The 281,623-nt window shown below is 36.1% G+C and overlaps 5 protein-coding genes across 15 annotated transcripts; 2 read left to right on the top strand and 3 right to left on the bottom strand.

Moving 5' to 3' along the window:
* Positions 1–10,828: 10,828 nt before the first annotated feature.
* sec24c (SEC24 homolog C, COPII coat complex component) lies at positions 10,829–46,094 on the bottom strand. 4 transcript variants are annotated; one of them, XM_056468965.1, is made up of 25 exons: positions 45,939–46,094; positions 36,387–36,648; positions 36,092–36,178; positions 34,139–34,256; positions 33,264–33,436; positions 32,415–33,185; positions 30,227–30,372; positions 29,639–29,707; positions 25,437–25,548; positions 25,230–25,357; positions 24,993–25,131; positions 24,786–24,901; positions 24,564–24,688; positions 24,282–24,473; positions 22,847–22,940; positions 22,522–22,638; positions 22,142–22,312; positions 21,934–22,030; positions 18,551–18,696; positions 18,290–18,428; positions 17,140–17,258; positions 15,446–15,625; positions 15,169–15,360; positions 14,862–14,951; positions 10,829–12,803 (listed from the first exon to the last, which is right to left on the bottom strand). In XM_056468965.1, exons 2-25 carry the CDS (start codon positions 36,628–36,630, stop codon positions 12,663–12,665), a joined length of 3,906 nt encoding a protein of 1,301 aa, XP_056324940.1. In that variant the 5' UTR covers positions 36,631–36,648; positions 45,939–46,094; the 3' UTR covers positions 10,829–12,662. The 4 variants fall into 4 exon arrangements, with proteins under 4 accessions (XP_056324940.1, XP_056324942.1, XP_056324941.1 ...); XM_056468967.1 differs by lacking the exon at positions 36,092–36,178; XM_056468966.1 differs by lacking the exon at positions 29,639–29,707.
* Positions 46,095–48,424: 2,330 nt separating this feature from the next.
* chmp6b (charged multivesicular body protein 6b) lies at positions 48,425–54,757 on the top strand. The gene is made up of 8 exons (XM_056469928.1): positions 48,425–48,653; positions 48,856–48,965; positions 49,058–49,145; positions 49,237–49,323; positions 49,422–49,487; positions 50,902–50,982; positions 51,078–51,147; positions 53,135–54,757. Exons 1-8 carry the CDS (start codon positions 48,591–48,593, stop codon positions 53,188–53,190), a joined length of 621 nt encoding a protein of 206 aa, XP_056325903.1. The 5' UTR covers positions 48,425–48,590; the 3' UTR covers positions 53,191–54,757.
* Positions 54,758–64,297: 9,540 nt separating this feature from the next.
* Positions 64,298–145,305, top strand: baiap2b (BAR/IMD domain containing adaptor protein 2b). Of its 6 annotated transcripts, XM_056469684.1 has the most exons (15): positions 64,299–64,559; positions 83,321–83,396; positions 86,568–86,654; positions 103,549–103,610; positions 105,118–105,189; positions 106,572–106,709; positions 117,414–117,566; positions 122,777–123,016; positions 125,149–125,344; positions 126,865–127,066; positions 127,158–127,226; positions 128,271–128,430; positions 131,752–131,789; positions 143,449–143,476; positions 144,927–145,305. In XM_056469684.1, the coding sequence occupies exons 1-14, from the start codon at positions 64,488–64,490 to the stop codon at positions 143,474–143,476; spliced, it is 1,593 nt and encodes a 530-aa protein (XP_056325659.1). In that variant the 5' UTR covers positions 64,299–64,487; the 3' UTR covers positions 144,927–145,305. The 6 variants fall into 6 exon arrangements, with proteins under 6 accessions (XP_056325662.1, XP_056325659.1, XP_056325657.1 ...); XM_056469682.1 differs by lacking the exons at positions 143,449–143,476; positions 144,927–145,305 and adding an exon at positions 134,960–139,785; XM_056469685.1 differs by lacking the exons at positions 143,449–143,476; positions 144,927–145,305 and adding an exon at positions 131,989–132,040.
* A 2,402-nt stretch (positions 145,306–147,707) lies between these two features.
* On the bottom strand, positions 147,708–239,244 carry aatkb (apoptosis-associated tyrosine kinase b). Of its 3 annotated transcripts, XM_056468908.1 has the most exons (14): positions 238,758–239,244; positions 189,361–189,494; positions 174,802–174,943; positions 165,285–165,364; positions 164,433–164,551; positions 160,751–160,838; positions 158,013–158,146; positions 155,854–155,938; positions 155,550–155,671; positions 155,297–155,446; positions 151,489–154,954; positions 151,255–151,399; positions 150,959–151,168; positions 147,708–149,502 (listed from the first exon to the last, which is right to left on the bottom strand). In XM_056468908.1, exons 1-14 carry the CDS (start codon positions 238,837–238,839, stop codon positions 149,474–149,476), a joined length of 4,986 nt encoding a protein of 1,661 aa, XP_056324883.1. In that variant the 5' UTR covers positions 238,840–239,244; the 3' UTR covers positions 147,708–149,473. The 3 variants fall into 3 exon arrangements, with proteins under 3 accessions (XP_056324883.1, XP_056324885.1, XP_056324884.1); XM_056468910.1 differs by lacking the exons at positions 189,361–189,494; positions 238,758–239,244 and adding an exon at positions 181,609–181,921; XM_056468909.1 differs by lacking the exons at positions 174,802–174,943; positions 189,361–189,494; positions 238,758–239,244 and having other exon boundaries at positions 164,433–164,813; positions 165,285–165,342.
* Positions 239,245–257,634: 18,390 nt separating this feature from the next.
* Positions 257,635–279,482, bottom strand: st6galnac (ST6 (alpha-N-acetyl-neuraminyl-2,3-beta-galactosyl-1,3)-N-acetylgalactosaminide alpha-2,6-sialyltransferase). Its single transcript, XM_056469495.1, has 10 exons — positions 279,373–279,482; positions 275,562–275,928; positions 268,024–268,288; positions 266,786–266,951; positions 266,127–266,301; positions 265,830–265,968; positions 263,762–263,865; positions 263,448–263,531; positions 261,636–261,735; positions 257,635–258,686 (listed from the first exon to the last, which is right to left on the bottom strand). Exons 2-10 carry the CDS (start codon positions 275,711–275,713, stop codon positions 258,516–258,518), a joined length of 1,356 nt encoding a protein of 451 aa, XP_056325470.1. The 5' UTR covers positions 275,714–275,928; positions 279,373–279,482; the 3' UTR covers positions 257,635–258,515.
* Between the last annotated feature and the right edge of the window lie 2,141 nt (positions 279,483–281,623).

The following is a 281,623-nucleotide window of genomic DNA, read 5'->3' on the forward strand; positions in this document are numbered from 1 at the left end:
GATTGAGGGAGATTACTGTGTAACTTCTATTTTTACATATGCTAATTATTCATTCATTCATTTTCCTTCGGCTTAGTTCCTTTATTCATCAGGGATTTCCATAGTGGAATGAACCGCCAACTTATCCAGCATGTTTTACACAGTGGATGTCCTTCCAGCTGCAACCCAGTATTGGGAAACACCCACACTTATAGGCTAATTTGATTTTTTTTCCCAAATGATGTTTAACAGAGCAAAGAAATGTTCACAGTATGTCTGATAATATTTTTCTTCTGGAGAAAGTCTTATTTTTAGTTTTATTTTGGCTAGAATAAAAGCAGTTTTAAATTTGTAAAAAATCCATTTTAAGGTCAAGATTATTAGCCCCTTTAAGCTATTTTTTTTTCCCGATTGTCTACAGAACAAACCACTGTTATACAATAACTTGCCTAATTACCCTAACCTGCCTAGTTAACCTAATTAACCTAGTTAAGCCTTTATATGTCCCTTTAAGATGTATAGAAGTGTCCTGAAAAAATATCTAGTAAAATATTATTTACTGTCATCAAGGCAAGATAAAATAAATCAGTTATTAGAAATGAGTTATTAAAAATGTTATGCTCAGAAATGTGTTGGAAAAACCCATTAAAACAGAAATTGGCGGAAAAAAACTGGGGGGCTAATAATAAGGTCACAATTATTATTATTCAGGGGGGGCTAATAATTCTGACTTCAAGTATGTATGTATATATATATATATATATATATATATATATATATATATATATATATATATATAAATTTCATTATACTTACAGTATTACCATCTACCAACATCCAGTCCATTTGAAAAGACACAGAGCTGTCTGCTTCTTATGTCTTCTTATGGAAACATCTCACTAGATTTAATGGTTAATAAAAGTTCAGAAATATAAACTTAACACTGAAACACTAAAGCAACAGATTTAAATCCATTTTCTAAGCTGGTGAAAACACTAGTGTTGTAAAAAAACTGGCACCATATCCAATATAAAAGAACCATACTAACAATTACATAAATAGGCTATAGTAATTGTAAAAACTTACAATTCATTGGATTTACTACATTTTTAAAGGTAAGTGGTTGCAAACAATTTATATGGACTGAATTTAAACAAAGTTGAACTCTACTCAATTGCAGAAACTGCTGATTTACTGGAATTTTCATGCACAACAATCCCTAGGGTTTACAGAGAATGGTCTGAAAAAGAGAAAATATCCAGTGAGCGGCAGTTCAGTGAGCGCAAATGCCTTGTTGATGCCAGAGGTCAGAGAAGAATGGCCAGACTGGTTCCAGCTGATGAAAATTCAACAGTAACTCAAATAACCACTCGTTACAAGCAGGGTCTACTGAAGAGCATCTCTGAACACACATCACGTCTAACCTTGAGACAGATGGGCTACAGCAGCAGAAGACCACACCGGGTGCCACTCCTGTCAGCTAAGAACAGAAAAACTGAGGCTACAATTCCCTCAGGCTCACCAAAATTAGACAATAGAAGATTGGAAAAAAACGTTGCCTTTTCTGATGAGTCTCGATTTCTGCTGCGACATTCGGATGGTAGGGTCAGAATTTGGCATCAACAACATGAAAGCATGGATCCATCCTGCCTTGCATCAACGGTTCAGGCTGCTGGTGGTGGTGTAATGGTGTGGGAAATACTTTCTTGGCACATTTTGGGTCCATTAGTACCAATTGAGCATTGTTGTCAATGCCACAGCCTACCTGAGTATTGTTGCTGACCATGTCCATCCCTTTATGACCACAGTGTACTCATCTTCTGATGGCTACTTCCAGCAAGATAACGCGCCATGTCATAAAGCATGAATCATCTCAGACTGGTTTCTTGAACATGACAATGAGTTCATTGTACTCAAATGGCCTCCACAGTCACCAGAACTCAATCCAATAGAGTACCTTTGGGATGTGGTGGAATGGGAGATTTGCATCATGGATGTGCAGCCCACAAATCTGCAAAACTGTGTAATGCTATCATAGCATACTAGGAATATTTCCAGTACCTTGTTGAATCTATGCCACAAATAATTAAGGCAGTTTTGAAGGCAAAAGGGGGTCTAACCCGGTACTAGTAAGGTGTACCTAATAAAGTGGCCGGTGAGTGTATATATCAGAGGAGGGACATAGAGTCTTGTATTGTGGATCAGTGTGCAGCTAGCGGTGATAATACAGCAGTGTTTCAACATGGAGAGCTAAAGATCAGTCCCGCAGGACAGAGGCTTAATCACTCTCCCTCTCAGACTTCCAGAGGCTCAGAGCGAGTGAGAGAGTGAGAGAGAGGGAAGAGGGAGATGAGGGCGGCAGGGGCCTTGTTAATGCTAAATGTCTGATGTGGCTGAGATTGATCTCACAGCAGGTGTCAAAGGCCTGAAGAGCTGCACACAAACAGGCAAATCTCCATGAGCCACACTCTCCATGACATCACGGAAACAGAAGAGCTCTTATTGGACACCACCAATGCAATAATACATGCATCAATTCTAAATATATCTGAATAATTGTTTATTTATTAAATATACAGTTGAAATCAGAATTATTAGCCCCCCTTTGATTTTTTTTTTCTTTTTTAAATATTTCCCAAATGATGTTTAACAGAGTAAGGAATTTTTCACAGTATTTCCTATTATGTTTTTTTCTTCTAGAGAAAGTTGTATTTGTTTTATTTTGGTTAGAATAAAAGCAGTTTTTAATTTTTTAAAAACCATTTTAAGGACAAAATTATTAGCCCCTTTAAGCTAGATTTTTTTCGATATACAGATCAAACCATCGATATACAATAACTTGCCTAATTACCCTAACCTGCCTAGTAAACCTAATTAACCTAGTTAAGCCTTTAAATGTCACTTTAAGCTGTATAGAAGAAGTGTCTTGAAAAATATCTAGTAAAATATTATGTACTGGCATCATGTCAAAGATAAAATAAATCTGTTATTATGAATGAGTTATTAAAACTATTATGTTTAGAAATGTGTTGAAAAAATCTGCTCTCCGTTAAACAGAAATTAGAAAAAAAAATAAACAGGGGGCTAATAATTCTGACTTCAACTGTATATTATATTATATATATATTATATTATATTTATATTTATATTTATATATATATATATATATATATATATATATATATATATATATATATATATATATATATATATATATATATATATATATATATATATATATATATATATATATATATATATATATATATGTATGTATGTATGTATGTATGTATATATAGATATCCTAAATGAGTACACCTTATTTTACAGATCTCTCTTTTAAGTGAATACTTTCTATATAGTCAAAATAATTTGCCCTCCTGTGATTTTTTTTTTTCTTTTTCATATATTTCCTCAATGACATTTAACAGAGCAAATCATTTTTCACAGTATTTCCTATAATATTTTTTCTTCTGGAGAAACTATTATTTGTTTTATTTTTAAGCTAGAATAAACGTAGTTTTAAATATTTTTAACCCCCTTAGGCAATATTTTTTTTTGATAGTCTACAGAACAAACCATCATTATACAATGACTTGCCTAATTACATAAACTTGCCTAATTAACCTAGCTAAACACTTTAAGCTGAATACTAGAGTCTTGAAAAATATCTAGTAAAATATTATATACTGTCATCATGTCAAAGATAAAATAAATCAGTTATTAGCAATGAGTTATTAAAATTATTATGCTTGGAAATGGGTTAAAAAAATCTTTCTGCTAAACAGAAATGGGAAAATATGAAGCGGGGCTATTCAGGAGGGCTAATAATTCTGACTTCAACTGTAATGTAATATAATAATATATTTATGTATATACACATAAGGTACCAATGTCAATTCATATTCAACAAAAACCTGAATCTAACAGAATAACGTAGATAACTGCCCAACCTAATACGTTATGGGAGAATATTAAATCAAATTTCAATAAAGAGAAAAAAAAAAAAAAACTGAGAGAACTCTAAAATATTAAATTCAGTTGAAAATTTGTAGCTTGTAATTTTACTTACAACACCTCATTTGAATTGAAATGTATTATCTTTCTATTCCTAAAGTTGTTAGATGACCACACTCTTAATTTAATGAATAGAATGGTCTAATAAGTGCGCTTTGTTTTAAATTTGCACCAAATATATTGTCTATATTCACTGAAAAATGTATAAAAATATGCATTTTCTAAAAGGGTGCACTCATTTATGCTCTGCATTTTATATTTACTCACCGGCCATTTTATTAGGTACACCTTACTAGTACTGGGTTGGACCTCCTTTTTCCTTCAGAATTGCCTTAATCCTTCAAGCCATATTTTCAACAAGGTACTGTAAATATTCCTCAGAGAATTTGGTCCATATTGACATGATAGCATCACACAGTTGCTGCAGATTTGTGGGCTGCACATCCATGATGCGAATCTCCTGTTTTACCACAGCCTTAAGGTGCTCTATTGGATTGAGTTCTGGTGACTGTGGGGGCCATTTGAGTACAGTGAACTCATTGTCATGTTCAAGTAACCAGTCTGAGACGATTCACGCTTTATGACATGGTGCGTTACTCCTGCTGGAAGTAGTCATCAGAAGATGGGTACACTGTGGTCATAAAGGAATGGACATGGTGAGCAACAATGCTCAGGTAGGCTGTGGCATTGACACGATGCTCAATTGGTACTAATAGGCTCAAAGTGTGCCAAGAAAAGATCCCCCACACCATTACACCACCTCCAGCAGCCTGAACCACTGATACAAGACAGGATGGATCCATGCTTTCATGTTGTTGTGTTGTTGATGCTAAATTCTGACCATACCATCTGAATGTGGCAGCAGAAATCGAGACTCATCAGACCAGGCAACGTTTTTTCCAATCGTCTATAGTGCAATTTTGGTGAGCCTGTGTGAATTGTAGCCTCAGTTTCCTGTTCCTAGCTGACAGGAGTGACACCCAGTGTGGTGTTTGCTCCTGTAGCTCATCTGTCCTAAGCTCTGACATGTTGTGTGTTCAGAGATGCTCTTCTGCACACCTCAGTTGTAACCAGTGGTTAATTGAGTTACTGTAGCCTTTCTATCAGCTGGAACCAGTTTGGCCATTCTCCTCTGACATCAACAAGGCATTTGCACCAACAGACCTGCCGCTCACTGGATATTTTCTCTTTATCAGACCATTCTCTGTACACCTTAGAGATGGTTGTGCGTGAAAATCTCAGTAGATCAGCAGTTTCTGAAATACTCAGACCAGCCCGTCTGGCACCAACAACCATGCCACGTTCTAAGTCACTTAAATCACCTTTCTTCCTTATTCTGATGCTCGGTTTGAACTTTAGCAGATCATCTTGATCATGTCTACATGCTCAAATGCATTGAGTTGCTGCCATGTGATTGGCTGATTAGAAACTTGCGTTAGAGCAGTTGGACAGGTGTACCTAAAAAAGTGGCCAGTGAGTGCATATAGACAGACACACAAACATCACATTTCGCAGATTATTAAATAGTTCGTTATTAATATATAGATAATGAAAAACAATCGGAGCTTCTAATTTGCTCTAACGTAAAAGCAATATAGTACAGTGTAATATACAGTGTTATTGTCACACTCAGCATGAGGTTATGAAGGCCTTTCCTGCTCTCTCTAATAATACTGCTGTCTCACTGGAAAAGGCAGATATTGATTTATTACACGGGAAGTTCAAGAAAGCCTTTTAATGAACAAAACTACAGCAGAGAGGCTGGAAAATACAAGGAAAGCAGGCAGATCCCTTCATAGCAAATAAATTATAAAAACCCATGTACTCTCCTGAATGAAAATTTCTGTCATAGGTTGAAGCATTCGAATTGATTTGACATATCAAAGGCCTTATGCCTCCTTTAATTAACTACACTGTATAACAATACTGGTTGCCTTAAAAAAAAATTCAGCTGAATCAAATTAACCTAATGAGCCTTCCTTTGAACCTTACACTCACCGGCCACTTTATTAGGTACACTTTACTAGTACCAGGTTGGACCCCCTTTTTCCTTCAGAACTATCTTAATCCTTCATGGCATGGATTCAACAAAGTACTGGAAATATTCCTTAGAGATTTTGGTCCATATTGACAAGATAGAATCACGCAGTTGCTGCAGATTTTTCAGCTGCACATCCATGATGCAAATCTCCCCTTCTACCACATCCCTAAGGTGCTCTATTGGATTGAGTTCTGGTGACTGTGGAGGCCATTTGAGTACAGTGAACTCATTGTCATGTTCAAGTAACCAGTCGGAGATGATTCATGCTTTATGACATGGTGCTTTATCCTGCTGGAAGTAGTCATCAGAAGATGGGTACATTGTGGCCATAAAGGGATGGACATGGTCAGCAACAATACACAGGTAGGTTGCTGCGTTTGTAACGATGCTCAGTTGGTACTAATGGGCCCAAAGTGTGCCAAGAAAATACAATCCAACACCATTACACCATCACCACCAGCCTGAATCGTTGATAGAAGGCAGGATGGATCCATGCTTTCATATTGTTGATACCAAATTCTGATCCTACCCTTCGAATGTGGCAGTAGAATTGGAGACTCATCAGACCAGGCAACATTTTTCCAATCTACTATTGTATAATTTTGGTGAGCCTGTGTGAATTGTAGCCTCAGTTTCCTGTTCATAGCTGACAGGAGTGGCACCTGGTGTAGTCTTCTGCTGCTGTAGCTCATCTGCCTCAAGGTTCGACGTGTTGTGTGTTCAGAGATGCTCTTCTGCATACCTGCCATGTGATTGGCTGATTAGAAATTTGCGTTAACGAGCAGTATATTATTTTAAACAGACTTAAAACAGCTTGTGTAACTTATAAAATAATTTAGAACATGATTAACTTAGTTTAATAAGTTACAATGAACTAAAAACATATGTTGTCATGACTGATCATATAATTGTTTTACAGTGCAACAGTGAATTGCAACTTGATAATTAAAGGTAGTATTGGGGGAGGGAAGCTTGCTTATATTCTAGAGAGAATCTGATTGAACGAACATCTGGAGTGCAAGATGAGTCATCAACATTTTTTACTTTTTCTCTGAAGGTAAAAAACAAAAAACAAAACACTAGATTTGTGTGTTTGTGCACAAATAGTTCGTTCTGACAACTCTTAATAATCCACAAGCATACTAGCGACCTTTATATCTCCTTAACACTATGAAACACTGGAACACACATCGCATCAGTGTGTGTCAGAAATTAAGCAATACAGACATGACAACAAACACTTCTGAAGCTTATGCACCGGAGCAGATATCGCTTTTAATCAGGTCTATGATGGAGAGAGAGAGAACGAATGAGGAAACAGGACTATGAGATTGTTGAGAGACTGCAACTGCTGGCCTATAATCTTCTGCCACTTAAAATGTTACATGTGCATTGGTAGGTTATTGTTAATTAAAAAAAATATGTAATGGAATACTTGATTTTGATTGTTCTGTTGTGACATTCATGGGTGTATAAACGTCCATCGTCGATAGTAACACTGAATAACATACATCATCCAGGTATTGGAGACTTTTCTCATACAAACACAGCTGCAGCCATCTTGTGTCTTTTGTTATCAATGTTTGAAAATAAAATCAAAAGCTTCAGTGTTAAAAATACTATAACGCATTCAAGGTGTTTTGTGCACTGTAGTGGATTAAAAAAAATGTAATCTGAAAACTGAAAATAAGATCAATAACTTGTATTTTTGTATACAAAACATTAAAAATTAAGATGTTTTTTGCTGTTTGTTCAAATTACTTACTAAAAATAAGCTGAAATGACAATTCTTGAGATTATTTTGAGGACCACTTAATTGTTTTATGTTCAATCCACTTAAATTTGTTAAATGATCTTTGTTTGGACAACATGTTTGAATTGAGTGGAAGCCTGTATTTCTTATTACAGTGTAATAAGTGGTATCACTGTACCATGCCGCTAAAATGTTTGTATAAATCATTTTAATGTGGTCATGTCACTGGCCCATGAACATTTCCTGCTTGTTATCAAACTTTCATGACTGTAACAAAAGGCAATTCAATTATAACTTCATGTTAAAACAGCCATCATAAGATCATTTATCAATATGTGGCTCTTTTTGGATTCTCAGAAGCTATAGAAATTAAAAATGTAAAACGAAGTACGTTGGGACCAGTGTTTTTGTTTACATCCCTCAAAATAGTCTATAACTTTACAATTTTAAGGATAAAAGCCCCTTGTGTCTCTTTAAATGCAAATTAGCTGCTTTTCTCCACCCCTTTCCAGAAGAGGGTGGTGGGTTTACAGCTAACAGACTCCAACAACATTGTTTGAACAAGTTTAACCGCTGATATATGGGTTTAATTTCAGTAGCAGATAACAAATAAGCAACAAATCAGTACAGAGAAAAACTAGACTTTGTACTGTCAATTTCCAGACGATTTTTCTGTTCAAATAGCTTAAACACATTTAAAAAAAGAATATAAACCATTAATGGATTAGTTTAAAACTTCATTTATTCCATTGATGGCTGATTTTCAGTAATACATTATTAATTCTAATAATGTTTATTATTCATTAAATATAATCGAAAATAGTTTTCTTAAAAAATAATTCCACAAAAGTTAAAATTAACATTTATTTGAAATATAATCTTAAAACATTTTTAACAAAAGGTCTATATAGACATTGGCAAAAAATTTAATGCAGTACTGCTTTATCATTTTACTTCAAAATAAACTTACAGAGCCCAGACTATTGCACAGTAGAGCAGGTGGTGTTTAACAGTGTAATATTCATTATGCAAAAAAAAAAAAAAAAAAACCGCACTTGCTCTATTGACCTTATTATTCAATCAATGCTGAAGTGCGCTCGTTTATGCGCTCGTTTTAGAATTTCCAATTCAGCTGCCTATAGGAGAAATGACTAAGAATGATAAACGGTAGAAACTCTACAAACAAGTGTGTTCATGACTATACAGACAAAGCAGAATAATATAATAAGAAAATATTAGTTTGCAACATTAAGCAGCATAAGGAGCTGTTTTTAAATATCTGAAAATGAATTTAAGTGAATAAGACCTTAAGTCTCCAGCCAAAACGACTGAAATGACTGCGCCCGCTCATAATGAAAAATAAGGTCAATAGACTCTCTTAAAGTGAACAACCACACCTTTAATGCAAGCGTCACATCACATCACTTCCCCTGAAGTCCGGCTCATTCGCTTACATAACGCAGCTTAAGGTTAATTTTAGAAAAGTCTGACGCTCTAGACATGGCCTGTGCTTTGAGCTGAGATTAAGATCAGAGATCAGTGCACAAAAGTCATTTCTTACAAAAACAAATATATCAAAATTAGGCCAGGGGTCCGTTCTTCATGCCCTGCTTAAATGATCCAAGATGATTTGGCAGATCCTGAATCTTTTAATCTTGATAACTGATCTCTGGCTTATTTGGTTCTTCAAACAAGTTCGTGAATTAGATTAAAATGTCTGCATGAACTGCTCTAACATTGCTGCGTGTTGTGAAGGACTGATCTTATCAGCAATGCAACGATTGGCTGACGGCACAGCAGCGTAATGACATCATGTAATTAATATTCAATTATCCATGTCAGCAAAATCATATACCATCCTGTTTGTTAAATAAGATACGCAATAACTTTCCACATTTGTTGTGGGCTGCAGGCTTTACACTTTCATGTGTCAAGAGTATTTAGCCATTCATTTAGTTTTACTTTTAGACGGGATTTTAGTAGGCCTACTCAAGTTACTAAATAAAGAGCTGTTTATATTAATTTTGTATAAAAAAAAAACATTTAAATATTGGTAAAGGTGTCTGCAAGTTGTTGTGTAATCAGGATATTTAAATAAACGAAAAAAAAAACAACTCCCCTTTCAAAGACCACCAATCACTTCACTGAGCAACAGTCATGGCATAACATCCATATCTCGGCAGGGTCCGTCATGTTTTGTGTCCCCTAGAAACATTTCCGTTGTGTTACGTGGATATTTGCAAGTGTTGTGACCAATTTACTGCACGCTTCTTCACTTGTTTGTGTTGACCAATTTGCAAAACATGTGCTGTCAAATCGATGAAGATCGTTTCTTTTTTTGCTGGTGTCTTTTATAATTGCTTGTGCTTTCTTAAATTGCAGCGTGTTAAGCTTTCTCTGCTACAGTAAAAAAAATCCAAATGTTCTCTTTAAACCTCTTGGAAAGAGAAAACCCCTGTGACAGAGTTTATCTACTTTTCTTTTGGAGTGTAGATTGCATAAGTTTTATTTATTATTTTTTTAAAACTTCTATTTTATATAAATTTAAAATTATCATATAATTCATTTATATATTATATCATTTTTTTACTATTTTACTATTTTCCCCAGTGTATACAGTTTAAAGGTTATTATTGTAGAAAAAATATCAACATTCGTACATACTTTCAGTATATTCAGTTTTGCTTGAAATGGCCCGATCTAAAATCCCATTTATATGAAATAAGCCTGCTCCTGAGCAAGTTTGAGCTACCAGACCAACATCTCTCGGATGAGTTTTGAAGAACGAAATGATCTTAGATCATGCCAATTCATCAATAACCAAATCCAGCTAATCGAGTAATCCACATTCGAACAACTGACCTCAGGACGGTAAATTAAGTACTAAAAACTATTTTTGAATGTTGTTTGAGTGCAAAGAGCACAAGCCAGTTTATATAAGACTTGATGCTGCTCTGAACTTATTTTTATCAATGTGAATTGGTCCAGCAACTTCTAACATTACGCTATTTCTTGAAAGGGACTTTGGAGTCGAACAATGAATAGATATAGGCATTTATTTGCAGTCAGTAGGCATAGATGAAACAAGAAGACAACTCTGAAAGACATTAAGGAGTCTATGGCCCTTAAAAACACATATGGGTTAGAGACAAACACTAAAAAAAGAAAACCTCAAAGGCCGATCCCTCAGTTCTAAAGAGAACCTCACCAGAACGCACCTCTAAACACACACACCCACAATCTCTCTATATAAAAGAGCTCCGCAATCTCGGATAGAGATATAATTCAGAAAAGACCAAGTAAAAGATTTAATTCTTCAACTCTCCCAAACATCATGTGCAGTTCACTTAAAGATTCAACAAAGCACGCTAGCTTGACATCCTTTTTAAAATGTGATTTTTAATTCTGTACATGTAATAAATGTGATGACAAGGTAATTAGTGTTGATTGCTTTTAAGGTCACAATCCCGCATGTGCTTGACGTCACTCGTTTGAAAAAAAAAAAATGGTTAGAAAGGGTCAGTTTCTAAATGAGTCCCGCACTTCACTTATTCAGCACAGGCTTCCATTGCACAAAGATGAATAATACTCCAGAGCAGAATAAAAAAATGCACCTGCTCCAGAACCACAAACCTTCAGATTCAGATCATAATATGAAATCATAACTGATACATAACCAAGCACATACAGGTTACTAACAGACCGTACAGTAAAGAACCAAACAAAAACTTAAAAAGGGAAACTCAATGAATGCCAGCGCGATTCTGTAATATATGCCCAATTACTAAAGGATCTTGACAGAACTCCCTGTAGAAATCCATATTCCTCATCAGGGCCCAAAAATGACACCAACGTACCAGTTTTAAGCATATTAGTTTCTTATGCAGAATGAGGGAGACGGAGGAGAAATAAGAGAGATAATATTCCTCCCAGGCTCTTGGACAGCTTTCCCTCTGTTTGTTTAAAGATAAGTCGATGCATAGAATTTTTATATTGAATGTGTTCTCAGAGTAAAAGACATTTCCAATGATTAACAGCACACTTCAAGCTCCCACAGAGTCCGCTAGGTTTTTCGCACACATTAAAAAGGTGAAGATGACAACAGCTGGACTTGATCAACAGAATAACAGACGCAAAAGGAGAGAGCATCAATAAGGCCAAGGTTGAGAGAGAGAGAGAGAGAGAGAGAGAGAGAGAGAGAGAGAGAGAGAGAGAGAGAGAGAGAGAGAAATCAAACAGGAAACTAAAGTTAAGCAGAAAGAAATACAAATAACTGGACATGAATATATTTTGTTCTAAAACATCTTTCCATTCACACGGGAATAAAGATAAGGGACTTCATTTCACTGTATTCAGAGCAGTTCTAGATGTATCTTCAATGCTAGATTAGATAATGGTCATCTAAAGACCATTAATCAGTGCTAGTGTTTCTCACAGAACACCCAGTACAATCAACATCGACGTTCACAGTCAAACACACTCTAAAACCCGCTAGCTGTTCATTTCATAAAGCGGTTTAAGCCCTAATTGTGGTTTCACATCCTGATCCCAGATCAGCTGTAGACCAGTAATAACAGCACATCTCAATCTCTTTCACACACACACAGTCTCACCAGCCTGCCATCAAACGAGAGGAGGAGAAGGTCTGGTCAAAACTCCCACCACTAAAAACCAAAAGAACAGCGTGATCTGACGGAGCAACATTATTTCCGTTACGAGGTGGCGTCATCCTCAAGAGTCACGGCGGATGAGATTATATTTGAGGAAGAGAAGATGATGGGCAAAGGGGGTTTTGTTTATTATGTTAAATAAAAAGTTAAAGCGCTTCTGAGTACAGAGCCGAGGAGGAGGAGGAGAGAGGGGACCTGACACTCAGCTCAGGAGCTGACGAATCTCCTTGTGCATGTGACACAGGAAGTCCACATAAGAGGCTCCGCCATTGTTGCTCTTATCCTCCACCAGGAAGTGCTTGAAGATCAGCTCCAGCTTGTCTTCCTGCTTCACCACCATGAGCTGAAAGACAACAAGAAGGTCAATTTAATCATTCTTGGGTTTGTAAATTAGTGGAATGGAGGTGAATGAGTTGAGTTGTGAGCTAAATGTCAAAAAGTTACATTCTGAATTTAAATAAGAAATAATTAACAGCAGACATGTAATAAAATCAAAGTTATTCATTTACTTTTTTCAGAATTCAGGCATCATTGACAGTAGTGCATTTTCACTAAAATACGCATAATGTTTTTGTACAAATGTGCCTGGCATCCACACTATTTCAGCATCTTTCAATCCACCAAAATAGAGCATTTGAAAATGCTAATGACTACGGGTGTGACGAGACGCTTACTCCACGAGATAAACGAGATTGGGTTCACGAGAACGAGACAAGATTTTTACAGTATTTATAAGTTTTCAATGATGAAATACATGAATGGAAATTATTTTATTCAACTGAAAATTAAATCAAATTGCAAAACTATTAAATTATAATTAATGTTATTTTACTTCTATTTTAATTAATGTAGTAATTGACATGCAATGGACTTCTATTTTAATTAATGCAGTATAAGACATGCAATCACTGCAAAATATTTGCTGATATACGAGTGGAAAATAGATTTAAATCACAAAATTTTTAATTTAGGTGCTTTTTTAATTCAGCTAGTAATGAAAGTCATTTTATATTTATTTTTAATGAATTGTGTCATAAAGGACATTCAAACACTGCTAAATATTTAGCTATAAACTCTACTGACTGGCTTCTTCCCTGTACAATTTCACATGAGAATTGAACTCCTTTCCACAAACTGAACTTTTTTTAAAAACTGTGTGTAATCATGTCATTTTGGGTTTTTTAATTTTTCCAACAGTTTTATTTTCATTCAGCAACAGTGTACTTTATAACCTCATTTATATCACCCTGGCTACATTGCTTCACTTTCTTACCAATAAAATCAAAACATGATATAAGGAACTGTCTATTTTCATTTTGATATTAGCTACTTAACAGACACCAAAAATGTTGAGGCGTCATGTAGCTGCATATTTAAATGACCGTCATCTTCACTGTATGCATATTTATAACAAAACAGAGCCTATGACATTATTGCCTCCTTTAATTTTCTTTGAAAATATGAAACATACCCTGTCTTTTACGGAATATCAGTTTTAATAAATCAATAATGGCCATTATAAAAGCATAACATACAATAAGTTTATACATTATAGGAAATAAATGCAAGCAATCAGTCAAATGTGCAGAATCAGTGTATGCGGTTACATTAATTAATATATTAACCTATCTATGCACTATATTAACCTATCTAAGCCAAAACATGTTACCTGAGAACAAGTAATAAATTCAAAAGACCAAAGTAGTGGAATATGTCGTCAGATATAGACAACAAGATTAATTAAACATCACTTAACAAATGTAGTGAGATTAGATCCAGCGGTAGATTCATAATAAACTGTCCGGCGTGAGCTGCTCTCATATGGGTAGACGTGCTCAAAGCACCTGCTGATTGCCTGGAGCTCAGAGGTGCACATACGCTGCGGTGGATGCCAGAGTGTGTCTGTGTGTGTCTGTGTGTGCGCGCGTGCGTGCATGAGTGCGTGCGTGTGGTCACATGATGTGCGTTTTCAGCGTTATAGTGTGGATGGGGAGCTTTTCAAAAACGCTAGATGAAACACCAGTGTGGACATGAATTGTTTTCATTCTAAAACGCCTTCTTAAAACTTATATGTATTAGTGTAAATGGGGCCTAAATTTCTTCTCGATTGCTATTTTTCATCTAAATGACAACTGAAAACTTTTATTTTGATCATTTATTTACGTGATCCTTCCACTTAAATCACAGATTGAACATTAATCTGGACTGAGAACAACTTCCTGTTTTCTATATCCTGATGATGTACATAAATACTGGGTTATCGTTCTTGACTTTACATTGCTAAAGTTTGCATCATTTTGCTACCAATAAAATCATTGCACTAAAGAGTAAAAAAGGAACCCAAGCAAACAACATTTTCATTTCTGCAAAAGCGTAATATCAAGCCCTGTGACGTATTTACCTTCATGTATCGTGAGCGCTGTGCCCTGATGGACTCGATAATCTCCTTCAGTCTCTTTGAAAAAGGATTATCCAAAGCCGGCAGAGAGGTCTAAACCAGCAAAACACACACACACACAAAAATTGCCAATGTGCGCATAATATTTAAAAAATATACAGCATGCAAAACTAGTTCAAGAGTCCTGGGTTAAATGAATCAAGTCTAATCTGGGCTCACAAGCGATACTCTGTTTGGTTTTACATTAATACACAATTCATGCTTAATAATATGTGATTTACATAAACATATCATTCATAAGGGGTCGTACCATACTGGGGTCTATCTGACTGAAGGCAGGTGTGCCAAATATGTTCTGAAGCAGTTCCTGTTGGGCATTGACCCCGACCCAAACGAAAATGTTCAGTCCGTTCTCTAACAGATAGACTCCTCCTCTGGACAGTCTCTCCTCTGAGTCTCTGACAGCCACAGGCAGACACGTGCTCTCCGCATCCAACTTTTGCTGCAGGGAAACAGTGGAAATACCGTAACCACAACAGCTCCATTACAATATCAACTGTGGTGATTTTATTGTGTTTGTCTCTCACCAGCGGAAGCAGCCGAGGGTAGAAGAACACATGGCTCTCTGCCACATCCATAGCACTGACCAGCTGTCTCAAGTAGGCACGGTCATCCAGGGAGACGTCCGCCCCGGGCTGCAGAACGTCACTCTTCAACACGCAGTTCAGATACACTGGCAGCAGCTTCATACATTCTGGCAAAATCAACTGCACACAGACAAGAAAATGATACAAGATTGCATTTTTAGAGATTATGTCCTAAGAGAAATATATATATATATATATATATATATATATATATATATATATATATATATATATATATATATATATATATATATATATATATATATATAAAATTCAAGTGCTATTCTAATGATTCATAACAACTAGTTTTATCATGCTTCTATAATTCACATCTAACCGGTAGCCATTTACATCCATAGTATTTTTTTTCTACTAAGCCTGTCTCTAAGCCTCCCATTTCCAACATTCTTTAAACTATGGAAATACAGTATTGAACATGTCACCATTTTTCTCAGAAAATTGAATTTTTCACCATATGTTGGAAACAACCAAAGAAACCCATATATGCAATGAAAACAATGTTAATTATTTTACTAATTAAGTTATGTGTAATAAAAACAAATGACACAGGGAAAAAGTATTGAGCACATGAAGAAAGGGAGGTGTAGAAAGGCAGTGAAAGCCCAGACAGCATAAATCTCTCAGTAGTTCTTCAGCAACCCTCTGCACTTCATCTTTGTAAATTAATAATAGCTGCTTGAGTCCAACATCTACATTATCAGGATGATGAAGATGAAATCAGGGTGGACATTTCAGCAAGACAATGATCCAAAACACAGCCAAGCAAACTATCAAATGTTTCGAGAGAAAGCAAATCAAATGTAGAATGGCCCAGCCAATCACCTGACTCGAATTCAATAGAAAAAACAAAATAAAGATCAGATTTGATAGACGAGACCTACAGAACCATCAAGATTTTTACACTTTGCTCAGGTGTGAGTTTTTCCACAGACTTCAACAATGCATGTGACTTCATTCTCCATATGAGAGGCGTCTTTAAGCTGCCGTCCCCAAAAAAGCCTTTTATATAAAGTATTAAATATGTTTCAGTAGTTCAGTGCTTTCTCCTTGTGTGATTCCATTGTTATAACACATAACTCATTTTTCTGATTTTTTAGTTTTGTTTTATTTTTGTTTGTATTGTTTGGGTTTACCAAAATCTGGTTCAATTCCACGTCAACAGCTCCTTTAGAATATCCTCCCCCCCACCCCCAAAAAACATGACGTGTTGAATACTTTCCCCTCACACTGTGTACTTAGTTCATCCGAAAATGTATTTATTTTTTCAATTTTTTTTACCCTCAAGTAGTTCCAAACCTGTTTTTTTCCCCTACTTTTGAACACAAAGAAAAACTATTCTATGAAAAAAATGGCAAATACTTTTTTGGGGGTGAACCAAGTATAGTTTTAAAATGAGTGCATTCAATTATATTTTAATGCTACATGGCTCATTTCTCATTTACTCCAGCAATTATAAAAAATAAAAATAAAAAATGAATAGACTCATCAGATTCAATGTAAAATGATGTAACAATTTGAAAATAGCTCTTGTAAAAATGTATCCCTCAAAAGTTGTTTCAAAACAAATGATGGTTTTTGTGTGTGGGTTATGACAGTAGGATTCCAATATTTACCTGCCCTGCTGAAGATGGACTGGCACAGTTCTTTCGGTAACAGGCCAAGATCTGTGCACACTGATTCACCAGGCTATCACGTACATTCTTTGTAGGACTGCTGAGTACACTTCGATATGCTGGAAACACATCAACTTAGTCAAATCACATTGATCAAAAAAACATTTCAAATGTCCTATACTGTGACAAACAAGTCAAATTTGTAATAATGCCATAAAGAATCTCAAACGGTATGTGTTGATTATTATGACATCAATTAAATATTAGGGCTGGACGATTTGGCCCAAAATCAAAATCTCAATTAACTGAACAGTTTAACTATTTCGATTAATGAATGATTACTTTACTTATTTATTATTTCTATGCCCTCACAGTTCAATGACAGGTTTTGTACAGTAAATATGCTCACATATTACAAGTGAGAGATTTTTGAATGAAGCGTGCATGGCTTGATTTTAAAACAATTGAAGGAAACACAATATCTACTATCTCTGATTATTTATTGAACATCAACGTTTGAACAGCTGAAATTTAAACACACGTTGCCTAAAATAAAAAAAGTGAAAATAAATAATGTTTTTCATATTAAAAGTAGAAAATAAGCAGTATCTTTTCTAAATAAAATAACTCTTGTATATTTTGTAAATAATATTTTAAACAGTGCATTCTAGCATCTTCTGGAAACAAATATTTTAATGTAAATAATAATTTTAATGTAATGGAAAATATGCCGTCTCAAGGCATCTCTGACGCAGCTTCCAGTCATGGTCGCTCCAGTCAAATCAGCGTTCATTAGACTGCGCAAACGCTGTACTGGACCATCTACGTGCGCTTGACGCAGAAGTATAAACAGAGCGGGGTCATGTGACTCCACATGCAATAAGTAATCTAAAAATAAATAAATAAATCGACCTGCGAAAAACTAGAGTGATTATAGATTCTTAATGTCGATTTCGGTTACTTTTCGATTAATCACCCAGGCTCATCAAATATATATATATTTTTAATTACAACCTTTTTAAAAATCGCGCAACTAGAAAGAGATGGGAGAAAAAAAAAAGACAACTAAATTAAAAAATGTTATTGGAGTAACCGATCATGCCCATAGAGAAAAGGTGTTGATCCAATTGGTGTGTGTGGTTTCACTCACCATATTTGACAAAGAAGTTGATGATGGTGTCAGTCTCACAGTTCCTGTACAGGTCTGCCAGCTGAGAGCAGCAGTTGACTGCCATGTTATGGACCCGTAGCCGTCGCTGGCCACTGCAGCTGGTGTACAGAACAGCACACTGAAACGAGAGATACACAGTACAGGGAAAAAAGGTGAGCACAGCTTAGATCATTAAATGTTGAGGGGACTGAATTCAGTGTAGCTGACGCTTCACATGTGTGTGTAAGAGTAGACACAGACCTGCATGAGAGCTCCAGTCTCCTCGCTGAGCTTGTCGTCATGTCTGAACTCTACAGTGACGGTTTTGTCACAGTCTAGTCCTGCCAGCTCTACATCTGTGGTGTTGCTCATGTAAAAGGAGCCGAAGAAGTCTGTTGCCCGGATCCCTGCCATAGCACCACAGAGAAGTTAAACTCACACTAAACCATTATAAAACAATGACTGTACCTCTTTGAAAGTGGTCTACAACTAAGAAATTATTACTAATTTATAAAAAATATATATAAATCACACATGCACATATATTATACACGTGTGTGTGTGTGTGTGTGTGTGTGTGTGTGTGTGTGTGTGTGTGTGTGTGTGTGTGTGTGTGAAATACATTGAATGTACGTCATTCGTTGTGTATATATATATATATATATATATATATATATATATATATATATATATATATATATATATATATATATATATATACATACATACATACATACATACATACATACATACATACACACACACACAACGAATGACGTACATTCAATGTATTTTCGTTAACTAACATGAACAAATACTGTGATCAATGTATTGTTCATTGAGGGTTCATGTTTGTAATTCCATTAACTACAATTATATAACATAACCTTATTGTAAAGTGTTACCAGAATTACTTCTTAAAAGGTCATTCAAGACAAAGAAAGACCATGAAGCAATAGCTGTTGAAAATTCTGCTTCATCACCAAGAAAGGACATTTTGAATGGTGTAAATGGGATCAAAAAAGTAAAGCATTTGCAACTCGAAAGCTGCATCTTTCGAAGGACACATTCAAAGGCCGACTGAGTCACACTGACATGATGAAGGCTGCCCCAATTTGAAGTCTCCTTCAAACATAGCCTCCAGATGCATCCTTTGATTCCCAGGCAATGAAAGACACAACAGATGGATCCTTCTCAGCCCAGACTATTACAAGATTCATTGCATGCTGGTGACAATGGAACATGAGCCATTATGGTTTAATTGTGTTCTGTTTTAGCTTGATTGAAAATCAAAAGGTAACAAATAAAATATATTTCATGAACTGACAAATTGTGCTAAGATTTGACAGATATTTTATATTTTATATGTACATAAATGGCACCGGTGAACATATTTAAACAGGATGTGAACTTTTGTATTATTGTTTTGTTTTGAGGTCGGCTATTTTACCCCTTTTTCAAGATTTAAGATAAGCCTTTTGTGTCTCCAGAATGTGTCAAAGTTTCAGCTCAAAATACCAATAAGATCATTTATTATACCTTTGTGTTTATTGGAAATTTGAGCTGTTTTGACTTTGCAGCTGTTCTTGTTGCCTGTGCCATTAATGCAAATGAGCGGTTTCTCCCCGCCCACTTTTCCCATGTGCCTGTCAGAGCCAAAGAGATCGCTCACTATTGCTCTGATTGGTGTAGCTTGTCCTGCTGTGTCTCCCACATAAGCAGCACAGTGACAGACAAGAATAAAGCTGATCTCCCTTACTACATTAAGAACTTTCCCAACAGTTATTTGATGTATTTGTTGTGGAGTTAATTAAAGCCCTTTTTACAACAACGATTAATTGATAATACACGTTACTATTCACTGCTGTATGGATATCTGTTTTGTTAAATGTACAAAATAACCCTGATTTAAGTCCATGAACCAGGATTGAGAATTCTTATAGTTGTAGGCTACTGACATGCAGCTGTGGTTAAGCATTACTTAGTGATTTTATTGTCTTTATTACTAACATGCACTGTTTTAGAAATGTTAAAACTTGTAAAACTCATTCTTGAGGTGCTGTGGATCATAGAGAGCTGAACAGATCGTTTAATCCCGGTTACTTTGTGCTCGTCTTGTGAATATGATTATACACGTTACTATGGAGACATGTTACTATGCTGCTGTCAAATTTAGTGGGCAGGGAACTGCACTCCTACGCAACGCTGTCGTGGGCCTCAAAATGGGAGAGATTTGGATCCTATTTTTACCAAAAAGAAAAAAAAAAAAGACTTGTGTTTATATTATATTCATCTTCAGAAGAAATAAGAAAATTAAGAAAATTAAGAGTATTTCCTTAAAACAAGCAAAATGATCTGCCATTAGGGGAAGAAAAAAATAATGTTTTGACTTTTGAAATGTAGATATATGGACTAGAAACCAGGCAAAAACTAAAGTAAGAAAAACTTTTTTCATATAGACCTTTTTCTTAGAACGCAAAATTACGCATTATATTTTGCGTGTACATGCAGGGAGAATGCTAAGAACTTCCAGTCAGCAGTTGATGTGTGTAAACAGTCACATTCTGACAGCTTTGAAATTATAGTTTTACTCCATTTTACTTGCTTTTAATGTCTTTGAACTAATACTGTTGTTGATCAGCACCACCTCCTGGACTGATTATTTAAAAAAGAATTGCGATCGAATAGGATGGATCACAACTGCTGCGAGTCATTTTCCCTTACCTCCAGACTGCATCTTTGTGCGGTTGTAATGAAGCCTCACCATCGCTTAAGTCAACAGTTTCTGTCTTTTTTCAAATATATAACCAACCTAAACAAATGTAATTCACCAAAATGTTTGACACACACGTCTTGTCCCACTGACAGATTGATTGAAAGACTGGCACAAAGTAAAAATAAAGAGGCGTTTTGAAATGACAGAAAAAACACATACCGTGGTAAATACTACACACAAACAAAATGAAACCTAAACTGCTCTCTATTAGAATCAACATGCAGAACAGCCAGCAGAGTATCAGTAACCCACGTTTATTGGTCACTTTTGTAAATTGCATGACTTACATACCGAAGTTTCATGAAAGTAATCTGGTTTGCTCTATAATGCAGTGGTGTGTGTGTGTGTGTGCGTGTGTGTGTGAAATTGAAGAGCCACTGAGCTAACAGCTGACAGGTCGGGAACACACACACGCACACTGTATTTCTGATGGCAGACACGTGAACTAGGAGAGCGTTTTTCTTTCGCGCTTGAACCACATCTGACAGATCAACGGCTTTAATACACCTTTCAAAGTTGTGCGTCACAAAAATATTCTCTTGAAATACTCATACTGTCACAGGACTTAAAAACACACGCAAATGATAACCTTCACTCTACTATGGTTAAACTTAGCAGTGATTCTACAAACCACATGTGTTCTGAAGCTCCTGGTCAATAATTCAGTCTCAACACTGCATATATTGCGATGTGACTATTGTTTATACGCACATTGCGATACCTATAATGAAATGATTTATTGTATAGCTCTAATATGCACAAATATAACATTGTAAAGCATCCTGTAAATATACTAATTAAAAAAAAAAATTTGTGAGGAGTGTACTCATATACGCTGAGCCCTTTCCATGTAGCCCTATGTATTCACCTGTGCTGGTGCGGACCCTCATCACCGCATCAAAACCCATCTGCTTTTGCACATCTCGCCTCAAATCATTAAGGAAACGCTCCTGGTCAGACGAAGCCTAAAAAAGAAGAGAAAAAAAGTGTTTATTAAAAGTGTCAATTTATTAGATTTTTTGTTGTTTATCTGCTCTTGTATGGTTATGGTGACTGAGACGCAGTTCTTCTTTTACCTGGAAGTAGGTGTACTTATAGATGGAGCCGCCTGTTGAAGTGGGCACTACCCCTAACGTTGCTACATCAACATATTGGTTGGGAAAAAGGAAAAGGTCCACACAGCAACCCTGTGCCACACAATCCTTGGCTAAGGTGTTGTAAAAACTAACTTGCGGCTGGAACAATGACTGCAAAAGAAACAGAGGTCAACTTCAGGAGGTGTGGTTCTTTAAACCTACCCAATAACCAGCACATTAAAAAGCTTCCTGTGGTGATGTTTCTGTAATTCTCCATGTCTGATAATGTATTTTCAGTGCATCACTATTGGTTCCAGATTGAGTCTTTCAGATACAAACACAATAAGCGTGAATGCTTTTTAGAGAAAAGGTCTGAGTACCTTTTCTTTATCAGTGCCCACTAGTTTCTTGTCCTCCCTATTCTTCAGCTTGCCTGGAGCCTCAGCAATGGGAAGAGATGAGTGGAAAATAAAGAGTTTACCAGCACAGTCTGCGGCCTAGATGACAAAGCAGAAACCTAATTATTACTGAATGATTCTACTCACAGTGGACATGAAAAACATTTGAGCCATAATAAATAAAACGCTTCTGCATTAAAAGTATAACTGCATCATTTTGACTAACAATAAGCCAATTAACATTCACATGACAATGTACTTTCGCTGTGAACAGTGAATCTTGTAGTGATGCAATAAGATCAAATACCTTAAGTGCTTCCAGCCCAGCCTGAATGACAGGTCCAAACACAGTCTCAGTTTCCCGTGTGTCTGCAAACATTTCAGGAATCTGATCCAACAAGCTAGGAAGAAAAAAATGTTTTCATAAATAATGCTGATGGTCCAAAAAAACCTATTTGTGCATTTATATACACCCACCGGCCACTTTATTAGGTACACCTGTCCAACTGCTCGTTAACGGAAATTTCTAATTAACCAATCACATGGCAGCAATTCAATGCAGACAAGGTCAAGACAAACTTCTGCAGTTCAAACAGAGCATCAGAAAAAGGAAGAAAGGTGATTTAAGTCACTTTGAACGTGGCATGGTTGTTGTTGCTAGTCTGACTGGTCTGGAGTATTTTAGAAACTGCTGATCAACTGGGATTTTCACGCTCAATCATCTCTAGGGTTTACAGAGAATGGTCTGAAAAAGAGAAATACCCAGTGAGTGGCAGTTCTGTGGGCACAAATGCCTTGATGATGCCAGAGGAAAATGGCCAGACTGGTTCAAGCTGATAGAAAGACAACAGTAACTTAAATGACCACTCGTTACAACCGAGTTTTGAAGAAGAGCATCTCTGAAGACAAAACACGTCAAACCTTGAGGAGGATGGGCTATAGCCACGGGTGCCACTCTTGTCAGCTAAGAACAGGAAATTATGGCTACAATTCGCACAGACTCACCAAAATTGGACAATAAAAGATTGGAAAAACGTTGCCTGGTCTTATGAGTCTTGATTTCTGCTGCGACATTCGGATGGTAGGGTCAGAATTTGGCATCAAAATCATGAAAGCATTGGTCCATCCTGCCTTGTCTCAACGGTTCAGGCTGCTGCTGCTGCTGTAATGGTGTGGAAATATTTTCTTTGCACACTTTGGGTCCATTAGTACCAATTGAGCATCGTGTCAACGCCACAGCCTACCTGAGTATTGTTGCTGACCATGTCCATCCCTTTATGTCCACACTGTACCCATCTTCTGATAGCTAGTTACAGCAGAATAACGCACCATGTCATAAAGCGCGAATCATCTCAGACAGGTTTCTTGAACATGACAATGAGTTCACTGTACTCAAATGGCCTCCACAGTCACCAGATCTCAATCCAATAGAGCACCTTTGAGATGTGGTGGAACGGGAGAGATCATGAACATGCAGCCGACAAATCTGCAGCAACTGCGTGATGCTTTCATGCCAATATGGACCAAAATCTCTGAGAAATATTTCCAGAACCTTGTTGAATCTATGCCACGAAGGATTAAGACAGTTCTGAAGACAAAACGGGGTCCAACCTAATAAAGTGACCGTGAGTGCATATATAAAATAGTCATCTTAAATAGCAATCATGTCACAATACCAATGTTTTATTGCATTTTTTTAATCAAATAAAAATTTTGAAAAAATAAACTATTCCATACCCTACCTCTCAATAACCACTCTGGACTCTGAGACATTGACCAGAAATCCATCCAGTAAGGGCACAAACATGTCAGCCACATCAGACACAACAAGCATCTGCGGCTGAGCGAGGGAGGCCTTCACGTTATAGAAATGAAGTACTTTATTGTAAGTGACAAAGCCAACTCGAACATTTGATTCCACATCAGGATTCTCTCTGCAGGAATAATAAATACAACATTGCTGTACATGCCAAAAACATAGGTTTTCTGTGTTTTTCCTAACAGTTTCTCATTTACACTCTCACCTGGGCAAGTAATCCATTAACGTCTTCAGCTCCTGGCAAACAATTCCCACCATGCCATTTTTTACAGCATTGTAGGACACGTCGATCAGGAAAATAAAGGCTGGTGGCTGAGGAAACTTGTTGTTCTGCCAATAAATAATATTCAAATAAGCAATCCCATACATATCAGCACCTTATCATTTCCTCTGGATTGTAGTGGCCTGACAGAAATGCACACTGTACCTTACAGTAGTCCACAGTAGCCATAAACTCATAACTTCCCATCGAGAGCTCCGGTCGTTCATAGCAGTCCACTCTCTTCCCTGTGTGATCCAGATGCTGGAAGTAATGGGAAGGCACTGAGAGAGAGAAAGCAGACCAGAAACCATAACATTAGATGAATTTTGGATGAATTCAACATGATAATCCTGTTATGGCAGCAAAACCAACCCTCGGTGACACAGCTGCAGAAGCCACACTGGAAACGACGGCCACCTTCGATAAACTGCATGAATGGGCACATGTAGGCCTTACAGCGATTACAGCGGATGGGACCACTTTCTCCATGATCCACAAGATATGGCGGTGACTGCCGGTCAAAAATAATGAAATGGGCTTTTCATTAATACTTCTGAAATGATTTTAAAGGCAAATGACAATATTGAGCCTTCAAATACATCCTTTTACCTCATCTGGAGGCAGAGTGGCCAGTGGTTTAATGACAGCAGCCAGAGGAACCTGGGACTGTTTGGCCATGTCAGAATTGCAGGGCATGTTGTAGGCTGTACAACGAATGTAGCGTGGACTTGCATTTCCTTTAAAGAGATTCAGGTCAATAAAAAAATAGCATAATATAATGGAATAAATAAAGCTTAAAATTAACTCTATTTTTACCTTGATCTTTCACTTGAAATCTGGTGGTGACAAGAGGTGGTGCTTGACCTCTGACCCCTGTAGTGAAAGCTTGACTTCCCTTGTTTGTTTTATCATCCTCTATAACCTGAATCTGAGAGAACAAACAGCAGCCTATGAAAGAACGGCACACCTTCATTGACAAACAAACACAACACACCCTGACCTTTCACCCAATAAACCTCTTTACGCGTATATAGAAATAATCCAGACAGGATCTGTTAGTTCATCGCCACATCTGATCACCTAAACCAGATTAAAGGAATATTCAGGATTGACGGCACCTGACATATGGCATCTCCATCAATTTGGCCATAATACCAAACATTTTCTAATAAAATAAATGTCATTTTCACATTTATTCCACATCATAATATACAGTTGAAGTCATAATTATTACAGGGTTTCTGCAAATTCACCAAGTTAAATTTAAGACTGAAGACATTTTAAGACCATTTTGAATGAAATTTTAGACTCCTAAAGGGCTACAAGCTAAGGATTTTTTCAAATGGTCCAGATGGAATGGCCTATAAATTTTTTTTTATATAAATACATTTAATAATACAATAATAATTTAATAATAAAAATGTTAAACTTAAATATTGTGTAAAAACAAGCTAGCTCTACTTGTATCTACTTGTTTTTTTCCAACATAATCTTTCTTTAAACTTAAAAAATGTTATAAAACTATAATAAACAATCTATGCACAACAATCGGTCCAGGTCGATGTCCTCAGCAGTAAATATGATAAATAGAGTTAACATAATTTTTATGTTTTATCGAGATGGATTGTTGGTGATTGAATGGGTTTTGACCAGATTGGGTAGCAATACATGAACAAAGGAAAATTAAGACCTATTTAAAAAAAGACCTACAACCCAACATTTCAGTAAATTTAAGGCCTAAAATTTTGATTTTGAGATTTAAGACTAAGACTTTAAGACTCCATGGGCACCCTGTATTAGTCCTCCTGAATTATTAGCTCCACTATATTTTCCTCCAATTTCTGCATAACAAATTGTTTTCAACACATTTCTAAACATAAGTTATAATATCTCATTTCTAATAACTGATTTCTTTTATCTTTGCAATGATGACAGTACGTAATAGTTTGAGTTATTTTTCAAGATATTAGTTTTCAGTTTAAAGTGACATTTAAAGGCTTAACTAGGTTAATTAGGTTAACCAGGCAAGTTATGGTAATTAGGCAAATAATTGGGTAACGATGGTTTGTTCTGTAGAAAATCTAAATTTGTATAATAATATAATATTTTGAAAATTAATAATAATACTCACTTCAAAATGGTTTAAACATTTTTTTAAATGCTTTCATTCTAGCCTGAATAAAACAAATAAGACTTTCTCTAGATAAATAATATTATGGTAAATACCGTGAAAAAATTTCTGGCTCTTTTAAACATCATTTGGGAAATCTATAAAAAAAAATAAATAAATAAAAGAAAAAAAAGAAGAAAAAAAAAATCTTGGAAGGGCTAATAGTTTGACTTAAACTGTATATCAGTAATACCCCAATAATATCTCAATACACATAGTCGATTTAAATTTTGTTGGTTCAATTTAGTGATACCGAATGACTAAATTCTAACTTAGAATATTCCTTTAAATTCATGTTCACATTAGACACTGTTCAACCCGGTATACCAGTGGTGTTGAACTTAATTCCTAGAGGACCGCAGCCTTACACAGTTTAGCACCAACCCTGCTTCAACACACTTACCTGTAGGTTTCAAACAAGCCTGAAAAACTCAATTTTTATTTTTTATTAACTCAATTTTTTTTTTATTAGTTTAATTATTTAATTATGACAGTAAGGTCTGACTTTGCTTAGAAAGAAGTCTTGTCACTTAACAGAAATAATGTACAGTACAGAATATAAAGTCATGCTGCAGTGGAAAAAGAATTAATGACTCCCATGAGCTTGAAGCACCAACCCTGCTTCAACACACACATGCTGAAGAACTCCATTACTTTGATCAGATGTGTTTAATCAGGGTTAAAGCTAAACTGTGCAGATGTGGCCCTCCAGGAACTGAGTTTGACACCTATGCATTATATCATAAATGGGACACTGCCAATCATGCACACACTGTCACTTTATAGCATGCAGGAGAGTAGAGATGTACAGTTTTGGGTGGGTACCAATGACCAGTCTAAATGGTGTAAAATGCTAGAGTCAATTATTTAAAATTGTTCAAAGAAAATGTGATTTAAAGGGACAGTTTACCTATAATTTTAAAGGGAACGGGGTAGTTGTGCAATTTCTGCATTCAGGGTTATTTACAGTGTTAGAGAGTCTGAATCTCATGCAAATAATAGACCAAGTGTTAAATGATTTGCAAGTTTTCCTTTATCAAAAAAATATTTAGAAAGATTTTGGCTCTAGTTGATGTCAATAAGAACTCCTTATATGGCCACTTCTCACGGAATAGCGCACACACTATGGAGTTGCTGGAGAATGGATTTGAAGAAGTGTGTTTTTGGTTGTACATGATGGGTTGCATATACAACCGTTAAGCGGAAGCTAGCCGCATTTACACACAGCTGACTGATTAGAACCACCCATGGCACACCTCCAGGCATTTTCTGGAAAGAATTGTAGTTTTCTCTTATAAATACTAAATCAAAAAACTAAAACACCTTTCAGACAAAAAAAAAAAAAAAAAGATATGAGCATGAAAACCCACTTGAACTTCTAATCATTCAATTCAACTTAAATCCAAGTTATTCTTTAAGTTTGGCTTAGCTTCCTCTAAAAAAATAAACAAATTTTGAAGAAAGTTGGGAGATCTTAAAATGTCTTATCTCTATATGTTAGGGCTGCACAATATATAGTTTCAGCATCGATATCGCAATGTGATAATTAGCAATAGTCACATCGCAGGATATGCAATGTTGATCCAAGATTTTAGAACAACAAATAATAACTTGACTTCTAGTTGATCATTTGGTATCAGAAGTGGCTTATATGAAAGGTAAAGGCCTGTAGATTACGCTTATTTTACCAAAATAAAATATGATCATGCCTTGATTTTTTATTATTTAATTAGGCCAGTAAGGTCTGACTTTGCTTAGACAAAAGTCTTGTCACTTAACAGAAATAATATAAAGTAATTGAATATAAAGCCATGGTGTAGTGGAAAAAGAATTAATATTGTGTATGACTCCATCATGAGCTTGGAGGACTGCATCCATACATCTCTGCAATGACTCAAATAACTTATTAATAAAGTCATCTGGAATGGCAAAGAAAGCGTTCTTGTAGGACTCCCAGAGTTCATTAGGATTCATCTTCAATGACTTCTCCATCTTGCCCCAGACATGCTCAATAATGTTCATATCTGGTGACTAGGCTGGCCAATCCTGGAGCACCTTGATCTTCTTTGCTTTCAGGAACTTTGATGTGGAAGCTGAAATATAAGAGCGCTATCCTGCTGAAGAATTTGCCCTCTCCTGTGGTTTGTAATGTAATGGGCTGCACAAATGTAAGGATACCTGTCACCATCCACTCTGCACAGCTTTCGTACACCTCCTATACTGAATGTAACAATAAACCATGTTTTATTCCATCACCAAACTTGACTGATTTCTGTGAGAATCTTGGGTCCATGTGGGTTCCAATAGGTCATCTGCAGTATTTGTGATGATTGGGATGAGTTCAATAGACGATTCATAGAGAAAAGAAAAAAAAAAAAACCTTCTTCCACTTTTCCAAATGATCAACTAGAAGTCAAGTTATTATTTGTTGCTCTTACAACTAGGATCAACAACAAGACTTTTGTCAGGCAGTGTAAAATGACAATTTTTTTCCAAATTGAGATATTCAAGTCATCTGGTGAAATTGTATTTATATTGCAATATACATCACAGCAAAATATCACAATGCTGGATTTATCCGATTTTGTGCAGCCTTGAAAAAAAAAACTTATTATTTATTACTCTATTTGAAATGAGCGCAAGTAAAAGAAATTTACATTTTCAAGTGAAATCTCTTTTAAAACATGTTAAACGGATGATATGGAGATGTGGCCATCTCGGTAAGGAGGTTATCTGGTCCACATTCTCTTTATTTAGACTGAACCATTGGCATCCCCTTGAGCAAGAAACTGAGAAATAGGGATACAGTACAACAACACAGAACAGCAGAGAGACACGAGGCACTTACTGGACTGGGGATTGCGTCTGGGTCTATTCTATGTCTTGTTTTCTGCACAGGCGGCATGTCAGAGGTTTGCTTTACATTTTAACAATTTAGTCAGCAAATTATAAGAGAGGAGAGGGATAGAGAGAGAGAAGCAAAATCAAAAGAAAAAGAAAGAGAAAGCAGAGAAGATAAACAGAAGTGTAACCACAGTTACAGTTCCTCTGTTTTTATTTCAAGCCTAGAATTACTGTTGATTAATCACACTGTTTAACAGGCAGTACAGGAGACATGTGTGCAGTTATTGCGTGGCGGCACGTGCACAATTTCCAAGCCTTGAAAAATCCATGAATATGGATGTTATGTTTGCTAAAAGCCGCCATAGTGCATGCACATCAGACACAGGAGACTCCAGAGCGAAGCCTCTTAACACAAGCACATCACAGATCTACATACATAAATATCCTTTAGTACTGACTGACACTATGCGGTTATGTGTATGGTAGTGCATTAGTACTGAAAATGGTGGATAAATACATTTAACTCCAAAACAGTGGGAGGGAATGGTGGAGAATGACCTTGTTGTGTATGTAAGATGTGGGAAGTTCATACCGGGCTTGGGATAGAATCAGGATCGAGTCTCTTTGGAGCGGCTGGTGTAGGGGCAGGTGCAGCGGGTGGTGCTCCATAGTTTGTCTGGCCAGAATATGGTGGTGCTGCATAGCCAGGCTGAGGCCCTCTGACTTGCCCGAAGGCACCTGTTAGGGAAATAATTTTAATGCGCTTACTGGAATATGTTCGGTAAAAGTGTTTCCCTCATAGTTTATGTGGCTCTTTTCTTATCGAATAAAAAGTTTATCCTACTCAGTTATGTGCATACTTTTTTAATACGCATTTTCAAAACTTATTCACATCATGGAGTTACCATCAACCGTTTTTCATGTGCATTTCCAAAATGTGCATAAAAATAGGTGAATGAAATTATAGCTATAGAAAAGTAGGGGTGTGAACCTACACTGGTCTCACGGTTGGGTTATGATTATCATGCCATTGATTCGGTTCAATTCGATTTCTCGGTGCATCACAGTCTGTCTACTAACTGAGCCTGTCTAAGCTACCTGAGTGTATTAAAGATGTTAAAGACTGGATGACCTACAATTTTCTTCTCTTAAATTCAGACAAAACAGAATTATTACTTATTGAGCCTAAATCCTGTACACAGCAGATCTCACAACTCGACCTGCAATTAGAGGGATAGAAAAGTTAGCATTAGCTCTACTGTAAAAGATCTGGGTGTTATATTACACAGCAACTTAACTTTTAAAAATCATATCTCCCATGTCACAAAAACCGCCTTCTTTCATCTGAAAAATATTACCAAGTTATGAAGTATGCTATGCATCTCAAATCTGAAATGCTAGTTCATGCTTTTATGACTTCTAGGCTAGATTACTGTAATGCTCTGTTCGCTGGTTGCCCAGCATCCTCTATTAATATACTTCAGCTAGTACAAAATGCAGCTGCCAGAGGTCTTAACAGGTCTAGAAAATATGATCATATCACCCCAATTTTATCCTCCTTACACTGACTGCCTCTTAGGTTACGTATTGATTAGCTCCTGTTTAACTAATCAATCTTCTGTCTCGCTACAATACAACGAACACTGCAGTGACGATGCTTCCCATAAACACAATTTTCTATTAAAATTTATAATTATAATTATATATTATTTGTAATACAATTTTGGCCTTTAATACAAGCAGTCAGATTTATGGACTGTACCTTTAATTTTACCTGCTCAAAGAAAACACTCTTTGAATGCATCAAACAAAACTCAAGTACATGCACAGAACAACATGAGTATTTATAGCAAATAAACGAACGTAAATATTTTCCCGCTTGTTTTTTAAGCAGTGTTGAACAACTTCTTAAATTTATCACTCGAGTGAAAAGGCTGCGAGTCAGTGCGGCTCTGGTGCTCTTCAGCGAAAAGCGACAGGGACACTGATGTTAAACAGCCGCGGTGATCAGCTTATCCATTATAGACGGCAACGCAGTGGAGAAGACTCGCTCTGCAGACACGCTCATGTCTGGATCCAAAAGTAACATTAATGTTGTAACAGCCGATAGAGGAGATAAAATTGTACCTCACGAACAAGCCAGCAGGTGAAAGGGGCAACAGAGAGTGAGTGAGAGAGAGTTTACAGCTTTCTTTTTTCCTAGCTGGGTTCTGATGTACTTCCCTGTCAGTGAAAACTGTCCAGCAAACTCCCAAGCAGTGAATTGCTATCTGCTTTTTAAGTAGTTGGAGCATTTTAATCACTTGCGCTCGCATCTGTCGCCATAGTAAGCTACCGTCATATAACGCATATGTGATAAATGACATAAGTACATAATAACTGCTTATGATTATTTCTGAACCGAGGCCAAATTGTTTGCACCTGCATCGAAAAATAATTAACTGATACTCCTAATAGACAGATCTAAAAAAGCAATACTGATTTTAGAATTAGTGGAGTCATAAATAAAAATGTAAGAATGTTTTAGAGCAGTACAGTTTTCTTAAACACATTTATTTGCATATTAAATTATAGTATTTAATATTTATTACATTTAGAATTTTATTGGATTTAACTTTTAAAATTATATTTTCAGTATTTTTTAAATTTCTGATCATTTTAAGTGTCTTTTAATACATCTAATTGTATTACTTCTAATAATATTGATTTCAGTTTTTGAAATTCCTTGCAAAGATTAATTTTTTTCAAACATATTTTTTAGTTTTCATACGGATGCTCACCATTTTGCTGAGGAGGATATCCCTGCATTCCTGGCTGTGGTGGTGGCCCTGACAGGGAAGCATTAATGGGACCAGGTGGCATACCAGGTTGTGAAGGGGGTACATGATTAACTTGTGCCATTGTAGGGCCTTGCGATGACAGTGGAGGCCCTTGCGATGCCCCTGGTGGCCCATGCGATGTCATTGGAGGCCCTTGTGATGCCATAGGAGGGCCCTGCATTCCAGTAAGGGGAGGCCTTGGTGGAGCACCAACTTGTGGTGGAAACCCAGTAGCGGTTGGTGGGGGACCTGAGTGGTATGGTGAGGGCTGGGAAACTGGTGGTTGAGGTGGCATGTGTCCCGGGAGCTGAGAATGAGCAGAGGTGGGTGGTGGACCTCCAGGGAACGTGCCGAGCTGGGAAGTGGGAAGTGTAGCTCTTTGAAATGAGGGCTGTGTTGGAGGAAGTGGGCCTCCATATGACTGTGTAGGACCTGGAGGAGGAGCTGTGGAAAAAGGAGGCTGAGAGACGGCTGGAGCTTGAGAAAAAGACTGTTGAGAAACAGATAGTGGATCTTGGGGCTGAGTAGGGCCAGCGGAGGAGAACGTCGGGTTAGCATTTGGGAAAGGCTGCTGAGCAGGAGGTGGAGCTCCATAGTAGGGCTGAGGGGGAGCCTGAGCCACAGCTTCAGTAGGTGGAGGCTGTGAAGGAGCTGAGGAGGTGGGTGGGAAAGTTGGAGGAGCTGAAGGTGTGTAGGCAGCAGAGATTGGAGCCTGAGCCATGGAGGGAGGGGCTAGAAAAATAATAAATAGTTTATTACAGCACTGCTACAAATTATAATCGTTATTATAGTTTCAAAATAGTCTTTTACCATAGCCTGGGCCTGCAGGAGAGGGTGCAGTGGAGCCAACCTGCATGCTGGCCATCTGATTGGTCATCTGCTGCATGCCAATAGGTGGAGATCCAAACTGCTGGCCGTATGGGGGCTGAGGAGGACCAGACAGACTAGCTGCACTTGGAGTGTATGGTTGAGACACTGGAGGTCTATACATTCAATAAAAAAATAAAAAATAAAGAAAGGAAGAACCATGAGAGAGAAACAATTATTATATACTTCATTTTGGATTTATATAAAAAAGGCATACATTTTTGACATTTATGCAGCATCAGCCACAAAAGTGTAGTAGTAAGACATAGACTAAATATAATAAAAATATACACTACCAGTCAAAAGTTTGGGTACAGTTTTTTTTTTAAAGAAAATAATTCTGTTCATCAAGATGGCATTTATTATATATATTATATAATTTTAAATAACTGCTTTCTTATTTCATGTAGTTTCAAATAAAATTATTACTCCAGTCATTATTGAATTTATTACTATTACCATTCATAATAAAAATATTAATAATAATTATAAAAATAACAACAACAATTAATATCAGAGTGATTTTAGAAAGATCATGCGACTGAAGACTGAAGTAATGAAGCTGAAAAATCATCTTTAAAATCACTGGAATAAATGTAATTATAATTATATTAAATTATACACTACTTTTGAACAGTTATTTTATAGTGTAATAACATTTTGTACTTTATTTTTGATTAAATAAATGCAGCCTTGGTGAGCAGGATGAGTTTATTTTTAAACATTTTAAACAAAAATCCTACTAACCCCAAACTTTTGACAGATATTGTATATTAACATATAAGATAAGAGAGCGAAAGCAAAATGACTTCACTGACCTCTGTGGTGGAGCTACCATTGGAGGTGGTCCATTTTGAGTCTCTCCTTGCCCAAACTGCGAATAGCTCTGGGCACCTGAGACAGGTGGTGCCTCTGAGGTGGGGGATCCTCTCATGCCTTCATGGAAACAGGCAATAGGCAAATAAATACATCATCCAGCAACACTTTTTAACTCCAACTTTTATGATTATCTTTGAGAAACAAAGGCCCAATCCCAATTCTACCCCTTAGCCCTTCTCCTTACCCTTACCCCTCGTTTTGCGTGTTCCCATGAAGGGGTAGGGGTGTCCCAATTCTCTTTAGCTTGAAGGTGTAAGGCTAAGAGGGAAAGGGTGAATAGCCCTTCGAACGAAGATTTCTCAGGACCACACTTGAAACCAAGGGGCAAGAAAATTTCCCAGTATACACCAGCATTAACAGCAGGATAGTTACACCCGGAAGTCAGGATAAGCACATGTTTTTATACATTCATAACCGCGCTCGTGTTTTACCATCATGCTTGAAAAAAATAAAATAATCTAAACTTCGCAATCTACAATCCATAATAATAACTCCTGTATAGTAGTCCCACAACATTTTGACACTCGATGACACTCGAATACCCCGTCAGGAAAGTCTAGTGGCTGGGAACCAGCTTTGAACAGTGTTTTTTATAATGTTAATGATGTTTTTTTGTGTTTACATAGATGAATATGGCCACTGTTTTAAATGGACAATACAGTTACGATCTTACTGCCACAGACAGTCATAATAGCATAATATATGCCTTCAGTAATTTCCTGAAGATAAATACCAAAAAATAAAACAACTGGAATAACTACAGCAGTCGTGATCGTCTGATCTCATATGAAGCAAAAGATCGTGATGACATATGATGACGTGTACAGGTGCTGTAGTGCTGTCCCATTTCTAAGGATTTTGAAGCCCTTCCCCTTCATACTCTGTTTTAAGGGCCAAGGGGAAGGGTACAAAAATAGAACTGGGATTGGGCCTCATTTTAGGTAAATAAATAACCTAGCTGTAAAAAAAAAAATGTGGGACCTACATTGAACGGCAGGGGATTTTTAAAGCTTGTTTAGGCATGTTTGCCTTTTTTATGATGGACGAACACACACATGATAAGAAGCAAAGTTTAAAAGACAGTGGTCAGAATAAGATATCTCCCCCAAACCAGAACACCTAAAGCTCAACCACGCAACATGTTGGACGACTTCCCACAAGAATAAGTTTCGAATATGTATCTTATACAAAAACCTTCTTGTCTAAATGATGAGGAGATTTAACCAATTTTCCTATAAATATTTTGTGTGTAATAAATTACTTCAGACATTACATAAGGAACACTCAAATTATATATCACAACTCGCATCTAATGCAATAAAACACTTAGGCAACATATTATGGACTTCCTATAGTAAACTGTTTGTACAGCTACAGCTTATTTTAATTGTCCACATGTCTCATGCCAATGGAAGCCAGATTATCATACAGATGAACCTAACTCATATATTATGTTGAACAGGTACTGGCTTATAACATTGCATAAATGTTTTAAAATTGTTTTAAAAAAATGCATCTAAAGGACAACAGAGAGGAACCATCAAAACACCCTTCAGATCATCTGTGATTTAATTTAACATTTTTTAAAGACAACAAATTGTTTAAATTTGCTACTGAAACATTTGTCACAACAACAACTATTTTTAAATAATTTAATAATTCAAGTCCCTCTGGATTTTAGAGAGGTTTAGGCCCTCTGTGCCATTAAGAAACCATCTTCATTCATGTGTACAGGACAGTACTCAATGATAAGAATATTACACTGTTTTCCAAATATAATATACCGAGACCATAGTGAAGAGGGAACATGGTGAGAAAAAGTACAAAATTTAATAATGAATCACAGGTAATAGAGAAGAGGAAAGGCTGTTAAGCAGAGTTAAACCAGTTACCTAAGTCAAGAGGAGAGGAGGAGGACAGGTCAGAGACTAAGTTTGTTGTGAGAGTCTTAGAGGGAAAGCTTGCATAAGGAGAATATCCTGCAATACAAGAAACAGAGCAGTGAAAAATGGGACTGAAATGTGAAACAGGAGATGATTGATAAACAGAGGAAATTGGGATGAAACTGACTGTTGTTTTCTATTTTTTTTCCCAGTACACCTTAAATTCCTATTAAATGATAATACCCCGTCATCAACATGTATCCTGAACAAGTTGCAATCATTGTGTACTTTCAGCACCCCTTACCTTGCGGTGGACCTTGTTGGTAGCCAGAGCCCGGGCCGTTATATGGTGCATACTGAGCCGGATCTCCCGATGGCACATGACCATCCCCATATCCAGGCTGGGGGTAGCGCTGATACCCTGGCTGAGGGTAGCGCTGATACCCTGGCTGAGGGTTGCGCTGATACCCTGGCTGAGGGTAACGCTGATACCCTGGCTGAGGCTGCCCATAAGGAGAGGCCATGTGAGGTTGCTGGTTGACATTCATTCTCAGTTCATCCCTAATCTGGAGAAAAGAGGGGGGAAAGGATAAGGAGAAAGTGAGTGAGTAAATCTATATTTATGAGGTATGCCTATAAGAAGTGCTTAAGATGTCTTGTTAGTCTCTCTGGTGCTTTCAGGGGTCTAAAGCCATGTGCCGCTGGACTGCTGGCACAGCAAAACTCACAACTAATCATTTAAGCTCAGACCAGTGCAGCAAGTGTTGACATAAATGAGAAATTTTGCCAGAAAAGCTATTTTGCACTTAAAGGCGGAAAAGCTTTGGGGTTTCTAAAAGCGAACAACATAGAGAAGTTGATGAGTAAACAAATAACAAGAGCATTTCACAAGAATTTTAAGCATAAGAATAGATATGATTTGTTTTGGTGCCATATTTGTGAAGAGAATGTGAGTGTTTAACGTCACTGTGCCGGTACGTGTTTCTTTATTCGTTTATAATGGTTGGTTAAATATGTATATATTTTTTGTATTGTTCCAAGGCCATAGTAAAGTTAGCATACGCAGCGGTTGCAGATTATCTGAAATGTTATGTGTACTGGCATTCATCACGCTTACTCATTAATTAAATGTTTTGTGGAACAGAATAAATATCACCTCAGTTATCTTGACTGCCCCTGAATAAACTTGCTGTTAAATTAATATCGCGTGGGGCGGCTGATTTAAAGTAACGTTAATCCCGTCATAATGTTTACTTAAAGCGTCTGTGAAGTGCTTTGCGTTGTCTGAATATTTGCCAACGTTTTTAGTCTGCCCATAGAGATTTTGGAAGAACAAAATCCAGTACAGCTCATCTCTAATTCTTAAAGGAGAGACCTGAACATCTTTACTTTCAGCAGAGGTTGGTTTAAACTCCTTAACATTAGTGACTTTATCAAGCACTCAACTGACAGTTGTTATTAACATCTTTTGTGTGTGTGTGTGTGTGTGTGTGTGTGTGTGTGTGTGTGTTCATAAAGTTTGTGGAAGAAAAAAAATCCAGTACAGCTCACCTCTGGTATTGCCAGATTCTTAAGAGAGACCTGAACATCTTTACTTCCAGCAGAGGTTGGTTTAAATTCTTAAACACTAGTGACTTCATCTAACCTATACATGTGTTAATGTGTTTTTATATTATTGATTTAAAACCACAGATAACGAAATCATGCATTGAAGGCAATAACTGCTGATTTATAATATTCTACAAAATATATGGTTAATATTTTGTGTTTAACAGAGGAAAGAAAATAAAAAAATGCTTTGTGTGTGTGTGTGTGTGTGTGTGTGTGTGTGTGTGTGTGTGTGTGTGTGTGTGTGTGTGTGTGTGTGTGTGTGTGTGTGTGTGTGTGTGTGTGTGTGTGTGTCCATAAAGGTCATGGATGGGAAATAAAATGCAGTACAGCTCATCTCTTCTCAAAGGAGAGCCCTGAACATCTTTACTGCCAATATAAGGTTGGTTTAGATTCTTTTTTTGTCTATTATAATACATTACTTTGTACATTGTAAACACGTTAGTGTGTTTTTATATTATTGTTGTTTTTAAAATCACCGATTAATGACATTATGATGGTGTTTGATTTCAAGATTCTTTGTAACCTGATTTGTGAACTCCTTTATTTTGTAACATGATCTATGAACCCCTTTATATTGTTGACTGGTCTGTCAAAATAAGGTTTGTGTTGACTCGTCTTTTTGTAATTGTAAATTTTGTAAATTACTCTGTTAGTGTGTTTTTATATTATAAACCTAAAATAGCATTAACCTTTATGCTGTTGGGGATGTTTTCATCTACTCTGTGGTGATTGAGGCTTAATTTGGACTCAACTTTCTCTTTCTTTCAGCAAATTGAATGATTTTTGGTGACCAATCTTACTTTGACACATTGTGAAAATGCTTTTGAACATTTTCAAAAACTCAACAATAAACTCTGGGCAAATTTACAACCCTGCCGTTATGTCGGTGACTGTTTTTGCCCCATTGACCTCCATTATATTCACTTTTTTTTTTCGTACAATGCAATGACAGCATATAATCGTGCATTCTTGATTGTTACCGCTTTCCCCTGTTGTGAAGAGGTACAATTTGTAAGATTTATTATTGATCATCAATTGCAGTGCAAAAACAGCTTAGTGCACATACCTTGATATGTCTGAGAAAATCTAAATAAACACCTCAGCTTTCAGAAAACACTTAACACAGTAAGTGTATTTCTGGACGCACACTATAATTTGCTTTTTACTCCATAGTACTCCATATAAAAGCCAGAAATGTTTTTGCACAGGCCTATCTAAATTGTTAATGGTCCTAACCGATCATCAAAAGGAAAAACAAAAACAAATTGTACCTCTTCCCAACAGGGAAAACCAGCAACAATCAAGAATGCGTGATTATTTGCTGTCATGGTTTTGCAATCAAAAAAAAGTTGTTATAATGGAAGTCAATGGGGCAAAAACAGCCACCAACTGGGTAGTAAATTTGAACAATAGGTTTAAGGAAAATTCTTACACTTCAAAGTCCATACCACTTGCAGCTTTAGTGTAGCGTGCCTAAGTACAACATTCTGTCAATTGAGTATGAGATGTTGGTGTCATTAATCTATCACTAATGAAAAGTGTTTCTTACCTCAGTCCAAACTGAACCATCTGTTTTGATGTTACATTGTTCAAAGTGTCTGCTCTTTGATTGCACGCATCTACTTGTAGTCAAGTTTTTTTTTTAATTAAATGAATAATTTTCAAATTTCTTACATTTGATTATTGCATTAAGTTATACCAAGGTACTGTAGGACTTACAATTCAAATGACATTATTTACACTGCAAAATTAGAACTAAACTAAATGTTAAATGTTTACATGGAATGTAATATCAAAATATTTTTTGATGCTTCTGAAAAATCTGAAAAGGCGTTTTAAGCCTAGTTCACACTACAGGATTTTAAGCCTGATTTGAGCCCGATTTGGAAGTTAACAAGCTCGCCGACAGATCGGGAAGAAATCTGCGGGTGCTCGGTGCTACTGAACAACGCATCAAAGAGGCCAGCTGACCCCCCTCTTGTGGATCATTTACGTAGTGTCGAGTAGTGTGAACACCACAGAGATTAAAAGACACAAAATCAAGTCATGTAGTGTGAACAGAACAGCGATCTGCCGATGTTTAAGATCCTGTAGTGTGAACTAGGCATTACTTTGTCAATTTTATTTAGTGCATTACTTCTGAAGCTAAAAGTATTCTTTTCTTTCACAGTTTTCTTGAAAATAAATCCTGGACGATGGTCATAGGCTGAGATGAATGTGAGTCTGAGGATGTTCTAAATGTCTTAAATCCATGGAAAATGTGAGCTTTGTCTAAAGACACTGAACATTTGAATGCTGAAATTGGCATACAGAGAAGTATTGAACATACCCACGGAGTCCTGCTTTTTGCTTCTCTCAACATCACCATGGAATTCTTGATTTATGCTCCTCTCTTTCATAAAAAAATGACAATAGTCTTGTTCCCTGAGTATAGCTGGACCGTTTTTACATTCTGAAATGTTTTACTTGAGGTAATTTTTATGAAGTACTGATATTGTATGTTTACACGCTCACGAGAAATTTGTATGTTCCATGTAACTTTGTTTTTGAATATGCATGTGCATTTTTACAAAAGCTGCAGGCCGGTTTGTTTCAGATTCCGTATTTATTTGTTTAAGGAGTAATATAGTAAATGCAGAAAATAACAAAGGGAAGCGATTATACAAATATAAATTCATCTAATACTAACGTTTCCTTCTGTGACATTTATGTTACCTGTTTCAATTTCAGTGCTTATAGTTTTCTTCTTTTGTAATAAATTACTGAATGCAATGTTAAAAAAATTGATTGTTTTGTGTACATTGTGCTTCATTTGTTGTTCTATGTTTGCAAAGCTAAATTAGCCTTCTAATGATATTTTAATGTACTTAGCAAAATTTTATGGGTAAAGTGTTTACAAATTTATGTTTCTATTCAAAGTTTACTGACGTTTCTGTATAATCATTTAACAGAAAGTCAATTGTACTGAGGATTTACTGTAAATTTATTGGATTTTCCTTTTTTTTTTTTTTCATTACCAGTATATTCTTAGCATTTTACGGAAGTTTTATAGAATTTTTCGTTCACTAAAAGGAAAATTCCATAAAAAAAAAACAGATAATGTGCTGGTAATTTTCTGCCAGTACATTCTTCGTATTTTTACGGAATTGTTTTTTTACAGTGTGTGCGTTAAGACGATATTTGATCGTGGATGATCAAAATTACTGCACCATCCACTTTTTCAGAAAAATATTTGTATGGCCATAGGGCTTAAAAATGAAAATAAATAAATAAATTTCATTCAGTTCACTGCGAGCAGAATTGATTTTTTTTTTCGTTTCTGTTTTTTACCTTATTAAACAAAACATTCCGAAAATGGTTTTCTAGAAAAAAAATACCAGTTAATAAAGTTGTTTTATTACGAAGTATTGCAGGGCTCTAAAGTGCCCTGATTTCTTAATGGTGCAACTAAAAAAAATTATATTTGAAGGGTAAAATTAAATGAATTTTGGATAAGTATTGGTAATGAAATATTTATAATCTGAACTTGCTTTTGGTTATATCTATACCGGCTTTGCGCTCTTACGCACGCTCTGGCTCACCAGCAGCAGTTGATTGACACGCTACACACACAGCCCCATCTACTTAATACAGCAATTTCAAAATAGATTGAAAGCCAAAATATTGCCAGACAGAAGCTAATTTTCAGAAACATTATTTTAAATGAATGGGAGGGCAAAATAAATTGACTTCAATTGTAGGCCTATCTGTTAAAGTTTACAGGTGCAACAATGTGCCTTGATGTACTTGAATGTTAGAAATGTGTTATCCTACACCAGTACAAAGTTACTTGTCAAATAAATTAACAAGAAAAATTATTTTAGGTTTAAGTTATTTAATTATCTTGTTTATGAAGACTGCAGAGTGATACATAAAAAAAAATACTTTGATTAATTTTAAGTATTTTGTGATATATATGTAAAAATGTGCTCCCAAAAGTACGTGGCCCCTGCAAGCCCCCCCACAGGTTAGTAGTACGCTAATGTAATTTCGTAATGCAAATCTTAAATTCATGCTAACCAACAAATAATCAAAGGAAACAAATTAATGTAATTCAAATATATAAAATATGAATTGATGTTTACTTTAAAATGTAATTATATTGTTCTAATGAAATTATTTTTTAAAAGATTTTGTCAAATATAAGATTTTTCTAGAGTCATCCACCATAATTTTGTGGCTAAAAAGTATCAGTTCAGGCACCGTTTTGACACCTATCGTTTTAAAAGTATCGATTCAGCACCGGTATTGAAAAAAACCTAAGCGATACCCAACCCTACATAAAACCCTGTTACGCACAGATCTTGTTTATGTCCACTGGTGCTGCCGTTAATCAGTCAAGTAATCAAAAAGTAGGCTACATGACATTTAATTATAGCAGGTTAATAAGACCAAACATTAGTTGTGCAAACTTCACATACTTCAATAAAATATTAAAGTGTTTCAAGCTATATTATCTTTTTATAGACTGGCATAAATGCGCATCACGGCCAGACATTTATAGCTCATATAAAAACCGAGCGCTTACCTCATTTCACTGTGATCATTTTGCGCATCTTATTGCATATTCGGTTAATTCATCAGTAGCCTTGTATATAATGTATTAATATAATATATAATGTATAATCTGTTAATATAATTAACCTGATACACTGAAAAAATTATTCAAAGATGATTCCTTGGATTTACTCAATTTTTTTAAGTTAAGTGGTTGTAAACAATTTAAGCTGAATTTAAACAAACAAATTAAGTTGAACATTGCTCAATTTAATTTGATTGTTTAAATTCAACACAAAAATAAATTGTTTGCAACAGTTTTGCATGCAACACTTTTTTCAGTGTAAATGAAGAGAACTCAAATCAATTGAGTACTAATAAAACCCTATAAGTTAAGGCAACTCAAACAGGTTGAGGAAATCGATTTCTACAAATCATTTGAGTTAAAAACTAATCTATACGAGTACTGTGAACTTGCTTCTTTAAGTTTGAGGTATTTAATTAACTCATAACTCATCAAAACTCTTTTCAAATGAGTAGAATTAACTTTCAGTCAATTTTGAGTTAACTGCACTCATTTTATTTGATAAAGTTGGCTGTTGGGATTTACAGTGTACTAAACAAACAGGTTCTTTCTGATTCCATGTCAATTTTAATCTATTCTTGAAAAACATAATACATTCAGCCCTTTATACGAGCTTAAATCTCTAGGAGGATTGCTGATGACGCTCAAACTTTACCTATATTCAAAGCACACCCTAATAACACAACAGACTTGTGAGGTCAATGCATTGCGTTCCACACCCACCTCAAACACCTGAGGCTCTTCAACTCACTCGTTCACATCCACAGTTTACTGTAGTAACTCCTGAAGCTGCTTAGATAATGCTGTTTTAATAGTGTCTCCCCATATCAATTTCACAAACATCAATGAAACACCATCCAGAGTGGACTCAAACGTCACAAATACTGCCAGCACATTTGCTTTCTCTCAGCAGATGATATCACAACAACAAAATAGGTGAGGAATTCTTTAAGAATACCTTGACCTATATTTAGACTTTAAAACACGAAGCGTAAAAAATAATAGCCCTCTGGTTTGTAGCAAGCCATAGCCAAGAAGCTGGAGCACAACATAGCCTTGAATAATGTTGAATAATTCAAGGCAATGGATACCGTAATAGTATACAGTGTGTGTATCCCATGTGTGAGGACTTTCAGAGATAAACACGCTCATTTTTCATTTTCCATCTATCTGTTAGAAATGAATTGACAGTCCAACTTCATGACCTGAATCTACTCTAGAGGAATTTAAGCCACATATAACATGGGTAATAAATTGACAATAAAGCAAAAGCAACAGACGTGGAGCTGCAGGTATGAGATTCAAACTCGAGTAGCAAGCCTCTAGATCCAAGCAACTGGTTTCATGGCCTAAATCGAAGACGTCATAGTAGTAACTTTATTTTAAAGAGTTTGGGAGTCTTAAAACTTTTTCAAATATACTTTTAAATAATATTTAAAAAACAATAACAATAAAAAAGGGTATAACATGTTGGCAAAATACATATTTATAAAAGAAGAACACAATGAATTGTATTTCTAACATGTCAAACTATTAAAATACAACTTCATAAAATTATGGATTGAATTATTATTAAATTAAAAAAATAATAATAATAATAACAATTTTTTAAAAATTGAATGTTTCAGATATGATAATACCTCGTACTACCTTCCTGTATATTAGGACACTCTAATCATAATTATCATGTTTACAAGCTTTTTGCACTATACTGTTTTGCATCTGCACAACTCTGGTTTGCACTCCTTGCCATATGCCCTGAAGTGTAATTGTATTGTTTGCAAATTTAAATTTTTTACTTGTATCTTCAGATTATAATGTATGTGTAATTGTATTTATTGTTATTTCTTTTTAAAGTTCTACTTTTTGTATTAATATTAGCTGACTTTAAAATAACTCAAACACTAGAATATGAAAATAACTACACTCAAAACAATATACTTTATGATCACAATGTAAAACAACTACTTGAACTACAAAAAAAAAAAAAAAAAAAAACTGTCTTGTTGTTCAAAAATCCTTTATTGGATGCAAAATGTGACATCTTGTTTTCTGTAATATGACCAAAACAAAAAGTGTACCCAATTCAAAGAAAGATATTTTTATACTTCAATAACAGACATTTGTTCTTGTTTTTAAGCACTCTCATCTAATTTTATTGGATTTCTTATTAAACAAGACTGTCATGTCATTACTTTGCATCTCAGTTGAAGGTTTTGTGTTTGAGATATTTGTTAGGGTTGCACGATATTGGAAAAATCTGACATTGTGATATTTTGCTTTGCTGCAAAATATTTTGCGATGTGAATTTAATTTCACCAGATTCTAAATGATGTATTAGTTTCTGCATCTGCATAAAATGTAATAAATTACAAGTAAAAATAAATAAATAAACAGTGCTTTATTGTTTTTTGGGAAGTCAAACAGTATTAAAGTAGAGAAATGTAACAATTTAATGTAAAATAACATGGTTATCATTGTATAACTAATTAAATAATAATGATATTAAATAATATCTTCATCTGCTTAATCTTTAATAAATAATCAAATCCTGCAATGTGATTATTGCAGATACATTGCGATATCAATGATCAATTGATATATTTTTCAGCCCTAATATTTGTACAGGAAAAACTAAAATACTGAGATATGAAGATGTACATTTTTATTGCAAAGCAAAAAACATTAACTCCCATGACTGTTTTTTAACGGCAAATTAATATATTTTTTATTACTAGAAGAAACCATGTAAAACTGCAATATAAACACGTTACATAGTAGGTGTGGTCTAAGAAAAAGAAAACAACCCAGATACCAGAAGTTATCCAATAATTTACTATAGGGCACATAAGGTCAAATCTGTTTTTGAGAGATATTCACAGATATCCTACTTACTAGTTAATTTATCTGTGTTCTTTTAAGTAAAGAAAACAAATTAATATCTAAGAATAGTATTTCCCTGTGAAAAATCGAACGTATTTGAAAACCAGCTGCTTTCATGCTTTTACTTTTAATGTATGCAAATAGAGGAAAAAATAAACAGTAAACATCAATATTCGCTTATTACACCAAGGAAATGTATTTTTAAAAGAATAATCCAAGTAGAAACTCACTAAACTAAAGTTGAAATGTCAAACAAGAAGTTTGTTTCAAACAAGAAACAAAACCATAACATACAACTCAAACCGATGCATTCAGCACCAACACGCCCCATTACGAAGTTAATAACATATTATTATCTCTGCAATTAGGTTACATAACACTAGCTAAGGTTGAACATATGACTTCATTCTTAAATTTACTAAACAGCATATGAGGACATCAAATCCACTCACTCTTTCACCTCTTGCTAAAGCTAACATGGGATGTTTACAAATCCCGGTTAATAAAAGTGAACCAAAAAATGACCCATTAGGTCTGTCAACATGTATCTCACTCTAATCAGCACTTACATTGTATAAATAGCAGTGAAATATGTCAGTGTAGTGTATTAAATACGAACTGAACTCAACAAATGACTCGACGCTGCGGCTCGCGCTGGATGTGCTAAAGCTAAGCTAGCAGTGACAGGAAAATAAACCACCAAATTAAAGAAGAAATACCCAGCGGCATCTGACAGCTCACCTCACAAACTGCTCGATTGGTTAACGAACGAGTCGTCAATACTCCGTTCCGGTTCGAAACGCCGGTAAACGCGGTTGGGCTGCCGTTCTTTCACGGAAAGAGAGCAGCGAGACGGACGTTTAATCCCTTCCTCACGCGCACCGGAAGAACTGAGAGTGTGTGCCACGTCCACATCCGGTCATGATGAAGTAGTTCTTGATGATGCAGGAGATTTAACTTTCACTTTTTGACAAATGAAATGAAACGTGACCTGATATGAACTGCTCAGTGAATTAGTCTGTAAAGAATAGCAATCTTTAGAAGCTGTGCTGCACACTGTTATCTTGTCCTAGACAGTAAAAAAACATGTCAGCCAGTGAGTAGGTTTTAGAAGTCTGGATACCTTTTTTGTTTACAACAATAACAATATGACAACAACAATAACAATATTAATAATAAATACTGTACTAATACTGGCTATACTACTACTACTACTACTACTACTAATGTATGGAGGATGAAACCTGCAAAAACAATAAATAAATATGCAAATAAATAAATGAATAAATATATAAACAAACTCCTGCATAAATAAAACAATAAACAAATAAATACGCAAATAAAAATTGCATTTATAAATCTACAAACTCCTGCATAAAGCAATAAATAAATAAATACACAAATAAATTAATAAATATATACTGTACACCAATTCCTGCATAAATAAAACAATAAATAAATAAATATGCAAATAAATGAAAAAATATATACACAAACTCCTGCATAAATAAAATAATAAATAAATACATACGCAAATAAATAAAAAAATGAATAAATATATACTCTAATTCCTGCATAAATAAAACTATAAATAAATAAATAAGCAAATAAATAAATAAGTGAATAAATCTAATTCTTGCCTAAATAAAACAATAAATTAATACGCAAATAAATGAATAAATGTATATATAAATCTACAAATTCCTGCATAAATAAAACAATAAATAAATAAATACACAAATATATAAATGTGTATATAAATCTACAAATTCTTGGATAAATAAATATTTAAATAATTAATAGTGCGGTGTAAAAGGGGGGAAAAAAATCTACTTTCAGTTTAGCATTTTCTTATTCCCCAACATCCGTGTAATTTATTTAATTATTAATCCGCCCACACTATTTATATATTTTTTATGCAGTAATTTGTGGTTTTTTATATATATATTTATTTGTATATTTAATTATTGTTTTATTTAAGTAGGAATTTGTGGATTTATTAATTATTTTATTTATTTGTTTGCATATTTATTTATTTATTGTTATTGTCTTCGTACTAATGACAATAATAACAACAACAAAAACAGCAGCAATAATAATAATAAACAGGCATAAAGGAATCACTTACATTCTCCACATACCTATTACTGACTATTATGTTAAAGATAAATGTAGTAATAGATATATTAGAAATATATCTATATAAAATATATTTAAAAGAATCATATACCATGTTCAGCAGTCTTCTGGTCATCTAAATTTGGAAACACGGAGTGGAAGAAGGTATCGTTACTTACAAATACATTTTTTTTAGCTTTTCTTTTATAATTGTACACAGAATTTATTAAGTGGACAGAGAAAACTTGCAATTTTTGTGGTATTGTTAAAGAATCTGTTAATCATTTGTCATTTCAATGTGTACTCAAGATTATTTGGGATTGATGTTTCTAACTTTATTTCGAGGACATTTGCTACACTAATACAAAATTGGATTATATGATTTGCTTTAGTACAGGATGGATTTGATTCAAAAAGTAAGATTTATTTTCTTATACAGCTAATAATATTACTTGGAAAATGCCATGTTCATGTCAAGAAATGGGCCAAAGCTGAGCCATATTGTGAACATTTTATAATGGAGATTAAACAATATGGTACTACACTGTGTAACATTGGAAACAGAAAAGGTTAAAAAAAAAACACATGAAGCATTATGTAAATTTCATTTAAATAAATAAATGTTTTTATTATTATTATTATCATTTATTATTTTATTTACTTTTATTTATTATCTATTATTACCTATTTATTTGTTTATTTTACCCCTGGCATCGGTTTCTACTTTGATTGTATAGCTAATACAATTTCTCTCTTTTTTTTTTTCATAATTGTTGTGAGATGTACATTCTTGTACTAAGTTTGTACATATTTACAATAAAAAAATATATTACTGACTATTATTAACATTAATAACCATAAAAACAACGATGATGATGAATTATTAAAATAATTAGACAATTAATAAAATAAATTATTAATAAAATAGTTTAAAAAACGACTAATAAACAATTAATGAAATAGATAATTTAATAAATAGCCAAATCGGAATCATCTTACATACTAGTATATAGAACATATTATGTTATTATTAGTATGCTCTATATACTATTACTAATATTGACCGTATTGACTAGTACACATACTTACCTCAGTGGCTTTTATTTTGAAGTACGTATCTTCCGGTAGGCTGGGTAGCTGTTTTCTTCTCCACACCTCAGACTTTAGTGTTTCTGTTATGGACTGACAGTATTGAGGCCTGTGGATTTAACATTTTCTGAATTTCAGAAACACCACCCCTGTCTGGACAGATAGTGGCGGGGATGCGGCATCGACATGGGAAATCTTTTCGGGAAAAAGAAAGCAACTCGGGTGACCGAGCAAGACAGAGCTGTGCTGGTGTGTTTAACAACTGCTAACTGGCTAATCTTTATGATTAGAGAACTTGTATATGTAAAATAAAGGTGTTACGCATATCATCTTAATATATTTATATGTATATATTTATATATCTTCGGGAAATGCACTAAAAGGATCGTTAGTCTACATCTACGTCTCATTTAATATTTAATGTTTCTCTTTTATTTATGTGTGTGAGCAGCAACTGAAACAGCAGAGAGATAAACTGAAGCAGTATCAGAAGAGGATCACGCTTCAGATGGAGAAGGAGCGACAACTGGCCAAACAGTTAATGAAAGATGGCAAGAAAGAGTGAGTACAGTCATGTCTGACTTCTTGTTACTTGTAGAACTAGAAGGTCAAGCTTTCCATTAAAACTATCTTCTAATGTTTTGTGTGTATAGTAAAGCACTCCTACTCCTGAAGAAGAAACGCTACCAGGATCAGTTACTGGAAAAGACAGAAAATCAAATTAGTAACCTGGAGCGAATGGTAAATAAAACATTTTACGCAGAGGACATGATGTATGACATGTTTACAAGACTGCAACATTTATTGTAATTCTTTATTTTGTTTTTTACAGGTACAAGATATTGAATTTGCACAAATAGAGATGAAAGTTATTGAAGGATTGAAAGTTGGCAATGATTGCCTGAAGAAAATGCACGAGGTATGTAATGAGAAATGAGTGTTATTTATCATCACATTTAGTACAATGTACTGGTGAATTTAACTTCACTTTACTCTTTTTTTTTTTTTTGTAACCAGATGCTGTCCATAGAGGAAGTGGAGAAAATCATGGATGAAACACATGATGCCATTGAGTATCAGAAGGTAAATTTTACTGCTCACACTCTGAAAATGTCAAAGGACTCCATATATACACTGACTGAGCTATACACTGAATAGGGTTCAATGGGGTCCTCGTTTGCATTTTATTTCTTTACAAATTATGTTGTCAAGTTAACAATAATTGGAGTAAATAGCTGAATTAAAAAAAATATATAAAAATTTATAAAGAAAATAAATCCATAAAGAAAACCTGACTGTCTATTAAAAGAGCTTGCAAAAACTTTGTCACAAACTATTTCTTCAATTGAAAATCATGTAGTAATGTTTTACATTTCTCATTTTTATTTGTTAAATGGAAAATTCAATGCAAATGTTATTGAAATAATTAAAGGCTTAAAATCCATTGCAAATAATAATAATTTAAATATAACATTGTTCTAGTTGTATCAAGCTCTAAAAATGTTGAGTAGAAATTATTATATGTAATTGAACATAATTAAAAAATATTTAATTCAAAAACGAATCAAAAACTGCCAGAAAAAAATAGAAATGTATAATGTTTTAGAAATATAACTGAAAATTATAAACTTATTTTTATATTTTATAAACTTTTGTAAAAAGAAAACTTAAATATAGGTGAAATTCAGTTTAACACATACATTTATGTAAATAAAACATAAAAGATTATGTGATTAAGCTAAATAAGTACAAGGTTCTGTATTTTTTGATGTTCTTAAAAATCATTTCTTTTGACTACGGGAGCCCTTAGAGTCTTACATGTGGAGAATCTGATCCTGAAGTACTGACAGGCAGCTACATCCATCTCTAATGCTGAGTTCAGACTGCATGATTTTAGTCCTGATTTTTCACTCGCCAACAAGTTTTGAGAAATCGCTGAGAAATGCCTGAAATCACAGGCAAATCGGTGCTCATTCAAGTGAGTGACAATCACACAGTTTGAACTATCAAGGAGTCACCAATACCCATGAGATATTTGGCATGCTAAATATATGGACCTGTTGGCGATTCAAATCATGCCGTGTGAAATGTGTTCTAATTGAAAATAGCATCAGCGATTACCTACAGCCAATGAGAGCAGCATGCACTAGTATGGGTACCTGCAGGCCAGCGGGAGGTTGGGGGAAAAGTTAAAAGTGCTCATTTTCAGTTTATTTAGACCCATTTATTTGGATCGGCGATTCACCTATTGTAAAGTCACGCAGTGTGAAATTTGATCCATCTTACAGTGTAAACACAGCACAGACAGAATGCTACCCTAGATAGTCATGCAGTGTAAACCGTCCGTGACACGACTACTTTGAAAATCATGCCGTCTGAACTGAATCATGCAGCCATAAGACACACTGGATCTCTTCGCATTGCACTTTGTATCTCTGTGAGCGATCTAGAACTGTTTGCTTTAAAACTCTCATTCCCATTATCTGTGTCTGTGCAGCAAATTGATGAGATGCTGGCAGGATCTCTGACCCAGGAGGATGAGGAGGCTGTGCTAGCAGAGCTGGAGGCCATTACTCAGGTCTGGCGGCAACACACTCCCAACAGCCCTTTATTCTGATGGTGTGTTTCCATTTGTGTTTTATACATCCTATGTGTGTGTGTGTGTCTGTTCAGGGAGATGCTGACCTTGAACTTCCTGAGGTGCCTGGAGAAGAGCTACCAGAGGTTCCAGAGCAAGAGCCAGGTCTGTGTTTTCTTCTCTATTTCTGTATAAAAATACTATGCATACATTAGCGTTGCCAGAATCATTGATGTTTGTTAATATTCCGGAGTTTTTAAATGGCTTAGTTCATAGTTGCAACTCCATGTGCTTTTCAGTTTAGAACACAATACTCATGCATTGTTTGTGTGTCTTTCTCTGTTACAAATACAAAAGTTGAGCTCTGTTACATGCTCCTGCACTTCACTGGATAGTCTAAATATGTCTGATCACATCCATACCAGTTATAACCCCCTAACTTTAATCCCAATTTTTGAGATTACACTTAAAAAATGGAACATGTCCTTGGACCACATTAGCATAGTGTTTTTTTTTTTTTTTTAGAAAAAATTTAGATTTATACAAGACAAAAGCTGATTAAGCCTTCTGTTGATGCTTATTTCAGTAGGATAGGACAATATTTGGCAGATGCAGAATAACTGAGATGCAACAATTGGAAAATCTGGAATCTGAGGGTTCAAATTAGAAAAAATATAAAAATACAGAAATGCACATTGCTATAAAAAATGGGTTTTGATCTATTTACAGTTGGAAATTTACAAAATATCTTTACTTAATATTATAATAGTTATTTGAATAAAAAAGAAATGGTACAAAGTCGATAATCATATGCATATTATATATAGTTCGCCACAATAAGTTCAGTTTTAAATAATTATTATATACATATTTTTAATGCACTGAGAAATTTCCTGGGCTGCATGGTGGCGCAGTGGGTAGCATGTTCACCTCGCAGCAAGAAGGTTTGATTGTAATGTATTGGTTGCTGTGTGGAGTTTGCATGTTCTCCCTGTGTTTGTGTGGGTTTCCTCCGGATGCTCCGGTTTCCCCCACAAGTCCAAAAACATGTGGTATAGGTGAATTGGGTTGGCTAAATCATCCGTAGTGTCTAAGGATGTTTCCCAGTGATGGGTTGCAGCTGGAAGGGCATCCGCTGCGTAAAACATGCTGGATAAGTTGGTCGTTCATAATGAATGAGAAATGTCCTACCTGTGGGACATCGTGACCGATAAGGACTGTAAACACAATACCACTCTTTAAAGTCTAAAGAGAAAGTAAACAGTTGAGGAAAAAATATATTAATGATAGTCATTAACAATAAATCAATAACAAAAAAACTACTAAATTAGACTTCCTGAAACATGCTAAGGACTGTTTTAATGAGCACATTTGTTACTGATTATACTTTGCTTATTTGTTTGCATGTCTTCAATAATGTTTTACCTTTATTGGCTTTATTGGTGTTTTTTTCTCTATCACTAAAATTGTAATGTGAAAAATTGTGAAATGCATTATGCTACATCCATGGCAAAATTAATGAAAATGATACATGGTTTTTGGCACGTTAGTGAATCTTTAGTAGTAAAAAATCGTATCAGTAGCTGGTTTATTGTGCATTTTGCAGCGTCACATGAGAAACTCAAAACAACGTAATGGAAACGCCTTATATTTAAATAAAAATCCAATTCAATAGCAAAAAAAGGTTTTAAGGATATGGATATGAACTTGTACAAAAAAAAAGAGAATAATCAGAGCATTTACTGAATAAACACTGACATAGAGAACATTACACCCACATGATCACGCTTGACTTGTTTACTGTTGCTTACTAGGTTACCAATACTACAGTCAGCTGCTCCAACAAGCTGATACAAAACAAACCTAATTTGCTGTTTTAATTCATTTATTTTTTGTAAAATTAAAAAATATTTGCTTCACCTTTGGATTGAAACCCGGCTACTGAGCCATGCTTGAGTTTTTCAATCTGGCATATAAATATGAAGACGTGCATAAATACTGTCATTTGAATCTAGCTGTTGCCATTTTTCCCTGTGGCTTTGAAAATAGTATCGAGCATCAGTATATTTAAGACACTGTATATAGACACTGGATGACTACACTACTATTCATACACCATGCAGATGCTTAAAGAACATGTTGTATGTTTCAGTGCGGGAGAAGGAGAAGGTGAAAAAGAAGCCAGAGCGTGAGATGGTGGCAGTGTAAATACAGATCTGTCCGCCTGCCATCTGTCGTACCTCCACGTCAGCTCTCGAGCCGTTCCACTGGACCCCAAGGGCTCATCCCAAACAAAACCCCTCATACATGTTGAAGACCCTACATCCATGCCATTTTTTTAAAACTTGTACATACACAGCATACTGTACGCCATTTAGTTTAGTAATACAATCATTTTGAAGAAGATGCTCTTAACAGTGCCTGGTCTTTCTAATCACCCTACAGTTTTCATCTGATCTTGTAACTATACATCAAAGGCGTATCATTCTAATGCATGCATCACTTTTATTATAACAGTCTGTTTAAATGATGAAACGTTACACCATGGTTTGTGACACAAAACTGAAGCGTTTCCATTATGGGCGTAAATTTGTACAAACTTTACAGTGTCCTGTAAAATGATATTAAAAGCTACAACTATAACAAGCCTGGTTTAAAGGTGATTTAAGCAGGTTTAAGACGGCAGCCTTGTCGATTTGAAGTTTACAAAACCCTACTGTATATACATATACACTCACTGGCCACTTTATTAGGTACACCTGTCCAACTGCAAGTTATCTCAAATTTCTAATCAGTGAATCACATGGCAACAACTACATGCATTTAGGCATGTAGACATGGTCAAGACGATCTGCTGCAGTTCAAACTGAGCATCAGAATGAGGAAGAAAGGTGATTTAAGTGACTTTGAACATGGCATGGTTGTTGGTGCCAAACGGGTTTGTCTGAGTATTTCAGAAACTGCTGATCTACTGGGATTTTCACGCACAGCCATCCCTAAGGTTTACAGACAATGGTCTAAAAAAAGAGAAAATATCCAGTGATCGGCAGTTCTGTGGGCGCAAATGACTTGTTGATGTCAGAGGAGAATGGCCAGACTGGTTCGAGCTGATAGAAAGGCAACAGTAACTCAAATAACCACTCCAAAGTTGGACATTAGAAGATTGGAAAAACGTTGCCTGGTCTGATGAGACTGGATTTCTGCTGCAACATTCAGATGTAGGGTCAGAATTTGGAATCAACAACATGGTTCAGGATGGCGGTGTAATGGTTTGGCATTTTCTTGGCACACTTTGGGCCCGTTAGTACCAATTGAACATTGTGCCGGTGCCACAGCCTTCCTGAGTATTGTTGCTGACCATGTCCATCTCTTTATGACCACAATCTTCTGATAGTTATTTCCAGCAAGATAACACGCCATGTCATAAAGCGCGAATCAAGTATACCAGAAAGGTGTACCTAATAAAGTGGCCAGTAAGTGTACTCTTATTAAATACAGTTCTGTTTGTAATCATCATATGCTGCACACACAGTTTTTATGAAGTCTGCATACATAAGATACAAGTATAGAATCGATCCTAAACTAATGGCACTGGAACCCTACGCATTGTTTTATGCTTATTTTGGTTTTGTAACTAGCTCACGGATTCATTTCAATTCATATTTCCCCATGTCAGCTCTCCCAGTTGTGTACTTTAAAGTCAGTGTTCAGTATATTACTCCATGCTCTGTCTTTCTAGTTTTGTAAATCTACAACAATAAATTTTATGTAATCATTTTTTATCATTATTTGGACTGCAGGAAGAATATTACTAGCAGCCACTAGGGAGCAGTGTAATGCAGGCTGTGTTGTGTACAAGAGTCTTCTGCATTCTTTGCTTTTATTGCAGGTCATTTTTCTCTCTAAATGGACTCATGTCTTAAAGAAACAAAAACACACGTGTGATATATGCTACTGTTTAAATCTATAGGGTCAGTAAAATTAGTGTTTTTATTTAGCACGGAGGGTGTCACGGTGGCGTGGTGGGTAGCACGATCGCCTCACAGCAAGAAGATCACTGGTTCGAGCCCCAGCTAGGTAAATTGGCATTTCTGTGTGGAGTTTGCATGTTCTCCCCGTGTTCTCGTGGGTTTCCTCCGGGTGCTCCGGTTTCCTCCACAGTCCAAAGACATGTGGTACAGGTAAATTGGATAAGCTAAATTGGCCGTAGTGTATGGATGTTTCCCAGTGATGGGTTGCAGCTGGAAGGGCATCCACTGCATAAAACATATGCTGGATAAGTTGGCGGTTCATTCCGCTGTGGCGACCCCTGATTAATAAAGGGACTGAGCCAAAAAGAAATTGAATGAATTTAGCATAGACACTGAACTAGTAAAGTTCTCCTACTGTAGAGATGTCAGTGGGCTTTTGTTTTAACAGATTTCACTTGAGATACAAGCACTGCAATTATCTTCATATATCAGCAAAGGACTGACATCTTATTTATCTATTAGTTAAAAAACAAAAAGTGTCAAATGATGTGCAGTCATAAAAGCTATAATTAACCACTCTACTGTAAACCCTGTGTGCTACATCAAGCAATAGTTTTCAATCAAGGAGGCTTCAGCATACTGTCAAAACTTAATCAATCCAAAAATCCTCTTAATTTGAAGAATTTAGATGCAAAAACCTCTAAGTGCCATCTGAAAATCATTATTTGAGAGTAAAATTATTTTTAAGTAATAATTAATAATTATTCTAAATATAAATATGTATATATATATTTTTTCCCATCCATTCATATTCTTTTCGCCTTAGTCCCTTTATTAATCAGGGGTCATCACAGTGGAATGAACCGCCAACTTACGCAGCAGACGCCCTTCCAGCCACAACCCATCACTGGGAAACCCATACACTCTCATTCCCACTCGTACACTACGGACAATTTAGCTAACCCAATTCACCTATAGCATATGTTTTTGGACTTGTGGGGGAAACCGGAGCACCTGAAGGAAACCCACACCAACACAGGGAGAACATGCAAACTCCACAGATATGCTAACTGACCCAGACGAGGCTCGAACCAACGATCTATCTATCTATCTATCTATCTATCTATCTATCTATCTATCTATCTATCTATCTATCTATCTATCTATCTATATCTATAAATAAATAAATAAATATATATATATATATATATATATATATATATATATATATATATATATATATATATATATATATATATATATATATATAATTTTTTTTTTTATTGCACATTTGTAAGTTATATGAATATATTTTTATATTTATTGTGGTTTTTTTTTCAATTACAAATTTTAACAATATTGAAAAAATTTAGAATTGAAAAACACCACACAATAAATATTTTAAAAATACATTTAGAAATATCATGTTTTATATACACACTACCGGTCAAAAGTTTGGGGTCAGAAGCATTTTTAAATGTTTTAAAATAAGCTTATCCTGTTCACTAAAGCTGCATTTATTTCATCACAAATATAGTACAAATTGTAAAATTGTGAAATGTTATTGCACTATAAAATAACTGTTCAAAAGTAGTTTAAAATTTAATTTAATTTAATAACTTATTCCAGTGATTTTAAATATGAATTTTCAGCTTCATTACTCCAGTCTTCAGAGTAACATGATCCTTCAGAAATCACTCTAATGTTGTTTATTATTATTAATATAATATTAATCACTGGAGTGATAATTTCATTTGGAACTACATACAATAAGAAAGCAGTTATTTAAAATGTTAATAAATATTTAACAATTTTACAATCTTTTTATATTTAAATAACAGGGTTTCGGCAGGTTTCTTCAAATCAAATTTGACTTTTTTAAGAGCATTATGAACTAAATTTTAGACTTATAAAGGGGCTAAAATGATTTTTTTTAACGGCCTGGAGACTTCTGTAAATATTTTTTGTATTAATGGAAGATCACATAAAGGCATGTGTTGCTTTAGTTTTCTTTCCCTGATTAGGGAATTTAATTTGGAGAATTTGCTGTAAAAATGTCTAACAGCTGTTGTGAATGGACCCTTTTAACATTTCCAGGTTTCTCAGTAGTGGAAGTTGTCATAGTTGAAATTAATAGCGGAAATGACTTAATATTTTTGTAATATGATGCAAATTTGTTTTAAAACGTATATAAATATACATACGATTAAAAAAATCCAAATATTAAATACATATATATTAACAAATACATATATATTAAAAACTTTCAAAGATTTAGGATTATGATGATCGTTAAACAGGTCATAACAGTCTTGTGGAAAGGGTCCACTGTATCTCTTTGCAATACAAGACTTAAATATAAAATAAGTTTTAAAATGGATTAGGTTATTGGGTGTTGGCCAGATTGGGTAGCTTTACTTGGACATTAAGACCTGTTTAAAATGATTTAAGACCTACAACACATTATTTCAGTGAATTTATGAATTTTAGGGCCTAAAATTATGTTTTTAAAATTGACTTGTTAAGACTGCACGGACACCCTGAATAAATGCTGCCCAAACGTTTGACTGGTAGGGTACATATTTTTTCAATTCCAAATTTTTACAATATAATACTAATATATAAAGACAAAAATATGAGGTCAGTAAGATAAAAAGTAATTAAGAAAAAATTCATATTCATAGCAAGAATGCTTAAAATTATGATAAATGACAAAAAACTATTTTTACATTGTTAATATTAACGTGAACTTTCTATTAATTGAAGAAACTTTAAAAAATGATGAAAATATTAAGCAACACAACTCCTGTGTTGATGGATTTCTGACATGGCATACCTGAATTTTTCATTTTTCAAGGAATAATAGTTATTTTAATTTACTCTGGCTTTAAACTCTGAATGAAGTCTTTACATGCATTTAAAAATCTTACCAAACCTCATCCATTTAAACAATATTTTCCTCTACGATCCATTTAACTGAATATTTTGACATCTAAATGTATGTACCACCACAGGTAACTGGCTACAGCTTATGTTGTAAAGTTAAGTGTGCAGTTTTTTTGTCCAGAGTACTGGTCATAAACATTTTGAAAAGCATTGTTTGAAAGGCACTGGTCTAAAAAACCCAAATACCTGCATAGCTTAGTTGGACGTCCATTGTCTGGCACAGGCAGCTGGAGGTGTGTGGGGCTGCTCTTATCTCGCCTGACACAAAGCACTATGGGAGTGGGCGACTGCCCTATGAGTCTGAATGGCTCCACCAGAGCTCAATATGAAGCAGTTTCATACTGTTACATTGTCAGACTTTGATCAATGAATGTGCACTAAAGACAGAAATTGAGCTTCAGAAACAATAAGATAACCTGAGTTTTTCTTTAAATATGTTAAATAAAGAACATCTAGCTTGATTACATTTTGCTGTATCTCATCCAGCTGATAAATATCTTCTCTTAAAGGTATATTTCACTAAAAAGATTAAATTTACTCACTATTTACTCGCACTCAAGTGCTTCCAATCCTTTCTTTTCTGCACTGAACGCAAACGTTTTTTTTTAAAGCTGAAAACCACAAAAGAAGATATTTTGAAGAATGTTAGAAACCTGTAACCACTGACCTCCATTGTAGGAAAAACAAATACTTTAAAAGTCAATGGTCACAGGTTTCTAACATTCTTCAAAATATCTTCTTTTGTGTTAAACATAAGAAATGTTCTCTTTTGGGTGAACTATCCCCTTAATCAGATCTGTTGAAAAATGATGCTGTTGGTGTATGTATCGATCGCTGTTTTGCTTTGTTGCTTTTTATTTACCCTTCACGCTGGGTCTCGGCAGATCCAGCAGATAAGACTTCCACCGTGACGTGAAATCAATCGATGTGGCCTCCAGGCGGAAGCATCTCCAATGTTATATGCATTTCCCAGGAACCTCCATGAGTGCTGTATGTGCAGCTGGCTGAAAAAGAAAGAAAGGAAAGGAAACTGTCCATTGTGTTAGGCTGGATTTCTTGACCTTTGCAATCAAGGAGCGCACACACACACAATTAAATGTAGTTTACTCTGTTGCTTGACCTTTAAGGCAGGGAAACATAGAGCAGGGGAGCTCAATCCTGCTCTTCAGGATCTACCATCCTGCAGAGATGAGCTACGATTGCAATCAAGGAGTCTTGGAGTTCATTTGAAAATGACATGCAGCTGTGCTAAAACTAAATTTGACTGCTTTTCTCATCAGAACATGCAGCTGTAAAAGATGTTGCCACCAGATTAGCAGCTTATTTTGAGGATAAACATAATACTGGAATATTACTGCCTACACTGTAAATATATCTGTTAATTAACCGTTTCCGTATCTGTGATTCACAATTGTTCTCCATTTATTTACGGTTGTGAATTGCATTATGGGATGTTGATCTCTGCTCTGTTGACTGTTGATGTTGAAAATGCAATTCTTCAGTTTAACAAAGTGACTTTTATTTACATTTTAGTAGTAGTCTGAAGTAATATAATGTATAAGAAATAATATATAGAGACATCAGTCTGTAAATTAACAGAAAATGTATTGGCAGTTTATTATATGGTTTTCATGCTGTAATATACAACACCAACCCAGACAATACAGGATGGGCCATTTATATGGATACACCATAACAAAATGGGGATGGTTGGTGATATTAACATCCTGTTTGTGGCACATTAGTATATGAGAGGGGGCTCATGAAAGAATAAAGTTACGTTAAAACCAAGCACACCATTGTTTTTCTTTTGAAATTTCCAAGAAGTTTGATGTCACATGACCCTCTTATTTAAAAAACAAAAGTAGGATCTGAGATGGCTGACTTTAAAATGGCCATCATGGTCACCAACCAAACTTTAAAAGTTTGGCCCCTCTCATATACTAATGTGCCATAAACAGGACGTTAATATTACCAACCATTCAAATTTTATTAAGGTGTATCTATTTAATCGGCCCACCCTGTATATCACTTTAAACTATTAAAAATACTTTGAAAAGTATTTTTTAACTTTCAAGGATAAAAGTTGTTAAAAGATCAAGCTCCCATAATGCAATTTAAAAACATAAATAAAACTACAGCATAGTTTTGAGAGGATCACGTGCTTATGATTGACCATGGCTGGTCCCACATTAGCTAACACATGATGCACCAATCAGATGATTCCCAAGTCAACATAAATAATCATGAGTGCTCTTCCAGCTGCAACCCATCACTAGGAAACATTCATACACCCTCATCCACACACATACACTACGGACAATTTACCCAATTCACCTATAGCGCATGTCTTTGTGATGGAAACCAGAGCACACAGAGAAAACCCCACTCAAACACGGGGATAACATGCAAACTCCACACAGAAATTTCAATTGACCCAGCCTGGGCTCGAACCAATGACCTTGCTGTGAGGTGATTGAGCTACTCACTGTGCCACGGTGATGCCCTAGCAATTTATCTCTCCATAGCAATTCTCAACTTATTAGCCATAAACAAAAAGGGGAGTTCTTGAGATCTACTTGAGCTCAAACTCCCCACTCGGCCCTTAATCGGGAGCCCCGGGCTCGAGGATCTTCTGAGAATGTCAAACACGCTTTATTATCAATCATCAGCTAAGTGTGAACTCTTGAAAACACAATTAGACTAATTAAAATTAAAAATAAAAAAAACATAAAAAACATTGAATTATGATTTTTAAATTATTTTATTAGTAACAATGGATATTTAAAGATTTTACATGGCTTAAACCTTAAAAAAATATGGTTCTTTTAAATCTTATTCATGTAAGGAAACCTAAAATGGCTCTTATGGCATCACTGTAAAAACACCAACTTGGAAGCTTTGTTTTGAACAGTACAAGATAGCACACATAATATTTGCTACATATTTTAGAATCCAAAATAATGGTGTAATCAAATCATATTTACGTTCACTGTTTAAAACAATTAATATAATAACATTCATTCATTTTCTTTTTGGCTTAGTCCCTTTATTAATCTGGGTTCACCACATCAGAATGAACCGCTAACTTATCCAGCATATGTTTTACGCAGCTGATGCCCTTCCAGCTGCCAATCACTGGGAAACATCCATACACTCCCATTCACACCCATACACTACGGACAATTTAGCCTACCCAATTCACCTGTACTGCATGTCTTTGGACTTGTGGGGGAAACAACTGGAAGGGCATCCACTGCGTAGAACATATGCTGGATAAGTTGGCGGTTCATTCCATTGTGGTGACCCCTGATTAATAAAGGGACTAAGCCAAAAAGAAATTAATGAATGAATAAGATGAAGACTAACTTAGATACAACAGAGACTATAATTCAATATAACTGTATATTGAAATATTTTTATTCTCAGGGACACATTCAGTTTTATTGGTCAATCACGTTTCTTTAATAATACATTGAGTGCCAGTAATCCTGAATGTGTGGTTGTATTTGTTTGTGTAGTCATAGTTTTCTATTATATATACAGAAACAGACAGAGAGAGAGAGAGAGAGAGAGAGCGCAGGAAGAAAGTGTGTTGGTGGTGTGGGCTGGAGCTCCGGAGAGATAAAGGAATTCCTGCCTACATCACACGCACAGACCCACGCGTCAAGTGCCCACTGCTGATCCTCCTCCACTCCTCGGAGAACACTCCACTATGAGTGATGCAGTCATGATGATGCTCCATTTTGAAAATACAATCTTAAAGAGCATAAAAATCCATGACTAAATGTTTCAAACATCATATTTAAGAAACGTTACAGAATGTATAGTCTTGTTTGAATCTACATGTATTTGTATGCCATTTTCTGAGTGTTCCAAAGATTCAAACATTTGAGTCATAATGAATTTGAAAGAGTGATCAAATTGTTCATTTCCATGTACTGCTCACTAAAGTCATGCTCTTTTATAACATGAACAAAACACTTTTGAGAGGGATTGTGAATAAACATTTAATGCTGGCGAATCTATTCAGTTTAACAGTCACTTACTGTGTCCTAAATTGAATACTTTTGTACTTCAAGTGTTTATTATGTGAAAAACTGTAGGCTAGGGTAAATTATGAATGTCTGAATTGATATTTGAAACAGTAGGTGAAAAGCAGCCCAGGTCCAGTGAAATTCTGAAGTGAAAATTACACTTTACTAGGATTTATGAATGGCAATGAAGCAATCAACTGATGCTGGTACACTTTAAAAATTCTGAGCTGTTATAACCCAACGTTTGGTCCAAACATTGGGTCAAAAACAGTCATTTAAATTTAAATAATGCAACATTGGGTTTGTCTATATTTGATCCAACATTGGGTTAAAAAGAGTCATTTAAATTTAAATAATGCAACATTGGGTTATGACAACCCAGCATTTGTTAAAGTGCACCATGCCAGAAACAATACAGCACATGTTTTAGTCCAAATTTTCCATTTTCAGAACATACTTTAAGAGCGAAACTTTATACAGGGATATAATTATTTTTAATCTATTATAGAATGGTTTATAAGGTTTTACAGAGCTGACATTTTAATTTTTAAAATAAGTTCAGTAGTCAAACGATAAAATTTCAAATGATTATTGCTGTTGCACTTGTGCCTTTGGTGTTCTAATTCACTTGTTTTCATTCAGTCTTTCAAGTGGACTACATTAGTGGACTAAGGTACATTCTAAAAGGGATACAGCTGTGGATACGGACATCAGTATGGCATACTTTTTGTGACACTGTACAACAATAATGACTATTTTTACGTTACTGTGAGGGGTGCAGGTTTAGAGTAGAAGTTAATAAAACAATTTAATGGAAAATTGTATAATTAATATAAATAATTCTCGTTAACTTGTATGCTTTCTAGCAACAACCATCTCTACAAATAGGGAATAGTGAACGAATGTGTACAAGAGATGATTAATTGGACCACTTGTCGCCACCTACTGGCGAACGATGTAATGTAGAGAAAGGATTTTTTAGTAAACATATAATTAACAACAATAATTACTATTTTTAAGTTACAGTGAGGGGTATAGGTTTAGGGTAGACGTTAATAATACAATTTCATTGGAAATTTAATCATTAATATAAATTATTATCGTTAAAATCTGAATTCTTACTAGCAACAAGCCTACAAATAGAAAATAGTGAACAAATGAGTGTACCAGAGAAGGTTAAATCGAACACATCTTCACTTATCGCCATCTACTGGTGAACAATATAATGAAATAATTTTTTAGTAAACATATAATTTAGTTCATTGACAACAATAATTACTATTTTTATGTTACTGTGAGGGGTATATATTTAGGGTTGTGGTAGACGTTAATTGGAAATGTAATCATTAATATAAATTATTGTCGTTAACTTCTGAATCCTTTCTTGCAACAACCCTATAGAATAGTAAACTAATGAGTGTACCAGAGACAATTAAATTGACCACATCTTCACTTGTCACCACCTACTGGCGAACATTGTAATGCAGAGAAAGTATTTTTTTAGTAAACATTTAATTCAGTTCACCGACAACAATTACTATTTTTACGTTACTGTGAGGGGTACAGGTTTAGAGTAGGCGTTAATAAAACAATTTAATGGGAAATTTAATAATTAGTAGTAATAAGTAGTATAAGTAGTAGTAATAATTAGTGTAAATAATTCTCAGTAACTTCTGTATCCTTTTTAGCAACAATCCTTCAAATAGAGAATAGTGAATCAATGAGTGTATGAGAGACGATTAATTCAACCACATCTTCACTTGTCACCCCCTACTGCGAACGATGAAATGCAGAGAAAGGATTCTTTAGTAAACAGATAATTCAGTTCATTGAAATTAATCAATATTAATTAAAAGAGTGCTCCGGTTTCCCCCACAAGTCCAAAGACAAGCGCTATAGGTGAATTGGGTCAGCTAAATTGTTCGTAGTGTATGAGTGTGAATGAGAGTGTATGCTGCAGCTGGATGGGCATCCACTGCGTAGAACGTATGCTGGATAAGTTGGCGGTTCATTCTGCTGTGGCGACCCCTGATTGATAAAGCGACTAAGGTGAAAAAATGAATGAAAGAATAAATTAAAAGAGTGGGTTTCAGTGTACAAAGGCGATTCAAGAATGCACTGTGCTTGATCTACTCACAGCTTAACGTCTTGCCATTTATGACAACAGCGTGTAACCTATAATGCTGTAGTAAATGGTCTTAGTCTGAAGCTTATTCACTAGCCCCGCGAAAGCTCCTGTTAATCGGAGGATGCTCTTCTCTTCTCTTCCGTCGCTCGTTCACAGCAGCGCGGAAGGCGAACGCGCAGAGGCGGAGTCCGCGGGAACATCAAGTGCAGCTCCAGTGACGAGGATGAGCGCGTACGGTGGATTCCCGCCACTCCGGCGGCTGCGCGTGGGCATCAGTGAGAGAGTTCCGTATAAAAGCTCCCGCATCCTCCTCTGCCTCTGACACTCTCTGTGTTTGAATGATACGGTGTCTTCTTCCTCTCCTCCTCCTCTTTTGTTTTCTCGGGAAACATTTTCCTGCAGTAGAAATTGAAATTCTCGTCTATGGTTCTGACTCAAGCTTCCAAAATGTCCCGGACTGACGAGGTGCACCGTATAACGGAGAATGTTTATAAGGTAAGTTATTATTGAGTAGACATATCTTTGTCTTTTTAAATGCTCTGCATGAATCATTATGCAGATATTATATGCCGGGTTAAAGTATTAGTGTTTTAAAATAATACCGAAAAGGTTTTAAAGTTGCTTACTGTGAATAACTTGTTTAATGGGACACTTCATATGTGTGCGCATATAGAGAATATGAGGGGCTCGTAAACTCCATTTCTACTGAGACTGTCACTTTGAAGTAAATTTTGACAGAATTTGTAGTGAACTGTCCCTTTAAACGATGCAGACTAGAAACACATGTAATGTAGAAATAGCTGGTTTCAGTGTGGAACCAGTTTAACCAAATAGTTCAATCGGTCATCTCACCTGTACTCTCTGAAACTCATGTGAGTTTCAAGTGCCTGTCACTTATGTAATGAGGATAAAGACAGTCTGAGAGTTCACTTCTGTACAACTTTTGTGAAATCTTAAACAGAAAATGTACTAACCCTCGCCTTGCTCCAAACCTGCTTCAGTTTCTTTATTTCTGTTGAACACAAAATATGTTGATACATTTTGAAAAGTGATAGTCATTACCATCTATAGTAGGTAAAAATACTATGCGAGGTGATGGCTATATGAGTTTACAACATTCTTCCAAGTATCTCATTTTGTGTTAGACAGAAAAGAGAAATTTATAAAGACTAGGACCACTTGAGGCTGAGTAAATGATGTGTTTGTTCTGGTCCTTGAATGTGTTAGTTTGTGTATGCTTGTATTTGTTTTGCTCTAAGTGAGTTCTCGGTTAGTAATGTGGTATGAAACTGATTGTGTAAAACAGATGGAGAATAACTGCGTCCCATCAGGAAAGAGTGACTAATGCACTTGCATGGATCCCTATGGCAGTCGTGTACGAATGTCCTTTTACTTCTTTTCTCTGCCAGCTTTTCCCGCATGGAGCTCACGTCTGTTGTAGTGTACAGTACCTCTTTGAAACCACCTGACTCACCAAACTAAACCTTGGTGGCTGACCCAGTGAAGCATGTTAGTCAATCCTGCAGACATCTGTTAAGGGACTTTAATGTTTAGGCTGTTAATTCCAACCCATGGAGGTAATATCCTTGGCTAGAGAGTGAAGGGACGCTATTATTACTTGGGGATTTGGGGGGGGTACTGTTCTGTGAGGATCTTTTGACTGAAATGATGTAGCAAATGTTTTTAAATAATTAAACATTAGAGGAGATGCAGTACATTTAGTTTTATACATATGGGGTGTAAAAGTCATGTAGATTAACATTAAGTTATATATTTTAGAGTAACAACAAAGTATTTTTAATAAAATGTATATATTTATTATATAATATAGCTCTGTGATGTGACTAATTTAATTAAAATAATATTGGAAAGAATGCTACGCATAGAAATATATACTAAAATAAGGAAAAACTATTATAAAATAAGATAATAAAAAAAGTTCTAGATCAGAGATGCCCAAAGTAGGGCCTGCAGGCCAAAGTTGGCCCAATGAAACCTTTAATTTGGCCCACCATCCCATCTGAGAGGAGAGAATGATGGAAAGGGTTGGGGCCAATGACTTGAACACAGAGATAGTCATTTTCTGATCTGACTTAACCTTTTTGTTTGTTTGTTTTATTGCTGAGCTGCAAAAAAAGCAAACTGGAATTAAATGTTTCAATTAAATGTAAATGAATCAGATTTTTTAAAGTGTAATTACTGTGACTTGATGGATAGAGGATTATGTACAAGACATCGGCAAGAAAATCAAGGCAAAAAATAGTATAATTCTATTAGAAATTAGATTGTTTTTACTGTAATAAATAAATTTTACAATGTAAAAGACTAAAAACATTATTAAATAAATTAGGAACCTACCCATGCTAAATCGCCCCGCCTATATTTTCCTTCGGCCCACTAGCCTCAATTTTAAATATTAAATTATATATAATCTGAGTAGTTCTTGTATACAAATTTCGACACTGGCCTAAGAAAGCAGTCCAAAAATAATTTTAAATATTAAATGAGTTAATGAGTGTGTATTGATGTTTCCCAGTACTGGGTTGCCGCTGGAAGGGCATCCACTGTGTAAAACATATTCTGGATAAGTTGGCGGTTCATTCGGCTGTAGCGATCCCTGAAGAATAAAGGAACTAAGCCGAAGGAAAATCAATGAATTAATTAAATGGGTTTAGATTATGCATGTCACATATATCATAATATATTATATGTATAGAATTCTATTATTACATAGAATTCAAATGTATTTTTAGTGCTTTTTTGGCCAATATAAACTTTAGATTTGCAGACTTTGCAAAAATAAAATACATGTGTGTTTATAAGGAAACACAAATCCGCATATGTGAACAAACAGGAATCTTGTGCTTCCTTGGAAAGACTCGTGTGAGGCTGAAGTCAAAAGAAGGCAATGATAATATCTCAGTTCCTAATAGAGGAAGTTATTTGTCTTCCACTGTAAATCTTTCTTAAATGTGGAGATACATTTTTCATGAGCTTAAAAAGTTGTGTAACCGACCAAAAGAAAAGCTGTAGTTTAATAACTGGGCGTTTCTTGACCACATAATCCTCCTTCAGGATTATTTTGCATGCGTTAGTACAGTGTTATGTTCTTGTCAATGGCAGAAGTTTCAGAATATTTACATAGAAACCATCTCCAGTGTTTGCATGGCCTTTGATGAAAGTTCTTCTGTTTAGATTCTTTCAGGATTAACTTAAAACATTAAGCTTACACATTTCAATGTCCTTTCATAGATAGGATGAATTTAAATAGTCATAATTTGTAGAATTGACATATTGAGACACTTTAGGAAGTAATCAGTGGAAGCCGGCTCCAAAATTAAATGATTTTAAACCTCTGTTGGGGATCATTACTATGATATCCTGTGGTGCTTTATATTGAATGAGAAATGGAAACTCAAGTCACGACCAGTGTTACCTCTAGCTTTGAGCATTAGGGTCATTTTGTCCTTTCAGACTTTCAAGTGGGAGGATATTCATTCCTCACTGGGTCTCTTGGCTTCTTTAGGCTCTGTGATTTGTATAATTATGGGTATTGTGAGGCCACAGTGGGGTTCTCTATTATAAGAAATAAAGAGACAGCGGATGCAATGGAGCGATAAACTACTCAGTACTCACTGATAGAAGAACAATGTAGTGGGCCATTTGACAGCATCAGGCATCATCTTTCACATCAGTAATTCACAACTGGTGTGAAATGAACCAGGTATGGGGTGCAGGATTGTTCTGCAGAGCAAAACAATTATTGATCCATTACATTTAAAATCTCTTGTCAAATACGAAATTTCTGAATGCGTCTTCTTTTCTTGGTATAATTTTCAGACTTTTTAATTATTTAAAATATTGTCGTTGCTTTCTGAACTGCGTCATGCCTTATTAGAAAGCATTGCAAAAATATAAATTGAATATATCCTAATTATATGTCATTCTTGATCCTTCAAAACCATTTCGATCCATTGATTCATTCATTTTCTTTTCAGTTTAGTCCCTTTATTAATCTGAGGTTGCCACAGTGGAATGAACCACCAACTTATCCAGCATTTGTTTTATGCAGTGGATGCCCTTCCAGCTGCAACCCATCACTGGGAAACACATACACACTTATTCACACACACATACACTACGGACAATTTAGCCTACCCAATTCACCTGTACCACATGTCTTTGGACTATGGGGGAAACCGGAGCACCCGAAGGAAACCCACGCGAATGCAGGGAGAACATGCAAACTCCACACAGAAATAAAAAAAAACTGCTAGTTTAATATTGGTGCATATGTAAACAATGGTAAATACAACTTGTAAAATATGCAATTTAACATTTAAACATATGTTGATGAAACAGCATAAGTAAGGTTATTAGCTTGGTTGTATCCTTTTGTTCTTGAGAGACCAGTTAAACTTTACTGTACTTTGTAGCTAGATTTCTTAAAGTAATTCACTTGGTATTGATGGTGAATCTCCTCCAGAAATGACAGCGACAGTTTGTTTACAAGTTTGTGGGCGTTTAAGTAGTTGCTGTCATGTGATGTGCGTTTGACAGAACAAACTGTACCGTGTTTTCGTTACATACAGATTGCAAAACCAAAAAACTTTTGTTTTCAAGTGTAGTTGGTTCATTCAAAAGCACAGGTTTCAAGCTTTATCTAAATACATTTTTTATAATTATTTTTTAGGGGTTTTTACCTTTATTTTGACAGGACAGTAGAGAGAATTGACAGGAAAGTGTGGGGAGCAGAGAGAGGGGAAGGATCTGCATAGTACCTTGAGGCAGGAATCAAACCCGGGTTGCCGCGAACACCGGAGTGCATGTGTCAGTGCACTTTCCACTACGCGATAGGCATAGACATACCTGGACATATTTCTTATGTTTGTGAAGCAAGTATTCGCTGAGATTCCAGTGCATTTGTTCACCACAAAAACTGTTGTAAAAGCATACATCTGGTCCGAGCTTCTCCCCCGAAGAAACGTCAGCAATCAAACGGATAGCAATCAATGATTGGCTCCTGTACTAGAAGGCAGGGCTTCATTCGCCACATTGACCGTTACACTTGTCCTCATTCAAAACTATAGGGGTGACATGTCTTGTGTATTCTATAGTCTTTGTTTTGATGTGTTGAATGTTTAATGATGACACTTCATAATCTATTCAGTTCATCTTGGTACATCAAGTACATTTTGTCACCTGCATTTACTGGTTCACCGGAACATTTCTTGAAATACATGCTTGTGTTAACCACAATGTGTTTTATGTGAACTCAAATATTGGGTGTTTCCCCATTCAGCTTATCTATTGTTTACATTTGCTCATCACATTCATAGTGTTGGCCATATGCAATTTATTTATTTTTGCAGCTACCTATGTACATTCACAGGTTTACTACTGTTCTGAGTTGCTACATGATGTCCAGTGTAAAAATCTCTCAAAAATTATGGAAAAACAGTTTTAGATACATAAATCCATGTAACTGGCTGCTTGCTTTGTCTTTTATAATGCTCATATTTATGTCCATGTGAAACTGTGGAGTGTGTTGCACTGATTTTTGAGGGAGAATATATTTCAAATTTCAGAAAAAGCCATATTACCCTGCAGCCCAAGGCCGGTTACTCAAGGACACTAAGCAGGGCTGAGCCTGGTCAGTACCTGGATGGGAGACCACATGGGAAAACTAGGTTGTTGTTGCAAGTGGTGTTAGTGAGGCCAGCAGGGGCAGCTCAACTTGTGGTCTGTATAAGTCCTAATGCCCCATGTAAAAGTAAAGCTGTCTTTTGGATGAGACGTTAAACCAAGGTCCTGACTCTCTGTGGTCATTAAAAAATCTCATGGCACTACTCATAAAGAGTAGGGGTGTAACCCCGGTGTCCTGGCCAAATTTGAATCTGTTCTTACCCATCATGGCCTCCCAATAATCTCCATTCACAGAATTGGCTCTATAACTGTCTCATCACTCCATCTATAGCTGTTGTGTGGTGAGCGCCGTTGTCCTGTGGCTGCCACTGCATCATCCAAGTGGATGCTGCACACTGGTGGTGGTGTGTAGAGACCCCCCTCATGATTGTAAAGCACTTTGGGTGTATGGCCATACACAATAACTGTGCTATATAAACACACACATTACATTACATTACAATTTAGTCAAATGTTTTGAATGAAAATGTACTACACTATTATGGGTAAAACATCAGACTGTTTGATAAACAAACACATCAGCTGTGTAGAAATCGGCGAATGGCAGATCTGCTGAATTTTTTGTAACAGCTTTCGTGAAAAACTGGATCTGCTGACAGTTCTTTGTCCAACTTCGTATGTGATTTCGGGAGTGTGTCGATGTGTATGTTTGTGTGTATGCCTGGCAGCTGCTTAGTAATCTCCCAGGACCCTGGGAGCTCAAATCCACCCGTCTGCACTTACGAGTGACTCAGCCTGCATCTGCCAGTGTGTGGGCAGTGTCTCACGGGCCATTGGAGTATGTGTTTCAGTTTGTGCATGTGCCTCTGTCTGTGTGTGTGTGTGTGTGCGGGTGTGGGTAGTGTCTCGCAGACTGAACGGTCTGGTTGTGAGAATGTGCCTCTGCCATGGCGTAGGGGTTTTGTGTGAGTTCAGCTTTGTGTGTGCCCACGGTGAGTAGGACAGTGAGACCTCCGATATTGTCATCTGTTGAAGGCTGTTTTCTTCATACCACGCTGCACTGCCCACATCCAGTCCACATGTCCACACTTGTGGGCCACACGTTTAGTTTTTTTAATGTAGGTATCAGGATCAATTATGCATACGCTTATTTTGGTAAAGCTTTATATGGTGGTCCCCTTCAGGCATTCAGTTGTGCTCTTAAAATGTCAACTAACTCTCATTAGACTAGTAGTAGAGTTTTATTAGACAGATCTAGTGGAATATGTTTTTGAGGCAGTTACTAAGCCTTATTTTATTGGTATCAGCTGATAAATGTTGATTTTATGTCATTTTTATTGGCCTGATTTGTTAAAGCCGATAAATTCTATATTATTTCTGCTAACTCACTTCAGGTTAGGTTGATTTCGACATTTGCTTTCCTTTTGATTTCTGATTTTAGGGAAAAACAAAAATCTCTCTCTGCTTTTTAACAGAATTCTCATTTTTGGATGGACCAACCCTTTAATGAAAGTGCTGAATAGGTGAGGGATTAGTACTGAACTGGTAAAGCTGTCAGCCTTTGGTTTCACATTCAAAATGTGATTGTAAAAACAGTGAAACAGTGTTTATATCCACCCAAAACATTTCCTTTGTTTGCTGGATATCTGCCAGCTAGTTCCAAAATCAGCATTGTGTATTTGTTTTGTGCTCAGGTGTGTGTGTTCCCAACGAAATAAAGTGTATTTTCAGGGTGGAGTGGGGATTTTCTTTATAGGCTTGGGTGAGGTCAATTGGCTTTCCTCTCTCAAAGTGTTATTTGATTTTCTGGTTCATATTCATAGCAATTAGAAAAGCGCAGTACGTGTCCTCTTGCGGAGGGGTTTTGGCATTATATAACAAGTCCTAGTTTCAACTTTGCCTCTTATCTCAGTCCAAGGCATCTGGAGAGACTTAAAATAAGATAGATGTCATTAAAAATGGGTCCTAAATAATTTTTTGCTTGTTTTTGTGCTGTAAGCTGTCGAAGAGAAGACAGATGGTAGCTCAACAGCATGTTGGACAAAAGCTGTTGGACTGTTTGTTTGCGTCTGTGTTTTTTGACTGCCTGTAGTACCTCTAAAGGGAATGGGATTCTTAGTTGAGACAAGCAGATTATAAAAGCTCCGTAAAGGGCAAAGCTTATGACTTTATGCAAAAACCTGGTACTTACAGATGGCCGCATTATGACTGTGCCGCCTTCCTTCATTATGGCATGTTTGTTTATTAATTGACTGCTTTATAGCTCTTGGCTGAACAGTGACCTCTGTTGTTGTTTTTCTACTTTCTGAATTAATTTTCATTAAAACCTCACTGTGAATCCAAATGGTTGGACATATTGGTATTGGCCGATTTTGAATGTTACCGTTATCGACCTGATAAAAAAAATAAGTTATTGGTAGATTGAATTATAGATAATTTTTTGGCAGTTTATATGTATGCAGCATGTGTGTATCTTTAGAAGAGACTTCTTCAAAACATAACTATGATAGACACATTTTGGGCTCTATTTTAACTATCTAGGCGCAAAGTCTGAAGTGCACCGTGCAAAAGCTATTTTAAGGATGGAAAAATACGCTCTGTGCCCTGGTGCATGGTCTAACAGGGTTGTGCTTATTCTCTTAATGAGGTATGGGTGTGGTGTTTCAAGCATAACGTGCATTAAACTAGTGTCTCAGCTCCCATTCCTTTTAAGAGTCAGTTGCATGGCGCATTTGCTATTTACATGGCGGACTTTGTAAGTGGAAAAACGGAATGCTTTACTGGCAGAAAATAGTAAAACACACCATCTGCAGCACGAAGATAAAGAACGAGCCTCCTCCATTCATTTTACTTTACTTTCTCTTTACTTTACGCTTTACTTTACTTCTTTACCTTCGTGGATAGGGAAATGGTGGTTTACGCACACCACTGAAGACATCCATTAGTCTACATAATTAATTTTGTTTATTAAGCACAAAGATTTGTTTCAAAGCTATTTCTAAATTCAGTTCTAATTTCCAGCAAACAAATAAATGAGCAATAATAACGTTGTGTGGTCAAAAAACGGAGTTCTATCCAAACACACGTCCTATTCTTACGCCCCATATAGTGACGCATACGTCCTTAAAACTCGACAGGAGGACAAATCTATATTTGTTTTTATTAAAACAAATATAAATATACATATAATAAATCATACTGCTAATAATAATAACATACAAATGCAAATTATCATAAATGAACTGAAAAACTAAAAAAAACGCATGAAGAAGCCATGGAGGCGGTGGTTTTTATATTTATGTGGAAAATAATAATTTTCATAACGTTTGAATCCTTTCATTTTTTTCATATGTAAAAATATTTGTGTATTGCTGTACATCCTGTGTGTATTAAGCAATGTGTAAGCGTTTGAACCCACATAGGCACATAACTAACACACTCTACGCTGCACTTTATACCAGCATTTAATTAGTCAATGTGGTCTATTTCAGTTCCTCAAAATAACAACGCGCCAACTATGTGCCTTAACACTCCTTCTTTTTAGACCAGCACACCCATTAGTCAACAGGCGCAAATGGATTTGATTTCATTGGATTTCATTTACATTAAAATATTTTACTCTTTTCAGATGAATGTACTGTATAATGTATAAAATAAATAAGTGACTATGAGTCATGCAGTGCTCTTGGTTTGATTGACTTACTGCTTGTGAGGCTCTTCAGGATATCAAATCAAATGCATTTCCAGCAGTTTTACATGCAGACCTGTCATTTAGCAATTACTGGTGTTTAATTTGTAATTAATGAAGCATTTAAGTCTAGTAATTCCAGGCACAGGCTTAGTCAGGCTCAAACGTGGCATGAGATTGTATTTTTGTTGGTGTGGTGTTGTGGTTAAAGCTAAGGGTTAGTAGTAACCAGATTAAATGGTTTATGTGTGCACGCAGATGGCGAGAGAGACCGCACTGCTGTGATTTGTAGGTGAGAGCCTTGCCAGCTGTTTGGATGTCAGTGATGATGAAAGAGTGAATGAGAAAAACGAGGAGGAAAAGATTTTACGTTGCCAGCAGCATACCATCAGATTATCGCGTCCTTGCAGGCACAGAATGTCTTTGTACTTTCATATAAAATCAGAGATACACTCTTGGAGCACTAAACAGAGACATCTGTGCACTGTAATCAATTCTTTTATAGTCATTTAGACTTGAATGGCCCTACATTTCGGGAATTCATTTCAACAATGATTTAAATAACAGTTTGGACCCCTCACATGAGCTTTATGTTGAAATTCACTCCAGGGTTATTGATAGAAAATGATCGAATGGTATAAAATGCTTTGAGAGATAACTATATTTACCTTTTTCTGAAGATATTTGGTGATTATCTCTACTAATCAGTACTTACCTAAAAGAGCGCATGCTAAATGATATTATCCTTATGTATGTATTGAAATTGTCTTAGTTTTTAGTTAATTACAGGCTGTAATCTACACTCACAGGCCACTTTATTAGGTACACCTGTCCAACTGCTTATTAATGCAAATTATTAATCAGCCAATCACATGGCAGCATCTCAATGCATTAAGGCATGTAGACATGGTCAAGATGATCTGCTGCAGTTCAAACCTAGCATCAGAATGGGGAAGAAAGGTGATTTAAGTGACTTTGAACGTGGCATGGTTGTTGGTGCTAAAGCATGAATCATCTCAGTCTAGTTTCTTAATCATGACAGTGAGTTCACTGTACTCAAATGGCCTCCACAGTCACCAGCTCTCAATCCAATAGAGCACCTTTGGGGTGTGGTGGAACAGGAGATTCGCATCATGGATGTGCATCTGACAAATTTGCTGCAACTGTGTGATGCTATCATGTCAATATGGACCAAAATCTCTGAGGAATATTTCCAGTACCTTGTTGAATCTATGCCATGAAGAATTAAGCCAGTTCTGAAGGCAAAACTGGGTCCAACTCGGTCCTAGTGGTGTACCTAATAAAGTGGCCGGTTAGTGTATTTATCTCAAACCTACAAGGTGATCTGCTTACATGACAATATTTTGGCTTCATCCCCCTCATTTCATTCCATAGGCTAATGTGGTCTTTTGGCAGCCATTATGGATATAATGTGATTGAAGAGGAATCTGTTTTTATCATGCCTGTTTTGAATAAACAGAAGCAGGGCAAACATACTACTGTCATGTCTGCCAGCCAGAGTGGTTTGAGTGGGTACCAGAATAAGGACGGAGGATGGAATTTGGCAAAGAATGAAAGAAACCTATTACTATTTCCCTGCTGCACAAATGTGTAAGGTTACAGTGATGAGATTCTATATTTGTTTTGATTATCCTGCAAATGATAGCAGTCTATCAGAGTCTCACTGTAACTGTGACAAACGGTCTGGTTATAATTATCTCATTTTAACCTGGAATAAAAAAAAACATTTGGGAGAAAAATAGTTTCATTAATTCTGAATATAAATTATTATACTAAAAACAATATTATAAAAAAAATGTAAGTATTTAAAATTTTATTAAGGGTGGCGCGGTGGTGCAGTGGGTAACACTGTCACCTAATAGCAAGAAGGTCGCTGGTTTGAGCCTCGGCTGGGTCAGTTGGCATTTCTGTGTGCATGTTCTCCCTATGTTTGCATGGGTTTCCTCTGGGTGCTCTGGTTTCCCCCACAAGCCCAATGACATGCGCTATAGGGGAATTGGGAAAGCTAAATTGTCTGTAGTATGTGTGTGAATGAGCAGCCTGATCTCACGAGAAAATGTAAGTATTTTTTGTTCAGTTTAGTGGCTAATTCAGTTTAGTGGAGTTCAGTCGTATGAAAATGTAAGATTTTAAAAAGGAGGGGTAGCACCCAACCCTGTCCCTAAACCCAACCATCATTGGGTGATAAGCAAATCGTACTAAATTATACAAATTAGATAGTACGAGTTCAAACGAATTAGCATGTAAATCGAAAAGTTATGAATTTCCGTGAGATTGTGTTGGAAAGAAAGTATATGGGTGTTTCCCAGTGATGGGTGGCAGCTAGAAGGGCATTCGCTGCGTAAAACATGTTCTGGATAAGTTGCCGGTTCATTCCGCTCATTCTCACTTGGTCTTTGGGGGGGTTGCACTGTAATTCTTGAATGGACTGTTTTAAAAGATCATCAAATACATGTCTGACAAGATTATATGAAGTTTATAAGGAACTATTGTAACTGCATAACACTTTAGTTTGTATTTTCTGTTAATAGTTTTAAAGATGTACAATGAACATTTTTTTGCAAAGACAAAATGTGACGGGCGACGCAGTGGCGCAGTAGGTAGTGCTGTCGCCTCACAGCAAGAAGGTCGCTGGTTCGAGCCTCGGCTGGGTCAGTTGGCGCTTCTGTGTGTAGTTTGCATGTTCTCCCTGCGTTTGCGTGGGTTTTCTCCGGGTCCTTCGGTTTCTATTACAGCAAGTAGAAGGAGATTTTGGTATTATGGTAATTAAAATTAGAATATGGTATTCGTTTTTATTAGTTTTACATTTTCCAATAATTACCAAAGAACGCAACAATAAAAATACAAGGAATAAGCATTATAATCCAAAGAAAATAATGGTTATAATAATTAAAATAAAGAAGTTATTAAAAAAAAGTTATTATTATTATTATGAAAAACAATTAGGGCATATAAATAGTTTCAGTGAAAAAACAAAGGAAATTGTATTTAATTGTTATTAAGCAATCAGATCTTTTTATTTTGATTTCTTTAAAAGTTAGAGGCAGATTACAAAAAAAAATAGACACTGAAGGTGCAAGGAAAGGAAATGTAATGAACGGATGTATGTGTGTTTGGAAAAGGATGAGAATCTTTGCTGTGACATTTCTCTCGAGATCTCATGGGAAAGTGCACCAGCAGAAAGACGAATCCCTGATTGTGTGCAGAAACAGCCCCATTATATATATATTCATTATACATAGGCACATGCACCAGCACACGCATTCATCATTGTCTCCATGCATTCAAATTGAAATCGTCCTTCACTCATTTCTCATCCGCATTTCTGTGAATGGATTAAGGCTTTGGGCTGGAGGGGGACACAGTGTTCCATCAGTCAAAGGTAACGAGCTCTATAGCTGCACAAACTCCCCCCTCCTGCTGCGATCAGATGGTACGATCCAAACGTGCAGGGAATTGGAATGCGCTGAGAGTAATGCGGGGGAATTCCGACACAACCATACATGGGCAGGGAAGCTGTTCTCTCTCCATCTCACCTCTCCAAGCTCCCTCTGAAGTGGGATGCACACGCAGTGCTGATGTTCACAGCGAACTCGCACAGGCACACATACACCCACGCACGTACACGCACAGGGGCTCATCTCAAATGTAAATTGGTAAGATGAGCGCCAGGGCGGCTTGTAGGAGTGAGACAGCTGTAACTAAATGACTTGCAGCATCCACAGTGGACACGGAAAAGATATTGGTGCATGTGGGAAGCTGGAGGCAGACGCAGCAGAAAACTCAGATCAAGGACATAATGTTAGTTTTGGAGTGTAATAAAAGTGAAGTTTGGCAAGTGTGTTTTTGCAAGTTTTGCAAATTGATGCACTCCCTCTGGAAGTGAATGAACATTTCTGGAAAAATGGCTTTAAATTTTGACTTGAAGCAGACAAAATGGTGTGCAGCATGCATTTAAATGATACATTCAGAATGTGAAAGTGACTGAAAATATAGTTAACAAAACAAGCATGTCAAAGTCATAATATCGATGCTTTGGTCAGATCTCCTGTCAGTCAAACTTCCAGATAAGAGTCAATTAAGCACCATTACATAGTAACATTAATGCCAATCATTTAAACTCGCAATGAAAGTGGCAGCTGTTTCTTTCTTGAGTAGTGATTGGATAAATTTGATCAAATGTATGAATGATTATGAGTGGCTGAAAGCAAGCTTCCAGTTTATTATATGAAAAGGATGGAGTAGGTTTGGTTTATTTGTGTGTGCTTTTTTAACTATACACTACCTGACAAAAGTCTTGTCGTCAATCCAAGTTGTAAGAGCAACAAATAATAACTTGACTTCTCGTCGATCATTTGGAAGAAGGTAGATGTTTCTGATGAATCATCTGTTGAACTGCATCCCAATCATCACAAATACTCCAGAACCCACATGGACCTAAGATTCTCCTTGAAATCAGTCAAGTTTGGTGAAGGAAAAATCATGGTTTGGGGTTTCATTTAGTACGTGGGTGTGTGAGAGATCTGCAGAGTGCATGGCAACATCAACAACATGAGGTATCAAGACATTTGTGCTGCCCATTACATTGAAAAACAACAGGAGAGGGCAAATTCTTCATCAGGATAGCGCCCCTTCTTATACTTCAGCCTCCACATCAAAGTTCCTGAAAGCAAAGAAGGTCAAGGTGCTTCAGGATTGGCCAGCCCAGTCACCAGACATGAACATTATTGAGCATGTCTGGGGTAAGATGAAAGAGGAGGCATTGAAGATGAATCCAAAGAATCTTGATGAACTCTGGGAGTCTTGCATGAACGCATCAAAGTCAGACTTTACTGTCCTTATTAAATAATTAAAAATCAAGGCTTGATCATATTTTATTTTGGTAAAATAAGTGTAATCTAGAGGCCTTTGCCTTTCATATTAGCCACTTTTGATACCAAATGATCAACTAGAAGTCAAGTTATTATTTGTTGTTTGTAAAACTTGGATAGGCGACAAGACTTTTGTCAGATAGTGTACTTGGGGAACTTAACTTGCAGTATATACATTCATTTTAATTAATTGATTATGTAAATCCCAAGACTGACTATTTAGTTTGATGCATGAATAAAACAATTCCAGTAATTACAAGAAGCACTGTATTACTTGTTTTGAAAAGAAAAGTGTTCATTTTTGACCATTTTACCAGAAAAATCAAACAATAATTGTCATTTTGATGACTAGTAGGCTCAGAAGGTTGTTATCATCCATCCACATGGTTAATCAGCTATGGATCACATACGGCTGCTGCCATAAGTTGACAAGAATTATATATATTATTTATTAAATTTCCCATTAATTCTATTTTATTAATGTTTACCTATACCCCAACCCTAAACCCAGCCATCACAGTAATGTAAAAACAGATCTGGAGTCTTCTCTATTAGTATAGCTGATTAACCATGTAGATTGATGATAACTGCCTTCTGAGCCTACTAGTAGGTGCAGAAGGCCCCCACTGGCCCATATCTTTCAGCTGATAACCACTGATTACGCCCATTCAATCGAGTGATAACATTTGAAGCGGGTGTGTAGTAAAAAGTATTATCTTTATGGGCTGTCCCCATAAAGATAGCCATACAAGTGTGTGTGTTGCATTTGACTTGTTTCTCTTAGAAAAAAATGAGTGTGTGATAAAGCTGAAATGTCTTGCTTGCTAGGAAATCTTATAAAATGTAAATTACAGTGCTTCAAGGCATAAGAGGTCTTTCTGAACAAGCAAGTGTCAGGTTCACCTTAAGCTTGAACAAGCAAAAAGTCAGGGTCACTTTAAACTTGCAGTTATGTAGAAAACTTCTCTGCCCACATATAGTTTGTTTTTCTCTATACTTGTATAATAATGGCATAAATTGAAGTGTCTTTGGAATTATACAGATTTAAGCCACATCTACAGTATTAACATCATAGATACAATATTATTCCCAATGTATATCAAACAAGTGTGTTATTTTCAGAACTGATTCATTTATTCCAGCATTTAATAATATGATTAACAGAGAGTAATTAACAATGCTTTGAGCAGAAGGTGAGCTGTTCAAAATCAACCCTGCATGGTTTTAAAAACCTATTTTGACCCACTGATTAATACACATCATCATCATTTCCCCACTCAACTGTCCTGAAGCTGTAGGACTCAAGAGAATTACATAACGCTGAAGCCTTTACCAGGCTGAAACCCACAATGTTTTAAAGTGTATGTGAAGGGGGAGATGAAAACGGCCACTTTTGTGCACCCACCTGACACTGAAGCATAGATTACACTCATCAATCTGTTCCAAGCTGTCTGACACAGCAGCTCTATCAGTTTCACATCACAGGTTTACGTTATTGCAGGTTTACAGTGTATACCACGAGTTTGTTGGTGTTAATGTACTGTAAAAGGGTGTAGTTGGGGTAAATGAGGCATGTTTACAAACCTGCTAGTTCAACAAATTCTAACCATTCAGAAAATAATACCATGATAAAGGCAGTTTTTGCGTGAAGTGGAGAGTTGTTCATATTCTCAGAGGCTCCTTATTCCTTTAGTATACCCAATTTATTAAGACTTTTACAGATTTAAAGGTAAACAACCAATGCAACAGTTTTTTTTGGCACAAATGCTGTACATTTCTGCTAATGTGGATGGATATTCATTAAGAGACTGTGAAAATGGTGCTAAATTTGGCTGAAATGTTCTACATAAAATGAAAATCCTACTCTTTCCATCTAATAAAGCTATTCTGTGCTTTTTTATAATGTAATATGTTAGTGTACCTTAATTTCAGGGGGAAGCGTGCAATTTCTCTGTGCAAGCCCTGCTGATAGAATATTCATCAATATAAAATCTTACTCATTAATTAAGACTATTAATTACGTCCTAATGATCATATCTGTAATGAAGTGCTGAAAAATTACATGGTAATCTGTGTTTAGTGTCTGGCAGAGGCATACAGAGAAGAAAATGACACCTAATCGGGAGTTTGGTTGCTCTCGTTCATGCTTGTTAGACATGAATTGATTACTGTGGAGTGTTTTTAATGCTTTTAATGATTAGATGTTGGGTGGACATCAGCTTGGCACTGCTTCATGTATAAGGATTATGTTGGGGAGAGGAAAGATACGATTTTAAGGGTTGAAATGGATTGCATTTTGGTTATTCAATGATTCATGACTGCTTTATGTTTGACCACTTATATATTTGTATACTAATATCAAACTTTGACTTTAAAAATGTGCAGAAACGCACTTAGCTGTTATGTTGTTGTTTTTTCAGACATGCTAAAGCTTCACTTTAGTCTTTGCATGAATGGCATTTCACCTCATGCAAGTGATCATGTGCTCTCATCTCACAAGAATGTGGTGCAGTGAGATCCATCAAACTACGGTTGTGTAATTCCTTTCTTGATGAAAACACGCCAGCTGTGCTTGCCTAGCACCCGACCATGAATATCTTTGTTTCCTTCTCATCTCTTCAGTTGGTATTTATTACTTGGTCTGTGATTCCTTCTTCCTTTATAAGGCTTTTACAATGAAGATTAGTATGGCTGGACAGACTGATGTATGATTACTTACAGAAGATGACGAATTACATAAGAAATAATTGTGAGTTGAGATGATGTTAGATAAGATGTGACAGTGAGAGAAAGACAAGGATGTTTATGAATGATTTACTTGGGGTTGATTAAGTTGCCCTGCTTATTTCTAGGAGACTAGCATGCAGTATGTTAAGGGTATCAGTATGGTTTGTAGCTGGGATTTGTATGTTCAAAATTATAGATAATAATATTAAATGACCAAATCATCAAAATTTAAAATAATTATTTTTAATTGTAATATTTCACAGTATTGCATCAAATGCCGATGAATGAATTTACAGAATTTTCACTCATAATGTACAAAAATGTGGCTGCTTTTTATCGTTTTTTTCTGGAAAAAATATAGTGCAAAGCTGAGTGTGTTTCACACAAGCGAGTGGGCTTGATAAACCACCTGTTGGATACATCTTAAACACTCAGTTACAAGGACTGAATAATAAAATAATAAAACATAAAATGAAACCTATTTATACTTGACATGGAATCTATATTGCTGTTTTCTGGTGATTTGAAGTGCTTCTTTTATCCTGAAAGTTCTTTAATCCTATGAAAGTTGATGTTAAGTCTGCTATACAAATAAATGCAAATGTAATTCATTGACAAATAATCTAAATCAAATGCAAATTTCTTAATTAGACAAATTTGCCTTTACTAGTTTGCTTATGTCAAAAATTATATTAAATTTATATTTGTCAAGATCAACAGCGACCGAGTGTTTGCAGATCACTGGAGAACTACATATATTACTTTAACGAACTACAAGTCCCATCATGCATCTCACACACACCAGTTCCTGATTCCCCCTGATTACACACACACAGCTGGAAGTTCATGATGGACTGATTACCGCGACTATATACACAGCACACACACACACACACAAACATCGTTGCTAAGTCTTGTGATCTGAGTGAGCACTACTGAAGCATTTTCCTTGTCTTGTCTTGACATATTTTGTTTTATTATTTGCGTTGTTTTGCTGCCTGTCACGAACATTTGCCTGTTTTCTGGTCACACTTTTGAATTATCTGGATCCTTCTGTGTGTCCCTGTTTTGACCTTTGCCTGCTTGACAGCTTTCTTAATAAACTGCACTTGGATCCTCAACTCCGTTATACCCTGACTCTACAAAGTTATTGTAAAGAGTCAGGGTATATTATATAAAACATTTTTAGATAAAGCTTATTTCTGAAGACATTTGAGTCACAGTTTGCTCTACAGCAACAAATATGAAGATCAAAACAGTCTGTCTTTGTCCTCATTTTCACTGGGAATCTGCTGTCACTGCTGTCAACTGTAGCACAGGGTGGGATTTGGGATATTGCCAAGAAATTTAGAATATTGCCAACTTTAATTAAGAACATAAACAACTTTACTCCAATTCTGTAAAACCTAGCATATTTCTCCATCGCTGTCACAATGTTTGTATTGCACAACACTTTATTGCTGGTGGATAGCTTGTACTTTTACTTTCCTACATTCTGTGTCATGGTGTACTCTACTCCTTACTTTGTCCCTTTATATGCTGCCCTATTATCGTCAAAGTCTGAAGAATGAACAGAAAAAAACTACTTTTGTGGCCAAATGTTCTCGAAGCAAATTCGTCAAGTAGAGATGGAGGGAGATTTTACTGTGAATAGACCAGCAAAGCTCTTTTGCGAATAGGAAGAGGTCTCTTCAATGAGGAGTTTCAGCAGAAATGAATGGATTTTAAAGGGCAACTCTTAATGTTGGATTAGGTGAGTCAGGCTGTGGGTAGATCTCCACATTCTCCCGCAATCCTGTGCTCACCAGCAACAAAAGAATGGCAAATCCCAACTGGCACAATGCCCTCCAAGTCCCGCTAATAAGTGTTCTGAAGGGAGGGGGCATGAGAGCTCTGGCTCACTTTTTCTCTCTCTATTCATCTCTCTTGTTATCTCTACATGCACTGCATCTTCCTGTCCATAATCATTAACAATAGACAGATCCTTTATTGAAATATGGAGTTGACACTTACAAGCAGTTATCTGCTTCCTTAAACATGACTTCTCATTAAACTTCTCGTGTCCCACGGATATTCCTGGTAGTGGTCAACATTTGGTAAAAAAGTAATATATTCCAATTTAAAGAGTATCTTACTTTCACATTAATTTTCTTAAAAGTCACACATTTAGTTACATTGTTTTTTTAAAAGTGACTTAAGATTGTATTATATTAAGATTATATTACTTCTTCTTCAACACTGGTAGTGTATATAGTATATCTGCTGTTGTTGTGTTGACTAAATCTGTGTTGTTTCTGTTGCAGTCCATCATGGAACAGTTCAATCCTTGCTTGAGGAACTTTGTTGCCATGGGGAAGACTTATGAGAAGGCCCTTTCCAGTGAGTACATCAGCGGCTTGTTCGTTATCACTCTTGCAGGCAATAAGCCAGCTATTCAAGCTTTTTTTTCATTGGTCTGCTTTTATTTTTGAGAATAAGTTGCTTGAAATTCATGCTTCAATGGGGCTCTGCTCCTTGACACTCCTTGGTTGCATACACCTTCACGACCAGCATCTGGGATTTTTTTTATTTCCAATATACAAACTCAAGTTCTTGCTTAGAAATAGCAGACTGTTGTTTAAATGTTTGTTGAATGTTTGTTAAAAATGTATGTTTTTGTTTGTGGGGCGGGATACTTCCTGCTTCTTTGTAGTCATAGAATGTTAGATGTCTAAATCCATCTGCACCCTGAAACCCCTAAGCATCCATCCGGTTCATGCATGTTGCATCTCCAGAGCTGTCACATACATGTAACCAATGAAACTCAATTATGTATTGTTCCCGTTATGTGTGCGGACCTCCATGTGTGTTTTTCGAGATTTTGACTGGGCAAGGACAAAGATGTAGGCGTTTTTTTGGAGCAAAAATATGCACTGGGAGTAAGGGAGAGTAAAATGGAACAGAGGACATGCATAAATAGGCCAGAGAGAGCTCTGGGAGCAGACACAGTCCCATAGAGGGAGCGAAAAGGGAACAGGGAAGATGTATATTCAGGACAAGAATGGTGCGTCACTGAAAGGAGGAAGGAATATGGTGAACATACCAAGGTAGCACAGGTGCAACAATTAAATACCATTTTCCTTTCATGGTGCTTTATCTGAGAGTAAAAATGTACTAACATGATCTTATTTGAACTTCTAACACTCGTAAAACGTTGGTGTGAGTGATACTAACCTGGCACAATGACATAGAAATTATATTAAAAACACAACATCTAGTGTCAGTTGTTGTCGTGGCTAGTTAGACATTAACATGAATAACATGAAAGAGGTAACTTTTAAGTAATCTCTTACATAATTTCTTCTAGTTACTAAACCTTTGAGATTTTCATTATACACTGATAAAGTTTTGCCCTAACTTCTCAGGGTATAATGTGTACCATTTTTGTGCTCAATTAAGCCCTACAGACAGGGCAGAAGATTTAGATGAAATCCCTGAAGAACAGGAGTCTCCAACCCTGCTCCTGGAAAGTTACCATCCTGCAGAGTTCAGCTCCAACCTCAATCATTCTATTCAACATGTTCTGGATAACTTGATAATTGCAGACTCGTATGTTAGAGAAGGGTTGGAAATGAAGTCTGCAGGAAAGGAGCAGGGTTGAAGACCTCCTTTTTAGCACTGTGCCAAGTACTGCAGTGGACCATCATTTCACTCACCATTCCAGAGTTCATCTAATATTTTATGAGGCAGATAATACAAGGAAAAGACCAATGCTCTAGAGGGTAGACCACGAGAGTGTGTGTATGTGTGCGAGAGTGTGAAGTCTGATAGATAAGATTAAAAATAGACCAAACTAGAGTGAGATTTGCACTCCCATCCTTGCAGATCAGTCTTGGCTGTTGCTTTGGAGGTTTGCAGAATCCATCGTGGGGATTTGCTGCAGTTGTAAATATGCCAGGTCTTACAGGCAGCATGGTGGAAACCCTGAAAAGTACCCACTAATGATTAGTGCAGATGGTGGCCACTGGGCTTTTGCATGTTTTTGATTGCTTGGCAAAAGAAACCAACAGTGAAACTAATAGATCATTTGGAGACAATAAAATGTCATAGTGCCAAAAAATTGACAAATTGGCAATAGTGGCTTGTGGTCAAGGTGATTTTGGAGGCCCATCTACATGCCTTACCATAGTTGATAACGATGATGTCTTTGTGCATAAGCAGCTGTTAAGCCTAAAGTTTCTCTCTCATTTACCTAGGACTCTCAGAAATTAAGGACTGAAAGGGTTAGGATGTTAAAAAAATAATTGGAAAAACCAAAGACTTTACCATTTGTATTCAACTGAGATTTCTATCTGCACTAAGCTAGAGAATATCACATACAGCCTTGCAATGGGATAACTGGATATAGATTGGGCTTTACAATTTGGAATTGTCTCTTGTGGCTGATCAATGTTTCCTCAGAGATGGCTGGAGAGACTTTGTCCTATTTTTCAGACCTCTGTAATCCTCTTTCCTTCTGCTGCCTCTCTCTTTTCTTTACCCCTCACCACTCAGCCTAACCGCTGGAGCACCAAAGCCCCCAGATTTCCCCCTCTAATCCCTCACAACCAGGACACACCTTATCCTCAGCCTGGGATTTGTGCGTACACTAGTAAATAAGTCTATACATTCATATGTGACTATGCTGCCATTACTGTCCACCCAAACACTCCCCCTGCTTGGAATTGAGATGGCCATACATCATAATGAATTTGATGTAAATGTCAACAAGGTGGTAAGGGACAGAAGTACAGTCCTTTTAATTCACATTCCAGAAGCAGATCCTCAAACACAAGGATGTGATTTGCAGTGGTTACTACTAAACTGAACAGGCAGGCACCAGTGTTCAAATTCTGGTCTCTACAGACAAGCCAGACATTACTGTTGTTATTTTCATGACCTGTGATCCTACAACACACTGGGTGTACTTCTAGCCCTCATAAGCCTTTAGATTTGATTTTAAAAATATGAAATCTATCAGCTAAAGTGAAGGTTGATTCTACTACACATGCTAACCTTTGCTAACCACTTCCTCTGTACCTTCTGGTTGTAAATTTCACTGTGCTCCAAAACACTTTGTGCTTCTTGGCTCTCTCCAGCCTCGCTAAACTACCATGATCCGCTGGCTTCGAGGAGAGCCTGATTTTAGAGCCAGTCCTCCTTAGTCATGGTGACACAGAAGAGGCACAGCTGTCCCTGTGGCAGGACCTCACACAGAATAAGTGATTGCTCTCTGTAATGCGCTATCTGATGTGAATGATTTTGGAGGGTATCAAGCTCAAGCTTTCTTTATTTCTGCTTTATTATTTCAAAGTAATGGTACTTTTGCTATTCATTGCTTACCAATCACAAGCTCCACCCCTCCCCACCCCAGTTCTCTGGCCGAGCCATCATAGAACATATAGAGCTTAAAGCTTTCCCATCCACCACTCCTGTTTTCATAGACGCAGCACCTGTGGGTTGAGGGAAGCTTCGGGTTAGCACCTAAGCACAACCCCAATTCTTATGTCCCCCATGCTTCCATGTTTCCAGGTGTGACATTTGCAGCAAAAGGCTACTTCGACGCACTGGTGCGGATGGGAGAGCTGGCCAGCGAGAGTCACGGCTCTAAGGATCTTGGTGAGTTTGTATAGATTGTAGCTGCAGTGCCCCCTGTGGTTGGGAGGGGGATTGCAAAAGAGAATAAACTAAAGGTTTCAGTGTGAATGGCTTTGGATGTGTGAGTACATAGTGCAGCATATCTAAACTGTATCTTTGGGCATATCACAAACACACACACTGCAGATTCATTCATTTGCTCGTTGGTGAATGGTTGCATTGTGTTCATTCTATCCTGTCATCTTATTTCCGTGTCTCTCTATGAATAACTATTAGAACTGTTAGATTTAGGGAGTTTAGTCACTATTATTTACACAAGTGTACAGTTCTTTTGCAGTAAATGTACTAATCTTGTCATTTTCCTTGCCGTTTGGTTGGACATGAACACGCAATAAGTTTTTAATTGTTATTTGAGTAACTGCATTAATAATGCCTTTACAGCAATTCGTAAGGTCTGAGTAGTTTTTTTTTCTTAGCATACACACCCTTTTAGATTTCAGTTCTGGTTTTTGCACATAGCATGATACTTTTTATATAGGTATCATTTTGTAAATGAATATTTTTTTCATTAAGAGAGCATCATTTATTCTCTCCTGCTCTTGAATGAATTGTATCATACAAATGATCACACATGTCCATGGAAAATGTAATGTTTTTTTAGATGACATAAAGAGAACATATCTGAAGTCAGAGTACAATAATGCATTCCTTCCTCACTAGTCTTGCTGCCCATTCATTATTTATACAAGTGACTGTGCTTTGTAGCTAGAAACCATAGCAACCAATGGACAAATGGGTGCACCAGATACTTCAGAACATTTGTCTTTTACTTTTCCAGGAACAGTTGTTCTACTCTATTCTGAAACAAGCTTTTTGAACCAATACGTGTGGATATCATTTCATTTAAATCAGGATGTGTTGACTGAGACTGAGATTCATTACTCTACTCTAACAAGTCTTGTTGAATGTGTGTTTAGTTAAGTTTGATTAAATGGACTTCACAAGAATGTAAGACCCTTGACAAAACTGACTAAATTTACTGTATAATCTGTGTTTCAATCTGATGTTGCTAAAATGACATCAGAGTCACAGCAGAAAATATGAGTGATGTACAGGGCTGGCTATGGCCCAATCCCAATTCTATTTTTGTACCTCTACCCCTTCCCCTTGCCCCTTGAAATGAAGTGTGAAGGGGAAGGGCTTCAAAACTGACCCCTAAGAAATGGGACAGCACTACAACATCCGGACAGGTCATCATGTCATCGTGATCTCTTGCTTCATATGAGATCAGACGATGGCGACTGCTGTAGTTATTCCAGTTGTGTTATTTTTTTGTATTTATAATCAGGAAATCACTGAAGGCCGTTATCATACCGTTATCATACCGATATAATGTGGCAATAAGATCGTAACTGTACTGTGTATTTACACTGTGGTCGTATTCATGTAAACCCACAAAAAACAACATTAACATTATAGCAGACACTGTAAAAAGCTCATTTCAAGCCACTAGACTTTTCTGACAGGGTACTTGAGTGTCAGAATGTTGTGGGACTGCTATACAGGAGTTATTATTAGGGATTACAGATAGCGAAATTTAGCGGTTTTTATTTTAGCATTTTCTTAAAAAGCAAGCCAGTAAAACACGAAAGCGGTTATGAATGTATTAAAACATGTGCTTGTTTGTTGTAAAAATTCATAATAATGACAAAAAGGGAAAGGAAGGGAAAGGTAAGGGGAAGGGCTAAGGGGTAGAATTGGGATTGGGCCTAAATTTCCATCATTCATCTCAGAATCATTTTTATCCTTTTTTTCTGAGCTTTCATCGTCACTGGTTGGCATCTCATTGAATACAAATTAAATGGAATTTACAATCCTAGTTCTAATTTGCTCTGTAAACGGCTATTATTTGCAGGAATTCAGCTTCATCTCATCCTGAGATTAGTTACCTGATTTGCATCCTTCTTCATATATCTAAACCATATACAGCCAGTCAGAGCTGGAGTCCTTATGAGATTATATTGTAGGCTGCTGGAGAGTTATTTCTTGAGTGCTGCTGTCTCAGCATTGTTAAAAAAGGAGCAATATCTGTATATGAAAGCATCTGATGAAAAAAAAAGGTTTAATATCCGCCTTTTCACCACTAGACAAATTACAGCACAGTCATTTCTCATGTAATGTACTCCTCCCTCTTACAGTAGTGCATTTAATGTGTAATGTAATGCTCATGTCATCTGTCTGTGCCTGTAATTTACAATATATGACAACCATGACTGAGCATATTAGTAATCTCTTCTTCTGGCATGTTACTATGGATAGATTATGACATACCCAGAGATCCTTTAATTTTTTTTTTAAGTTTACATTTAAAATATCAGCTAAAAATTTCAACGGATCACTACATTATGTTTTACCTTTGCTCCTAATGAGGAGTGCCACAGAGTCTTTCCCTTCACGTGGCCTAAGAGCATTCCAGATGCATGTCATAACAACAAAACATACCTGTTCTTTGTCTGCACTGTGTGCTATGATTGATTTGCATGAGCAAGATGAGTGACAGGTTTTGTTATGATCAGGTCAGTTCAGTAAGCACATGTTGAATGTCAGTATTATAGGGCCAGAGGCTTTGAAAGAGCTTGCAGGAGAACAGCAGCATGAAGTGCAAACTTTTCTCCAATTTGGCCACCGGCAGAATGAATTTGTGTTATGAATTTATACTCATGCAGCATTTGCGTGGGTTTAAGCACGTGGGAACTGTAGCATCAGCCATGTGGACCCAATCGACTGCTGCACACTTAAATAATTCCCTTCAGTGAGGTCTTAGCCCAGTTTTAATAATTGATTCGGACTTCTGTCTGACTTTAGCATAATTGTATGCCATAAGGCAGTCCTGAAGATTTAAGTCTGACCTTGCTGACCTCAGACTATCATGATAATAGCCATGAAATCAGTGCTACAATCTCAGACTACCACTTTTGCCTGTCAGATTCAACCGTGTGAAGATGTTCCAGTGTTCATGAACTGGTTAGTGTGTTTCTGAGATGGACTGGAGGATTTTTAAAGGATGTTACACAACAGCAGCTAGATTTGTATTAATATTGTAAGGCCTGATGCATAATGGGTAGGACAGTTCACATGTCTGGGATGTACTTTAAGTGCACTTGTTGTCCCCTGTGTTTTATTATTGCTTATGGATGTTGACAAGTGGTACAGTAGCAACCTGGTTAATTAATGACATTGACTAGTATGCAGCATTTAAATTTAAGTGTTTCTTTTTGGTAGGGCTACATGATACTGGAAAAAACAGACATTGCAATATTCTTTTTTTTTGCAATATATATTGCGATATGAAAATAATTTTACAAGATGACTTTTTTTTCTAAAGAATTCCTCATTTTGTTTAGATTGCAATGATATGCATAAAACATACAAAATTATGGAAAATACAGCAAAGAAAGATAAAAATGAAATAAACAATGCTTTATAGTTTTCGGTTGGACTTTTAACAGTATTAAATATTAGATATTCAGTAATCAAATGTAAAATAACACTGAATAATCTTTATTCTATTGCATGAAATAATTAAACAATTAATCTTCATTAAAGCAACAAATTTATTGTGCCCAAATTTACTTAGAATCTAAAGTCACAGGCCTTAAAAAAACACATAAAATAAAAGTCTTTTTTATATTATTAGATTAAAGTTAAAATTTGCAACGACTTCTTTGCAGTTGGAAGGGCATCCGCTGTGTAAAACATATGCTGGATAAGTTGGTGGTTCATTCCGCTGTGGTGACCCCAGATTAATAAAGGGACTAAGCCGAAAATGAATGAATGAATGATTCTAAAAATCGCATGTTCTGAACTGTGTTTACAGGTTAATTATTATCCCAGTTTGACATTGCAGATCCTACGATGGACTATTGCATGTGCACACATTGCTACATCCATGCTGAAACGATATATTGTGCAGCCCTATTTTTTTGGTTACTTTAGCAATATATTTGCATAATATTACATTATTAAGTTGTAAATCGGTTATGTGAACCAGAAAAGAATTGTCTGAAAGAACCAGTTTGCAGAAAATAAGCAGTAAGGGTGAAAAAATTTATTGTTTCTTCGGTGCACCACGATGCAGATGAAGACAATTAGGTATCAGAAATAGATCCTAACCGGTTATTACCTACTGACGCCATTTATCTCATATGCGCTATATTACGGTAGCTTACTATGGTGAGGGAGGCAAGCGCGAGTAATTAAAACGCCCCAACTACTTAAAAAAATACAGAAACTCTGCACACGATTCCTCTCCTCTCTGATGTTACAGCAATACTTGTAGATCCAGACTCAAGCGTGTTTGCAGAGCAAGTTTTCTCCACCGCGTCTATCATGGATCAGCTGTGATCGCCGCGTCAGTTTATCAGTGTCACTCGGTGAACAGTGCTAGAGCATTAGAGCCAATCGCAGCCTTTTCTGTTGAGCGCGTGACTAATCATAGGGGTGTAAGAACTCGCTCGACAGCGCTCAAAAAGCAAGCTAATAAGCAAGGATAATATTTACATTTGTTTATTTGCTATAAATGCTCATGTTGTCTTCTGTGATTCTATTTGAGTTTTATTTGATACATTCAAAAAGAGTGTTTTCTTTGAGCAGGTAAAATAAAGGTACAGTTCATATATCCGACTGCTTGTATTAAAGGACAAAATTCTATTACAAATTCACAGAAAATGTGTTTATAAATCATGCATTTAATACAAGAATTCTTGTGCTGTGAAGTAAAATATAAAATTGTGTATGGAAAGCATCGTCAATGCACCGTGATGCATCGAGATATCAAATTGAACCCAATCCATGGCACGATAATCATAACCGAACTGAATCGTGAGGCCAGTGTAGGTTCACACCCCTAATAAGCAGACTACCCAGTTTGCCCACCGGGCCGTAGATTAAAAGTCATAATTTTGGAAATAATGTTCAGTTTTTTGCGTAAAATTATTATTTTGCTTTGTAAGATCTCAATGCTTCATTAGAAGCCATGGGTGTTTATTTTGCATAGTAAATTTTCACTTTTGTGCAAACTATCCCATCAATACCAAGTGTAACTGAACTGGAGATTAGCATAAATAATGATGTCAGCCTGAAATTTCAGGAAGCGATCAGTCCCAGTTACACAACTGACTGAGCAGAAGTAATTGAAATGCATGAAATTCTTTTATATGGTTGCAAGAGCTTTGCTGTCAGGGTAGCGGATAATGGTGAGATTTCATTAAGTGGCGTTATCTTCCTCTTCATTGCATCCTCAACTCTGAATAACTCGTGATCTCTCGCTGCGTGGTGATTCTTCAATGCAGCACTTGTGCGTATCGCAGTCAGCCCACGCACCGATGCAGGAGGAGAGAGAGCGAGCCGTGAGCTATAAATAGATGAAACACTTGCCTTAACAGGAGAAGTTCCGCTAGAGAGAGAGAGAATGAGAGAGCAAGAGTAATGTGAATGCGGCCCGTGCTGTGGATTTAGAGTCCCAGAAAGCCTCCTCGGTGATGTCAGTGTTTCCAAAAACAGCTTCCCCTGTCTGCCTCTTCAGTGCTGCAGGAGTGCGTGGAATACTAAACAGCTTCCTGTTCCCCCTGCCCAAATATGGCTATCAGTCGTCATGCCTGTGAGATACCAGCAGGTCGTCGCCTTCTCACGTTTGTAGTTTCAGCTTTGGGAGTTTTCCATCAAATTAAAGACCCTTATGCTGATAATTAGCCTAAATCTAGGATTTTCTTGCTTGAGCATAAATATTTGCAGAAAAGCAACTGCGTTCGCTCACTAAACACAATTAATTGCATCTGCAAGCATCTCGCTGTCGCTTTAGTCACAAAATAACTCTGGGGTGTTTGAATAATTAATACTGGAAAGTCTTGGTGCAAACTGAAATGCTTCGGCGACACATCCGGTCTAATTTTTGATAAGCTGTTCAAATAAATCCTTCAAAATATGTCTTAGATTAGATTTGCAGTCCAGATATTGAATTTTTGCTACTATAACAATGGATTTAATGTTTGGAAAATGGCCTGAATGCTAAATCTGCCCTTTAATAAACTTGTGACATAAAAAAATGTGACATATCTGTGGAAATATTAACCTTTTCTAACCATGCTGAATAATGACCAATTAAAGTCTAAGAAGAACTTATATAATTTAAAATAAGTAGTGTGAAGTTAGTGAGGGAAGGATGGAATGTGAGATTAACAGGTGGATTGGTGCAGCGGCAGCAGTAATGCCAGACCGTTGTGGTAAAGAAGGAGCTGAGCCGAAAGGCAAAGCTCTCGATTTACCGGTCAATCTACGTTCCTGCTCTTACCTATGGTCATGAGCTTTGGGTCATGACCGAAAGGAGAAGATCTTGGATACAAGCGGCCGAAATGAATTTCCTTTGCAGGATGGCAGGGCGCACCCTTACGGCCCATTCACACGGGCCTCAGCGTCAATGCTTCCCATTCACTTTGAATGGGTGACGTCAAGCATTGCCGTACTGAATTGTGGATCCATCAGCGCTGGTTCAGTGGCGTTGCTCACTGCAGAAGTTGGGACTTTCTCAACTTTTCAAGTGCCAATCAGATCGCTGTATGCAAATACACCAGCTCAGACAGTAGCCGATTGAGGACTAATTTCATTGGCTGATGCTGCTATGATGCTCGCATCAGCCCCAACTTCAGACACGCCCTCTGTCAAGTGTTGACGCTGAAGCCCCGCGTGAATCAGGCATTATAGAGGAGCTCTAAGGAGCTCAGTCACCCGGGAGGAGCTCGGAGTAGAGCCACTGCTCTTCCGCATCGAGAGGAGTCAGCTGAGGTGGCTTGGGTATCTGTTTCGGATGCCTCCTGGAAGCCTACCTAGGGAGGTGTTCCAGGCATGTCCCACCGGGAGGAGGCCTCGAGGAAGACCCAGGACAAGCTGGAGGGACTATGTCTCTTGGCTGGCCTGGGAACGCCTCGGGATCCACCCCGAGGAGCTGGAGGAAGTGTCTGGGGAGAGGGAAGTCTGGGGTTCTCTCCTAAGACTGCTGCCCCCGTGACCTGACCCCCGGAAAAGCGGATGAAAATTAATGAATGAATGAAAATAAGTAGTGTTTTTAGATGATGTACATGCAATAAAGCAAACTGAATACACTAGTATAAAATACAAGAAAACCCTTCAACAAGAACAGTGCAAATATTCTCCACAGGAAGTGTAGAAATAGCACTTCACTATGTGATTGACTCCGTCCTGATGTTGGGAGCGCAGCAGCAGGTTGGCACAGACAAAGTTTCATTTTCACTCCAAGTAGGTGGAATTGGTAGTGTCATAACAGGGTTTGAGTGTTTCCTCACCACACTAAAAGTCATTGTCTCACCCTCTGAGTGTCTTTCCCTTCACACAAACAAGCACACGTTTATAAAAAATGGCAAATGGCTCCAACACCTCTGAGGAATGCATCACAAAGCTGATAATTGCTGCTACAGATGCCATCACAAACAGTAGAATCGCCTGGAAATGAATCCACCACTGTTTTACCAGAGCAGCCCTGGGGGAACATTTCTTAAAGAGCATTTTATTCTCTCACAGGTAGACAAATTAATGAGTCAGGCAGTAGAGAAGATTTTGCTCATGAATATTGCATTTACATTTTTGTAGCTTTTTCATAATCCACCAGTAATGTAAGTCTTTGTGAGCTACCTACTTAGATAGCAATTTAAGGGATTATAAGTAAGGAGCATATTTGCCTGCTAAAATATCTCTCTTTTTTGGAAGACATAAGGGGAATTATTTCCCGCTCATATTTTTAGCAGTGCTGGTTTACGAAGTATTCATTTTTTCCATACAGAGATTTTAAAAAGTCTTTGTTAAAGCATTATAAGAACAAAACTAACCAGCTATAAGCAGAGTCCAACATTGCAAACTTTGATTGGAATTATATGTAAAGCAGGCAACAGTTGTTTGAATTATATAATCAAAAACTTTTCAAGCTGTTGGTTGTATATCAATAGAAACAATGTGAGTTCAATATGCCAATTGTATATGCACATTTAGGCATTTTGAGACCATAGGAAAAGTGACTTACATCATTTTAATTCTTTCATGGCAGTGGGTGGAGTTAAATATTTATTTTGCAATAGTGTAATTAATGCAAACAAATGAGTTTAGCAAACACATACAATCACTATAAGCATTATAAGCAGAGCTCATAACAATTCTTTCTTTAAAGGTTTATCGGCTATTGGTAAAACATTAAAAATTCTATATGGAGAAAATGAATGGGGTTTTAAAGAGCCCCTATTATGCATTAAAAAGGTCATATATTGGTTTTGGGGTCTCCAACAACAGGCTGATATGCATGCAAGATCAAAAAACACTTTCATTGTGTTATAATATGCATTTATTTTTAACTAATTATCCCAACGACTCCCATATGATTTGTTCAGTTTTGATGTGGTTTTAAACGCGATATGAGAATATAAAGAGTTAACCAGATACAGTACAAGCCACATGGAGTTGTTACAAGTAACAAAACACAATTAAATACACATTTTGCAAACTAGAGAAAACATGGAGGCAACCATTTTAATCGCACTTACTTACACTTGGAGGAAGAAACTGGTCCATGAACTGTGTACTGTAAAGTTCCTGTCAAGCTCTAACAAAGTCCTATACATCAACAGCCGACGAATCCCCCGTGTAAGCGCATGGACTGGTGAAGCACTCGTCAGAAAAATGTAGAGAACACAGCACAAGGCTGGGGCTATAATGCTGAGGTATTTTTGCAAAAATAAACGTAAACCACTGACTCTTAACAGCCTCATCTTTGGGTAGGGAAAACACCACTAGCTTTCGACATTGCTCACGACAAATGGGCGGGGCTTGAGTTCCATATCGACACTGCTAAAGATTTGTTACCCTGACAATTCATTTGAACCACTTTTAGTCGAACATGGCGCACTCTCAGATTTAAGCCTTAGCTGGATATTTCACTTCACTTATACATGTGTTACACACTGCTTGGAAGGTCATTTTCAAAAGCCCATAATAAGGGCTCTTTAATTCCTGCACCTGACTGTTGTAGCATTGCAGCTATTACTCAGTATCTGTCTTTCCCATGTTTTTACTTTCATGTTGTTAGCTTAGCAAAATTGTAATGCTTAGCTCCATTGGAATTCCATGTCCTATTTGTGTAGTATACATTCATGTAGTATGTAAACTGAGTAGTATGTCTGATAGGGCTGCGTGATATTGCATAAAAATATTACACTGCGATCTTTTATATTTCTGCAATATATATTGCATTATTGAATAAGTGAATATCTCCACAAATCATGTGTGTTTTCAACTGTGGCTCTTGGTCAACTATAATCTCATCTCTACATTACAGATTCTGTGATGTGACTACTGCAGATGTGCACATTGCGTTATCAATACTGAATCAATCTATTGTACAGCCCTAATGTCGGAGTAGTTTTCATTAATAAAACAGCAGACAATAAGTACCCAGTTCATGTCTAGACAGTTGAGTGCATAATGTGTCATGTGGGACACATCTAATTACTTTGGTTATATTTTACTTAAACTGCCTATAGGTAATATATACTAGGCAGCACAATTTGGGAACAGTAATATTTCTTGATTTTCAAGAGCTGAAGATCCTGCTGGTCCAATGAAAATCAATTGTTATGGACAGTGATAACTGTGTAACTTATATTTCATCATCAACAAATGAATTTGGCTGCCCAGGACATCCAACCTGCACCCCCCCCCCTCCTCCTCCCTCTCTTAATTCTGTTCTGCTGCAGTAATCAATCTCCATTATGACCTCATCAGCTGCTTTCTAATAGTTATGTATACGGTCCTGAGCCACAAAGTAATGACTGCAAAAAAAATTATTAAGGCCTTGGGGTTTCGATCTCAATGAGGCATTTACAAATTTCATTTTGGGTCACTGAGTTTTACAGTCAAATACGACTGGACAATTATATTGAAGTGTGTGGATCAATTGAACTGTTTTGTTTGGTTGTCTGTAGATATAAACCTAAATGTGAGAGCAGGGAAAAGAAAGAGTTATGCACTGCAGGGTTAAAAAAAAATCTGTCTTTCAGCATATCAGAGAATTCAGAAGAGCAGAGTGCTGTATAATTTTCCCGGTATTGATGTTTATTACTTCTATCAGAAATCATTTGAGAACAACAATAGATGGTGAAGAGAGTTAGATTAATAAGAGTCAAGACAACAGAATGGAAAATGAAAGAAGAAAGTGAGAGGTTTTCTAGCTCTCTCTCTCTCTCTCTGGCTCGATGTCTGATGAAAGTGCATTATCAGGCTCATCTTTCTCTGGAAGGTTAGGTCGACCCACTGAGACTTCACAGTGTCATACAGTCTTGCTTTTTAGGGCCTTTGGCTTGTTTTTTTACTAAATAAAAAAAATTGTATTCTTTTAAATCATTTTTTTGCTTTCTAATGGCGCGTTTCCACTGAGTGGTACGGCTCGGTATGGGTCACCTTTATCAGGCTTGCATTTCCACTGCCAAAAGGGTATCAATGGGTGTGGTGTATGACAGAAAGTTTCAGACTACGTCATTCTTGCTTCAGGAAATGTCTACAGTAAAGCTGTACGGGTCTTTCACATATCATATCTCATCTGTATATCAAATATCAAACCTCTCATCTGTATGTTTAATCTTTGCCAGCTCATGTAACCTCAGTTAGAAAGTAATTCCATCATTCTGAGTTCATGATAGTCCAAAAGGAGATGATAATAGTTAACCATGGCAGTTTGTTCATCTTGTAGGTTTGCTGAAAAAATCATTTGCTTCATGGTTTTGTCGGGCTTCTCCTTTGTTTTTTCACACTTCACTCTCATGTTTGTCCATTTCTGAAAGCATAGGATGTCAGAAGTACTACAATAATCACACGTAAGTTATTATCATCACCTCAAGAAGTTCGTTATTTACTCTCTCGAGTAAGTTAAACCACTTAGGCTTTAGACAGCCTTGTAAACAACAATGGGCCACATGGTAGATTATGCTCTTCTTCATGGCTTTTTGACTGTTCATCAAGAAGATCACATGGTTTGTTTAAGCTCGAGTTGACCATGGCTTGTTATTATATGTATATATTATTACCGTGTAATGTCTCGGCTGTGCATATTTAAAATGTTTCACTGTTTACATTCTCCTGCTTGTCTACAAGCTAGTGACGTATCTCTGTAAACCAATATCGTTCAGCTGAGGTCTGGTCCCGCCTTTTGTTGTGCTACAGTAGGTACCCTTTCGAAAGGGTACCCAAAAAGTGGTATGGTACGGTTCGCTTTTTGGTACCTTTTGACAGTGGAAACGGCCATAAAAGCATACCAAACCATACCGTACCGCTCAATGGAAATGGGCCATGAGGTACAGCTCACTTTGCAAAGTATCAATTTTTTTTTTTTTGTTGTTGTGTAAATGTACCTTTAGTAAAATCTTGAACACTGATTTATAATTTTAGTTGATGCGTGGCCATGTTTTACTTCGTTGTACTTATGCTTGGCCTTGTTTTAATTTGTTTCCTCATTTTAGTTATAACGTGACAACATTGCACTAATTAGTTCTTTCATTTTTAGTTAAATCCTGGCCACATTCTACTAATTTGTTGCCTTGTTTAAGTTAAATCACGACTGTATTGTAGTCTAATTAGTTTCTTCATTTTAATTAAGCTAATCTTTGGCCATTGAGAGAATGGAGTTAAGAGATGGGCATAAATTCTTCTCTTATGGCTATGGTTTCTTTTTCCATTATGCATTAAACTCCACAGAAAACCATGATTTTGGAAAAAAGAGATTGTGCGAAACCGTTTTTATGTTGACTTGTGTGCTGCAAATCAAAAGTCATTCTCATTTTAAGCTCTTTATCTTTTTTGTATTTACTCCATACTAAGTCCTCAGTGCTTTATTAAAATCATTTACTAATATGTATTTTTTTTCCTCAACAAGCCAAGATGTCTTTACTAATAATTTTTCAAGGCTGGGTGCTAGATGGCACAGCATTTTTTTCAGACTGTACCCTAATTGATTTGGCCCTTTAAGAGCAGACAACAATATGTTTAAGTCTTTGAAAGCTGCAGATGTTGTGATCCGTGCTGATTACTGGTAAGCGGCTTAGAGCCCTGCCGAGCGCGCCTGAATTGCAGCAGAGAGACGGAGGGGGTGGGAAGGATGAGGATGGGGAGTGTGTCACACTATTGTGCTGACTTACACAGGAAATGAGAGTGTGTGTCAACCCGCAGACCAGATATCTGGATGGGGGACAACGGGGTAGGGGGAGGTCAGGGAACGGTCTGCATTGGAGGGGTCTCTATGTTACATAAAAGATGATGATTGGCTGTAGAAAAGAAACATTACATATTATGTCTAAATATCTCAGGTTTTTTAAAAACTTTCACACAGTGTACACATAAATGACTACAATTTTTAATTATGGATGTCGGGCAAGCAAACAGCAAAATGTCACTTTGTAAATAAACACTACATGCATGAGTACATACTGTACTGTGTAGTCTGCTGTTATTGTTTTTGCTGTCTAGTACTGTACTTATGGATGCTTATAGACTGGATATGTAATACTTATGTGCATAATGGCACACTTAAAAGCGAAATTACAAACATTTGTAACCTGTATTTAAAAGTAGCATTTTTGCATCCCCCAAAATGCCACTATCTTGTAAATGAACAGCTAAAATGCATACAAAGTGTTGGTATCACTTTAAAATAATGGTCCATTAGTTAATGTTAGTGAATGCATTTACTATCATAACCAAACTATTAGTAATACATTTATTGTAATGTCTGCAATTTTATAAAATAAATAAATAAAAGGCAACATATATCAACACATACAGCCCCTTACAGTCTACGATATGTTACCAATTACAGACAAACTACACACAGCATACATTTGTGGCCCGTTTCCACTGAGTGGTATGGTACGATTCGGTACACTTTTATGGCCGTTTCCACTGTCAAAAAATACTAAAAAGCGAACCACACTGTACCACTTTTTGGGTACTTTTTCAAAAGGGTACCTAGTACAACAAAAGGGTACCACAAGGTGGAACCAGACACATAGCTGAAGGCTATTGGTTTACAGAGATACAAGCATTTGCACAAGCCAGGAGAATGAAAACAAAGGAAGTGCCATTTTTAAATACACAGCCGAGACATTACACCGTAATAATATATACATATAATAATAAGCCATGGTCGACCTGAGCTAAACCAAACCTTATCGTCGTCCTAATGAACAACTTCACGAGCTCATGATCATAGCGTGCACGTGATCATTGAAGTGCTTCTGACATTCGATCCTTTCAGAAACAGACAAGTGAGAGTGAAGCGTGAAAAAACAAAGGAGAAGCCAGAAAAAACAAAGGAGCAAATGATTCTTTCAGCAACCTAAAACATGAACAAACTGGCATGTTTAACTATTATCATCGCCCTTTGGACTATAATGAACTCGGAATGATGGAATTACTCTCTAACAGAGGCTACATGTGCTGCTGAAGATTAAAGATACAGATGAGAGGTTTGCACTGACTGTGGCCTATATGTTGTGTGTTGTTTTTGAACCCAAATAAGGACAAGATACCAAGTCAGCTCTGAGTAAAATCTGCTCAGATGTACATAGACTTTCAGAAGAGATGTCAATGTCTTAAACTGTGCTCACCTGACAGCAGACTTAGCAAATGACTTGAACAAAGTACCAATTTACTAAATATTAACCTTGCTTATTTCTCCTAAGGATTAAAAAAAATTCTAAAACATATAAAAACACATTGCATCCATTCAAAACTGCATTATTGAGAGAAAAACATATCTTGTACTTAATATTTAGTCCAAATGTTGTGTAAATTAAGCAACAGGGAGCCCCAAATAAAATGAAATTAAACATTACAAAATGATGATGACACATTATCAGTAATAACTTCCATAACTTTATCTCCTATTTTTATTTTTGCAAATGACATATAATCATCCTAAATATTTAGCCAGCTATCTACTAGATAGCAACCACAATTTCTTATTTTCTACCGTACAAAGTAATAAATTCATATCTGCTCTATCGTTCCCGCAATTCACTGTGCCAGAAACATTGCCTGAATTCAGGTATCAGCACATGTGTAATGTGTGTGTGCATATCCACCCTTAATAATCTCTCTGTTTAGATAGATGTTACTGGTTGCATGGCCTCTGCTGACCTTGAACTGAAACAACACTATCAACTGGACTGTCCCTGTATTTCTCAGAAGGCAGGGCTTAAGAGGAAGTCTTGATTAGATATGTACTGATGCACTTGTCCTAGGTCAGGCATGGCGGATTCAAAGACAGCAGGTCACGCTTTATGAAACGCTCCAGCTCAGATTTAGAAGGCATCTGTATTGATTTCATTGAAGGCATTTAATATTTAGTGATATAGCTCCACAATAAGAGGTATGATTCATAAACAGGAATGATTTGCATCCATTGGCAGTCCAGGAGGTAGAGAGACGTCATGCCCATTGGATGTACGTGAATGTCTGTCATTGTTCTTTTACCGCAGAAGTGTTTTGTATGTCTTTCCAAAGTGTATATGAGTGATGTGCCCTCTGTGTTACATACTGTGTGTGTTTTATATTTTATTATTGTATTGAGCTAGTTCTAACCTGGTTAATGCAAAGTTAGAGAGGAGTTTAATGGATGGATGGATGGAAGAAAGATGTCTCAGCACTCTACCATCATGTCTGTCCCTGTGGACGTTTGCATTGACTGACAAATGCAATGAATGGAAGTCTTATTTTTTTGGCTGGTTTGATAACTTAATATGACTTGAAACCACTACTATTGCATTCTTAAAGATGCCAGCAGACAGTTTGAGCTTTCAAAGCATCAAAAAGCACTTGTGTACTTTGATAACACATGCCCTTGATTTGCGCATCAGAAAAACACAGAGATAAGCAAAATTTCAGCAGCCAAGAGTTTGTGCTTGTACCTGCTGCAGAAATTCTAACTATACACTAAACAAAACAACCCAGGCTCATTCTGAAAATGTACCTCTATATACATTTCTGGAGAGCACCAAATACATCCCAGGAGCTATGTTTTTTTGCAGTTTTTGTTTTTTCGAATCCACCAGAGGCCGCTGTGTACGCTTTTTGAGATCTCAAATTTCTCTTGCAAGTGCCATTTGCACCTGCTGTTCTAGTGTAAATCCATCGGAGGCTGCTGTCGACTGACTGTCTGACTGACTGACTGACCAACCGACCGATAACCCCACCCTTCTCCTTCCCTAAACCCAACCAATAGTATTTAAAAAAGCACAGATTGACCCGCCCACCCACTTTCCTAAACCCAATCAACAATCCAGAAAAAGAAAAGCCCTCGGCAGTCTGTTTTTTACCACGTTTTCAGATTTTACCACATTCTCGCCCTGTTATTTACAAGTAAATAGCAGGGTGAGAATGTGGTAAAATCTGAAAACGAAGTAAAAAACAGACTGCCGAGGGCTTTTCTTTTTTAGGATTGCTTTTCAAAACACAGTTGGTTGGGTTTAGGGAAGTGAGTGGGCGGAACAATCTGTGCTTTTGAAAACTGTTGGTTGGGTTTAGGGAAGGAGGTGAGTGGGTCAGTCGATTGGTCAGTCGACAGCGACCTCTGGTGCATTTGCACGAGAACAGCAGGCATGAATGGCACTCAGGAGAGAAATTTGAGATCTCAAAAAGCATACACAGCAGCCTCTGGTGGATTTGCGAAAACAAAAACTGCAGAAAACGTACCTCCTGGGTCGTATTTGGCGCTCTCCAGAAATGTATATAGGGGTACGTATTCAGAATGAGCCTATGTTGGATGCAATGCTAAATTTATCACTTTGATTGTCAGTGATCTCTACATTCTTCACATTAATATGCTGATTATCTGTTCATGAAAAAAAATACTCATTTAATAATGTCTTTCAGGATTTTTTTGATGAATAGTTAGTGTATGTGCATTTTACTATTTAGAATGTTTTACAATGATATAAAGTGTAATAACAAATATTTACAATAAAAAAACTCAACATCTACTTTGTAATAAATGCTGATAATTAAAATGTTAAATTATTAGTCTAAACATGAGTGTCAAGACTCATCATCAGCATCTTAATTTGAAATACTTTTGAATGCTTTCTATTTTCACTTGTAGAAAACACTACTGTGAGTCTGTGTTGATGACTCTAGGGCAGCCCTCTGGCCTGTGTTATTTATGCATTTAGTGTTTGGGGAGGTTTGACTCATTCACCCTCTCACTCGTTCTCCTTTTCACTCTGTCTTAAGGTTTTCTGTACTTTTGTTCCTGCTCAAACTAGGTCTTTTGTTCCTTTTTTTACAATGCATTGCCTAATCAGAAGAGGCAGCATGTAGGTACCCCGACAAAACACAGCACACATGCCTCAAATGGCTGCATGATTCACTTCTTCTCTCTTTATTCATTTTCTTTGTGTTCTCTTGTGCCACAGAATGATACGTTGATATGAAAAATGTATGCTAACATTTTCCTCTTTTTTTTGCATCTTTTTTTATCATTTTTTGCTTCTCATGTTTATTAAATATGCTTGCACCGTTTTCCATGAATATTTTTGATTTATTTCATTTGGTATGCATCTTCACGGTGGAATATTTCAGTCCATATTACTTTTCGGTGTGATCTTTTATTTGTTTTCTTTTATTAAACAACATGGTTTAATATTTTGTGGATTTGTATTTATTTATTGCACTTGTAGCTTGATTGTTGGTGTTTATTTTTACTCTTCTCTTTACCTCCTCTTTTTCTCTACTGTGCACCTTTGTCTGACTGCGTAGTGCAAAATAATTGTAATGACAATTTAATCTATATCTTCTTTGTCTTTCTCTCAAGGGGATGTGCTTTTTCAGATGGCGGAGGTTCACAGACAGATCCAGATGCAGCTAGAGGACATGGTGAGTGTCATTAATGTGATGAACATCATGTTGCCTCATAGGCTCACATTTTCTCATTACGTTTTCTCACAACATGACTGAGTCGATCAGGTTGTATCTAAAAGAGCCCATTAGCCCCCGGGGTAAGGAAATGGAAGGGAGTGGTGTCTCAAAATGTCACATCGACTCGTACGCTTCCGTATATACATGGAGGACAATAGACCACGGTCACATTTGTAAATACACAGACTTTCCTGTTCTGTGTGACACAGCTGCAGAAGTTAAACAAACCATATCTGAAAGGATAAGAGTGCCAAAAATGTCTCTTTTGGTTCTTTAAGGCTCTTTTGTCTCATGCTAGTGACTGTATGTGCAAAATGTTTTCAGTGGTCAGTAGTGGTGTAACGGATCACAGTTGATCCATGATTCGTACAGTTCACAACCCATGGTTCGGAACACACATGGCCCGCGGATTAATACGTTTTTTTACTGGTAGCTTAATCATAAATTTGTAATGATCACAGAGAGCTCGCCTCTTGCATCATGCAAATCAAATGTATGAAAGTATTTAGGCTTTCCTCTATAATATAATGATGACGGAAGAAGTTGTGGTAGGTTATTCGGGATGTGGTGGGTTTCATTAAAGGTGTTTTCTGTCATTACTTGTTTAGCCTGCATTAATGCATTCAGTGTAAGCTGCACGATTAATCATTAAAAGATCGGGATCTCAACACCCACGCAACATAAATTATAAATGATGGTGTATTGGATATGTTTATTAATCTTTCGAATCGCTGCATTCAAATTAGAAAACGCGAAAATAAAGAAAGAGATTGAGTCTTTAGTCTTTTGAGTTAGTTACAGTATGAAGTTACAAACAGTCAAATAACACAGAAGTGCTGGGAGAACAGTTTATAGTTTAGATAAAACCACTGATGTTGATGATAAAGATTATAATCATCGCCATATGCTCAAAAATGAAAGTTGTAGGCAGCAATTACATAATTTAACCAGCCATTAATTCTTCAAATATGATCAATCTAGTAATGAAACGAAGATTTATGAGTGAATAACTGAATCATTTATTGAAAATGAGACGAAAAAATAAATAAACATGGGTTGTACAAATGTTAATGTTAGATTTCTACATTTAGCGTTATCAGCAACAGTAGTAGTAACAGTGAATTTTTCACAGTATTGAATATTTTACCATTTAATTTTATTCAGCTGATTATTTCTTCATTTTATTTTTAATAAAATAACAGGTTCTTAGTTCTGTTTGTTAAAACTAAAAGTTTCTTGCCGTACTGTTTTTGTAATAAATGGAAAGCAAATTACATTTGTCTACTTCCCTTTTTGGCTAATCTGAAAAGTGGTCCGATCTGTGACAAAAAAAACCACAATGTGATCTGAACCGTGAGATTTGTGATCTGTTACATCACTAGTGGTCAGTTGTATGAATAAAATTGCTAGCTAGTTTTGGTGTGTGCATTTGATATAAACTGTATTGTTCGACTGTAATTTTCAGCTGAAATCATTCCACAATGAACTACTCACAGAACTGGAGAAAAAAGTGGAATTGGATGTTCGCTATTTAAATGTAAGTATATAAAGACACAAAAGCACTTGTCATCTTGGCTAAACAGAAAATCTGCATTTGAAATATGTATGAGGAATTCTTTTGGTCTCATCGCATACTCTTATAGGTGCTTACTTATTCAAAATACTGTTGTTTTATTTAATATATCTATCTTTATAGTTATCATCCTTTGTGTGAATAAATCTTTAATGAAGATGTGATAAGTACTAGGCCTATGTTTAACTATCACCATTTCATGAGCACTGAAGTGTTTAAAGTGGACACTGGTGAATGTGAAGATAGCAGAAAATAAATTACAGATAATTAACCATATATTTTTACAAATAATTAACATATGATACATGTTATGACTTTATTAACGTAATTTAGCTACTATAAGAACAATAATAAATCTGTAAAGGATCAGTTTGTAAACAGCATGTTTGACTTTAGGTCATTTCAAAATATTAAATTCCCTCAAGATTGTCTTTTTACCAAACACAGTCAAGCACAGTGTCCATGTCTCATTTCTTATTCTCTATATTTCAGTAAATTGGCATCTAACATCAAATAACATCTTTTTTAAACCCAATAATTGAGTTTAGTGCATGTAATGAAAGCAAGAGCATTACTGCTATTAACACCAATGCCTTCTAAAAGCCTCGTCTTTTCTCCTGTGTGAAGAAAAGACTTTTTTTTTCACTTGAAAGAAATCGGGTTATATGCATGAAAGATCAGCAGTGCATCTGAAACGAGGCTTTCAGCTACACAGATTGAAAAAGTCTTCTTATACTGGGGTCTCTGACAGGCTTGTGTGTAAACGCATCAGTTTGACCCTCAGCTTCTTGGCAAGAAATCAAAAGCACATTAATTTGGTCACTCGTTTTCAGCATTGACAAAAATAATTAACTGCGCTCCCACACATAGTAAGGACAGGGGAAAAAAACTCCGTCAAATGTAGCAGAAGGCTTTGGCAGGGAAGACTAGTGGAAACAAAGAGGCATGGTCTGAAACACAATGAATCCCAGAAGCAGGAAGATGCATTGAGGACAATGAAAGAGCTGATTGGACCGACTCAGCCAAGTTCCCATTAGTAATGAACACGTGAAACCTTCAGGTCTTTTAAATTCTGGGTTGAGCATTGCTAAGAAACAGTGGATTCAAGATGAGCATCTATTCTAAACTTTTAAATCTTAGGACGCCCTGAGAATAACAGTATAATGCATGCTACAATAAAGAGGCCAATCTCATCCCATTCTAGTTGGCATTCGTCCACTTGAGGCCTTTTTGGGATGGAAGCTTGATAAGTAAATTTAAAATGCAACCATTAAATTCCTCGTCTTGTCCATTTGGATATTGTTAGCCGCTGATTGAGATGAGAGCTGTGTTGTGTCGTCTGGCAGGCAGCTCTGAAGAAATATCAGATGGAACACAAAAGTAAAGGAGAAAGTTTGGAGAAATGCCAGGCCGAGCTGAAGAAACTGCGCAGGAAGAGTCAGGGCAGCAAGAACCCCTCCAAATATGGAGACAAGGAGATGCAGGTGAGTCAGCGCTCTACATCTTTTTCGTTGGATTAGTTCTGGATTAATTCTGTCATTTATTTTCAATGTGTCAATCCAAACCTGCACAACCTACTGTTCTGTTTTCAAGAACATAATTGGTCACTTTTATTGCTGAAGACCTACATTTTTTTACAAAAATCTCTTATCATATGGCTTCAGAGGATCTGAAATCTACCAAATGAGCTCTATGGACAATGTTTATAATTTGCCCTGCTAATTATGTCTGCATGGAAGGTCCTCTTCATTCATTGGATTATAGTTATATAGATTTGCAATGACATGAAGACAAGATTTATTTTTGGATGAAATATATATTTTTTTAATCGCTCCGTCAATCAAGTCTTAATAAATAAAATACTACAATAAATGTGCAAATGAGTTTGGCAGTGGTTTGGAAAGTTGTAGAACTTGGGCATAGAGTTTGTTTGTGTTGTATATGAAATCTGTGACATCTAACTGAGATTTTCTGTTAAGCTGTGTTCACACTAAATCGTGCTTATTACACGTAAATAGACACGTGAACATTGAGTTTACTCACTTTATTCGTGCATCGAATTCACTTCATTCGTGCGTCAAATTCACTTCAAAATAGACGCGGATTCATGTCATGGGCAGGGCTTTTGTCCGCCAGTGACTAAATAGTTGCTAAATAGCTAACATGGATTTTATTGAGAGATTAGCTGTGCTTTATGTGCTTTAGGAAGGCTGGAAAAACAGCGTAGATGGGTTCAGCACAGAGTCCACTAGATCCTTTCAGAGTGCACCCAGCTCTATGAGTTCATCATCTCCTCTAGAAGCTGTACCTGGATGATAGAAGCTTTCAGCGGTGCTTCCGACTGAGCCGAGCCCAGTTTGATAAGCTGTTGCAGAGTTTCTGCAGGCTTCATCAAGTCATGTTTAAGACTTTTTAAGACCCTTAAGACAATTAAGAATTTAATTTGAGACTTATATAGAGTTAAACACTAAAGATTTTTTCCCTAATGGCCCGGTATTATCATGAGGAATCATATAATTGTTTTTAGTTGTCTTTCAATAGGCAATTTAATGATACGAAATAAAAAATACGATTTTACTGAGATGTATTGTTGGTGATTGAATGGATGTTGGCCCAATTGGTAGCTTTACTTGGACAAAGCAAAATTAAGACCTGTTTAAAATGACTTAAGACCTACAACACAATATTTCAGTGAGTTTAAGACTTTTTAAGGCCTAAAATTTCGTTTTTAGCATTTAAGACTTTTTAAGACCCAGCGGACACCCTGTGTTGTCTGGTGTCGGCAGAAGGATGTCTCCTCAAGACACCAACTACAGGTGCTACGTCAACGTGCGTGAATATCCACTATAGTTTAGATTTTTCAACTCGAGTGAATTAACAAATTTGCGCGTTAAATGCCTCAAACACGCAAAGGCTCAACATATGCCACTTCTTTCAAGCAAATCGCGTAATTCGCATGAATTACGCCGCAGGATGTCTATTCGTGTCTTTGCATTGACTTAACATGTAACCCATTTGCGCTTGACGCTTTATCTGCGTCTGGTGTGAACGCACCATTAGGATGGAATATATAATCCATCGGTTTCTATAAATATTTCCTATAAATCCCCTTCCTCTAGTCACAGTTCACATATACATTTGTAAACAGGCTTAAGTGAAAATTTTTGTTTGAACACCTAAAATATTGTTTGATCAAAATAACTATATTGGCAGTGTATTTTGCCGAGGCGTTTCTTAAAATCTCTTCAAATCTTAATAAGAATAAATTTTGCACACATTGTAGATCTACACGGTTTATAAATGTTTTCATCATGTTCTTTCTCAACAAAGGTGCATTATTGCAGATTGATATGCTGTTGCTCTTTTCATGCTCCTGCTTTGCACTGAATCAGACACTAAACTGTGAAAACAGAAAACAAAGATTCTAGTTTGAGTCAGTTTAGGTGTTAGAGAAAATCCCACTCTGTTTGGCTGAAGTCCTGCCATACAATATTGTACTTGTTTTGTGTGGGTTTGATTGTGTGCGGTGCTTTTGTTCATCAAGGCCTCACTGTACGGGGGTTGAATGCCTTGTTTTGAGCAGGTGTGGGTCAGGGGGAAGTGGGAGTGTTGTACTGCGGGCGGACCCCAGGTCACTTCATGCCATTAGCTGTAGGTGTGCTCCTCATAACACACACTGTTGCATAAATGCTGTGGGCTTCGCTTGCTTATTAAACACTCCACAGGTGTATATAGGAGAAATGTGAGTGGGTTATTGAAATGAAGTAAGCGACCTCTATAAAGCAAACTTCCTGTTCTAGATTCTAACAAAAACTGGAGGAGGATTACAGCGAGCTAAACATCAGAGGCGATCATCAAGAGTAGGAAAAATTCTAAATGTAAAAATTTGTTTCTGGTTGTTGCTAGATTGGATAAGGTTGTGGCCAGAAGTTACCAAGAAATATTCATATTATTTATTAAATTTCCCATTTATTGTATTTTATTAATGTCTACCCTCACCCCAACCCTAAACCCAACCGTCACAGTAATATAAAAACAGTAGTTATACCAAGTATTATTTATGTTATCTATTAAATTAACCAGTAAATTGTATTTTTTTAACACCTACCCTCACCTCAACCCTAAACCCAACCATCACAGTACTGTAAAAATATTAATTATTGTTATACAGTGTCATAAAATGCTGCTATATTGATGTGCATATTGCACTTTCGGCCGACCGTGTATCCCATCTAGACTTTACCTTTGTTTCCGTTTAAGTTCATATTTGAAAAGAGGATCAGGAAGTTGAACTGAACGGTAATGACAGGAAAGGGAATTTCTTCTGAACTCTAATTTAACACACTAGAATTTCACTAGTTAATAAAGTTTGAGTAATTGTTTTATTGTATTGAGGTCTGATAACATTTTAACCAAATTACAAAATGACAAATTAAAGCAAGGATTTAACAGTTTACATTTGTTGTGACTGAAAATCTATTATTCAACTAATCTGTTATTTAACTAATCATTGATTTCCTAAATCTTCTTTAGGTAAAACAGGTGTATTAGGGCTACATTATATTGGAAAAGTTGGACATTGTGATATTTCTGAGATATATATTGCAATATATTGTATCTTTACAGTTTGACCAAATGATTGAATAACACTATTTGGAAAGAATCTATATAGTCACACTTTATTTTGAGGTTCAATTCTTGCTAGCAAACCATTAAATATGACTTTTGCTTCAATAAACTCCTAATTTGCTCCTTATTAATATATATTAAGGTAGTTTAGGTATTGAGTTAGGGATGTAGAATATGATCATGTAGATTATAAGTACTAATAAGCAGCCAATATCTCAATAACATGAATGCTAATAAGCAACTAGTGAGAATTGGTCCCTAAAGTGTTATCAAAAGCGTTAATGTTGATTGAATGGGATGATTCTGCAGCGAAGTGAATCATGCATAAAATGTAATAAACAAACTACAAGCATAGATGAATGCAATAAAGCAAAAATGAATGTGAAAGAAAGAGTGCATGCTTTATCGTTTTGTATATTTAAATGTACAAAAATACACTGTAAAATCAACTCAACATATCATGCATATCTTGCGATGTGACTATTGCGGATGCACACATTGTGATATCAATGCTGAAACTATATATTGTGCAGCCCTACTTTGTATTGTTTCTAAAAATGTATTTAAATATGTGAAACCATACTATCTTTTTGTTTTTAACAATTGCCATTTTATGCTATAAATGCAGACATTTTAAATTTGGGAGAAATCTCATCAGTATTTTGCAGAATTTTTGCTCAAACCCAAAACTAGAAATTGAACATCATAAAAATCGAAAATTTCCAAGTGGTCTCCTCATAAGAATAAAAACAAACAAATAAATAAATAAACACACGTATGAAATATATAAATAAATGAAAATTCCACTTTCAGCATTGCTATATTTCGGCCCTCTGAGACCTCAACATATTCGGTGCCAAGATTAAACTTTAAAACATTTATGCAGTTATTTTCATGACTTATGATCAAAAGCCAAAAGTTTATTGCAGCTCTGAAGAGAGAAGTGTATTTAGAAAGCAGATGGAAATCACATTCTGAGTGTTGGTTTAGCCGAAGCCTTCAGGACATGAAAAATCTGTAAGTCAAAACATCTCTGGCTTTAGCCTGTATACTCCAGATACTCCCCAGGATTATTTTCTATTTATTTATATATAGTTTAGTACTGTAGTTATGAAAGCTGAGAAAAACATGCTGTATATGTAAAGCCTTCCCATGGTTCTCTACGCGTGGCTACTCTCATGAGATTTATGAAATTTTTGCCTATGAAAGTGAGTTTTTTTTCTTCCTGTAATAGCTTTTGTCAATTATTTATAGGTGTATGTGTGCTCATTCCATTTAGCAGCTCAGTATGAACCGTGGATGAATTTTACATGTAGGGCTCATGGTCCCCGCTGTGCGTCACACTGCTTGCAGAAATGGCATGAACAAAACACTGCAAAACTCACTTGTGCAAGCCGTGGAGAATACCTTTCAAACACTCCATGACATACAATTATAGTTGAGGCATATCGGTTAATGGTTAATATTACCATCATTTTTTCCATGATAATAAAACTAAAATAAATATAAAAAAATACTAATAACACTGAAATGCAATCTTTGTCATTTTCAAATAACTATATTTACTCTACATTATACGGTCATGTGTAAAATCACTGGTAAATCAAATAGTTTTATTTATTCAGTTTATTTAAACAAATTATAATTTTAATATCCGTATAATATTAATTGTACAGTTACCAGACAATCCACACAAAAACATACATACATACATACATACATACACACACACACACACACACACACACACACACGCACACACACACACACACACACACACACACACATATATATATATAAATATATATATATATATATATATATATATATAAAACATATCTTCCCATTGCTAGTTACTTGTAGAATCCAGTCAATAAAAAATGTTCACCAAAAAAATGGTAATAATGGAGAACGTCATAGAGTTTTGCTAATTTTTCATAAAAAAAAAAAAATTGTACTGTATGGTGTCTGTGAATATTAAATCATAAAAAAAGTCTATGAAAAAGTTATGTTTGAATAAATAGTGACATTTCATTTACTCAAACATAAGTTCCAACAGTTATTTCTAAAATACGTGATATTTTTGAGCTTTTTCTGTGCAACCCCATGTCTTGGTACTAAACTCTGGATTATTTTATCTACATCTGCAGTTGTGTAGTTTTTGCAGCAACTTTCATGATTTCAATTAATTTGACAATTAATATCCAATTTAATCCTTAAAAATGAGTCCAGAAAAAGGGAAACAATGCAAACTAAAAAAACCCAAGGGCAAAAGGGATTTTTGAGAATAAAAAAAATGGAGAATGTTAAACACAATACCATGGTTTGTTTAAGAAACACCACTTTTCCAGTTCAGTCTGCTTGCTAGAGAGAAACACAGGCCTCTCCCCACAGAAACGGTGCCAATATTAATACCATGACCAATCTAACGCACTCATTTGTGTCTTTATTTCCTTGAGGAATCATAATGCAGAGAAATGATGTTGCACTGCAATCGTATCCTGCATTCATATTCAGCATGTGTTGAAATGAGGCCATGTGGAGGGCAGGCAGATTGATTTGAGCTGGAATGTCATTTATGATTTCAGCCTGCAGTAGTGGAGGATATAGACTCACATTCTATCATTTTGCACGTGTATGTGTGTCTACATCTGTATTCCCCTTGGGTACTAAACTAAATGCATGTAGTGCAGAAATTATCATATGAATCAGACTTTTGAACCGAGTCAAACTATGACATACTGCAGTAGTTAACTAGCCGTTTACCAACTCTAGTGTGAGCGCTGTGATTTTAACATGACAGATATTTAATGAGTGGCTATAGTTGACTATGATTATGTCAGCTACTTCGTAAGAGGTATTTAACGTCAGTGCTAATCGTGCAGTCTGTGACCTGGACCACTGTGTGATTGTACAGTAAATATAGATGTTGATTTTTTTTTTTTACATGTCCGATAATGCAAATATAGTTTAAATAAATCATGGGTGAACCTCTGTTACTTCATGCTGTATTGCATCCATTAAAGCTGACAGATAAAACACTGGGTTTCACACACTGCTATGTAAATTAAAGTGAATTTCTGTCAGCATTTGAAACCCTTGTACACTCTTAAAATAAGTGTTCTTGGTTGGCATTGATGGTTCCAAAAATAACCTTTAAAGAGCCCCTATTATGCATTAAAAAAGGTCATATTTTGGTTTTGGGGATCTAAAACAACAGGCTAATATGCATGCAAGGTCAAAAAACACTTAAGCATTTATTTTTACCTAGTTATCCCAACAACTTCCATATGATTCGTTCAGCGATTCATTTGTTTCCTAACCTTCTTAGCGCTAGGGCTGCACGATTCTGGCTAAAATGTGAATCACGATTTTTTTTTGCTTAAAATCAAGATCACGATTCTTTCTCACGATTCTTTAGATGTAAAATAAAGGTTAATATGAGTAGGCTATTATTATTGTTAATTCTCAAACATATCGTCACCTTGGAATTATAAGTTATAATGCGTCCATATAGCAAACAGTATGTGTGCAACATTTTTTTTTAAAGTCTTAAAATGTAAACAATAAGTTGTCATTTAATAAGAATATGACAATAACTCAATTTTGACAAAAATGTCAGATAGAACCTTATAATTCTAAAGTGACGATATGGTAAAACAACAATAATAATATTAGGCCTATGTGTAGTTCTACTGTTGCCTAAAATGCTACATTTTGTACAATCATTGTGGTGGGCTTGAACAGACTTTCAAGTCCACCATTCACAGTAAAATGATGACATCAGAATACAACTATTCATAATTATAAAATTGAATTATGTTTGAGACACGTGCTTGTCATTTGTCATTGACAGCATTATTAGATCATTTGTTTTCACTGGTACAATCAGACATTTGTCATTATCAGATTTCTTCTTGCATTATATTCAACATTATATAAGCTAGAGTAGCTATACTGACACAGTAAAACATTTATTTTCATGCACAACACTATGTGTTAGCTATGAAAGAAAAAAACATATCAAATGCTTGTCGTAATCATAACTGTAAAATGCGATATGATCATTTAAATGATGTGCGGCCAGTTTCATTTTCACTTCCGAGTGCGGCTCGTGGCTGCCGTCACTGTGATAAAACCCACACATGCAAAACATTCTTTCAGCCCGACTTTTAAACGATCGCTCTGTGCAACAAACTGAACGTTATTTACAACTTTATTACTTGTTATTCACAGCCTATGCAGGTTCTGTTGACTAAAGTGGCTGTCATTGGCATGCTGCGTGCACACGTTCTCGGTAGCTCGTGGTCAGCTCACGTGTGATTTTGCGGCCGCAAATACATCATTACATGAAGACAGAAATTACATTTCTGGGTGAATTATACCTTATAAATACAGTATGTGACCCTTTTAACGCCATTAGAAGGTGTCAGTGTTGCTGTGAAGATTTGTGTGACTGCCTTGCTTCTCTCCTGACCTTGAAAATATAATTGGCTGAATCGTAGAAAAGCTGAGTTAAGATCGTGTGTAGGGTCGAAGAGATCGTGATATTTTTTCGATTAATCGTGCAGCCCTACTTTAGCGCAGTGCTAATCTGCACTGATTGGTCCGATAACTCAGTCTGTTGCAATTGGTCAACTGGGTTCAGTGCGAGACAGAGAGAAACGCCCACCATGGCTTATCAACATTGTTGAAGTAATCAAAGTGAAGATTATACTGTATGTGTGAGGCCATTGCAGGAGTGCATTAAAGCAATGCAGTTAAACACCAGCATGTTGCTTTATTCTTAACTATAAGTAAAAACAACGACACATATTCAGTATTAATTCAGTGGCTAATTCAGACACTTGACTGAAGCACGAGTATAGGAACAGCTGACAGTGGCCAAAGCAATGACAAACGGCAGAGGATCGCGAGCTCACAAACACGTAAGAATTCGTAAAGAAAGTTGCATGCACAGCATTTTCAGCGTGCTTTTAGATGCCATATGTGAATATAAAGAGTTAACCAGATACAGTACAAGCCGCGTGGAGTGGTTACAAGTAACAAAATACAATTACATACATATGTAATTGAAAACAAGGAGGCAGACATTTTAATTGCACTTACTTACACTTGTAAAATGGAGGAAAAAACTGATCCATGAACTGTGTACTGATAAAGTTCCTGTCAAGCTCTGAAAAAGTCCCATACATCAATAGTATTTTCTGATCCTTCCTTTAACAAACGGCTGATGAATCCTCCAATGCAGGGTAGATTATTGCATTAATCACCAGAACGTTCACTCATCTTCAGTCATGATGAATCTCACATACACTCTGCTAGCGTTTGAAGGGAAAGGCACATTCACGTTTTACCGGATCTGGCACTTAATATTTGGTATTGCTTCATGTTGACGTTGATATAAACAGGCAAAAGATCCGTACGAACGACGAATCATTTAAATGACTCCGAGTCAAATCTATTATTAAAAAATCTATATTTTTAAATGAGGTGCACTTTTAGAGTTAAATCTCAGCTGGATGTTTTCATTCACTTAGAGCTGTGTTACACATTGCATGGAAGGTGATTTTCAAAAATCCACAATAGGGGCTCTTTGTAATAGGGAAACTTTTTGCTCTATAGAATGTTCTTTACAGTTGAAAACGCTTCTGTAAATGATTCAAATAATCTTCAGACTGAGAAAAAAAAGTTTATTAAACCCTTTAATAAGTTTCTTTGAGGAACCAAAAACAGTTGATGTATGCCATCACTACAAAATGCATTACTTTTAAGAGTGTATCAGACTAAGTATATGGGCAGTTTTGGACACACACATGCATATACATTTAAGTTTGCCTGACAATATGATGATCCACTTTTGCACTTATCTCTGGAGAGTTGTGTCTACATGTACAGTTGTGTAAGTGCACTCGCTGGACCTCAGGGTTCAGCCATGGTACGTGGATTGTACATGAACTGTACATGTAGATTTACTCTTCATGACTCAGACACTGAAAGAAAATTGAATAAAAGAAGAAAAGAGGTCTCGTCTATGGGTCATTAAATACAAAAGAACATCCCGCACTGTAGTGCTGTCATTAACAAGTGAAAAAGACACAGTCATGTCTGATCCATTAGTATAAAAGCACAAGCAGTCTACATGCAGAGGCAGGAAATGACGTCATGTTCAAGTATCGAGATCAGAACATTACTACTGCTCACAGCTTGCTTAATTGCTTACAAATTCCATTGGGAATGATAAGATGTTAAGAAATTAACATTGTTGTGCAGGTAATTGTTTGTCAGATTTAACAGATGTGTTGGTCAATAAACCATAAAATAAGAGGTTCACCCAATAAATTGTTTTTATATCATCCTGTACACTTAGAAAAAGGTAACTAAAAATAAGTGTAACATGCTTTTTCCTTAGTGTCTTCATTTCTGTGACCTAGAACATTTCACTTATCAATTTCCAATAAAGTTAAACGTCAAAGCAAAGCCTTTCAAGCTTGAGGAGTGATGTGATTGTGTTGATGTGCAGAAATATTCAGCGTTTTGTGTGTGCTGATCCTGCTACCTGTCAGCAGTGTGACCAAACTCCCACTGGCGATCAGAGAGAATCCATGATATTGTGCATTTTACATCTACAAGCTGATAACATCCAAACTTGCTTGACAACCCAGAACATGCTTTTATATTTGACACAACAACATCTGTTTCTAAGTTAAGCCTAAGGTGTTTTAGTGTTTCCTGCTGTTCCCTTTCACCTCTAACTGTTACCCATCAGAGTTTAATGCAAAAGTTAATGTGAAGTTGAAAATTATTTAGTCTCAAAATGTAGTGTTTTGGTGATAGTATTGTGTAGCAATGCACTGGATAAGGCATTGCTTTACTCAATCCAGTCACTAAACTCATGACACATCAAATACTGAGAGTCTTAGAGAATAAATGCATGCATCACCTGTGACATATTTTCACACAAAACAATGACCTTTTTAATTTGAGACTAATAATAGACTCACAAACAGTGATTCCAGGGTTGTTCATTAACACTTGGTGGGAAGGAATCAGCAATTCAGGTTGAGTAACCTTATGAAGGGTGTTATCTGTGTGTGTGTATGTGCAGTTGGATCACATCCAGTTCCTGCAAGGTGTATGTCCTTGTTAGATGATGTTTTGGCTATGGATGTGATCTCTAGCGTAGCAGCAGTTTTGGTTATTTTTATGTTGTTATACATTATACTTGTTTTATTTTTATACAATTAATACTTTTTATTTTAATTTTATTGTGCAATGCAATGCAAACAAACGAGCAGGGCGTTCTGTGTTACATGGAATTCTGATCAAACCAAATATTCCAGTTAAATTCAACCCTCATCAGCTTTGCGTGCTATGGATCATTGAGCTTTAGCATTCCCATTTGCCATCATACAATGAGAGTAACAGCAAGCCTACATGGTTGTCATTTTAAATGTGCGGTTTGTCTTAGCATGGCCTTCATTACATCAGGCTGAGTCCAAATGGGGCATTGTTTGCCATTTTTTATGTTTGCTTCACACCACCTTCCTGTCCTCCAGTATGTCGAGACCATCAGCAGCAAACAAAATGAGCTGGATAACTACATCTCCGAGAGCTACAAGAATGCCCTATCTGAAGAGAGACGGAGGTACTGCTTTCTTGTTGACCGTCAGTGTGCAGTGGCGAAAACCAGCAACACCTACCACACCAAGGTGAGAATATCACATCATGCCGAAGAAAATTTGGGTCGCAGAAACACTGAAATTCAGTTCATTTAGATACAAATTATGTTAAGCATGCCTTATAGACCTTATGTGCTCATTTAAAAGACAACATGTTTAAGACAACATGAAATGCCATTTACAAGACATTTAGCTTGTGACATTTTGAAGTAAAACTAAACAATTAGTGAGGTTAATCTGACTTTAGATATTTGGTTGGATCATTTGATCAGATGTTATGTTAAAATGGCATTTGTTGCATTAACAAAAGTTACTAACATGATAAAACTCACTATAAGACAAAACCAACACATTTAAGAAAGTATATAAGATTTCATGTTGCCTTTCATTCATATAAAGCAAATCATATATTATAAGTATTCATTTTGCCAAGTAAATTATATACTTGGACAACTTTACACTTTGTGTTCAGTTGTTTCTGCCCCCAAATCCCATTTATTCAGTCATTCATAACATTTCAGTGCTGATCATTCCACCATGCTTGCTAGAGAATGTGCTATATATTTTGGGAAAGAGTCTTAGTGTGTTCACACTTTTTTGGTTTGGCTTGATTAAAATGAACTAGAGCGTTGTAAGTGTGGTTCATTAATGTTCTAATTCCAGTTTTTTTTACAGTTCATTAAAATATCTAATCAAGACTACTGTACCTTTGATTGCTTATCAGTTGTATCGAGGAGATTTAAGTGGTGAAATTGGTAGATCAACCACCATTACGCAGCAAAGGATGATCGTTCTTTATAGGACACATTGATCAAAAATAGACCCGAGATTCTGTGATATCTGGTGGATTCACCAGCACGCAGAACACCAGTCATTCCCACGTAAGCGCTGACTCCTCTGTGACGCCTACACTTCAGAGTTGGTGATAGACAGAGTGCTGGGAGCAACGATGGCAAGAGAAGGAAAAGGGAAAGGGAGGGCCAGGCAGAGAGTGGCCCACTTTTACAAGAACAGACTGTTCAGAAGATAATCACTGTTTTCATGTATGTGTAGGAAGAAATTTCTCTGCATGCAAATGGAGAACCATTAGAGACAAAGACAAAGAGGTGATTTTCATTGGGTAAAATTTTATTCTATGTAATACTAGCCATATCTCACCTAATTTTATGAGAACAGGAAGAACAAAAGTGACGTGAACTGAACTGACCATCTGCCAGAGTTTGTCATTGCTGGATCTTAACGCCATCACCCACGCCAGTCATGCAATAGCAATGGTACTTGATACTTACTCACTCGACTGCAACCGAGAGCAGAAGGAACAAAGAGAGTATAAAGACTCTCTCGCACTCAGATGACTAAGAGATTTTACCACTGCAAAGACAAACCAAAAGAGTCCTTCAAATCATCTAAATAAAAATGTATACACTTAAAGGGTATCTGGGCATCTGAACATGCAAATTTCCGTACCGCATGTAACTAAAGTCTGAGCACAACATGATTTTGCCAAGTAGGATGCCATCCTGGATTATCTATGTTGATCCTGTAACATCATTTTTGTTGGAAAATATGATCCATACCTATTCCCTACCCCTAATCCCAACCAAAACTGCAAATTATCCCAAAATCAGAGGGGAATAACAGTGGGATAGCAATCAAGTAGAAGTGCATAAACCTAACCGTAGGCCTACACTTAACATAAATGATAAACGTATCCATTAATTCTGATTGGCTGATTGGAATGTTGTTCCAGGATCAACATAGATGTAATTTAGCAACATGTCCTACTTGGTGATATCAGGTTGGCGAAAGTCTTTTGTCTGATTTTAAAAAATACCTCCATGACAACATTGTGAAAGTAGATTTTAGTGCTTATGGAGCAATTACAACATTTACTCCTCAAAATAAGTACCTACTATACAATCTTGGACACAGCTGTGTACTCTAAATTCACTTCTTTTATATAAAAAGTTATTTAGACATATTTCCAGCAAGATCAGTCCTCTTGGAGCAACTTTTTGAGGAATTCAAAATGGCAACATGCCTGTTAGCTTTGGTCATTGGCCTCCAAATATTATCTAAAACTCAAAGTTCACCCAAAACTAAATGCACATTGACTCAAATCCTTCCAAACTTGCACGATTGTTTAATTTTCCACGGAACATAGGGTGAGATCAAGTTTGGTAGAATATTTACTCTTTTTGTACCATTCACTTCACGTTTTACATGATCTTAAAATACTTTTGGATGAGGAAGAGGCCAGAAGTGTAAACGTTTATGTGTGTATTATTATTATTATTATATCTAAATCTCTTGTATCTCATTTGCTTCTTCGCTTTTAGCATCGAATGTTCTTGATGATATAGAAACCCATAGAATTTGCAAGAGATGTATTTTAATGCATGCTAATAGAAAGTGGAAATTGTAGTACATGTCAACTAAACACTTAATCCAATGTTACACTTAATCTCCATGTTAATACAAGGTGGAAACGGGTCCTTTAAAACTGGCACAACATGTCTTGAAGTTGCGTTTTTGTGATTTAAATGAAAGGGATTTAAGAGCTACAACAGTGAGCTAGACCTTTTGGAAATAATAGTTCAGGACTTTAATTTCAATCAGCATTTGTGTTTTACATAAGAAGTCAGTCATGGAAGTTTAGAATGGCATGAGAGTGAGTAAATTTGAATAATTAGGACAGAACGTCAATGTTCTTGGTGAACAATCCTTTAAGAACCATGTTAATATGTCAACATCATCTACAGCGATAGTTTAATGAGCTTTGACTATACACAAAATCTGTCATACCTTTTAAAGTGGAAACAGAAATTGCTCTCTATGGTTCTTTCCTATTGTGACACATACGCAAGTGAAACATTTTCCTATAACAAGAAAGAAAAAAATGCACACTGGGACTTTATAGGGAATTGATTGTATCAGTCATTTGCTAACTTCTGTAAATGGCAGGCTGTTGGAGGGAAGGGAACCTTCAGTGAAAAAATCCCCTGCAATTTTCTGTAAAAAATAGGATCTTTAGTTTTGCTTTCATGGTGACTAAGTTCTGCCAATTGTTTTGAACACAATAAAAATGGTGCAAGCGTTTCTGATTTTACGAACCCAGTGAGGTCGTGACAGAGTCTGCAGGTGTTCTGGCAGGCAGGACGGTGATAATTGCTTTGGGTGGGGTGGTATGTGGTCGTGACTTAGAAAAGGACCACGGGGGTTTAGCAAAAGAGGTACTGATCTGCGCTGGCCAAATGGAGACTGCAGAGGCATTATGAGAATTTAGAACAAAGATTAGAGGAAAGGTCTTGATTGTGAAAACCATGATTCATAGAAGTATGCATTTAAAATCAAGATATTTGGTTCAATGTTTAGTGCTTTAATCATACTTTCTATATGTTAAATTAACATTGCACCCTAAAGCACAAGTACAGTTAAAGGGATACAATTGCTTACTATTTACTCAACCTCAAGTGGTTAGAAACCTTTAGGAGTTTCCTTTATCTGTTGAATACAAAAGAAGAGATTTTGAAGAAAGCTGAAAACCTGTAACAATTGACTTCCATAGTAGAAAAAAAGACAAATGCTATGGAAGTCATTGGTTACAGGTTTCCAGCTTTCTTCAAAATATCTTATTTTCTGTTTGACAGAAGAAAGAAACTCATAAGGGTTTAAAACAAGTAAATGTTGAGTAAACAATGACAGATTTATTTTGGGGGTGAACTATCCTTCAACTATATTCCAGAACCAAATTCTGTTGTTTTCTGTAAAACAGAAAATACTATTACAATATCTGTTCAATTCTCAAATCCGTTTTTCCTTTCTGCAATTTCAAATGACCACACACATACAACCCAAAAAAATCCAAATCTAGAAAAATATTTTTATTTGAATGTGAATGCAAATGAGATTTAAGATTTTCTTTGACAGCCAAGATGATCGTTGCAGTTTTAAAATATTTAGTAACATTCTTTTTTTCTTTCTCAGTCTCGGTAAAGATACAAAAAAACAAATATATTAAAATATTATTTAAGCACAATTTGTATGACATATCTTTTTTAAATGTACATGTAAAATAAGGCCAAATCTAGAATCACTATAACAATTTATTTGTGATCAATAAAAAGAGCTTGGTGTTTTTATTGTAGATACTGACGTGAATGACATGAGCAGTGTTAGTGGAAAGTTACTTTAGAAAGTAATGCAATATTGAGATACCTAAGTAACTAGTTGTGTTATTTAGTTACTTTTTATGGTAAGTAATTCATTACGTTACTTTTGCGTTACTTCTTGTGACCTGGCTGAGGCCTGATCTCTGCGATGCGTTTGCTACTTTTGTAATTTTTGTCTTATTGGTAAAATCACTGTCCATGTTCAAAATAATGAGAATATTTTCATCACAGAACTGTAAGGCTCTGCCATCTTCCTTACTGTATGTTCTAGCATGCTCTCATTGTGTGAGGGATTTAATGTAGCTACAATCAATTAAATTGAGTAATTTATTTTTAAAAGTGAATTAACTAAACTAAAAAAGAAACTCACATTACATTTTGTAAAAAGTGAATATTTTTACTTATTTTTAAAAAGTAATGCGTTAATTTACTCGTTACTTAGAATGTAATATTACGCAACTTACATTACTTATAATGTTACCTCAACACTGGACACGAGTGTGCATAAATGATTAAAATGTTTGGGTAAACTATCTCTTGTCACATCCCTCTGAAAACTGGATTATCTGTGTTTTAACTAAGCACCCATGCACTGCTCAAACAGATGATCTGAATTACTGAAAAGGGTTTAAAGATAAAGTTGCTCTTCCAGCGCTCTACATTTGGAGGTCTCCAGGCGCTCCTCATCTCTCTCCTCCTTCAGCTCTGGTCATAGCGTTCAGCCAGACTCAGTGCCTGTGCATGGGGCAGAGTAATGAGGCTATTTCAGGCTTCAACCTACAGGGAGGGCAGCTTGTCAGGATAGAGAGGGATGTCTCAGAGCATCATAGAAGCGTGGACAGTGAGGAGGGATCACTTTATCACACTTTATCACATCCCTATCAGTCCATCAGTTAAAGAGCTCACCCTCAAACCTCCGCTATGCAGAAGCGGATGTTTATTTTGGGAGTCTGTTGTCCTTATTTGCCCACATGGACTAATCTAAACTGTGCATTTGCAGGTGTGTAAAGCTTGTGTTACTCCTGCTGGGTGCTAATAGTAGTTTTGGTGCTGTTGGTTTGTTTTTAGGGCAGAGACTTGCTGACACAGAAGATCCCTTTGTGGCAACAAGCATGTGCCGACCCAAATAAACTCCCAGAGCGGGCGATGCTTCTGGCTCAGCAGATGGGCTCAGGAGTGGCGGGGACGCTGGGACCCAGTGTCCATCACACCTCCAAATCTAACCTGACCATCTCAGACCCCATCCCAGGGGCAAAGCCACTTCCCGTGCCACCTGAGCTCGCAGCTCTCATGGGGAACCAACAGTCGGTGAGTTCAAAACTCTGTGTGGTCCAAATAAAACACGACTGTGAGCCACCGAGTGTCTCGACTGCAGCTGGAAGATTTGTAAACGGCTGCATTAATGATGTGTATAATTAAGTCCTGAGGGTGTTTGGGGGTGTAGGAGGGAGGCATTTACAGCCATAGGAAGGAGAGAAGGATATAATGTCATTAAAATACAGTTTCATAATGACCACAGTGCTGTGAAAAGAATAATTAGAAACCTGCTGGCACTTGCATTTCTCTTTAGTTTACAGATTATCATCACAGAGCTGGTGCATAGAGTATAGCTGAAGTAGGGGTGTAATGGATCATGGTTGATCCATGATCCATTCGGATCACAACCCATGGTTCGGAACGCACGTGACCCGTGGATCAATAACTTTTTTTGAACTTGTAGGTTAATCCAACATTTATAACAATTGCAGAGAGATCGCCTCCCACATCATTCAAATAACATGTATGAAAGCATTCGGTCTTCCACCCCTGTAAAATATAATGATGACAGAAAAAGTTGTGGTGGGACCTAAATGCTTTCAGGCTATTAATTAAAGGTGTTTTCTGTCACTGTTTGTTTAGCCTGCATTAATACATTGTGTAAAGCTGCACAATTAAACATTAAAAGATCGTAATCTCAATTCAAACCCGTGCAACATGAATGATAAATGATAATGATTTGCATATGTTTATTAATCCTTCAAAGTGCTGCATTCTAATCTTCGATCGAGAGAGATTCAGTTTTTACACTTTTTCAGTAAGTTACAAACTATTAAATAACACAGAACTACTGGGAGAACATTTTATAGTTCAGATATAAACACTGATGTTTATGGTACAGTTTAATGGAACTCGACGCTGGCGAATGTTGTAGCAATTACATTGTATAACCAAAAGGTGGCAACAAACAACCATCAAAATTATGTCACTGAATAGGTTTTCAAAAATGATACACATATAATAAAAAGTTTTATGTGTGAATTTTTGAATCATAAATTAATATTTAATATGTTGTACAAGATGTTAGATATCTATATTTAGCATTATCAGCAACAGTAGTAAAGATCATTTTTCGCATTGAATATTTTCCACTTTTCAGCTGGTTCTTTCTTGATATTAATTTTTATTAAAATTACAGGTTCTAAGTTCTGTTTGTTAAAACCAATGGTTTTTGCAGTAATATTTTTGTCTAAATGGTAAGCAAATGACATTTGTCTTCTCCCTTTTTTTGCTGATCTGAAAAATGGTTCAATCCGTGACTCAAAAACCGTAGTGTGATTCGAACCATGAGATTTGTAATCCCTTATACCACTAAGCTGAAGTATATATCATTCATTCATTCGTTTTACTTTGGCTTGATCCCCAATTCCAACTATAGTGGAAGTATATATTTCTCAAACAGAGAGCCTGTATTTGGTCTGTTATCCTTAATTTGCCAACATGGGTTTTCAAATAGTGAGAAACATAAATATATTGAGATTTACACATTCATATCAATATTCATGAATAAGACAGATTTTGCTTTTAAAAATGTTTGTTCAGATTCAAGAAAATAGATAAAATTGCTATAACAGATTCAATTACACATGGAAACTCTGTCTTAAAGAGTGTCCTAAATCATTTTAAAGATGTACCAGAAACCCCCCAGAATGTGCCTGTGAAGTTTCAGCTCAAAATACCTTATATATCATTTCACTTGTCATGGAGTAATTGTGTGTTTTTACAAAAACATTTTTTTTTTTTAATGCAAAAAAGTTGCTCCCCACCCCCCTTTCCAGAAGAGGGCGGAGCCTTTACATTGCGTACCTCAGATATTCTGACGACAACACAAAAAAATCTGCATCTTTTTTATGCTTTATCAGTTTAAACTCCTGATATACAGCTTTCTCAGTGCTGAGACACGCTGAGAGGACGTTCCCAGAAAGCTGGCTGTAAAACTGTCAAACGTTCTCTTTCATGTGACCTGTCAAATACACACAAAGTAATGTCAAAAGCACACAAGAAAGCACAAGTTCACATAATACTGGTTGTGTCTGTCAATGCGCACCGCGGAGTGGATTTTTGAACTCAGATCTTTTTAAGGCCCCTTCAATTATTTATAAAAAAATGTGCCTTTCTTGCAGAGGATGATGGGAGCAGATAGTGTCCCCATAGTGAATGGCTCTGGAGTTCATGTAGGAGAAGACTACCATCGCTGGATGGAGACCAGAGCCGCACACGAGAAACAATCCCAACAGCCCCACAGACATGGTGGAGAGAGCTTCTCCAACACCCTTCCGGTCCGCAAGGTTGCTCCAGTAAAGCCCAAGAACACTCTGGGTAAGTTAAAGTTACAGTGCAATAAGTGAATCACCTCCCACTGCACTCTAGTCTCAGACCGTCACATTAACTTTTTCATTGCTGTTTATTCAGTTCTCAACTTTATTTTAAACTGGTGTCTGTAGCTGTGTCATTGTCTTCACACCTGTGCGTTTATTCTTACTCTGCTCTCCTTGAGAAAGTAGTGAGTGGACAATAACAGGGCAAACACTGCTGGAAATGAAAACAGGGCAGAACAGGTGGGAATACAGAGGACAGCTTTAAAAATGGATAGAAAATAGGTGAAGGGTATAGCTTCTCTTTGAGGGAAGTAGATTTAAGAAGCAGTAGAATTAAGCACCCTCTCTTAATGAGTGTTGTACAAGATTTTTTGATTTAATTTTGTTCAACCGAACTGTTTCTAATTGGTTACTGCTTACCTAGGCAGCATCCTTAAATAAATAAAATCTTATGTGACTGAATTAAGGGAGCGATTCAAATAATGATTCTCAGGGTGTTTTCACACCTGCCTTATTTAGTTCAGTTGAATCGCACACTGGTGTTAGTTTTGGTGTGGTTCATTTGGGCAGGTGTGAATGTAGCAATCGCACTCAAGTGCGCACCAAAAGCGGACCAAAGCTTTAAAATGAACGGTTTCAAATGGAGCGGTTCGTTTGGATGAGAACATCATCCGAACTAAAACAGACCCAACCGCAAAAAGTACTCAGCCTTTTTGGACTAATCCAGCTGCTGCAGTCCGATGCGTTGTGCATTATGGGATGTGGAGGAAAAATAATTGTTGACAGTGCTTTACCAACAATTTTAAACAGAGAGAGAGAGAGCAAGAAAGAGGGAAAAAATTACCTGATGGATCATTGGTAATATTTCCAGAACATGACCATGGCGCAGTTTAGCTAAATTAATTTACGCCTCCTCCTGAAGTGACTTGGGATGCGCCTTCGCCGTTTGCAATGCATTAAAGCATTGTTTTCCAGCCACAGCCATGCTTCTTTCTCAAAATGTATAATTTGTCTAAAGTGATGTATACAAACTATATAGTGTACTATGACCAGGGATACAATGAGCCAGCGCAGTCTTCTCTCCTTAGTAAAGGGACATTTTGTGTCTGCCAGTTTGTTTAGTTGCAGAAGTTCTATTGGCATTTTCCCACACATTAATTCTGACCAATCAAAAAGCGGTTTAAGAAATACGTTCAATAACATCTGGCCAATGAGTGATGTAGATTTTGCCACAAGACTGCATTTTGGTTCTTTTCAACTGGTTCGGACCAAAGCAATCAGTGTGGTGTGAAAAGGACCCAAAAACGGCAGAAAATGCTACAATGTATCATTTGTTGTCCTTCGTCTGGACCAAATGAACCGAACCACAGATGTGAAAGCACCCTCACATGCACCAAAAATGTTATTGGCTCATTTTGTTTAGTTTTAAATACATAAATACGAATGTATTAAACACCTGAAATATGCATTGACTTATAAGCCCTCAATCACTAAATATGCATGTCTAACCTCTGACCCCAGCGGAAACACAGACGCTGCCCAGGTCAAGCTCGATGACCGCTGGATTGGAGAGAAATGGACGGACGCGTGTTCAGGCCCTCTTCTCCCACGCCGCCGGGGACAACAGCACACTCCTCAGCTTTACAGAAGGAGACATCATCACACTGCTCGTGCCTGAAGCCAGAGACGGCTGGCACTACGGTGAAAACGAGAAGAACAGAATGTAAGCATCCTGTGGTTCAAAATCTGCACATGCATAGGATTATTTTTGATCATGAAAGTCTGAGAATCTGCTTCAATTTTCATATTAACAGGAGAGGCTGGTTCCCGTTCTCCTACACACGCGTGATTGCAGAACCAGACAGTAATAAACTCCATGTCAGGTGAGTCTGTCTGAATATTAATGAGTTTACAAAAGTCCTTTCAATGTCTAAATGTCATTTAATGGTGCGCTGGCACAACCTAAGAATCACAAATTACTGAACTGTATTCATCAGCAGAAAAACACCTTAAAACATGCCATTGAGAAAGCCATGCATGTGCATTAAAGGTGCAGTAGGTGATTGTCAGTTTTTGTTGTGCTGGTTGAAAGTCTCTTCACATTCCAATAGTAATGATTAATGTAAATGATCTAAATGTGTTTATATGTATTTTTATTTTTTGGGTAAGGCAAAACTAAAACTGAAAAATTAGACAGGTAATGTTATGTTTTAAAACTACTTTTAAGAGTTCACACTTAGATAATGCTCAACTATGATAGCAGGTTTGGCATGCTGTCCCGGGAGAGAACCCTGAGCTCGGAGATAGATGAGCCCAAGGTTCCCGCCTGGTCAATGAGCATTAGGAGGGATACGAGATCAGGTGTTTCTCAAGTGCACCGTTTGTACTTTGGCTAATATGGTGGTGCTGATTGATTCAATGTGCGTGTTCATGATATCAGAAGGCGTGGCTTTGGGCGACAGGGGAGGGATTGTGTTTCAAAGATCTTATGCTAACTGGTTAACATTTAGGCAGATCACCTACTGCACCTCTTATGCTGGCATGATGACTCAGATGTGACCTTGTTTACTTTATTCATGCATGTTTGTAATCTTGTTGGGTTTATTCACTGGTGCATGTTATTGAAAAGAAAAAACTGTCCTAGTAACCTTTAAGAGAAAATAATGTCTTCCACTAAAATGACTTTCCACTGACGTCACTTGGATAATGTTAATGTCAGCTATTGAAACATTCGTTGTGCAAAGAGTATTCATTTTGTCTCCATTCTAAGCACGCACCACCCACTTTTCTTGATCCGGTCAATTCGCGATGCAATAAAATGCCATTTCGCCATTCATGAAAAAAATCACATAGCTAGCTGCTCTAAAATATAAATGAGCTGCAAATGGCATTTGATGTTGACTTTAATGGTTTGTATGTGTTTACAGTTTGCAGCATAACAGGAGCAGCAGCACAGGAAATCTTCTGGAGAGAGAGATGGCATTGCCAACGCCTGATTATGGCATGCCCACACGCTTCGCCCAGCAGCAGAGCACAGCACACAGCCGACAGAGACCGTACAGCGTGGCAGTGCCAGGATTCTCACAAGTAAGCAGATATCACACACCCTGTCTACCCTCAGTGCAGCACCATTATGTACACAGAGATTAACCTTGACAGTTATATGTATATATTAGTATAGCTTTCTATAAAAATGTCATTAGTAGCGAAGCATTAATCACCTTTCATGCGTATTTATCAGACATGCTGAAATATAGCCGTGCGACAGTTCGATTAGAGCAGTCCAATCTCCAGTTAACCGGATAGAGGACGTTCCAGGACATTACCCTAAACCAGGATCACTTTCAACTGGGGGCCAAGTGTTATTTTAGCAAGCTGAGCCCACATTGAAAAAGGCCTGTCCTGTTTGATTAAATGCCCCTTTGAGAGGCCATTTTGAGATTTGTGAATAGACAGATTTGAGGTGGGGACAAACCAAAAAGAAGCAACTGCAGCAAGAAAGAGTGTGTTTGTGTGTGTCTGTGGAGGTCTCCACTTCAAAATGAAATAAGTATCACCTTTATTGGCAAATACACTGGAATATGTCTTGGTGTGCTACTTAAAAATATATAAAGCTATTAAAATAAATACAAATCAAATATATTAATTGTGCATTATTGTAAAATGCATTTTCATGCATAAATGCCAGAGTAACGTGTGACTATTCTATTTACATTTTTGATGAACGCTGTAATGTAACGAATTACATTTTAAATTAGTGTAATTTGATTAAAGTTACTATAGTCAATATAATTGCCTTACTTACGTTACAAATATCGTTTTTGGGAAGAAAAAAATGCTTCTTTTAAATCAGGTTTTCTGCTGCAATGTCAGTTAATAAGCATGCGCTTTTAAACTGCTGGAGAACTCGAGCTAAAATGGTCGCTGTCGATAGTGGCTGCTTCTCCAATGGAAATACAGAGATTACTTTAATTTCATTGTCCGTAAAAACAAAAACATCGATGTGAAATGCAGTATAAAGAACTTTCAACTGCTTTTAACTCAACCAGCAACTTGTTCAGCACTAGAACAGAAAGCATTCTACTACAATACTCGTCACCAAGGAGGACACCGGCACTCAAAAACAAGGCGGTCCAACTCAGCCTAAACAGGCTAAGTTGAATTTTTGTGCAGGATCGGGAGTGATGGTATTATCTGAATGTGAAGAGAAGCGTAGCTGCTTATAGGGCTGTTCACATATTGCGAGTGTGCACATATTGGGAGCGCATATTGTGCCACACCCAGTTGAAAACTGCGAGTCACATGACAAGAACTGACCTATCAGCTTCATACTTTGGAATATACACATTTAGGTAGACTAATTACCTCAGACAAACACAGAACACCCAAACACTGCTGTGCTTTTCATACTATGGTTGTGGATTTTCATATTCTGGATTTTCATGTCTTCTTTTGTGTAAAAAAAATAAGACAAACAGGTTTGGAACAAGTGAATGAAGAGTTTTGGGTGAACTCTTTAAGTCTTTTGAATATGTCAAGCTGCTGTAATCAACCCATTGTAATATTTTTCAGTGAATATTAAATTACTGAAAGAGCTGCAATTTATTTAGGATCTTTATAGGTGTATTTTATATGTTTTAAAAGTAACTTCAAAGTAAAGTAATTAGTAATCTGATTACTTTTTACATGAAGTAATTAGTAATGTAATCAGATTACAATTTTACAAATTACTGATTACTACTGGAATCTATTACTTTTTTAAAGTAAATTGCCCAACACTGATGGATGCATAACCCTAGAAAGTAAAGCTATGCTTCGGCTTTATTAGTTTCTGGATTTTTAATCGAAACAGAAGCCAGCATTGCTTTAAAACAAAGAAAATGTAACATTTGATATTTGAAATCCATCACTTCTTTTGATAAATCCTTGCATGATTTTTCTTGTTTTAAACTTTAATAAAATAATCCTCTTTGCAATGGTATTGCTTGTGTATGTCTTTATTTTACATTCTTAGAAGATACAAAACACAGACGTTTCAGCACAATGCCTTCCTCAGTGAGTGACACAATCCTCTCACTCCAGCCTTTTATCCCACAGTCAATCACATTACGTCATTAGTTAGACCAGTGTTTCCCAACCCTGTTCCTGTAGGCACACCAACAGTACATATTTTGGATGTCTCCATTATCTGACCCATTCATTTCAGGTTTTGGAGTCTCTTCTGATGTTATGATAAGATGATTCAGGTGTGTTTGATTAGGGAGAGGTTGAAAATGTGGACTGTTGGTGTGCCTTCAGGAACAGGGTTGGGAAACACAGAGTTAGACGACCACTCAATAGTTAAAAATTAATTTCATTTCAATAAACTGTAATTAACCACACAAGAAATACTTCCTTCACCTTTAAAAGTATTTTCTCCATTGTACAGGAAAATAACATATCACTTATCATCATTCACTTATTCATATCTATGTCAATGCAATGAAATTCTGACGGTCCAAAACATTAAAAATACATTTTCATCTTATTATTTGTATCATTACATTTGTATCATTACATTTACAATATTATAGATAAACGATAAAACATTAAAGAAACACTGAAAGGTCCAATTCTTCATTTAAATGATGATTATTTTCTATTTTAATTATGATTGTTTTCCTGTACAATGGAGATGCTTTTAAAGGTGAAGGACATATTTCTTGTGAGGTTAATTACAGTATATTGAAATGAAAATGAGATCGTTTTAAACTATTGAGTGAGTGGTCATCTAACTAATGACGTAATGTGATTGACTTTGGGATAAAAGGGTGGAGTGACAGGATTGTGTCATACACTCAGGAAGACATTGTGCTGAAACGTCTGTGTTTTGTATCTCCTAAGAATGTAAAGTAAAGTAATTATTTAATGAGTGTGAATCATGACGTTCTGAATAATATTATTAACTAGATTAATGCACCAAAAATTTTAAAATCGCAAATGCGCAGTGCAAACTTCATTACTGAACGCGATTGCTTGTGTATGTAAAATATAACACAATCTCATAGCGGTAAGGATCACTCTTTGTCATGGATTCAGAAGTAGGGCTTTGTTACATAAAGCCAGCAATGAACATAACCCTCTCATATTTACCCCAGGGTTTCCTGTTTAATGCATTCAATATTTATTGTCATGGCTGTAAATGGATAGATATGCCCAACTGCTGTGTTCCTCTGGTCCCCTAAAGTCACCGCATAGTTGGCTCTTCCCATTGCTCCTCTTCAGAATGCACTCAATGACCTCCTTTTTATTCCCAGTTATAATAGAGATGCTTTAGCTCCAGCATCATCAATACTGCAGTTCAGAAGTAGTGCATGTTCTTCTACTGCCATCTGCTGGATTTAAAGATCTTCTTCTCTTCCTTCACAGCAAGGGCTGGAGGAGTACGAGTCTCGATTCCAAGCAAGGTAAGACTACATTTTCACTTGTACAAACACCTTCTAAACACTGACACGATGTTTAAAACACTCTGAGTTCTTTCTTTCTTTCTTTCGTTTGAATTATTTCTCTCTGGTTTTGTTTGAGTAAAAATGCCACGTTTATATTCTGAATCCATGACAATTCTGGCAAGCAAAAAAAAAAAAGTGTTGTTTGCTTGACCTGCAGCCGGAGCAGACGAACATAGCAGATGATTCTGAAGGTCTAGCCCAAACAAAAGGTGGGCAGGTGACCAAACAATGGACACCTAAACCCATATTGAACAAGGGAGAATCCTCTGATTGTTTAAATGGGTTTCATAAAACCGATAGAGTCATCATTTATGGTCATTTCCCATAGATGACAGGCATAGATAATATCGCAGAGAATACTTTAACAATCTGAATGCACAATATATACATTTTTAAATTGTAGATGTATAGAAACAATGAAGAAACCTAGTTCATCTATGGGGAATCAGACCATTCCCAGCTTTTATTCCAAATTCCTTAGCATCCCCAAATTTGACCTAGGTGCAGATGAATGTTTTTAAACTGTGTTTTTTTTCCATTTAAGTTTCCATCCCATTCTAGCTTTTCCTGTCCATGTGTGTCTGTCTTAATTAGTCTTTAAGTGTCTTTTGTTCCAGCTTTAATTTCTGTAGGCAAATTCCTATCATAAGCTATTCCCACATGCTGCAGTAGTTTCACTTTACACCCTGATACACACACCATTTAGATTTGACTTCCATGATGCATTTGAAACAATGGGCTGCATTTTCACATTACAAGTGTGTGCCTCAAAAGCTTTTTACATTGATAAGTATGTTTAAATAGCATTATTTATATATACACATACATGTCTTGCAGGAAATGCAGCCCATTATATTATGTTTGTAATGTGCATTAATATAGAATTATTGTAGTAATAACATTAAAGGCATAGTTCATATTTAAAAGAAAATTGTCATCATTTACTCAAAGACTTTCTTCCGTATTTGCAACATAGAATTGGAAAATAAATTTGGCCCAAAAATGGCTGTTTTCTATATAAAAGTCTCCTGAGGGCATGCAAAATTTCAAACAACTGTAAACAAATTGTTATTACATAATGAGCGTAATCAGGGTTTCTGCAGGTTTTACAAAGTCAAATTTTTGACTTTTGAACACTGTTATGAATGAAATGCCAGACTTAAACAGAGCTAAACACTAAGGATTTTTCTAATGTCCCGGTTGGTCCTGTGGAAAAGGTTTACTCCAAAAAGTTTCATCCAAAAAAATACCAATTAGTTATTTCTTTGCCGCATATTTTAAACTATGTGTCACAACAAGGAAAACCTAGTTGTGTACAATCACATTTTTTAATGTAACTGTTCTTCATAAAAATTTAAAAAACTTATTGGTAAATAGAGTTTGGTTGAAAGTGTTTTTGAGATGGATTGTTGGTGATTGGAGACATGGACAGATGAAAATTAAGACTTGTTTAAAAGTGTTTAAGTCCTACAAGAAAATATTTCAGTCAATTTAAGACTTTTTAAGGCCTAAAATGTAGTTTTTGAAATTTGAGACATTTTAATCCTTGTGCATTGTTCAAATTTACTACCCTTTTGTATGTTCTAGATGAAAACATCCACTGAATTAAACTGATGTAAAAACATATCAGATAAATATTTTTTTCAAATGTTTTTGCGTAAATCTGTTTATCAACCTCAGTCCTGGTCAAAACGACTAGATTGCTTAGAAAATGACAGGATTTAAACTCTTTAATTGGCAAATTCATAAATTATTTGGTTTAAAAAAAAAAACACAAAATGACAAAATAAAATTTATTCTTATTAACCTTTTGTCACAGTCTTACGATTAGTAACAACATTGGCTTTGATGCATTTTTAGATTTTCATTTTTTCTCCCGAATTTACTGTTGGTGGCAGTTTTTGCCCCATTGACTTACATTACAACCATATTTGATAGTGCATACATACACAGTCTGTTTTTATTTACCCCATGTAGTTCTTATAGCTGAGATGCATATTTTGATTTTCTCAAACACATCAAGGAAAGTGCGTAAAGGTCACTCTCACACACACACACACACTTTAATTTGCTGTTATACTCCATATAAAATCCAGAAACTAAGCTTTTTTTGCACAGGCCTATCTAAAGGGTTAATGATGCCAACTGATGATCAACAGTAAAAATGACAAATTTGACCTCTTCCCAAAATGCATGATTATATGATGTCATGGTTTTGCAATCGAAAAAATGTGGTTACAATGGAAGTCAAGTGAGCAAAGCATCTACCAACAGTAAATTACATAATCAATCAAAAAACAGTGCATCAAAGGCAATGTTAGTTTCACATGTTCAAGACTTTGATAAAAAGGAAAAAACAAATCCAGTCCACAATTAATTATTATATTAAAAAAAAGTCATTGTGTGTGTTTTTTTTAACTAAATCAGTGACATCCTTAATTAATTTGGCAATTAAAGAGTTAAAATCCTGCCATTTTACTGTAAAGATCTGATCAGGACTGAGGCTAATTAACAGATACATGCATAATAATTAGAAAAATATTAATCTGATGCAGTTTTACAGCAGTTTAATTCAATGGATGTTTTCATCCCGAGCATAACAAAAGGGTAGTAAATTTGTCCAGTGTACTGTTGAGTTTTTTTTTTATTTAAAGCATTTTCTCAAAATATGTGTCAAAATAAGGTTTTTCACCAAAACTCATTCTGCTAGCTGAAACACGGAAAAAAGGATGGCCAAATTAAGACACAAAATCAGCCCAGAGTGGATAAAAACATCCCCAACAGTATATATAGGTTAAGACCCCGCAGAAACCCTGATAATGTTTCTTTCCAAAATGACATCAGCTACAGACCTGGCATAAAACAGCGATTTTAGTCATGTTGTTTCATGTCAAATGTTTATATGATTTTCAACATAGCATTAAAAGAACATTTCCAACTATACTGTAGGTTGAAAGCTATTGTCTTCAGTGTTGGATTCATATGAGCTTTTAAAAAGCGCCAGTACACAGAAAGTCACACCGGTTTGAAAAGTGCAAGCAAATGATGACAGTTTTCATTTCTAGGTGAATTATCCCTTGAACATCAGTGCTTATGCTCTCTGTGCTTCAATGTGTCTTTGTCCAAAGCCGACCTGGCAGCATCTCCCTCTCTTTGTTCTACAGTGCGGAGGGCAAATTGATTTCGACAGTGTGAGAGGACAGACAGACAGACAGACACACCCCCTACCCTCCGTCCACATTCACTCCCCTGTCTTCCTTTATCTCAACAATCATCCCCTTCACTCCACCCTCAGAGGAAGAGGATCTAGATCCACTTCTCTTTCTCTTATTTTATCCGTGTTGGAAGCAGCCTAATGGAGCCGGAATGCCCAGTATTCCATCTTGACCTTCCTCATTATACGCTCCTTTCATGAGGATGTTGAACTTACTTCAATAAACATGCTGAATTGCCTATATGTATCTCTTGCCTGTCTTTCATGCATGTACATGTCAGCAATGTATGAACTAAACGCATCAATTCTGCCATACAGGGCATGACAGATTAAAGCCAGATGAAAATAAAGACTCGTTTACATCATGAGCCTTTCTTCTGTGGAACACAATACGGTTTAATTATTATATAACATCTAAAAGGGAGTAGTGCTGTAAATGTGCAGTTCATGTCCAATACGAAGTGAAAGCATGCTGAAATATTACAGAGTGCTGTTTCTCCGTTAGGAAAATTGATCCCATAATTTTTCCATATTTCAATCTTATAATATGTTGTATTAGGCCTATTGTTTAGTTCATTTCTGCACTGACACCTCGAAAGAAAGATCAAGATTGATCTGCTTCATGATCTGACTGCAGTCTCGGTTAATTTATTATCTCTCTTTATACAGTCTAATTTAAGTCTATAATGCATAATTCTAGCCGTTTTTTTAATACATTGATTCAATAGTTCAATTTTACAAAACTTGACAACTGAAAAAAGGCTGTATAAGAAAGTCTTACCTCTCTGATTTATATTTGGTGATGATTAGGGATGCACTGATATGGATTTTTGGCTGATATCGATAACCAATAACTCTGAAGATTTGGAGGCCGATAACCGATATACTATAGAAGATAAATAAAAATATTTCAAAATGTTTTATTTTTAATACAGTAAATAACTGTTTGGGGTGCTGTGAAGGCTCTGTCGCCTCACTATGTGTGTGCGTGCTGATAGCCATCACACACGCTTGTTATAATCATTATAAATATGCAGATCAAACTGAAAACAATCTTACATCAACAACACATGGCAAACAATGCGTTGATAATAACAAATAATCATATTCAATTAGAAACAACCCAACCAGTTGTTTAGCACATGCGCATCACTGCTATTATGTTTACAGATTGAGACGATTTAAACCAAGCTACACAATGACACTCTATCAAACATATCTACAATGATAAGGAATATGGTTACGTACTGATATATTAATGCACAGCAATACCACACAAAGGACGGACTTTGAAGGAATAAACAATGTGAGGAAAGCTCCGTTATAGTGGACAAGTCTGAACAAGTTCAACTAACACATGCGCGAGGCAGGCAGTTCTGTACAATTATGTAATCTATCGGCTTAAAGATTTTGACATCGGACCGATAACGATAACATTAAAAATAGCATTTATCAACCGATAACAATATGGCCACTGATATATTGTGCATCCCTTGAAACGAGTTGGTGTCAAAATTAAAGTGCACCTTGTCGCTAATAATGTCTTATTTCTCATCAACATAAATTAAAATAACGACGCATGACAGCTGAGCGAAATATGTGGGAAAAATTAACCCTGAAATGTGAGGAGAGTTTACTCGCCCATGACTTGTTTTACCATGTTTTGGTTCATCTAGAAACTTTGTCATGTGAATGCGAACCACACAAATATGAAGAAGTTTTCAATTTTTAATAATAAAAAAATTGAAATGGAATTATCCGCTTGTTAAATGTAACGACACGCGAAGTGGCTTCCGGGTCCAAGCGCTACATCAAATTATAGAGTCTCAACAAATAGTAATAATAAACATTTACAAAGCGATGTAATACTTTCGAAAATTCTGATATACTGTATATATCCAATATACTGTAATATACTGTATATATCCATAATATCAGAAGGTGAGAAAGTGATACATTTTTTATAAATTGTTAAAATATTGATGTCTGTGATGATTTTTAAGGAAATTCACTTTAGTGTGTGATCGACTAAAAAGTGGTCATAAACAAATATTTTGCTAATTCAAATGAGTAGTGGCTTAGACCCGGTAACAGTATTTCATACGTCATGACTTAATAAGTGTACAGTTGATAGCCCCCCTGAATTATTAGCTCCCCTTTTTATTTTTTTCCCTAATTTCTGTTTAACGAAGAGAAGATTTTTATCTTCATAATAGTTTTAATAACTCATTTCTAATAACTGATTTATTTTATCTTTGTCATGATGACAGTAAGTAATATTTTACTAGATATTTTTAAGACACTTCTATACAACTTTAAGTGACATTTAAAGGCGTAACTAGGTTAATTAAGTTAACTAGGCAGGTTAGGCTAATTAAGCAAGTTATTGTATAACGATGGTTTGTTCTGTAGACTATCGAAAAAAATATATAGCTTAAAGGGGCTCATAATTTTGACCTTAAATTGGCTTTTAAAAAATTAAAAACTGCTTTTATTCTAGCTGAAATAAAACAAATAAGAGTTCTTTCCAGAAGAAAAAATATTATCAGACATCCTGTGAAAATTTCCTTGCTCTGTTAAACATCATTTGGAAAATATTTAAAAAAGAAAAATAAATTCAAAGGGGGGCTAATAATTCCAACTTCAATTGTATGTGGAGACCACAGCTGATCAGCATTATTTATTATCACTTTGGAGTTTGGCAGCATTTGGTAAATCTATTCCATTGTGTTCTATTGAAGAAAGCATATTATTATGGGGAGTTAATGGAAAACCTTACATAAAGCTGCTGTTAATTCATTGTTTGTAACCATGACGGTGGACTTCTTCACAAATAAACGTGTTAATAATGAAAAAGGAGGATTGAAAAAATATATAGATTTATTCAGCTGTTTTTGAAGTATTGGTTTGCACTGTGCAGTTGAATTGATTTAATCCTTCACAGCTTTCATTGTTTTTCCACTTGATTGATTATACTGCTGATGTAAAAGTCCTCCATGATCTCATATCTCATCTGGAGCCTCTTCAGTAAAGTGTGTTTTTTCTAAATGCATCAAGTGTTGGTTAGAGAAGGATTTACTTGACCTTCACAGTGTCTCAAGTGATGATTGTTGTGTTCTGAAGTTAAATCTGTTACATACAAATGAGAAAACATTTCCTGGAATGGAATTCATGCATGAAAGAAAAGACAACTGGTACCTACATATCCATATCCCATCATCACCCACCACAAGAGGAGCAATAAGCTGAAAGAAGCCCCAGCAAGCATTGTTTGTTTTTAAAAGATGTCTAATAGACATTTAAACATAGTCATCTTGGCTAAAACAAGGCTAAATTTGAGCTGTCAGTGAAAATCTAATAGACATCTAAGAATAGGCCAAAACTAGACTAGTCATCAATAGAAAAAACAGAAGAGAAATTAATAAGTACACATATATAGTTTGTCTAATCTGATTGGCGACTAGTCTAGTTTTGGCCTATTCTTAGATGTCTATAGTCACCGACAGCCCAAGTTTAGCCTTGTTTTAGCCAACCTGTCTACAATTAGATGTCTATTAGACATCTATTAAACGTCTATTAAACATTAAATTGTTTGCTGAGTGCTGAACGTCAGTGATTCTTAACCATGGTAAATCACTGGAACGCATGGTTGGCTTATTGCTTGTATAAATAAAAAGCAGAAAGGAATAAATAGTCTAAAGGTGCCAAGCAACATCTTTGCTGTAGAATATTCCGCAGTGTATATTTTTACAGCGATACGTCTATAATAACAATGTGCCAAGTCTTAATATAATCCATGTGATCCAGTGCCTTGTACATAGCATATACTATTTGTATATAACATTAACGAGAGAATGAAATGTAATCATGAATATTTTCTTTTGACATGAACGCATTTCTTTTATTTACTTCAACAAGATCTCTGTACAGATTTTTGATTCAAAACATTTGTAAACACTAGCAATAATCAAATTTGATACCATCTTTTTTTTAGGTTCAGTATCACTTTACACTCCTTATAATACACTTACACGCCACTTGTGTGAGTTTTTAGCTTCTTTTCACAGGAGTGAAAGCGTAAGTCTTTTAGTTCCAGTGTGACGAAACGGAACTGATCAAATGCTTTTTTTAAAGATACGAAATGCTTATGATTAAGCTTTCTCTGATGTGATAGAAACTCTATATCGCTTGTCGAACAGTAATGTTTAAAGGTGCGCTCACTGCTTTACACGTCCTCTGTATTGTACTTGTACATGAAGGTGATGCACAATTAAATAAAACGCACCTTCAGTATGTGTGATGGATCTCAATTTGATCTCTTTTTTCCAGAACTGATGATCTGCCAGGTGCTTTGTGTCTATCATTCCCCTGATAGTTTTGTTTTTTTGGCTCTCTGTTCGTCTTTCTCTGTTTGTAACTAACCCCATGTCTTGCTATAGCTCTGCCAACACTCTCCATCTCTGTTTTGATGAATTTAGAGACAAAAGCAGTAAATCAAGGACTGGAAGCCATTGCCAGTGTTTCTTCTTTCTGCACTAAAGTAAAGACCGTCACACTCAGAGAGAGATCCGCCTCTGTCATTTATGTCATTTTGCTTCTGGAATGCCCACTTCTGGATGTAAACGGAGAGAAAGTACAATAATTGTACAGCAATGTGTAAACTCTCCAATGTGCATGTTTTTTGCCCACATCTAGAACGGTGTAATATTGCTAAACGACTCTGTGACTTTCTACAGTTGAAGAAACAAATAAACATTTCTTCAGATTAAAGTGGTGTAGTCATGTCTTAGATATTTTATTCTGCCCTCATCATAATCATGCATCTACAGAATGAGAGATTGTCTACATTTGAGTTATTTGTCTCTAAATTGATCTGAAATTGTCAGCTGATATTGTGGAGCAAGTCTTTTACTCACTGTCAGTGTCTATCTGTAGTGGAAATGTTAGTCCACACCAAGAATGAAAACTGTCAAAATATAAAATGGACGAGAAAGACTTTAGATTTTTGACTTGACAAAGTCTAACTAACTTAACTGGAAGATTTGAAGGTCATGCAGTCTATCAGTAAGCACACAGATAGCAATACAGATAGATGAAATAATGCTTGAAGACTCTCAGACTACCATGTTTGCTATGCTGTAAAATCATTGTTAATAATTTGCTATAGAAATCTGGGTAGTTGCTAATGTGCTAGCATTACTACCATGTATAGCACACTGCTAACCAATTTAAGAGTGCCATAGAAAGAAAATCTAGATATACAGGGTGATTCAAAAAGAATACCACAACAGAATCGAGAACTCTGCAAAGAAGATAAGGAGAGCTAAGCTCTTTCTGTCGTCGATTTAAGGAAGCTCTGAAGTTTCATATTGAGGAACTAAAAGAAGGAATAACTGCAGCTATCCAAACTGTTACCCCAGAGATGCTACTGAGAGTGTGGAACGAGTTCGAGTATCGTGTTGATGTCACTCGAGTGTCTGGAGTGTCTATGACCTTGTTTTCTACTGAAAAAAAAACATAAGTACTCTTCACATTGATTAATTACCAAAGGTTCCATCATGTTTCTTTGATTAAATACAGATTTTCAAAATTGCGGTATTCTTTTTGAATCACCCTTGTACATAGCTGAACAATTAGATTTCAGAACATGGAAATGTAATACTGTTAGCCTGAAACACCATTGTTTCCTCATTCTTTTGCAGTGTTTGCTCTAGGATTTTTTCCAGCTGTGGTGGCAGACTCTGTTGGGCCTTTTACACAGATCTACCAACTACCTATGGCGTTATTTCATTGACAAATGTTGTGTGTGCAGTATTACAAGTCGAGATCGCATTCATGTAATATGAGCATGTGAGGTGCTCAAGTGCCGATTGTCTCTGTTCGTGCACAAAACTTCTTGTGCGCACTCAAATACAGATTTTTTGTGCGCTCTTAAATAAATACTGCGCTGTAGTTTAGTGCGTTTCTGTAACGAGTATGACTCCAACATTTATTAGATATGCTGAGAATATTTATGAATGTCTCCAATAGACCTACAGAGCGGCATTAATGTGTCCTGAAGTAAAGTGAAACGGTCATAAACTCCAGCAAGATAAAGTCATTGTATGCAGAGCCATAGACCTTTATCTATAAATAAAATATAATTATGGAAACTGTGTTCATCTTAACTGAAAGCTACGTCATGTTTGCTGGTCTCACGCATCATGATGCACCTGTCAGTCAGTCAGTCAGCACATCATCTTAAAGGGTTAAACAAATAACACATAGTACTACTACGATTACAGAAAAGTTTGCGCTGTTATAATTCACTTACCTTTTAATACGTTTTGGTGCGATTATAACCCACTATTTAAAAAAATACGGCTGAGTGTTTTGAATGAGAAGCTGTAATGTAGCCGTGGCGGGAGGAATTTTGGTGTGGCACCCCACCATGGAAGAATGAATGTAGCGGAAACCATGCTTATGTAAAACCCATGAGTGTAAAATTCCAGTTAAAAACAGGCCAATCAGAACCACACACCAACTCCGACAATCCACAGGGGATCATTAATATGCATGGCACTGTATGATTGGCCACAACATTTTCTAGTGAGATTACAACAATGATATATTTTCCTTATTTTTAAGTTTATTTAAGCTTGTATTAGACATACTCTGTATGTGGGACTTTTATTTTGGTAACGAGAGAGGCAGGGATACTAAAAAGTAGCAGTTTTGGTGTTTAGTGAGTGTTCATAACTCATCTGAACACATAATGCAGGATGCAAATTACAAATTCATCCAGCGCCACCCTGAAGTGGCATAAGGTCTGTTTAATTGTATCTTTGTTAGTTATATATTGTCTATATTGTTAAATTGGACACATTCCTACAGTTACTGTATATATGTCAGAGAATTCATCATATTGAATAAATCTATTGAAATACATTCTATGTATAAATATAAAGGTATTTATATCTTATGTATAAAATGCTCCAACCAAAAAGACTTGAACACACCAGACGTACAGTAACTCATTAAAACAAACTGTCCAAGAGGACCTGACCAAACCATTACACTTGATGGAAAGCTTAAATGAGTATAAAAGGTTTCTTGGACTGAAGTTTTTTTTGTCAAAAGGAGTTTGAAGAGTCAGTGCTAGTATTTTATTTTCAAATGTTCTGGAAAACTGTGGTCATGGGAGAAAACTAGAGGAAATTGAGGAGTCTGATCTGTCTAAAGGCCTGATCTGTGTTTGGTGGTTGTACACTGTAAAAATGATTAGTAGATTTTACTTAAAATAAGTGAGTAAACCTGTTCCTTTTAAAATTTTAAGTAAATAAACTATGTGCGTAATTATAAAAATTTGTTAGATCAACTTAAAAGTCTCAAGTCACAACGGTTTTACTTATTTGTATAAAGTCAACTTGTCACTTTTAAGGCAACAGGTTTACTCACTTTTTTTAAAGTCAAGTAAATAACTGCTTTTTACAAGGCAGCCTGAAATCTCTAGAATCATGAGTTAGACTGAGAAATTGTAGTTTCCTATGTAGTAGCTCAAATAGAATAAAACTATTTTTAATTTTCTCAAGCCAACATGATAAAATAGTTTTGATGGGTTTAATAATCATTCTCATTTCAAAACCACAGCAACTACAGCCCTGCTTAAAAACAAAATCAATAGAAACCATCATAGAAATAGTGCTATGTCATGAGTTAGTTATGATTTTAATGCATAGAAATGATATTGGTTTTATTGGATACTTTAATAAACTTCCATTTTCTCATTCTATTGGTGGCATGTTAAAATGAATAAATCGTAATGGAATACATCCCAAAACACGCACTAGAAACCATTAAAACACTTGTTTAGATGGTTTAAATTTGATGGATTGTAATGTTTATAATGGTATTTGAGTGGTAACCTGATGAAATCATTCTTAGTATGAACAGGGCTTAACAAGATCACATACTTCAGCCTTAACTGTGTTGATCTTTTCTGTTTTGGATTATACAGTATATTAATCAAATCACAACTAATATGTTTATATAATTATAGTATCTCTAATTCTTAAGCTTTGAACTTCGAAATGCATAATGCTGAGCTAAATTCAACGATTAATAGTCCAAAGTTCTTGTAAAGGTTTTTCATTTATTGTAGGCAAAAATCTATTTTTTGTACTATTAAATGTCAAAGTTGTGATTCTCAAGTCACTGCAGAAGTTCCCATTTGGTGTGACCTTTGAAATCTGATGATCAGTGTTTTCTGAAGGTTACAGCAGCAGACTGTTTTAAATACGACAGTCTTCAGTGAAAGCCCCAGCTGTGTTTTATTTAATATGAATTATAGAAACTTTAACACTGTAGTATACATTAAAGAAGACAAATAGTTAAAATCCAGGCCTGTTCTCATTTTTCTTTCAGCATGGTTCCTGAATTTGAACGCTTTTGAGTGAGTAAATACATGGTCATTTAATTAATAGGAAAATAAATGAAGAAACTGCATGCGCTCCTGACATCACTGCAAATCCTAAAAACAATAACAGTTTAAGGCTTCAAATATTTCAGTGCTTATGCAGATTTAAAAGCAATATCTAATAGTAATATTTGTAATATTAAAAATGTGTGTATTAAAATACAGTTTTGGTACAATTATTCACACAATAAGTGTTTCAAATGCTTTTGGTCTGTCTGTATATTGCTGCTGGTTACTTTCCCTCCACAGCATGTCAAAGGTTATAATTTGCATGATTATAATTCAGTTTCATGTTTTGTCCTCCCGGTCGAGGCAATGAAGCTCCACTTTGTTCAATTTCATATTTGAATGTGAAATGTGATGTGATCATTTCCTGTCACGACTATTAATACAACTACTCTGAAATGAATCTTTTGAGCGATGACGGATGCATAAATGACTCCGGGAAGAGAGACGGAATGTGAATTATAATCGCTGCACAACACAAAAGTTTGCACAATTTACTTCAATTTACTCAAATATTCAAGTGTTTCTGTCTGTGGACTGCAAGAGAGTGGCGTAACATAAAGAGGGAGTAACTTGCAGTTATCAAGATCCTATTGAACCATGCGAGATGTCACAACGAGATGTTGCTGGCAAGATGGCGGAAACACTTAACAGAGAACTTTTTCAGCAAAGTTTTCATGAGTTTTCTCCAAATTTATCCACAACCGATTCATATTATTATATTCATGCCTTTAGCAACTCCACTCGCTGACTTCTTTGTCTGTTTTGTCATGACAGTTAGCCTACACTGCGTTGCCCCCTGTGGTTGCAAATAACAGTACAATGGTGAGCGTGTCAAGTATAAAACTCGTGGCTGTGCGTTAATAAATGTGATAGTTGGGTTTAGGGTCGGGGAAGGTGTAGATGTTAATAACTGTGATGGTTGGGTTAAAGGTTGGGGTAGGTCAACGTTAATAAATATGATGGTTGGGTTTACGTTTAGGGAAGGTGTAGATGTTAATAAATGTGATGTTTGGGTTTAGGCTTGGGGAAGGTGTAGACGTTCATAACTGTGATGGTTGGGTTAAGGTTGGGGTAAGTGTAGACACTAATAACAATGATGGCTGGGTTTAAGTTTGGGGAAGGTGTATATGTTAATAAATGTGATGGTTGGGTTTAGGTGTGAAGTAGGTGTAGATGTTAATAACTGATGGGTCCTGCACTATCTTGCTGACAATATAGTTTTGACATGTGGGTCTCCATAACTTCAAATTACTCCCGTCTTGTAGTCTGCAGACAGACCCTACTCCAAATATTGAGCTTTTTTAAAAATTCATATTGCATGCCACAGGATTTATAAAAATGTTTTAAAGCATGCTTTAAAAATAATGCCACATCACTTTAAAAAGATGTTACGGTTTGTGTGTTTTTGTTTGTTTAGAGCGATGGATCCTCTCCAATTCAGCACATTTGCGCTCACGTCTCGGCAAAGACAAAGCAATGCCATCAGCAAGCAGAAACCCAAACTCATCATAACTGAAGAGCTTGGATCTCGCCTTCTTCATTAGGACTTCAAATGCAGTTTTGTTTTAGCAAGCCACGTGGATTAAAGCTACTGTACAGAACTTTATCTATGGCAAATTACCCAGAGCATCAAAAAGCCTTGCTCTGAGCTTCTTTTGACTCAGATATTGCCATTGTTAATAATTCAGCTTAATATAGATCATTTAGATCATCATACATGATTTCCATCTATGACTGGAAGAAACTAATCTCTTTTTTGTATATAGAGAATGTGAATTTTTAGTAAAACCTTTTTATTTTTAGAAGAGCTGTAGAATGTCTGTTTGATTGACTGGAGAAAATGCTCAAATGACAAAATATTATATAAAAGCATGACTCTTTTCTAATTTTTGTTTTTACACATAACACATGCCTTTCTGCCACCATATGAAAAATTAGCTGTGGTTTCCTGCACTTTATTTAGAATTATTATTATATGCATAAATTATTATTAGTGTTAGCCACAATCAAGTTCTCAGGGTGTTTACACAGCAATATTTAGAAGAAAAAAAATGAAAACTTAAATTTTAGCTTTTCATGGACACAACAATTTTGCACCTAATATTGTAATAAACGCAGAAATTCTAAATTCTAAAATAAAATTTTGTAAAATTGTGAAATTATTATTTTTTCAGTCTAAAGCGATGTGTATTGCAACCTGGTCATCAACAGTATAAGCAAAGCTTTTTGCAAAAAAGAAAGAAAATGTTTTGGGCTTTAATACTGTGTAAACGTACCCTTCCACGAGATATCATGGTGTCAAATGATATTCAAACATATATGAAATCTTTATCACATTTTCCATGAGATACTCATATAATACCATATTTATTATTGTAGGTTGCAGCAGTCTCATTCATTGAAATCACTGCACTTGTTCATGTCAAACAAAAGAAATGTATTTTTGCGAAAATGTCTGTACTTGTAGTCATCAAAAATAAGTTAAAAGATATGAAAAATAGTAATTTTGTGTTCTTTTGACACTAAAAGGGAGGTCTGGAAAATCTAAAATGTCTTTTGTATTCCAAAGAACAAAAGTTGAACACTTCTAGACTCATATTTAACTCATGATCATATTTAACTAAAGGGCCATTCTTTTGCCATTTAATAAACTTTCATATGAACTTTCAGTAGCATTTAGTCAAGGACAAATCTTCATTCCCAAAAATCTGTCATCAGCAAGCCTTACATAGTTTTTTCCAACTATGTATTTGCAGATATTAAAATCTCAGGACGTATTGAGAAGTGCTTAGGCTATTCATTCTTTTACCCCTGCGGAAAAATCCAGCTTAAACCAGCCTAGGGTACCTCTTACAAATATTTCAACCTTCCTTCTATAGCGTACAAACTGAGCTAATTTAAAGCCTTTCACTAACAGGTATCACCTGTGTTCACTTACAAGCACAGACCACATCAACTACTAGCATAAGATTTTACGACATCCCGACTAAAAAATAGCGTGTGTGTGTGCGTGTGTTTCTTTCTGTTTTCCGAGTTGCTGGACACAATATGGACGTCAGAAGCACTTTAGTATAAAACCTTTAGATTTAGGTTTAGTTTTACCTCAAGCTCCCTTTTGGAGGATTGACCATCATCTTGATGTGATCCAACATATGTGTCCACTATGTAAGGATGGTTGGGTAGGAGGGTGATTTTTCTTTCTTTCATTCTTTTTTCTGGTTTTCTCATTGACACACATTCGCCATTACAATACACAATGAACAGCGTCTTTTACTAGCGCTTTCCCGCTCTTGTCAGTCATTGGTGAGTTTTGCCTTCTCGATGACATCACTGCAAGCGATAAATAAAAACAAAATGTAATCTTCTTGTCATAAAACTACAATTTAATAGTCTAAATGGCATAATCTGACACATTAACTTTGACCATATATATATATATATATATATATATATATATATATATATATATATATATATATATATATATATATATATATATATGACGTCTGGTATAGGTTTTGGAGAGACTAAGAAAAGAGTAATAAATTCAAAATCCCAAACAAACCCTCACTGTTTACGTGTACAGCAATTATGTCTTATATGTAACCTGCGTACTGGCAACCTTGGAAAAATGTTGTCCTGCATTTACTGTATGCACTTTTTTAGTTGTATTTTTTTCCTTTTTTTTTCTTGCACTTCTTCTGTTTGTCTCATATCAAACAATGTGCAGAAAACACAAATAAAGCAACAAGGTGTTTAAATGTGAGTGTTACTGTGCATTTGTCTTATTTATACTCTTAACAGTATATTGTTACAATGTAAAGGCCCCTACCCTACTGTTACGGCACATTTCAGATGTCCTCAATTTAAAAACAGTCAACAGGCTTAAAACGGCCTCTGGTTAAAAACTCTATGCTAACTATTACCTATTTTAAAACTAGTGATGTTTTATGTGTTCGCTAACACCTTTCCTGCATTGAGTCAATTTATCAAAATCATCTCCTGGAGAATATTGCAGATTCATACATATAAGTATTGTATGATTGGAGATGCAGTCATTTTGCTCTATAATGTTAATAAACCAGTTGTGACCATTTCAATATGACAGACTGCTCATTTTTAAGCTATGGAAAGCTAGTCTTCAACTTAAAAACTAGGATAATAATCTGCATTTAAGGTTTAAAATAAAACAAAAGAGAACCAGCAAACAGAATATTTTTATTTTTTCTCACTAAGTTTATGACACTTTGAAGAAGACCAACAGTTACTCTCGTTTAACATGATACTGCAATTCAAAACCATCGTGAGGGAAAAATCAGTGAATCTGCCACTCTGAATCAGAAAAAAACATACATGATGTGGCACAATCCTGTGATGCATTTCTTTGGCAGAAAACACCTTTTCCCTTTACCACCTGAGTCTCCATTTGATCCTCCAGTAGTTTAAAATTGTTGAATCAAATACAAAAATAGTACAGACTGTTGTCTAGTTCGATCTAAGATGGACGATTACATAGAATAAACGCCTTCGCGGGCAAACAAACAGAACATATCAAGAGTAAAGTATCAAGATTTATGCTTGCTCAGACGTACAGAAGTGTTCAGGTATCCATCCGTACTGTACACTGCTCTCAGTCGCATCATCCTTGTTCACATCCGATGTTGTTTCCCCACCACTTGTGAAAAAAGTCACAAAATTGTATGTCCATTTTGTTTGTTCGTACTGGTTTTAAAGTCCAACGGCTATTGAAGTTCAGCAAGACAGTCCATTAAGCATTGCAGTTTTTTCCTGTTCTTCAGAGTTCAATGAAATATAAAACATGTTGGCTAATAAATAACACTCTTTAAATATGATTAACACCCTGATCATAATATAACCCGGCTTTAATCCTCAAAATATAGCCTAGTAGGCATGAACAGCATAATCTTAATGGGGAGAATGCAGGTAAAGTGAACACTTTCTGCTAATTGTTTTCAAACCAAATGCCTATTAATGTCATATGAATCATGATTATTTAATATTTAAAGCATCCCTCTTTACAAGTAGTCACCCTAAATACATTACTTAATACAAGTCGAAACCCCCATTATATACGTTTTCAATTATATATTTATTTTTGATTATTATTTTCTACTTGTCTACATTGAAACTTCAATACTTTAAAATGGTAATCATTTCAATGGTTCAAATGATTTCATGGATTTAGCTGCAAATGTCAAACTCATGAATATGGAAATAGCTAAAAATAACTAAATCAAGTGCAAGTTGAATTTACAAATCAAAACACTAATAAAATAACTAAATAAATAACATAAAATATCTAAAACACTAAGAGATGATTCCAGTGTGATTACTATAATAAAATTATGGAGTGGTTTCAGAATGCCATGTCACCAACACAATGCTACTCTCGGGCAGGTGACAAACACAAGGCAGCTGTGTGTTGTGAGCTTCATTTCAGTCATAAAAACATTGAAATTTCTCCATTTTAAAACGACTGCTTTCCTACACGAATAACACTGCATGATATTTCACAGTAAAAATCAGTTTGGTTTTGTTACATTTAGCTAAGATGGTGGTGTTCGATTTATGGATGCAGTGAAGCATTTAACGTCTTTCAACACTTTCCAAAAATACAGTATCTGATGTTGTAAACAGTCACAGTCAGTTTCCAGTAGGTCCATATAAACTAAGCCGGTCCGTCCAAACACGCTCCCATGTATAATATGTGCTTGGTTTTAGTTTCTTTGTGTTGTGTTTGTTTTAGTTATTTCCATATGTTTTTTTTTTCTTTAAAAGAGCCGGTCTGTGTTTGCTTACATTAAGAGGCACTGTCTTAGAGGGGAATTAAAATGTTTCCAAAGAGATTCAAACCCTGTTCTTACTGTGATCTCCTCAATCAAAAAAGAAGAAAACAAACAAAAATAAATAAGGGTCCATCACTGTTGGCAGTAGCAGGACGATTCACTCCTTTTCCCCATCTTCACTGCTCCCTTTAAGATATAGAAATAAACAACTTTACAGCAGATGTATATTTAACAAAGGCATGTTTATATGACAACAATGTACTAAAAACTGATAAAAACTAAATGTTTTTCATTTGTGTTTGTGAAACTTGCCAAAACAATTCCTGTTCATGGAAATTGTAAATGGAATGTATTTTACATTCAAGGCCAGTAGTTGGTCCTGTCACTTTGTAAAGAAACTGCACATATGTAACCCACCAGTCCTACTGCACCCAACCTGCTCTGAGCTGGGATTGAACTGGCGATTCTTTGTATGGGAGTCGGTTGCTCTACCAAGGAGGCTAAAGACCAGGGCCTCTAGCGTCTTTCGCTAGAGCACTTTTTGAGTTCAGAGGAGTGAGGTTTACCTGCATAGCACTTCGCTAGCTGGCCTCTGTTACATTCACCCTCTATACCTCACTCCCATCCTGGACGAGCCCCCATGTGTAACCCACAGGTCCTACTGCACCCAATCTGGTCTGAGCTGGGATTGAACCGGCGATTCTTTGTATGGGAGTCAGTTGCTCTAACAAGGAGGCTAAAGACCATGGCCTCATGGCCTCTACCTTTTGAGTTCAGAGAAGTGAGGCTTTACCTGCATAGCACTTCGCTAGCTGGCCTTCATTATACATTGACAGCATGTTTCAATCGTAAGGGCTCATCCCTGTGCCATGACTACTTCAAAAAGTTTACCCTCCCGAGTGACAGTAGAGGGTTGAGCCGTTCTGAATCGAACATGCAGTTCAACACTAAACAACTTTCTTGTGAAAAAGATTATGGAGTGTCCATCATTGTAGCCTTCGAAGTACTTCATATATTTTTTTCATACTATGGAAGCCAAGGGTTTTCAGCTTTCTTAAAAATCTTCATTCTTAATTTTTCTTTGGCTTAGTTTGGCTTTGGCCCTTATTTATCAGAGGTTGCCACAGCGAAATGAACCACCAAACTATCCCATCATATGTTTTACGCAGCAGATGCCCTTCAAGCCGCAACCCAGTACTTGGAAACACCCATATACTCTTGCATTCACACACACTCATACACTACGGCCAATTTGGTCTACCCAATTCACTTATATCACATGTCTTTAGACTGCAGGAAACCGGAGCACAAGGAGAAAACCCACGCCAACACAGGGAGAACATGCAAACTCCACACAGAAATGTCAACTGGCCCAGCCGGGACTCGAACCAGCGACATTCTTGCTGTGAGGCAACTGTGCTAACCGCTGAGCCACCGTGCCACCCCTAAAAATATCTTGTTTTGTGTTAAACAGAATAAAGGAACTCATAAAGGTTTGTAAACCTTTGAGAATGAGTAAATAGTGAGTAAATGTTATTTTTTGAGTAAAGTACCCCTAGTGTTGACCCCTTCATTTGTCCAAATGATCTAATTGCGTTCTCGTTAATTGTAAGAACACTGCTTCAAAGTTGTGCCTTCTCACCTCCTGCAGAATCCATATCTGAATCTGAGACATGAGTGATGGAGAAACGGGATACGCTGGATGGAGAAACGGTAAAACGGGAGACCTGTGCCACAGGTTTAGGGCTAATGGACGGTAGGTTTGGCTTTTCAGTGTGGTCAGGAGGGGACCCCTTGGAAGATGTGGGAAGGGGCAACAATGGGAAATCATCTTCCCATTCAAATCCTGCACCTGAGATCATGGAGAAAGCAGGTTGTTAAATACTTGGTCTGATAGATACTAAGATGTAAATTACCAAAAGAGAAAGAGACGCTTACTCTCTTCTGAGATGTTTCCATCCGACGAGTCATCAGAGGCATTGACCTTATCCTGTTGGTGCTGCGCTTTACCCTTTGCACTTGGTTTGCTTGATTCTCCACCCAAGGGAAAACTGTGATCTGCCAGCTCTCTGGTTGGACTTTCCTGGAGGGTATGATGCCCAGTTTATAGATTACACTTACAGTAAACAAAACAATTCAATATGTCATTGAAAATCATCTTGAAATATCTACCTGGTCGAACAAATACACTGTGACATCATCAAAGAAGGACACCACCTTCTTTTTGCTCTCCATTTCCTCAGACAGCAAAGATGTTGGCATCTTAAGAAGGCTTCTGAGCTTGTGCGCATCACTGCAGTCACTTATAATGATGGGCACGGTTAAGACCTCGTCCTCGCTTTCTTCACTCTGCTCTTGGATGCTGTATGTGCGCAGCTCCTCATCAGACTCATCACTGTCCTCAGAGTCACCATCTTCCTCATCTGCCTCCTCACCATCTGTGGGAGAAACTCGTCCTTCTAGAGGAGGGGGAGGAGAGCCAGAACGTGTGGAGATTCTTTTACGTCCTTCTCCTTCCTTACTCATGGATTTTAGCTCCTCATGTGTAGGAGAGTCATTCTTTTCTGCTGTTTCCTTTTGAGACTGTAGTTCCTCTTCTGACAAATTGGCACAGCTGACATCTTTGACTATGTCCTCTTCATTCTCATCAGTAAGTACCTTTGGATTGGACTTGTTCACAAGATTGCCTTCAAAAGTAACTTGGTCACAAGGCAGACTTTCTTCACTTTCTACTTGTTTATAAGATTCCTCTTGCTTTGTATCAGTTCCAAGTAAAGCACCTGAGTCAGATTCTTCAGATGATAAATGTTTTGCAGAGAGATCTGAATCAACGCTAATAATTTCATTATCTTCAAAACTACTTTTTAGGGTAGAAATGTCTTTATGAGGTGAGAGAGACACGCTACAGTTTGTGTCACACACAGACAAACTTTCATCTGTCTTTGATGGAAGGTTTGAAATTGAATGATCAGACTGTTCAAGGATTTTTTCACTCTCCTTTGTAGATGGCATAAGATATTCATCTACATCTGTCTCCTTTTGTGGAGGAAGTTGTTCCTCTTTATATATAATTTCCCCTGATCTGTCTTTCAGATCTTCCAGTTCATTGATGTCCTCTTCGCTTTCTTTATCTTTGCCAGCATCATAATCAGAAAAGTAGGCAGAATCTCTGTAAGGTGTTTTATCACTCAGTGCTTTCAGCTCTCCATCACTGCTCTCAGATGCTGTCAAGGCCACTGCAGTATAAAAATCACCCTCGAGCTTCTCACATTTTGTTGTTTTAATCTCTTGGTCTTCACTGACAAAATTTGTCCCAGATGTTACCTTTCCCAAAGGTTGAATGAAAGTCTTGGAATCTTGTACCTCATGAGGTTCCTTTAGGACAAACTCTGGAGATTCATTGTTTTCTGTGTCATAGCCACTATCCACAGTCTTAGGAGAACTTGATGGATGGATGGAGGCCGGACTGAGTGTCTCACTGGAACATGCAGTAGACGGTATGTCAATAGAGTCCATGGAGTCTGGAGTACCAACCTGTTTTTGTATTGACTTTAATGCTGGACTGGGGTAGTCAACAGTTTCCACTTCTATCGCAAAATCACCAAAAATGCCTGAGGTTACGTCAGTGATGTCATCATCGCTGCAGTCATCTATCTCAACCAGGCTGATACTAGAGTGTCCACGGTCCATACCACTGTCTGCAGTCTTACTCAACTCTGACTCTGGTTCTGGTTTGGATAATTCTGCAGGGGATTTTTCCAACTGTGGGTATATGGTGATCATTTCAGTTTTTGGATCTGCTGTAGATAAATCTTGATGCAAAGTTTTTCCTTGTTTTAAGTTTGTTTCTCCTACTGCAATATCCACAAATTGCTCCGAGATGTCAAATTGTTTGGCTCCTTCTCTTGATGCTTCTATTTTGGAGACTATATGTCCAGCAGATAAAGGTAGATGTTGGTCTTTGTTGGGCAAGGTCATGGTTTTCCCTGGAATACAGTCAATCATAAAGCAGTTCCTCACAAGTGTTCCTGTTAAAGGGTCTACAAAATGTGAACTGCTCAAAGCTTGACAACATGGCACAGGATATACTTCAGCCTCTCTAGGTTCATGGCACATATGGATGTATGAGTTGCACTCAGGTGAAGGGTTTGAAGGTACATGTCTTCCATGTACCAAGCAAGTATTGCTTTTGATCGGTGCCTCCAAGTAGTCAACAGGTTTGGTCATATGGTATGACAGGGTCTGCTGCTCTGGCCATGAATCCTCAATATCAGTCATTGGCATAGTATAGTGGAAGTCTGCATATGAATCCTGGATACAAGACCCCTGCCTCTGACGTAAGGTCCTTGGGTTTGTATTTGGTGGATTGCTGGCAGACCAGCTTCTTCCTCGTCTCTCCACAAAGATGTCTTCCTCTTCATCAGACTCGCTGTCATCTCGACCTACAAATACAGCACCACCTGATGCTATGTCAGTACAAACAGAGTGGCTACCTGGCATAGTCTTCCTCAAGGAGCCCATCATATCATAGTATCCACCCGTTACATTCTTTCCTATAATGGAGCCTTGAATGCTCTCCAAATAAGGATCAGCATAGCCTTGTGGAGGACTTCCAAGTGATGGTGAGATGCCTAAAGGGTCCTCCAGTTCCCCAAGTGCCTGTCTCAGACTTCGAGAGCCCCAGCTTTCTTCTAGAGTCTCTGTTGAGTCTCGAATCAGATAGCGGCCCATAACCTTAGGAGGTGATGGTTCAAAGTAATAACCTCCATCCCTGTCTTTGTATGAGACATAGTGGCCTGATTCCCATGCTCTAAGGGGGCTACCGTGGCCCAATAGAGGCTCCATAGTTAAAGACATAGCAGGGCTGGAGTCAGAATCATAAGCACCACTTTTGTGAACTTCTGCTGACCAGTAAATGTCTGGTTTAGCCTCAGGGGGACAGTTCATACACTCACCAGAGTCTCCACTACCAGTTAGAAAGCTTCCATTACTGCCCCCAAACTCTGGGCTGTAAGCACACATGGTGAAGTTCATATCAATATTGCTTTGTACTGGCTCCTCAATGCGGATATAGTACTCGTTACTCACTGATGGACTATGAGCACTCAGCACAGGCACCACACCAGGGGTGTGTAATTGTTTGGGCTCATAATATGAAGGAGAAACCCCTAGGGCAAGTCCATCAACAGCACAGCCCCCAACTATTCCTCCTGGAGGATAGTAGACCTCCTGACAATGAGGATTGCCTTGACCCAAAGTGCCTGTTGTGGATGAGGAATGATAGTGCTGTTCAGCACGTGCCTGCTCCCATTTGTACTCAAAGTTGAGGCCATGACTAGTTTCAGTAACCGTTAAGATGTCATCTCCAGACTCTGAATGGTAGCCATCTCCACTAGGAAACTGCTCCAGTAGGGGGAATGACGAAGTGGTGGATGACATTGGCATATCAATTGCAAGTGCACCAGCTCCGTGAAGACTAGCATGACTTGTGTTTGGTCTCATGGAGTTCCAGCGTCTCTCAAAGTCTTCCTCTGCCTCACTGGCTCCTTTGGCACATAAGTAACTAAGCAGCAGATGAACTTCTTCTGCATTAGGCCTTTGGTCAGGCTGAAGCCAACAGAACTGCATTACTTCATACCTGATGTAAAAACACAAACACTTTTAGTGCAAATGCTACAAAAACGTATTGTAAATAAAAAGTGAAATTTTAGGTCTTTTTTGTCTGTTTGTTCTGCACTGTTCATCATCAATTATATAAAGGAAATTTGATAAAGAATTTGAATTTACAGAAAAATGTATTGAATAGGAGCCAAATATCTAAAAAGTGAAAATTAAAATATGTTTAAGGGCAAGGACTCCACAAAAGAGAGGGGTGAAGATTAAAAAAAGCTCTACTTAAGCAAAAAGTCAAGGCTCTAACTCTAAGTAATGGTTAATGAAATGTGTAAGAAGAGCTATATAAAGTTTATTAGACACCCACCAGCGGTCAGCAAGTGGGTACTTAAGAATAGGCTTGGACAGCTTCAATTGCTGATCCTTCACAGCATAACTGAGAACCTGTCGGTCTGAATAATGGCGATACGGCTGATTCCCTAACTCAAACAGCTCCCAGATGGTTACACCAAGTGACCTTAAAAACAGAGAGGAACAAAGAACTCTGGTAAATAACAGCAAATAATGCATAATTATATACAATAATAAAAATGATTTATTCTTACTCTAAACATACTCACCAGATGTTGCTTTCCTTGGTTTGGTCCACTACTAGCAAATTACCATGAACCTCATCCACCAGTTCAGGGGCAATCCAGCGTAAAGGTACCCAGGTCTGGTCTGATGTCACAAAGTAATCATCCTAGGAAAAAAAAAACAACATGAAGAGAGGGTGCTATAGTTAATGTTTATAAAATACACAAACTATGAATGTATCTATAAAACTATAAAATCTGTAACTCATGCTTACATGTTAGTATGATTCATATAATGGACATAGTTATTGATAAAGTAATAAAAAAATACAGATTGAAGTGTACATGCCTTGTACTTGCTGTGTGATAGTCCATAGTCTCCAATCTTAACATTTATGTCTGATGTTAGCAGGCAGTTTCTTAAAGCCAGATCACTGCAGAAAATCAGAGCAACATGAATTAACTAACAAATAAATGAAAAACAGCTTCTACAAATAGAACATGGCTCAGAATACATCATATATGGTAGATAGCTGAAACATAACTGGATGTTATTAATATGGAAGGCTGCACAATATACACTCACTGGCCACTTTATTACATACACCCTACCAGTACCGGGATGGACCCCTTTTTGGCTTCAGAACTGCCTTAATCCTTCGTGACACAGATTCAACAAGGTACTGGAAATATTCCTCAGAGAATTTGAACCGTTGATACAAGGTAAGATGGGTCCATGCTTTCATGTTGTTGACGCCAAATTCTGACCCTACCATCCAAATGTCCCAGCAGAAATCAAGACTCATCAGACCAGGCAAGATTTTTCCAATCTTCTATTGTCCAATTTTGGTGAGCCTATGTGAATTGCATCCTCAGGGTGCTTTCACACCTGTGGATTGATTCTCTTGTTCTTGGTGCGGTTCGCTCCAAAAGTTTCTAAACGGACCAAAAGAGCTAAAACAAGTCACGTGTGAGTAAACTCGATTTATTTTTCAGAGTCCCGCTCAGCTGTCATGCGTCCTTATTTTAATTTATGACGATGAGCTATAAGACTTTATAAGTGAAAAGCTGCGCTTTCATTTTGAATGGTGATACCACAGACGTCGTCACCAAATATAAATCAGAGGTAAGACTTTCTCATACATAGCAGTTGTCTTAGGCATTATAGGTTTTATATTATAGAGAGAAATAACAGATAAACCAAGACTGCTGTTCGGTCAATTTTCCTAATGGATAAACAGCTGGTTCAGCATGAATTGTTTAGCATGCTTTCGCTTTCGGATTTTACATGAAACGCACATTTACTGATAGTAATGACATCCCGCCCTACCCATAATTCTCTCATTATATACCCATAGCATTTAGGCCTATTACAAATCCATAATACACTGTCTTATGGCCTGGCTCAGATCGTATTGCTTTCTCACTACAATCTATCCGCTCCAGAGTTCGTTACAATCGAGCCGAGACCACCTCATTCAGGTGATCTTGGACCGATTGTTTTGGCGTGGATCCGAGCTGGATTGCTGGATTCACATATGGCAAACGAACCGCGCTAACTTGTGAAACGCGCCAGGTTCCGAAACAAAAGTCTAGGTGTGAAAGCACCCTCAGTTTCCTGTTCTTAGCTGACAGGAGTGGCACTCGGCGTGGTCTTCTGCTGCTGTAGCCCATCTGCCTCAAGGTTCGACATGTTGTGCATTCAGAGATGCTCTTCTGCATACCTCTGTTGTAATGAGTGGTTATTTGAGTTACTGTTGCCTTTCTATCAGCTTGAACCAGTCTGGCCATTCTCCTCTGACCTCTGGCATCAACAAGGCATTTGCGTCCACAGAACTGCCGCTCACTGGATATTTTCTCTTTATCAGACCATTCTCTATAAACCCTGAAGATGGTTGTGTGTGAAAATCCCAGTAGACCAGTAGATTTTAAAATACTCAGAGCAGCCTGTGTGGCACCAACAACCATGCCATGTTCAAAGTCCCTTAAAACACCTTTCTTCCCCATTCTGGTGTTACATGCCTAAATGTATAGAGTTGCTGCTGTTAACAATCAGTTGGACAGGTGTACCTAATAAAGTGGCCGGTAAGTGTATATGGGTTCAAAAATGCAGTATGAAGTGAATAATTTGTTCTGAACTGTGATTTTTTTCTTTCCAAAAATAATTCCCTTGTCTTCATGAACCCATTTAAAGTACTGTATCTTGGCAAGGACATGTTGAAGTAGCTTGAAGATGTGTGGTGACCTCCGGCAACAAAATCACTGATGCTGGAGTGGAATAAAAACACTCAGGCAGCATCAGGAGATTGTTGCAGGGAGAAACCTTGAGACAGAAAATAGGCAATGCACATATTCACAATCATTAGCTTCATTTTCATCATTTGAATCCCATGGCAGGCTTCCAGCATTGTTTTCGAGAATTATAATGAAGACTGTGGTGATTTGTGCTAGAATTAAAACATATTTTACATTAAAACCGAATGATTAATTATGAAAGTGATGACTGACCTATGGGTGAAGTTGTTTTTGTGAAGGTGCAGCAGGCCTGAAGTGATCTCGCATGCCATCCTCTGAAGCAGTAAAGGGTCAGGGATCAAGGAATCGGCAGTTCGGCAGCTGCACAGGTAACCTTTAACATCACCCTGTCAACACGGAAAACAGAAAGCAAATGCTGAAATGCAAAGGATGCTATAAATTCTGATCAGCATGCATGAACATCAAACACTGTGCTGTCAGTCTGATTTGCTTCAGATTGCCACTGGGGGGAGATATTTAGCAAGACATTATGAGGGCAGCTTTTGGCATGTTGTTGCTAGGGGTTGTTCTGTTTAAAAAAAATACTGCAGCACATGTGACCTGGGTAGACAATAACAAGAGACGAATGATATAACACGAAGAAGACTAAAATGGTAATATAATGGTAATATATGGAAACTAGAAGGAATCACAGTGGTGCAGTGGGTAGCACGATCGCCTCACAGCAAGAAGGTCACTGGTTTGAGCCTCGGCTGGGTCAGTTGGCATTTCTGTGTGGAGTTTGCATGTTCTCCCCATGTTCACGTGGGTTTCCAACGGATGCTCTGGTTTCCCCCACAAGCCCAAAGACGTGGTTTAGGTGAATTGGGTAAGCTAAATTGTTCATAGTGTATGAGTGTGTATGGATGTTTCCCAGTGATGGGATGCAGCTGAAGGGCATCCGCTGCGTAAAACTTATGCTGGATAAGTTGGTGGGTCATTCCGTTGTGGCGACCCCAGATTAATAAAGGGGCTAAGCAGAAAAGAAAATGAATGAATGATTAAGATACATTTGGTGAAAAACAAATCTAAATTGAATGAATAATTGAACAGAAATCTTTGCGCATGACTGCATGTTCATGTAACTCTTATTGGTGAGGCAGTTCCCTTCTGCTCACCCTGAAAAAACATTCAACAGCAAAGTTTTGAAAGATGCACATTAATAATGGACACAAGCCCAGAAAAGGGGTATTTGTGAAGTTTCTTAACTAGACTGAAAATACAGATTAAATTTAGAATGACATTTAACAGATGAACTTACTTTAACAGTTACTTAAATATCAGAGAAGATAGTATGTGAATTGCAGCTCTATTTATATTGATTTCCCACAACTTGGGTCTTTTTTCCTGGAGAGTCTCTGTGAACTCCCACACTGAGCGTTTCATGAATGCACGGAAGATGGTCAAGGTCAGGATTTTTGTTGAATAATACATTACATTTTGGGTTGTTTTTACTCAGAACGTATCATATATACACAGTTGAAGTCAGAATTATTAGCTCCTCTGTTTATTTTTTTCTCTAATTTCTGTTTAATGGAGAGAAGATTTTTTTTCAACACATTTCTGAACATAATAGTTTTAATAACTCATTTCTAATAACTGATTTATTTTATCTTTGCCATGATGACAGTAAATAATATTTTACTAGATATTTTTCAAGGGTTAGAGTAATTAGGCAAGTTATTGTATAACGATGGTTTGTTCTGTAGACTATCAAAAAAATATAGCTTTAAGGGGCTAATAATATTGACCTTAAAATAGTTCTTAAAATTAAAAACTGTTTTTATTCTAGCCGAATTAAAACAAATAAGACTTTCTCCAGAAGAAAAAATATTATCAGACATACTGCGAAAATTTTCTTGCTTTGTTAAACATTATTTGGGAAATATTTTAAAAAGAAAAAACAATTAAAGGGGGGCCAATAATTCTGACTTCAACTGTATATATATCCAGAACATCTGGAATATCTTTTAAAACTTTTACCATTTTAGTATATAAGTGTGAGCAGGACATTATTTCTTTATTTTTTTAATTTCTAAAGTAGTCTAAAAAGAAACTAGTAGGAAATACAGTGCTCAGCATATATAAGTACACCCCTCACAAATCTATCTTTTAAATTCATATCTTTAATAGGAAGCTATACAATATTATATTTGTGCATATACATTAGATTAGTCACTACTGAAGCCAAATCTAATCTAACAAAATAACTTGCAATAACGGTCCAAAAACTAGTACAGTCAAATTTATGTTATAGAAAAATATTAAAAAAAGAAGAAAAAGAGGAGCAAACAAATTTGAAAAATGTAATTTTGTAAGTTGTAATCATGGTGGTATTTATGGTAAAAAGGTTAATGTTGTTTGATTTCACGATGGCTCAGTGGTTAGGACTGTCACTTCACAGCAAGAAGGTCACTGGTTTGAATCTCAGCTGGGCCAGTTGGCATTTCTGTGTGGAGTTTGCATGTTCTCTCCGTGTTTGCGTGGGTTTCCTCTGTGTGGTCCAGTTTCCCCCCAGTCTAAAGTCATGCGGTATGAGTTAATTGGGTAAAGAAAATTAGTCTTAGTGTATGAGTGTGTGTGTGAATGCAGGAGAGTATGGGTGTTTCCCAGAACTGGGTTGCAGCTGGAAGGGCATCTGATGCGTAAAACATATGCCAGAATGGTTGGCGGTTTATTCCGCTGTGGCGATTCCTGAATAAATAAGGGACTAAGCTGAAGAAAAATGAATGAATGAATGAATGAAAGTTTAATATTACAGTATTTAATTATAAACAAGCGTAAGCAGGATATTTTAAAGAAAAATCTTCTTTTGTGGTTTGAAAAAAGGCCCATCACCAGAGTAATCGATGACGTAATTTTCATTTTTGAGAAAACTGTCTTTAAGGTTTAGAGGTTTTAGAAGGGAAAAATACATAAAATAAAGTGAAAAACAGAGCTATTAGACTAACCAGTGGGCAGAACTCCATGACCACTAAGTAGGGTGTGACCTCTGTGCACTGAGCGAGGCATTGCACTAGAGCTGGATGCTGGAGAGATCTGCAGAAAGAGTTTTAGAACAATACATCATATGCTTCATTTCATTTAAAGAGATTGTTGAGCAACAAATGAAATTCCTGTCATCGCTTACTCTCACTCTTATGTTGCTCCAAACCTAAATGACCCACTTTTTTAAGAATTACTTCCCTACTGAAAAAAACTGCTTAAACCAGCCTAGGCTGGTTGGTTGGTTTTAGCTGGTTGACCAGCCTGGTTTTAGAGGGGTTTTGGCCATTTCCAGGCTGGTTTCCAGCCATTTTCAGTCTGGTCAGGCTGGAAAATGACCAGCTAAAACCAGCTTGACCAGCCAGGTTGGGAGCCCAGCCAAAATCAGCTATGTTCAGCTTAAATCAGGCTGGTTAAGTTGGTTTAAGCTGGATTTAGCTGGTCATTTTTCTATACTATAAAAGTCAGCAAATGTTTTTGGAGCCCTTTGACTTTAATTTTACGGAACATTCAATAAAAAAACACCATATGATAGTACACAGATGGTTCTCTAATCCACAACTGTTGTTTTGGTTGTCAAGTACTCATGCATGCCTATAGACTGAACACAATCACATTTTTCTAGTTTACACGCACTCAATACTGAGATAAGCAATAAGTTTAAAGTTTGCATTTTCACCCCAACCAAAAGCCATTCTTGTCTAAACAAATAGTGCTGAAATGCTGAAGACAAGTTAAACCAGATTAGTATATTATCATACAGTACCTCTCTCATAATCCTCATTTTATTAGTATTAATAAAATGATTTGTATTAATAAAGTTTTGTATTATTGTATTTTTACTTGTAAAATCAGAATAGTTTGCTAGACAGCACTTCTGGTTTCATTTTCAGAGCTGCTGCTTCAGCCAATCAAATCCAGTCAAAAACAAAAGCACTCATCAGCACAAAGGACAGAGCAACAGTTGGACAGTTCCATTTTTTGCAATATAGGGGGAATTTAAATTTGATTGACAAATTTACAATAACTAATGGGTTACAACATTACATTACATTCATATTTCAAGTTACATCCATTACATGTTTTTAATGCAGGATTTTTCAACTAAAATATTTTAGTCTGCGTGGGCCAGCCTTCAATCCGAGTGGGCCAGTGGCACCCTGGCCCTTATGTACCCTCGCCATTGATTTACAGTATTTAAATAGCTAATTTTTAAGTTCGCATGACCTGGAAGTTGCTAAGACTTTTATTTCAGTATGTTGATGTACTTCTAACTAAAATAGAATATTGAGTAGGGGGCGGGGCTTTCTTTTGCGCAACATTCCCTAATGGTAACAAACTAATATGCAGTTGCTATGGGTGCCCTTAGCTGGACCACCTCTCCAAACACAGAAGCTAATAAACAAATATTTTCAGTGGATTAACTTCAGTGGCACAAATTAATTATTCACCTGAACAATAACAATGTGAGCTAGCAAATTAAAACATTTTAAATGTTTATTTTAACACTTAATGTCCTATTGTTTCGATTACAACACCTTTTTTGTTTGTTTCATAAAGACTAAGGCCCCATTTACACTCATACAGTACGTTTTAGTTTTAAAATGCATAAGTTTTGCTACAGTTACACCGTCCGTCCACACTAAGCCAGAGTTTTCGAGCACCGAAAACTAAGATTTTTTAAAACGTCCAGCCATTTTCATTTTAAAACGCTGCTGCTCTCTCTCAGTGTGGATGAGGGAAAACGGAGACATCTGAAAATGGAGGCGTGGCTGCAGACATTTACCTTTCTGATTGGGGCTTTTCTCAATATTAAGTAGCCTACACAAAGTTCAGTCTTGCCTCCTCTCCCTGTAAGTTCAGACTTTGCAAGTTTGATATGGAAAACAAACTCCCGAGGACAAGTCAGGTAAATCTTCAAAGGGATCAGCGTAGGCTACTTTATAGCCTCATTCACATCACCCTGGCTACGTTGTTTCACTTTCTTAACAATAAAATGAAAACATGATATAAGGAACTGCCTATTTTCCTTTTGATACTAACAACTTAACAGACACAAAAATTGTTGAGGCGTCGTGTAGCTACCTATTTATATCACTGTGATTTTCACTGTACGCATATTCATAACAAAATTAGGGTATATGCACACAGTCTTTTCATGAGTTCACACTTAGCTGATGATTGATAAGTAAATGCGTGTTTGGCATGCTGTTCTGGGAGAGAGCCCTGAGCTCAGAAGATCCTGGAGCCCGGGGCTCCCTCCCGTTTCATAGAGGGAGAAGGGAGTCTGAGCTCTGAGCTCAGGTAGGTCTTGAGAACTCCCCAGTACTATGCTAGAAAAAAGGTGGAAGAGTCATAGTGGATGGGGGATTCTTCAAGAGGAAGATGGTGAGGGTAAGGAAATCTGGCAATTTATGCATCATTTGGATTCATCTGATTGAACATCATGTGATCACTAATGCGGGATCAGCTGTGGTCAATCATAAGAACGTGATCCTCTCGAAATTAGTTCATAAATAAAAGCCAAAGCGCTGTTGGTGAACTGGCGTGCCATTACGAAATCGCTTTTGAGATCTGATTTCTTTAAAAATCAGTGCTCTTCACTGCCTGATTGATATGAAATAAATTGGGTCTCGGACCGGACAAGAAGCCCTGCATTAAATTCCATTTTTCCACACCACGTCTTAACAATATTGAAATGTATTTTACCCTAGTATTTTCAATAAAGTTTTTGCACTAGCCTGCTGCTTCAGATGGTACTAGCATTTACACGGTCTGTCATCTCATTTTACGCTTGAACAAATTAATGAATGCTTCAGTCTATTTAACAGAATGTATTTTTATACTTTATTTTTATTTCTCTTTTTTTAAGGAAGAAAAAGGAAAAGAAAAACTAATAAATGTAAAAAAAATAAAACACATCGGAACTTAAATGAACAGTTGACTGGTCACATATTTCCTTACAGGTCACATGAACAAATACATATAAAGATCAGTTTACACTGTGTAAAGGCATAAGTACAATCCATTTCTCCCAATATTACAGGTATTTGTCCATTTGTAGTTTTAAAGAAAAAGTCATCCTCTCCATATTTTGAACATTAGATACGATATCCAACCATTCAGATTTTGTAGGGCATTCGAGTTGTAGCCACTTTTGAGTTACAGTTTTCTCACTGGCTGCAAGAAGTATTTTTAATAAATACTTGTCTTTTACCATTAAGTTGGCTGCAATATTCCCCAGTTAAAGTGTAACTGATTGTTTTTTAATTACACAACTTCATCGATGCTGTAAAACACCTAATGAAATTGAAAATAGTCACATTAACCTTTCACCAGAAGTTTATCATTGGCTGAAAACACAAGCTGTGCATATAGATAATTTCAATGTGGTCATGTCATTGGCCCATGAACATTTCATGCTTGTTGTCAAACTATTTCTTATCTGGAACAAGAGGCAACTCAATCATGACTTGATGTTATAGCAGCTATCATAACATTATTTATCAATATGTGGAACTTTTTGGACTCTCAAAAACTATGGAAATTTAAAATGTAAAACAAGAAATACATCAGGACCATTGTTAATGTTAACATCCCTCAAAATGGTCTATGCCACATTAATATAGAAATAAAATGGAAGATTACCGATAAGGCCTTGCCTCCTCCAGGAAATGTATCTGGTCCTGCACACTGGCACTAGCCTTCAGTTCCTTCACCACCACCTGGGTACTACTGAGACCAGAGTGAACCTCCCCCAACAACACCTGTGGACGGCACCCACCGACACACATATACACAAAACACACACAGACACACAGGGGAAAGACAGCACAAACACACAAACAGGTGTGAACAAAGGGAAAATGGACAACACACACAAACACAATTATGGACAGAGTGACACAGACAGACAGATAGACACAAATAAATACAGACGAGAAGAAAATGGACACACGGGAAGGAAGAAAGAAAATGGAAGACAGATATTGCACACAAATAAAGATCAAAAGAAGTCCAGGAATCATGCTCAAATGGAAACGCAGACAGACCAAACAACACAAAACCAGATGGGACATCAGTAAACATGCAGCCACAGAGACACACATACAGATGGACATACCCATTCAATGGGAAGTTGGGGTAATTGGGGAAGTGTGTGTGTGTGTTTATGTATGTGTGTTACAAAAGACAAAGAAGTAGAGAGAAAGAAAGACAGAATGAGAATGAAAGAGGCACAGTTATTCCTGTGAAATTTTAAACTGCTTTACTGCTACATAGAAATAACATCAAATTCTCTGAGGGAACAGTCAAGACACCATCCCAACATCAAAGTACAGGTGAGGTGCTTGTAACGTAGCGTTGAAGATATTTTCACATCCTTGAGACTAAACTATAGAGCTAAACCTTTGATCAGCTGCAGTACAGTACATGCTAAAGGCAATAATGTCTGTGAGGCGCACATATAAAACAAATAAAACAACAAATGACTTGACTTACCTTGCCAAACCAGCCATGTCCAATCTCCTTAATGTAGAGCAAACTCTGGCGGCCAAGTTCGGTGGATCTCAGGAGCTGGACTGAAAGACCATTATCAGCAAGAAAAGACAGAGACAGAACAAGACAGTAATTAGTTAATGAGCCAAACAGAAAATCTGCCACTCAGAGTCTATAAAATCTAGACAGGAAACATAAATAAAGAAGAGAACATACTATAAATGAAGGAATGAATTCGATTTTTAGGAACTGTACAAGATGATCTTTGATTTATTCTCAAACATTGAGACAATTCTGCTGTCATCAAGACTAAAAAGGAATTAAAAATTTGTGACTTCCAATCCAAATTAAAATTCTGCCATGTCTTAATTCTACATACGGTATCATGGAAAAGTTCAGATGGAAAAGCCTCTAAGTGCCATCTGAAATTATTATTGTTCACAGCCTCCTATATTTATTTTCAGTTATTTCACTTTAGGGGCGACACTGTGGTTCAGTGGTTAGCACTGTCACCTCACAGCAAAAGGTCACTGGTTTGAGTCCCAGCAGGACCAGTTGGCATTTCTGTGTGGAGTTTGCATGTTCTCTCCTTGTTTGCGTTAGTTTCCTCCGGGTGCTCCGGTTTCCCTCACAGTCCAAAGACATGTGCTATAGGTGAATTGAATAGACTAAATTAGCCATAGTGTATGTCTGTGAATGAGTGTGTATGGATGTTTCCCAGAACTGGGTTGCAGCTGGAAGGGCATAAAACTTATGCTGGATAATTTGGCGGTTCTAACCGCTGTGGTGACTCCTGATGAATAAAGAATCTAAGCTGAATGAAAATGAATGAATACTTCACTATAAAGGCAATGAAAAAGCCTATTCATCACCTGAAACTAAACACAGGAGCCTGAGAAAGATGATTATTTCAGCTGACGATTTACTTAAATACAAGATGGATAATATAATTACATGATGTATGGCATATTGCCTGGATTTAATATATGTGATTGAAATTAATTTATAATCAAATCAAATCAACACACAAAGAACATTTATAAATAGTATAAATAGCACCTTTGTTATTGTTAAGTAAAACTAAGAAATAATATTGAAATTAAGATAGTCAAATTAAAATATAATAAAATGTTAGAAGAATATCTTAAAAATAAAAGACACAAAAGTAATATTTTTAAATAGCTTAACACTACTTAAAGTTCAATTACAGTGAGTCCTTGCTATAACGCGATTCATTTTCGTGGCCTCGCAGTTTCTCTGACTTATTTAGTGCAATTTGACATTTTTTTTTACAGTGCATCGTGTTCTGTGTCCTGACTGGCTGTAGACCATTGTCAATCAATCTCCTCCGTGTCGTGTCGCCTGTACAGTACAAAATGCATTCAGCTTGCCAAATTTCCTCTTCGATTGCTAGCAGTGTGACTCTGAAGTGCTGTACTGTATGTTTGCAAGTTTTCTCCCCACAATGTTGATGAAACGTTCAGCACCTTCAAAGGCACCTGCGGTAGCACCCAAAAGACAGAGGAAGATGCGAAAAATGTTAAACTTCTGGACATGCTAAAGGAAGGTAGAAGTTACGCCGCTGTAGGGCGCCATTACGGAATAAGTGAAATGAAGATCAAATGGTTTTGATCTCTGGTTTCATTCTATAATACTGGACATATTTTCTATGAAGGTTTGCACTTTGAGAGTGTTTAAACAAAAAGAAGACAGAGGAAAAGAAAAAAGTGTGAAAATGTTAATGCCTGTCTGAGAAAAGTGTATAAAATGTGTATAACATCTATAATAATTGTAAAAAAAATACTACTTCGCGGATTTCGCCTATTGCAGCTTATTTTTAGAACATAACTCCCGCGAATAACGAGGGACAAGTAAAAAGACTAAAATCTCTACTGATAAACACTATAATATACTCAAAAAAAAGCTGATTGCTGTTTGTTCAAACTACTTATTTAAAATGAGCTGAAACAACACAATTCCTCAACTTTTTTTGGTGGGATAACTTAATTATTTTATGTTCAATCAAAATTAGTAAGAAAATTATAAAGTTAATATAATTCCTTCTTGTTGTCCCAGCATTTTTGCATTTTTTTACACACAGAAGCCTGAGATAATTTATCATTTTAGAAGATGATTTACTTAAATACAAGATTTTATAAAAAGATTTTGCATCCGAACATTTAATTTCATTTTCCAATTCTGACTTTTTTTTTCTTGCGTGAGAGTTTGTAAGCCTTCTCACAATTCTGACTTTACATTTCTTAAGTAAAACTGTATTTGGGAAGTTAAAATTGGGAAATATAAACTCTCAGACATTTTAGTTTACATTTCACAGTTTAGATTTTAAATCCTCTGAATTAAAAAAGTAAATATTTTTTCTATTGTGAGAAATAAACTGAGAAGTCAAAATTGTGAGATAAAAAGTCACAATTACCTTTTTTTCTAAATCCTCTGGCAGAAACGGACTTCCATAAAGTGCAGAAAAGCAAAATTGAGCTCAAAATTTTGGGATTTTTTTGGTTAGATCCATTGCAAAGTCAAAAAGCACAACAAAAACACAAACAAATAAAAATATAAATCAATCAAAAAGTACAACATAGCAAAATTGAACCAGCATTAGCTTAAGTGCACAATTGAGCTTTACAAAAATCACATCAAGATTTTCCTCCGACAAGAAAATCATCCTCCAAATATCCTCTCCAAAAGGCAGTAAGTGATCTCCTCTGCAAGAGTGATGTAAAATGGTACAAAGTAAAACTCAAGAGCCTGTCTAAAGTGTTCAAAATCGGCCTGTGATCTATCAAACCGCTTGAAAGGCATTTTCTTCTCAGAGAAGACAGGGAATGGATCAAGTCTGCTGCAGTAGGGACCGATTTTGAAGAGTGATTTTCTGTTTCGCTCAACCTCTCGTCTGACAGATGCCTGCATATCTCTATCATCTCAAAAAGCCGTAACAGTGCCTTTCTCTCTTTCTCTCATCTTATCATGCCCACAAACAGACAGTTTATTGTAAGCGTGCATGACATACTGTCTTGCTCCCTGTCCTCTTTTTTTATGCAGCAGCCATATTTTACGCCCATGTGGTGTTGTAGAGGCTATTCATTCTGTCTGCCCCCTTTTAGAGAACCTTCGCTGGGGAGAATTGGGCTCTTTGTCATGTCGACGGTGCTGCTTGGTACCACTGAGCAGATGGAAACACTAATGCTATTATTCTTGACGTTTTCAGCATGAGACATGGGAAAGCAAATGGCTGGTAAGCGAATCAGAAATGTTTGATGTGGGTGCGGGATAGGAAAGAACAAATCAGAATAAATATTACATTACGATGGAGTTGCAAACCGCTGTGTATGATATATGACATACTGCCTGGATTTACTGTAGATTCAACAAGGTACTGGAAATATTAATCAGAGATTTTGGTCCATATTGACATAATAGCATCACACAGTTGCTGCAGATTTGTTGGCTGCACATCCATGATGCTCTATTGGATTGAGATTTGGTGACTGTGGAGCCCATTTTTATACAGTAAACTCATAGTCATGTTCAAGAATCCAGTCTGAGAAGATTTGCGCTTTATGACATGACACATTATCTTGCTGGAAGTAGCCATCAGAAGATGGTCATAAGGGGATGGACATGGTCAGCGATGCTCAATTGGTACTATTGGCCCAAAGTGTGCCAAGAAAATATCTCCCACACAATTACACCACCACCAGCAGCTTGAACCATTGATACAAGACAGGATGGATCCATACTTTCATGGTGTTGATGCCAAATTCTGACCCTACCATCCGAATGTTGCAGCAGAAATCGAGACTCATCAAAAAAGGCAACGTTTTTCCAATCTTCTATTGTCCAATTTTTGTGAGCCTGTGCAAATTGTAGCTTCAGTTTCCTGTTCTTAGCTGACAGGTGAGACACCCTAACCCATCTGCCTCAAGGTTGGATGTGTTGTGCGTTCAGAGATGCTCTTCTGCATACCTCGGTTGTAAAGAGTGGTTATTTGAGTTACTGTTGCCTTTCTATCAGCTCGAACCAGTCTGGCCATTCTCCTCTGACCTCTGGCATCAACAAGGCATTTGCGCCCACAGAACTGCCACTCACTGGATACTTTTTCTTTTTCGGACCATTCTCTGTAAACCCTAGAGATGGTTGTGTAAAATATTAACAGTTTCTGAAATACTCAGACCAGCCCGTCTGGCACCAACAACCATGCCATGTTCAAAGTCACCTAAATCAGCTTTCTTCCTGATTCTGATGCTCGGTTTGAACTACAGCAGATCGTCTTGACCATGTCTACATGCCTAGATGCATTGAGTTGCTGCCATATTATTGGCTGATTAGAAATTTGCGTGGCCGGTAATAAAGTGGCCGGTGCATGTATATGAGATTGAAATTAATTTATAAATCAAATGAATGTGTAATAAACATAATAAAACAGCACAAAAGCCAAACACAAAGAACATTTATCAATAGTATACTATCTTTGTTATTGTCAAGCAAAACTAATAAAAATATCGAAATTAAGATAATCAAAATAAAAAAATAATAAAATGTTAGAAGCAAATCTTAAAAACAAAAAAAGTTATATTTTTAAAATAGCTTAACAATACTTAAAGTTAAAATAATTAATTCAAATGAAAACTAAATCTAAAAATAGTGTTAAATTAAAAGACTGACATTAAAATGACCACTGATAAACACTATAATAGTAAATATAATCAAAATCAATGAAAATCAGGAATGTCCAATCTGAGCTTTAAGTTATGTTTTGCAGCTGGTTTCTGGATGGTTTATATATTATGGATATTAGTTGGTCCGAGCTGGTAGACCTTCCTGGATTAGCAGCCAACCAGCTGTCAGGTTGTCACGCTCACATATGGTCATTGAACTAGTTTTCGAACATGTGATAGATTTGGACCAATTTATTATCAGATTAGGTCAAGTAAAAGCAAGCTACAATAGTCCAAAACACAGCTATCAGCAGGTTAGCATTATCTCTTTAATTTACACCTGAAATGAAAACTAAAATGTTGCTTTTATGTCAATCCAGGTCTAGACACTTACTTTTGTCACTTACAGAATTGAGAGCTGCATTTCACAACCAAATTCACTGTCAAAAAAATTCACTGCTTACAATGTCATTACAAATGCTAACAGCTAAAAGATAATAAGGATTTACAGTTGTTGTTGCCATGAAACACCAAAACTGCTGTTACATCAACCACGTATTTTATTATTTTATTCTGTGCACCACACACACATGAACACGAACACACACACACTGGTTTGGTGGTTTATCAAGATTCTCCATAGGTGTAATATATTTTTGTAGTATTATGAATGCTTGTTTTTATTGTCTTACCCTAATCCTACCCCTAAACCCAACACCCACAGCAAACCTGTGGCAAAAAAGACATCATTAATAGCATTTTGACTTACAAGGACACAGGGCAAGTCCTTGAGAACCACCTCAACATTGTAATATCTAGGTAATTTCAAAGACTATAGAATACACAAGACATGTCACCCGTGTCTATTTAAATGGGGAAAAGTATAACAGTCAATATGGCGAATGACGCCCTGCTTTCTAGAACAGGAGCCAACCATCATTCAATACAGACTGATGATTCTCCACTTTGTTATAGTTCTACAAAAAAGAAAGATAATGAGAAGAACAATTGCCAGCAAAGTCATTTAAGTTTTGACTGCATATACTCTGTGGAAGAATGACTGAGTGTGTCTAACGCTTGGCCATAGACACAACATCCACAGATATATTTCAGCAGCTGATATGTGACATGATAAACGTGCTGATTTGCATTATCACTGGTGACAGGTAATGCTTAAAATATAAACGCCATGTCTGTTGTCCTAAGATGCATCAATTATGTCAGGTTTCCACATTTTCTTGTGCTTGATTGTTAAAACGGCCTTCCTTTGAATTGTCAGTCACTGGAAAGGCCCCCCGCCAATTTAAGTTTGAGACCCCTGCCTTAAAGGGACTTTGGTCTTACTGTACCTATGTCCTTATACAAATGTGTCCTCATAAACTACTCAAACTAGTGCACACACACACACACACACACACACACAAACCAACTCACATTAACTGCACCTCCCACTAAAACTTTGCATTGAAAACTCAGCCATTTATAAACAAAATAAGACTGAATTGAAAAACACTGACCTCCTCCAACAGCATGACAACAACACCAACAAAAATCCTATCACGTATCAGAATTCACTCATTGTGTATTTGAATATCTGATTGACTGCTTGGCTTGGTCATTAGCGCAGTGTTGGTCAGTGACACTGACACGCAGGCCAGATGGCTGCTGGGAATGCAATCGCTTGGGAGAAATAATGGAGAGAAACCATTCCACTCCAACCAAAGACAATTATCATACATTATCAAACACAGTGAAATGTGTTTACCGCTGCCGTGCACATCTTGCTTTATTCATCAGTATACTTTCATCAGCAATGCAAATCAGTTTGAATAATTTTTCCGTCATGCAGCTTAATGAAGTGTGTGTGATAAACGAGGGTGTGTGCATGTTACATAAATAGTGATGTGATCTTTTGAGTATTTTGCACACTCAAATGTGTGTCTGTGTGAGGGTGTGTTTATGAGCACAGCTGTGTAAGGGTGGATACTGCACACCAGAGTGCAATGCATGATCTGTTTGGCTGAAAGCTCTCAAATCGCATGATAAACACTACAATTAGCTTCTTCATTTGTCTAGCTGACGTCCCAGGAGAAGAAAGACAGGTCTGATTGCAGACAGATGCTATCGGTGTCACAGTGACTGAGACCTGCACTTCCTGGCAAGACCTTTGTATATCTTACATCAACCTCATCCTTAAGGAGTGACATCATTCCAGCCACTCCTAAAAAAAACAGGCCCGTTTATGGTTCTTCCAGATGGGCTTATAAACCTATACCATGAGCAAATCGTACTGGGATTAATAACTGTTAATATATGTCAAAACATTGCATCTATTATTCAGTTAAAGTGCTAATGAAATGCTAGAGCGAAGTTTTTATATGAGTGTTGTGTGAGCTGGATCTGGATAACCACAGCCTCTTAGCCTGTTGACCTTTACTAATCGCACCACATTAGCTGCTAGCTTCACAGTCAGGGTATAATCAAATGAGCTGTTGTTGTGGGAAAGAGAGAGACTGAGAGTATCCATGGATCTCGGACTGTACACATCGTTTCTCGGATTCCTCAGATTCCAAGCCACACTTATGTAGGCCGGCTGAGGCGGCATTACGCAACAGGCAGATGTTTGTGTGGATTGAGATGGACTAAGAGAGAGTAAGATGGAAAACAATAGACTAAAAAAAACAATGCTTGGGAGCAAAATTGTTTGGGTTTTAAATTGGTAAATGCGAAAATGTTGGTGGAATGACAAAAATAATGTTAATTAGCAAAATATTCTCCACAAACATGATTTAATCTGTAAGAATGCTTTAAACTCTTGGGTGTTCATGTACTGTAAATAAAGTTAATGATGTCAATTTTGGTGCCGCGGTGGCGCAGTGGGTAGCGCTGTCGCCTCACAGTAGGAAGGTTGCTGGTTTGGAATTTCTGTGTGGAGTTTGCAAGTTCTCCCAGTGTTCGCGTGGGTTTCCTCCGAGTGCTCCGGTTTCCAAAGTCCAAAGACATGTGCTATAGGTGAATTGGGTAAGCAAAATTTTCCATAGTGTGTGTGTTTGTATGTCCTGGTCCTCCAGGTTGGGGGTTGAGCGTTGGGCTAACGACCCACCTCATAAAAATTTGATGTTACGAAACACCAAAATGGTGCGGCTAAATATCAACTTTGATATAAACAGCCCTGGAAGTAAGTAAAAAGTATAATTTCTTATAATTTCTTTAGCACTTTTATTAATGTAGATTTCTTTAACGGCATCAGTCCATAAAATAACGAACTAAAACATTAATTTTAACCCCTAAAATTAGTTTGTTTATTTGGGGTGGTGGAAAATATCGATACACCATAGTGTCGTGAAATTTTCCACAGCAATATTTTATAGACACATGGTGTCTATTGTTGAAATATCAACAATATTTCATTATATTGTTTTAGTTAAATATTGAATTCAATTACTTTACAGTGCACTAGAGCAGATGTTGGTGAGTTTTCTTTTTAGTTAGTGGTGTCGTAGTAAAATATATATGGTAGCATCACTATATACAATATTTAATACAGGTTTTTATTAAAGTGTTGGTCTTTTTTTCAGCTTGACAATCTTATTTCTTTGTATTGCAGAAATAAAACTGAAGTGAGATACACAAACTGAGAAATGTTTCTGCTTAGTTAAAATAGAAAAAAAGGAAATTAGGTTGGAAGATTTGCCAAAATTTTCATTTGGAGACATAATTTGAAGTTGAAAAATGACAATAAATCACAATATACTTTAAAATCACAATAATATTGTATTTCCCGGTACAGGGTTGAAGGTGGAAGGGCATCCACTGCGTAAAACATACAGTATGCTGGATAAGTTGGCGGTTCATTCTGCTGTGGAGACCCCTGATAAATAAGGGACTAAGCCAAGTGAAAATGAATGAATGAATAATATTGTATTGTAACACAAGTCTCAACATAATATCATTTTGTTTACATAATGTCTGATAAAGTATGACGCGATACTGGATTAACATCCATTTATGTTTGAAAATGTAATCCATACCTATTCCCTACCCCTAAACCCAACCATAACTGTAAATTAATCCCAAAATCAGAGGAGAATAATAGTTGGATAACAATCATGTAGAAGTCCATTAAAATGATCGGTAAACATATCCCTTAATTCTGAATAGCTGATTGGAATGTTGTTCCAGGATCAACATAGATGTTAATCCAGAAACATGTCCTACTTGGTGAATTCAGGTTGACGATGTCACTGTTTTTGTATTGAATGTGGTAATATTTATGCCCTAATGGTCACAAGTGTATATTTCTAAAAGGAAATGAGGGTAAAATACTAAAAGTTCAACCAAAACATAAGAATACACAAGGATATCAATGCAATCGATTGTCTATAAAAAAAAAAGTAATTTGCAGCATGTAATTCTAGCTGGGAGTGGCTAATTTTGTTCAATAAACAGTAAAGTTGGTTGTTTAACTTTGCACAGCTCTGATGGCCATCATCACTAGCATCTGGTCTGCTTTGTGAAGGTCCAGTGCTGGGCAAGGTTGTGGGAGAGTGTCTGCCCCATGAGGGAAAAGTGGAGGAGGAAGCAGGGCGTTGGTCTCTTCTGGATTTTACACTGGAGAACTTGTGGGTTGGAAGCAGGACTGAACACATTAACAATATCCTCTGGAAGAAAAAAAATCCATCCAGAGAATGTAAATCTCGTATGGGAGTTGCAAAAAGTGGGGTCAGAGCGGATTCAGGACTGGGAGGAAATCCTTCACACGCTCGCACTTTCTTAAGTGCTATCGCATCTGGTCCTGCTCATACAGAAAGCTTCTTTTTAATAATCACGAGACATAGACCCACCTGATCGGCCAGGTTGCTTTGCGACAGGCAGCGAGACCTCTGTGAGAGGCAGGATGTAGACGTCAGGACCGCTGTGAGATGCAGGAGATGCCGGGGTGGACATGTCCGCTGGATATTCCTCTCCCTCTGCATTCTCAAACTCCTGTGGTTACAATAAAACACACAGAGGTCAGAGGATAAGTAGCAGAACAGTTTAAGTCCAAACCCTAAGTGGGTGAAAAAAAAGTCTAGCAAACAAAAATAGTGTAACTCTATCATTATTCCTCAATGCTTTTTAAAACATTGCTCTTAAATGAATTGTTTTTAACCTAATAAATAAATTGTGAAAAATAAATTGTGCTATGCAAGAAGAAACCGAAGTAGAACCATACATTTTTTTTTACAAATATTTTCACCCTGAAAGGATTTTGAATAACGTTTTCTTTCTCACGTTTTGTTTTTCTAAGAGATTCTAATAATTATATAATGTTGCTCAGCTTATTTCAAGCTTTGTGGGAAGGATTTAAGGACCCTTTGTTTTGTGTATATGTGCGTGTGTGTACCAAGTATTCCTTACATTGTGGGGACCAAATGTGCCCACAAGTATCAATTTAATTCAATTAAATTCATCCTTATTTCTATAGCGCTTTTACAATGTAGATTATGTCCACGCAGCACACATCCCAGCAGGCACACAATGTTATAAGACTTTATTAATAAGTTAGATTTAGGTTGTGATGTTGGTTGACCAAACTTCAGCATCAAAGGACGTTATTTTGATGTCCAGTAACCATGTCAAATCATATGGATATTTGGTTGTGTTGGAAAGTGACCAAAATCCAATGTCGAGCCAACATCTTAAACCAACATATGACGTCAAATATATTGACTTTAAATACAGACATTTATTTGTCTGGTATAACAAACAAAATCCAACATCTGATAGACGTCATGGGGGTAACGTCCACACAACGTCAAGCTGTAACATCATTATACGTTGATATATTGTTGTTTTTAGGTCGTGTTGGAAAGTGAGCAACTTTGGGCATTGATGTCAGCCTAACGTTGGGTTCTGATATCAACCCTATTTTCATTTACACCCAAAATGCAATATCCCCCAGCGTTGGGGTGCAACGTCAATCTGAAATCATGTTGATTTCCTGTGCCTGCTGGCATAGATGAAGTTCTAGTAAATTGAAAGCACTTCATTTCAGTTTTCAGTTCAGTTGAAGTTTAGTTCAAACTGAGCCAGTTCAAACCGAACTGGTATAGCAATAACAGTAACTTTTTGTCTCCATGAGGAAACAGCTCATATGAATCACACAAAATGAAATATCTTGAAATATAAAAATACCCTTTACAAAAATTTATTGCAGTTTTTTAAAGGAAAACTGCAGTTTTAGTTAACTTCTGAAAAAATATACATTATTTAAGTATATTGCAGTTTTACTGCTATGCAACTGAATTACTACAATACAACCAACTGCAGTCCATCTACTGCAATTTAACTGAATTACTACTACAGTACAACTACTGCAATAGTACTGAAGTGATACTGCTACTATACTGCAGTACAACTACTGCAATTGTACTGAAGTACTAAAACTACTATAATGCAGTACTGCTACTACAATACAACTGAAGTACTACTACAGTACAACTGCCATACCACTATTGCAATACAACTGAAGTACCTCTACAATACAACTGCAGTACAACTACTACTTTTTTTGCTCAGTGGACAATGGTTTCTAAATGAGGTTTCAGTACCTTTTAATACTTATGTACCTTAGTGCAATAAACTATATACTGTAACATAATACTATATTGCCCCTCTGTTTATTTAAAGGGCACCTATGGTGAAAAATCTACTTTTAAAGCTGTTTGGACAGACAGATGTGTATGTATAGTGTGTAGACAGTCACATTGGGCTGATATAAATACACCCAGTCCTTTTTTTTTCAAATTTAACAACATAAAAACGGTGGACCAATTGGAGTGGTTTTCAGACCGATCGCAACTTGACGTAGGAACGCGGTCCCCCCTCCCACAAATATTGATTGACAGGCGGGCATTGACATGTCTGCGTAGTAAGGCATATAATCATATCAACAAGACAGAACATGCACAAAGTAACCTGGAATAAAAGGTCTGTTCAGTTTGCTAGGATCATCAATCATCATCAAATGAAGAGTGAGTTTTACAAGTTTAAAATGTTTTAAAACAGTGCACGAGTATAATGAATTACAGCGATTCACTTCAGATTTGCTTCATCAGCACAGCCACGTGTCAGAACAATTATAAAAGAAGACGCTTCAATCCCGGTTTGTGGACGTTAAATCAGGTTTATTTTGTACGTTAACCTGTAGCCTATCACATATGTCTGCAAAAAGAGTGCAAAGCTCAACGGGCGCTGTCGCTATGTGTGTGTGTGTCTCACAAATGTTACTGTACATGAGATATGATTCCTGAGGCAGCCGAGGGCAGCGATTGAGGCATGCTGCTGACAGGCACCTGGGAACGGTGGGTGGGGAGGACTAGCCTTAAAGGCCCAGTACAAAAAAACAACAACAAGGTTTTACCAGCTATAATACAGGAACTTCAGACTGCTATAATAAATAATCTGATGGGTTTTTTTGAGCTTTCTTTGAAACTTTACAGACACATTCTGCGGACACAAAAGACTCATATTAAATCTAGAAAAAGGGGTAACCTAGGTGCCCTTTAAACTTCAGTTGTACTGCAGATTTTACTGCTGTTGAACTGTGTTTACCCCTCATTATACTGCAATTTTGCATTATATTATATTATATTATATTATATTATATTATATTATATTATATTATATTATATTATATTATATTATATATGAGCTACTGCTGTTGTACTGCTCAGTTCACGGCAGTTATTTTATATTAGTCGTTTTTGCAAAAAAAAAAAACTCTTAAAATTCTAATAAAAAATTACTTGAATCCAAAAAAATACCTGAAAAAAGTACAAAATATTCTTGAAGATGTAGAAGATCAAACCCCTTGGAACACAAGTACAGTACAGTTCTTACCACACCATTGACATATTAGACTACAGCTGCACCAATTTACTGCACCTTATACTGCTGTTGAACTTTACTGTACTGTATTTGAACTGTGTTTACTTTATTGTATTGCAATTTTGCAATTGTACTTAATTTTACTGCAGTTATACTTCTATATATTGCTGTTGTACTGTAGTTATACTGCAGTTTTACTTCGTTTACTGCAGTTATTTTTTGTAAGGGACAGATTGGGGTAATAGTTTAAAATATACATACAGTATAGAAATCATTCCCATAACAATAGATGTGTGTTTGTGTGTGTGTGCTTGTGTGTTTTGTGACTTGATAACCAAAAAAATAACAAGCAGGCAGATCTTTAAATTGAAAAGAAACATCTGTGGCTGCTTTAATGAATAAGCCTTTAACCTGATTATTTAAACAGAACTAATATAAAAGACATTTAATGCTTACTGGAACAAATGGCAATTTATTAAACAGTCCATTAAAGAGCATGTCACTATAATCAGATAAATAAAGCGCCATCAGATTAATCCCAAGAGCTTTAAACTCGTATTGTACACCGTGTTCTAGTGCGCTTTTCATCTCCACATGGATATGGTGAAACTACAAAGAGAGATGAGACAGTGCTAAGAAAAGACAAGACAGACAAAAGACGAGAGTTGGCAGTGTTCAGGAATCGGAAATGCTCCTCCAGATGCAAGTGAATTTTCTGTGAACGCTAGTACGGAGTTACAGGGTCAGAGAAATGGAAAACAGTGACCCAGAGGGGTCGCGCACACTTAAAAGCACAAGCTCATGGACATTAATATACACACAAACACTCAAGTTCCCCAAGAGGCCTCGTGGTCCACATCTTCACACGACCCACACTGCTACCATATGACCCAGCTCCTGATCTGCCCAGCGCTACTGAACACTACAGTACCTTCATACAGACAGTGCTGGGATTCCCATGTGGACACGCTGCTGTTCTGACTAAAGACCTGCAATAATTTGTCGCCTGAAACCATATTGTTAAGCTTAAGTCACAGGATAAACATTCCTGCCAGCTGAGTCACACTGCATTTTTACTCACATCAGGCTAATAATCAGAAACATCTTCTCTGCACTATTAAATGCTTGGATGAAGAAGCATCTGGTTTAAGCCAATACTGTCCTTTCCAGAAATTTTACATAATGCATTTCATATTTAGAGATTATTTTGAGGGCACGCCAATACATCCACCCAAAAACCCAAATTTTTTATTAAATTTTATTTATTTATTTTAGAAACAACTCAGTAAAGACATTCACAAAAATCTCACAAAGTATGTAAGTAAATCAAAAAATTACATATTTTGTTAGACACTATATGGTAAGTTTTAAATCGTGATAGCATGGACCAATTAAAATCATTCATTAGTTACTATATAAAAAATAATGCAGAAAAAAACCATGCATATTTCCCATTTTTTCCACATGGGAATTCACACATTTACATCATTAAACTGTTTCAAAACCTAGTCTCCCATGTGCAAAGTACATGTTTTACATGGGTAACACGTTACGCTTGTGGTTTTATCATGTGACCATGCGTGTTTTTGGATTTGAAATTCATGTGTTTTTCTGCAATAGATATAATGACATTTATTTAAAGAAGAGATTCCAGATGATAAATATTCATTTGAGACCAACAAACAAAACCACTTAAAAACAAAACCAGCATTTGTGTTATTGGACTTTTAAATCAAAGTTCACATGAAGGCAACACATCAATGAACAATCCATAATTCCTACATATAATGCACTATATAAGAAAGATTCGGGTTTCTCAGTTTGGGATCACTTGACATACATACATAATTAACCCTTGTGCATTGTTCAAATTTATTACCCTTTTGTTATGTTTGGGATGAAATCATCCACTGAATTAAACTGATGTAAAAATGCATCAGATAGATATTTTTTTCAAATTGTTTTTGCATAAATCTGATAATTAACCTCCGTCCTGATCAAAACTACTGAATGTTTTAAAAAAATAGAGGATTTTAACTCTTTAATTGTCATGTTCATAAATGATATCACTGATTTGGTGAAAAAACACACAAAATGATGTATTTTCATTATAAAAAGTAATCGTGGGCTGGATTTTTTAACCTTTTATCACAGTCTTGGATGTGAACGATTAATAACAACATTGGCTTTGATGCATTTTTAGATTTTCATTTTTTCTCCCTAATTTACTGTTGGTGGCTGTTTTTGCTCCACTGACCTCCATTATAATCACATATGATGGTGCATACATACACAGTCTTTGTTTTTATTTACTCCATGTAGTTCTTAGAGCTGAGATGCATATTTTGATTTTCTCATACACATCAAGGTACAGATAAGTGCGTAAAGGTCACTCTCACAATCTCACACACTCACAGAAACATACACACACACTTTAATTTGCTGTTATACTCCATACAAATTCAAGAAACTAAGCTTTTTTTGCACAGGCCTATCTAAAGGGTTAATGATGCCAACTGATGATCAACAGTAAAAATGACAAATTTGACCTCTTCTCAACAGGGAAAACCACCAACAATCAAAAATGCATGATTATATGATGTCAAGGTTTTGCAATCAAAAAAAATGTGGTTACAATGGTAGTCAATGGGGCAAAAACAGCCACCAACAGTAAATTAGAGGAAAAAAATGAAAATCCAGGCATCAAAGTCAATGCTGTTTCACATGTTCAAGAATTTGATAAAAGGTCAAACAAAATCCAGTCCACAATTACTTTTTATATTGAAAAGACGTCATTTTGTGTGTGTTTTTTTTTCACCAAATCAGTGACATCATTTAGAAATCTAGCAATTAAAGAGTTAAAATCCTGTCATTTTCTAAGCAATTTAGTAGTTTTGATCAGGAATAAGGTTGATTAACAGATTTATGCAAAACAAATTTGAAAAAATCTTTATCTGATGCATTTTTTGGCAGTTTAATTCAGTGGATGTTTTCAACAAAAGGGTAGTAAATTTGCCCAGAGTGTACTGTTGATTTTTTTTTTTTTTAATTCAAAGCATTTTTTCAAAATATGTGTCAAAATAAGACTTGTCACCAAAAATCATTCTGCTAACTGAAACAGAAAAATTAATGGCCAAGTTAAGGCTTAAAATAGCTCCAGAGTGGATGAAAACATGCCCAACAGTACATATGGGTTAAGAAAAGTCAAGTTTTTTAAAATAAATAAAAACAATGTGCAATTTGGATTACATTATATGCACATCAGCATCAATAAACAATGCATTATTCATATAATGCATAATACCTAAAATGCTTTCATGTTTCTAAGTTTTGGATTGATTCAACCAATACACACTATTTCAAAAAGAATAGCTTACAGTTTTATTTTTCATAATTAAACTTCAAATTTAATTCACATGCAAACATTTTATTAAAATTTTGCATATACTATACTGTTATCAGTAACACTTTATTTTGATGGTCCATTTGAGTATTAGTAGGCTGTCTGCTTAATATCGGTTGATACTGCAGCTAAACAGATATTTAACTGACTTTAAGAAACTTTGCAAGTACATGTCAACTTACACTAACCCTAAACCTTACCCCAATCCTAACCCCAACCTAACAGTCTACTTATAATCTAATGAGAATAAGTTGGCATGTAGATGCAATGTAACTTAAATTCAACAAACGGACCATCAAAATAAAGTGACCCTATTATCTTCAAATCAGCTTTCCCATTTTGTAAGTGCAAAGACTTCATCAATATCTGATCTTACCTGCTCTTAATGCATTAGATCTAACAGGTTGCGCAGAATCTTTAACTCTTGCCTTTCGCCCATGAACCTGCACCATTGGGCTCTTCATAGAGCACCTGTGAGGAGCCCTCATGATCCAAGACGGATCCCGCACCAGACACAAAACCATCAGGAACTGGCCCATGGCACTTCGCAACCGCTCTCCAAAATACATCATCATATCTCTCCAGAAAACGTACAAATAAAAAAGCAAATAGATCCTACACTTGAGAAAGAGAGAGAAAGCAGGGAGGGGCAGTTCCTGTGTTCTTCCCATGAGAGTGTGGACGACCAGTGATTAAGAATAGTGGAGACGCTTCCACAAAAATGTGAGGCTGAAAAAAGAAAGAAAATCTAACAGGGAAAGGCTTTCACATTCTGTGCTTATGACATCACTCTTTTTTTCTTCATCCTTCCTTCCTCGCGCTCATTCTTTCTCACATGTGCATGACAGGCCTTTTCCTCAGCCATCGGCACAAGTGAGTGTGATCACATGTACGGCTGCACGCATGTACAAATACACAGTAAAGGGATATTGTGATGTGTGAGCTTGTTTATTATGATGAACACACATGCATGACAAAGATGTTTTGAAGAATGTTGGCAACTGACTTTCTTAGTACACTGTAAATAAAATCCTTTATGTTGTCCCAACACAAATCAATTAAGTTAACAAATTTAAGTGGATTGAACATAAAACAATCAAGTTGTCCTTAAAAAGCCTTAAGCATTGTGTTGTTTCAACTCATTTTAAATAAGTAGTTTAAATAAATTCTATTTTAGTCATATTTTAGTCTTCTGAATCATTTTAGTTTTAGTCAACTAAATTTCATAAGATTTTAGTCAACTAAATCTACTCTAGATATACATGTAGTTGACTAAAATATATTTGCTTTAAGTGTAATTTAATTAAAATATTGAATACATTTATTTAAACAAAATATTCAAACTTAAAATTAAATAAAACTGTCTAATTAAAATATTGAATATAGCTTTTCTATTGAAGACCATAAACTAGATATGAATTGTTGATTTATATCATAAGTAATATGTAAAATTAAGCATCTGCAAGAACATTAAGTATTAGATTAAGTTAAAATTAAAGATTAATTCTGATTAGATATTTACCAAAATACATCCCCCAATCACATTCTCATCTCCTATTTATTAGCCAATGAAAATATATGTTTTTATACCAGTTTTCGTTTACTTAATCACTTAATTTTTATTTAGTTTTCATCTAGTTTTCGTCGATAGAAACTTGTTCGTCGAGATAATTATAATGAAAATTGTTCGTCAATGAAATTAACACTTGTGGATTGAACATAAAACAATCAAGTTATCCTAAAAAAGCCTTAAGAAATGTGTTGTTTCAACAAATTAAATTTAACACAAATCAGATAAGTTAGCTAAACAAATTCAACATAAAACAATTAAGTTGTCCCAAACAAATCACCAGAATTGTGGAGTTTTAACTAATTTTAAATGAGTAGTTTGAACAAGTAGGAAAATAACTTTTAGAGTGTAGTCTTTTACTGCTATGGAGGTCAAATATTATTATCGACAAGAAATTTGTGCACTTTGTTCTCAGTAATTTAACACTTTTATTCTGTAAAGATGCATTAAATTGATCATAATTTACTGCAAAGACATTTATAAATTGTATAGATGATTTGTATTTTAAATAAATGTTGCTCTATTTATGTTTATCAGATAAAATCCTGAAATTTGCAGTATCTTCCATGAAATTATTAAGTGCATTATCCCTGCAACATCTTTAATAATATTAAGGATAATTAAGAATAAATGTACTAAGCTGACATTTATTCATTCCTTCGTTTCCTTTTCAGCTTAGTCCGTTTATTAATCAGGGGTCGCCACATTGGAAGAAACCGCCAACTTATCCAGCATATGTTTTACGCAACGGATGCCCTTCCAGCTGCAACCCCTCACTAGGAACCACCCATACACTCTCATTCACACACATACACTATGGCCAGTTTTAGCTTACCCAATTCACCTATACTGCATGTCTTTGGACTTGTGGGGGAAACCGGAGCACCCGGAGGAAACCCACGCTAACACAAGGAGAACATGCAAACTCCACACAGAAACGCCAACTGACCCTGGGGCTCTAACCAGCTGGGGCTCTAACCCAGCTGGTAATCAAGTCAATTAAAATTGCAGTAACACTTCACAATAAAGTCGTGGTCACACCAGAGTTTGAGCTAGCGCAATTCTGTTGTATATCAGCGTGAAATGGGACAGGATAAAACAAGATGATCATTGATAAGCGAGCGACTGCTCCACATTTTAAATTTCTATACAGAGAGGTCATGTTTTGATCTTCTATTGGTCTCACGTAAACATGTGATGTGATTTCTCAGGTCTCCAAGTACCTTCAGTTCACCAAGCATGAAATTTTAAATGCAGCGACATGAAAAACTTGTTGCATGAACCTGCGTTTCCATTCTGTTGCATTCACATGAGTATGAACGGTGCGTTTATTACAGAATTTTCTTTTTTGTTGATGTTAGTTACGAAATACATGCAGTTGCTAATTATTAGTGTTAACTCACAGCACATTAAATAATATTAAATAACACAACCTTAGATTTGAATAATGCATTAGTAAATGTTTAACTATGTTTAATAAATGCTAAACATGTTTTTGTCAACCTAGGTTCATTCTGAAAACGTACCCCTATATACATTTCGAGAAATCGCCAAATACCTCCCAGGAGCTACGCTTTTTTGCAGTTTTTGTTTTCGCGTATCCACCAGAGGCCGCTGTGTACGCTTTTTCATATCTCAAATTTCTCTTGCGAGTGCCATTCGCGGCTGCTGTTCACCCGTAAATCCACCAGAGGTCGCTGTCGACTGACTCACTGACTGACTGACCGATCCCCACATACCCTCTAAACTCAACCGATAGTGTTTTCAAAAGCACCGATTGACCAGCGCCCACCTACTTCCCTAAACCCAAGCGACTGTGTTTTGAAAAGCAATCAAGAAAAAGAAAAGCCCCCTGATTTCTACCACGTTTTCAGATTTTACCACATTCTCACAGTTATTTACTCGTTTATTTTATTTTTTGGCTTCTGTTTTTGTCTTACCCGCTTTCTGGAACCGTTCTTCAATGAATTCGAACCCAGTTATCGCAATCAACTCTTCTCTGTGTCTCAAGTCTGCCGATGTACACTACAAGCCACTGGACAAACTGGTAACAGCAGGAAAGCTGTCCCTACGTAGGTAAGCGGTCAGCTGCTAGCGCGAAAAAAATAGTGTCATACCGCCTCGTAGTGTTTGTTTTAAAAATGAAATACAGCCATACGTACCTCTGTCTACATAATTCGCGATGTCCAGAAATGCATAAAGGGCTATGTTTTCACAATGAGCCTATATGTTGGTTTTTGTTCATGTTAGTAAACACATTAACAAATGGAACCTTATTGTAAAGTATGACCAACATTTGAAGTGTGTCCTAAAAATCTATTTAAAGAAATGTCAAAATATAATCCTCAAATATTAGATTTATACCTGATAAAATAATGAGCAACTCCAAATTAGTCAGACACATAAAACACACTTTCTGCACTTTACGTAAGCCCCACATTATGCACTCACCTCAAAATAACACACAAACAATTTTTCACAGTGCTTGGGGATTGTATAAGTGAGTGTCTGAAGCCTCGAGAATGCTAAAGGGGAACAAATCAATTACCCTCGGGCTTGTCAGTCTCCCAACTTATGTACAAAAACAAAAAAAAGTGTTAAATAGAGACAGAAAATGCACTGGATGATAGACGCGCAGAGCAGCTTCAGCAGTTGATGTTAAAGCGCTGAGCTGTGGTTCCACCGAGGGATCGTAATTACAAATATTTGGCCTTTACTGGAGACCAGGTGCTCAGAAGCATGAAAGCGCTTTCCTTCTCTCTCACACGGGTTTCATTTCTCCAGTGCCTTGACCCACTTTAAAGGTGCTGCTGAAAAATGCACAGTGAGATCTATGGCCATATGCTGTTTGAAGGCTTCTGCTCACTACAAAAACACGTCTATTGGGAAGCCATTGTGTCCCTGCGCTTGCTCTGCCTCGGTTCCTTTAACCTTATGAGACAGGACTAAGTGGTTTGCACTGCAGAAATTGCTTTTCTGCAAAACTCTTGGACTCTGTAACCTCGAAAGGCCGTGAGGACATGCAGCTGAACAGAATGCATGTGTTGTGCTAATCTTCAAGCAGTTGATCAAAGCATTCCTGAGGATCTGAAACAGACTCAGAAGTGACTCATGAACGCTGCTTTTTCAAACTTACTGACTTCATTCATAACTGCAGGACGGCAACAGGCCAAGAGGTTGCAATGGAGAGATGCTTTGTGTTAATATTTTGCAGAAAAGACTGGCAAGTTTGATTAAAATCTCTCCCTATTAAAAAGCTTTCAATGACAAATAGTGAGATTTATATGTGTAAACAATGTGATTGGTCAGTCATGGAATTCTACTTTTTAATTTATTCGTTCATTAATTTTCCTTCAGCTTAGTCCCTTATTTATCAGGGGTTGCCACAGCAAAATGAACAGCCAATATTTAAAATATTTACAAAATTCCAGCATATTTACAGAGCGGATGCGCTTCCAGACACAAGCCAGTACTGGGAAACACCTATACACCCTCATTCAAACACACTCTATGGACAATTTGGTTTATTCAATTCACCTATAGCGCATGTCTTTTGACTGTGGGATAAAGCAGAGCACCCAGAGGAAAACCAAACCAACATGGGGAGAATTTGAAATCTATACACAGAAATGCCAACTGACCCAGGCGGGACTCGAACCAGCAACCTTCTTGCTGTGAGGCCACAGTGCTAACCACTGAGCCTCTGTGCCACCCCCTTTTTTATTTAAATAACTGCTGAATGATTTGTAAGGTTTAATGGCATTTAAATCTCATTTCTTGTTTAATCTTATTTCACTCTGTGCAAATCAATATTTCATGCCTATTTATTAGTGTTTCTTAAGTATCACAAATCTTTGCCTCCAGGTCTTGTCACATTAATGTGAATTCTGCTTTCATTAACAGCAATATGAAGATATTAGTGCATTATATAAAATACAAAAAATGTCACAGGTTACACAATCACAAAAATATGTAAAAATAAATAATACTTTATCGCACCACTGTTGTTTCTAGTTATATTTCTTCATAATAATAATAATCTTAGAGTATAGTACACCTGATTGTAAATAAAACTAATTTTATCATTGTTCACACCTTAACATAATCTATTTGTAAAATGTATAATTGTGTGTGTTTTAAATCATAATAGCAACTTAACTTTACTATTAAGTAAATTCCTCACAAGTGAGTTTTCTACACTTACTTATAATAAAAGATGACGATAAATTGGTGACAATAGATTTGTACAGAAATCCCACCAATAAAAACTTAATTTTACATGGTCAAAGTAAATTTCATCCCACTAATTTAAAGAAATGTTAGCCTATTAGTCAGTTTAAGAGAATCCATAGGATTTGTACTTCTACTGAAACATACAATAAACAATGTACAGTACACTCCCAGAAAAAGGTACACGGTGGTACAAATAATGCTCCTTAAGGAACAGTTTTGTACCTTTGTAAAAGTTGTACCTTATATGGTACAGAAAATATCTCTTATGATACTGTTCTGTACCTTTTATGGTACAACTGAAATGAAGGTACACAATTGTTCTCATAAAAAGGTACATAAGTGTTGAAAAACTCAATAAATATTACTGGAAAGGCAAAGTGATTTTATGAATAATTTATATATTAAAACATGAATCATCATTTAAAAGCAAATGTTTAAAGAAACTCAAAAACATTAGTTATTAAGTTCTATAAGACAAAACAACTGGTAAACAAAACTATAGGTGAACCAAATATTAAAGTCACATTGTTTTAATAAACATTTGGTATCCGTTTCTGATAAACACATTTTCATTAATGATATCTGCACCTTCTGGCGTTTGCTTTCTACTACGCACGTGAGCTGGCAAAAGTTCCACATATGCAAAGTGTTGATGCAGACATTTTAGTTTTGTAAAGCTAATCAAACATTGTGCATATCTCACTACAATACTTTTGCATATTTCTATTTCTATTTTAAAATTAAATGAACTTTTAAGTGATTACAAAGGCATTGTGTGAAAATTGGAGAAAAAAAGGTTTTATTTTGTACATGGGAGAATGTGTTTCTGTGACATTTTTGTGAAAAGTGTTGTGTAATGTTTAGCAAAAAAGAGATCTTTTGATTTATGTTAAAGTGTTTGTTATTCTTTATTGTAAATGGAAAAGGTGCATTTACACAAAAAGAAACTTTTTAAAAATGTATTTGACGTTTTATATTTACTGAAAATAAATTGACATATTTGATTTAGCAAAATAGTTCTTGAAGGAACACATTTGACACTACAAAGTGTCACTGTAGTGGTACCTTCATGGATCAGATTTGCACCTTTGATGAATGTACAAAATTGTATCTGCTGGTTTTAAAACCCAAAGGTACATTTTGGTTTCCCGTGGTACAAATCACATCTATAAAGGTACAAACTGCAATGGTACAAATTTGTTTCTTTGTCTTAAGGTACAATTCTGTGCCATAAAAAGGAACTGCCCCAGTGACAAGGGTTTGTACCCTCTTTGGTACAACATTGTACCATTTATTATGAGAGTGTAAGGAACTATGTCAGCAGTTTAATGAGAGAGCGTATGCCAAAACATGGATTAAAGAAGCTGCAGATTGTTTTAAAAACATTGATCAGAAAGAATCCTTGGTTCGAAAATTACCTAAACCAGTAAATACAAGGATCTCCTGTATTACCAAATATTAAATAGTATTTGGTGTAATGATGTTTGAAGTAATGATGTTGCATTTATACTACGAAAACATTGAAATATTTTAAACTCAGATGCTGTTATGAGACATAGTTGTAAAGATCCCCCACAAATTGTTTTCAAATAAGCCTCGAACTTGCACGAGTTCCTGATGGAAATTATAGATGTGGCCAATGCGCGCAGTGTAACTTCACAAAAATGTCAGTTCTTTAGTCATCCGCATTCAGGTAAGCAGTTTAAGATCAAAGGCATTAATTCTTGCAATAAAAAATGTGATCTATATGATCAAATGTCCTTGCGGTTTAGCTTACATTGGTGAAACAAAGCAATGTTTAAAAACGTGTATTGCTGAACATAGAAGTACGGTAATATAGGATTAAATGACCAACGAAATGCTGTTCACTTTACTGAATTAAAACATTAACTGGCCCATAACTTGACATTATGCTATCTAGGCATTGAACAAGTTAAAATAACGAGAAGGGGTGGTGACAGAGATAGGCTTTTACTACAGAGGGAAGCTTTTTATATTTACACATTGAATACTTTGTCTTCTAGGGGTTTGAATTTGAATTTTGACTTGCATGTGTTTATGTATGTGTGTGTGTGTGTGTGTGTGTATGTGTGTGTGTCTGTGTGTGTGTGTGTGCGTGTGTGTTTATATATATATCACATAAACATATTTCAAATAAGAAATAATGAAATCTATATGATGGGCCTGAGACCTACATTGTGTTGATTTTTGTGGGGGTTTTTTGGGGAGTTTTGTCAGTGATTGGACCATATAAATCATGTCAGTCTGTTTAATAATTTAAGAGAAATTGTTTTCAAAGCAGGCTGAAGTGAAAGAGGGTCTCACCTTAAAGCCAATGTTGCCTCTTTTACAGCACAGGCAAGCCAGCATGAGGAAGATGAAGGTAAAGAGTCCAGAGAAAGACACAGCCACCACAGCAAGAGAGGATGACCAGGACAGATCACTCAGAGGAGCGCCATCTGCAGGACAGAGATAGCATAACACACATAAAGTATCTAAACATCATAAAACACCATCCAGCAACAGGTCTGACATATAGCAACAGGCTTTTCTTCTATTTGTGTTCATAGAAAACCAATACTACAGCGCTCTTGGACATCTGCCAATGACACTATTAAAATATGTTTACAGTGTTTTTTAATAAAACTTAATTTTTTTAGGTTTAAATTCATAAACATGTAGAAGTGTGTTTTAAAGGTTCAAGACACCCTGCAGAACTTTTTTGAGATTTTAGCAGATTTGTGTGTGTTGAGCATTGTTTAAGACAGTGTTAGCACCTGTCAGCTTTAATTGTGGGGAAAATTGAATAATTTTGAGCTTTTTTCAGCTAATATAGGGCGGGATCAAAATCGGTGACGTAGCACGAATCTGCTAGTGGAGTGATGACGCGTCGGTTTCTCATTATCATTCATAGCGGAGTTCTCTTATCCCTATGAGAAGACCCTGTTTCTTAATTATTCATGAGAACACGTGCTTTCCGAAAGCAAGGCAGACCAGCCAAGCTGTGAGAACCAATGACTGGATGAGACACACTGGTCGCATATATTTGTTTCCATGATCCACGGGGTTTGTTGCATGTTTTTCCCTGTGATTCTGTCAGGGCCAATACAGCAAAGCTGTTGGTTTGAGGGAAGCATTTTTGTTGAGAGAGCTGTACAAGAGTTGGTGAATGGCCAACTTTGTCTTTTATTAGTTGAGTTCGTTACCATTCAGACCTATTGCCTGTATCCGTGCTGCTGTGTTCGCCTATTTTTAAAATCACATTAAAACAGGGACTAAGCCAAAAAGAAAATGAATGAATGATACTACAAAATCATGGGTTTCCTCATTGTTTGTGTCTCATTTTGTGAGCCAACTGACAACAGTTGTTTGCTCCCCTCTTTTTCCCCTGCTCTGCTGGCCACGCCCACTCCTCCTTCTGCTTGCAGTGCTCCGTGTTACATGTAATTCTGTGGAAGACTTGAACAGAGAGAGGGGGGTTTCAAGCTGTAACAGGTCACGATTTAAAATATGATTTATAAAGTGCATGAATACAAAATTGAAATTGTTCATTTAATTTTAATAGATTTGATCAAATTTCTCCAATTAAGAGTTTAAACTGAGGACATAGTTCCTTCATGTTCCATCTAATTCCTTCATGTTGTACCAACACACATCGATTAAGTTAACTTAATTGTTTTGACAAATTTAAGTGGATTGAACATAAAACAAATAAATTGTCACAAAAAACTCAAGAATTGTGTTGATTTGGCTTATTTTAAATAAGTGGTTTGAACAAGCAGCAAAAATCTATTTTTTGAGCATATAAAATTTATTAATTAACTTAAAACTGCATGATAAAATTGGATTTATTGTGTATTTTTCCACAAAAGACAACGAAAGCATGGTGTCAAGTCAACTGCAATAGTCCATGGTCTCTTCTGGCTTACTGATACTATTATTCTTTCAGAGATTTGTACAGAGTGCTTGTGTTGCACATTATATAAGACAACGTCCAGCATTGGTTTATTTTAATCGCATGAGAAATTTGTTATTTTGGGGCTTTTTAATTTTTGTTTTGCTGTTTTCATCTTGCGGTTTTGAAATCTTCACCATGCTGAAATTATTTAGTTAGTTGTCAGTTTATTTTTACCACTGAATCTCATGATCTGATGTTTTTTTTATGAAAACCCAAGATAAACTCCATCACACACAAAGATCTACTGAAAGGACAATTTTGTTTACCCCATTCACCTGTACCGCATGTCTCTGGACTGATAGGGGAAACCGGAGCACCCGGATGAAACCCACATGAACACGCCAACTTTTAATCAAACCAAACCTAGAAAGTGTGAAAAGATTCTAAAATGCAGCAGCAAGTAAGGCCAACAGAGGCTGAACGAAGATAACTCTCAGCTTTCTTCTCTCTCTTTTTAACTGTCAGATCTAATATAGATCTGACATGCAGGCCAGGGGCGCATTTATTATTAAAGAAGTTCTAGGGCAAACACATGAAGTAATAAACAGCATAATTATCAATAATACAAAGCACACTTGAGCTAATTCATCATCGTGCACAACAAAATAACAAGATCAAGACTGACTATTTTTGTCAGAGATGCCATATTTGCTAGCTTTATTTATTTATTAGACATACAGGGTCTTATTTTTACTCCAAACTCAGTTCAAGTAGTTGCCGTGGAAACTGGAATGGATGAAATAAGTGTAAAAACTGGCTGAAAAATGCTCTATGTTCCAGCACATTCCCTCATAAAACCAAGGCTCCATCCACATCCATCCATCCATCCATCCATCTATCTATCTATCTATCTATCTATCTATCTATCTATCTATCTATCTATCTATCTATCTATCTATCTATCTATCTATCTATCTATCTATCTATCTATCTATCTATCTATCTATCTATCTATCTATCTATCTATCTATCTATCTATCACATTTTATAAGCAATACAATGTGAAATGCATTCATCTATATTTCCATCCATCCATCCATCCATCCATCCATCCATCCATCCATCCATCCATCCATCCATCCATCCATCCATCTATCTATCTATCTATCTATCTATCTATCTATCTATCTATCTATCTATCACATTTCATAAGCAATACACTGTGAAATGCATCCATCTACATTTCCATCCATTCGAGCGTCCATCCATCTGTGCGTCCATCCATCCATCCGTCCATCCATCCATCCATCCATCCATCCATCCATCCATCCATCCATCCATCCATCCATCCATCCCTCTCTCTCTCTCTCTCTCTCTCTCTCTCTCTCTCTATCTATCTATCTATCTATCTATCTATCTATCTATCTATCTATCTATCTATCTATCTATCTATCTATCTATCTATTCATCCATCCATCCATCCATCTATCCATCTACCACATTTCATAAGCAATACATTGTGAAATGCATTCATCTATATTTCATCCTCTCTGGTGTTGGGAGGTTTTCTGGGTGCTGAACTTCTCACTGCAGCTGCAGCTGCATTACAATCAGACGTAAATCATTCAGCTCAAACCAGCAGAAAGATGTGACTAAACCACTACCACTTTAATAAATATCCGTTGAGTTGCATCTGTTTCGCTGGGTAAAGCAGGTAGCTGGGAATGCATTTCAGAAAAGTCTACTTTAATAATCAGTATAAGCATATCCGGTTACTTTGAAGAACGAGTAATGGTGTGCGAAGGCTGAAAATTAGTATTCATGAATCAGATCGCATGGAGTGATGAGACACAGAGGGGAAGTGACAAAGACCCGTTCAAGAACCCTTCATTAAAAAAGGCTGATTGAAAGAAAATATACTGTGATTCTGCTGTTCCTGGGGGAAATGGATTCTATCACACAACCATTAATGAACAACACAAATATTAAGACTGCTATTTGGGCTGTGCAATGGCCTATATTATCAAAATATGGTGATATATTTGATTTATTTTTGTTTGTTACCATAGTTAAAATGGACGACACTGTATTTCTAAGAGGAATGTGTTGGCGTATGTTTCCTCCAGGTGCTCCGGTTTCCCCCACAGTCCAAAGACATGCGCTATACAATAGGTGAATTGAATAAACTAAATTGGCCATAGTTTATGTGTGTGCATGTGAGAGTGTATGGGTGATTCCCAGTACTGGGTTGCAGCTGGAAGGGCATACGCTGTCTAAAACATGCTGGATAAGTTGGCGTTTCATTCCGCTGTGGTGACCCCAGATTACAGTTTTTCTCAGTCACTTTGGTGCATTTCTCACAACAATTAGTACAAACTGCAAAACCTAGTTGATAACCTGCAAAAGTGCGTCTCTTGCTCAAAATGGATAGCTCATTCTTCAAAAACAAGTATTCGTGTTAATGAAAGTGTCAGTGTCATCAAGATGAAAAGTCCTGACATCATTGTTTATGAATAAGATAGTCAAATGGCTTTATCATGTTTTCATTATGACAGTTTACTCTGTTCATTTTTTCCAATGCAAAAAAGTAAAATTTTGGTGACACTTCCTGAAAATGCTCAAGACAGCACCATATACTGTTTGCACAGCCATTTGAAAACTACAGTAAAGTTAGACATCACTGCATTTAGTGAGGTATCTGAGTACAAGACACTGAATATGTATGGTTCACATTTTTACTGCATTTGCTCTTTGCAATTCTAATTGATTCACAGCATTGTGCAAAAGAACAAATACACCATTATTAACAACAAAAATAAACTTCCTTTGAGTAGAGCTGTGCACAACTGTAAACAATATTACAGTACATATTGGAACTGAACCTACAACATACATAGTTCTGTAAATCATTCATTAAATTGTTCATTTTCAGACATTTCAGGAAAAAAAATGATTAAAATTTTTTATCAAATTTTGACAATAAGATTTTGACAACTACAGTAGTAATGAGTAGTAATGAGCAACTCTCAAGTAATTAGATGCGGACTATTAGTTTTATATGGAATGATTATTCAGCATTTACAAGTTTAGTTAATTTTGACTGACATTACATAAGCAAATGATAATGTTATAAAACAGCAGAGAGTTGTATGAAAGCAATTGATGCATGTCCAAAAGCATTTGCAATTTGTTGAAAGGAATGAGAAACTGCTACTATGATGTGCACAAATGAATAATTGTTTTTGATAAATGCATTAACTGTTGTGCAAATGTAAATAGTGTTGTGAGAAATGCACCAATGCGACAGAAAAACTGTAATAAAGAGACTAAGCCGAAGGAAAATAAATGAATGAATATCATGATTTAAATGTCTGAATTGTTAGGAAAAGTAAAACATGACTGTTCACTTTCAAATGTAGTAGTGATGCTTCATTTTCCATGACAAAAATTTGAAACATACACTTAAACAATTTTTTTTGCTGCTTGTTCAAACTGTTTACTTAAAATGGGCTGAATCAACAGACTTCTTGAGTTTTTTTTTGGAACAACTTAATTGTTTTATGTTCAATCCATTTAAATTTTGTATTGATTTAAGTTAATCGATTACTGTCGGGACAACATTAAGGATTTGTGTGGAACCCAGCATTTTTAATAGAGTATGTTGGTTATAAAATCACATCACATATCGAATATTGCATTATTCAGCATGCTATCACATACTGCATTTTTCTTCTGTATTGCACAACCCTAACCACTATGGATGCCTACAAGAGCTGTTTTTCAATAACCCTGATGCCAAGCCTATACATACATCCCCATATTCTTCAATGTGAAATCAATGTTATTGAGTCTATTCTTGATGAACACAATGAGAGAATCCGAGAACCTTCCACTCCTAATGAGAACAGATTTTGCAAAACAAAGTGCATTAAAACTGAAATAAGACTACAGATCCACACACATTAACAAATCCATATTAGCTTTTATCTGATCCCTGATCCCTTGATAAACTGGCTCCAAAACTACATAATGAACTACTTTTTAAAAAGCTATTATAGTGAAGTTGCAACTGTAAACAGTAACAGAATGATCATTTAAATGAAGTAGCATCAATTAGCAGTTGGGTTTCTTCATATTTTACCCAAATATGTCCAAACTAAAGTTTAAACATTCTATTCATCTAATAAAATCATGAAAAAAACAACATTATGGTTTCTACAAAAATTATGTGTTCAACATTGATATGTAACACCAAAGACTGGAGTAATTATGCCATTTTGAAACTTGAAATGTATATAAAACAGTTCAAGTATCTCACAGAATCATTGTTAAATATCAAATAAATGCTAAATTAAAAGTTTAAAAAAAATACAGCTAGAAAAAAATAGTAAAAAAAAAAGCATTAAGTTCGTGCAAATATAACCCATGCTTTCTGAGGCAACTGTGCTTACAATATACTAGAGGAAACACAGAAGTGTAAAGTACTACACTGTAAAACCCAATAAGTTAAGGTAACTCAAACCATTTGAGGAAACTGATTACAACAAACAATTAGGCTTAAAAACTAATCCTAATGAGTACTGTAAACTTAATCCATTTGAGTAAACGAAGCAATTTGAGCACAGTGAAACCCAATAAATGAAGAGAACTCAAACCAACTGAGTACTGTAAGACCCAATAAGTTAAGGCAACTCAAACTGTTTGAGGAAACCGATTGCTTCAAACCATTTGAGTTTAAAAACTAATGTATGAGTCCTGGGAACTTTAACTCCATTTAAATTAAAGTAATGAGGTATTTAATTAACTCATTACCTTCAACACTGAGTTCAAAACTCTTTTCAAATGAGTAGAATTAACTTTCAGTAAATTGAGTAAACTACACTCATTTCATTTGATAAAGTTGACTGTTAGGTTTTACAGTGTATCTATAACTAAATAAATAATAACTGGTTACATAACGACTAAGTGCATAAATCAGTCATGTGAAGAATGTAGTACAATCCAAACCAAAGTGAGCATAATAAATTGCCCTCACATATGAAGAAAACTTAATCATAAATAACGATGTCTAAAATTAAACCTGTCCTCTCCACAAGTGTTTTGACCAAATCATTATTTAATATCTTATAATTTTCAGTGTTTATATTCTAATTCATGGTTCAGATTAGCATAGTGACATGAGTCATGCAACACAATTCTACTTCTGAGTTGATGACCATCTAGTCATCTATCCTGATCTTAACACATTCTCTAGATCCTGTGAGCTCTAATACCAGACCGCCTTTTCAATATGTGACTGTCGCAGTGACTCACTCCAATTTCACCCAGCCATTACAAGGCTTTCAGATTCAGGTGCTTTCAAAAACCGTAGTCTATGAGGAGTGATTTAGCCTGATCAAACCTCAGTCTAAAGTGTTTTCTGGAACTAACACACAATTCTCTGTTTTAACGCACAAAGAGCCTTGAGAGAAAAAGAAACAAAAACATCTGAATGAGCTGCAATCATGAGCTTTCAAACATAACCTTGGAGCCTATTTTTCACCCCCAAGTTAATAAGTATTTCTTGGAAGACAAGTTAGTAACTATGACAGAGAAAATGCAGGACAAATGAGTCAAGGACCATAGAAATACAGTCAGTGTTTGCTGATAACTGCCCATTTATTTAAGGAGATTTTGAAAATGAGTAACAAAGGCAACGTCTACAGTACATTCACTTAAATACATTCGATATTGGTATATGCATTTAAAAACAATCAAACATTGTGTGTGGTTTATTTATAAACCAATTTCGAGAGGATCACATGCTTATGATTGACCATGGCTGGTCCCGCATCAGCTAACACACGATGCACCTATCAGATGAATCCTAACTCACTATAGACCATTTCAGTGTGGTGATGCCATTGGCCCATGAACATTTCCTGCTCATTGTCAAACTATAACTGTAACAAGAGGCAATTAATCCTAACTTAATGGTAAAACAGCTGTCATAACATTATTTATCAATATGTGGACCTTTTTGTATTCTTGGAAGCCATGGAAGTTGGCGCAGTGGGTAGCGCTGTCGCCTCACAGCAAGAAGATCAGTGGTTTGAGCCTCGGCTGGGTCAGTTGGCATTTCTGAGTGGAGTTTGCAAGTCTAAAGACATGTGGTACAGGTGAACTGGGTATGCTAAATTGTCTGTAGTGTATAAGTGTGCATGAGTGTGTGTGGATGGCATGCGCTGCGTAAAACAGATGCTGGATAAGTTGGCGGTTCATTCCGCTGTACATTTTTTTAATGTAGATTGTGTCAAAGCAGCTTAACATAGTTCTAGTAAAGTCTAGATTTCAGAGTTGAAGTTCAGTTTAGTTCAGTTCAGTGTGGTTTAAATTTCACTGCTGAAAGTTCAAACACTGAAGAGAAAATACACCAAAGCGCAGCTCCACAAGTCCTGATCTGAGCAAGCCAGCGGCGACAGTGGCAAGGAAAAAAAACCTAGAAAGAAACCAGGCTCTGTTGTGCACGACCGTTATTCTTCTTGCCAAAGTTCCTGTTAGGAGCTGCAGTCGAGGTGCTGGAGGCTAGAGAAGCTGGACATTCATCGTGGAGAAGCTGCAGGAGTGAGTAGGGCACCGGTGGAAGGTCAGGCGTGCCCAGTGGTCTTTCAGGAATCAGTCTCATGCACTCCATTCCTAAATGACCACCACAACATCAGCTCAGGATACGGCCTGGTCCAGGATTATGGATACCTTGGGATCATCTCCTCACAGGTCTTGGATCGCATCAATAGTGCTGCGTAGTTCATCTTTGATGCCAACTTATGTGGCATGTCTTTGGATGGTGGGAGGAAACTGGGGAAACCAACATGAGCATGGGGAGAACATTTAAACTCCGCACAGAAACATCAACTGGCCTGGTGGGGACTTGAAGTGACTTTCTTGCTGTGAGGCAAAAGTGCTAACCACTGGGCTGCCGTGTCGCCCTATCTAGGAAAAGGGAAGAGGAGTAGGGGTGGAAGGGGGTATTCTTCAAGATGAAGATTGAGGTGAGAGGCTCGGGTTACTAATAGACCATTATGCCAACCGACCCAGCCGAGGCTCAAACCAGCAACCTTCTTGCTGTGAGGCGAACGTGTTATCGACTGCCCCACCGTGTCACCGAAGGGAAAACAATAGGGGTATAAAAATTCTCTACCATTTTGTTATTTAATTTTGATTAAATAAATGCAATTTCTTGGTGAGGCGTCAGTGAAAAGCTTACCAACTCCAAACTTTAGAATAATTGTATACATTGTATATTTAATTATATGTAATACAATGCTGAACAATCATAGAAAGACTGTCCAGAGGTTTTCTTTGTCTATGGCCAGAGATGTAAAATGTGGTTAGTTATTTTACTTTTAAAAAGTGAGTAAACCCATTGCCTTAAAAGTATCAAGTTCACTTTACTTTAAAAAGGGAGTAAATTAGGGCTGCACAATATTGGGAAAATCTACAATTGCAATATTTTTTTATTTTGCAATATATATTGCGACATGAATACAATTTCATTATATGACTTAATATCTCTATTTGGAAAGTATTTATAATATTAGATCAGTTGAGATGATTCTGTAGTGGGACTGCAGCTCCATAAAATCTAATAAACAATCTATAAAATGTTTGGGGTTCCCCGACGCATTTTCGATGTGTTCTCTGCTATTTGCAGTGCATTTCTCTATTTGCTTGTGTTGTGAGTATTTTCACGCATAACAGACTATAAATACAATCAAGAAAAAGATACAATTGAAATAAAGTGCAGTAACTGAATGATAAAAATGAAAAAAATATTCAATAAATTAAGCCACAGTTAAGGTCACAAATGGTACAATTTCCTATACCTGAATGTTTGAAAGTCAACTAATCACTTTAAAAGCAGTGGGTTTACTCACTTGTTTAAGTAAAGCAAAAAAATAAAAAAAGCTCTTTTTCAGTGTGCACAAAAGACTTTTACATCCCTGAAACCTTACAAAGGATAAGCAGATAGGAAATAGATGGACGACTGATGGACTGACAGTTCATTTCCCAGGAAACTCTTCAAAATGGAGCACAAAATATAAAGAAGATCAGGTTTTTTCCCCTCAGCCCTGCCTTCATACCTATCAAAATCTAATTCAGTCCTGTTGGATTCGATTCAATTTATACTCAAATAAATAAAGAGAGCATTCTGCAAAACTCTTATTCCCAGCATGCCAAAGAGACCTAAAACAAGATAAGGCTGAGAAAACTACTGTGGACTCTTAATAGAAAAATACAAGAAACACAGACAATCTGAGATTTATCTGGCATTCTCCAGGCATTTCATTTCAACGCTAACTGAGTAAATGAATGTGATAGAGGCTGTTAAAAAAGCAGAAACAATGTTTTCCGAAAGAACAGACTTCAAGTGTTAGAAATGAAAAACACACAGTTGTTTGCTCGCTCTCTCTCCTCGCAGTAGATGTGGGGTTGGTACCCATTTTCAGGCAGAAAGCAGAAGCAGCTCTAATGATTTAATGATGAGGGATGGTGGGAGCAGAGCCACGAGAGCTGGAGAAACGTGTACCCTGATCCCGGTGGGAAGCCATTTGAGCTCGACAAAAGAGCTCAAGCAGAAGCGCTCATTCAAATCAGTCAAGAACAACAGCAATTCAGGCACATCCATTAACATAAACTTAGCCCAACCTGTCATAACCAATCATGAGCCTGGATAAAGAGGTCGCTCGTTTCCATGGAGATGACTGACAGGTGACTTGAACAGCACAGGCTGGTACTCACACAGGTCATGCACCTTCACTATGAACTAAAACTGTCAGAACAGCATTAATAGGCCTCTGGTCATTTCTGCACACACAAATGCAAAACAGACACACAGATTTGGGCTGATTGACAGGTATGTTTGCCAAAAGCAGAGAGCGTGAACTGAAATAAAGCAGTTCTAATAACTCGACATCCACATTTGACTCAGAAGATTGAAATAAAGAGGCAAAGCCTAAGGCTGAAAATAACTGTTTCACAAGGTCACGTTTTTGTATCTGTTTAATTTTTCTGCTGAAAATTCTTCACTCATTCATTTTCCTTTGGATAAGTCAATTTATTAATCAGAGGTCGCCACAGCGGAATGAACCGCTAACTTACAGTATCCAGCATATGTTTTACACAGCAAATGCCCTTCCAGCTGCAACCCAGTACTGGGAAACTTCCATACACACTTATTGCTGTGAATCGTATAACAATTTAGCATTTTAAAAATGTTGTATAAAGGTTTACCCTTTAACATAACCGGAACTTAATCAGATCTTACAAATACAAATTTGTACCAATTCGACAAAACAAACTTTCATAAGATTATAGTTTAGATTAGTATATAATTGTATTGAACTGAATTGCAATGAATGGCGGAAGAAAGTAGTTCCTCTTACAAAAGAGTTTTTAGACTCTCTGTGTTTGATTTTCTTTTTTATATACATGATTATGCCGATGAACTGTTGTATAGACGCAATATCACACTCATAGCAGCTCGATGTGGCTGTAAATCTGCACTGGTGGGATACTAAGGCAACACACGCCTCCCGCCAATGCCGATATACAGCTACATCGCACTGCTACTCGAGTGATATTGCTCATAAATGTCATTATAAGTTCTTAAGTACTTGAGCTCAGCAATGCTGTCTTCAGCTGAAATAAATCACAAAACCTATTTTCAAAATGTATTTTAAGCTATTGTTAAACAACATGAATTTATGTTTTTATATTTATATTCGATTATGTTTTACTAAAATGTTTATGGTATGATCAACTCAATTACTAGAAGATGTTTATGTTTAATTACTGCTAAATGTAAAAACAAAGATCTTTAATTTATTCATTCATTCCTTTTCCTTCGGCTTAGTCTCTATTTCAGAGGTCGCCGCAGCAATTCCAGCATATGTTTTACACACCTTCCAAGCTGCAACCCAGTAATGGGAAACATCCATACACACTCATTCACACTCATACACTACAGCCAATTTAGTTTATTCAATTCACCTATAGGGCATGTCTTTGGACTGTGGGGGAAACTGGACCACGCAAACACGGGGAGAACATGCAAACTCCACACAGAAACGCCTCCTGGCTCAGCCGGGACTCGAACCAACGACATTCTTGCTGTGAGGCGACAAGTTCTAATATTACTATAAGCACAAAAATACAACTAATTATCCTATTAAACTACTGAAACGGTGCAGTGAGTCAGGAAGAAACTGAATTTATTTATTTATTATATGATCAAATACATTATACCTAAAAACTGTACAACAAACTATTTTGGCAATAATTTGACACCAAGTTATACGTATGCACAACATTAAATTAATATTAAGTTTCATTAACCAAGAAACCATCTAATTCACACATATAAGTGCTTCATTAAGAGTAATTGATTAAAACCACAGGCTCACATGAGTCATTTGTCAATGAACCGAACTACACTAATTACACCGCAAGCTTGTTTATGCGCACAGCAAGAAAGGTAAAGACACATTTCAGCTAATTACACTACATTCATTTACATTTACCAAACATTTATATATTTAGCAGATGTTTTTATTCACAGCTTAGCATACTGCGTTAAAGCTATACTTTCGCTTTTATTTTTTAAATGCATTTCTTGGAATTCAAACCTACGTAATGCTCTATTGTTTATTGTCTTTTGAAAAGCATTCAATGTAGTAGCAAAACAATAGGAAATGCTGCAAAAAGAGTACACATCATGCTGAGCGAGCTCTGCACGACACACTTATCCTTACCCTGACACTCAGGTATTTTTAAAGTGCTGGCATTATTCAGTAACTCTCACTCCATCTCCAGCAGCTCTGCACAGTCAGCATAAAAGCAGACAAAAATGAACGAAACTAGCGGCCAAAAGCCAAACAAGCTTAGAGAAAAGAGAGAGACGGTCTGTTCAAACACGACTGAGCGTTTCATCTAATAAGCTGAAGCCTAATATTGATGAAGAGACAGAATGCAGGAACAGAAGGCGAATGGAGGGACGGGTGGAGGGGTGGAGAGGTGGAGCTGGATTTCGGCCCATAGCAGACAAACTGGAAATGGACATAGACATAATGTACATATGGCCAAAGAGCTGCTCGCTCTGTCAGACTGACCCAAAATAATGCCTGAGTGCATGAGAAACACAGCACCCAGGAGACAGCAGCGAACAAACCGATGGCCTCCAAATGGGATGACACTCGGCCTCAGACGTGGTCTAAAAGAGTCCTTTAAAAAGCTGGACATTTTACTCAGTGGCCATCTTTGAAAAGGGTCATTTGTAGAGGTTATATAATGAACACTGTTAGTATCATTGAGATACTGTCAGTTTTTATTAAAAGTGTAAATTATTACTATTATTATTATTATTATTATTATTATTATTATTATTATTATTATTACATTTAATATTGTATTGATTTTGTATTTATTTATTTCTACAAATGTGTAATAATAATATTGTTTTAATAAAATAATAATAATTCCAATAATAATAATAATAATAATAATAATTCATTTTTTATTTATAATGTGCTTTTCTCAGTCCCAAAGCGCTAACAGAGATACAAGGCAAACAAAGCAGAACAATAAAAACAGTCAAAAAATAAAAAGACCACAATAAAATATGAACAATTCAATACAATTGGAAATAACAATATTTCACTTAAAAAATTAACTAAACATAAATATGGAAATATGGAAAATATATAAGTTAACACTAAAATGATTTAAACTAAACAAAAATGACATAAATATTAAAATAAACAATATACAGTTGCAATCCAAATTATTAGCCCCCCTTTGAATTTTTTTTCTTTTTAAAATATTTCCCAAATGATGTTTAACAGAGGAACAAAGGAAATTTTTACAGTATGTCTGATAATATTTTTTCTTCTGGAGAAAGTCTTATTTGTTTTATTTTGGCTAGAATAAAAGCAGTTAAATTAATTAAATAAATAAAAAATATATATATTTAGGTCAAAATTATTAGCCCCTTTAAACTAGATTTTTTTCCCGATAGTCTACGGGACAAACCATCGTTATACAATAACTTGCCTAATTACCCTAACCTGCCTAGTTAACCTAGTTTAGCCTTTAAATGTCACTTTAAGCTGTATAGAAGTGTCTTGAAAAATATCTAGTCAAATATTATTTACTGTCATCATGGCAAAGATAAAATAAATCAGTTATTAGAAATGAGTTATTAAAACTATTATGTTTAGAAACGTGTTGAAAAAAAAACTTCTCTCCGTTAAACAGAAATTGGGGAAAATAACAAACAGGGGGCTAATAATTCAGGGGGGCTAATAATTCTGACTTCAACTGTATATGTTTAAGAGGTACATAAAAAGTACTAAAGTCACACTGACAATTAGACTAAAATTAAATAAATCAATGAGTTTTGCACTGATATCAAAATAATAATTGTTGTGATAATATGCCTGCAACGTGTGGGGAGCAGAGACAGGGGAAGGATTGGCAAAGGACCTCAAGCCGGGAATCAAACTCAGGTCGCCGCGAGCACCTTGGTGCTATGTGTCAATGCACTAACTACTAGGCCATTGGCACCGACAGCAAAGCTAAATTGGATTAATTAACAAAAGATTAGAAAAATAAACAGTAACAAAGATAAAACAACACTGTAAAAAAGTTCACAATGACCCAAGTTCGATTCCCACCTCGAGGTCCTTTGCCGATCCTTCCCCTCTCTCCTCTCCCCACACTCTTGCCTGTCTATACTCTCTTTCCTATCAATTAAAGGTGGGTGGAAAAAGTTGAGTACATGAGAAAAAGTTAAATGAAATAAGAATTATGCTTTTCTATGTTCATTCAACTTCAGGCATTCCAGCTCTGCAGACAAAAAATGTTCAGTTGGCACAACTTAAAAAGTTTTGTTACTGAGTAGTTCACCTCTCCAGAAAACTAATAATCTTATGTGAACACAACTAAAGGTTTTTTTGTATTACTGACAAATCATTTTAAGTCAGTGCAGCTGATGTTTTCAAAAGTGAACAAGTGAACAAGAAAAAGCTAAATAAAAAAAGAATAATATATTTTTTTTGTTGTACTGACTTTTTACACAGTACTGACTTTTTTTACAGTGAACATTAAAAACACTTCTCATAAAATAACAACTAATGTGGGAGAATATTCATTCATTCATTTTCTTTTTGGCTTGGTCCCTTTATTCATCAGATGTCGCAACAGCGGAATGAATCGCCAACTTAACCAGCATATGTTTTACACAGCGGATGCCCTTCCAGCTACAACCCAGTACTGGGAAACATCCATACACACTCATTCACACTCATACATTATGGACAATTTAGTTTATTCAGTTCACCTGTACGGCATGTATTTGGACTGTGGGGGAAACCGGAGCACCCGGAAGAAACCCACGTCAACACGGGGAGAACATGCGAACTCCACACAGAAATGCCAATTGACCCAGCCAGGACTCGAACCAGCGACCTGCTAACCACTTAGCCACTGTGTCACCTGGGAATATTCTTTTTTAATAAAAAACCCATCTCTTCTGAGAGCACCTGAACGCTGATGAATAAAACCAAGAGCCATCGTCTCTCCCCCACCTCATCACACACCAACTCAAAATACTATAAAATCTGAGAGTGCCTCACACAGGTGAGTGAGCTTAACAAACCACCTGTAGAAAACTCACTCATTTATCTCACTGATACATAAACCAACACACACACTGTGCATTTATGAAGTGTGCTTCACACAGGTGCAACCCAGGCTCATTCTGATTACGTAGCCCTATATACATTTCTGGAGAGCACCAAATACATCCCAGGAGCTTCGTTTTTTGCAGTTTTTGTTTTCGCGAATCCAAAAAAGGCCGCTGTGTGCGCTTTTTCTCTTGCGAGTGCCATTCATGCCTGCTCTTCTCGTGTAAATCCACCAGAGGCTGCTGTTGACTGACTGACCGACCAATTGACCATTTCAGAATGAGCCTGTGTTACACAGGTGAGTGGGCTTGACAAACCACCTGCAGTAACTCTCTCTCTCTCTCTCTCTCTCTCTCTCTCTCAATAAAAGCACTTAATTCTCTGAGCACAAACAAGTTACTTTGTATAATTAGCACTTCTTGTTTGTACTGCCTCGTCTTATTGAATCCTCAATTGTAAGCTGCTTTGGAGACAAAAGTGTCTGCTAGATGACTAAATGTAAATGCTAAATGGTAGATCACCATGCCACCATTTTAGGTCCCTATAATACACCCTTATTGCTTTCTTTAAAAAAAAGACAAACTCAACTTATAAAGCCACCCTTCATTGCTTTTCTTTATGGGTGTCTCTGCTTGGTGCTTAATTTTAAATGCTAATGAGATTTTCAGGCCCAGTAAGGGCTGCTGTTTACTGGCTGTTTTGAGCATTACAGTAATAACATGCTGTGTCACAAAATCTAATCTCCATGGCGACTCTCAAAAAGAAAAAACAAATCTGCATCTCAGATCATTGAAAGCACAAATTATTTAGACTCCTCTCAAACTGGATCACAGGAAGTAAATAGAGCAGGCACACATACACAACACTCCTTGAGGAAATCTATAACCTCTAAACATTAAAACGGTTAACTGTGCCGCTCATTTACATGTACAATTATAAAGACAAACCATTATTTTAAAAAGAGGCATTTGTAGAAAACCTTGGTACAATCTGTAGTAAAATCTTAGTTTGTTCACTCACTGTACACTTACATTAAGAAAGGTTTGTTTATTATAAGTCAGGCTGCAAATTGCTGACATGTTTGTAACATTTTAGCAAGTTGCTATCCTTTTGATAAGATGTTATAACAAGCTGACATGTTAATAATAAATATTTGCTACCATGTTTAAAACCTTTCCGCTCATTGCTCGTATTTATTTTTTTAAATGTTTTATCTTGCTAGGTTCTACACAAGAACACAGGAAGGAATTTAGTTAACTATTACTTACTAACTGTTTAATTTAATTAAATAGTTGCAAATTTAAGTGAAATGAACATAAAACAATTAAGTTGTCTCCAAAAAGTTGTTTCAGCTCATTTTAAATAAGTAGACTGAACAAACTTCAAATGTTATTTTTGAGTGGTCACACGGTTTTATCAAGTTACTAGCATTTATATTTGTTTTCTTGTTATGGCAAAGCTGAATTTTCAACTTCTGCTACTTTTCACGCTAATTATAATTACGGACATATTATCGAGGAATAAACTAATATTTTCATGGAATTCTTTAAACACCAAAAAAAAAAAAACTTAATGACGTCTATGATTTGTAACTGAAAGCATTTGCCTCATCTCTCTATCTCCACATGGACAACCTTTCTGCTGCAGTCAGTGTGCTCGGTAACTCACATAGTACAGTACTGGAATTGTTATGCAGAGTGCTTGGATTTGAGTCTGGTAAAGCACAGTTCTATAAAAGAGATTAAAATATTGTGCTATCAAAGTGAAACTATGTGGTCGCAGTGTATTTTCTCTTACATTTGCTTTTGAAAACCCTAATGGTTGGGTTTAGGGAAGGGTTTATGTAACCCCAGTGAAACAGAGTTAAATAATTATTTATAATATTGAATTGAACAGTATAATATACCTATTTACATATCTAAAAGTCTTAAGTAAAATAACAAACAAAATAAAATTGGTGTATCCAAATTTAGTTAAAGAAATAATAACAGCCAATAGGAGGAGCGGGTAGTTAGCGCTGCCCCTTTTTTTTGCTTGCCGTAAAAGATGCAGATCAGAGACAGATTAACAAAGCAATAGAGGGTAATCATTTTGACACAAGGATTAAAATACGTGCGCTGACGCCATTTTCGAATCATGTGCGTGTGTGTGTGTAAAAGGAACAGAGATAGAAACATTATAAATAGAGGCCTGAGGAGATTTTCCAGAGGAGATTTTTCCTGAGATTCCCTGAGTTTCCCTTGAATTCTTTTATTGTAGCAAGCCAGCCAGGAGGTGGTGCTTATGAGTAATTCATTATAACCATTACACTTAGGTCAGTGATTTGCTAGGTGATCTGTACGACAAGCCCCGCCTTCTTGTAGACATGTTCAAAAAAGACATGTATTTGAAATGGAAAAACAAAAAACACACCCCGGTAGCGTATTTCAGACTCGCAAAAATGTAGACAGCACCCTCTAGTGGATTTGTCATCTGAAACGTGCAATGAAACCTACCTGGAGCAATGTATTTGATGTCTTGCAAAAATGTAGACATGTATTTCCAACACTGTAAAAATGCTGGGTTCCACACAATACCATCATGTTGTCCCAACACAAATTGAATAAGTTAACTTGCTCACAGCTTTGAGCACATTTCATGCATAAACGCATACATTCTTTTGCATAAAAATTGCATGTAATTATCACTGTAGTGACACAGTAAGCAAGCAGAGCACAACATTTCCGCTTTTCCATCCTCTTTAACAGCAAAAAATTACTGGCTTATTACTCAAGGCTCTGGATGTGTTTTCAAGAAGCTCCAAGCATACATTACTGCGCGTGCATACACACATTCACACGCACATACACACACACACACACACACACACACACACACACACACACACTTAAGTATGTCCGTTGGAGGATGATATGTGTCGCAGCAGTGAACGCTGTGCCCTGTGGTGCCCCCGTCTTCATTAAAGCTTGAAGTTCTTGTAGCCGTGCTGGGCTCACAAACGTGGGGATTATGTAACTCCCAGTGAAATCTGCCACCTTCAATGGAAAAGCTTCAGTAGGAGTGTAATTGAAAGTCAATCCTCTCTTAAAATACTTCACATCACTGCTGCTTTGAAATTGTAATGCACACCTGAACTCCCCCTCAAAAAGCTATAGAATCAACCCTTTACATTTAAATGCACAGTATGTACAATTTGTGTATTCAACGCATCCAAAAACCACTAGAGAAGTGTTCGATACTTTGCTGATGTGTACTAACATTATCCCAAACATTTCCTAAACGTTTCAATTAATCTCTGAATGTTCATCTGCAAACATAAGGGTAATTCAAATTAGCCAATAAGATTTCGGGAAAACTGGATTGGTAAAATGAGGATGAATGCTGGCATTTCAAAAATATAATCTTGGACTAATCTTGGACTAGAGAGAGACGCTGATTATTAATGTGTTTTAATGGACAGGTGAGCAACTGTTTGGATACCTTCATTGCAGGGGCGTAGCAGACATTTTAAAAGTGGGGGTTCAGCTGTCTGAGATCCTAAAGTTTACATTCATTTAATTATTAATCACCTGTTTCTAAATGGTCTGTCTCTAAAAGTGAGGGGGGCGCATCCCCCCCATTCCACCCCTGGTTGCTACGCCCCTGCTTCACTGTGTATGCCATTCTAATAATAATCTAGCTTAGTATAATGTGCAAAATTTGTTACATGGTAGCCAATGGGGTAAATGCATTTTTATAATTGTTTTGACAACACAAAACCAGAGGAAGAAATTAGGGGGCCCCGACTAATGCCAAGAAGCCTATATACTAATCATATAGTTTTTTTTTATAAATTTTCTATCATAAGTTGTAAAATCTGATGACATGTACAAAGGAAGAATGTCAATCAAAGTGTTTCTGCAGATTGTTTTATCAAGTGTCATGGACGAAAGTGAAGAGGGTTGGGGAGTCGCAAAAGAAAGTGAGAAAAAAAAAAAAAAGGGGGGGGGGGGTTGGATGGATGTGAGGAGGGGGATCGATAAAATGAGGTGCTTGTTCCAGCACAAATTAAGCCCTGGTTTAAACCTCTTATAAAATGATTTTTGCATAATAGCTCCGCTTTAAAGTTTACAAATAAAGTAAGTTTACTTTGTATTGTGCCATTAAGTCTATTTATTACAAAATAGTCAATGAATCAGTGGATTTAAATGCAGCTTAAATAAAATGATAATAAATATTACATATTATATCATTTCAATTCAATCTAGAGAAAATCAGAAAAATTCTAAACATTCAAATACACTACATAAATTGCAAATCAAGTCAAACACAAAGTCATTTATCCTACTTTGCAGAAACTCTGACCCAAATTCTGATGTCCTTCTTTTTGTACAGTCACCACTAGTTAGTGCGACACATTTTTAAGGCAGGAACATAGACAGGCTTATTTCAGTACTGCTGGATGCACACCAGAGACGTACGTGTGTGTGTGTCTGTCAGAAACACTTTTGGGGTTTAGTGGTAGCTCTCGTTATGCTAAATCAACAACTCAATGACCCGTCTGTCCTTCCTCTCCATTCCCTTGATCCCTTTACACCTACTTTAATATACAGTTCATTTATTTTAGTGGTTGGCACTTTGCCATTTGTATCATAAAAAGAGGAAGAGAGAACAGAAATCTATCAAGTTTTTCCCCGCTGTGATCTTCAAACTGGATCTTAAATCTCTCAACCTCACTGGATCTTAAATCTCATTTCTTCATTTCTCATTTTCTTTATTCTGTCATTATGACTTGAGATTCTTCTATGCCTGATGTTAGCTTTTCATAGGCCTCAAAAAGCCTGAATTTCTCTGGATCCAATAGCTCTTGAATTGTATATATATATATAAATAATGATACAATACCTGAGCAAGTAAGGAAACAATGGCAAGCCAAAAACAAACATCATCCCTGTGTAATACAGTAAATCTCTATTATATATAATTCATGGACTTTTTGTATTAAATGCAAAAACCTTTGGCTTAAGGATGAAATATGCAGAAGCATGGCAGGAATCACTGAATACAAAGAAAATAGTAAAAATAGTATGAAATCTGTTAACTTTTAAACCAGAACAAATTTGCATAGATTTTTTTCTCCCACAGGCATATTCTTAGAAAATAAAATGATTAAATACAGTAGTAATTTATTCATGAATTCTAAGCGCCTCAGATTAAACTCCGTACAGTATATTTCAAATAATTTCATGGAATTAGAAAAAAAAATGAGTTGAAACTTATTTTTTTAAACTTGGAATTAGTAAGTTTACAAATAATCACAAGCATTTTCTTGAAATATAGACTCCATTAATCTTTTCGTGCAACTTTTTTTTTGCAGTGTTCCCGAATTTGTGTGACAAAAATGCTACCAAAATGAAGAAAACTGACCTACTGTATTAACTCAAGATTATAGCTGCATATTATATATAATTATATATTATTATATAGCAGCAGATTTCTATTTATGTCTTTTTGACCGCTTACATATGCAATTAAATTGCCAAACAGAAGCTTTTAGATTAGGGACTGCTGTAAACAATGGATATTAACGTCACAGTTTCTGAGTTTCCTTAATTCTAACAAACCCTTTTTCTTGTAATAGACTAACATCTGACTTCATAGTCAGATTATGAAGCTGAGTTTTTTCTTAACACAAAAACATATAATTATTTTAATATTTATTCTATCAACTGACATTAATAAACTTTATTACAATATCAAAATCATAACACACGTTTAATTCTATAATTTACATACAATTCTAAATCGCTGTTTTGTTTACAGTATTCAGATGATTTAAATAACTGCAAATAAGTACTATAAAAATGCAGTACAAATAGTAAAAAAAGAAAAAGGGATGCCATTTTATATTGTGGCCTTAATTACTATGTACGTACATTTAAATTAGTAATTTACAACAATGCCCTTATTATGTACATACAGTACATGTTTTTAAAAAATAATTATTGCTGGCTCAAATATTTTAGTTGAATCAAATGAACTATTTTGGCAGCAGGATGGCTTAGTTGGCCTTTCTGTGTGGCGTTGGTATGTTCTCCCCGTGTTCACGTGGATTTCCTCCAGGTGCTCCAGTTTCCCCACAGTCCAAAGACATGTGCTATAGGTGAATTGAATAGACTAAATTGTCTGTAGTGTGTGTGGATAAGGCGCTGTGGCTGGAAGGGCATCCGCTGTGTAAAACATATTCTGGAATAGTTGGTGGTTCATTCAGCTGTGGCAACCTCTGAAATAGAGACTAAGCTAATGGAAAATGAATGAATGAATAACCTATTCTAGTCATATCAACTGGAAGTCAATGGTTGCCAACTTTCTTCAAATCTCTTCCTTTGCAGACGAAAGAAAATCCAACAGGACTAGAACAAGTGCCTGAATTTTTATTTTTGGGTGAACTATTCCTTTAACAATACTGATATAAAGGGCAAAAGGGTCACCATGTGACTCTGACTTCCTGTTTAGTCAAAGCACAAGAATGTTCTCAATGAAAACGCACACACATGCATATACTGTGGTTCCTGTGCACAGCGAGAAGCCGTTCCAATCAATAAACTCCCCTTAAGTCAGCATGTCAACATGATGCCCGTGACAGGAATAGCATCTCTGTGCGTTCTCTAAGCGCACCTGCAGAGAGGACACATCGTACGGCCACTAAAAGAGTCAGCGATGGATAGAGAAATGCAAAAATCAATATAAAAACCTAACATATGGATCAATCACCTTGCTCTGTCTTTCCCGCCTCCAGTCATTTCACGGCTCTGTTCCAAAACCTCTTAAGCCGTCTCAATGTTTTACTGTTTTGAAGCACAGTAAAACCAATTGAAATGATGGTTTGGAATATTCTACAGGCAGCAGCAACATTAAATACTCAAATTAAAGCACACAGGAGTATCATTGTTTCAAATGTTTGGTTAATATTTTGATGACTACATGAGGAATTTTATAAATCTAACAATTTGTATCTATTATTATTATCCTTTTTTTAAATGCATTAAATAGGGGTGTGACAAGATTTCGTATGACGAGATCTTGCGAGATTAAATCATGACGAGATTTCTCGTGAGTTGTGATGTTATGATGGAGTGTGAGGGTGAAATTAACATTGAAGATTGGTGGCAAAATTGGATTTGAACTGCACATCAAGTGCTTTGCACACACCTGGCAACCCAGGCTGGCCTCAAGCCTGTTTCACACCGCAAGCGTGAGCAGCGTGTGGTTTTTTCAGTGTCCATGTTAACAGATTAGAGCTTTTATACTGCACGCAGAAGGAGCGTCGTTGAAGCAGCAGTGCCGCGATAGTTTCAGCGTTGGGTCTATTTTTGCCGCGCTGCTCACACACAATTAAAGTGACAGACATTGACACTGACCAAAAACACATTGAATGACAGTAAATAGTAGTCATTTTACCCAATAACTGCATCGATAATATCCACTGCTTTTTATATAGTCAACAAAATGAACTTAAACGATTAAAAACAACAACAAATATTTATTTGGGCCCAAACTAAAAAAACAAATTTAAAACCATTTTAGTAATAGTTTTGCTTAGTAAGTTGCACACTAGTTTGATCATGTATAAATATTATTAGAACTATAGACATACATCATCCTGACAATCAAAAACAAAATGGCATGATATCTTCTGACCGAGTGCACCTTAAAAGACATGAATGACACTCCTCATAGAGCTTGAGAAGGAGGCAATTCTTTAGGATCTATATAATTTGTAAAGTAAAGACTTGCAGGTTAAGGAAACAGCATAGGAGGAAGTTGCCATGGGCCTTGGTGCAGATGAACAGTTAAAAAAAGTGTATATATAGATAGGTAGGTAACTAGATAGAATAGACAGGGCTATGTCTGTGCAGCAGCTGCCGATGAGCTGAACGCTGCAGTCGTTGTGAAATTCAAACGCCTGCGCGCTGCTTCTGCTCTCCATATGCGCTGTGCACGTGCTGCTCACGCACTGCTTGCGCTTGCTGTGTGAAACAGGCGTCAAAGTTGCACATGTCTTTTGGTTGCTTGGGAGAGTGTGATGTAACCACTTTTTTTTTTTACTGGAGTTCAGTGGCTGCCACATGCAACATAGGCAACAACTGCAGCCACACACATTATGGTTCGTAGCCTTGCAATGGAATAGCACTTCAAATGTGCTTAAAGTTATAACTGTTGTAAACATAAATGGAATTAAGACATGTGGAGAAGTCGCATTATTGAAGTGCAGTACAGACATGTAAACACCACAATCAAACTATTACCATCGTGTAGAATGTTTAGCCAAATTTGCATGTTTTTTATGGCAGTGTTTCCCAACCCTGTTCCTGAAGGCACACCAACAGTACACATTTTCAACCTCTACCTAATCAAACACACCTGAATCAACTTATCATAACATCAGAAGAGACTCCAACACCTGAAGTTAATGGGTCAGAAAAGGGAGACATCCAAAATATGTACTGTTGGTGTGCCTCCAGGAACAGGCTTGGGAAACACTGCTTTATGGTATAGAATTAATTAAAATAGAAATAAAATACCATTTATTAAAACTTTTTTAAAAAGCACCTAAATTGTTTTGCAGTTTGTGATTTTTCAGTTGAATAAAAATGAAAATTTCTTTCATATATTAGCAAATATTTAGCTAATATTTAAAATGATAAAAACTGTTTTCCATTCACATAGGCTATTAGCAAATTTTTTTTTTTTTCGGGTTAGTCCCTTTATTGATCAGGGGTCGCCACAGCGGAATGAACCGTCAACTTATCTAGCATATGCTTTATGCAGCGGATGCCCTTCCATCTGCAGCCCATCACTGGGAAACACCCATATACTTTCACTCATACACTACGGAAAATTTAGCCTACCCAATTCACCATGTGTTTGGACTTGTGGGGGAAACCGGAGCACCCGCAGGAAACCCACACGAACATGGGGAAAACATGCAAACTCCGCACAGAAATGCCAACTGACCCAGCCGAGGCTTAAACCAGCAACCTTCTTGCTGTGAGACGAACGTGCTACCCACTGCATCACCATGCAGCCCCTGTTAGCAAAATATTTTGTGTAAAATAACATTTATTTTAAGTTGATTTTTAAAAAAGCACCTACATAGTTTTGCAACTTGTGATTTTTTTTTCAATTAAATTAAAAAAAAAAATCTTTAAAAATAGTGCAAAAATCTCATCTCGTGTCTCGTCTCGTAGAGTAAGACCCTATTAAAAATCAATTTTTACATTTATTTTTCCTAAATAAAATAAAATAAAATAAAATAAAATAAAATAAAATAAAATAAAATAAAATAAAATAAAATAAAATAAAATAAAATAAAATAAAATAAAATAAAATGTGAAATTACTATTAGGTATTCATACATTAAACAGCACAGACATTTTAACATTAAAGGTATTAATAGACGAATAACCGACCTACGTCACACATGATGTCACATGGGTTCCAGGTTGAAAAAGATACAGGTTGCAATAGCAAACATGTGGTGTTGTGTGGTAGGATGCCAAATTCGAAAAACAGAAAACTTAACTTTTACCGTACACCACACTGCTTTTAATGCCAACCACAGACGTCTTTGGCTAACAGGGAGCTGAATGAAGTGATGACCTAATTAAAATGCTTGACTCTGCAGTTCTCATTTTATATCAGGTAAGTTCATGCTATGCTGAATCAATAACATTACTGATTGCAGCAATGATTTCAGCAAAAAATTAAATATGGCTAATTAAACTGCGCACAATGAATGCTAAGAATGAAACGTGAAAGTGTAAGTTTACATACCCTGCCGTACAGGTGCAGTTCACTGTCAGAATGCCGTTTTGCTTGTTGATGATTAATTAGGCCGTATAGTCCCGTCTTTTTTCTTGTCTTTGGCTAGGCAGAACCTCCGTTTTTAGCACTACAAAGTTTGAATCTGGTAATCATGGAACATTATTTATTTGCACATAACCACACAGATCAAAATTGTTGGCATCAAAAGACTTGTATGCCTTTAACTTCTCTCTTGTAAAATCACTTGGAGTTTCATGAGAGATGTATATTTCGGGCTGGATGCTTGGCCATTTCGTCTTATCCAATATCCATTGGGAGGGTGCAATCGCAGATGGACCTGTCAGACAAACGCCGCTCACTTTAACATTAATTTTGCCAAAAAACTGTGCTTATCACTGGGTGACAAGCTATTATAATACCCTGAAAGCATTAGGTAAATAATATATATAATATGTAATCAACATAACTTATCTCTAATACAACAACAAACTCTGTACCGCATCGCATGTCATCCCCTCGCTGTAAATGCTAGAGCTGCCGTTTTTTTTCCTGCAACCTCGCTGTGCGCGCATAAATGTTTACAAACATGGTAATTCGCCTATAAGTTAATAATAAGGATACCTGTTTTTGAAAAAAATTTAATTCAGCATTTCCAACACAGAAAATAATGGCATTTTAAAGCATTTTACATCATTCATTCATTCATTCATTTTCTTTTCGGCTTAGTCCCTTTATTAATCTGGGGTCGCCACAGCGGAATGAACCGCCAACTTATCCAGCATTTGTTTTATGCAGTGGATAATCAAAGGCAGCATGGATAATTTGTTCCAGCTGTAACCAATTACTGGGAAACACATACACACTTATTCACACACACACATCCACTACGGACAATTTAGCCTACCCAATTCACCTGTACCGCATGTCTTAGCACCCGGAGGAAGCCCACGTGAACGCAGGGAGAACATGCAAACTCCACACAAAAACGCCAACTGACCCAGCCGAGGCTCGAACCTTCTTGCTGTGAGGCGACAGCACTACCTACTGCACCACTCCGTCGCCCATTTTACATATTTAAATAAAATCATTTTTTGTGTGTTTTGTAGCTTTTTAATCAAGAATGGAGAGCATAATATATATATGTACAGTTTCACAAGAACAACAACATTTCTCTCACTTCTCTCACTCTGCTATATAGATTTTTTCGCAATGCTTATCAGTGTACATTTTTAATATTGTCATTTTCATGAAAGCTAAGTGCAATGCCTCCTTGGAATTTGTCCAAAAGTCATCTTGTAAGCCATAAAAATACCGGCTAACTTCTAGAAGAGCTCCTGTGTTAAGAGCAACTCAAAATGCTGCATATGTAGGCATCCCAGCAGAGCACATCCCTTCATCCATCTCTCTCTCTGTCATTCTGACACTCTTTCCTCTCTGATCTACTCCGTCTCTGCAGTGGAAACCAGTTCTTGGGCTCTTGGGAACGTAAATGCCTTTTTTCTGGTCTGATCCTGCAAGACACCCACCACATCGTCTCCTCTTAGAGATGCAGATCCCTGCCACTCAAGTTATGTAACTAGCGCTAAAAACATTCGCTACCAGCCCCCCTCTTTGATGTTTTTCCACACACTCGTTTCTGGTGTAGGTCAGAAGGCTCATATCCAGAGAGGATACTCAAACTCTGAGGACAAGAGCATGACATTAAATTTTAAGCACACACACATATATGAGTGAAGCAGGAGATAATGGAACAAGGCTCCAAAGTGCTTCTGCACATCAGACACCTTGATAAAAGAATGATGAAGAAATAAAAGGAAGACAGTGTACTACAGAATAAAATGAGGGGGAAATGGTTAGAATGTTGTGTTTTTTTCCGGCTTATAAGCTGGATGTACTATCTCTGTTTTCAGCCCAAGGCAAATTTCTCTTAATCAAATATTTGTGGCATAAACAAGGGCTGAGAGACAGCAATGCAGCTAAATCTCTTCAACTGAGGTACATGAATTTATCAGTTAAATAATAGCATCATGGTGGCGCAGTGGCTCAGTGGTTAGCACTGTCGCCTCACAGCAAGAAGATTGCTGGATCAAGATTAGCTGGGTCAGTTGGCTTTTTCTGTGTAGAGTTTGCATGTTCCGTGTTTGCATGGGTTTCCTCTGGGGACTCCGGTTTTCCTCACTGTCCAAAGACATGCACTATAGGTGAATTGAATAAGCTAAAATTGGCCGTAGTGTAGTGTTTCCAGGGAAGGGCAGTATTTATGTATTTCAAATACAAAAAAAGTAGTATTTTGTCATTTGTATTTGATAGATTTGACGAAAATGGCTTAATAATTTGCATCAAAATACTTCAGTGTCTTGTATTTTTGTTGTTTACTGTAAAATACTTTGCAAGAAGTCTACAGTACATGATGACATCTTAAAAATGAGGCCTCTGGTTGATGCTTTTTCAGTTAAGCTTGAGATCAGAACAGAAAAATGATTTTTTTTTTTTAAGAAGGTTGTCAATGCTTGAAGCATGAATGAAAACTACGCTTAAAGAAAGTAACAGACAAATGGTGAAGGTATATTCAGAAGCAAGTCAACAATCATTGAAAATAGTATCCTGAGCAATGCTAAGACCAGAAATGCATATTGGCTGTATAGTGTACAATTCAGGATCTTTGCTTAAGAAATGAGATGGAATAAAATATCAGTCATGAAGAACAAGATGAGGAGTTTTAGGACATCATCAATCTCAGTGCTGCAGGTAGAAATGCAAAGGAACTTTAGAAATGCGAAACACCTAAATAGGGTGTACTGTTGGGGTTTTTAAGAGGGTGATCTGAGACTCAGTTTAAAAAATACCTGAAAGAATCTTAGGAGAATGAGTATACTGTACAAAATAATGGATGGATTTTTTTTGTATCTCAAAGAGAAACACAAGTTACCTTTGGGTTACAAGTCCAACTTACTAATCATTATGCCACAACCGAGCCCTATAGGTGAACAAAGTGGCAGAGAAAAGTTGTTGGTATCTAACATTGTTTACTTCCCTAAGTCAATTGGTGAAGGGATTGATCCAATAGGCCTATTGACGAAACGATTGAGAAGAAATGTTGTGCTCCATTTTAAAAGTATTGTTTAATATTTTTAAAATACAAAAATACATTATTTTATTTTGCTTCTTTTATGGCTGCTGTATTATGTAGTTTATTTTGATACCTTAGAATTAAGGTATTTGGTATTTTATTTTAAAATACACTTCAATGTATTTTTGCCACTCCCTGGGTGTTTCCCAGTGCTGGGTTGCGGCTGGATAAGTTGGCAGTTCATTCCGCAGTGGCAACCCCTGATAAATAAAGGGACTTAATCGAAGGAAAATGAATGAATGATAGCATCATGAATATTTGTTTGATTATATAAACCATATATTTAACCACATCCCAAACATCCTATATTAGAATGAAATCTGGTGACTGTGGAGGCCATCTGGGTTTCGTGAACTCAAGGAACAAGTTTGTGACATTTTGCATTATCTTGCTGGAAGTAGCCACCACTATCTGGATATATTTGCGTTTTGGGAAAACTGCAAATACTGTATGTGCCCTGGCATACGTCTGGGTGCATTTTGTGTGTGAAACAAACTCTACGGGGTTCTATGATGCAGACAAATTCCATTCCTTTTCGCACTACCTCTGACTGCTTGGCTCCATATGGATGGTTTTTCTAACAGGATCAGTTTGCTCAGTAGCTCGCCTTGTATGACGTCAGACTTAGGATGTTCAACAGACTGAGGTTCAAGCTCATTGAAGGACGGATTAGTAAAAAACGAAACAAAAAAAAGTGTGGAATCTTGTTGAATCATGGTAAAAGCATGTGGCTGTGATGCACTTTTCTCCTCTAGATTGCTTTTGAAACACTATCGGTTGCGTTTAGGAAAGGGGGTGTGTGGGTCAGTCGATGGAGGCCGATATATTATGCATGAAAAGCCAGCCGGAAGGACTTGTAAATGGCACCTATGATGAGCAGCCATGGCCTAATGGTTAAAGAGTTGGACTTGAAAGGTTGCTGGTTTAAGTCCCAGCAGGAACTGTAGGTGGTGGGAGTGAATAACCAGCATTCTCAATACTATTGCTGAGGTAAGTCCCTTAAGAAAGGCACTGATTCCCCAACTGCTCCCTGGGCTCCGCAGCAATCCACTGCTGTGGGGTGTGTGCACACTTGGATGAGTTAATTGCAAAGCAGAAATTCCTAGAATCGCAGCAAGTATTTTTTGTTTTTAATGTCTAATAGACGTCTAAACATAGTCATTTTGGCTAAAACAAGGCTGAATTTGGGCAGTCAGTGAAAATCTAATAGACGTCTAAGAATAGGCCAAAACTAGACTAGTCATTAAATGAACAGAAACGAATGACTACACATATAACGTCTGTCTAATCTGTTTATTTGACGACTAGTCTAGTTTTTGGCTATTCTTAGATGTCTATTAGATTTTCACTGACAGCCCAAGTTTAACCTTGTTTTAGCCCAAAGTGTGTCAAAAAAATCCACACACTATTACACCAGCAGCATCAGTCTGAACTTGTGATACAGGGCAGGATGAATCCATGCTTTCATGTTGTTAATGTCAGATTTTGACCCTCCCTTTCGAATGCAGGATCTGAAATTGAGACCGGGAATTTTCTATTGTCCACTTTTGGTGAGTCTTTGTGAACTGTAGCCTTAATTTCCTATTCTTAGCTGACAGGAGTGATACCTTGAAGATTCAAAGAGTTCACCTGAGCCCAAAACATTTTCATCCACACAGCTTCGGCTCATTGGATATTATCTCTTTTTCAGAGCATTCTCTGTAAATGGTAAATGGCGAGTGAAAATCCCAGTAGATCTGAAATACTCAGACCAGCCCATCTAGCATCAACAATCATGCCTTGTTAAAAGTCATTTCAATCATCTTTCTTCCCCATGCTGATACTGAGTTTGAGCTTTACCATCTCGACCACATCTACATGACTGAATAAATAGAGTTGCGTATATGTTATTGCCCGAATAAATAACTGTTGATCGGATATACCAAACAATCTTTTCAAATGCAAAGTACTGTATTTCGCACTGCAGTCAGTGGATGTCCTTAAGAGTACATGGTGATGGAAAAAAATGTGTTGAGGAAAATTAAATTTTAATGCTTTTGCATTCTCTCACAAATCTATGGCATCCCCCAGAGTAACTTTGCACTTGCTCAACTGAAATGTATTTCTTCTGCCCACCTCATAATATATTTTTTATTTTAGACTCCAAGGTTTCTTGGGTGAATGCATAAGTTTGTAAGCCAATGCTGAAGCATCAGATTGTATTTTTTCCTTTCCTTTTTAGGTACTTCATAATGGTATGACACAACAGCAAAAAGAGTCAAAAAGAAAGTGAAAGATTAACATTATATAAAGTTTTTGGTGCAAGAAACTTTGACTAACACCAACACAGGCTCATTCTGAAAACGTAGCCCTGTATACATTTCTGGAGATCGTGAATTATGTAGCCAGAAATACGTATGGCAGCATTTCATCTTTAAAATAATTGCTATGGGGCGGTATGACGCTGTTCCTTTTCTTGCTTACCAGCGGACCGCTGACAGCTTTTCCGCTGTTACCAATTTGCCAGTAGCTCGACATGTACGTTGGCGGACTTGAGACGCAGTGTGGAGTTGACCGCGACAACGGGGTCCGAGTCCAGTGAAGAACGCCTCCAGAAAGCAGGTAAGACAAAAAATAAAAAATAAAATAAACAAGTAAATAACAGAGTGAGAATGTGGTAAAATCAGAAAACGTGGTAAAAGTCAGGCGAGGGCTTTTCTTTTTTTGGACAGCTTTTTCCAAACACTGAGATTGGGTTTAGGGAATGGAGTGGGCGGGTCAATCTGTGCTTTTTCAAACACTATTGTTTAGGTTTAGGGAAAGGGGAAGGTGGGGGGATCCATCGGTTGGTCTGTCAGTCGACAGCGGCCTCTGGTGGATTTACATGAGAACAGCAAGCACGAATGGCACTCGCAAAAGAAATCTGAGATCTGATAAAGTGTACACAGCAGCCTCTGGTGGATTCGCGAAAACAAATATGGCAAAAAAAACATATCTCCTGGGACGTATTTTGCTCTCTCGAGGGTACTGGGGGTACGTAATCAGAATTAGCCTGGGTTGACTAACATTCTAGTGGACAGTTACCAAAAAGTAAACAAACCACACAGTAGAAATGTCCAGTTATCTCATATAAAAGTATGAAACATTCATAACAGAGACATGTCCCAAATGATAATATCAGAATACCGACTACAGCATGAAAGGCCTGTGAGCCTGCTGCAGGAGAATAACAACTCAATCCAAGCAAAATGAGAATTTTCGCATTCCCTCTGAATAACTGATCTGCAAGACCTGAACTCAGGCGGCGTCTCTAATTCCTCTAAAGCCTGAATTGGTCTTCCTGCTGTTGCTGTGGTTATAGATGGCCACAGTGTGATTACGCATTGAGAACTGAAAGCTTAAGTGTCTGAAGCAAGGTTGCCATGGAGACAGGAAGGCTACATACGTTTCATTAATTTCAATGCATATCAAATGATGTGGGCTTTGAAGGTCAGGGCTCAGTTATTCTAAATAGCAGGTTCACTTATGCTGGGTTTGGGTTTGGACAAGCAACAGTAAAAAAACATCAAATTGTTTTAGTTGAAAAACATGTCAAATTGTTTTAGTTGGGATGATCAGAACAGTAGCTTTATATAACCACTCGATCAGCTTATCAGAATGTGCTACACATGACAGAAAACAGTGTAGTTTAAAGCAGAGAGCACTAGTCAAACTGCTGCTAATTCCCATTAACCACAAGATTTTCCCTTACATATTGAACTATTGATTATTTGATAACTTTTTTAAAGTATTTGCTTTGTTTTTTATTGGACCAACTCTATACATAGTTTAAGTCAAAATTAATAGTCATCCAAAATTATTAGCCCCTCTGTATATTTTTACCCCCAATTTTGGTTAAACAGAAAGAAGATTCTTTCAACACATTTTTAAACCAACCCAGGCTCATTCTAGAAACATACCTCTATATACATTTCTGGAAAGTGCCAAATACGTCCAGGAGATACATTTTTTTGCAGATTTTGTTTTCGCAAATCAAAGAGGCCGCTGGGCAAGTTTTTTCAGGTTTCAAATATCTCTCGCGAGTGCCATTCGCGCCTGTTGTTCTCACGTAAATCCACCATTGGCTGTTTTTGACTGACTGTCAACTGACCGAACAACTGACTGACTGACCAATCGACTGACCCACGGTCCTCCTTCTCTAAACCTAACTAATAGTGTTTTAAAAGCACCGATTGACCCATACACCCACTTTCCCTAAATCCAACCGACAGTTTTCAAAAGCAATTCAGAAAAGAAGAGCCCTCGCCTGATTTTTACCATGTTTTCAGATTTTACCACATTCTCATCCTGTTATTTACTTGTCTATTTTTTGGCTTCAGCTTTTGTCTTACCCACTTTCTGGAACCGTTCTTCACAAGACTAGAACCCCATCTTCATGGTCAACTGCTCTCTGAGTCTCAAGTTCACCGACGTACATGGTGAGCTAACTGGACAAACTGATAACAGTGGGGTAAGCGGTCAGCTGGTAAGTGAGAAAAGGAACAGCTTCATGCTGCACTGTATCGTTCATTTTAAAAATGAAATGCAGTCATACTTCTGGCTACATATTTTGCAATCTCCAGAAATGTATACAGGGCTTCGTTTTCAAAATGTACCTGTGTTATTCTAAACATAATATTTTAATAACTCATTTCTAATAACTGATTTCTTTTATCTTTGTCATGATTACAGTAAATAATATTTTACTAGATATTTTTCAAGATACTAGTATTCAGAATAAAGTACAAATAACTAGGTTAATTAAACAAATTAGGGAGATTAGACAAATTTATGGTATTACGATGGTTTGTTCTGTAGACAATCGAGACAAAAATAGCTTAAGGGGGCTAATCAGTTTGACGTTAAAATGGTTTTAATTGTAAAACCATTAAAATGGTTTTAATTTGACATTTAAACTGCTTTTATTCTAGCTAAAATTAAACAAATAGGAATATATATATATATATATATATATATATATATATATATATATATATATATATATTTATATATAAATATTATAGAAAATTATAGAAAATGTCCTTGCTCTGTTAAACATTATTTGTAAAATATTTGAAAAAGAAAAAAGAAAAAAAAAAAAAAAAAAAAAAAAAAAAAAAAAAAAAAAAAAAAAAAAAAATCACAGGAGGGCTAATAATTTTAACTTCAACTGTTTATAGCATAAATATCTAAACATTTTGTAATGTGCTTATTTGTTTTAATTTGCCTCCCTCTTGTTCTCTCTTTTACTATTTTTGTGCCTAAGCCTACATTCTGGTTATTTTCATTTCTCTGCTTTCAGTTGGTGCTATTAATAGATGAAATAAATGCTAGAATACTTTTTGCTTACAAGAGAGTATAAGGCATATCAGTGGGTCTTTATTTATCCCCTTCATATTTTAAAAGAATGTTTGAATCATCAGGAAAAAATTGAAAAAATGAGCATATTTGAGTATAAGACATAAAGCACTTTGTGCTACATACAGCAATAATTTGCAGTAATCGAGCAATAAACACTGCTTGATTGGCAATGTGTTATAACAGCATTCTTGGTTTCTCTGGGTTTGATCCTTTAAGAACACATGTATTAGTAAAATGAGTACAATGAATATACTGTAAAATAAGCTCTAAAGCCAAATGCGGAAATGTAAAGTTTGAAAAATAGTTGGTAAGGGGCAGGGGCGTCACTAGACCCCATTTACCAGTGCCCCAGTAAATCCTACAGTTTACTTTATTTGTTAGTGTTTTAATTAAGAGTGGTAATCGCAGAATAAAGACGTTATTCTCTATGTACAACCGGATTAACTAACCCAGGCTCATTTAGAAAACATACCCCTATTTACATTTCTGCAGAGCGCAAAATACATCCCAGGAGTTTTTGCAGTTTTTGTTTTCGCGAATCCACCAGAGGCCGCTGTGTACGATTTTTGAGATCTCAAATTTCTCTGGCGAATGGCATTTACGTTTGTTGTTCTCACGTAAAGCCACCAGAGCCAGCTGTCGACTGACTGAATGACTGACTGACTGACCGATCGACTGACCCACCCTCCTCCTTGCCTAAACCCAACCAATAGTGTTTTCAAAAGCACCAACTGACCAGTGCCCACCCACTTCCTTAAACCAAACCAACATTGTTTTTAAAAGCAATCAAAAAAAAGGAAAAGTCCCCTGATTTTTACCACGTTTTACTAAATTCTCACCCTGCTATTTACTTTTTTTATTTCTGGAACCGTTTTTCACCAGACTCGAACCCTATTGTGGCAGTCAACTCCGCTTCATGTCACAAGTCCACCAACATACACGGTGAGCCACTGGGAAAACTGGTAACAGTGGAAAAGCCATCCCCAATGAGGTAAGCGGTCAGCTTGTAAACACGAAAAGGAACAGCATCATACCGCCCCCACCCTAATTTTCCAACATAGGCTCATTCTGAAAAAGCAGCCCTATATACGTTTCTGAACATGGCAAATTATGTAGCCAGAAGTGCGTATGGCTGCATTTAATTTTTAAAATGAACGCTACAGGGTGGTATGACACCGTTCTTTTTAGAGTTTACCAGCTGACCGCTTACCTCCATGTGGATGACTTTCCCGCTATCACCAGTTGGTTTGGTATGCTCACCATGTACATCAGCGGACTTGAGACGCAGAGATGACCACGACGATGGGGTTCGAGTCTGGTAAGGAACGGTTCCAGAAAGTGGGTAAGACAAAAACAGAATCAACAAGTAAATAACAGGGTGAGAATGTGGTAAAATCTGAAAACGTGGTAAAAATCAGGCAAGGGCTTTTATTTTTCTGAATTGCTTTTTAAAACAGTCGGTTGGGTTTAGGGCAGTGGGTGGGCGGGTCAATCAGTGCTTTTGAAAATACTATTGGTTGGGTTTAGGGAAGGAGGAGGGTGGGTCGGTCGATCGGTCAGTCAGTCAGTCAGTCAGTCAGTCAGTCAGAGAGTCAGTCAACAGCGGCCTCTGGTGGATTTAGATGAGAACAGCAGGCGGAATGACAAATACTCTCGTGAGTGATTTAAGATCTGAAAAAGCATACACAGCGGCCTCTAGTGGATTCGCGAAAACAAAAACTGCAAAAAAACGTAGCTCCTGGGACGTATTTGGCACTTTCCAGACATGTATATAGAGGTACGTTTTCAGGTCACCAATAGCCTAGTGGTTAGCGCGTCGACACATGGTACCAAGGTGCTCACGGCGACCTGAGTTCAATTTCTGGCTCAAGGTCCTTTGCCGACCCTTCTTCTCTCTGCTCCCCATACTTTCCTGTTTGTAAATCTCCACTGTCCTATCAAAATTAAGGTGAAAACCCCATCAAAAATAATTATTAAAAAAGAGGTAAGTTCTCAGAATGAGCCTGGGTTGACATTTTCAGCCTATGGTGTAATCAACAATGCTAAAAAGTCCTCACATTGGAGGCATTTATCAATGCCATACGTATTTTTATCACAATCTGACACTGTTGTTATTTTTTACAGCAGTTAAAGGTTGGCTAATAAACTAAAGATCATAAAACCCCCTATTTGCCAGGGGTGACAGAAGTGACAGAGGTGATTCAGCATCTGGTGATTTAATGCTCCGGGCTAAGCTAATCAGAGGTTGATTAATGAGACTGAAATGATGGGATGGTGTGACATCTGTGTCGCATGTTGCAGTGGAAAATAGAGTAATGAACATCTGCTGTGTAAATTCACCAGCAACGCCTCTGTTTTACACTCCTTGATCACACATAAAACCTGAGAGACAGAGTAATGCTAATGGCCATTTACATGTGCTTTCATTACACATACACTCATGCAGCAAATTAATGCTGGGTCTTCCCCAACATTCCAGCAAAACACCTAAATGCCAAGCTTTCTTAATCATCAGTGGTGTCACACTGGCTGCCAGAACATACTGTAAAAAGGCAGTTAGCAGTCAAACAAACAAAGGTACTTCGCTTTCCTATGAAATATACCATTAGATTAGGCCTGCTACGATATCTATTTTTTGTTGTACGATACATTGCACCGAAATATATTATGATAAACGATATTCATTTTATGCCACTCATTATATAATGCCAGAATGACAAAATAATACCACAATGCAAATACACATTTTTAAAAAAACACATAATAATTTATTCTTAAGAATATTTCATATTTAGTCATTTTAACAATTTAATAATTATTAATTAATTAATTTTAATTAATTAATTTAAATTTAATTAATGTCTTGACCATGTCTACATGCCTAAATGCATTGAGTTGCTGCCATGTGATTGGCTGATAAAAAATTTGCGTTAACGAGCAGTTGGACAGGGGTACCTAATAAAGTGGCCAAATAGCGTTTATTATAAAACTGCTCTATTGAGCTCAGCCATGCTGTCCTTCAACATGCTCAAATATACACAAGATGAGAGCAACATAAAGGCCTCTGTCTCTCTCTCTACCACTCCGGAGCTCTCCATGGTGCTGATACAGAAGTAAATGTGCATTAAATGTTTCTACATATAATCCACAAGTCAGGATTCACAATGCACCATGGTTTCATCAAGAATCAAGATTCTGACCCTTGCATACAAACTTTGCAGCAGTTTGCCATTTTGGACTTTTCTTACTCCCATCTCGACACTATGCCCTTTCAGCATTCTGTTCCACCCTGTACGAGTGATTTTGCTGTGCAATCCATCTGTATTTTCTGGGTCACCGCAGCCTGCAGTGAGTGTGACAAAAGTAACTTCTCTCAAGCAGACACTGAGGGCCATCAGACCATTAGCTGCTGATGCCCTGAAGACTTACAGACGGAGAAACCAAGCACCGAAGGCAACCCATCTAGAGGGATTTGTTTATTATGTGTGCAAAACTGCTGCCAGTTCAATGAAGTGGATAAGTTATAGCAACATCTGCCTTAAATATAGATAACACAAATAATCCCTTAAATACATTAAAGGATTTGCAGAGCCCTCTTATCGTTCTGCGCATACACTGGCGTTCAGACCCTGGGAATTAAAAAGAATTAGATTTGTTCTGCTCCCACTGAGAAACACAAATGGCCTGATATTTTGGGTAATACACTGTAAAAAATGCTTTTTGTATATTATAGAGATCACTGAATTTTTATTTTAAAAATGCTGTTTATAAAGATGTGCTATTATGCTTTTATTTAATGATATTGCTGCTTGTGAATGAGACACATCTACAAAGTTAATTGGCTTAAATTGTTAATTTGTTATATCCTGTTTTCCCAACACAGGCTCAGAAATTCAGAAAGCGTAGCCCTATACATTTCTGGAGATTGCGAATTATGTAGCCATACAGAAATATGGCTGCATTTCGTCTTTAAAACGAACGACAGCTTTCCCACTGTTACATCAGCGGACTTGAGATGCAGAAAGAAAGGTGACCACAATGACAGGGTTTGAGTTTGTCGAAGAACAGTTCCAGAAAGCAGGTAAGACAAAAACAGAAGCCAAAGAATAAAAATAAACAAGTAAATAAAAGGGTGAGAACATGGTAAAATCTGAAAACAGGCAGGGGCTATTCTTTTTCTTGACTGCTTTTGAAAACTGTCGGTTGGGTTTAGAGAGAAGGCTGGGAGGGTCAATCTGTTCTTTTGAAAACACTATTGGTTGGGTTTAGGGAAGGAGGAGGGTGGGTCAGTCAGTCAGTCGACAGCGGCCTCTGGTGGATTTACATGAGAGCATCAGGCGTGAATGGCACTCGCGAGAGAAATTTGAGATCTTAAAATGCGTACACAGCTGCCTCTGGTGGATTCGCGAAAACAAAAACTGCAAAAAAACTGCTCTCCAGAAATGTATATAAAGATACACCAAATATTCTTTACAAACTTTAACAATTTTTAAAATTTAACTTAATAACTTGTTTAACTTTAAATTTAACAATGTAAACCAAGATTGGGAAATCTTAATAAATGATCAAACTGAAGACGGTAAATTGCCAACATCTTTCAGAAATTTCAGCCTGAGGATGATGATGTGGATTTAGTAACATTGCCATTGTAAATTAGCTAAAAAAAAAATAAACCTGAAGTATGTTTTGGCTTAGTTTGGGTCACAAAGCTATTGACTACTGGCTTTTTTTACCAGCCTATTATTAAATTAATAATTGTTTATTAGTAGTTATAAAGTATGATCTTATTCTAAATCCCTAGTCCTACACAAATCCTAAATCCAGCTTTTACCTCACTAACTACTATTAAACAGCTAATTAGTAGTTTATCAAGCTAGAAATGTTTAAAACCATGAGTTGTGACCTAAACTAAGGCGTTACCAAAACAAATGAAGGGAAACAGCCTGTTTAAGATTTACATTTTACTGTAAGTTGTATTTTAGTTATTTACTTTTTATCATATCAGTACTAATAAATATAGGGTTGGGCGATTTGGCCTAAAATCTAAATCTCAATTAAATTTTAACTCGATTACGATTAATGAACAATTATTTTATTTATTTATTTAATTTTTTTGCCCTCTCTGCGCCTCCCACACTCATCAACACTACCAAGCTGACCAATCACAGAGCTTTTTTTTTGTTGAGAAGTTAGCGTCGGCGTCAGTCACGGCGAAGGGTATGCTACTGAAGCTTGCGCCAGACCATACACTGCATTCAACTCTGAAGTGTAAACAGAGCGGGGGTCACAACAAAAAATTGACCTGGAAAAGTTAGTTCGATTATAGGTTCTAAATGTCAATTTCGATTACTTTTCGATTAATCGCACAGCCCTACTAATAAATGACTTTATGAATAATTCTCTACTGTATCATTATTTTGGTAAGATGCAATTAAACAGCATGTTTTGGCTCCCATCCCAAAAAATGAGCGTTTGTAGCATTCAATAAATTAACAATGAGGTATCTGAGCTGAAACTTTACAAACACAATCTTGATACACCTGAGAGCTATATTACATCTTGTTATGCGTAACAGGACCCTTTTTAACCCACAGTGCTTTAAAAACTAAACAATGATGATCACAGGTAAAGCCACTTAATTACCCGTCTCTTTATCTACTGATCTTTATCTCTAACCACAATCCAAGTTTCAGCAGTCGCTTCAGTTAGCATTTATCCACTGATTCATCGGTGATTATTTTACAGAATAAATGGCTGAAAAGTGACTAGTGGGATGATGCCTTGACATATATCTATATATTTTTAAATATTACACAGCACATATTCAAAAGAAGAGAAAGTACTTGAGTACTTCAGAGCTGTTCTAGGTCACCATCCTCTTTTTCTCTCACACTGAATAGCTCCACTCAGACCATTATTGCAAGTCCCTGAAATAGTCTTGCTGTCTTTTGCTTGGCCTTGTTTTCTCAAAGCTTTGATGATATAGTTTGATAGCTCAGAAAAAGCACTCAATTGTATTTCATACTGTAAAAAACGCTTATTATATTAATATAGCCAAACCCTACCTCTAAATCCAACCTTTAAGGGCAACATAATGTTTTGAAAACGTAGCCCTATATACGTTTCTGGAGATCACGAATTATGTAGCCAGAAGGACGTATGGCTGCATTTTGTTTTTAAAACGAATGCTGCGGGGCAGTATGATGCTGTTCCTTTTCGCGCTAACCAGTCGATCGGTCAGGCAGTCAGTCATTCATTCAGTCAGTCAGTTAGTCAGTTGACAGTGGCCTCTGGTGGATTCATGAGAGAACAGCAGGTGCCAATGGCACTCGCGAGAGCAATTTGAGATCTAAAAAAAGCCTACACAGCTGCCTCGGGTGGATTCATGAAAACAAAAACTGCAAAAAAACATAAGAGGTATTTGGCGGTCTCCAGAAATGTATTTAGAGGTACGTTTTCACAATGAGCCTGGGAGCCAGGGAAACCTGTGGCAATGTTTGAATGTCAAAAGACCCTGTTAAGCATGATTTTTACCCATTTATTAAATTACGAGGACACAGGACATGTCCTCATAAACCACCTCAACATTGTAATACCCATGTCATTTTTCAAATTTGTGTCCTTGTGAACCACCAAAACCAGCGCACACACACACACACACACACGTTCTCCTCAAATCTGTGAATGCATAACTTGTTGTTCATTCATTTTCCTTTGTCTTATTCCCTTATTCATCAGGGGCCGCCACAGCGGAATGAACCCCCAACTATTCTGGCATATGTTTTACTCAGCAGATGCCCTTCCAGCCACAACCCAGTACTGGGAAACACCCATACACACTCTTATTCACAAACAAACTTATCAGCTACGGCCAATTTAGTTCATCCAATTCCCATATAGCGCATGTCTTTGAACTGTGGAAGAAATCCACGCGAACAGAGAGAACATGCAAACTCCATATAGAAATGTCAACTGGCCCAGCCGAGACTCAAACCAGAGACCTTTTTGGGGACAATGCTAACCCCTGAGCCACTGTGCTGTCTACATTGTTGTTGTTATTTCCAAATTATTTATCGAATCAAATGCATGATTATTATTTTTAATTCATTTATAATATTGTGTTGCACTGGACAAGCAATTGTGTATAATAGCCCAGACATCTGAGCCAATATAGGCTGCAATCATATCTGTTATGATGGCTCTTAATCAATAAAGAGTTCAGAACAAGCGTTAGAAAATAATCTCATGCCGACTCTATCACTGGGAGTGGCATCTGTTTTTTGGAAGAGGGAAAATGTCTTTGTTTTTTTTCTAACAGCTGTAGATTTGGTCTTTCCATCAGGATCGATTATCTTTCACCATCTCCTGCTCCTAGATACTCATATTCCCTCATAAACAGACACACTTTCACATGCGCAAAGTAGTGCTGCTGTAAAAGCACAGGCCATTAGCAACAATCCCAGCAGCTTGTTTGTAACTGAACATGAAGGACAAATGACAGAGCCTGGAGGCAAAAAGTAGGTGTGGAGAGCTTTGCTTAGAATAGAACAGATAAGAGCAAATGAAAGTAAAAGAGAGCTCGCTGAAGCATGCGGAGACCCAGCCTTATAATTAACACATTTGGTTTTTTTGTGACATGTATAACTAATAGGTACATCAAATCAAACAAACAGCATCTTATGTTTCAGGATCACAATCCATCTGTGCACAAAACACAAATACCAACTGATTAAACACCTATGAAGCGCTATTGAATACCTAATGGGAAAAAAATATGTCAAGTATGATTGAGATACTGTCATAGATTTATTTTATAAATATTTTGTTTTTATTACATTTAGATAGATAGATAGATAGATAGATAGATAGATAGATAGATAGATAGATAGATAGATAGATAGATAGATAGATAGATAGATAGATAGATAGATAGATAGATAGATAGATAGATAGATAGATAGATAGATAGATAGATAGATAGATAGATAGATAGATAGATAGATAATTATTTATCCTAAAAATCATATAAAACCAACAATATTAAGTCAAATCAGATCAGATTATAATCATTTCTGAAAGTTTATGTGACACTAAAGCTATTTCTTTGCCACCAAAGAAATAACAAGGTAAAATACAGTGTAATAGATACATTTTACATTATATCAAACATTTTACATTCATTAAAGGTTTTATTTTAATAATTTATCCTAAAAATCATATAAAACCAGCAATATTAAGTCAAATCAGATCAGATTATAATCATTTCTGAACGTTTATGTGACACTGAAGATAAATGTTACATCACATCAAATGTTTTACATACATTAAAGGGTTTATTTAAATTATTTATACCACAAATCCTATAAAAACAACAATATTAAGTCAGATAAATAATATTTTAAATAAACACAACCTTGATGACTTTCTTTAACATTTAAAAATAATCTAACCAACACCAAACTATTGAATTGGCAGTTCTGTGAATTAAACCAAAGCCTCGCTCACCTCACACTGACCTATCTCAGCTTGTATACATTACAACCAATGCCATTTCACTGTCCTTCACCATTACAGCTACAGTACATCCTTCATAAAAAGCATTTTGAACACAAACGAGCCTCTGTTCACAATCTGACTTCCGGATAGTTTTGAGGAATTCGCTGATGTTCACAAAATCTCATTATGTTAAATGTCATATTCCATCTTTTTCTGCCACTAGCAACACCTTAACTTGTGTATAATCTGGTATAATGCCAACGCATTCTTACCGATCCTTCTGTCTCTGGTCAGATCCTGTCTGCTGAATTCACGGGCAGGGAATAAACAGCACTTGGTCTTTCAGGAAGAGCCCGGTGCTACAGGACGGTCTGATTGTCTGGCGGTCAGGAAACTTGAGATCTGGAGGCTGGCATGGGATGGCAGCCAACCCCGCCGGCAATTACCCAACAAACACTGCTTCCAGAAAGATGATGTCATCATTACAATCGCCAAGCCTCGTCATTGTTCCAAATTCTATATTATTGAAAGGTCGCAGTTAATCTCAACAAAATATCCTCAGGAACAATCGTCTAAAAAGAGCCATGCTTTTCTGGAGCTATTTGAGGGGTTCAATGTTTTTATAAATTATGATGCCATTTTAAAAACCATTATGAAAATCCAGCTGTAATGATGCTTAAATTGATACTCTGTGGTGCATCATGACTCACGGTCAAAATTGTTGAGACGTTGTGAGTCATTCACCTTCAAGATAAAGAAACAGAAAGCAATCAAACTGCAAATGATGAGGTCAACTAAGGCTTTTTCCTAGACATGTGAAATCAAAATGTACAATGACTAAGTTTACATGGACATCAGTAATCAAATTATTTGCCTTAATCTGAATGAGACAATAATATGATTTATTACTTTACATGAGTAACTTTTTGAATGTTCCATTCATGATCCTGTTTTACATGTTATAGCACATAATTCGATTAATGTCATTGCGTCACCACGGTATCCACATTTCCTCTTCAGTTTCATGTAATTTGGGTGTCTCGTTTTTAATTTGTCAACTTTAACTGCAGTTTGGCACTTTCACTTTCATTCAGGAACATTTTATGCATGCCCCCCGTGACAAACGAGATATTGGATGCGAGTCTGACCTGCTGGAAGAGTGTTATTTTAATGGAATTAGACACCGAACGTCATATGGAAAAAAAACCCTCTACATTTCTCGATGTGTGTGTCTGTGGTCCTTCACTGACTCGGTAGGTGCAGAGCATAGTGTCAAACAGCCATGTGTGTGACTATCCTGAAGGTAATAGTTTGATTGCCGTGTTTACATGTCTGTACAGCACTTCAATATTGCAACTAAAATCAGCATATTCCACATGTTTTTTTTCCGTCTCTCTCTTCCTAAATGTATCTGATTTACTCTTTTTAAAAAGCTACCTCTCATTGACCTCTTTTCCCCTGAAATGTGTGATGTTTGTGTTATGTTCGGGGGTCCAATTTCGCTGCATTTAAAAATGTATGTGACAAATAAAGGCTTCATCATCATCATCATTATCATCATATCTTAATCTGAATTCTGTTTAGTTCGATTATGACCTTAATCAGATTAAATTAATCAAAAACAAATCCCTGTTTACATGGAAGACTCTTAATCGGAGTATTGTCTTAATCGTATTAAAATTAGATTATTGGTGTCCATGTAAATGTACTCAATGTTTATTTTGCTAGCGCACATTTTTTTCTTGAGGTGAACATTTAATCTGTCAAAGTCAACCCATTGAAAACAAAGTTTGTTATGGTAATCTTCAATAAAAGTCTGACCATTTGCTTCTGTTTGGGTTGGCGGTCCTTCTCTGTTGATGTCAGTTTGACGGCTTCAGTCACAATATTCTTAACCATGCCCCTTTAGTTCAGTACAAGGGAATAATGTGCATTAAGAAAGCCCTGTCCCCTACTTAATATTCCATTTCAGTTGGAAGTACATCAACATACACTACCAGCCAAAAGTTTGGGGTCAGTGAGATTTTTAAATGTTTTAAAATAAGTTTATACTGCTCTCCAAGGCAACATTTATTTAACCAAAAATACAGTACAAATTGTAAAATTTTGAAATGTTATTGCACTATAAAATAACTGTTCAAAAGTAGTTTAAAATTTAATTTAATAACTTATTCCAGTGATTTTAACAATGAATTTTCAGCTTCATTACTCCAGTCTTCAGAGTCACATGATCCTTCAGAAATTACTCTGATATTATTTATTTATTATTATTATTATTATTATTAATATAATGGGAATAGTAACAAAAACAATAATGACTGGATTAATCATTTCATTTGAAACTGCATACGGTATGAAAGCAGTTATTTTGAAACTACTACAGTAAGAAAGCAGTTATTTAAAATTGTAATAAGTATTTAACAATAAATTTTGAACCCAAACTTTTGACTGGTAGTGTATACATCAAAGCATCAAAATAATGTGTCAAAGCATCAAGTTCTCCAATTCACATAGACTTTAAATTGAGATTACAGCAGGCTCATGCAAATTTCACTTGATCTTTTGACAAAAACTTGTCCTTTTTACAATGCAAACATTCTGAAAGTTATTGCAAAAACAGTTTTTATTGAAACCAAGTTGCCAAAATACATCATTTTGGATTTTGTCTCAATATGACATCACAGTGCGACAAAATGCAGCCTCTACAGAAGATCCGTCTACTTTCACATTATAACATTATTAATACCTTTGCCATGAGGGTGCTTAAGGGTGCTTAAGGGTCCAAATAATTAATTAAGGGTGCTTAAGGCTCCAAAACAAGTGCAACAAATGATACATCGTAGCATTTTTCTGCCGTTTTTAGGTCCTTTTCACACCACACTGATTGCTTTAGTCTGAACCAGTTGAAAAGAAACAAAATGCAGTCATGTGGCAAAATCCACATCACTCATTGGCCGATGTTATTCAATGTATTTCCTAAACTGCTTTTTGATTGGTCAGAATTAACGTGCCGCAAGTAAACAAACCGGCAGACACAAAATGTCACGTTACAATGGAGAGAAGACTGCACTGGCTGATTGTCATAGTATACTATATAGTTTGTATACATCACTTTAGACAAACTACACATTTTGAGAATGAAGCGTGGCTGCAGCTGAAAAACAATGCTTTATTGCATTGCAAACGGCGAAGGCGCATCGCAAGTCACTTCAGTAGGAGGCAAGAATTAATTTAGCTAAACTGCGACATTGTCATCTTCCGGAAATATTACCAACGATCCATCAGGTGATGTTTTGCCTTCTCTTTCTCTCTCTGTCTGTTTAAAATTGTTGGTAAAGCACTGTCAACAAATATGGCATTATTTTCTCCAAATAATGCATAGCGAATCGCACTATGGCTGCTGGATTAGTCCAAAAAGGCGCAGTACTTTTTGCGGTTGGGTCTGTTTTACCTGTAGTTCAGATCATGTTCTCACCACCAACGAGCCGCTCCAGGGTACATTTGAAAGCATTCTGAGACTACCTCTTCAACCACACCAAGAGGGAAAAAGAAGTCTAGTGTGATTCAACCGAACTAAATAAGGCAGGTGTGAAAACACCCAAAGGCCATCCTCATAAGTGTGTGTGTTTCTTTTTCATCACTAATTTCTCACTGCATGGTTTTTGTAAATCTTGAAATATATGTTGTGTATCTCTCCCATATTCTACAAGCATGGTCCAAAGTTTCATGAATGTATCAGTTTGAACGGGCAACCTGGTCTGAAACAAGCCCAGCAGGACCACTAGAGCAGATTCGGTTTCCTTTATCTCCCTCTAATCATTCCCAGACTCTCCACCATGAGTCCTACATCCATTCATCACTTTGACAGATAGAGCTTGTTCCCCTCTTCATCACTGCTGACGGACATGATTACATTCGGAGGAGGGGAATAAGGTCTGTGGCTCCAAATTGAAAACGTAAAATTGTAAAACATGGAAATTCCAATTTGTGAAAGGCAATTCATGTAGATGTGGTTCATGTAGATGTGGCTCCAATACAGCTATTAATAGCACGTCATAATAATAAAATGCAGTGAAATGTAATCACTGGTTGGATTCCTAAACCCAGCTCTGCAGACCCTCTTGGTAACCATAGGAACCATGTGAGGAGGCAACAAACACACAGCTGAGTCCAAATTTAGAAATGAGGGAATACCATTCACCACTGGCAACAGCCCACACGATGGCTCGTTTTCACTCCATAGGGAGTGTTACAGAGATAGTTCACCCTAAAATTGTTTCAATATTTACAAATGATGTTGTTCCAAACCCATATGTTGTTCAATATTATCCAGAGGGAAACAAAGGTGTAGCTTAGAATAATTGTGTTGTTTTAGATCAGGTTGGATGTCGATGGCATTAAATCTCTTGTAACTGAACACTAATATTCACCAACCATAGCCTACGCCTCAACAGGGAGCAAATGATTTGAAAACAAACAGGGGGCAAGATTTTCAGCAAAGATACTGAAATTGTGAGATGCAATGAGCTTTATTCATTTAGAAAAAAATTGGTTTACAATAAACGACAATTTCTAGGGCTTTTTCTAAAACATGGGACCCATTTAGACTTTTACAGACTGTCAGTCTAAGCCTTTGGGTTTTTCAGTTGCAGATTGAATTTAATTAAGAATATTGTAGAAGTATCTGAGGATTAAGTTTATAGTTTGTTACATGTACATGTACCAATGTACATGGGTTATTACTAAATGTAGATAATTCGATACATATATTTATACATAACTGACTATCCCTTTTTAATCTTTTTGCATTTTCCAATTTATTATTATTTTTTGTTTTAAATTAAATTTTTATTTTCATTTATGTGTGTGTGTGTGTGTGTGTGTGTGTGTGTGTGTGTGTGTGTGTGTGTGTGTGTGTGTGCGTGCGTGCGTGCGTGCGTGTGTGTAATTTCATTTTGTTTATGGGGAAAGGTTGGGAATAATATTTGTTTCATTTCTTTCTTTAAAACTATCCTGCTATTTTTGTAAAGGTTTAATAAACAGACCCCCCAAAGAAGATATTGAAATTCTACAATGTAAAAACTGTTGTTTTATTTATTTATTTATTTTTTATTTAAATTTGCTTAAAATATTTGGGACAAACCCAACTGTTGAGTTAAAACTAGTGATTTGAGATATTGTTATGTGTTTTATTTAATTTGTGAACACAAATTAATAGTAAATACTATGAACTAATAAATCATGCCATTATCTAGACTTTTAAATAATACATCTATTTATTTATACAAAGATGGACTATATGCACACAGACTTTTAATTTTCAGCCAGGCAGTCCAAGGGCTTCCGGTAAACTATCTTTAAATTACAAAATTGTCACGTTTAATATTTTTAATATTTGATTTCTTTAAAAATCAGCGATTGCCACTGCCTGTTAGATATACAATATGAAGTGGGTCTCAGATTGGACAAGAAGCATTGCATTAAATTCCATTTTCCCCGGCATGTCTTTAAAACATGACAGTTTATTTTACCACAGTATTTTCAATGGAATTTCTGCGCTAGCCTGTTGCTACTGATGACGCTAGTGGTTTCAATGGTATTTCATCTCGTTTTACGCTTGAACAACCAAATGGGTGTCTATTTAATCTATTTAAATGAATGTTTTGTAATTACATTACAACATCGATGCTGTAAAAACAACCTTGTGAAATTTAAAATAGTCACATTAAGCTTTCACCGGAAGTTTATCATTCGCTGTGCTTAGAGCTTATTTCTTACAAAAAATAAAATGCTTTGCATTACTGAAATTTTTCACGTACAAATGTCTGTATCGTCAAAATGATCCATGTTTGCACAGATCCCTGAAAATGGAAAAAATAAGATGGATTCTGTATGCCAGGCTGGTAGTTGGCAATGTTAAATAATTATATATATATATATATATATATATATATATATATATATATATATATATATACTTAATACTGTAGTATTGACTGAACATATATGGTCACACTTTATAATAAGGTTTATTAGTCAATGTTAATTAAGGCATTTACTAACATGGACAAACAATGACCAATACATTTACTACAGTATTTGTTCATGTTAGTTAACGTTAGTTAACGAAAATACAGTTGTTCATTGTTAGTTCATGTTAACTCACGGTGCATTAACTAATGTTAACAAGCATGGGTTTGGATGTTAATAATACATTAGTAAATGCTCAATTATGATTAATAAATGCTGGACAAGTGTTGTTCATGATTAGTTCATGTTAGTAAATGCATTAACTAATGAACCTTATAGTAAAGTGTTACCACATATATGAATGCACATGGCATCACCATTTTCTCAAAATCATTTTTTGCTGTTTACACAGAGATGTTAATGGGTTTTCAAAGCCTTATTAAAACCCTGTTTATTAAAATAGCATTTTCAAAAGCTTCAAAAACAGTAAATGAATTGCATAGAAACACTTACATATTTAGTTGAATTTTGTTTGTTTAAACAGCCCCAGTCATCTTCTATTATAATTTAGCATTAAGATAATCTTATATTCAAACAACATCAAAGACAAAGATGAGAAAATGTTTCACTTAACCTGTATTTTCCTCAATACATGTCACAAATGATTTTTGTGATTTTGCAGCTTTACCAAAATATTTAGATTTGTTGGCTTTTTCATCTGATGCAGGTGAGCAATAATGAATTGTATGTCCATTTTAAGTAAACACATTTCATGATGTATAACCATATCCAAATAAAAGCTGCTCGATGCTAATCTTTAATTGCTTTTGAGGCTAAAATGTATGTACTTGTCTTTCCCTGATTCTATTAACTGACCTTGTCATGACCCAAAGGTTATACTCTTCTTCAATTACCAGCCATTACAATCTTAATTATCTCCTCACTACACACACAACTCCCTAGAGGTTGACAGTGTCCTGTTTGTCCAATCAGAAACGGCTACCTGTGCATCAATCGCCCAATCTTACACCTCCACCTCTCACCTTCGACATGTGAATCAGTGGACGTGTGGAGAGGCAAATAAAGTAATTTGTCAGCCTTCACAGACGGCTCATGCTCAGAACAAAGGATATAATCTGCTGATTTAAAAAACGGTGTTCATAATGCGAGTGTTCTTCAGTAAAGACGCAATTAACGTTCATTAGCTGCTCAGATTTTGCGTATCTCCACAGAAACATTTTTTCTTCTTTTGGTAAATATAACATGACACCACTCGGCATGCATTAATGATATAAAATACAAGTGATTAAAAAAAGCTTACCTGAGTCAAAATGAGAGCTCAGCGCAAAACTGGGGTTGAAAAACGACGCAGACATGACCAACAGTGTTACAGTCCCTGACATACTGAATATAACGCGAAGTCCAGTAACGGTGTCTCTGGTGTTAAATAGAAGAGTTTATTTTCTGTTCAAACGCGTCATTCCCGCGCTCCTCCATGTCACGGAGATAAAACATGAGAATAGCTGGATGAATCCACTGGTTTTGCGGTGCATTATCTTCAAGACGTCTCTCACCGCAAGCCACTGCCGTGTTGATGCGAGTCTTCTCTGGTCATTCTTGTTTGTAGGGTCTCTGCGGTGGGCGCTTCTGCTTCTCTGCACCAAACGACGAGCGCACTCCTTGTGCGTTTGGCTGAGGAGGTTTTAATAGAAGGGAATTCTGTCAGTGCTTTCCTTGTAATGTTTCAAGCCCCGAATGAGCAGTTTGTTAATAAGCCTGATGGGAGCTGTTCAGTGCTGAACGACACAGCGCCATCTTGCTCATCGCGAATCCTCCACAGACTCTCAAGCGGACTGATTCTGCTGGAATGGGGAGGAGATTGCGCCAGAAGCGCAGCTGGAAGTGACGCTAACATTTAACGCGCTCGATGAAAAGAAATTATCTAATTATTTGCTACATTACAGTTCGCGGAACTGTGGCTCACAACTTTTATGTTGACCAGTGTCCTGAGGAAACATAGACTCTTGCATAATTGCTTATTATTAACGAATGGTTTAGACTTTGAACCCTGATTGAATTAACCATGTTTGAAGCTAATGTAGCCAATCAGTGCAGATTTTAATAATCAGTAATGGTTGAAAATTTGCACCAAATTTGTGAACTCATTAGCGCCAACATCCTTGAGGGAAAGAACTACAATCTCATATAGAAATGTAATAGGCTACCGATAGCTAAGGTCAACATTCGGAGTGAATCAAAAATGCTTTTCGAAATTGTCCCAGCAGGCTGTCAACATGACATCACATTGATGTTGTACACAAATGTCGTGGGGACATTGCATTATGTTTAGAAATGAAAATTGGGTTGATGTCAGAACCCAACGTCAGGCCGATGTCAATGTGCATCCTAAAATCAACGTCTACAGGTTTTGATTGGATTTTGGCTGCCATACCTGACGAAATGTCAGTATTTGACGTCAATATGACATTGGTTTAAGATGTTGGCTCAACATTGGATTTTGGTCGCTTTCCAATACAACCTAAAATCAACCAAATATCAATGTCATTTGACATGGTTTTTGGACAACAAAATAATGTTGTCCTTAGACGGTGGAAGGACATTGAATTTTGGTCACTTTACGTCACAACCTAAATAAAACCTAATATTAAAACATCTCTTGATGTTGCGTGCTGGGCGTCACACTGGCGCAGTGGGTAGCACGATCACCTCACAGCAAGAAGGTTGCTGGTTCGAGCCTCGGCTGGGTCAGATGGCATTTCTGTGTGGAGTGTGCATGTTCTCCTCATGTTCGCATGGGTTTCCTCCAGGTGCTCTGGTTTCCCCCACAATCCAAAGACATACGCTATATATAAGCTAAATTGGCCATAATGTATGTGTGTGTGTAAATGCCAGCGTCTATGGGTGTTTCCTAGTGTTGGGTTGCGGCTGGAAGATAAAACATATGTTGGATAAGTTGGTGGTTCATTCCGACCCCTGTTTAATAAAGGGACTAAGCTGAAATGAAAATGAATGAATGATGTTGTGTGCCTGCTGGGGTCCTAGGACAAGAATGGGTGTTGTTTAATAGTTTTAGGACAACTTTGATGAAAGATGATGATCCGCTTTAAATGTTGACTACTATATATGGCAATATATGCAAATTACATATATGACATATACATTCATGTCTGGATTTCACAAAATATGCCAAATATGCAACATCTTAAAATACTGCAAAATGCCTGTTTACATATATACTGTATTTTCAACCATTGTAATTACAAATATGTTCAACTATATTTTATATGTATTTTCATATGTAACAAACAATGTATAACATATGTAAGAAACAATGTATTTCAGGTTAACTACAATAAATAGATAAGATACTGTAGATAGCTACAGTGCTCAGCATAAATGAGTACACCCCATTTAGAAAATTTAGATTTTTATCCATTTCTCAGTAAATATAGGCAATATATTTTGGTGCTTTTGAACAAAGCAGATTTATTAAACAGATATATTAATTAAAATAATATTTTATTAACTAAACATCTTTAGAAATAGAAAGATTATACATTTAAATTCATGTGAAATGTTGCAAAAAGAATCACAAACTGCAAAATTTCAACAATTTTTTTTATTTGTTTCTCTTGATTTTTGCTTTTTTTTAATATCGTATTTGATATTTTTCCCTAACATATAAATTTGAGCTACTAATTTTTGGACCGTTATCATATTATCATAAATTATTTTGTTAGATAAGCTCCAGATTTGGATTTAGTATTGATTAATCTAATGTATATGCACAAATATAATACTTTAAAGCATAGAATTTATAGAAAATAGAAATTTAAATGAAAGATTTGTGAGAGCTGTACTCATATATGCTGAGCACTGTATATAGCGAGATAGCTAAATGGATGGATAGAGGTATCTCATTTATATACAAGTGGTCATTGAAACCTGTTTCCAGAATTCTGAACTCCCATTGATTTTTTCCAATCTTCCAATAAGATTTAGCTGTAAAACAGTTTGTTATGCTGCTTGATGAAGCAAACCGGTATCTCGTAATTATATTCATATTTTTTTGTAATGTAATTTTTATGTGTTTTCATAAACACACTTGTTTGTAAAAAGAAATTTGAGCGTTTTCTGCCATTTGTTATTCCCCGTAGGCAAATGAATCAGAAGTCCTAAAATAATCACAAAAAGAGCTTTCTTCCGCACTACAGAATAAAGTGAATACCACTTCCAGTGGAGTTTCTGAAGAGTGTATTCCATGGACACGTCAGTTCTCCAATAGGCCACAGGGGAGGACTTGTGAATGGAAGTGTAATCCATTGATGGTACGGTAGGTCATGTAATAGTAACAACAAGCGGATGCAGTATGTCCAAATTTTATTCCTATTACCCAAACTCATACTATACTGAACATACATTTGATCTGTCATGACATTTAAAATCAATTGTGGCACCTACTTAAGACAGCAAGCAATTTCGGACACCTCTTAAGAATAGTGCCTTCAATAACCTCCAGCAGCATTTGCCTTCAAAGAGTATATCAAAGAGTATAATAGTGTGTCCTGTTCCCAAATGTGTAGACAACTTGAACACATTTGGCCTTACACTGTGTTTTGTGTCCTAACAGGAAGCTCATTCAGAGGCTTTAGTCATAATGTCAAGTATTCGGTTTGTCTGAGACAACATGTCACTCTGTCAGTGTTGCCGTGGAAACACTGGCTAGCGAGCGTGTTCATACACAGTTCTGAGATGAATGTTAAAAGCACCTCTCTTTTTTTTTCAACCCTCCCACTTTTCTCTTACTCAAACGCACTGCAGAATTCTGTCTCTGTTCACATGCCTGCAGGTGAAAACAGACAACCATGAGTTGCTATGCTTTTTACGCCTCTTTTATTTCACAGGATTTGTGTGCTTTTTAGATAAAGAGAACAGCGGGAGAGTGACATGAAAATAAAGGGAGAGAGAAGAGAAATGGAATCGGCACATGACCCAGGATTGCGACAATGAATGTCACAAAACATTCAGAAATAAGTAATTACAAAACCGCTTGAAAATTCTCAGGTGTACTGGATTTACTAGGTAATATTTGTTTTATTCTATAAACAATATTTGATCTAGGGCTGCACAATATATCTTTTCAGCATCGATATCGCAATGTGCGCAATAGTCACATCGTAGGATCTGCAATGTGGAGTTGATTTTTTCACCAGGAGCCACAGTTGTAAAGTCCAACCATAATAGAGTACACATTTATCTTTTGCATGTGCTTTTAAGGCCTGTGGTTGTGTGAGGACTTTGTTTAAAGCATTCAGAGACAAGAAATGTTTATAGTTTTTAACCAAATGAACATTAAATGTATAGAATTATTAATATGATAAAGACGTGCTACAATTATATTTGATTATTCAATTTATGTATTAAGACTACAAGTTCAGTCATGCACCGCTCACACGCACCTGTTCTGGATTCTGCTGATTGCGCACAAACACAGAATCGTTACGGATTGATTACAAGGACTATTTATACAGCAAACACACACACACATCAGTGCTGAGTCTTGTTTAGCTGTATTGTGATCAATACAACTCATTTTCCTTGCCTTGTCGTGTTAGACCCTTGCCTTGTTTTGTTTATTCATGTTTGCTGCCTGCCTTTTGACCATCCGCCTGTTTACAGACCACGACTCTAGATTGCCCGTATGCATCTGTTTGCTGCTGTATTGACTATTGCTTGCCTGACCATTCCATGTTGAATAAATCCTGCATTTGGAAACGCACTCCGTTGACCAGCATCCCTTCACATTGCAATTAAAGTCATCTGGTAAAATGGTATTTATAGCGCAATATATATTGCCGAAAACAAAATATCTGTTTTTTTATCATCACTTATTTCTTCTAAAATTAAAAAATATTGTTTTAGATTTTAATTTTAAAGAATTGTAATTTTATGCACTTAATTACAATATTTGACATTTTAAATTGGGAATATCTTCAGTTTTTTCAGACCAAACAAATATATTTTACTTGTGCTTCAGAAGAATGACAAAATCTGCATTCAAATTCACATTTTCAAAACTAGAAGTTTCTCGCTTTTGCCAATTTTCTTCAGCATCTCTTCAGATCTCCTGACCAATCAAATGCTTTCTAAAATGTGAGGCACCCTTCTCCTTACTCTATACCCCAATATACTTAAAGATTCTTTTCACAAGACTGTTATGACACATTTAATGGTCGTCATAATCTTAAATCCTTGACAGCTTTTAATATTTAGATTTATATTTAGAACATTTATAAGCATTTATGAATATATTATATCATCTTTGCGTCAAATTACAAAAAGAAAAAAAAACACTTATGCGAGGTGTTCGTAATACAGCATTTATGGGGCTGAGAGTAAAATTTACGTTATTCTCTCCTCCGACTGTCAGTCTCACACAATTTTTTTTTTCTTTTCCTGAAAGTCTTGATAACACCATCATTGAGTTTTTCTTTAATTATTTCAGCAATTATGGTTGTAAAAAAATTATTTGTTGTACTCTCCTATTCACAGAACTCTAAGTTTACCCAACCGTTAACAAATATCCCAACTGTTAACAAATATCCAAACTCTAAATGTCCTGTAATATCCTGCTGAGAGTGACATATTTAGAGGAATATGTAAATTATCATAATGAGGTGGATTTGACAAATGAGGGGATAACAATGGCAAAGTTATGATACTTAAATTATAAAGTATATTTAAAACTATAGACAATATTTATAAGCATTTAAAAATCTCAGAAAAGTTTTGAACGGTAGTTTACAAACTAATGTTTAGACCAAAATGCTTTAAGATTGTGAAACTGATGAACTGGTGTTGTACAAATGCACAGCACATGCATTTACTAGTTATCTAAATAATCATTCTGGCTATAGAGTGCACTGGAGCTGAAACACAACCTCTTAAAGGCGCTCAGACAGGAGATTTCTCTCTGAAATTAGATCAGTTACTGGATAGCCACACTGAGTGTAAAAGTGGAAGAGACTAATAGAGGGAGAGTGAGCATCATTCATCCACAACCGATTTATCAGGTATCCCATAAAAAATACCAAAGCATTCGACTAGGCTTTGAGCCATGGACATCTAATATAAGATGTAAATAACGCCACACTGGGGAAACAGAACAGATGATTCTTAATTGATCTGAGAGCGCGGCATGGTCTTAAATATTCAAAATAGCCTCAACCAGCAACAAATCCCTTTAGAAATTAAGCCTCCATGAGGGACCCATAATCCCAAAATAACATTAATATAAATAATTAGACTTGAGCTCAGACGATTAAAGACAACATTAGCTTCCTCTGAACCATCAACGCAAACTGAAGGGCTTGACCTTGAGACAAAGCTTAACAAATGACTTCAATCAACACTCAGATAAATTCACAAACACCAGTAACAAACACTTCAGCTTATCTGTCCCTCACTCACACTGGCAGCTTTTGTTATTTAAAGTCTGTGTGAGATCAAAATGTACAATGTTTATTTTGCTAGCATAAGTGTTGTCGTGATACCAGAATTCAGTACTGAAATTTTTAAAAACGTCCGTTTCCCGCTAACATTTGAGCTCTGTTGAGCACGTTAATAAACATCGCCTCTCATGCTCCGCCTCTTTGCCCTTATTTGGTCACCCCCAGTCGGTGCGTTGACGCACAAACAAATTGGCGACATTTTGCCATGCCTACTTGTAGCTTCATTTGCGCTCTTCAGAAACCTATGGGTGATGTCACAGATACTACGTCCATATCTTTTACAGTGTATGGTTTTGATCCAAATTGTGCCATTTTGGTGACTGTTCCTTTAAATTTAAACAAGATTGTGCTCTTTTTAAAAGAGGGCAGAGTTATAAATACCTATGCATTAGCATTAGGGATGTCAAAATTAATTGTTTCTTCGGTGCACCGCGATGCAGACGTGGACAATTCGGTATCGGTTCAGTATCAATCATAACTGGTTATTATGCACTGACGTAATTTATCTCATATGCGCTATATGCAGTAGCTTACTATGGCGAGGGAGGCGAGCGTGAGTATTTATAACGCTCCAACTACTTAAAAACTCAGAAACTGTGCACAATTTCACTGCGTGTGTGTTTGCTGGACAGTCTTTCATTGACACAACAGAAGCCCCTATTTCACTGCGATTGAGATAATGAAAGTAAACTCCATTTCTCTCTCTCACTGTGCCCCATTTGACCTGCTGGCATGACTTTTCCTTTCCTCTCGGCTGTCACAGCGATACTTCTGGATACAGACACAAGCACATGTCTGCAGAGTTTTCTCCACCGTGTCTATCATGGATCAGCTGTGATCGCCGCTGCTGTTTATCAGTGTCTCTCATCTGTGAAGTGCGTCAGCGCATAAGAGCCAATCGCAGCCCTTTCTGTTGAGCATGTGACCAATCATAGGGGTAAAAGAAGGAACCTGCTAAACAGGACTCAGAAAGCGAGCGGGATATTTATATTTGTTTATTTGCTATAAATGATTGTGTTGTATAAAGGTACAGTATATATATATATATATCTGACTGTTTGTATTAAAGGACAAAATTGTATTACAAATAGTATAGAAATAGAAATATAATATGCCGAACCGAATCGATGGCATGATAATCGTAACCGAACCGTGAGACCAGTGTAGGTTCACACCTCTAATCAGCATCGTGGCAGATTTAAAACAGGACTAACATAATCTCAGAAGTGGCTCAGAAGAATGTAGCCTATAGAGACTGCGGTGATTCTAAAAAATAGAATGAATACATTTTAACCATTAGAGACTAGGGTTGTCACGATACTGGAATTAGGTACCAATTGACAGTAAAATTTTCAAAACATCCATTTCCCGCGAACATTTGAGCACTATTGAGCACGTTCTTAAACACAGCTGATTTGCCATTGTGTTCACTTGCTCAACAGAAATGAAAAGGACACTGGTGCTTTTCAAAGTCTAGTCGATCAGCTAGTTTGTCTATAAGCTCCAGTGTCCCTGTATCTGTGTTTACACTTAGTAAACAGCAGTGAGTTTGGTGAACTGATGACCTTCACGGCCAATCACAGTCATTTTTGTTGAGCACTTGAACACAAATCAGCGCTGTTTAAGAAAGCGCTCAACAGCGCTCAAATGTTAGCACGAAATAGATCTTAAAATCTATTAAAATCGAAGAAATTTAAGTACACCTGAGGCGGTGATGCTGTTAAATCGTGGTGGGGATTATTTTATAAGAATTCAATCAACGAACCAGAGTCAGTTCTTCCACTTACACATGTGTTTCAGTTAGTAGTATCCCAAACAACTATATAGCAACCCTGTACAATAATGTCCCATTAGTCAGCATTAATGCATGCACTAACAGTAACATTTGTTGCCATTTTAGTAATCTTCTTAATTAATACAAATTAGGATAGTAAAGAAAATAACTTGCTCATAATGTTAACTTGGATACTGAGTAAGGAATAATTATTAGAAAATAATGCACAATTATTCCTTAATATGAATAGGTGTATTTTTGATAATTACCAATATTTTTAATTAACAAGATGTAACCGTTAGTGAATGCAATGATATTGATTAATGAGAAATTACAGTAAATTGTTGCAATAGGTGTTTAGGCTACCACTAACTAAACCACATCCAGTATCTCAACAAAATGACTGCACATTTATAAACATTCATTATTCTTATCTGCACAAACAGACTGAAAAGAAAAACAGGGCTCAATTTTAGAGACTTGTGGTGATTAAACGAATGTACGGTAGAAGTGTTATTGTGCTGCTATTACTGTAGAAGTCTAATAGGGAAGGATTGATTCGCCTAGAGTTCAGCTTAGTGCAACTCCATTGTTATAAAAATGCACACTGACTGCCAATCTCCTACTAATTGACTCTCACAAACATCTGCCCATTATGCCCGACTAGTACATTATCGGACATTTTAAAGCATAAAGGGACGTGAATCGGCAATTACAGACACTATTATTGCTGAACTGCACATTGCATGAAATGTTTTCTGTACAGAACTCTCAAAAGGTATAATTCCAGCAAGCACAGGATGTCAACATGATGTCAGATTAACATTGTACTCCAACGTCGTGGGTACACTGCAATTTTCTTTGGAAATGAAAATCGGGTTGATGTCAGAACCGAACATCAGGCAGACATCAATGTCCAACCTGAAATCAACTAAATATTAACATCCAATGACGTTACCACTATGACGTCTATCAGACATTGCATTTTGGTTGCCATACCTAACGAATAAATGTCAGTATTTGACTTGATGTTGGCTCGACATTGCATTTTGGTCACTTTTCAACACAACCAAAAATCAACCAAATATTAACGCCATTTGACGTCGTTATTGGATGTCATAATGATGTTGTACTTAGACACTGGCTAGACATTGAATTTTGGTCACCTGACATCACGACCTAAATCTAACCTAATATTAATGTCTTATGACGTTGTGTGCCTGCTGGGATGACTTTAAAGAGTTTGAAATTCCACACTTTCATGACTTATCGCATACAATTATGAGAATTAAAATCATCTCTGAACCATCTGAGAAAATCTGAGTTTGACCCGAGAGCTTCATCGCTTTTCAGAAAGAACATCAGGAGGCGGCAAATCAGAAAATGCACTTTACTGAACACACACACACACACACACACACACACACACACACACACACACACACACACACCACACACACACACACACACACACACACACACACACACACACACACACACACACACACACACACAATCCTTTTATAAAATCAGTTTTGATTGTACCGACTGATGTGTGATTAAACTGAATGTTATGACAGCTATGCCATTTTTTTTTTATTATGAGGCTTAAATGCATTTCTAAAAGCAGATTTTTTTTTCTTTAAGGATGTGTCTTGGTGTGGTGAATCATAACAGCTTACATAATAAATTGCAGTGTCTCCGAATGCTTAATTTAAAGCAGAAAGCTCCCCTCGAGTCTTCTCTAGCCTTTTCCCCCCTATTTGTCATCTTCGCTTTTCCATTCTGATCCACTTGGCTGTGTGGCAAACAGCCATCTCCCTCAATTACGTGCCTCTTCGTCAACCGACTGCTACAACCAAGCAAAAGCTGGACACATGGTAAAGCGATTATACACAGGAGCACAGCCTAACGCACATCAAGGTGTATGTGTGTGAACGGCTATCAGAGTTGTCGTTTTTGAAGTCTGGAGCCCGAGGCGAAATGCGAGAGAGCACTAAATCAGCTCCATTTGTGTTTACTCTGCCATGTCAATACTGCTGGGAGAGACTGAAAGAATTCGGCTTCTGAATGTGAGGGAAAACCGGGAGAAGACAAAGATAGTGTATGAATCATCTGAAGGCTAATGTATGCACGTTATGGAGGTATTATGTAACTTGCATTACATAATAGCTTGAATATGACGAAGAATTAGGTTCCTCATTCTTCATAGCTGACTGTAAATAGGTAGTGAAATCATTTATACTTCTCCAATGCAAATAATTATGGATACTTGCTTTTGACATAAAACAGGCCCGTAGTCAACCTGGTGAAAGGGGTGGTTATTTTTTTTCTTAAACAGTGGAACTTTTTGCAGGTATTTGCCTCATTTTCTATTAAATTACGAAATTTAAATAGGCTGCATTTTAGTGATATTTTAAGCACTTTTTTGCTGGATTAGCTTGTTGGATTGTCATCATAACCATAATTTTTGATGTACCAAAAACATTTTTACTAAAGATTTACAATTATCATTTACATTATATATGCTACATCATCAATTACATCATATATCATTAAAAAATAGCAATCTGTTAAAGTTTTAAATTAAAAACTAGCCTATTGTCATTTAAATATTATTCATTTAAATAGCAAACTGGCCCACAATTCAATTCAATTCATCTTTATTTCTATTAAATAGTCATTTATTTCTATTGAATAGTACATTTAACTTGTGTTAAAGCCTTCTTCGAGGGATTATTTTCACTATTTAAGATGGTATAGCAGTCAAAATAGGACAAATGAGCTCATGTATGGGACTAATTCTGGAACTTCGTCAGTGAGGAGTGGGTCTTTCGAACCACCAAACCCCCCCCCCCCCTTTTTTTTTTTTGCAACGGGCCTGTAAAATATAATATTTTGTTTTTATTTTGAGATGGAAATAATAAAAGTTGTGGTGGAAAATGTCAAATTAATTGACGATAGTCCAAATCCCAAAATGTCAAAATGAATAGATATAAATTTGGAGGTCAGAGAAAAAGAGTCAAAATTGCAAAATATATGTATAGAAATAATAGAAAATCTGGATTTTTTTGGATATTGAAAAACATGATTTTTTTAGGCTCAAGGACAAAAACACATCAAATGCGCTAAATGTAAATTTAAATATACAAATAAATTGACTCAAACTCAGAATTAAAACACGTCAAAATTGCAAGATATAAACTAAATTCAGTGTGAAATCAGAATTGTGGGAGACACTGTGGCTCAGTGGTTAGCACTGTTGCCTCACAGCAAGAAGGTCGCTGGTTCGTTTCTGTGTGGAGTTTGCATGTTCTCCTCGTGTTTGTTTCCTCCGGGTGCGCCGGTTTCCTCCACAGTCCAAAGACGTGTGCTATAGGTGAATTGAGTAAACTGAATTGGTCGTAGTGTATGTGTGTGAATGTGTGTGTAGGGATGTTTCCCAGTACTGGGTTGCAGCTGGAAGGGCATCTGCCTCGTAAAACATATGCTGGATAAGTTGATGGTTCATTCCGCTGTGGCGACCATTAATAAAGGGACTAAGCCAAAGGAAAGTGAATGAATTAAATCAGAATTGTCAGATGCAAAAAATAAAACAACAAGATTTAAAATCAGAATTCCAAGAATAATATTTAAAAAAAATGGCTAAATGTAAACTCAGAAATAAAATAAATAAATTTCATTTCAGAAATCCAAAGAACACACAAAATTTTGAGATGTAAATCAATTCAGAGGGTGGGGGAAATCTAAATTGTGATATTTAAACTCAGAAAAAAGTCAGAATTGCAAGATACAATTCAGAATGTAAAAAAAATCTGAATTGTTAGATAAAACGTCACAATTACCCTCTGACTTTTTCTTATTCTGTTGCAGAAATAAACTTCTATAAATAATAGTTGTCACATCATTCATTTTCTTTTTGGTTTAGTCCCTTTATTAATCTGGGGTCGCCACAGGAGAATGAACCATCAGCTTATCCAACATATGTTTTACGCAGGAGATGCCCTTCCAGCTGCAACCCATCACTGGGAAACATCCATATACACTCATACACTATGGACAATTTAGCTTACCCAATTCACCTATACCTCATGTCTTTGAACTTGTGGGGGAAACCGGAGGACCCAGATAAAACCCACGCAAACACATGGAGAACATGCAAACTCCACACAGAAATGCCAACTGACCCAGCCGAGGCTCGAACCAGCGACCTTCTTGCTGTGAGGTGATCCTGCTACCCCCCTGCACCACCATGACGCCTGTTGTCACATTAATCTAAGGCTAAACATAGAGATATGGTGGTGGCATATAGGCATGGCACAATAACTGGTTTCAACATTTACCGTGGTTTGGAAAACTCAAGGTTTTAAAACTACTGTCTTACAAAAACGTACTATCTTACAATTCTTAAATCAAAAAGCCTTTTCTAGACTAATAAATAGTGTGGTCTTGCTTTCAGAAGTAATGCATCAAAATTGAGTGTTTTTTCCTTAAAACAGGCTCAATCTGCCAATGTGTAAGTTAAATAATCTTGTTTTTGCTTTGAAATAGGAATATTTTGCTTGCTTTAAGGAGCAAAGTTGTGCATATTATTTCTAAAAACAAGACTATGTATTGCTTGTCTGGAAAATGTTTCTCGATTTAAGAGTTTTTAGTTATTTGGACTAGAAACGAGACACAACTGTAAATTGAAGAAGAAATGGGAATGTTATTTGTGCATTAAACGGATAGTTCACCCAAAATGAACATTTCCTGTTATTTTTCTCGCCTACAGATCATCCAAGATGACTTTTTTGTCTTCAGTGGAACATTGAGGAAGATTTTAGGCTGAATCTGATGGTGATTGGTATAATGGCAGTGAATGGTGACAGAGTTATTAGATTAAATAAACACACCTAAATGAGTCTAGGTCAGTGGCTGTGGCTTCTGGTGACGCGCTGAGGTCTTGTGGAGCCGAATGATCAATCGGTGTAAGAGTCTGAACATTATTTACAATATTAATAGCTTTAATCCACATCCTGGTCAAACAGTTCTCGGTGCATTTGTGAATGTAGTCCGATAGTAGTCCTGAGACTTCAAATTTATCATATTAAAATTTTCTGTTATACCGCTCCCAAAGGTGTATGTCATGTTTTTTTAAGTCTTGTAAAGAAATCTGTGTTATTGAAACTAATGAAGATAGCTTTTTTTATAGAAGATTTTTAGCCAGACATTTAAAAAGAACTTATTTTAGAGCAGTGATCACAATACCGTGATATTTTTATCCAAGGTTATCATACCATCAGAAACTTATACCAGCCAATGCCTTGTTGCATACATCAACTATAATAAGTGATAACAGATTAGCATGTAACTGAAGAAATTCACAGATTAAACACGACCAGTTTCTATCAAGTCTCCAACCAGGTCTTTTAAGATCACACTGCTTCATTTGCATGAGTTACACTGACCCTTCATGCCTTGAGGGACATAAGATGATGCCTCTCAGAAGAGCTGATTCCCCTCATTAATCAAACAGTGAGAGTTAATGTTCATTACAAGCATTAAAAGCCTCCTGCAGTGGCTCTGCAAACATTCATCTATACATGAGAGAACATCTCCTCGGCTATTATTACTGAGAGCTTTATGCTTACACAAGCATTCATGTTGCTCTACAGCTATTTTGAGTCCAACCTACTGAAATGTCCAATAGATTTGCAGCTTACACAACAGCATTTCAGACAATAGAGGATGGTGAATTTAAGAAAGACATAGATCAATATCCCCAGATGGCAATACAACGTGTATAAATCACTAAACCTCAATATAGCCTAATGAAATGCCTGATAGTTTTAGAGTTCATTACAAATATAGTAGATTTTATACATTAATATTGCCGCCTTATTCTTTTTATCTATATATTAGAATGTTAAATGTGTATGTGTACCTAAATAAATGTGTGTATGTGCCGTTAAACGCCCTCACAAGTAAAGCTAGTAATAATGACCTCATGGGAGCATTTTTTGGTCCCAATGAGGAAAAAGGCTTATAAATCACCCCAACTTAAGTATTATTAACCTAAGAATTATAAATATTATAAGACTAAAAGCATGAAAAGGTAAAAAAAAAAAATCTAACTGTTTTCTGTAAGGGTTGAGTTTTGGGGTAGGGTTGAGGTAGCCTGTTTCATTACGTCTATGAGAAGTCCCATAAAGATAGCTGTACAAGAGTGTGTGTGTGTGTGTGTGTGTGTGTGTGTGTGTGTGTGTGTGTGTGTGTGTGTGTGTGTGTGTGTGTGTGTGTAAATTTCTGGTGGGCGCAGTAGTCTGAATAAAGACAACAGTGTGTGTGTAAACCTTGGTAAACAGATAAGACAGCAGCAGAGAAACACTTCCCCCACACTCTATCATTTAACATTTAACAGTGTAAATTCGTCACGTGACAGTAATTTCATAAGCATTCACATCCTACCTTTACACCATATGCCTATTTTCAGCACTGAAGCATCCAGTCCTCCTTTTTTGCATCTTTCTTTCTTTCTTTCTTTTTTCTTGGTTATATTGTCAGCCTCCTCAGGTGAAAACTCAGAAACCAAAGTCTCAAACTTAGAAGTAAACAAACCCCATTCAGTGCCTGTGTGCTCAGGTTTTATCATTTAATCCTTAATTTTAGAGACAGCGTGCTAAAACGAGGTTATGTACCCATTTCATTTAGCGGCAACTGCTAATGTTTAACGCATGATGGCAGTATTGTAAAACTACAGGAAGTGCAAAACACACCAATTGCAAACGCTGAGCAAACTTTTATGTTGACTTAAACTTGTAAAAGATCATTTTAGTGTATTTTTTTCTGTTGTTTGCATTATTAGAAAATGACTCATTGATTATTTAGCATTAGACACAGATATATAAACTTTGTGTATCTGGAGGGGTGGATTTAACCAACAAGTGGCCGCGTAGGGCTCCAGTAATATGGGGGCCAACCTGAGTTAGAAGTTTATATAAATTATATATAACAGGCCCGTAGCCAGTCCAACGAAAGGGGTGGTTCTTTTTTCTCAAAAAGTGGACCTTTTTTGCTCACCTCACCTCATTTTCTATTTAATTCTGAGATTTAAGTACTGCTTTTTAGTGACATTTTAAACACTATTTTTAGCTGGATTAGCTTGTCAGATTGTCGTCATAACCACACTTTTTAATGTACCAAAAAATTTCTAAAGATTTAGAAATAAAACTTGTTAAATACACACGTATTACGTCATATATTATTATAAAAAATAGGAATCTGTTAAAATTTTGAATTAAAAACTGTAATCTATTGTCATTTGTTAGGCAAATAACAAACAGACCAGTACATTTAACTTTCCTCAGTCAGAATTTGGCCCTTTGAATAATAATAAAACACATAATAATGTAGAGATTCACGATTTTTTCTAGCCTCTCCTGTAAAAAAGTACTTTGAAAACTCATGTAAAGCAACAATAGTCAAATTAGTCTTCAAATTAATTTTAATATGAGCAACTTTTGGTGCTTTAAATTGAATCCTTTTTATTGCTTTTTTTGTTTCAAGAATAAGCTCCAAGATTTCTAATAAAAGTTAGCTGTAAAAGGTTTTCTATATTACACAACATTACAGTAGGTCAGTAGTGAAAGATGACCTGCCTTACGTCAGATTCTTATGTTTTCTTGCACAGCTGGATGTTGGACTCATGATAATTGTTTGCATTGGCCAAAACTAATTAGCTGAGAGTCACACCAAAGCAACAGCCAACAGAGGATTCATCTTGGTCTTAAAGCGTTTTCGATGGGTTATTGAACAATGTCTGTGTTTACATTGTAAACTACTTACAAAATCGCTCTCCATCGTTGACTATCACTTACGTGCCTTCTCCTGTTAAACTATCCACATTGTGTTGAATAAATTGGTTAAAAGAGTTAACCATCCCTGTCTTCATTTTGTGACCGTGACAATAACGGTTCATACCATTGTCAGTCCATGTGAGGGGGAGAAGGAGATGGGGGGGGGGTCATTCAACAATCTAAAACCAGCAGATTAGGAGCACCGATAGACACTGTAAGAGTTCCCAAAATGTGGAGAACCATGTTTTCTCATAAAATAGGTGTTTGTTTCAATTGCCTAAAAGTAACATTACACTAGATGCACTGTTAGTAGTTTGTCCTAAAGGCAAAATGGCTAATCAGGTCAGAATACGCTAAATAGTGAAGGATTTGGATTTCTACCTTCCAATACATCTCAGCATGGATCAACTTTTATCCTTTTCTCATCCTGGTTCTCATTTTTAGTAAAGATGATTATTGAATAATGAATAAAATTAACACATTGCTTAAAATAAGAATGTTCAGTACATTTGCCTGTTTCTTTGTAACTATTTTTCAAGAGCCACCAAACTAGGTCCGAGGTCATGGAGACCTCGAGTGGAACTGAAGGACTGAGGACAGGAAACAACTGTTTCTATTGTTATTTCTATGAGTCAATACTATCGAAAATGTCTAAAGTGATTTTTATGATTAATTCTTTTAAAGAGATTCTACTTTGTATTCAAGTGAGATTTTTGTGTAGTAAGGATATTATAACTGCCTGAATGTAGATTATACCGGTTTTGATAGACAGCTGAGAGTACACTCAGCCTTGGGTAAGAAACAGATTGTACTTTTACGTGTGTGTGTGTGTGTGTGTGTGCGTGTGTGTGTGTGTGTGTGTGTGTGTGTGTTCTATTTGATTGTGGATCTGTTTCACAGGTCTGGGGTCAGCTCTAAACAGTCTAGTGGATGTCTGATGTTTATATGGTTAAGATATTGTTCAGAATTGTACACACCCACCCACGTGGAAATTTTCCTAGTCTATCTGTGTTTTAACCAATCAGGTTAAAACCCCTATTTGTATGACGCAGTTACTGACGTTATGTGAGAGTATAATTATTGATTTGTAAGCAGAGCGGCCTAGGAACTCATTGCAAGTGTTGAAGCTGGCTTCTACTGATGAAACTGCAAACTATTTTCAGTACACTTTATTTATTTGAATCTCTAACTCGAGCTCTTCATCTGACAGACTGCTCATTCTTTGGATTAAAACTGTAAATAATCCCAACAATAGCCTATCCCACAAACACTGAAAACTTAAATACATTTTATGAATACATTAGATGTCATTTAAATAGACATGCATTTGATTCACTGAAGCATGTATTACACAAACTAATATTACCCAAAAAGTTGAGCCTCCGCAGTTGTTTTATAATTCGCACCTTGAACAATATTAATTATCAGACTATAATATATAAAAAACAAATATATTCATTACTCAAACTTAAGCCCAATCATCAGAAACTGTGAATTGTCAAATACTCTCCTATGGCAGTTCAATAGTGTATTTGTCTTTCCTTTTTTATTTTTATTTGTTTATTTATGATGTGATGACAGGTTTAGAGATAGTACTGAACATTGTGTTTATCTTTATACTTGTGACCCTAACCTGTAAACTGATAGATAGACAACACTGTTAACCGACGCAAATATTTAGCTGTAAAAAGCAAATTGACATTACACTGATGTACTCCATGCATGTTCTTAAGGCACGGGTGTACATAATGAAAATAATTACAAGAAAAACAATTCCACGCCACACATCAACCTTATATTTAACATAAGAGTGGCATTATTTGTAAATTTAACGTGTCTGGCTTCCCATGTCATCTGCTTACATTTCTTTGTTATACAACGTAGCTTTTTATGCTGCTTATTGCAAACTCATATTTCTTATGTGTTATTCATTCATTTTCTTTTGAGCTTAGTCTCTTTATTAATCTGGGGTCGCCACAGTAGAATGAACCGGCAATTTATTCAGCATATGTTTTACGCAGCGGATGCCTTTCCAGCTGCAACCCAGTACTGGGAAATACCCATACACTCTCACATGCACACACATACTCTACGGGCAATTTAGTTTATTCAATTCACTTATAGTGCATGTCTTTGGAATTGTGGGGGAAACCGGAGCACGCGGAGGAAACCCACGCGAACACTTGGAGAACATGAAAACTCCACACAAAAATGCCAACTGACCCAGCCAAAACTCGAACGAGCGACGTTCTTGCTGTGAGGCGACAGCACTACCTACTGCGCCACCCTTCTTATGTGTTATCATTATTGTTAAACAGTTGATTTGTAGTTTTACAGTTTTCTGCAATCGAGAGTTTCCTTGGCTGCGTTTTGGAGCACTGTCTTGCTGAAATGTCCACTCTGGTTTCCTCTTCATCATTCCGCTAATGTAGATGTTAGACTGAAGCAGCTATTCATTTACACGGACGAAGGGCGGAAGGTTGATGAAGAACTGTTGAGAGATTTCAGCTTCTGTCTGGGCTTTCACTGCCGTTCTACACTTCCCTTTATTCATGTGTTCAATACTTTTTCCCTGCATCATTTCATTTATTACACATAACAATTAGGTTTGCTTTCTTTGCATTGTTGTTACCAACATTTGGTGAAAATTTCAAGTCAACAGCACCTTCAGAAATATATGTTTTCTGAGAAAAATGGCGATGTGTTCAATACTTATTTCCCCCACTGTATATCAAATTCTGTCATTTACTCATCCTCAACTTGTTCTTGAGTTTATTTCTTCTGTTGAACAAAAGAAAGATACATTGAAAAATGTTGTAAAAAAGCAGCCATTGACTTCCATTGTAATTTTTTGTTGCTACTGTAGATGTCAATGGCTGCTTTTTTACAACATTTTTCAAAAAATCTTGTTTCTCAAAGAGGAAAGAAACTCATAAACCCTTAGAACCACTTCTGAGTAAATGAATAAACATTTAATGTTTTAAAATTTGTCTTAAACCAAACCAAGTATTTGTATTTTTAATTTATGTGCATAAATAAGAGCATAGAGAGGAGTAATGAACGACAATTTCCGATTTATTGTCAGCTTGAAAATGCACCCTGCTGTGTGTTCATATTTCCAATTTCTATTGATGATCCCTTACCATTTTTATGAAAGTGAAATCATTCATTTGACCAGAAAGTTAAATTATTTGGTGAAATAAAATGTTAAATACAATCAAAACAGAGCATCAATTAACCAAGCGAACCTTAACAGCACAAATAAAAATAAATCACAATGAAATTCACATTTTAATGCCAACTCAAAATAAGATATTGCACTTTAAAGCTTCCAAGTAAGGTTAAGCTGTAAACGTAATCGTCTAAGGTATAAAAAGTCCTCTTAAAAATAGAAAACTTCTCGACTCTATAAATAAGCCATCTATAAAGGTTTACACTCACACAGCATATTTAAAGAATATGATTAACCATAAAAAAAAAAATCTTTGGTTGACTGTTTTTGATTTAGTGCGATTGCGTTTTAAACACACTGATTCTGTGTGTGAAGGCTTAAGGCACATATTACAAAATCCTTCTACGTAGTTCAAAGATACACAGCGATTCATTCAGTTCGGCCTTAATCTGAAATGACTCAATATCTGTGAACAAATCACGGCCAAGAATGCAAGAGTTATTCACATCTTCCCAAACTCTGACCACATTTCAAGGCCTCTCCCTTTGACACATTTTTTCTGTCTTAAAGAGATCCACTCCAGGCCGTTCACTACATAGCTTCTCTATGTAGTACAATAATACATCGTTTTTACCAGCAAAACTGCTGAATACAGAGGGAAGAATTTCAGGTTTTTCCCTGCAAACGACTTCCACGAGTTCTGATAGTAAAATAAAATAAACTCATAGACATAATAAAAGTCAGAGCGTCCATCTGTTTGTGCTCACGTGCGCATAAAGAGCTTCATTAGTCCGGCTTCATGCAGCTTCTGCCACAGCTTCAATTCCATGCGCATGTCATGGTTGGCATAGAAATGCACAGGGTGTCGCACTTTGTCATAGTAGTGGTCTGAATACAAATTGTAGTCAGGGGTCATGAACCCGTAAGCATCAACCTGTAAATAACAAACTTCAATGTTAATACACCTAATATACCTTGGAAGACAAATATAGTATACAATTTAATATTAAGTGAAAATATATTATATTTTTTCTTACATCTTTTATGACAATTTTAAGAGCAAATATTTAGTGAGTGGCACTAAAGGCATGTTTAGTTTTATTAGAAACAGATGAGCATGAATCTGGCAACATCTTATTCCTCAGGTTGATGTTGGAGGTGTGCAAAACTATTATACTTACATAATTATATCATATCATAATTATCATCATTATTATAATACTTATAATTAAAATAATAATAATTATAATTACTACATATTTGTGTTTGTATATTTATTTTTTTTATAGTTGAAGGCAAAATTACTATCCCTCCAGTGAAACTGTGATTATTTTACAAATATTAAATATTAATAAAATTAAGTAAAAGAATATTTTTTCAACACATTTTAAATAATAATAGTTTTAATAACTCATTTCTAATAACTATTTTTGTATGTTTGCCGTGATAGTACATAATATTTTACTTACTATTTTGCTAGATTCTAGTATTCTGCTTCCCTCTTAAAGGCTTAAAGGTGCTGAATGGAAGTTCTGACTCTTTCAAAACGTAAATATACTTTATAATGTTTGCAGATATTTAAGAAACATGCTAAGTGAACATTCATGTTTATCTGAAAAACAATGCTGAAGTCAGATTTTCTGCTTTGAAAATGTGTTACGTGTTGGAACGCTGTCTTTGTTTGGGTTCTTTTAACCCGCCCAAAGCCACTTTAGCCAATTATATTTCAGCACCCCGCGTTACCTTGGTGGAAAACCACGTATTTTATTCATTCGGTCAGGAGGGCTCTCAAAGCATGCATTCGTGACCGAAATGCGACCTCCAGTGGACAATAGCAGCCTCTGAAATGAGAGGCAGATTCAGAGTTCCACATGAGGTTATTAACTAGCAAATAATATAAATTTTAGGAACGTAAACATTAGGTGAGCAAGTTACATTGTAACCCTGTATAACAACACGTTACGTGACTAGATTTGCGGTGATATGCAATTTGGCTGTTTGCACCAGAAAAAACACTACAGAAACTTAAATACAGCCATTCAGAAACAAAGAATATGCACTCACTCACAAAATAATAAAGTTATAATCAAATAATACATATTAAACCTCTTTAACATTATTAAATGTAGATGCTGAATCACTGATATGTGTTGGTTTGCATTATTTCACTGTTCTAAAGTTCCATTTCAAACAGTTTATTTATTTTCAAGATCAGAGGTGAACTATCTGCTGCTGTTTTCAGTAGTATGGCAATAAATGTCATGTAAAATGGCATTCAAACTCACATTATTAGCTTTTAACACTAAAAGCACATGAGGGGTACCTGAGATGATTATTTTCAGTTTTCTGTTGTTCAGCTGCAAGAAATAGAAGCTGTTTCTAAAATATAAATTCGAGGTGTTGGTTAGATATGGACAATATTCCTTCAATCGCGTGCCGTTGCTTTTATTTAGAACACAACTTAAATTAGCCTTTAGGCTCGATAGTCACTCGCTCCTGTTGGTCCTCAATCTGGCAACCTGCACTTGCATGTGTTTTGCTTCAGGAATGCAATACCTAGTTCAACCACTGGGTGTCAAACTTACTGCATCTTTAATTATGCTAATTAGATTAACTAGACAAGTGTGGTTAATTAAGTCATTGAACATTAATTTGTTTGGTAGCAAAATAAATAATAATAATAACAACAACAACAACAACAACAATAATAATAATAATAATAATAATAATAACAAAAAATTTTATAAAAAAAAATGACTTTAAATTATTTTTTTAAATGTTTGATACTGCTTTTATTTTAACCAAACTAAAAGAAAAAAGACTTTCTCCAGAGGAAAAAATATTATGCGTAATACTGTATAAATTTATATTGAATATGTATAAATATTGATGCATCCATCCATCAAATACAGTAGCCCATAATCGGATGAAACGTCTAACATATGTGAGGTAAGTGTGAGTCAACAGTGTTCAAACAATGTTTGGCAAACTTTGCTACCGTAGATGCTTGTCTACAGTCTAAGGTGCAATAATGTTATATTCTGTCTTATCAGTGTGCACTTCCTTGTTCACTCAAGGAAAAAAATACAGTTACTATTTAATCATCCTGGTGCTGATCTAATAAAACCTGAAGCACAAGGCCTAGAAAGTCACAAAACAAAGTTAATAGTAGAAGACAGGACATTTATAGCTATAGGAGTTATATAACACATTAAATTTAAGTTACTTTTTCAGCAAATCTAATCATATACTCCAGAATATGCAACACGTTTAGTACGGGAAAATACTTTAATATTTTTGTGTACTTTTTTGCATTTCTTTTTCTACACTGTAAAACCCTATAAGTTAAGGTAACTCAAACTGTTTGAGGAAACCGATTTTAACAAACCATTAAAGTTCAAAAACTAATCCTAATGAGTACTGTGAACTTTTTCCATTTGAGTAAATGAAGCTATTTGACACAGTAAAACCCAATAAATGAAGAGAACTCAAACCAATTGAGTACTGTAAAACAAAATAAGTTAAGGCAACTCAAACTGTTTGAGGAAACCGATTACTACAAACCATTTGAGTTAAAACTAATCTATATGAGTACTGTAGACTTGCTTCATTTAAGTTGAAGTAATGAGGTATTTAATTAACTTATTACCTTCAACACTGAGGTCAAATGAACTCTTTTCAAATGAGTGGAATTAACTTTCAGTCAATTTTAAGTTAACTACACTCATTTCATTTGATTAAGTTGACTGTTGGGTTTTATAGTGTATAGTATGAAAAAGAAAGATGAGTAAATCAGTAAACGTTCCTTTTTGGGTGAACTATCCCTTTAAAAAGCATGTTTGCATATTCAAAAACAAAAAACAACTGAAAAAAGGAAACAAACCTGGTCACATGTATGAATAGCAGCCAGAAGCATTACTGCTCCTGTGGACGGCCTGTAAATCTTTTTTGCGCCTGTGTTTAGAAGGTTTGAACGCAGGAACCTTGAAAAGGAAAAGTAAAGCCTTAACTTAGATATTCACATACAAATAAAGATAAAACTACATGACATGCTTACCACATTTAAAACATGATGCTTTATGGTCAAATTAATCATTGTGGATTCAAATATTTATGTATAATGACCACTATAATGTATAACTGACCGCTGCTGCATGAAACAGATTTTCATAATAATGTTCATTTATCTCTACACTTTTCACAAGGTTGGAGTCAGTAAGATACAAAAAAATTATTATTTTATTTTCAATGAATAATTTAAATAATTTACATTAAATTGTTTGAAATTTTTGATGTTAATCCTTTGAACTTTCTATTATGTTCTTATTAGAATTATTAATTATAATACTTTGGACATTTTACTTATTCTACTCCTACTATTACTACTACTACTACTACTACTACTACTACTAATAACATTACTACTAATACTACTTCAAATATTACTAAAACTAATACAACAAATACTACTAATACCACTACTACTACAAATACTACTAAAACTACTATTGATACTACTGCTACAACTACTACTACTACTACTAAAACTACTATTGATACTACTACCACAACTACTACTACTAATGCTAATACTAATACTATTACTACTACTATTATTACTAAAACTACTACTACTGATAAAACTACAACTACTACTACTACTACTACTACTACTAAAAAATCTACTAATATTACAACAATGTTTATTGAGCACAACATCAGCATATTATAATAATTTCTGATGGATCATGTAGCTCTGGACAGGGTTTCTGCAGGTTTCATCAAGTTAAATTTAAGACTTTAAGACCCTTTTAAGAACATTATGATTGAATTTTTTTTTATACAGAGCTAAACAGTTGCTTGCCACAAAAAAAAATCTAAGTGTAGTTATTTCTTAGCCACCCATTTTAATGAGTCAATTTTTATTAATTTTTTTCATTAACTGAATGCATTTCTATTATAAAACTTAAGTTTCATGCCTATTTATAAATATTATGTCCACTCCCCCTTACTTCTGTAAATAGTTTGTGTATAAATGGAAGATCATATAAAGGCATATGTTTCCCTGTTACTGTTATGAGGAATTTTGTAATTGTTTATAGTTTTCTTTTCCTGATTAGGGAATTTAATTTAGAGAATTTTTTTTAAAAATTGTCTAACAGCTGTTGTGAATGTATCTCTTTGCAATAAAAAAGTTTTATTTAGATGGATTGTTGACAATTGGATGTGCGTTAGTCCGATTGGATAGCTCTAGTTGGACAGAGGATAATTAAGACATTTTTTTAAATGATTTAAGACCTACGACACAATATTGTAAATAGTGAATTTAAGCCCCAAATTTTGTTTTTGAAATTTAAAACATTTAAGCATCTGCTGAGTAAAACATATGCTGGATAAGTTGGTGGTTCATTCTGCTGTGGTGAGCCCCAATGAATAAATAGACTAAGCCGAAGGAAAATGAATGAATGAATAATATTCGATCAAATAACTACAGAGACACCACCACAGTTTTAAACAGTAAGTGTATTTCATGAGTAGCCATAATAAATGGGATAATGTGCAGTCAGATGCTTTATACTCCCTGATCTGCCTGTTTGGGATTAATTTTTACAAATTTATATAGTATAAATTTATTTTTATAAAAAATAACAACAGGCTACGTGTACATTGTCTACTGTATGTCTGCAAAGCTTACCTATTTCTGAGGTATCGGATGAAATCTGGGTGATAGATTTTGAATTTCTCCACTGTCACATCTTCACCAAAATATTTAGGAGGTCTGAAAGAGACATGTATTTAAACTGAGTGTGAACTATCTGTATATAATGTACTATATTAAATAAACACAATAGCAACACTGTTATGTTATCTTTTAAATCTATCAACGAGTTTATCTTCTCTTTTAAATGTACAAAAGCAAAACAAAAACATTTAATCTGTAGCAGTCATCACGGATACATTTAAGGAACTTGTCAGTTTACATAAGAACTTTTTTTTAATGATATTTACTTATTGCTGCGCTCGGGGCCTTTCTCAATTACTGTATGTGTGGAAGCTGCCTTCATGAGAATGTAATCTCGGTCATGGTCTGGCAGGAATATGTACCTGGTCTCCTGCAGAGACGAAGATATGAGAAAGGAGACGATTAGCAACAATTGACATAACTTTGAGCTCCAGCAAAGACATACTGTAACTTGAATGCACTGTGATAAATACGTGTTCCATATAGTGTTTTTTAGAGAAAAGGTGCAGCCTCTGGATAGGAGTGAAACTTTTTAGTACACATGAGCCAAGCACATATTTATATTGTGGAAAGCTGTACATTCAAATGTACGTGCCCATTAACTCTTTATCAGACAAAGTAGTATTTAACTTCTTTGACAATGATTATAGCATACAGAAGAGCTGAAAGTAAAATTATTAGCCCTCCTGTAAAATTTGTATTCTTTTTCAAATATGTCCCAAGTGGTGTTTAACAGAGCAAGGAACTTTTCACAGTATTTTTTTCGATAATATTTTTTATTATTTATTGTAGTTAAGGTGAAATAAAAGCAAAGACAAAAGAAAATGAGTTATGAGTTAGAAATGAGCACGTTTTTCCTTCATCCACCCCAGCTCCACCTGTGTTTAAATCTGCTACGGGGGTTACATATATAATTTGTTTGCAGCAGGAGTGTGTTATATTCTCAGACTGGATGTGAATAAGTCTCTGTTACTGCACTGCCATAATAACAAAAGCAGCAGCAGCAGCATAGCAGATCTATTCCACCAAGACCAAATACATTCACACACACACACACACGCACGCACGCACGCACGCACACACACACACACACACGTATATTTACACAGTCGAAGTCAAAATTATTAGCCCTCCTGTTTTTTTCCCTAATTTCTGTTTAACGGAGAGAATATTTTTTTCAATACATTTTTTAAACAGAATAGTTTTAATAACTCATTTCTAATAACTGATTTATTTTATCTTTGCCATGATGAAAGTAAATTATATTTTACTAGATGTTTTTCAAGATATTTCTATACAGCTTTAAGTGACATTTAAAGGCTTAACTAGGTTAATTAGGTTAACTAGGCAGGTTAGGGTAATTAGGCAAGTTATTGTATAGTGACGGTTTGTTCTGTAAACTATCAAAAAATATATATAACTCAAAGGGGCTAATAATATTGAAACCTTAAAATGTTTTTTTAAAAATTAAAAGCTGATTTTATTCTAGCCTAAATGAAACAAATAAGACTTTCTGCAGAAGAAAAAATATTATCAGACATACTGTCAAAATTTCCTTGCTCTGTTAAACCTCATTTGGGAAATATTTAAAAAAGGAAAAAATTATTTAAAGGGTTCTGCCTTCAACTGTATGTATATATATATATATATATAAATATATATTTACATATAAAAAGTTATAAAAATTCAAAGGTAACTCCCAGTAACTCTCCTGTGTTTTTGAACTGAGCATATCAATAAGTGCATTGGTTTTATCTTATCAATTCCAGTCTGAGCACTAATTCTTTGGAAGTGCATGCAAGGTGAATTTGATCACAGAAAAAACTTCTCAACATGGCGACAATATGGTTAAGTATTAGAACATAATAATAGGCACTATTAAAATTAAAAGAAATAAGCAACAGTATATAATGATTAACTACAAATATTTTAAAGATATATTTCAAGAATCAAGTCACAATAGCTCCTCACATATTCCCATAGAAGTCAAGAATTTTTAATTTGTTAATAGTAACAATAGAATAGTTACTAGTCACTATTGAAATAAGTACTAGTAAAAAAAGCCCTAGTGGCATGAAAATAGCAGTACATTTTAAATTAAATGCTTGCCATGATTGTAAAAAAATGTCTCTCTTTGTGAGACAATAACTCCATTTACAACTGCTATAGTAAACACTACATGAAACAGAATAATATATCATAATAGGGGCTTTTTAATCAATTTTTTTACACCAAATCAAAACCTGTCTTTCAAACAACAGACTAGTCAAGACTTTATTTGGCAATAAAATGTCTTGTCAGTGTCTGTAACTAGTCAGACAGCAGTTGTTTTACCTTGGAAATGGGTGGACCACTGTAGCCTACGCCAGCATAGCTACGCATGGAATTTCTCATAGTGTTGGTTGAAAACGTGTAGAATGATGTCCGGGATCCCACATCCTTCTCAAATCCGTTAAGAGCTGCACCGTTCACTCTACAAATGAGAGACAGTCGCATAGAAGCATTGTAATGTCTCTTAATAAATAAGTGTTTCCTTCATTATTAGAAAATGACATTAAATTACAGGAACATAAACTGAAACACTGATTTAAAAAAAGATACAGATGTCCTAATAATGATCCATCTCCTCACCTGAACACATAGTCATGTGCATCGATCTCTGTGCCTTTTCTCGATCCATTCAATATTCCTCCATTTCCCACCACAGCACAGCGGATGCACTCAGATTTTTTCATTCTGCTCTCCCAGTCATCAAACATCAAGTGGTTTGCGGTCGTATTTAAAATTCTCAATGAGCTCTTCAACACTGTAAACAACCACAGATACCAAATTAAACAAACCCAAGGAATGGTTGAAATAATATTTGTTTCTATTTGGTATATGGTAACTAAAGATTACCAAACATTTTACTATTTAATTTGCCACATAAACTACTTTAACACTTAATCATTTTAAACAAAAATATACCAAGTATTACGTATATACCAGAATACCAAAATTTACATTAAATACTGTACGTTTACTATTTTATTTGCAAATTGCCTATGGCAGTCATGAGTTCTGATACTATAATTATCTGGCTTTTTTCCATGGTGCCATGTTACCTAGTCCTTTCTTGTTTGTTTGTTTGTTTGTTTTTTTGAGTGATGACATTTTCCATCTCATTTTCTCATTTTTGAACACAAAATTAATGGCACAATAATGGCTACATCACTCTGACTACTTGGACAAAACGAACAAATCAAAAACCACACCATGCAAACAACTGATCATTTTATAGGAAAACTCACCTTCAACATCAACACTTCCCCAGCCGTGTGCTCCAGCATAGTGACTCAAGCGCTGATACTCTTCTGTGGTGAAATGCTTTGCCCACTGAAGCACTGGAATACTGTGCAGAAATTTCTCAGCAAACGGACTCTGAGGCACAAGCTTCCTAATGCTTGTGGGACAGTTCTGCAATAAAGAGCGAAGCGGGTTAATCTGTATCTGGGCAATATAAAATGACAGACAGTTTAAAGTAGCAACTGTACCTGTAAAGTTGGACCTGCTTTTTACATGCATTGTTTTATTACAACAGTAATATTGTGTAATATAATATAATATAATATAATATAATATAATATAATATAATATAATATAATATAATATAATATAATATAATATAATATAATATAATATAATATAATATAATATTATAGCACATATTATTGTGATAATTATTATATTATATTATATTATATTATATTATATTATATTATATTATATTATATTATATTATATTATATTATATTATATTATAACTTGTGATAATTATTATATTATATTATATTATATTATATTATATTATATTATATTATATTATATTATATTATATTATATTATATTATATTATATTATATTATAACTTGTGATAATTATTATATTATATTATATTATATTATATTATAACTTGTGATAATTATTATATTATATTATATTATATTTATTATATTATATTTATTATATTATAACTTAAAATAAGTACAAAAAGTATTTTATTGCAACATGTTTTAAAAATTTAAAATATTACACTGAATATAATATTCAGAAATCATTTGAATATTGCTGATTTGGCCTTCATTATTTTAATATTATTTATGTTAAAAACAATTGTGCTGCTCAATATTCAGAATTCTTTTAAAAACCTCAAAGCTCAAAAGAACAAAACTTTGAAATCTCAATATTTTATATTAAACTTGTAAAAGTATTGTGAAAAATATTCTCACTTTTGATTGACTTAATGCATAGTTTTACATACAATATCTAATTTTGCACAAATAACAATAATCAAACTTTTGACAGTCTATTTTTGTGCTCTAGAGCAGATAATTTTAAGCAGTCTCAGCAGACTTCTACTGGCTCTTCCCTTCATTTGAATGACCATTAAATTTGAATGAGCACAGCATTTGTACAAACACTTGAATGAAAGAGAATTTAATCAGGTGGCTTGTGAAAACGAAGCCCAAAACCACAAACAGACACTCACTGTTTGTAGAGGAACATCATCTGTGGCATACTGGTCACCAAAAAAGTCTGGTATGAAGGGTTTTGCCTCAGTTTTTGGCACTGGCTTTATGAAGTTTACGTTTGGATTTAATTGGTCTGACTTTGCATTGTTTCCTAATGCAGATGAATCCTGAACATCTGATTGCTGGACTGAATTTTGCTCCAGTACTTCATTTGTTTCAACTTCATTTCCAGTAGAAAGTTGAAAAACCTGAGAACTATTGTTATTCTTCAACGAAAATAACCTGTGGGCAAAAAAAGGTTTATTTAGTTATTTCCTTTTCATTGGTCATTGGGAACAGAAAAGATAGGTGAACAGTACAGCAATATTTCACTGTTTGGCAAACAAAAACACAACAGATATTTTTAGCAGCTGTCTTGATATCGATACAGAAGCAAACACGTCTTGATGAAAACATGTAAGCAATGTATGACTGTTTATGACTTAATTACATGAGCAAATGATTAACAAGTGAACAGATGATCAAATCTAAATATATCTGATGCACAGTGGACAATAAAAAACACTGTTATATTTTACTACTGTACTTTGAGTATTTTTATTTTATATATACAAATACAGTTAAAGTCAGAATTATTAGCCCCCCTTTGGTTTTTTTCTTCTTCTCCTTTTAGTATTTCCCAAATGATGTGTAACAGAGCAAGGAAATTTTCACAGTATGTCTGATAATATTTTTTTCTTCTGGAGAAAGTCTTATTTGTTTTAATTCAGCTAGAATAAAAGCAGTTTTACATTTTTAAACACCATTTTAAGGACAAAATAAGTAGCCCCTTTAAGCTATATATTTTTTTCGATAGTCTACAGAATAAACCATCAGTATGCAATGACTTACCTAATTACCCTAACCTGCCTAGTTAACCTAATTAACCTAGTTAAGCCTTTAAATGTCACTTTAAGCTGTATAGAAGTGTCTTGAAAAATATCTAGTAAAATATTATTTACTGTCATCATGGCAAAGATAAAATTAATCAGTTATTAGAAATTAATTATTAAAACTATTATGTTTAGAAATGTGTTGAAAAAAATCTTCTCTCCTTTAAACAGAAATTGGGGGAGAAAAAAACAGGGGGGCTAATAATTCTGATTTCAACTGTATATATATTTTTTCAAATCAATCTTTCTGAATCAGCAGTTTTTTTATTTATTTTTTTATTTTTTAACAAAATTCTGTGCATACATAGCAAGAAATGTCCACAGATTCTGTCTGGCCCTACTGATTACTAACATCTTGTTCAAAAATCCTTAAACTTCCTCAATGCTTTTTTGTCTATACACTACCTGACAAAAGTCTTGCCGCCTATCCAAGTTTTACGAACAACAAATAATAACTTGACTTATAGTTGATCATTTGGTATCAGAAGTAGCTAATATGAAAGGTAAAGGCCTCTAGATTACACTTATTTTACCAAAATAAAATATGATCAAGCCTTTAATTATTTAATTAGGCCAGTAAGGTCTGACTTTGCTTAGACAAAAGTCTTGTCACTTAACAGAAATAATGTACAGTAAAGAATATAAAGTCATGATGCAGTGGAAAAAGAATTAATATTGTGTATGACTCCCATGAGCTTGGAGGACTGCATTTATACATCTCTGCAATGAGTCAAATAACTTTATTAATAAGTCATCTGGAATAGCAAAGAAAGCGTTCTTGCAGGACTCCCAGAATTCATCTTCAATGCCTCCTCCATCTTACCCCAGACATGCTTGATAATGTTTATGTCTGGTGACTGGGCTGGCCAATGCTGGAGTACCTTGACCTTCTTTGTTTTCTGGAACTTTGATGTGGAGGCTGAAGATTGAGAAGGAGTGCTATCCTTCTGAAGGATTTGCCCTCTCCTGTGGTTTGTAATGTAATGGGCAGCACAAATGTCTTGATACTTCAAGCTGTTGATGTTGCCTTCCACTCTGCAGATCTCTCGCACGCCCCCATACTGAATGTAACCCCAAACCATGAATTTTCCTTCACCAGACTTGACAGATTTCAGAATCTTGAGAATCTGATTGAGATCAGAGAATCTTGGGTCCATGTGGGTTCCAATAGGTCTTCAACAGTACTTATGATGATTGAGATGCAGTTTAACAGATGATTCATTAGAAAATCTACATTCTGCCACTTTTCCAAATGATTAACTAGAAATCACGTTATTATTTGTTGCTCTTACAACTAGGATCAACGACAAGACTTTTGTCAGGTAGTGTACATGAGATAGAAGTAGCTTTTTGAGAATGCAAAATGATGTGAAGCTTTAAAGGTCAACGTGCATGATAAATGAAGGTGTAAACAACGCCTGTGAGGGAAAAGAAAGATGCTAAATTACATATTATGAAAAAACTGAACATTGGAAACCTTTAAAATATCACAATAGCAGCACTTTAAAATCTGTTTGTGTGACAGGAAACCATTCGAAGGTCTCTAAAAATAATAGTAAATCTACTGCAAACACTCTCATTATGCACAATTATTATACAACACTTAGCAGCAGTCCACAAATCCACTATTCCCAAACATTAAATAATTATACGCTACCTGCTCAACAGGTTTTCAAAAGGCAATTTAGAAATGCCCTGGCCATCAGACCAAGTTTAAATGCCAGCTACTTTCATTTCCTTTAGTTGTTTCCCCCGCCAACGATGCCGGTGTTCAAATTAGAGCCGTGCCCTTTAAAAGCATCTGGGCTACATTTCACATAACAGACCCCACTTTCAGAGCAATGATTGTGCACTTTCTTTACTGGACTGAAGCCAAACCTGAACGCTTTTACGCCTCGCTGAACTAAAGGAAAGTTACCAGACCCGTGGATCTCATGTCATTTGTTTCCGTTCCTTACTGAAGATCAAAGTATATAACTAAGGAAAACTGATATTCCAGCTGGCTTCTACCTACAGTATACTACTTAAACATCTAAGGGAGTTTATTCCTTGCCACTACCATTTTTAGCATTCCACTTGGGGGCTTATGAGGCACTATAGTGTAAACAACATCTAATGTGGAAAGCATTGTGCAACTGAACTGAAACCGAAAGGATCTTAACATGATTTTTTTTTCTCTGCTTGTCTCTACAGCAACAGCAAACACACTGAAATAATTATCAAATGAAGTGTGCCGTGTGATCACAGCTCTCAACTAACTAACTCAAAAATTATGTTCATGGACGTGGATTAAAATAGGTTTGCTAGTCAATTAAAAAATTTTATTGCGAGAAATCTCTTAGTTTATTCTCTTAATTTCTAAAATTTGTGCTTTAATGATTATGAAAGATGTCAATAAACATTTTATTGCAATTACTGTAATTTATTCTATTTGAATATAGTTCTGAAGGTAATTTAATCCTCAAAGGGCAAACGTGAATTTTCAGCATCATTACTATAGTCTTCAGTGTCACCTGATCCTTTAACAATCATTCTTATCTTGAAACATTTATGAGGAACAACTTCAAGAAATGTTGTTCTGCCTCTACTTGTTGGTTTAAAAATGGGTAACACGGTGGCTCAGTGGTTAGCACTGTTGCCTCTCAGTAAAAAGGTCGCTGGTTTGAGTCCCAGCTCGGTCAGTTGGCATTTCTGTGTGGAGTTTGCATGTTCTCCACATGTTTGCGTGGGTTTCCTCAGGGTGCTCCGGTTTCCCACACAGTCCAAAGACATGCGCTATAGGTGAACTGAATAAACTAAATTGGTGTGTGAATGAGTGTGTATGAATGTTTCCCAGTACTGGGTTGAAGCTGGAATGGCATCTGATGATCCGAAAATGAATGAATGAATGTTCTGAAAATAAACTACAGCTACAAATAAAGCTCAAATGTGCAATAATTACAAGGTTTCTGCAGGTTTCATTCATTCATTTCAATCCATTTACCACAGCGGAATAAACTTCCAAATTTAGGACTTTTTAAGACCGTCTTAAGACCACGAAGAATGAAATTTCAGACTTACAAAGGGCTAAACGCTAAAGGTTTTTTACCACAGCAGCAAAAAAAAAAAAGACATGTACCATCAAAAAACTAATTCAAATTAGTTATTTCATAGCCACATATTTTAAATATTGTGGTCTCAATACAAGCAGACTCTAGTTGTATAGTAGTTGAACACCCGAGTGCCATGTTTCGACGCACTAACCACTACACCATTGGCACTGACGTGTCCTCAACTTTTGAAAACATCAGTTGCACTGACCTAAAATGTCTGAAGTTGAGTGAACAAAAAAATTTGGGGGGAAACTGGTACTAAGAAATGATAAATTATCAGGACAAAAACAGAGCTCAATTGCAAAAAACTAAAACAAAGACAAATGTTAACAGAACATTTATTAGACACCGAAAAAGAAACAGGACTGGAGGTAAAACAACAATAACGGTAAACAAGACAAGGTTCAAAACATAGTAGGACAAACAGGGAAAAATGCTTCATAAATGCTCTGTTTTTTCAGTTATCATTATATCATTTATTCATTATTAACATAATTGATAATGCATTATTTTTTAGTATCAATTTCCAAAAGAGTTTTTAGTTCACTCAACTTCAGACATTTTAGGCCACTTTAAATTGTAAAGAAATCTGTTTTTGAAACAAATGAAGACAGCGGAAGTCAATGATTGATTTGAATTATTTAGCCTGACATGTTTACTGCTGCAAAATATTATAAATGTTTCAAAAAAGAAAATATAGTGTGTTCAAATGGGGAAAAAAGTTTTTGTTCTTTTTTGGGTCTCGAATGAAAGCAAAGAGCCGGGGGAGGGGGGGCGGGTGCAGCAGGGTTGGATGGGGGTTCTTTCACGGATAAAAGTAAAGGGGGGATTGGTTGGGATATCGTGGGCCCTTTATTATGTCTCTTGCCTGCAAAACAATATCTTAGTGAGTTTTACTTTTTAAGGCCTAATTTTTTTTTTTTTTTTTTTTAATTTAAGACATTTTAAGATTTTGTAAGACCCTCACTACAGGTGGCATAAAATAAGTGACTACATCTATTACTGGAATGTGTTTTGAGAAATGACAGCTGGCTCTGTTGGTGTCATAGTCTCTGCAAAAGCTTAAAACAAGAATCAAGAACTCCAAGTTACTCTTAAGTATTTTTATTGTATTTATATATACTTTTTATGTATGTATTGCTGTGTTCATAATGTCATAAACTCTGCAAAAGCTAAAAACAGTGTTGTTTATTTCTCCTTGAAAAACAAACTCTTTTGTAAGCCAACTGATCTGACTAGAGTCTTCATCGCATGCCTGTGCATATAATTAATTTATTTTTGGTTGCACTGATTTTGATTTCAAAGGTCTTTGGGCAACTTTGCTGAACGGTGATGATCTACTTCAAATGTTGAATATTGTAAATATTTCAAAGCACAATACAGTAAAGTTATTGTGCAATAGAAAGGATCCAAGAATGTCAAAGTTTCATAATTGAATTTGTATTTATTTTTAGTAGTGTTTATACTTTTGTTTTGTGTTTACCTTATGATTAAAGCTTTTACATGTCCACGGGTTCGCACGTCTGAAAGAGCGAGTTTGAGCTATTTGTATTGTACGTAGCACAACACCCATGAAGAAACTTGACACAGAGAAATATAAAAACCTCACTGACAGCTATCGTTTTGGAAGTGTTATTGCAGAGCAACACAAACAGCATGCAGAAGTATCAATGCAAGACTACGAGCACAGGGGGTCTCAGCGATCACAGCGCAGAAGTATAAATCAGCCTTTAGGCTAGGGAAAGGTTTGAAGGTATGGGTAGGTTTAAGGATGATTAAGGTGTAAGTGACGCGTCAACAGCGTAATTAAACAATGGACAATAACCGCTTTCAAGGTATACCGTGGTTTGGAAAAGTCAAGGTTTTAAAACCTCCAAAATTTTCTGCTATACCATTCTAAGGTATATGTAAGATTTTTATTTACTTTTTTCATTTTTCAGCTTTTTAGGACATCAGTATCTCCAGCAGAAAATATCTCAAAAGATTCTGTTTTAAATTGTACAGAAATATCTGTTTTTGAAACAAATGAAGACAGCAGAATTATTGATTCAATTATTTATTTGAATAATTTAGCCTGACATCCCAGCAGGCACACAACATCATAAGACGTTAATATTAGGTTAGATGTAGGTTGAGGCGTCAGGTGACCAAAATTCAATGTCTAGCCATCATATAAGGACAATGTTAATTTGCCATTCAATAATGACTTTAAATAATGTTGATTTTTAGTTGATTTTAGGTTGTGTTAGAAAGTGACCAAAATCCAACGTCGAGCCAACATCTTAAACCAACATCATGTTGATGTCAAATACTGACATTTATTTGTCAGGTGTGGCAACCAAAATCCAACGTCTGATAGATGTCATAGTGGTAACATCCAAACAACATCAAGCTGTAACATCATTAGGTGTTGATATTTGATTAATATTGATATTTTAGGTTGGATGTTGGACATTGACTTCAGGCTGACGTTGGGTTCTGACGTCAACCCGATTTTCAGTTACAAACAAAATGCAGCATCCCCACGACGTTGGGGTACAACGTCAATCTGACGTCATGTTGACAACCTGTACCTGCTGGGATGATAACTGTTCATAAATATTTGAATATTTTGTTTCTCAAAATAAAATATATTATGTTCAAAAAGGGATTTTTTTTGTTTTTTATTCAGACATTTAAAAAGAATATATTTTAGTGCAGTAATCACAATACAGTGAAACTGTGATATTTTTATCCGAGGTTATCATACCGTCAGAATCTTATACCTGCCCATGCCTAAGTGTAATTATTATTGTAACTACATAAATTAATTACAATGTAATTACATGCATGCATAAAGACAATGTAAAAACATGCATTTACACAACAAGTACATTGTAACAAATGATTATTTTTACTGTAAGTAATATTAGTTAATGCCACTAAAAAATAAAGTTTGACCTAAAATTCTGTTCCTGAAATCAAACCAAACAACTATTACTTTTCTGTTTTAATGATGACTTATTCACAGAAGTTCAATAGAGGATATGCACAAGGACTTTTCAGTCAGTCAGCCCCATGCAGGGCTTGCGGTTAATTGTTTTCCCATACAAAATCGTTGCGTTTAAGATCTGATTTCTTTTTCAAACAGAGATCTTCACTGCCTGGCTGATATATAATATAAAGTGGGTATCAGACCAAACAAGAAGCACTGCATTAAATTGTATTGTTCCGTGCCATGTCTTTAAAATATGTCAATTAATTTTACCCAAGTATTTTCAATGGAATTTCTAGCCTGCAGCTAATGACGCCACATGGATTTAAAATGGTTTTCGTCTCTTTTTACGCTTTAACAACCAAACGGATGCTTAAGTCTGTTTAACCGATTATATTTTAATTACATTACAACATCGATGCTCTAAAAGGAACCTTATGAAATTGAAAACAGTCACAAAGCTTTCACCGGAAGTTCATCATTGGCTGAACAACACTAGCTGTGCATATAGCCCATTGTGTGGTTTCAAAGCCTGTTAATGAGCTAAATGTTCTCACCTGTAATGTTTTATGGTAAAGCTCTGGAGGGTCAAGACTTGCCATGGCACTTGGATCTGCATAGCCACGCACACAACAATTAATGCTAGCAATGCAATGCCCAATAACCCAATGAACCATAGCAGAAGCCTCCTGGGTAGCGGGCCTGTCATCGTGCTACTTTCCTCGCGCACCAGTTGCTGAGTCTTCCCCAGAACGCCTGGTCACCTTGTAAGCACATGAGCGTTCTCCTGAGGAAGGGTTGGAGTAGTGTTTTGATGAAATCGAGGTTTTAAGGCGCTCCTCAAGAGGAAGGGGTGACGGGGTCGCTGCCAGTTAATTAGTTCAGTTTGAGCTCCAGCTTTCACGTGTGGGAGTCTCCGGATGTCTGTAAGAGGAGAAAAAAGACAACCAGGGAGTGAAACATCACATGGATAGTTCTATGTAGTAATCCTGTTTTAATTAAAGGGCCTGAAAAAACAGAAAAATGTGATCCCGGCTTCCAAGTGCACGTTTGCTCAAAGAGCATTTCAGATGCTAATTAACGGTGTCAAAAAAAGCTCAGCTGGATTTGACAAAGGAAGGATCGAGAGGGAGCGGGTGAAAGACAGAATGAGTAAGCATGAAATTTACCCATGCAGACAAAAATGTGACCATTTTCCGAGATGTATAAAGAAGTAGGTGAAGGAAAGACTGAGGTATGGTGGTACGACTGCTTGTTAGTAATTCTCTTCTGAGTAGTGGTTGCTCTGGGAAACCAGAATTACTCCCTAGAGAAATTTTTCCCTGTGACCACATCTCCTGCTGATGTGTCTGGAAACACGTAACTTTTCAAATCACTTTGTGTGCTGCCAAGTATGCAACAAGTTTAGCCATTTAGTTAGAAAACAAGCCTTTACTACAAGAGAATCCTATTAATATAAATAGAACTACACTACTAGTCAAAAATTTGGGGTCAGAGGGACTTTTAAATATTTTTAAATAAGCTTATCCTGCTGTAATGTTATTGCACTAAAAAATAACTGATTAAAAGTAGTTAATAATTTAATTCAATTATTTGTAGGCATGTCCAGATCAGATCACGATCACACGGTTTCAGAATTGGAAGTTACCACATGATAGAAAATATATGTATATATATATATATATATATATATATATATATATATATATATATATATTCTCATTATTTTTTATGTTTTTAATGCCAGCAAAGTAGAACAGGGAAGCAGCTTGAAGCGGAAGGCGCGAGTATATATTCTCATTATTTTTAACACATCTATAGTTATGCGGTGGCACAGAGTTAGACCTCTTTCTTGACTTCACACAGAAACAGCTACTTGTGCGGCATGACATCACTTTGCAGAGACGCTATTGGTTAAATGCCGGCAAAGTAGAACATGGAAGCAGCTTAAAGTGGAAAGTGCGAGTATGTCTGCGGTCTGGAGGTATTATAAAGTTGATGACGACAACAATGCCAAAGCAAACTGTGAGATATGTAAACTTGGGATTGACTGCCGGGTATTTTAACCTGAGGTGATATTTGTTTTTATATTAGATTTTTTTTAAGGTTACTGTTGTGCTAAAGTCCAAAAGTGAAGAATTTCTGTTATTTATTACTGGATTGTTCAAGCTACCTCACTGAAGTGCTCTGTTTGTTAACAGAGTTGTTTATGTTAAAATGAGGTGAATTAAATAAAAAAAGGAACATCCTGGTTTCTTCGCTCTTCTTTATTCTTTGATGTATTATAGAGGTATCGGATCGGTATTTGGTATTGACATTCATTTTAAAGATGAATTTTCAGCTTCATTACTCCAGTCTTTAGAGTCACATGATCCTTAAGAAATTACTCAAATGGTAATGGTAATAAGCAATAATGACTGGAGTAATAATTTCATTTGAAACTACATACAATAAGTAATAAATAAATATTTAATAAATAAGTATTTAACAATTTAACTTTTTTTGCATTTTATAAATGCCGCCTTGATGAACAGAACAATTGTATTTAAATTATTAAATAAAATTAACAATAATAAAAAATTAAAAAACTGAGCCCAAACTTTTGACTGGTAGTGTACATTAACAACTAGCTGAAAGTCATTTGGGCAGATCTAGTAACACAAGTTTACAATGCCTTTGGTATGTTATTTAACATTCATAAATTGGTCGTGAACTTACCTGTAAGGTTTAAAAATCCCCAAGAAGTATTAGTGAAAAGCAGTGGTGTAAAGTAACAAATTACAAATACTCAAATTACTCTAATTGAGTAGTTTTTCTCAGAAATTGTAATTTACTAAGTAGTTTTATAAATGTGTACTTTTAGTTTTCCTTGAGTAAATTTTTAGTGCTGTATTGGTACTTTTACTCCACTACTTTGCTTCAACCTGCAGTCACTACTTTTTCTTGTTTATGGGGATTAGAAAAATCAGTCCTTCGATTCCTGTCCAATCAAATCGCAAATAGAAGTAAAGAGGTTAATCGCATCATACTAAATTACCTCAAGACTTGGGCTATTTATAATTGCAGCAAACCTTTACACGCATTGACCTATAGACAGTTTAGATGCATGTCACTGATGAGAAAATGACGGATGTATACTGTATGAAGACCGAAATTGCCTTAAACATCCAGCATCCAGCAAGACGTCAACATGACGTCAGATTGAAGTTGTACCCCAACGTCGTGGGAACATTGCTTTTTGTTTGGAAATGAAAATCGTATTGACGTCAGAACTTAACGTCAGGCCAACGTCCAACCTAAAATCAACCAAATATCAACATCTAATGATGTTACAGCTTGACGTTGTGTGGATGTTACCACTATGACATATTTCAGACGTTGAATTTTGGTTGCCATATCTGACAATTAAATGTCAGTATTTGATGTCAATATGACGTTGGATTTTGGTCACTTTATAACACAACCTAAAATCAACCAAATATCAACGTAATTTGATGTTGCTATTGGAAATCAAAATATCGTTGTCCTTAGACACTGGCTAGATATTGAATTTTGGTCACCTGACATTACAACCTAAAATGAACCTAATATTAACGTCTTATGACGTTGTGTGCCAGTTGGACAATAACTAAATGCACAACAGAATGTTACGCTTACACACATCCACAAATTTCATGTAAACGCATCAGCTTTTTACAGTGTAATAATCACTACTCACTACAGTACTTTTGAGAGGTCTACTTTTTACTCATACTTTGAGTAATATTTACAACAGATACTTTTACTCACACTACATTTTTAGGCAAGTAATGGTACTTTTACTTAAGTATGATTTTTCAGTAGTCTTTCCACCACTGGTGAATACAGAAATGACAAGGTTTTTTTTAGTTTAATTCTCAACTGGGTCTTTCAAACTGGAGAATAAAGCTGAATTCAGAAGAACAAAGCCTCACATTATGCAGTTTTTGGGTCTTCAGAATTCTCGCTATTGTTCTTCTATCATATGTGGAATGCCAAGAATGCTATTTGTGAGAATCGATGTTTAAGAATGTAGAAATGTCCCAGAAACTTTTGCTCTGAGTCCATCTGGAGAATATAAAACCTATAATTCCATCTCTTTTAAGAAATCGCAGAAAATTGATCTTGAAAATAGTAATTAAAGAAATAAAATCTTCCAAAATGCATTAAAACTCAAGAAAACCAACAAACTACACACAGCTTCACACTACATCCCACAAAGTAACTGTCAACACATCGTACATTCAAAGACAGCTGGCTCGCAGCAGCCCTTTAACTCAAGAAAAACTGAAAGATCATGTGAACAGAAGAACAAAAGAACAGTTAAAGGAGTCTGAAAAAGTATCGTACCTGAAGAGAAACTCCTGTCAAGCGATGAGAGGTGAATTCGAGCAGCAGTTTGCCTACTTTAACAACACTCACACACACACACTCACACACACACACTGAGAGAGAGCTGGAGAGGCGGCCCTATTGTGAAACGAGTAACAGCTGCTAGCAATTGGTCAACTCCTCTTCCCCCTCCCCCAAAGGAAGACATAAAACAGGAGAGAAAAAAGAGAGGGATGGTTACGTGCACAACTCAGAGCTAGGTGATAACAGACCAGAGCAGCAGAGCTGAAGACAAAACAAGTCAGCTGATGTTCAAAGACAGCTTAAGGAAAGTAAAAACTTGAGCATTCTGTGCATCAAAATAATACACAAGTACAAAGAAGGCCCAAAATGACACGCTGAAGGCACTCCGGGTTCTGATATTCTGCTTTATCACACTACTTGCAGCTGCTTCATTTACATACACCCAGTTATCTCAACACTTTCCCACACCGCGCCCCCTCCTCTTCAGGGCCCTGGTTAGAGAAAGGGTAAACAGTTGGTCAGATGAGGGCATAGATGCATTGTGAAGTACATAAGAATTGTGCAAGTTGTGGTTAGTAAGGTAAATGTAAAAAACAAATGCAGTATGAGTAAGAATGGGAAAAAAGTTGGAGTCAGAAATGATGTGTAAGGTGAATTTTCCAGCAGACGAATGTGACTTGCAAATTTCATGGCCCCGGTTAGAGAAAGGGTAAGCAGTTGGTCAGATGAGGGTTTAGATGGAGGGATGTCCTGATAAGGGTTTTCTGCCTTCGAGTCTGAGTCATTTAATTTTGCGTATCTACCAATACCGAAACCCGATACGATACATCTATAACACATAAATAAGAATAAAGAAGAGCGAAGCAACAAATCCAGGATGTTCCTTATTTTTTTTATTTAATTCACCATATTTTAACATTCAACAACTCTGTTAACAAACAGAGCACTTCTGTGAGGTAGCTTGAAAAATCAAGTAATAAATAACAGAAATTCTTCACTCTTGGACTTTAGCACAACAGTAACCTTTAAAAAAATCTAATATAAAAACAAATATCGCCTCAGCTTAAAATACCCAGCAGTCAATCCCAAGTTTACATATCTCACAGTTTGCTTTGGCAATGTTGTCGTCATCAACTTTATAATACCTCCAGACTGCAGACATACTCGCACTTTCCACTTTAAGCTGCTTCCATGTTCTACTTTGCCGGCATTTAACCAATAGCGTCTCTGCAAAGTGATGTCATGCCGCACACGTTGCTGTTTCTGTGTGAAGTCAAGAAAGAGGACTAAATCTGTGCCACCGCATAACTATAGATGTGTTAAAAATAATGAGATTATATATTCAAGTCCTGATTGGGAGGTAACTTGGGAGGTAATTTAATTCAAGTCTGAAACCACGTGATTGGGCCCGATTTCTGATCATGTGATCTTATCTGGACATCCCTACTTAGATGCATTGTGAAGTACAAAGAATAGTGCAAGTTGTGGTTAGTAAATAGAAAAAACAAATCCAGTATGAGTGATAATGAGAAAAATTTGGGGTCAGAAATTATGTGCAGGGTGAATTTTCCTGCAAGATGAAAGTGTTTTAAAGATTTACACTTTTTGTTACTGAGCACATGCTCATATTCAGAGGAGGATTCAAAAGAGAAAGTGAAAGTAATTCAAACCAGGGGAAAACAAGAGCAGTACAGGTGGTTAATTGGAAAACATGCCCGTTTCTGAATGAGTTATGTTTAAATGTTTATCATGGAAACACATTTAAAATGTTTTTTTTTTTTATTAAATAAATGCTACTTTCCATAAATTAGATAATCCTAGAAAATAAAACAAAACAAGCCTTAATAGTTGTGGGGTACTTTTAAAAATTATTTTTGAAAGATCATGTGATATGGAATAGTTGCACAATATAATGTGTGCATACACAACAGTCACATCACAGGATCTGCAATACTGAGTTGATATTTTCACCAGGAGCCACAGTTGCAAAGTATAATTATGGATAGGAGACCACATGGGAAAGTTTGTTGCCGGAAATGGTGTTAATGAGGCCAGGAGGGGGCGCTCAACCTGTGATCTGTGTGGGTCCTAATGCCCCAGTATAGTGAAGGGGACACTATAATGTCAGTGAGCACTTTCGGATGAGACGTTAAACCGAGTTCCCGACTCTCTGTGGTCATAAAAATCCCAGGATGTCCTTCGAAAAATAGTAGGGGTTTAACCCCAGCATCCTGGCCAAATTTGC

This window comes from Danio aesculapii, chromosome 12 (genome assembly GCF_903798145.1).
Source record: "Danio aesculapii chromosome 12, fDanAes4.1, whole genome shotgun sequence".
Taxonomy (NCBI): Eukaryota; Metazoa; Chordata; class Actinopteri; order Cypriniformes; family Danionidae; genus Danio; species Danio aesculapii.

Coding starts and splice junctions, on each gene's coding strand:
- sec24c (XM_056468965.1), bottom strand. CDS start 36,630: ATGAATGTCAACCAGCAACCTCACATGGCCTCTCCTTATGGGCAGCCT. Junction 36,179..36,386: donor CCAACAAGGTCCACCGCAAG/GTAAGGGGTGCT, acceptor CTTGTATTGCAG/GATATTCTCCTTATGCAAGC. Junction 25,132..25,229: donor CCACTCTGCCTCCAGATGAG/GTAAAAGGATGT, acceptor TTTGACCGGCAG/TCACCGCCATATCTTGTGGA.
- chmp6b (XM_056469928.1), top strand. CDS start 48,591: ATGGGAAATCTTTTCGGGAAAAAGAAAGCAACTCGGGTGACCGAGCAA. Junction 48,966..49,057: donor ATGAAAGATGGCAAGAAAGA/GTGAGTACAGTC, acceptor TTGTGTGTATAG/TAAAGCACTCCTACTCCTGA. Junction 49,324..49,421: donor GCCTGAAGAAAATGCACGAG/GTATGTAATGAG, acceptor TTTTGTAACCAG/ATGCTGTCCATAGAGGAAGT.
- baiap2b (XM_056469682.1), top strand. CDS start 64,488: ATGGTTCTGACTCAAGCTTCCAAAATGTCCCGGACTGACGAGGTGCAC. Junction 127,067..127,157: donor GAAAACGAGAAGAACAGAAT/GTAAGCATCCTG, acceptor TCATATTAACAG/GAGAGGCTGGTTCCCGTTCT. Junction 127,227..128,270: donor AGTAATAAACTCCATGTCAG/GTGAGTCTGTCT, acceptor ATGTGTTTACAG/TTTGCAGCATAACAGGAGCA.
- aatkb (XM_056468908.1), bottom strand. CDS start 238,839: ATGTCAGGGACTGTAACACTGTTGGTCATGTCTGCGTCGTTTTTCAAC. Junction 154,955..155,296: donor TACCCACTTGCTGACCGCTG/GTGGGTGTCTAA, acceptor TTTTTACATCAG/GTATGAAGTAATGCAGTTCT. Junction 151,400..151,488: donor CAGTGTATTTGTTCGACCAG/GTAGATATTTCA, acceptor CATACCCTCCAG/GAAAGTCCAACCAGAGAGCT.
- st6galnac (XM_056469495.1), bottom strand. CDS start 275,713: ATGACAGGCCCGCTACCCAGGAGGCTTCTGCTATGGTTCATTGGGTTA. Junction 266,952..268,023: donor ATGATGTTCCTCTACAAACA/GTGAGTGTCTGT, acceptor TCTTTATTGCAG/AACTGTCCCACAAGCATTAG. Junction 261,736..263,447: donor ATCCGATACCTCAGAAATAG/GTAAGCTTTGCA, acceptor TTCCTTTTCAAG/GTTCCTGCGTTCAAACCTTC.